The 288,358-nt window shown below is 40.9% G+C and overlaps 1 protein-coding gene across 1 annotated transcript; it reads right to left on the bottom strand.

The window, feature by feature from the left end:
- Positions 1 to 139,490: 139,490 nt before the first annotated feature.
- Positions 139,491 to 264,444, bottom strand: LOC124555397 (N-fatty-acyl-amino acid synthase/hydrolase PM20D1-like). Its single transcript, XM_047129293.1, has 8 exons — positions 264,115 to 264,444; positions 259,252 to 259,487; positions 232,382 to 232,468; positions 190,385 to 190,521; positions 172,159 to 172,354; positions 163,410 to 163,550; positions 156,072 to 156,309; positions 139,491 to 141,741 (listed from the first exon to the last, which is right to left on the bottom strand). Exons 1-8 carry the CDS (start codon positions 264,434 to 264,436, stop codon positions 141,500 to 141,502), a joined length of 1,599 nt encoding a protein of 532 aa, XP_046985249.1. The 5' UTR covers positions 264,437 to 264,444; the 3' UTR covers positions 139,491 to 141,499.
- Positions 264,445 to 288,358: the final 23,914 nt, after the last annotated feature.

The raw sequence follows: 288,358 nt of genomic DNA, 5'->3' as shown, positions 1-288,358 counted from the left end.
GTCCCTCCATTCACGCCTGTCGCGACACCACTGGAGGCGGGCTGCACGATGTTGGGGCGTGAGCGGAAGACGGCCTAACGGTGTGCGGGACCGTAGCCCAGCTTCATGGAGACGATTGCGAATGGTCCTCGCCGATACTGCAGGAGCAACAGTGTCCCTAATTTGCTGGGAAGTGGCGGTGCGGTCCCCTACGGCACTGCGTAGGATCCTACGGTCTTGGCGTGCATCCGTGCGTCGCTGCGGTCCGGTCCCAGGTCGACGGGCACGTGCACCTTCCGCCGACCACTGGCGACAACATCGATGTACTGTGGAGACCTCATGCCCCACGTGTTGAGCAATTCGGCGGTACGTCCACCCGGCCTCCCGCATGCCCACTATACGCCCTCGCTCAAAGTCCGTCAACTGCACATACGGTTCACGTCCACGCTGTCGCGGCATGCTACCAGTGTTAAAGACTGCGATGGAGCTCCGTATGCCACGGCAAACTGGCTGACACTGACGGCGGCGGTGCACAAATGCTGCGCAGCTAGCGCCATTCGACGGCCAACACCGCGGTTCCTGGTGTGTCCGCTGTGCCGTGCGTGTGATCATTGCTTGTACAGCCCTCTCGCAGTGTCCGGAGCACGTATGGTGGGTCTGACACACCGGTGTCAATGTGTTCTTTTTTCCATTTCCAGGAGTGTATTTATGTCGCTTCTTCCAGACATACTTCATTATAGATAACTGCGTCATCTGCAAAAGTCTAAGGTTACTATTAATACTGTTGACAAGGTCATTAATATACAATATGAATAGAAAATCCCAAAACACTTCCTTCAGGCACGCTGGAAGTTACTTCTTACATCTGTTCATGACTCGCCATTTAAGATAGCTTTCTGTGTCCATCCTAAAAACAAAAACAAAAAAACAAAAAAAAACATTCATCCAGTAGCAAATTTCGCTTGACACCTCAGAAACCTCATACGATTGTACTTTTGAACTTTTGATAATAAGTGTAGATGCGGTTCTGAGCCAAATGCTTTTCGGAAATCAAGAATTACTACGTCTACCTGACGGCCTTGAACCAAAGCTTTCAGTATGTCATGTGAAAATAGTGCTAGTTGGGTTTCACATGATCGATGTTTTCAGAATTCATGCTGATTGGCATGGAGAAAATCATTTTGCTCTAGATATCTCTTTATGTGTAACCTCAGAATATGTTCTAAGATTCTACAACAAAGCGATGACAAAGACTTTGTTTGGTAGTTTTTTGGATCGCTTCTACCCCACTTCTTGCAAACAGATATGACCTGTGCTTTCTTCCAACTACTTGGCACCAATTTTTGTTCGAGGGATCTACAATAAATTGCAGTTAGATGAGGGGTTATCCCAGACGGAAATTCAGTATAGAATTTGATATGGATTCAATTAGACCCTGGCACTTTGTTCAGTTTTAACGATTTCAGTTGTTTCGTAACATCACTGATGCTAACACTTACATCACTCATCTTTTCAGTGCTACAATAAGTAAATTGGGGCAGTTCCGCTGGTTTTTGCTTAGTAAAGGAACATTTGAAAATGGAGTTAAGCGTTTCTGGTTTTGCTTTGCTATCTTCAATTTCAGATCCTGTCTCATCTGCGAGTGACTTGACACTAACTTTGGCTCCACTAACAGCCTTTACACATGACCAGAATTTCTTTGGATTTTGTGAAAGATCGTTTGACAGAACACTGCTACAGGTGTCAGTGAAGGCTTCACGCAGTGCTCCTCGACAGACAGACGCGTTTCATTCACCCTCTCTCTCTATCTATAGCTCTATGCTTTATTTTATACCTACTACACAGTAGTCTCTATTTCTTCAGAAGTTTCTTTATACTGATTGTATACCATGGAGAGTTCTTTCCATTATAAAGTGCTCTACTGGGTACATGTCTGTCCAGTGCATAGTCAACTATTCCTTTACACATGAGCCATATTTCTTCTACATGCTCCTGTCCTGTGCTAAAAGTTTCAGGTTTCTCATTGAGATACGATACCACTGCTTTTTTATCTAGTTAACAGAACATACATATCTCTCCACATTTTTGGTTGTCCTTTTTACTTTAGTAATCATTGTTACCAAAGCTGTGTTATGGTTAGTGATACCAGTTTCTATGTGGACATCAGCGAAGGGGTCATGTCTACTTGTTGCTATTGCATCTAAAATATTTCCATAATGAGTGGGGCTCCAAACTACCTGTTATAGGTAGTTTTCAGAAAAGACACTTAGTTATGTTTCACAGAATGTCCTATTAGACCCTCCATTAACAAAACTTTAATTTTCCTAGTCGATTGTTGGGAGATTAAAGTCTCCAATGGTTGAGGAGCTTCAGCACAAGCGCACTGAGGTTTTCTCTAAAGTTTTTGGTTACATCAGAAAGTGAGTATGGTTATCAATAGAAGAATCCAAATACAATGTTATGCCCACCTCTGATACTGAGACTTGAGCAAACAGTCTCATATGCAGCTTAAGTTACCATCTTGGTGTATTTGAGTGTCTTGTCTACTGTGTCAATATACCATCTCCGTTTCTAATTAGTCAATCCTTTCCATATAAGCTTCAGTTTTCCCCAGAAATGTCACTACTATCAATTTCAGGTTTTAACTAGCTTTCTGTACATAGCGTTATGAGGCTTCACTGCTTTTCACGAATGCTTCAAGCTCTGGCACTTCGCCAGGAATGCTTTAGCAGTTAACTATTAGGATTTTAATATTTCACCTGGGGTGGGGGTAAGAACATTCCTTTGGATCTTAGGCCTATACTTCTAAGCATCCTACAGCTGTCATTACCACAAATGGATGGAAAATCACATAATTTAAAAAACCCTTGTGTTGACCCCACACACAGTCAGCTAACTGGGTAGCTGCCTCTGATGTGTAGAGCTCACCTGACCAATTTACAGGGACCCTACAGTTCTCAATCCCACTGAGCAAGTCCAGCAAGTTGTAGCCTAGCTTCTCACCAAACCTTTTAAGTCTCTGGTTCAATCTTGCGACTTGATTCAGAACGAGGGGGCCACAGTCAGTTCTGGGGACAATGCTGCAAATTCTAAGCTTTTTTGAAACTCTGTGCATAAGGCTGGTATCCTCAATCGTTTCTGCAAAGTCACTGGAATGATCCAAGTTTGACCTCAGAGCCCAGACGACAGACATCATTTATTCCAATATTCATCACAGTCTGCAGCTGCTTGCACCCTGTGTCATCAGTGGCTGCCAGAGTAGCCTCTTCAGCATGTTGAATGATGCCCCCAGGCATACACACTGACAGCAACTGGTGTTCCTTCCTGTCCCTTGATGCCATTTCCATGAGGGGTGCTAAAATTTTCCATACGTTTGAACAACCGATGATTAATGGACAGCTACCCATTTGCATTTACCTCCTCTTGACACAGAACAAAACAGGTTTCCCAGCAGGTGTCTTTCAGTGAAAGACAAGAGCCCTAACTGGTTGGTTAAAGGTATAACACCCTGCATCGTCCTTGATCTCTGTGTACCCTGCACAGTACACTTAGACCTACCTCAGACACACCACTCGCAGTCATGTGGATGAGTAATGACAGATTCAGTACTTTCTGCAGAGGAAACAGGATCCAGAGAAGAGTATAATACTTGAGGTAACTTTGGTACCTCTGGTACACAACTATTGGGAGGTCCCCCAACACGCTGATTTGCAGCAGCTGCTAATCATTTGAAAGGATTTAAGGCTATTTCCATCTGCTTATGAATATCAACTAACTCGTCCTGTGTTTGAGAACAACACTCACAGCGGGGCTGCATTGTGACTGGTGCAATGTTTACACAACAGTGAAAAAATAACTTTAAACTAAGGCTGCTGATGATCTTTTAATCTATTGATATAAGAATATTACTAATTCCCTCGCAGAACAGGATCAACTAGTACAGAAAACGAGATTTCCATTGAGCCAAGAGAAAAAAATACGGTAAAAGTTACTAGTTTCCTAAAACTTTTTGAGGTTATAGTCGCTCATGAACTTGAAAACATTCTTTATTTACGATAAATGTAGTTGACACACCTATAAGTCTCTCACATGTGTAAACGCCCTCGTTATAAAAGCCATTTATACTTTCAGAAGACAAGGCTCAGAAGGATGGAAGAAGATATCGCTCTGGCTCTTATTACTGTAGCTGCAGCTCTCATCACAAAGAGAAAAATCGGAAGAAAGACGCCGCAAAAATAGAAGCTGCTGGGTTGGGCCATGGCTTCAAAGAAGGGACTGGAAAAAGAACTGTTATTTCTTGTTGATCAAGGAGTTGAGGCTGGAGGATCCACTACGTTTTAAAATTTAGTGAGAAATGATGCAGCTTTTTTCGACAAGCTGTCATCCTTTATTAAGCCCAATATTCGCCTGAGAGACACCGCTATGAGGAAAGCAATTTCGCCCAGCAGAAAGCAAGACTCTAATTTTGTATGTATATTTTTTTCATACGATTGTTTGTTCAACGATTTTAGCTGAAAATGGTCGTATTTTATTCCTTTCCAGGTTAACAATTATATTGCGACCTTTGGCGACTGGCGAATCTTACAAGAGCTTGTCGTCTGTGCATCGTATTTCAGTTTCGAGTCTGTGAAAACAGATAATAATGTATGCTGTAAAATCCGTAACTCTTTGAGGGATCAGTATTTGAAGGTACTTGTTTCCTGTACTACTCAATGAAAAAAAAGTGAGACCTTACACTTCACTTACACTTTCTTACAAGCTCCAACAACTGAAGAGGAATGGCTCAGAATAGCAGCAGCTTTTGATAAATTGTGTAATCGAGATAAAGCTTCAAATAATACTTACCGTAAATTGCAGATGTTTCACGAGTTAATTTTTGTGAGACGAACAACCTGCCGTACTATGTTTCACTGAGCAGGAGCGAGTTACACATTTCAGATGGAAAATCGCGCTGTTTGTCAGCTGTGCTTTCCAATTGGTCGTCTGCGCACGCGCGAAGCACCTACATATGCGCGAGAGTAGGATCCATCCTATTCCGCCTTCTATACGTAGTACGCATGAATCTCGTGCTAGTGACCCCGTCCACACGGTACGTGCCAGCGGAATGAGTAATCTTGCAAGCTCACATTTCCCGTGTAGAATGGGCTTAAGACTATATTTTATGACTATTTATTGCAATGTTTGTATCACGCGGAAAAAACTATGTATGTGGTAATGTTACAGATAACGAAGAATGACTGATATACACAAGAGAAAGTAAGGCTCCTAAGCTAGTGCGTTGTGGAATACGTCATTATTTAGTTCCCAGCTGGATGATGCCAGTTTCCTAAGAGATAAACCATTCTGCTGCTGTTAAAAGGATATTGTGATTACAAATGCCTCTGACAAAACACAAAATATACCAGTAGCCAGCGATTTATTGCCTAATGAATTAAACCATTTGGAAATACTTCATACTTAAATGGTGTATTTAAGATGTCAACGAGGAGTGGTACAATAAATGTTGCTATTCCTTTGATGATAACATATTTTTTTCTTCTGTGAGCAGTAAATATTTATTAGGTAATCTTATAAATTTAGGTATTTCCTCAAGAATTACTGCATAAATAAATAATGTACCGGTACTTGGGTTTATTTTTGGGTCTGATATTAATCTCTTATTGTTTGGTTGTTTATCACGCTGTGTATTTAACAACTCGTGAGCTATGTTTGAGAAATAACAGTCTCACTTGTAGTTAGCATGGGTTGATGGTTTATTTTTATTTTCAAAGAGACCTCTATTACTGTTTTAACTGACACTGTACTCATTTCTGTACTGTTAATGTGCCAGGCTTCTTCACTTTTCTTTTTGAATTTGCATATTTGCTTGTTAATTATATTTTTAACTAACTTACATTAGTACTCATTTGTAATTTTTGAAGTAGGTAATGAAATAAGTGTTAATATCTTGCTCATAGTATTCATACGAACTCCTCTTTTTTGACATGCTGTTTTTTTTATCCATGTTGTGATCCATTAATTCGAATATTTTACAGGATTAAATACTCCTGTTTTTTGTGAGATGCTATTAAAAATATTTAAATATGTCCATAAACTTATCAGACGCCTCGGCTGTATCATTAGAAATGTAAACATCATAGCAGTTTGCTCTCGTCAAGAGAAAAAAAAATATTCCACAGTTTTATTACTGAAATTCCTTACAGTGCTGTTCATAGGAACTTTCAATCTCCCATAAAATTCGTTGTAACAACTTGACCATAGTGATCACTAAATCCAGTGACAACTTGTCTGTAATATTCTCATTTGTGTGTTTTTGCGAAAATCTGGTTAAAGCAGGTGCTAAAGTTCTTATTCTCTGAGCTGGTTCAGCTACAAATGGGATTGTGTTGAATGACTTCAGTAAATGAAGACTTTGAATTAGATTTTTTCGAGTTAGAGAAATAAGTATTGAAACAACCATATACAATAATGTTTTCCTTGAGAGATTAATATCGTCCAGAGTACCTCCATGTGATTATGAACGAGTTACTTGTCTCCAGTTGGTTAAGTGGACACATGGATGTTAACTACAATTTCACGTAGTAGTTCAACTATATCTCCTCCATGTGAAAGACTATTACTCTTAGCTACACTGCTGAAACCTATAATTTTTTTTGTCATTCACCACACACTGATAACCCCATAACTGCATAGTTTACTACAAAACATTCCCATTAGTTTAAACTGGTGGAGGTATGGCAGCTATAACGTTTCTTGACTAAGCCAGTGATTGGTATTACATGAGGCAGATATATAATTCTGTCCATGTGTCCCCTAATTCTTTCACTGTGGCATAAATGGACAAAGTGGATATGTTCTTAGGCTTAAAGTCACCTGAAACGAGTTACAGCAGTTAAGTCACAGTTCTGAGCTGTCACATAGCCACCTACCATTGATGTGATAACATCAGTAGCTATGAAGGGCCAGGGCCATATTCGAAACAGCCGCTCCCAGAGAACTGCAACGATACCGAATTTCACTCATGCCCCACCTACCCTGGCACTCACAAGTTTTAATTCCTTGGGCCGATAGCGGTGAATACTGTCGAAAACGCGAAAATTTTACAACTGCTTATGTAGTTTTAAAATAAAAGTAGATTTTATCATTCAAATCATTTAATAGAATTAAGTTCATTGGATAATGATTGATGTTTTTGTTGGATCAATTTGAAGCTGCAAGAAATATATTGTCACATAGAAGAAGGTGTAAGAAGATGAATGACAAACACTAATTTCACTTAACAAAGGTTTATTCAGAACTTGCACATACAAGAGTGCGGAGCGAACTGCCTCCAACCAGAAGTATTGGGACAACCTGTAAATGAGCACAGTCTGCATTGTTGCTCAATATATCCAAGATGGCGGCGATGACGTCACCCAAGATGGCATCGTGTACACTTGGCAACAGCACATGATGTCATCCCAGATGGAAGCCATGACATCATTCAAGATGGCGGATTTTGACAGGAAGTTTTAATTTTGGCGGGAAAGTGCCACACCCCCTCTCCCAGAAAAATGGCGGGAAGTTCAAATTCCAATAGGATAATCCACCACACCACAATTATCTTTACTAAGCAAAGAAAATCGCTGGAAGATAGCTCACTTGGCTTTACCTCCACTAACCTAAGTCACCCGACTGCCACCTCCTCCTATGAAGTGGTGCCAAGTTTGAATTTTGGCGGTAAACAAAGGGCACTTGGGATTTCGCTGCTAAGGTATGAAAATGAAACGAAAGAAAGGGCACTTGTACTAACCTCAGTCGCCCGACCGCCACCTCCTCCTAAGGATTCGTGGGAGAAAAGAACTTAGAGATAAGTGTTTATTATTTAACCAGTTGCATGCAGATGTGCTCGCCACAAGGTCCAGAGCGCAACTGCCTTAGTACACATCGCCACCAGCAGAGGGCGCTCCCATCTTTGGTATAATCGAAGATGTCGGCACCCAATGTGTTCATCACGAGGTCCAGAGCCCAACTGACTTAGTACACATCACCACCGCTAGAGGGCGCTGCTGTGACGTCAGGTGATGACGCAAGTGCCGCTATCCAAGATGATAACAAACAGTGGGTTCACCAAGAGCCCCAGACTCCATCTGACTTAGTTCAAATGGCTCTGAGCATTATGGGATTTAACATCAGAGGTCATCAGTCCCCTGGAACTTAGAACTACTTAAACCTAACTAACTTAAGACATCCCACACATCCACACCCGAGGCAGGACTCGAAGCTGCGACTGTAGCGGTCGTGCAGTTCCAGACTGAAGCGCCTAGAGCCGCTCAGCCATAATGGCAGGCACCTGACTTAGTACACAGCACTGGAACCAGAGGATGCTGTCGTCCAAAACGTCAACTGATGACGCGACTACTGTTATTTGAGTTGGTGGCATACATTCTGTTCACCACAAGGCCTAGTACATATTGACACAACCGGAGAACGCTACTGTGGAATCGGAATGAATTTTCGTGAATGCCACGCCCATCTGGACTTGGAAGGAAATAGTTAGAGTCTCCACCACGATCCTCAACCGACCGCCACGTCCCCTTACCGACCAATGTTGTCAGGCTAACGTGCACTAAAGTATACTAATATGCACAGCGCATGAAGTCATCCGAGATGGTGGGGTGAAATGGCGGGAAAACGTCTCTGCCTATGATGGACATAGGTGTTCATTAGTTTGCAAGCAATGTCTCCACTACAAGATCTAGACTCTAGCTGACTTAGTACACATTACTGCCAACAGAGGGTACTGGCATCTCTCCTGTGACCAAATCCTGGATGGTGGTCTGTAGGGGGAAAATGGCGCGAAAATGACTCAGCCTGATCTGGGCTGCTGTATAGAGTAAGGAAGGAGTGCACTCTATTTATTTTGAAACAATTTATTAAGGGAATGAGTACATTTATCACACTGACACAAAATACTAGCACTGTGTTGCTTGGGGTCACAATACACAGTTTGCAGACAAGCAAACAACTCCTAGTTTTCCGAAATAATTCCAGTACAGACCTGTAAACTGCTCCTAAATAATGCAGTACACAGATGTGCAGACACGAAATCAACTCGTAAACTGTCCAAATAGCACATAGCACAGCTATACAGGGCCGTTAGCTTATAATGCAACAGATACGCATACAACGCGCGCCACAGCCGCCGCAAAGTGACACGGCCGTTAGCTGTCAAAGCACACACAGATGTCTGTTCAGGACCGCACAACTGTCACAGCTCCGACCCGCCATTGGACGCAAGGGAAAGTTGTCTCTATTTGTGTGTATACAGTCACGGTTATACCGACGTCACAGACTCCAAGACGCGTTCACATCTGTCTCATAATCGAGGCACCTCGAGGCAGCACTTGTCTTTACAGAATAGCAGAGGCTGCTTTCCCCTTAGCGTTTATAGCGGGCCGTGCATGACGTGTTCAGCCGTGCGTACCCACCCCCAGCGTGGCTCACACCTCGCCTCGCTGTGAAATGTCTGCGTGGCGACTCGCCAACTAAGGTTCTCAATCTTATACTCATGTCACGTGACTATGTAAAAAACAAGAACTTAGTCGACCTCTCAGGAATTGTATAGTCTCCCAGAAATAGTTAACGCTCGCTTTCTTGATGTCTCAGTTTGTATGCGTGAAAATTCTTACCCTAACAGAACCTGTTTAGGAAAATAACGCCTAATGCAGTCTTCCTCGCGGACCTAACGTGATAGCCTTCCTGCTCTCAACATACCCAAATGTTCTAACTGCTATGTGGAGACTCCTATATCCCGGCACAAAGGATGTGAATGAATTGAGCATTAAGATTGGCTCTTATCTAATTTACCCGCCAAATTACTGATATCGCCGATATCGAAGCACTGTCTGCCTTTCTTCCTTCTGCAGGCGAGGCTTTCAGTGGTTATTTTACAGTGATCGCCATATGGCACTGACAATTAAATCATACAAACTACCATACATATCGTCAAATACGGAAAGACTCTAATGATAGGACACACAGTCATCCTCTCTACTCATGCCGTAATATAAACGATACTAACTTTACAATGCAATATATACACATTTTACACAATGTAAGCCACAGTAACTTTACAATACAATATATGCACATTTTACACAAACAGCACCAAAAAAAGTTATGGTATGCTTACACTCACACAGGCGATATGTCACGATGCTCCCCAGTCCTAGGGAAGCACGGTCAGCCTTTTCTTTCTTTCTACAGACGTGACATTCAGTGCCATACAAAATCATCCCTTTCACATCAGAGCACCCTCAGCGGACCGAAGTTGCTCTCAGAACTCTTCAACAAAATCGAGATCGTTTCCTCTAGGCACAAACGCGTTACTGCTTCTGCTCCGAACCTGCTCGCTTTTCTACAGACATCTCCACACCCGACGATTACAGGAACATACGTATTTTCGCATGGTTCACCATAATATTATACCATTTTCTCGGTACTACTCGATATCAAGCACTAGGCGGCTTCTTACCGATCGCTAGCGCAACATAATTCCCAAAATATAGACTGGAAATTATTTCTCTACAAACTCCAAACTTTAGCAAGGTCCAGCGTGCTGTAAACCACTGAGTAATTAGAAACAAATAGAGGAAACTGATATTTCCACTCTCGAATACCGAGGTCGGTTATGTGACAGATTCGAATTCATCCCTATAATTTACAAGCCAACTAAGGTCTTTCCCATGTCTAGCTTTCTTTCTACAGACGTAACATTCAACGCCAAACAAAATCATCCCTTTTACATGAGAGCACCCTCAGCGGATCGAAGTCGACGTCAGAACACTTCTGCAAATTCGAGATCCTTTACCCTCAGCACAAACGCGTTACTGTTTCTACTCCGAACCTGCTCACTTTTCTACAGACATCTCCAGACTCGGCGATTACAAGAACACACGTATTTTCGCATGGTTCGCCATAGTATTATTCCATTTTCGCGGTACCTCTCTATATCACGCACTAGGCAACATCCTACCGACCGCTAGCGCAACATAATTCCCAAAATATATACTGGAAATTATTTCTCTACAAACCCCTAACCTTAGCAAGGTGCAGCATGCTGTAAACCACTGAGTAACTAGAAACAAATAGCAGAAAATGATATTTCCACTCTTGAACACGGATGTCGTTGATCTAACGGATGCCAAATGATCTCTATAATTTACACGCCAACTAAGGTCTTTCCCATGTCTAGAGAAGAGGCAAACGTGTCTTCCACATGCTAGATGCACACACTACAATCGATCTTCTCTCAACTAAATAAAGGCGTGAAATGTGCAGAAGCAGTCAGCTGAACAATTTACATGGCAGGGAATAACAGTCTAGCGCAACCGCACCTCCATACACAATCTTCTCAAATTTCCACTTGATCACGAAAGCCACCCAACACACAGTAAGTATTAGTTCGCTGTTCGATCGTCTAGAGGATGGTAAAGTTAACTCAGATACATTCCTACACTTCAGCAGGCCTATGCATTAGGATGGCTGCTGTCGTTAACGGGAAACGAGAATCATTCCCACCACAGGCAATGCATACACGGAATCATTCCAGAAAACCGGTCACATATATGTTTTATCACTATACTTACAATTACATTTTACCATCACGGTCTCAATTGAACGGCATTCGACAGTGATCGAAGTATCCGAAATTCACCCTGTTGTCGACAGTGGCTCTGGAAATAGAAATATCACTACCTTTCTTATGACTAGACATACTCTTCCCTTTGCTATCACAGTACTCCAAGTCAAATCCATACCCTTCTTACGACTGGACATAGTCATTTCCGTTACACAAACACATACTTTATAAACGTGATGCTCAAATGTGAACATATCACGCACCCACCACTACTACTAAGTATAATACTTCCTCAATAACTCATTGCCTACGATATGAAATAATACTGGCGGAAAATGAACGACGGGTGCGCATTTCTCTTGTTTTTCTTGCAAGTGCTACCACTGTGTCTTAGAATGACAGACGTAATCGGCCAAATTTTAAAGAAAAATTCGATTGCAGCAACTACCATATGTTACTGTCACAAGTGATCTTGGTTCTACAGGTGCACACGAGTGTCCAGGTTAAAAGCTATACCTGCTTTACGAATCGAGATACGACATTACCTCTGAATGAGGTGGTTTTTTTCAGACAAACACTGTGACAGTGATCATAGGAGTGTGTAACCCCAGAATGCACCCTCGGGATAACATTACCACATTTTGAAAGTGATTAGGCTAAGGAACGTAGTATGTAAGCACTATTTGCGACTCCCTCACACCGCCCCCACTAGATAATTCTATAGTATTTCTAGCGCATTCTGTCTCGATACCATGTCAGAGGTTCTGCTATATATCTACTGAGCTATAGGCGATGACTGATTGAGAAGGAACACAAACGGTAGTAGTAGATGATGTGTCGATTGAGGTCGTATGAAATGTACACTAGCTTTTTCAGATCTCTAGTGTTACGCTATCTGCTAGAAATGATGTCCATCATTTGGAATCAGGTCTTTCCATTCAAGCACATACCTGTATCAGATCACACCCACAAGTGAACCATATTTCTGGCACTCTCATATCTCGAAACAAGACACCTTCCTCAAACCTATCTGCTACAGTAAAAGTACAACCTGGTTTTAGTCACCCCATACACATCTTACAACTGCTCTCATTTCTACAGCTTTCCACATGTGATCGTTCCAATTTAACTGTGAACTGAGCAGAAGTCAGAGAAAACCATACCCACCACCTTCTGCAACCTGCGTAGAAACAGAACAGTCTGAGTTAGTGCAACAGGACAGTGTTTTGACGATTCGGCGGAAATGCTCGCAATGTGGTATATCCCCAAACTACATACAAGTACTACTGATCTGCATCCATTCAAGTCAATCAGGCCAACTTGCTATCATCGTTATTCTATGCCCCCCCCCCCCCCCCCCAACAGGGAAAAATTACGAACTGTAAAAAAATGGTTCAAATGGCTCTGAGCACTATGGGACTTAACATCTGTGGTCATCAGTCCCATAGAACTTAGAACTACTTAAACCTAACTAAGCTAAGGACATCACACACATCCATGCCCGAGGCAGGATTCGAACCTGCGACCGGAACTATAAAAGCTCATTCGATTTAGAAGTCACATAGGCACCGATGCTGGTGCAATGACGCAAAGCTGCAGTGGAGTCCAGTGCGGAGAAAGAGATTTCGCAATGCTCACCCCAGAATACCGTAGTGTGCGGCCATCCAAACATTCCTAATGGTATACCAAATCCCTCTTCGAATTTACAACTCTAACTGTTACTGCTACTGCTGCTGTCTGTGTGACGCGATCCTGTTAAACATACAGGCACCTTAGAGGCCACTTCAAAATTTGATCACCAATACTCTAGGTGAATGATCGTATCCCACAGACTATACTAAGTCGCAAAAGACGCTCCCTCTGGTCCTGTTTAGTTGTTTCAAACACTGTTTTCTAACACACTTTTGTACAATGCAAACATTTCTTTTTTCTGCCACTACTTCGAGGTCTGTGGCAGGTTCTAAACTGGCATTAAGAAGTTCTGATCCACGGCTTTTCGCATGTAACTAGACTTTGCACGATGTAAATCATATTCTTACGGTGGATAGCATAACACGCCACACATCCATTGAACTTAAATAAAAGACACTTACAACATAAGCAAACTGGAAGAGTTTCACGGCGTTGGCATAGGTTTCCAAACTACAGTCCGAAGGTGATTCACGAGCTCAACATTTAGACTCATCTCTCACATGGACAGAATAGCCGATGGCTCTGCGTTCCTTTACGATTGATTCCCCATATTGCACTCATGTACGCGATTACTAGCAACCCCCAGAAGTTGTCACTCATAAACAAAAGTCCTTCCCCAACTCAAACAATCGTTGTCAGTCAATCATTATGTCGTAACCAACAGCACAGATGGGATGGAAAAAACACCGCTGATGTACTGTAATAACAAGCAACACAGTTGATAGCACGAACAATTTTATCAATTTTACAGTAACTCCAACAGTGACCAATTATGTGACAGCATGTCTCCCCCAGTTTCAGTATCATAGCTAAACCAACCCTTCTCTACTTAGCGAGTACCATTGCGAATGTGGATAGATGCCTGCTCAGTACGTCCATTCGGTGTTAATTATCGAACAGATACATGATCAAAGTATACGAGACAGCACTCTACATATTTCTAACATCTCGGGCATAGTGCTTAATTTATGATCTACCTCTCTGCGTATGAGAGTTACAGATCATTCTCGCTGTCTTAGGGTAAAAGAGCCTCCTCACACTGTCACTGACCAACACGCCCTGCAGCACCAGTACCGAGTTAATCTGCAACAGACCAGAAGAAGATCGCTACATTCCACTGCTCGTGAATGAATGGAGCTTTCCAAGTCCTCACCCGTCTCGAGTTGGAGACATTGCTTGCAAAACAACAATGTCCATCATAGACAGAGTCGTTTTCCCTCCATTCCACCCCACCATCTTGGATGACGTCATGTGCTGTGCACATTAGTACACTTTAGTACACGTTAGTGCACGTTATCCCGACAACATTGGTCGGTAAGGGGACGTGGCGGTCGGTTGAGGATCGTGGTGGAGACTTTAAATATTTCCTTCCAAGTGCAGGTCGGTGTAGCATTCACAAAAATTCAATCCAAGTCCACGGTAGCACTCTTTGGTGGTGGCAAATGTACTAGGCCTCATAGTGAACACCATGTATGCTGCCATCTTGAATAACAGTAGTCGCGTCATCAGATGATGTTAAGGATGACAGCACCCTCTGGTGCTGGTACTGTGTACTAAGTCAGATGGAGTCTGGAGCTTTTGGTGAACACACTGTTTGCTGCCATCTTGGATAGCGGTACTTCCGTCATCACCTGACGTCACAGTAGCGCCCTCTGGCGGTGGTGATGTGTACAAAGTCAGTTGGGCTCTGGACCTCGTGGTGAACTCATTGGGTGCCAACATCTTCGATTATACCAAAGATGGGAGCGCCCTCTGCTGGTGGCGATGTGTACTAAGGCAGTTGGGCTCTGGACCTCACGGCGAGCACATTTACATGAAATTGGTTAAATAATAAACACTTATCTCCAAGTCCTTTTTTCCCACGAATCCTTAGGAGGAGGTGGCGGTCGGGCGACTGACGTTAGTACAAGTGTCCTTTCTTTCGTTCCATTTTCATACCTCAGCAGCGAAATCTCAAGTGCCCTTTGTTTACCGCCAAAGTTGAAACTTAGCGCCAGTTCATATTAAGTGGTTCTCGTCGGGTGACTTAGGTTAGTGCAGGCAGCCCGCATGAGCTATCTTCCAGCGATTTTCTTTGCTTAATAGAGATAACTCTGGTGTGGTGGATTATCCTCTTGGAATTTGAACTTCCTGTCATTTTTCTGACTGAGGGGGGCGTGGCACTTTCCCTCCAAAATCCACCATCTTGAATGACGTCTGGGTCGCCATCTTAGATGATGTCATGCCTTGTTGCCACATCTACACGACACCATCTTGTAAGATGTCATCGAAGATGTCGTTGTGTAGAGTTAGCAGCAGTGCATGACGTCTTCCAAGATGGCCACCATGATGTGATTCAAGATGGCGGGAAGTTTGAATTTGCTGGGAAAGTGCCACTCACCCCTCCCCCAGAAAAATGCAAGGAAGTTCAAATTCCAAGAGGATAATCCACCACACCACAGTTATCTCTACTAAACAAAGAAAATCGCTGGAAGATAGCTCACTTGGGCTGCCTCCACTAACCTAAATCACCTGACTGTCACTGCTAGTTGCAAGATGTGTAGGGGATGACTAAAACCAGGTTGTAATTTTACTGTACCAGACAAGTTGTAAGTAAGCCGTTTAGGTTTTTATGTTGGTAACGCCACGTAGCGCTCTGTATGAAAATCACTGACTGTGCTGTGTACAGTCTGTGGCTGGTTGGACTCATTGTTGTAATATTCGCTTGTGTAGTGTTGGGCAGTTGGATGTGAACAGCGTGTAGCGTTGGGCAGTTGGAGGTGAGCTGCCAGCAGTGGTGGATTTGGAGAGAGAGATGCCAGAGTTTCGAGAGGTCACTATAAGCGGACGATCTGAACGTGTGTCCGTGTTCTCTATCAAAATCTTTCATTTGCTAACTATGCCTATCAGTAGTTAGTGCCTTCAGTAGTTAGAATCTTTTATTTAGCTGGCACTATTGGCGCTCGATGTATTGCAGTAGTTCGAGTAACGAAGATTTTTGTGAGGTAAGTGATTCATGTAAGGTATAGGTCATTGTTAGCAGGGTCATTCTTTTGTAGGGCACTAAAAAAAATATTGTGTGTCAGTTTAGTGATGATCAGAATAAGTAAAGAGAGAACTGTCTGAGTATGTCCTGTTTTACTCAGCTGTCTTTGTATCAAATAACGTAGGAATCTACCAGCAGTCATTCATAATTTTTCTAAGGGGACGTTTCATATGGCGACCCTTAGCAGAGGATACCTCACTGGAATCTTCTGAGGTTTTCTTGTATTTTTTGTAAGTAGTGTAGGTATTGTTTATTGCTAGCTCGTAATAGTAGAGAGAGTCTCTTTTGTAGTTTCAGTTTTTCATTGTTGTACAGTAAAACTGCTGTGGCATGCATGTAGATTTGCACCAAATATTTCGCAGCTGTGCTTACAATTAATTAGATATTATTTTCAGTGCTATGGTAATGTGTTTTCTTATTTTACTCTTCAAATTGTGTTTTTCTGTGTTATCGTGTAAAATATTGTGACAATTATGGCGTGTGATAAACGTAATACTAGTCTCCAAAGTAAACTGAGAAATGACAGTGAAGACGAGAGTAGTGTGTTGGCGCCACCGTGTAATAAATTAACTAATGTTCAACATAGTAATTTGGTAATTGTGTGTAGGGAAATGGACCAGGCTCTGAATAATGATGTAGACAGTGAAACAGCTAGCGAACAGGGTAGTATTGTCGATCGATCGGTCGGCAACAGCTCGCCTCAAGAATCCGAAATGACAGGTCAAAATTTTACAAATTCTGTAGATTCAGTTTTAGCGTCCTCACCTTTTTCTCAATTAAGTCAAGACACATTTTCTGCTTTTCAAAATACGAATGCTGTCGGTGCAAATGCACTGCCGATAGGCACAAAGGAACAAGTTCCAGACACCAGTGCATTGTTATCACAATTAATGCAACAAATGGGACAACAGCCTCAAAAGCTAGACGCAATGGAACAAAATCAAAAACTGTCACAGCAAGAAACGGAACTAAATCAGAAACAAATGAAAGAAACACTTCAACAAACACGTGATGATTATTTAACTACTGAGTTACATAACATCGAATCCCAAATGTCAAAAGTCTGTAATGACGTAAAAACACAATTTTGTGAGCATTTTCAAACAATTTTTTCGCGGCGTGAAGCAGCCATAAAAGAATTGCAAACCATTGTTCATGAAAATCATTACACCTTGCGGGCTAAAATTGACTCAGTTGCATCTACCGTTTCGGTTACGCAAATTGCAAAAACTCAGGAAAACTTAAAGTACACAGTAGATACTCTGAAACTTGGTTCAGAAAGACACATGGGGGAAATCAGTTCATTATCAGAGAGAGTAGTGGAACATTCGGATCAGCTAAAGAATTTATCTACGCAGGTAGATGATAATCTGAATGACACAAGACCGTTAGTCTTTAATGACAGAGAAGAGTACGAACAAATTAAGAAATTCAAACAAAATCAGAATCAAATCAATGCGAAACACAAAAGTGAAGTCTGGGAAGTACAAGATCAGTTGGCACAATTGTATTACTATACAAGAATTACATATTTCAGAGGACACTCGCTCTCCAATACGGGAAGAGGGACGGAGAAATACGGAAAAGCCACAAAATGATGACACAAGGCATTTCGGAAATTATGAAAGAAATTGGCAAGGTGCACCGAACTTTGAGATGGAACCGCCGACAAGACGTAACAATGAGCTATATGCGACTCGCCGTCATGATGATTTTGACTATAAGCTGTTCATTACTACACGTAAATTCAAAACGTTTAAGAATTCCGGCAATGACATTTATCGAAAAGCATAGCTTTATCAGTTCCCTCATTGTTTTCCTCCCAACTGGTCATTAGAGTACAGATTACAATTTATGTGTGGCTACTTAGAGAATGAAATAGCTGTAAGAATACGATCGGTCATTCATGATTGTCACAGTGAAGGAGAATTTTATCATGCCTTCCTCTCAGCATATTGGTCTCAAGCTACTCAAGATCGCGTAAAACATAGCATCATAATGATGAAACATTTCGAACAATCTGAATTTTCCAGTCTTGTCAAATATTTTGAAGACATGTTGCACAAGAACCAGAACTTGTCAAACCCATACAGCCCCTCAGAACTCATCCGCATTGGTTTAATCAAATTGCCTGAACAATTACGACATATTATTTTGTCAGGACGTTGCAAAGACGACATTGAAGCATTTCAGGGACTCTTACAAGAACTGGAAATTGACACTGACAATCGCAGGACACGAAACCAGGAGAACAACAATTATAGGTCACATCTGTCACAATACCATGACGACAGGAATAATAACTGGACATGACAATGCTATTCTTACAAAGCAAATCGTGACCAAAACAGACTCCACCCGTATGACAACCATTGGCAGAGTAATAATAATTACAGGGAAAGATCACCTCTCCACAGTAATGACTATGACAGAGACAGTCATAGAAACAGACAATATGGGAACCAGAACTATTATTATCAAGGGAGACAGAATAACTTCAGATGCAGCGGTCCACCACGCAATTACAATTCAGGGAGAAATTCTCCACCACTTAACCGACAAGAAAGAAACTACCGACATGACGACAGACGATATAATCATAACAACAGACCTGAATTTCATCAGAACTGGCGGGATTCAAACAGGGCAGGGCCCTCTCAGCAAGGTGAATTTGTAGAAGTTAGGTCTCCTAATCCCAATAACGATGCGCGCTAACAAAGAGACAGTAGACAATGACTGGCACCGCAGGCAGCCACGTGCGCCGGCTGGCTCAGAGAAAAATAACATAGACGCTAACCTTGAGAAAAATTTGGGCATTCTTTACTGATGTATACCACATGATAACTGCATCGAAGCTGAAGCTCTGCATTGTAGGAAGAATAAAGGTTTACACCACATTTCACATGTAAAACCGTTTATTGAGAGATAATCTGCTTTTTAACTTAGTCTTTCCCATAAAATTTTTCACTTCACATTACTAGTATGCTTTGTCACACTTATTATTTAGACAGTAATTACAAATGCATTTTTGTAGTGAACAGACGACACAATGTTATTGTGTGTACATTCTTCCTTGTTCATTGGACGATTACATAACGACTATAAGGCTTACATACTTAGAACATACTGCTAATGAGATTTTAATGCAACATTTTGGTTTACTTGAAAAGACATTCTGGATTTAAAGTAATTTCTGAGAGATAACAGATGACACAGTGGTTAGTTTATTTGACAGCTACACGATTATATCACGTCGCTATTAATGAGCAACACAACTTACTTTATTGCTTTTGCGCTGTATCTGTTTTATATCTGCACAATTTTTCTACATTCTTCTGGAAAGTAAAACATGTTTTAGTAATAACTTTTGTGGTATAACTACAATGAGACAGCCTTTTCCATAGCGCAACAATACATTACAGTATAGTACTTTCTTGATCACGGCAATAAGCGTAATACCTACGATATCTATACACATAGCATTTCACTTTTGTATATTATGAGGTAACTACATTGTCTTCTACAGAACTTTGCTTACGGGCGACGATAATTACGACACTTGGCACATTTTTACCGTTACGTAATGACAGAGGTTATCTTACAACAAGATGCACAGTTTAGCGCTACAGAAAATACATTTGAGTGAACTATTTTTGTACCTGGAACATTTGTAGAAAGATTCTTGAATTTGGTGATATATTTCATTCCATTGCTGTAATTTGTAACACCTAAGAGTATAATTACATTAATCCTCAGGGGGTACACGCTTACTTTGTGTACTAAGCGTGTGGCAAGCGCTAGGAACCCTAGCTAATATGGTATTTGCTTATACAACTTTACACATCGATATCATATTTCTCTAACACAGAATTACACAGCTATCTGTTTATTTAAGAGAGACAAATATTTTTTTTTTTTTTACTACATCAGTGAATTCACACTTACGAAATTGTATTTTGTCTGTACTTTGTGAACTGTTCATATTTTTTTGGAACCATTGTGAAAGTGTGAGAGCTTTGAATGATGTATTTTGTATGGGATCATGATTTGTGAAGTACGTTTGAGGTAGATGACTTTATTGAAAAGAGCAGAGAGCATTTTGTAAAAGTTTTGGGGTCACTGGAGGAAGCTACGACGATTTTGATATTTGATTGATGTGCTATGATGATATTATTGTGACAACAATGTGTATTATGCTGCTGAGGTATGTTTATGATCAATAAGATGATGCTATATGAGGAATGTGATTACGTGTTTATATGTATATGAAAAATGAGAAGAGGTTAGCGATACTGGTTCGTGAAAACGACATTGGAAACCAAGAATCGTACTTTAAGAGCTATGAAATGTGTGTACATGCCTGAATGTATCATAATGCCAGTGCAAATTTTTGGACACTGTTATATTCATGATATTTTATTTCTACACATTTGTAACGTAAATTTTCAACCTGTGAAATTTTTGTATGAGACTGTCAACTGTAGCAGAAACTGCTGCTGTAAATATTTCGGTAAGAAAGGTAAGTGACTTTGACGTAATGCGTTGTGGGCGCCCAGCTGCACGACAGTCGCCTGGAAAAAAGCCATGAGGTGGAGAAAAAAGAGGCCATTAACCCCACTATTGACATTTCTTTGTAGAAAGCATCGCAAATACGACACGCTCATACTTGAAGACATATAATTACACTTTGGAGCTCGTAATTGCTGATATTTACTGAAATGCCATATGGTTAGTGAATGAAGTTTCATGCTTTGGTTTACATATACATTTGCTCATCTTGTTTAATATCTAGTTTCTAGTTGCACTGCAGCATTGGTTAAAATAAAATTTTATAAATGTGCTAATATCACTATTTTCTGACTACAGATACATTAAATAGTAATTTTATGATATACTTTCTTAAAAAAGGGAGCACAAACAGACACTTCCCTCCACAGGAATTGCATACATAAATTTTTCAACGACTTGGTAACTTGTTTGGTAGAGTAAATTATTGTGATGGATCACTCTAGTGTGAAGATGTGACATATCTATTAAATATTTCCTATCTTTATTGTAGTATTTTTTCTGCTTGAGCTTTGTCATGTTTAGGTATAAGTTATTGCATTTGCTGCTGCTGTTTGTCAGGCATTGTCCTACTGAATTTTACATTGTATTAAGCCAGTTTTGCTACTGATATATTTTTCTTGTTGCTGCACATTGGCTCATATTAGTTTTAATGTCACATTTGCTTTGCTAATTTAGATATACTGCTGCTTGCTTTGCCAATTTGCATTTTTTTGTCATTGCTGTTTGTGTTAATTGTTTTGTGCTGCTGCATTGCCTTTTCCCTTAGTTTATGCATCTGAGCTCAGTAGATTTAAGTTAGCTTAAGAGGGGGTAGGCTATATAAGAGAATGAGTTGTGATGAATTGGAAGAAATGTATTGAGAAGCTATAAGAAAAAGGTTTGGCCAAAAAATTAGTGTACAATGAAGAATAATTATTTTGAAAGAGGATATGAACAAAACAGAAGGGTTTAGGGACAATAGGATTAGGTAGGATTTTCTTGGAAACAAATGATGAGGTAAGATAATGGAAGATAAATAATGAGATAAGAAATATGAGGAAAGATCTGTGGAATGAAGTTTTGGGTTGGACTGCAGTACCAAATATTATAATGAAAACAAACCCTGTCCTTTCCTTTTGTGTTATTCCGCTATGTGTTCGTGTACCCTTGTGTATTTGTGTTCTTCCTGTCTTTATGTCTTTAGCTGATAAGATTTATGTTGTAGAATTTTCTAATACTAAGCTACATTCACTATGATGACGAATACTGTTATCGTCAAATATAATTTGCATTAATAATATGTTATTTACTTTGTGAAGATGTTTAGACATTATTTATTCTGTTCTGTTTTAATGCTCATGTTTGAAGTTAATGTTTCGAAAACTATTCTCATTCTTTTATTTATTTACTTATGTCATAATTCCTGTAAAACTGATGTATGTGTTTATTTCTATTCTTTTGTAAAGCCTGTACTACCACAAATGTTATCTGTATTATTATGTTCTTTAATGATGCATTTTGTACCTTTGTAATTGTATTCTCATGTCATAAACTTGTAATTGTATATAAACCAGTTCTTCAAATCAAGTGTCATTTCACTGCACACGTTTCGGTTGGTCATAGTACATGCACAATGTGTGAGATGTTAAAAAAAAGGGGACTGTTCGTGGTCGCATGTGTGTTGATAATTCAGCAAGGGACTGGTTAACAGCACTGCTGGTTCTAAGGACATTGCAAAAATTTTTTGTGATTGCACAAGTCCTGGTTCGTGGACTTGCTATATTATCCACAAGACTCTTTGATGGTGATAGTGCACCCGCACAGTCGCAACAGATGGCTGCTGGCTATATCTACAAGGACTACAATGGGTCTGCACCTCTGGTGGCCCACCAATACCACAATCTCTACCATGACTACAGTGGGTCTGCTCTGTAATGAGCTACCTACCAATATTCTTCAAAACTTCGTCTGATTCTGCTGTTGGTTTGCTCTTTCGTGACCCATTACTTGTCTGCATGTCAAGAGTTAGCACCGTCTTTCCGTTGGAAGGACAACACTACTTCTTCAAGACTGCATGGAAATCTATAGCTACATCTACATCTACATCTACATCCATACTCTGCAAGCCACCTGACTGTGTGTAGCGGAGGGTACCTTGAGTACCTCTATCGGTTCTCCCCCTTCTATTCCAGTCTCGTATTGTTTGTGGAAAGAAGGATTGTCGGTATTCTGGGCTCTAATCTCTTTGATTTTATCCTCATGGACTCTTCACGAGATATACGCAGGAGGGAGCAATATACTGCTTGACTCCTCGGTGAAGGTATGTTCTCGAAACTTCAGCAAAAGCCCATACCGAGCTACTGAGTGTGTCTCCTGCAGAGTCTTCCATTGGAGTTTATCTATCATCTCCGTAACGCTTTCGCGACTACTAAATGATGCTGTAACGAAGCGCGCTGCTCTCCATTGGATCTTCTTTATCTCTTCTATCAACCCTATGTGGTACGGATCCCACACTGCTGAGCAGTATTCAAGCAGTCGGCGAACAAGCGTACTGTAACCTACGTCCTTTCTTTTCGGATTGCATTTCCTTAGGATTCTTCCAATGAATAATCCATTACTTCCGTGTGCATATTCTTTTACTGATCAGACTTTGTGCAATGTAATTACTACTGTGATGAATGGTCAGGACTTTCTTTATGAGAACAAATTTTGCTTTTGAGCAACACTGTATCAATAATGGTGTGCATTTGATATATTTGCTATCGTTAATATAGAAAAATTTAGCAAATAATTATTGAGCACTGCGCAAAACAATTTGTAAAATTTTTTGTGGGGAGCATGGGGACGATGTAAGTAGGCTGTTTAGGTTTTTATGTTGGTACCGCCACGTAGCACTCTGTATGAAAATCACTGACTGTGCTGTGTGCAGTCTGTGGCTAGTTGGACTCATTGTTGGAATATTCGTTTGTGTAGTGTTGGGCAGTTGGATGTGAATAGCACGTAGAGTTGGGCAGTTGGAGGTGAGCCGCCAGCAGTGGTGGATGTGGAGAGAGAGATGCCAGAGTTTCGAGAAGTCACTATAAGCGAACTATCTGGAAGTGTGTCCGCCAGAGAAAGGAAATTTGTAAAGATGGATGTCATGAATTGATAAGAGTCTAAAGGGGACGTTTCAAGGTTCGAGGAAGGTGAGATATGAGAGCTCCAGAAATATGATTCACTAGTGGGTGTGATCTGATGCAGGTATGTGCATGAATGGAATGTCCTGATTCCAAATGATCAAATGATGGACATCATTTTTAGCCTATAGCGTAACACTAGAGATCTGAAAAAGCTAGTGTACATTTCATAAAACCTCAATCGGCACATCATCTACAACTACTGTTTGTGTTCCTTCTCAATCAGTCATCGCCTATAGCTCTGTGGATATATAGCAGAACCTCTGACATGGTATCGAGACAGAATGAGCTAGAAATACTATAGAATTATCTAGGTGGGGCGGTGTGAGAGAGTCGCAAATACTGCTTACATACTACATTCTTTAGCCAAATCACTTTCAAAATGTGGTAATTTTATCCCGAGGGTGCATTGTGGGCTTACACACTCCTACGATCACTTTCGAGGTATGTGTCCAGAAAAAACCACCTCATTCAGACATAATTTCGTATCTTAATTCGTAAAGCGGGTATAGCTTTTAACCTAGATACTTGTGTGCACCTGTAGAATCAAGATCACCAAGATCACCAAGATCGCTTGTGACAGTAACATGGTAGTTGCTGCGGTTGGGTTTTTCTTTAACATTTGGCCAATTACGTCTCTCATTCTAAGATGCAGTGGTAGCGCTTGTAACAAAAACATAAGCGACATGGGCAAAAATCATTGATTTTCGGTCAGTATTATTTCATATCCTAGGCAATGAGTTATTGAGGAAGTATTATGTATGTTGTTAAAGGGTTGTCATCAGATCGAGCTTTCGGTGTGGTTTTAATTTATAAACAGCCACGATTTACTCACATGAAAGTAGTGCTTGTCAAATTGTGATTAATATCAATCATATTGGCACTCAGCCCAAATAACTACAATGTTCAACTCACAAACACACTGCTGCTGGGTTGCTGTACAATATGTGTATGAACTACTAAAGAACACTGAAAGTATGTATGAACAATGAGAATACCACACAGTGGTCCCATTTCAGAAACGTGATGCATGTAAGAAAAACCATCCAGCGTGTGATACAATTTTGTGTTTAGAGATTAAGGAATTGTCTGGTTAACCCTTATAGAGTTCCATACAAACACTTTCACGAAGGACTTCGTGACTCATATATTTATACTCAATGTTAACAAATTTCTCTTCTTCAGAAATGCATTCCTTGCATAGCCAGTCTAAATTTTATATCCTCCCTTCTTCGACAGTCATCAGTTGTTTCGCTTCCAAAAAAGCAAAACTCAGTTACTACTTTAAGTGTCTCACTTCCTAATCTAATTCCCTCAGCATCACCTAATTTAATTCGACAGCATTCCATTATCCTCGTTTTGCTTTTGTTGATATTCATCTTATATCCTCCTTTCAAGACAATGTCCATTCCTTTCAGCTGCTCTTCGAGGGCCTTTGCTGTCTGTGACAGAATTAGAATCTCGTCGGCAAACCTCAAAGTTTTTATTTCTCCTTCGTGGATTTTAATTCCTACTGCAAATTTTTCTTTTGTTTCAATACAGATTGAATAACATTGGAGATTGGCTAAATCCCTATCTCTATCCCTTCTCAACCACTTCTTCCGTTGTGTCCCTCGACTCTTATAACTGCCATCTGGTTTCTGTACAGATTGTAAATAGCCTTTCGCTCCCTGTATTTTATCCCTGCCCCCTTCAGAATTTGAAAGAGATGATTCCAGTCAACACTGTCAAGAAGCTTTCTCTAAGTCTACAAATGAGGGAAACGTGGGTTTGCCTTTCCTTAGCCTATCTTCTAAGATTAGTCGTAGGCTCGGTATTGCATCGCGTGTTCCAACATTTCTACAGAATCCAGACTGATATTCCTTGAGGTCGGCTTCTACCAGTTTTTCCATTCGTCTGTAAAGAATTCGTGTTAGTATTTTGCAACCGTGACTTATTAAACTGATAGTTCGGTAACTTTCACACCAGTCAGCACCTGCTTTCTTTGGGACTGAAATTATTATATTCTTCTTGAAGTCTGAGGGTATTTTGCCTGTCTCATACATCTTGCTCACCAGCTGAAAGAGTTTTGTCATGGCTGGTTCTCCCAAGGCTATCAGTAGTTAGGTCTTTCAGTGCTTCGTCAAATTCTTCACGCAATATCATATCTAGCATTTCATCTTCATCTACGTCCTCTTCCATTTTCATAAAATATCCCTCAAGTACATCGCTCTCGTATAGATCCTCTATATACTCCTTCCACCTTTGTGGTTTCCCTTCTTTGCTTAGGACTGGTTTTTAATCTGAGCTCTTGATATTCAAGCGGGTGGTTCTCTTTTCTCCAAAGGTCTCTTTAATTTTCCTGAAGACAGTATCTACATTACACCTAGTGACACATGCTTCTAGATCCTTAGCTTTGTCCTCTAGCAATCATTGCTTAGCCATTTTGCCCTTCCTGTTAATGTCATTTACTTTTCGCCTGCTTCACTTATTGCATTTTTATATTTTCTCCTTGCATCAATTAAATTCGATATCTCTTCTGTTACTCAAGGACTTCTGTTAGCCCTCGTCTTTTTACCTACTTGATGCTCCGCTGCTTTCACTATTTCATCTCTCAAAGCTCCCCATTCTTCTTCTACTGCATCTCTTTCCCCTGTTTTTGTCAATCGTTAGCTAGTGCTCTCTCTGAAACTCACAACAGCATCTTATTATTTCAGTTTATATAGGTCTCATCTCCTTAAATTCTTACCTTTTTCCAATTTCTTCAGTTTTAGTGTACAGTTCATAACCAATAAATTGTGGTCAGAGTCCACATGGGCCCCTGGAAATGTCATACAATTTAAAACCTGGTTCCTAAATCTCTGTCTTACTATTATGTAATCCATCTGAAACCTTCCAGTGTCTCCAGACCTCTTCCACGTACACAATTTTCTTCCAATTTATCATACTTTTACATAAAGGGAATGTAGGTTTTTAATTTTAATTTTTTTATTTATTTTTTAACCAATCGTGTGATAGAGGCACACTTTTTGGGCCGCACTAATACTTGCTTTGTGCTGCATGCAGATCGCAGGCTGCGGGTTGGGTATCCCCTGCTCTACAATATCCCTTTATGTATTTGAAAGGGTAAGAATAATATCATCGCAGTGTCTCGCAAACGAATCCAGCGACTGCGCGACTGAACCCAAAAAAACGTGACATACATGGATTTCCATGCATTTCATTTGATGGTCCATGAAAACAACTTCAGCTTAACCCAGCTATGTAGGGTACTTCTGCCCCAATTTTTGCTAGATACGTACGTGAACATGGGGAGTGAGGGTCTAGGGTACATAGAGCTAAACCAAAGTAATCTGCATGCAGAGAATTATGTCCACCTTCAAGACATCTTTGCGAATGATGGCAATGTGAATTTCAATGGTTTAGGTCAGATGGTCATACTCTCATCATCATTCATGAACAGTCCGACATACCGCCACGAATATACCCAGGACGGATTCTCCTATGTCTTGAAGTACGTTGGCCATCCACAGTCTAGCCTGGATTGAGATCGAGGAAGAACTGAAGGAAGAGCAGAAACCAACAGACTACCAGGATATTGTGGCATTCTCACGAAAGGGCACGTTTTAATTGACGCACAGCGCTTAATGTATTCCACTGAGCGGCAAAAACGTGGCTTGCCACATGTGCACTTCCTGCTGTGGTTAAAACAGAAGCTGTGGCCGACCCAAATCGATCATGTGATAGCATCAAAGCTGTCCCACCTCAGTGTGGACAAACAGCTTTATGACATGGTCTCTAAGAGAATAATCCATGGTCCTCATGTGACACTGAAACTATTTCCCCATGCATGAAGGAGAAGGAAATGCACCAAAAAGTATCCTCAGGCACTGTTAAAAGAGACCTTAGTGAACGAGGATGGATATCCGTTGGACAGACACAGAGTGCCCGAGGATGGGGGATGTACAGTCACACTTAAAGTAAGATGTATCGCACAAGACGTGGTGTGATTCTGTACACACCATTCTTTCCAAAAATTTTAATTCCTAAATTAATGTGGAGTTTCGTAACGCGGCTCAGGCAATTAAATACATTTGGAAGTACATAAACAAAAGCAGTGACCAGGTAATATTCATTGTGCAATAGCAGGGCGATGGTAATATAGACCCAAGAGATGAGTGCAGCAACGAAATGGCATAGTGGATATTGTGCTTATCGCTTCATAAGAGTCACCCAACAGCAGCACATCATGTGGTACATCTTTCCAATGGTACACCTTCACAGAGACAACTTGCGTGATCAAGTAGCGACACCACCCAATACAACAGTACTACCCTTGAACTGTGGATTTAATTTCAAAGAATATTCTTAAAAATTTAATTTATTTGCTAGCCATTCATCAAGAACATTAACACATTTAATCACACTATGTGAGCGTGGAAGTAGTTGCCAGGGATTAACTGATGAAATCAAAATGAAATTGCTTTTAACAAATGGGAATTTTATTCCTAAAAGCCTTTTTTTTAAGAAACAGATTTAAAATTGCGAGCAGAAAGCATCCTCTAAATATCAAGTTACAATTTATTCAGAGGCAGAAAGAAACAAATTTTTGATTGTATAAGCTCTCGGGCTGAGAACCTTGCCGCTTCCTTTTGACACGGCCATAGTCACGACCGCTCACAACAACCTCTGAGAGACTACACAGGTGCAAATGTGCAACACACCAGATTACCTTCAATAAGAGTTTTAACAATTCACACAAGCACACAAACTATGCACCCTGTAGGAGGGATGGAAATGGTACAAAACGCTAAAATTAAAAGATTAACTTGCCAACAAAGGTGCAACTTGGTTTTAACTTCTAAGAAAAGTCTTACAGTGGAAGGGTGGCAACTTTATATACTAAAATGACCATTTAAATAAAAGCCCATGAAATGCAATCTTACATAAAATTATACAAGGTTGCCCAAACATGCTCAACAGTACACATATACCGCCTCTCAAGATGATAGGCAACAAAAAACATATTTCAGGAACTAGGCCGTTACACTTCAAGCAATAAATCCGTTAACACAGCGAATCCGACAAAATGACAGAGGCAGCTATTAACGTATGGCAGATTGACAGGGAGATTACCGAACAACCCGAACCGCAGGTTGCTCTAACCTGCCCCTACTCCACAAGGGAAAAACGGACCACCCAGTTCATAAATAACCACCTTCCCGCGGGTGGGCAAACGGAGAAGAATGGTGGAACGACCCCAAAACAAAGCGGCTGGTGACCTCACCAAGAAAACAAGTAGAGTTTAACAAGTAAATGAAACAACATATCACCAATCACTTAACTTGTAATAAACTGCGGTTTCTGGCGAAGACCTGGCGCAGCACCCCTAAAACACTTTCCCGAACCGTCCACTGCCTGCCGCTTCAACGGACGCAGGGAGGCGCGGCAATCTCCTATCTCATGGGGTCGCAGCTCGCACCGGCCTGACCGATGTCCTGGGTTGACTCCTGTTGCTCTCGTGTCGGCTGCGAAGCCACTACCCCTCGCTATACGGCGCGGCCCACTGGACTCATGTGGCGACCCCACATGCGCCGACGCTCAAGATGGACAAGTCAACCTCTGTCTCAGTGCGCGACCGACCAACCGATCGATCCAACCGTCAATGACCGTTGCCTGAGCAACTCGAGCAGACTGGCGGCCTAACGTGCAGACTCAGATGTATGAACTAAGCCCCCGACTGGGCGACCACTCGTTGAGGTCTCTCACTGCGCCACAATTTCGGACGAGAGACAGACTAGCAAGCTGGGGACGAGAGACTGACCCCAGACTGAGTCCAGGCTCACAGACTCACCAACTGGCGAGCTCATAGAGTCCCTTAAATGCACGTGAACCGGCAACCTTTCCCCTTTTCCACTAGAGGGAGACACCAAAGCTGTGATTTCCACAGTGGCGCCACTGCCAGAAACGGAGGGCGACTGCTTCACACAACGCGCTGCGGCGCGCTCTTCAAAACAGCAACTTTTACCACCACTCAACCTCCTCCCCTCAAACTAGAACCCAGGGGTGATACGCCGAAATAAACTACTAGCAGCTTCTAAAAGGGCACAAAACAGTGGCCGAGAAAAGCCGCAAGCGAAACACTCGGTCGAACCCATCCCTGTAGAGGAAACATGCCCTGAGGCTACCTGACATCCCTGCCTTGGGAAGAGATCGACCTAAGTCCAGCAAGACGACCAATTCACAGCCATTGCTAAGCCAGCAACGAAAATAGCGAGATACCCGCTCGGACTTTAACAATGCAGAGGAAACATGCCCCAGGCTATCCAACATCCCTACACACTAGAAGGCACCAAGCTAAGCCTCACAAGATGACCAAGGTTGAAGGGAATAATCGAAGCTGACAACCAATGAGCCACCAGAACTTTAAGAGCAGAAGCTCATGTCTTAACGGCTTATCAGTGCCCACTAGATTCTTTGGAGCTAGACTCTAACCCAGTTAACCTAATCTGCAAAGCAGCCACCTTTCGCTGCGACTCAACCACTTCCTTACGATCAGCCTTGTTCTAGATCAGAGACCCAGTTAAACATGTGCACCAAATGTGCGCGTAGTCTAGCTAACTGCTTGTGACTCGGTTGATCAACACAAAACCAGTCTAAATGTTGTTGGAATTCACCGATCTCACCTGCCGCCGCTGCCATGGCTGTCGGAAAGGAACCAATAACTTCTGGTGAAATTTGGACTGGATTGAGCAAGGCATCTTTTAAGTCCGCAAGCAACTCAGGAACAGTGCCTTGTTTGTTTTTATTACGAATACTTCTGCGCAACAGACCTAATCCTGGACATTCTCTGGCCGCCATGACAACCTGAAACATGCAGCTAAACAGTCACTTGGCCAAATGAAATATTACACAATTATAAAATAAGTATAACTACAATTCTATCAGTTACTCAAAGAGTAATAGCAAGAACGCTAACCACGCTCTGCTACCAGCAATGAACCGTGAAATTGCTTTCAAAACTTTTTCTTAAGAATTTACTTTATTTACTAGCGATTCATCAAGAACATTAACACATTTAATCACACTATGTGAGCGTGGAAGTAGTTGCCAGGGAGTAACTGATGAAATCAGAATGAAATTAATTTTAACAAATCAGAATTTTATTCCTAAAAGCCTTTTTTTTTTTAAGAAACTGAGTTTTACTAGCATCAGATATACTTGTCTACCTGGGCTCTGGTTTTTGATGGTTTATGTAGATAGGTCGTTTACAAGGTGATTAACACTTGTAAATTTGATTCTAAATTTAAATTTTATCATCACTTTTTCAGGGCCACAGTATTGCACATTACTAAGAATGAATAGCTGTAAACTATACACTTGTGATAATTATTAAAGATGGATGTATTAGAACTGCACAGTATTATTGTTAGCTAATAACTTTGCTCATAAGATATTTTGGTGTGTGTCAGTGCAATAGTTGTGTGTATTAAATAATACTGTACCCCCACCGATTTATGTCCAATACATTACATATATTTATGCTCAGTATCAACTGCCAGTCGCTGCATGACATATCGATCTTCTTCAGGTATTCCTTCATTTTATCACAATCTTCTGGCATTGCTACCTTCCTACAAATTTTGTAAAGAGAACATGTTCTGTAGTAAGCTATAACATTCTTTATTAACTGTTGAATTGGCCAATATCGACGATTACGTCATTTTCAAGCATGTGATATAAACCATACGAATGTTGAACACATTGAAGCATCAGTACATAATTTGTACAAACTACAAGACATAATAACAATCATGTTACAAACATGTCATAAGCCGTTACCTCAACTTACATGTGGAAAACCACCACGTGATTCATTACATTACACATGGCACATAAATCAAATTACTATTCCATGCATGAGGCCAAATTTTACATAGCCTGTATATAACATTGTATCTGGATCAAAATTTGTGGCGCAGTGAGAGAACTCAGCGAGTGGTCGCCTGGTCGGGGCTTAGTTCCTGCATCTGCGTCTGCTCGTTAGGCTGCCAGTCTGCTCGAGTTGCTCAGGCAATGGTCATTGACGGTTGGATCGATCGGTTGGTCGGGCGCGCACTGAGACAGAGGTTGACTTGTCCACCTTGAGCGTCGGCGCATGTGGGGTCGCCACGTGAGTCCAGTGGGCTGTGCCGTATAGCGAGGGGTAGTCTTTCAGAAGTTGTTGTGAGCGGTCGTGACTACAGCCGTGTCAAAAGGGAGTGGCAAGGTTCTCAGCCCGAAAGCTCATACACTCAAAAATTTGTTTCTTTCTACCTCTGAATAAACTGTAACTTGATATTTAGATCATGCTTTCTGCTATGAATTCTTATAACAAGTCAAAGCGCCAGCGCCGGTATTCAAACAATACTCTAATCGTATTATCAAGTATCAGGCCAATGCTCAATACGCAGAAAGCAGTGCTGACACTGTTAAGAGTAAGACAATGTGAACGATCAGTAGCATATAACTAAAGGTTAGCACAGAATCCTTTCATATATATACCCACATAATCTTCTTGAAAAATAGGGCATCATGACTGGAGATTAGAACTGGACTTGACCCAGCAACTGCAAAATAAAAAAGAAACCACAGTGTAATTAAACACTCATGTACAAAGGCTAATTCATAAAAATCTATTTTCTCTCAAGTATAGTGCACAATCTTTCTAGTACAGTGCACAATTGTTTTTAACATTTCAGAGGAAACTGGCCCAGAATTTTCCCCATTGTTTATAAATGTCTTAAGCATCACACATTTTAAAGGCAGAGGAAGGAGGTCTCAGGCTCACCGTTATCTTCTTAGAGTGTGCAGCACTGTTCATCCATCTAACAGCTTCTGCAATTGAACATGATGGATTTTGCCCTACAGCTAAATTACTTCAGAAGTAGAGACAACAATCTGAAATGGCATCTACTGTTGTTGTTGATTTCAGTCTGAAGACTGATGTGATGCATCTCTCCATATTATATATCATGCGTAACACTCATCATGTCTGTATAACTGCTGCAGCCTACGTTCGTCTGAACCAGTTTGCTGTATTCATCCCTTGCTCTCATTCCAATATTTAACTCAAGTTCTCAAGGCAACTAAACTGATGATTTCTTGAGCCTGTCGATGGTTCCCATCTTTTAGTTAAGTTGTGCCATAAATTCATTTTTCCTCACGAATGCGATTCATTGCACCCGCATTTTGTTACAATTTAGCTGCAATATGGTGGGCAATTTATTACAGTTTTGGTGTAACATGCAATTTGTTATAATTTTATCGTAATATGGATCAATTTGTTACAGTTTTGCTGTAACATGGGAAACTCTTTACAGTTTTCACGCTAATATGGTAAACAATTTGTTATCATTTTGCTTTAACATGGGGACAACTTGTTACAGTGCGATGGAAGTACTTATTCTACCTCACTACTGTATCACTAAGTAGCCTGAGTTCTTAAGTCGTAATAATATATTAGTCGTTCTTGTATGTTTGATCTGGTACTGTGAACCTTTGGAGAAGTGATGGAGGCCACGGTATTCAGTTATTTAAATTACATTACGCACATCCTTTCCTTATTCTCTGATTGTTGCTATGAATTATTGAATGAATGGTTGTTATAAATGTGAATTCGTCCGCGGAGCTGACAAAGGACAGAGGCGCATGCTTCGCTTAACTTCTGGAGCCAACCAAAGTTCTTGGCAGAAAACAGTCAAGAATGCACCTTTCGAGATAAAGTCTTCCAGGCTTTGTAGGAAGGTCCCTTCTGCCCTTCAGGAAAGAACAGAGTGACCAGTAGTAACCCACTCGCTTCCTGGGCAGCTTAGAGGATGGAGAGAACCTGTGAAGGTCTCCATCTTACACTTGATAAAATGTCAAGAGGATAAGGTATATCGTTATTAATATCACTAACCTGTTCTTTTCCAGGAGTATGATAGTCAGGCTTATGTTATGACCACCATTTGTAATAATTTTGTTAATAAATTCAATGATCATGACTTTGATTTCTAGTGAGATCTCGGGGCTCATCTCCATCCATTAATATAAAGTCAATCGTTTTGGTACCTTAAGCACAGATGGTGTTGTTTGAGTTCTTATTTCAGTTAACTTGTATAATCTCATTAGTTCAGCTATTTCGCAAAATATTTAGTAAACCTTCTTTGTAGTATGAGCTTCATCCTTTGTGACAGCTTTTCCATGGAGTCAAGTTTATTCCATAGTCAAGTTTATTGTGTGACGATAATTTAGGCTTTGGTGTGTGTACAGTTTTAGATGTTTAAGGAAACAATCGCGTGAAATTATTTGCTTTTATTTAATTTTTGGATGGTGGGTCATTGTCATCACACTTCCACTTCAGCAGTATTGCAAGGAGAAAGGCCATCTGCATCCTGACTTAGCTAAAAGTAGGCTTTATGTGTGAACCATGTGAAATATTGACAATAAATCCAAGAAAGATTCGTATGGCTGAGGAATTATTTGAGCCATTGATTTCGACCACCCAAGTGGTGTCGACTGCACTGTCAATGTACAAGAAGAATGTCCTTGTTGAGATTCAGTTTAAGATTTGTGGGTGACACATGTGATGCTTTTGTTCTAATCCGGGAGTGTGCAGCTATGCTGAATAACTGTGGTAATAATGATTTCCAACTATGTAAGTGGAGATGGCTGCACATTCTTTGCAAGAATGCGCAGTCTTGAAGATATTCAGTGTAACAATTAAATGCGTGTGTGTGACGGAACTTTCTAAGTTGTATCAGTGTTCTATATACTGATCAGCCAGAACATTCTGATCACCTACCTAATAGCTGATATGTCCACCTTTGGCATGGATAATAGTGGTGATGCATCGTGGCATGAAAACAATGAGGCCTTCGTAGGTAACTGGAAGAAACTGACACCACATCTGCACACACAAGTTACATAAGTCCTGTGAATTCCGGGGACTGGAGCGCTGAGCTCTGACGCCACGTTCAATGACATCCCAGAAGTGTTCGATCTGGTTCAGATCTGGCGAGTTGAGGGGCCAGCACATCAACTGCAACTCGCCACAGTGTTCCTCGAACCACTCCATTACACTCCTGGCCTTGCGACATGGCGCTTTATCTTGTTGAAAAATGCCACTGCCATCGGTAAACATGAGCGTCATGACGGGGTGTACGTGGTCTGCAACCAATGTACAATACTCCTTGGTCGTTATGATGCCTTGTACAAGCTCTACTTGACCCATGGACGCCCACGTTAATCTTCTTCGAGCAGCTGCGAGCCTGTCTCCGTCCAGCAGTACAGATATCAAGGAGCTGTTCCCCTGGAAGACGATGGATTCGCGCCCTCCAATCAGCATGACAAAGAAGGTATCGGATCAGTGTATACGTATGTATGTAACCATATTTTTGTCTACTTGACTGCCTTGCCTTCAATTTTTGGTGTCTTAACGCAGTGTGGTGTTTGACTCCTCCATAGATCCAATTATATCCCATGAATCGAGGAACAACCACTTGCATATTTGAAAGTATGGATATGAACTTATGAATGAGAGGCATAAGAATGATGACAGGGTGCAGGTAATAGCATTCTTAATAGCAATATAAATTTCTTCCAACAATCCCAGTGCATATGCAAATTACGAGAGCACTAGACTATAGAGTAACCGCCATCAGCATGTAAGAAGCAATAAAAATGTTTTGTTCTCCTTTCAGTTTTGGCTTGAAGGCCATAATAAATTATACAATCAATTGAGAGTCTGTAGCGTTTCGACTACTAATTTCAGAGCCCAAAACCCCCACTGATTATTATTGCTAAGTTGAACAAAGCAGTATAATGATCTTGAAACAGTTATTAAATGGAATATATGTCACTGAAACAAGCTATTGTTACACCTTTGCATAAAAAGGTGGATAGATCTGATGTCAACAATTACCTTCCAATCTCCCTTCTAACAGCTTTATCCAAAATTTTTGAGAAAGTAATGTATTCAAGAGTAGCTTCACATATCTGTAAAAATGAAGTACTAACAAAATGTCAGTTTGGTTTCCAGAAAGGTTTTTCAACAGAAAATGCCATATATGCTTTCACCAGTCAAATTTTGAATGATCTGAATAACCGAACACCACCCATTGGGATTTTTTGCGATCTCTCAAAGGCTTTTGATTGTGTAAATCATGAAATTCTGCTAGACAAGCTCAAGTATTGTGGCATGAGTGGGACAGTGCACGAATGGTTTAATTCGTACCTAATTGGAAGAGTGCAGAAAGTTGAAATAAGTAGTTCTCATAACATGCAAAGATCAGCACATTCCTCAAACTGGGGAACTATCAAGAATGGGGTTCCACAAGGGTCAGTCTTGGGTCCTTTGTTGTTCTTATTATATATTAATGACTTGCCATTCTATATTCATGAAGAGGCAAAGTTAGTTCTCTTTGCTGATGATACAAGTATAGTAATCACACCTGACAAACAAGAATTAACTGATGAAATTGTCAATACTGTCTTTCAGAAAATTACTAAGTGGTTCCTTGTAAACGGACTCTCACCGAATTTTGATAAGACACAGTACATACAGTTCCGTACAGGGAATGGTATGACGCCATTAATAAATATAGACCTTAATCAGAAGCATATAGCTAAGGTAGAATATTCCAAATTTCTAGGTGTGTCCATTGATGAGAGATTAGATTGGAAGAAACACATTGATGATCTGCTGAAACGTTTGAGTTCAGCTACTTATGCAATAAGGGTCATTCCAAATTTTGGTGATAAACATCTTAGTAAATTAGCTTACTACGCCTATTTTCACTCATTGCTTTCATATGGCATCATATTTTGGGGGAATTCATCACTGAGGAATAAAGTATTTATTGCACAAAAGCGTGTAATCAGAATAATAGCTGGAGTCCACCCAAGATCATCCTGCAGACATTTATTTAAGGATCTAGGGATATTCACAGTAGCTTCTCAGTACATATACTCTCTTATGAAATTTGTTATTAACAACCAAACCCAATTCAAAAGTAATAGCAGTGTGCATAACTACAATACTAGGAGAAAGGATGATCTTCACTATTCAAGATTAAATCTAACTTTGGCACAGAAAGGGGTGAATTATACTGGCACTAAAGTCTTTGGTCACTTACCAAATAGTATCAAAAGTCTGACAGATAACCAACAAGTATTTAAGAAGAAATTAAAAGAATTTCTGAATGACAACTCCTTCTACTCCATAGAGGAATTTCTAGATATAAATTAAGAAAAAAAGAAAAAAATATATTTAAAAAATAAAAAAAATAAAAATAAAAATAAAGAAAAACAAAAAACACAAAAAAATAAAATTGTTATATTAACTTAAGTATGTTGCTAAATTAACCTAATTATGTCATGTATTAGAAAATTTGACTCGTTCCACATCATTACGAAATATCGTATTCATGATCCATGGAACTAGTATTAATCTAATCTAATCTAATCTAGATTTTGTCTGACTGTGAGGCAAATATAACTAGCAACTTTGGTTACTTCTGTGCCAATCCACTCCTCTCCCCCTTCCAGCGTTATCAATTGTGCAAATATTAGCAATATAGGGTCTATGCTGTATTCAATAAATAATTATTATAATTCAAGCACTGAATCAAGGAGGATAGTAAACGCATACGTTCAAACTAGAACAAGAAAAATGCACAAAGTCTGGTAACAATTTGTCGAAGAGTTCCACACATTGGTTATAAGCACAATTTAAAGAGGTCTATTAAAAAGAGGGAGGTTTTCGTTCATCAGTTTTGCTGTAACATGGGCCAGTTTGTTTCAATTAGCTGTGACGTGAAGGACAATTTGTTATTGTTTTGATGTAACATGGGGACAATTTCTTACAATTTCGCCAGGGGCTTTAACATGAGTCAGTTTGTTACAATTTTGCTGTAACAGATGGCAGTTACTTAGAATGTTGCTGTAATATGGAGGTCAGTTAGTGACACATTCTATAACATGGGGACAATTTGTTACAATTTCGCTGTAGCATAATAAGAAATTCGTTACAGTTTCACAGTAACATATCTCAGTTTGTTATAATTTCACTGTGAAGTGGATGACAATATGTTACAACCTTGATGTAACACGAGGACAGTTTTTTACAATTTTACAGAACATGAACAGTTTATTATAATTTTGCTTTAATATGGAGGACAAATTCTTAGAAATTTTCTACAATATGGAGGGCAATTTTGAGAGAGTTTTGCTGTTACATGTGTTCATTTGTTACAATTCTGCTGTAACATGGAGAGCAAATTCTTACAATTTTGTTGTAACATGAGACATAGGCACATACGAGCCAGTTTGTCACAATTTTGTATGATGCTTATCTGCAACTGAACATAAAATGGTGATGAATAGGCAGTATGTTACATTTTGTTACAAATTGTTACAATGTAACAACCGACCCAGTGTCACATACTATTTCTTACTACATATTTTCCTTGTGAAGGAAGTATGGGAAATAACAGAAAAAAAGGCATGCAGGATACAATGTCAAACAAAACGTATAGCGAAATGACAAAAGAAGTAGTATAATATTTGGTTCTTTCCTGAGGAAGGCCACTAATAAATATGGAATGGATTTCATAATGCTGCAGCAATTGTGTCGATAAGTGAAAACTGATTATGCTGGTAATTGTTGAATCAAGCCTAGTCATCAAATGTGGGGTGTCTGGGAAACCTGCTTTCTTGGATCCCTAGACAACATTCAAACAAATCGTATTAATGAGTTTTATTAGGAAAAGAAAGTGACAATACTAAGCTCAGATGTGTTGCAAGCAAAGGGCGACAGACAAATAAAAAATCTCTTCAGTATATACATCTCGTAATACAAATGAAGTAATACAGTGGATGCTTCTATCGTAGTCGCTGCTCTTGCCGCTTCTCGTGAAACTGACGCTTACGTTCTCTTTGCATAGAGGCCGCTGTTGTCGTGTTATCGTCCTGGAGAGCGGTCGGTCAGCATGCAATTAGCAGACGTCTTCTTCTGAGCCCTCTCTGCTCTGTCGTTCCCGACTGGCGTGCCAGCGCTTCACTTTACGCCGTAACAGTCCTCCCTCCCAAAGCGACGGACCGTCGTCGTATATAGAGCTCGACAACGGCGGGGGAAGCAGGATCGTGGACGCTCGGAGGGACCGAAAGCTGTGGCTTCAGGGGACGTCAGACTTCCAGTCGTACCCTGCCATCCGGCCTTCGATTTGGCGGAAACTTCCCCCAGAAAACAACCAGAAGGGTACGCATCCACCTCCTGAGGCCCATAGCAAAAGGTAGGAGGCGTCGGCTGATGCGACGTGGGCGGGTCCAGCTCCATCGGTAGGAAGAGAGGAGTCGGAGGACGTGAAGGCTCCGTCTACATGGGGTCGTTCCACAGTCTCGTGATGACACCCTCTGGAGGTTCAAATGGTTCAAATGGCTCTGAGCACTATGGGACTTAACATCTGTGGTCATCAGTCCCCTAGAACTTAGAACTACTTAAACCTAACTAACCTAAGGACAGCACACACATCCATGCCCGAGGCAGGATTCGAACCTGCGACCGTAGCAGTCGCGCGGTTCCGGACTGAGCGCCTAGAACCGCTAGAGCAACGCGGCCGGCACACCCTCTGGCGGCTGTTGTGCCTCGCTGACCTCGGGATCTGCGAGTCTGAGGGAAGAGACACAGAAGGATCACCGTGCACGTGACAGTGACGAATTTGGTTTTGGTGTCGGCGCTGCAAACCGTCTGCGCCAGAAATGAGATACATGCATGCGTTAAGTCGACGAAGGATATCGCCACCGTCTGCTGCAGCTGAAAACTCTGAAAAAAAACAATATCGTGCGGAGTGAAGCGATACTTGCGGCCTTCCTTCAGCGCCGAATGCTGAGGAGGGTGGAGCAGGTGGAGCAGTGTCCGATGGCGGCGGTTGTGAAGCAATTCTGCCGGTGATGGTCCATCTCGTGCTGCGAACGATAGGAGGCGAGTAACAGTTGCGTGTGCTGTGCGAAGTTTGGCCATCTGCTGCTTGAATGTTTTGACAAAACCTTCCGCTTCTCCATTCGACTGTGAATGGAACGGTGCACAAGTTAGATGCCGTATACCATTACGTTCACAGAATGTTTCAAATTCATTTGACGTGAAGTGAGGGTCGTTGTCCGACGCTACGACTTGAGGCAAACCTTCGAGGCAAAACTAGAGGACAGTGCCTGAATTGTGCTACAGGAAATTTTCGAGTTGATTGGCACAGCAAAATGAAACTTGCTATAAGAGTCTACCACAATCAGCAAACGAGTGTTTGAAAAATGTTCCACAAAGTCTATGTGCACACATTGCCATGGTGATTGCGACTTAGGCCAAGCCAAGCCAAGAATTTTTGTGGTGGAGGGGACTGATTTTCCGCAGAGGCGTAACATTTTGACGTCATTTGTTCTATCTGGGTATCCATACCCTGACAAGTACAGTGTCTTTCATTGTAATACGTGCAACAAAATTATTAGCCTTGCCTAAACCTTCAGAAAAAGAGTTCCAGGAAATCTTTCAGTAAGCTAGCTTCACTGTCCTTGGCATTGAATGCAGTCACTGACAACACATTGTCCTGAATTTTAAAGCCAAACAAATCAAATGATTCAAGGGCAAGTATGTTCTCACAATCGCGTGAGTGTAGCACAGCAAAAGTCACAGTCTGCTTATGCGAGTGATACATGGCAAGCCATGTACATTTTCCAAGAATGGGAATGTCTTGTCCATTATAAGCCATCAGGTGTGTGCTAGTTTTAGACAGGCGTGGGGAGCCTAACAGTTCAGACGTGTTGCGATTCAGCAATGTTACAGAGGCACCAGTGTCCAACAGAAATTTAACACATTGTCTACTACTATGCTAATGCACAAAAAGTCTGTTGGACTGAGGTAGCCCAAGAAATTGTTCGCTTGCTAGATTTGCTAATGCCTGCAGCAGGCTTCGAATACGCTGCGTTGATTACATGGGCCTTGTGACTAGGTTTTTGTGAGTGCAAACATACGGACTGTACGTGACCTTTCTTGCCACAAGCGTAACACTGTGCTTGCCTGGCGGGGCAGTCGTGGCGTTTGCACCGTGAATAGCACTGACGGCATGTCTTAATTCTGTTCGCCTGTTTAGAGAACTGTGTGCATGGCATGGAGAACTGCTTACGTGACATGGCGCGTGCGAGCTGTTGCTGCCTAGTGGGGCAGTCGCTAGCAAGGGGCGACTCGACCCAACAAATTGGTGGTTGCTAAAATTTATTGGCCAACACCGCACCGGAGTCGTACTGATCTAGTATTTGTACTACATACTGGAATGATGGATCGGACTGTTTCAAAATCCGTTCTCCAAGTTTGACATCAGTTACACCGTACACGATCACATCACACAACATAATATCTGAATAAAAAGCACCACAAACACATTTGAATTTGCATTTCCTCGTCATACCCAGCAAATCAGTTACCCACTCATGATAAGTTTGTTGTTTCTTGCAATTAAATAATTTATATCTAGCTGCCACTACATTCACTTGTTACTTAGCGAATCTACAACCTGAGCACAGGAAAGTTCACTTGGAGTAGCGTTAGGGAACAATCAGGCGAAAAACTGCACTTCCTATCATTGACAAAAAGTACTGTAGTTTCACAGTACCTGATACATTGTGAGCAATTACGTGAGCTTAAAACTGTTGCAAACAATCAAGCCATTCCTCTTGTTATTCATTAAACTGGCGAAAGGGTGGTATGGCACTCGGAGCTACAGTAGCTGGACTGTCTTGGTGGCTTGAGCAGTGAGTAGCTGCTGTACCGTGTTCGACAGTGATGCAATTTGATGCGTCTGAAACTGAAATATCTGTGTTAGTTGCAGCTGAGACGCTTAAACAGGGGGAGGGGGAGGTGGATTGCTCATAGCGAGAGAAACAAATGCAATAAACAGACAAGGAAAACAACAAAAATAAGCACGCAAGCAAAGAAAATTTCCAGAACGCCCACCTGAAAACACTGATTTGCAAAAACACTATAAGAGACACTATTAAAGGAAGCAAACACACCTCTGCAATGAAAAGACAATGTAGAATTAAGGCGCCAGAGAAACACAATAGAAAATCAGTGGCCGCCAGGCACTGGGTTCTTCTGAATACTGAATGTTGATTTCTGCCTAGTCGTCAAATGTGGGGTGTCTGGGAAACCTGGTTTCTCGGATCGTAACTGCCGTCTGCTTCACATCTCCTGTGCAGCAAGCTACGTAAATTTAAGTATTAACTGTGTTTTTCCTACTTGTCACTTCTTTTCCCGTGTGCTTTTGCTTTTAGGAAGCTTTAATTTTCGAGTAATACTAATAGTGTTCCATAGATTTCGTGTTTGTTTTGAATACAGTCCAGAGACAGTTACTGCTTATTTTCATTGTTTCCAACAAGAAGTGTGTAGAAACCACAGTTTAGTCAGCTATCAGCCGCCTTTAGTGAATTAGCAGTCTAGTTAAAAGTTGATTACTCAACTCTCTACAGTAAATTTTCGGTTTCTTAGGATGGATAGGATGTGCGACTGCTGTGTACGGCCGGCCGAAGTGGCCGTGCGGTTAAAGGCGCTGCAGTCTGGAACCGCAAGACTGCTACGGTCGCAGATTCGAATCCTGCCTCGGGCATGGATGTTTGTGATGTCCTTAGGTTTAACTAGTTCTAAGTTCTAGGGGACTAATGACCTCAGCAGTTGAGTCCCATAGTGCTCAGAGCCATTTTGCTGTGTACGGACGCACGAGGCCAGCGGCCACTGTTCGCAAACAGCTGAACGTGCTGATAGCCGCAGTCAGCCGTCTTCAGGTTCCTGCCTCGGAGTGTGGCGGCAGTGGGGAGTCTCGTGCGCCGCATGGTACACCCCAGGTGTTACATGCTTCACCCAAGGTCCCTGCTGTCGAGACATCTTCGCAGGTACCGGGCGCGGTTGGGCCACCCTCTCCCGAAGGGGAGCGGCGGGTTCAACGGCGTTCGCGTTGCACGAGGCTGAGGGTCAACGTGGAGGCTGGCCGTGTGCCATCGCCCGCTCTGCCTGTGAGTGGACATGTGGCCGCTCCTTCAGTAAGGTCCGAGCAGGCACATGGGGGGGGGGGGGGGGGGGAGGGGTTTATTAGTTATTGGGAGCTCCAACGTTACGCGGGTGATGGAACCCTTTAGGGAAATAGCGGAAAGGTCGGGGAAGAAGGCCAGTGTTCACTCTGTCTGCTTGCCGGGGGTCTCATCCGAGATGTGGAGGAGGCCCTGCCGGCGGTGATAGAGAGCACTGGATCCACCCAACTGCAAATTGTTGCTCCTGCCTGTGGCGGAAAGCAAAAAGAGTCCTCTTGTCAGAAATTTTCGATTCTGAGTTATTAATATTTTCAAATTAAGCATTAACTTCTGAATAATGTAGTGCAACAATCATGACTTCATTAATTTTTTTTCTTTACGTTACAGACATTTAAAGTTTATTGAATGAAAATGATCACTTTGAGGAAAACACAATTAAAAGTTCAAAGTAAGGCAGAATCGTTATGTTTCACATTTAAGGAATTAATTTAGTAGCACAATACAGTTTTAAATGACCTCTTTCAAACAGTAGAAAACTGAGATTCACATCTCTTCAGTTTGACACCTTAATCTAAGCATTTACGGCACTTCGTTGATAGTCCAGGAACTGTTTGTGGATCGTCAGGCTTGGGATAGGCAGCTTCAATACTGTTGATTGGAGCAACAGGTTCATGTTCAACTTGAGATGTCTTTGAATTCGTCTTCACAGAATGGTCTGACGTTTTTGAAAAGGTATTCCTGACGTTTCCTTGTCAGGAGTCACTTCTTCGGGAAATCCGCGAAGTTACTCTTCTAATTGCCGTATCTTGTGAATGAACACATTCCCTGCACGTTAATTTTGCAATACACTTTACATCTGCTACTCTGTTCTCTCCATTGAACTCGAAGCGATTGTACTTAGTTATAGGGGGCACTTTCTTAGCACCATTGTTGTGAAAAAAACGTAACTAGCCAAATATTTTAACTAGGCACTCAACAAAAAAGTCAGAAACAGACGCAATTGGGTGTGTTGCTGCGCTACTCAGTTTGCAGTTTTTGCATGGTGACCAGCACTATTTGTTTACAAAAGCTAAATATAGTACAGTATATGTTTAAAATAAATAGTCATTCATAATAACTAACTCTTAAAAAGAAATGAGCAGAGGTAGAGTCTGAATATCAGCAATGTTACTGGCTTCTAAACCTATGAAGGAAAAGGGACCTATAGTCGGGACAGACATTATTGCTGTCAAGAAACTTTCTTTGGTTGTCTGAACTGCCACTTGCATTTGGGGATGCTAATTTTCAAAGTGATGAATACTAGCCAAGTGTGTTGCTGGCCTGTGTTATACATTTTTCTAGACACGATGTTCACTACTTTAACTACGGATTTGAGTGTTTTATGTATTCTAAATTGTTTTATTATCGATTGTAGCTTGTAGAGGGCAAAGTAAAGTGCATTAAATTACAAAGAAACCAAAATCGATAGTTCTGGGGCAAATCACTTTTTCGACAGTACTGAACAATTGACTTTGCTGACAAGAGCTCCCTTTTTGATTTTTGCCTCACGTATATAGAGTATCGTATGCACTGAGTACACGAGTGTGGTAGCCGCCAAGGACGCTGTGCGACCGCAAGGGCCAGTTCGACCATGGAGGTAGAATAAGGGGAGATGGCGCTACAGACGTAAGCTGTAGATTGTTTTGAAGCCAGTGGGCTGGGCTTGCCGCCTTCTTGGATCCCCCAAAACACTAGCAGACGAGTGTTTACAATTCCTTCTTGTTCGTTATTTCTGTCGTGTGCACGCGATATTTATTTTATATAGTAAATGCTACACTGTTTTAGTGAACAACACAGCATAAGGAACGCAACTTCAAACGTTTTTCTGGTCTTAAATGCGTATTCGATACAGTAATACTACACAAAAATATGACGCTTCTAGCCTCGGTACCGCAATTCCTTTTTGTTTATACACTTCGAATAACCGAGAAGAGAAGTATGTGCTATGAAAAGCGTGCTTTCGTAATCCATTTATATTCACTTTCATTGTGTTTGTGTCGATAATAGATAAAGGCAGAACTCCAAAAGCAATGACTGATAGTTTAGAGGCATCGATTTGTATTCGTTGCATTTTCAAGTCAAATGCAAATTTTAAATGTTCAAGTTTGCAAGAAACTTGCCTTATTTCCTTTGGTGTCCAATAGATGTATGCAGGGATGATATAAACAAGCCAGCTGTCATGTCAACAAAGTGAAAGATTCGTTAAATTACGAAGGAAAAGAACGGAATTTAAGATTGTCAGGCCCATTGTAGTTTACACATCTGCTTTGTTTTTAAATTGTACCTACCAAGTATCATTCAGTGTGGCAAATAACAGAAATTTACAGGGTAATACATGTAGTTAAATTACTTTTATATTACATTATCGCATTTTAAAACATTAGTCCCCATTTCCAGGGTATTTCTTGCTAGGACTTTTCAGTTACTTGGGAATAACCAAACAATGAAAACCAAGTGAATTGCTCACCTCCAGAGAGCTCTTCGCGTTGGATTGATAGGAAATCTAAAGTCAAATCACAGAAATAAAACCATACTGTAAAACTTCGCAGTGCATCAGAATTTCAAGTATATATAAGAAAATAGCGCTTAAATACGTCCACTTACGAATGAAATGTGACTTTTTTAAAACTTTAGACTACAATCAGAACGATTAGTACACCAGTAAGCGACCCAAGCCGGCATTTTTTTTATCAAAACAATTCACGACTACATGGAATCAAACTACCAGAAGCGAACATTTTGGGGTAGCTAACGTAGCGGATCTTCACTTGTGTCGGCTTCAAGTTTGTGACGTCATGCCAACTCCTCTTATTTTTACCTCCATGAGTTCGACACAGCTTATGACGTTACAAGATGGCTTCTAAGGTGGCTGACTATGATGTTAGATCGCTGGTAGCACTGCCAAGCTGGCCCTCACAGTCTCAGTTGCACAGTGGCTTTAGTGGGTACCACATGTGTGCATGATGCCTATGATATTTGATACATGGAGATGCATGACTCTCAGCAGTGCTCATCTGGTGGGTGTAGTAAAGTCTTCCAGTGTGAAAAGAGAAATAATGCTTCTATAACCTGCCTCTGTGCAGCCCACATAATTTACTTTGACCTATTCTGCACTGTATTCATAGCTATCCAGATATTAATATGATTCCTTACTGACAGCTGCACTGGTTGCTTCTGCCACTGTTGCTGTTCTACTAGAGAGCATTAACAAAAAAACAAAAATCGCAACAGCTTCAATTCCTATAAAGAAATTCCCCAAGGGTATGCAGGGGAAGAGCTAGTAGTGTACACACAGAAAGATGTGAAATTGTTTGACAGTAGTGCCATTGAGGAAATAAAAGGCAAAACTAAAATCCCCACATGCTCTCCCCTAGAACAACTGCAGGAAGGAACAGTGTTAATTGTCAAAGCCATGAAACAGATATTTTAGTGGAAGGAAATTAGATGTGTATTAGAATGTGACAATATACCTTCATTGCATTTGTCAAATTGCTGACTGGAGAAAGAAATAACCGATTCAGATATAGATTTAAGGTATAAGTAAAAAATTAAGCTGTATATTATTAAAAATATAGCAAACTAAAGTAAAGTATGATTTGTTTTCTGTATGTAAATAGCTATTTCCGTTTTTTGTATGAGAATGGTTGTTGTTATTTGCTGTGCTCCCAAAACATTATAAAAAGTGTCCTAAATACGAAGTAGGTAGTTGGGTGACCTTAATATATATATATATATATTGTTAGCAAAAATCTCAAAAAGTTCTTGACTGACTTATTTCAAATTGTTACACAGTACTCTAATAAATATTTGGATGAACTCAAGCTATATATATTTTTATGTACATAGATACATTTATACTACTATATAAAGACAAGGCATTGTTCACTATTATTACCAAAATCAAAGAAAAATCCCTGACTCAATATTTTTCAGATTTTTAAACAATGCCTTTTGAATGTTCAGACAGACAGAGGCTACATGTTTTTTTAAATATACACTGTATATAAATACATATGTAATGTATAGGAAGGAAACGTTGTTAGCAGAATTCTCGAAAAGTTCTTCTCCAATTTACTTCAAATTGTTATGTAGTATGCTAATAAAATTAGGACAGCCATACACTATAAGTAAACATCATTGGCAAAAAATCTCGAAAAGTTCTTCATCGGTTTACTTCAAATTTTTGCACAATACTCTAAAAAAATTCATACAAGCATAGACTACATATTTTTTTAAACAACAGTGTACACGTTTTATATTAAAACCGACTTTGAGGAAAATGCTGTTCTGTGGAAATGTGTGGTTTGGTTAATTTTCTTTTCCACAGTCAACTTTAACAACGAAAACAGGAAATTAAAACCACTGAACAAATAGTTTCTTATGTATACATTCTTTCTCTTGACACATAATTTTAAATTAAACTGGCATATACAACACTGTAATGTTTCATTTTATTCCTTGCAGTAGGTTTTGAGAGAAAACAAGAAAGTTATATTTATGGCGTATTGGCTTATGATTAGAATGTTATTACAGAATCTGAATCGTTCAAAATTTTGTAATTTTACCCATTCACAGATTAAAACCATGTCAAATACTGTCATTGCACATCTAGCAGCTGGAGAGTTCTCTGTTATACTCCATATACCAATTATCCCAACAATTTCATTTTAAGCGACTTCAGTCTTCAATCAAGGTTTCCTTTGCGACACCAATAAATAAGGCTCTTAGTCAGATATAGTGGAAAAGAGGAGGTGGACAGAGAGAGAGGGAAGAATATGAACATAGGAGATGTACAGAGAGAGGGAGAACCTTCAGGAAATTCAGCCTTCACAGATTTCATGCTTACAGGTTTCTCAGACACATATTTTGGCGTTGGATGAACAATCATGCATATACCGTTCTAACTGATTTGTATTCACATTGTGCACATGCAAACAGTCGATAGTCACAGTATCAACTCTAATATATGGACGATAGCAGCTCAGTCTGTTTGCCACAATCAGCAAAGAGTTTTACAGGTTGCTTAATTTCACCACACTTGAATGTTTGGTATATATGACTGCACATTCAGATTTTGATTCAAACGCTGCCTCTCCATACATATCAACAAGTGACGTTTCATCCTTCAACATGCTAATGTTAATAGGAATAGGTAATGGGTTGTATTCAGTTGTGAACTTTCTCTGTATGAACTCTATCGCACTACACACCAAGTCCCATTCACACCATGGACAGAGTACTCAAATTTTTCACGTAACAATTTCTGAGGCGTTATTTTTCACACATCCTCATTGAAAAAAGTGCATGACATTATCTTTCTAACGCAAATACTTTATTTTTCTCAGTTCACAAAGTACAGAATGTATATTAACAAACCTGAAAAAATGTATATAGTAAATAAAAGTTTTACTAGTTGCAATATGTCTTATTCATCACAAATGTATCCCATGAGACTTATCGCTTCAGATGTTGGAGAAACAGACTTAGTAGTTCACACATTTACAATCTTAGAGAGATTTTACAGTCCAGTTGCTGCTATATCAAAGAGACTTAGAATATTTTGCATGAGATGAAACTTCACAGTTCAGCTGTTACAATGACAGAGAGAGTGAACACTTTTTCCAGCATCTTATTCACATGCGACATTCCGACACAGTCAACCACTTAGACGAGGCATGCTATTTCTGGTCTACAGCTGCTCCCCCCTCCCTCCTTATCTTCTTACCCTACGAGGTCTAAGAGTACATTTTTCTGGTACAGCTTCTTACAGTTTCTTGCAGCATATGACCATTATCAAGTATCCACAAATCACATTCCTACAGTGGTGAGAAGAAACTGTGACACATTCAGCTGTCAGGAGAGTAGGTTTCTGACGAGGTAGTGAATAGATGTTTGAAATTCTATGAAAAATACTCGTAGGCCACAGGGAGAAATTGTAATAAACAACATGGAGAGGAACTTATAGGGAATCATAAGAATGTAAGCTCAAGAGTGTGATGCTTGTATTGAAACGGGGTGTGACAAGGTAGCAGTTCTACTAACCTACAGTTGATCATGTACAGCCAAGTAGAACTGAGAGCTATTGCGATGGTCCAGATAGTTGTTCCATCAGAGCATCAGTTTTATCGTTAGCTAATTCCACTTTAGAGTATGCTTCCTTGCCCGTTTCACCCAGTATTCCTTCTGCTATCACTTAGTCATCCCCATGGAGGAGAAATTATTTTCAGCCTTCGCAGAAATGAACTTGAGAAATTTACCACACAAATAGCTGTTAATTATACAGTACACATTTCAAAGTGTTCGTCAGTTGGACTTAGCACCCTACCTAACGATAACATTTCGACATGTGTCGATGTACACTTACTTTTTATTGAGTGACCAATATTGTGAGCAGACATGGAGTTGCAGTAGACAGCTATTATTAGCAATTTGTTTATGAAAGCCTCCCAGGAATGTGCCTTGGAGTCGGAAGCTTTGAAACCTGCACGTTTTTTCAGATACGTAGACGATGCTTTTGTTGTTTGCCCTCATGGCAGTGAGAATTTGAACGACTTCTCACAACATCTGAAGTCAATTCACCTAAATACACTCCTGGAAATGGAAAAAAGAACACATTGACACCGGTGTGTCAGACCCACCATACTTGCTCCGGACACTGCGAGAGGGCTGTACTAGCAATGATCACACGCACGGCACAGCGGAAACACCAGGAACCGCGGTGTTGGCCGTCGAATGGCGCTAGCTGCGCAGCATTTGTGCACCGCCGCCGTCAGTGTCAGCCAGTTTGCCGTGGCATACGGAGCTCCATCGCAGTCTTTAACACTGGTAGCATGCCGCGACAGCGTGGACGTGAACCGTATGTGCAGTTGACGGACTTTGAGCGAGGGCGTATAGTGGGCATGCGGGAGGCCGGGTGGACGTACCGCCGAATTGCTCAACACGTGGGGCGTGAGGTCTCCACAGTACATCGATGTTGTCGCCAGTGGTCGGCGGAAGGTGCACGTGTCTGTCGACCAGGGACCGGACAGCAGCGACGCACGGATGCACGCCAAGACCGTAGGATCCTACGCAGTGCCGTAAGGGACCGCACCGCCACTTCCCAGCAAATTAGGGACACTGTTGCTCCTGGGGTATCGGCGAGGACCATTCGCAACCGTCTCCATGAAGCTGGGCTATGGTCCCGCACACCGTTAGGCCGTCTTCCGCTCACGCCCCAACATCGTGCAGCCCGCCTCCAGTGGTGTCGCGACAGGCGTGAATGGAGGGACGAATGGAGACGTGTCGTCTTCAGCGATGAGAGTCGCTTCTGCCTTGGGGCCAATGATGGTCGTATGCGTGTTTGGCGCCGTGCAGGTGAGCGCCACAATCAGGACTGCATACGACCGAGGCACACAGGGCCAACACCCGGCATCATGGTGTGGGGAGCGATCTCCTACACTGGCCGTACACCACTGGTGATCGTCGAGGGGACACTGAATAGTGCACGGTACATCCAAACCGTCATCGAACCCATCGTTCTACCATTCCTAGACCGGCAAGGGAACTTGCTGTTACAACAGGACAATGCACGTCCGCATGTATCCCGTGCCACCCAACGTGCTCTAGAAGGTGTAAGTCAACTACCCTGGCCAGCAAGATCTCCGGATCTGTCCCCCATTGAGCATGTTTGGGACTGGATGAAGCGTCGTCTCACGCGGTCTGCACGTCCAGCACGAACTCTGGTCCAACTGAGGCGCCAGGTGGAAATGGCATGGCAAGCCGTTCCACAGGACTACATCCAGCATCTCTACGATCGTCTCCATGGGAGAATAGCAGCCTGCATTGCTGCGAAAGGTGGATATACACTGTACTAGTGCCGACATTGTGCATGCTCTGTTGCCTGTGTCTATGTGCCTGTGGTTCTGTCAGTGTGATCATGTGATGTATCTGACCCCAGGAATGTGTCAATAAAGTTTCCCCTTCCTGGGACAATGAATTCACGGTGTTCTTATTTCAATTTCCAGGAGTGTATTTGTGTCACCATGGAGGTGGATGGATGTGAGGAGGCAGGTTGATGGCACATTGGGATAGGGTACTTATAGAAAGTTTATGTTGTGTACGACTTCTTGGACACTCAGGTGGCCAGTAGTAATACAGTTAATTAGAACACTCTGTATAGGTTCTACTTTATGAATTACAACAAACCTTATCTTTGGTCGCCAGGCTCGCCTCCACTACGCATCTGGACTTGTGGTTCAGACCACATGAGATGAGCCATGATTACTGAGTGGTGAAGCGAGTAGACAGCACAATGACGTTACTCCGACAGGAAGTTCCTGGAAGTGGGCAGGATCTGACCTCAAACAGAATTGTCCTGCTGCCCTCTGGCGACGCTATTTCGGGGCGGATGTAGCTATAGCACCTCGGAACTGCGGGAGGCATGGCTTCTTCCCGGCATCTCTTTGGCGCCTCGTGATACCGCTCTGCTGTGCAGTAATCCTGTGGTGGTCGATACTTCTTGCGCCGCCCTCGATACTCGACGACATCGCAGCCTACTACAGGCTGATAGTTGTCTTCATCCTGCCAGTCATCGACATTCTGGGTCAGCCTGCATGATTCATAGCTTCAGTATGCTGACAGCGTCCTCTCCCCTTGGACAAGCTCTTTGGGAGCTTTATTCGTATCCATTCCACATCTACATTTACATCCATACTCCGCAAGCCACCTGACGGTGTGTGGCGGAGGGTACCTTGAGTACCTCTATCGGTTCTCCCTTCTATTCCAGTCTCGTATTGTTCGTGAAAGATTGTCGGTATGCCTCTGTGTGGGCTCTAATATCTCTGATTTTATCCTCATGGTCTCTTCGCGAGATATACGTAGGAGGGAGCAATATACTGCTTGACTCTTCGGTGAAGGTATGTTCTCGAAACTTCAACAAAAGCTCGTACCGAGCTACTGAGCGTCTCTCCTGCAGAGTCTTCCACTGGAGCTATGGTGACAGGGTGCACTGTGATCTGACGCCTGACACTGCTGACGGCTTTTTGTGTTGAAATGCCATGGAGAAGAAGTGAACGGACAATTACTATTGTAAGATGTCGTATGTTCGTCGCTGACGATTATTTTATAGGAATGATGTGAGCCTACCACAATTTCCGAATCGTAATCGGACGTAAATTTTGTAAGCAATTGACTTAATACACCTTCAGAAACCTACGAGTCGTTAGCGTCAGACTAAACCGAAGTTTTATTTGGTGTACAAGGTAGGAGTTTCACCCTCTCAAAGTTTGCGACAATATTGAGTGGTACCTGCTAACTGAATGTTTGTCAGACTCTGGAAATTGATTTCTTACATTGGAATGTTAATAGTGTGTCACATTCTAGACGACTAGTGTAGGACGTCCGGGTGTCATAGGGTTGGGCGTATACAATCGTGTATACAACTGAGCATGCATGCAGTCCACTTGCTGGGCATTTTCAGTTCCTGTGCCCATGTGGAGTAGATCTCTACAGCGCTAGTGACACATGACATAGCTGTGTGATTTTCTCGTCAGGCCCCTGGCTCCCTGTAGTAACACCGCCAGCCACTGGCAGTAAGCAGACGGCTAGGCCCTGAGTGAGCCGTGAGTGGTAACTTGCTAGTGTTTACGGATAGGATGGGTTTTATTGTCCATCACTGGGTATTTTTGTCTGATATTCAGTCAGTAAATTAGTCAGTGTACTATGTTTATTACTACGTTAATAGCTACCACAATATTCATATGATTGTATATTTTGCAAATGAAATGTTATAATTTTTAAGAGTGATCGATAGCTGGTGGTACAAGAATTAGTGTGGCTTTGCAACGAGGCAAGCCAAGAAATTACACATTTATTTTTATACCGACAGTGCGCTTTTTCATAAGATTTTGGTCTGATGTGTCCTCAGTTACTCTTTTAATAAACCATTTTGTCAGGATTCTGTCGCAATTGAAAATCCATTAGCATGTTAGTGAGGTGAAATTGTGTAAACTCCAGTTTCTTTTGCCAAAGGAAGCAAATTTTAACATTGCAGCGAGAGAAATGTAGCTGATATTCGATATTCGCCACTAATGAAAGAGTGGTTTCCAGGTGACAGCAAGTTTTAGTTACTACAGATCTAGTGATGGGGGTGGACCAATGCTCACATCGTGAAACTTATACAGTTGTATCATGAAATACCTTGTTTGTGAAAACTGATAAATGAACACTGCACAAACAAGAACTTAAAATGTAGGACAATAAACATATCATTGAAACATCTCTAGAGAGTATTACAACTGTGGACCAAAGTGTTTTAAAAACTGTCAACGGTGCCAAAAGAGGAAATATCTGAAAAACGTACAAGCAGTCAGCGTTTGCTGATGTGAGAGGAAATCGGACATAATATATCATAAGTAACATCAACACGTTTTGTAACTAACTGTTTTTGTATATAGAAAGCAAGCCAGATTGTAAATATGTTTCATTACAGACCGCTGATCACGTTTTATGTCAATAAAACTAAACGCGATTGGTGACAAAAATACGCATTTTGTTGTAGTTTCAAAGGTGGATTTAAAATATCTTCAGTAATCCTTGAGAAGTGTAGGCCTCTTGAAAGAAGCGTACAAGGGCGGGAGGGATGATTTGTATAAACCAACACTACAGCGAGCACAAATAAGACGTTGCTTGTTCTATGTTCATTATTTTATGGTATTACCCATAACTCTATTATCTACATCTACATCTATATCTACATGGATACTCTGCAAATCACATTTAAGTGCCTGGCACAGGTTCATGGAACTACCTTCACAATTCTCTATTATTCCAACCTCGTATAGCGCGCGAAAAGAATGAACACCCATATCTTTCCGTACGAGCTCTGATTTCCCTTATTTTATCGTGGTGATCGTTCCTCCCTATGTAGGTCGGTGTCAACAAAATATTTTCGCATTCGGAGGAGAAACTTGGTGATTGGAATTTCGTGAGAAGATTGCGTCGCAACGGAAAACGCCTTTCTTTTAATGATTTCCAGCCCAAATCCCGTATCGTTTCTGTGACACTCTCCCATATTTCGCGATAATACGAAACGTGCTGCCTTCCTTTGAACGTTTTCGATGTACTCCGTCAGTCCTGCCTGGTGAGGATCCCACACCGCGCAGCAGTTTTCTAAAAGAGGACGGACAAGCGTAGTGTAGGCAGTCTCCTTAGTAGGCCTGTTACATTTTCTAAGTGTCCTGCCAATAAAACGCAGTCGTTGGTTAGCCTTCAACACAACATTTTCTATATGTTCTTTCCAATTTAAGTTGTTCGTAATTGTAATACTTAGGTATTTAGTTGAATTTACGGCTTTTAGATTAGACTGATTTTTCGTGTAGCCGAAGTTAACGAGTTCCTTTTAGTACTCAAGTGGATGACCTCACACTTTTCGATATTTAGGGTCAACTGTCACTTTTTGTACCATTCAGATATTTTTTCTAAATCGTTTTGCAATTTGTTTTGATCTTCTGATGACTTTATTAGTCGATAAACGATAGCGTCATCTGCAAACAACCGAAGACGGCTGCTCAGATTGTCTCCCAAAGCGTTTATCTAGCAAAGGGCCTATAACACTACCCTGGAGAACGCCTGAAATCACTTCTGTTATACTCGATGACTTTGCGTCAATTACTACGAACTGTGACCTCTCTGACAGGAAGTCGCAAATCCAGTCACATAACTGAGACTATATTCCATAAGCACGAAATTTTACTACGAGCCGCTTGTGTGGTACAGTGTCAAAAGCCTTCCGGAAATCCAGCAATACGGAACCGATCTGAAATGCCTTGTCGATAGCACTCAGCACTTCATGTGAATAAAGACCTAGTTGTGTTTCACAGGAACGATGTTTTCTAAACCCATGTTGACTGTGTGTCAATAGACCGTTTCCTTCGAGATAATTCATAATGTTCGAACACAATATATGTTCTAAAATCCTGCTGCATATCGACGTTAACCAAATGGGCCTGTAATTTAGTGGATTACTCCTACTACCTTTCTTGAATATTGGTGTGACCTGTGCAACTTTCCAGTCTTTGGTTACGTATCTTTCGTCGAGCGAACGGTTGTACATGATTGTTAAGTATGGAGCTAATGCATCAGAATACTCCGAAAGGAAGCTAATTGGTTTACAATCTGGACCAGAAGACTTGCTTTTATTAAGTGATATGAGTTGCTTCACTTCTCCGAGGATATTTACTTCTACATTACTCATGTTACCAGCTGTTCTCGATTCGAATTCTGGAATATTTACTTCGTCTTCTTTTGTGAAGGCATTTCAGAAGGCTGTGGTTAGCAAATCTGCTTTGGCAGCACTGTCTTCGATAGTATCTCGATTGTTATCGCGCAGGCATTGATTGTTTATTGCCGCTAACATACTTCACATACGACCAGAATCTCTTTGGATTTTCTGCCAGGTTTCGACACAAAGTTTCGTTCTGGAAACTGTTATAGGCGTCTCGCATTGAACGCGGCGCTAAGTTTCGAGCTTCTGTAAAGGATCGCAGTCTTGGGGATTTTGCGTCTGTTTAAATTTGGCATGTTTGTTTCGTTGTTTCTGCAACAGTGTTCTAACCCGTTTTGTGTACCAAGGAGGATCAGCTCCGTCGTTTGTTAGTTTGTTTGGTATAAACCTCTCAATTGCGGTCCATACTATTTCTTTGAATTTAAGCCACATCTGGTCTACACTTATATTACAATACTTACTGGCCATTAAAATTGCTACACCCAGACAAAATGCAGATGACAAATGGGTAATCATTGGACAAATACACTCCTGGAAATTGAAATAAGAACACCGTGAATTCATTTTCCCAGGAAGGGGAAACTTTATTGACACATTCCTGGGGTCAGATACATCACATGATCACACTGACAGAACCACAGGCACATAGACACAGGCAACAGAGCATGCACAATGTCGGCACTAGTACAGTGTATATCCACCTTTCGCAGCAATGCAGGCTGCTATTCTCCCATGGAGACGATCGTAGAGATGCTGGATGTAGTCCTGTGGAACGGCTTGCCATGCCATTTCCACCTGGCGCCTCAGTTGGACCAGCGTTCCTGCTGGACGTGCAGACCGCGTGAGACGACGCTTCATCCAGTCCCAAACATGCTCAATGGGGGACAGATCCGGAGATCTTGCTGGCCAGGGTAGTTGACTTACACCTTCTAGAGCACGTTGGGTAGCACGGGATACATGCGGACGTGCATTGTCCTGTTGGAACAGCAAGTTCCCTTGCCGGTCTAGGAATGGTAGAACGATGGGTTCGATGACGGTTTGGATGTACCGTGCACTACCCAGTGTCCCCTCGACGATCACCAGTGGTGTACGGCCAGTGTAGGAGATCGCTCCCCACACCATGATGCCGGGTGTTGGCCCTGTGTGCCTCGGTCGTATGCAGTCCTGATTGTGGCGCTCACCTGCACGGCGCCAAACACGCATACGACCATCATTGGCCCCAAGGCAGAAGCGACTCTCATCGCTGAAGACGACACGTCTCCATTCGTCCCTCCATTCACGCCTGTCGCGACACCACTGGAGGCGGGCTGCACGATGTTGGGGCGTGAGCGGAAGACGGCCTAACGGTGTGCGGGACCGTAGCCCAGCTTCATGGAGACGGTTGCGAATGGTCCTCGCCGATACCCCAGGAGCAACAGTGTCCCTAATTTGCTGGGAAGTGGCGGTGCGGTCCCCTACGGCACTGCGTAGGATCCTACGGTCTTGGCGTGCATCCGTGCGTCGCTGCGGTCCGGTCCCAGGTCGACGGGCACGTGCACCTTCCGCCGACCACTGGCGACAACATCGATGTACTGTGGAGACCTCACGCCCCACGTGTTGAGCAATTCGGTGGTACGTCCACCCGGCCTCCCGCATGCCCACTATACGCCCTCGCTCAAAGTCCGTCAACTGCACATACGGTTCACGTCCACGCTGTCGCGTCATGCTACCAGTGTCAAAGACTGCGATGGAGCTCCGTATGCCACGGCAAACTGGCTGACACTGACGGCGGCGGTGCACAAATGCTGCGCAGCTAGCGCCATTCGACGGCCAACACCGCGGTTCCTGGTGTGTCCGCTGTGCCGTGCGTGTGATCATTGCTTGTACAGCCCTCTCGCAGTGTCCGGAGCAAGTATGGTGGGTCTGACACACCGGTGTCAATGTGTTCTTTTTTCCATTTCCAGGAGTGTATTTTATACATACCTCCAGAATTAAATATGTATTTTCGCCAACTTGTCGAGGGTAAATTAAAGTCACCACCAACTATTATCGTATGAGTCGGTACGCGTTTGAAATCAAACTCGAGTTTTCTTTGAACCTTTAAGCAACTGTATCATCTGGATTGGGAGAACGGTAAAAGGATCCAATTATTATTTTATTCCGGTTGTGAACAATGACCTCTGCCCATACAAACTCACAGGAATTATCTACTTCAATTTCGCGACAAGTTAAACTACATCTGAAAGCAATAAACACGCCACCGCCAACCGTGTTTTGCTTATCTTTTCGGAACACCGTTAGGTTCTTTGCAAAAATTTCGGCTGAGCTTATATCCGGCTTTAACCAGCTTTCAGTGCCTATAACGATTTGAGCATCAGTGCTTTCTATTAGCGCTTGGAGCTCTGGTACTTTCCCAACACAGCTACGACAATTTACAACTGTTATACCAATGGTTCCTGTATCTATGTTCTTCCTGTGTTCAGCCTGCACCCTTTGTTTTCCCGAGACCCTCTAACCTAAAAAACCGCCCAGTCCGCGCCACACAGCCCCTGCTACCCGTGTAGCCGCCTCCTGTGTATAGTGGACACCTGGCCTATTCAGCGTAACCCGAAACCCAACCACCCTTTGGCGCAAGTCGAGGAATCTGCAGCCTACACGGTCGCAGAACCGTCTGAGTGTCTGATTCAGACCCTTCACTCGGCTCTGTACCATAGGTCCGCAATCGGTCCTGTCGACTATGCTGCAAATGGTCAGCTCTGCTTTCACCTTGCTTGCAAAACTAGCAGGCTTTACCTCTTCTGTTAGCCGCTCGAAACCAGAGAGAATCTCTTCTGATCCAAAACGACACACATCATTGCTACCGACGTGAGCAACCACCTGCAGTTGGCTGCACCCTATGCTCTTCATGGCATCTGGGAGGACCCTTTCCACATCTGGAATGACTCCACCCGGTATGCACATGGAGTGCACATTGGTTTTGTTACCCTCCTTGTCAACCAAGTAAAAAAATGTTCAAATGTGTGTGAAATCTTATGGGACTTAACTGCTAAGGTCATCAGTCCCTGAGCTTACACACTACTTAATCTAAATTGTCCTAAGGACAAACACACACACCCATGCCCGAGGGAGGACTCGAACCTCCGCTGGGACCAGCCGCACGGTCCATGACTGCAGCGCCTCAGACCGCTCGGTTAATCCCGCGCTCAGCCAAGTACCCAAGGGGCCCCATAACGCGCCTAACGTTGGAGCTCACAACTACCAATAGTCCCACCTTCTTCGATTGCCCAGATCTTGCAGACTGAATGGTTTCCTCTGAAACAGGACAGGCGACAGCATCTGGCTCAGCGACAGTGTCAGCCACAGACAGGAGGTGGAACCTGTTTGTCAGACAAACCGTGGAGGCCTTACGTGCGGCCGCCTGGGAAGTCTTTCACCGCCTGCTTCGCCCCAGGGCGACCTCCCACTCGACCACAAGTGAGGGGTCAGCCTCGGTGCGAGCAGTAACTGGGTTGGCCACCAGTGAGGACCGATCGGAGGACTCTGACGCGCTGGACGTCCGTTGGATCCCCACGGCCAGCCCACAACAGTGGATCCCATCCAGTGCAGCCTCAAGCTGTGTAACCGAAGCCATCACAGCCTGAAGCTGAGAGCTAAGTGTCACCAACTCGGCTCGCATCCGCACACGACTTTCGCAGTCCCTGTCCATAACAAATACCGTGGAAAACTAAACTATGTAGATAAACGGACTATCGGCACGTGCTGCACAACTCCAATGTAGACCCTGACGAAAACACCCAAACTGCGTCTAGTAATACGCAGATATTCAAGAACCTGACTATCGAAGCACTCATGTGAAACTAAATAATTTGCCCCTGATAAGGAACTTTTAATATATCACAAAATCGGTTTACTTTCTGACGCAAACGAAAACGCGAGAACTGTGGCTATTGGATTTTAAATGTACACGCAGAAACTCAAGAAACAAAACTATTAAAGCACACAGATGATATAATAAAATTCGCTACTGGTTGGGAACTCGTAAATGATACAAAAGCGGTTTACTTATCTGTTGCTGCGCCTGTCGCGGTCGGCTATTACTGCCTGACTGTCCATTACTTTTCTGGTATTACGAATTACTGCAGTTTACAAAGGCGCAGGAACGCCCTCTTCCTAGCATATTAAATCTTCATGAATCTCAGAGCATTGGCCACGATTCTGACTCAGATCTGTATCTCTGGATGTTGTCTTTTGGGAATCCATTCTTCGACCCATTTTTGCAACTTTTCTTTCGGAAAATATATGAATATAAAGCGTACAAGCAGCCAGCAACTGCCACAATTTTGTTCCTACCATCTTCCATAATTTCTCTCGAAGACATAAACCATTTTCAAAGTGTGAAAATATACTAAAATAAAGAAAATGCCTATGAAACACTACACTGTACAATGTACATTGGATGAGACACTGTCGAAACTCCTGGAATATGTCGCCCGTGGCCTCCGGGCTGTCGAGCACGCACTGCAGTCCCTGGAATCGCGGATAAAAAAATCACAAAGATCTGCTGGTCTGCGCCGCACTGTAAAAAGGGAGTCCTGCAAGCGCGTCGTCTAACCGCATGGCCCACACTCGCCTTCGGTGTACGAGTGAGAGGGCGAATACCGCTTCAAGAACGTTTGGCGCATACTGCCGAAGATTACCAATGCTAATGAAAGCCGCGTGAGCACATGCATAACCGGCTACGCTGCTAACACAACTACGTGTGGGCTTCTCAGCAGCCACGTGGATTTCACGTGCCTGCACTCACTTGCATGTATGTTGCGAATTTGCAGTGCGGACATTTCGCATAGCACCAGACGTCGGCGACATTTATGCGATTGACGAATAACGAATACAGATATAAATTATTAGTCATTATTCGTAAATAACAAATATTATTCGTAACATTATTCACTTACACAGATACATCTTATAATAAAAAGTGTTAAGAACAACAAATAAATTTGAAATCCAGTTGCATTCATTGTTCCAGTTCTTTGCCATTTATGAAATGAAAATACTTTATGTTTGTTTTAAATTAGTTTTCAGAACAATTCTTTTTTCGAAATGTCTCATGACAAACTTTGTTTGATTTACGGATATTTAACATTGTGACACTAAAGAAAATATGTTCTATACATGTATTGCACTCCTGAATTCGTCTTTAATCATGACTTTGACATATGAGTTTCAACAAAAAAATCGAGAAATCATCAATTCAGCTGTAGTTTTTGGCAAATAATTCGTTGTGATTCAAGTTGAACTTCATTTCTCAAATCACATTCCTAGCAAAATCTTTTTATGTCGTAATGTCATTCGAAACTCATGACCCGATTTCTTTGACATTTCCTTGGCCAATACATGTCCGAATTTTTTTGTAAGCAGTCCTTGGTCATCGTCAACAATAGGAGTGAACTATTTGTTTTTAAATCGTGGGCTAGACTTTGCTGCAATAATTGCAGTTAGTATAGAAAGGCGAAACATGTCTTCCAATAATCTCTTGACTCCTTCACAATACAAATGCTGCAGGTGCACTGCAATATTGCAAACTCTTTTATGTACTCTAACCCAGTGCCTCTTTCGAAATTTTTGTATGCCAGAGCGCTATGTAGTTGCATAGATGGGTGTCAAATAGAAAAACTGCTCCATATTATAATGGCAAACTTACTCAGAGTTAATCTTAAAACACTTTGGATGACTTTGAACGTCCAGCAGCATTCCATAAACGTTTTAGGAGACCTTAGATTAAAAGTCTGTTGATTTTAATCGTTAGGAACCACTGAGTTCTTGCTTGGTTCACTCATTTTGTAGCACTACGAGCACGAATTGTGTAATTGTATCAAGGAGACGTGTGTATCCGTTTTTATCAACTGCATTCTCATCGTAGGCTGCTTACATGGGGTGTTTGTGACAGATCAGCAGTGAGAGGTAGAAGGTATTAGCATGTTCAGAGACAGTCGAATGGGACTGAGTCGACAGTGTAAGGGCTGTTTACCACTAGGTAGCCAATAAAACAATGACGTGAGCTGTAGTCCACGCACTAGGCAGCTGTGATTTTGTGTCTTCGCACTGCCAGTTGTGAGCAGGCTGTCTTGTGGAGAACGTATGTATCTGCCTTCAGTCTCTGCGCACTTGTTGAAGCAACCAGATCTTGCTTGCACCCTGAAAAAAATTTCACGATGACTTCCGACAGCTTGTAGGACCTGGGGGACGTGCAGTATGTCTTCAAATTTGTAGCTTTTTTTCTGACGCATTGTTTAGGAAAACACATCATAAATTTACTATGGCAATTGCAAATTCTTCTCGAACATCCGTTGAGCGATGAAGAATTCTCCATTCTCCATTTATTTGCCAGAGTGCAAAAAGTGTATTTTATAAAGAGCCTGATCTGTGACAGTCAGTAGTTAAAGGTTCTTGTATTGTTTGTTAAATTTTTTCCTCCATAAGAAAGATTACATTTTCAAATATTCCAAATACCTTGGTTCCGACAATGTTACATGGCAGCAATGCTTCCTTGTTTGATGTGAGGTTTTTCTCGAATATTCGTAAATTTTTATTGACTATCTTTTCATGCAAAATTGATTGCTTAAAGATGGGTGACTTACTATGCTTTCCATATGCTCCAGCATCTATGTAAGTGAACTTATAATCTACAGCGCATAAACCAAGTAAATCGACAGAAAGATAATTTTTTATAATTATAGTGAAGTATGTTTGTCATGAGTGGAAAGACAAAACATGTTCCACGTCCATCTCAATCAGCTAATTGGTCATAACTGACCCTCAGGAGGCTGATTGAATTGGCTGCTCAACATTGTGGCTGCCTAGTGCGTTATAGTCCAAATTTCTGAGGCCATCCAGCTATAAGCATCTTTATGATTAATTTGTCATGGTGTAAATCAAGAAAAGCTGTGCTCAACTTGAAGGTTGTTTTCAGCACTGCAGTGCTTTATTAGGCATCATGGTGTCCCCTTGACTTCTCACACCTCTGAACAAATTCATACTGCCAGTGAGAGGGGAATCTACATTATTTCAACAGATACTCTGAAATATTGTCCAACTTAACGTGGAATAATTGTCACTGCTTTAGGCAAAAGAAGTGATAAGTAATAGAGAAAACTGTAGGACCAACTGGGCATGGAACCCTAAGCCTAAGTTTTGTAGTCTGGAACTTGAGCCACTTAGCCACAAAGGCACATTTCTGGAAAACATATTAAAAAGTTGTTTATCAAACAGAAACTGCACTCTACCAAGGGAACAAATACTAAAACTGTACAAGAAGTAAACAAAGAAAATACGGTGAGATTATATGTTATTCGTTATTTACTTTACATATAATTTACTGGCGAATAAATTTGTTTGAATGATCTACTTATTCGAAAAATTATCCAGGTAGAAGTATATTTGAATAGTATCCACCTCTTTTCACCACTACACCTTATGCTTAATTTCTGTTTCTGTTGATATTTTCAAATGTAATAAGTCCTACTAGTTCATTTCCTCGATTTACTCATGAAAACCTACAGTGTAGTTGGATTCAAGTTTTTTTGTTAGTCACAACGAAAGTTGACAATTATAGTGTGTTGTCACATTGTTCAACATGGCTCTATTTAATTTGTGCTGTTCAAAATACATTTAAACGTCAGTGCGATTTTAGCATCTGCCTGAAAGTGAGCATTAATTCATCAGCTATTATTTCACAGAATATCGAGTCTACAACTAAAACAATGGCTTTCAATAACATTCAATATTCGGTTATCACTTTAATTTTCGTTATACTGTGATAACACTTGGTGAATCTCAGGTATACAGCACACACCTCCTCCATAGAAAGCTTGGAAAATAGACAGCGAAATGCATCTCAGCGTTTGCTGGAGCTATTAGTCCCATTACATTGTCTTTCAGCTACATAGGTAGAGTCAAATGGCTCTGAGCACTATGCGACTTAACTTCTGAGGTCATCAGTCGCCTAGAACTTAGAACTACTTAAACCTAACTAACCTAAGGACATCACACACATCCACGCCCGAGGCAGGATTCGAACCTGCGACCGTAGCGGTCACGCGGTTCCAGACTGAAGCGCCTAGAACCGCACGGCCACACCGGCCGCCAGGTAGAGTCAGTGTTTACTTACTAGTGTGGCAATTGCACGCCGCCATGCGGCTGTTGCCCATCACTCTGTGCGGTACCAAGTAAGTGAACTGCCAGCTGCTTACTTCTGTGCGTACGTGCATGATGTAGACGAAAACTGTCCACGCGGATTCGTCTTGCAGATGCACTGCTCTACGCCACACAGGAACGAAACCGGCCTGCGGTCAAATCGGAGCTACTAGATCCCACAAGTGGGACGTGGACGCAAGTGGGAAACAATGGGTCTCAAATCGGTGGGCCACATACATCTGAGATAACCACAGAATTGGTGTGAGGTTCTGGTCTATTGGGGAAATGCGTTCGTGTGTGGCCAACTTGTTACAGTTCTTAAAACAATAATTCATTCTTTGCTTGTTATTCTACCTATTATTATAATTTTCTTTCCTACCATAACACTGGTCACATTTATGCTGTTGATGGAGTCTATCCCCCCTATCTGCTCCTGTTCGACACTTCACTGCCCTTCTTTTTCTCCATTATCTTCATCATAGCATGGTCTGGAAACATTATTTCCCCTGCTTCCAAAACCTCTCCCTCTTCTGCTACCTCAGTTCAGCCTAACTGTTCTCATGCCATACTGTCAGTCTCTGTCATTTCTATTAATTTTATTGTTATTGTAATTGGGTCTATTTAAATTATTGTGGATCCTGTTCTCATTTGCACTATTCCACACATCAAGCTCTCCTATTCTCCTCAAAAAGTCTCTCTTGGCACAGTTCCCTAAACTAACGTAAGGCTACACATTCCATGGTAATCCACAATGTAACACATGTAATAAATGATTCTCAATCGTGAGTTCTTTCACTTGTTCTACCTCCCTACGCAATTCCTCACAATATGTTTACATAATGTTTTCTCTATTTGGTTTGTATGGAGGTACACTTAAAAATTAATGATAAATCTCACTTTGTTTAATTTGTGATCAACATTCTTTCTCAAATCAGCTCAAAGTTCCTCTAAAATGCCACAGTCTTCTGTGCCTCTAGCTGCCCATTTTCCAGCATCACCACTAAGCTTTGTTTCTCTGATCAAAACTCTATCTTAATGTATCATTTTTTTATTTTTGATACAATCATAACTGCTTTTGGCCTTCAAAGGCCATCTTCAGATGCTATGGGTGGCATTCAATTAACAAGTATTCATTTGTTGACAACAGGTAGTTGATACATTTGCTACAGGAAAGTGGGTTATTATTTAGAGGAAGCCATTGCATTAGTTACCTTTAGAACATATTAATTCTGACTTGTATCATTTTGCTTTTGTAACTGTTGATTATGAAAAAAATTGCACATGGAACATAGGATTGGGAAGCACTCACTACTTATGCAATGAAATGCATAAGACTATCTGCAATGGACAAAAAAGTAATTATTAAAAAAACACCATACATGAGAGTGATTGGTTTCACAAAACAAAACCTTAACTTGGCATAAGGGCTTCCTGAGAACGTGTCTGCTGATTGCACCATACATACAGTAAAAAGTACTTGGGTCTGCAGTCATTTCAGTGAGCAGGCCAATTATCATTAGGGGCAGCTCAGCCCAAAACAAGAATAACAAATAGCTTTTAACAGCATTCAGGTCAAACCACATGATCTCACTTACTTGCTACTTTGGACATTTCATATTGGATTTCATCGTATTCAGTTGTTACTGAATTATAAATTACGTGTTATGACAGTATGCCATTCCTAGGCAAAGGTGCATTGAAGATTTATCACAATCATCACTCTTATATGATTTAACACAATGAAACATCAGTTAAGGCCACATCAGAGGTAAAAATCCTGTTAGAGATCATAAGATAGACAATACTAAATTGAATGTGAGCCACTTGAGCGGTGGGGCAAAGATAGTAAACGGACAGCCTGCATTGTTGCCAAATCTATCCAAGATGGTGGCAGTAGATGTGGCAACATCACAGCAATGATGTCATCTCCCCCGTCTCCATCTTCCATTTCCTCCTCACTCCTCCACTTCTCCCACATCACCCACTGTCGCCTCATCTCCCCTCTACCATTTGGAAATTGTCAGGTGAAAGGCTCAGTCTGTGCTCAACTGCTGGAGAGTAAGGTTATGTTAGTGTACTTTATTTATTTCTGTATATTTCACTATCCCACACCACACTTATCTCACCTCACCCATCCTACCCTCTCTTCCCCCACCTGGAAATTGGCAGGAAAAAGGCTCAGTCTGTGTCAAGCTGCTGGAGTGGAAGATAGAGTCCCTCCCTTTATTTAATGGGGTTAACCTCTCCTATACCTAAAAACAAACCGAAAAATCAATCACTGAAAATATGCTTCTCGAAAAAATTGACCATCAAAGATAAGTTCTTCGTAAAAATACATCGCGGAAATCAGCTATAAACGCTACCTAGATATCGCAAACTACCGTAAATGATGTCTAAATCACCCTGCTGATCCTAAAACATTTCGCAAACATCGACAAACATATCACGAAAATCGAAAAACATATCGCGGGTGTCGAAAAGCCCTGTGTTCGCAACAGATCGTTCTAGCCCCGATGTGTTAACTTTCATTTCATGCTGGCTGCGAAATGTCTCCCGCCTACACGCCGTCGGACCCTGTGGCATACTGGCAGCTATTAGGCACGTGCGGGGCTGCCACAGCCAGTACTTGTGCAAGCAGTAACCGGGACAGCATTCAGCTGCTACCTAGTGGCTACTGTGTGAATTATTACTGCACATTGCTCAGCAGTTGCATGGAATATTCCCACTAATTGGAGCTGCCAGTAACCAGCCTTTCGCCTGTAGGTCTTGCCCACATAGCCACTGGCTCTGGGGAAAACCTACACCTTTGAAAACACCCAGGTGGATTACCCTCGCAGCCAGGTGGCTGTTTTTCCACTGCAAGGCTGGCAGCAGCAAACAGAGATATTCCAAAAGTCTGTAAAAGCTACACTTTAAACACAATTTTACGTATGTCCCCTAGTGTGGCGGCAGCAGCTTCGTTCACACCCAGGCAGAGAGGCAGCTTGTTGTGCACCGCTAGGCTGGCAGTGCCTAACAGAGATATTCCAAGATCTTGTAAAATCTGTCCAATAAAACACGATATTTCATATTTCCCCTAGGATGGCTGCACCTTTATCCACACCCATGCAACTTCCACCTGTGGCGTGGCTCTTTTGTTGTTGGTGGCGACACGGGCATTGCAGAAGCCATAAAAGCTGTTCTATTAATCTGGGTAAAAACTTTCTCATTGAAAAATGTCCTGTATTTCCCTGGGAGGAAACAGGATGTTCCACAAAACATCTCAGGGCACCCATAGAAGCTATACTATTATTCTGAGCGCTGGGGAGGAAAAGTTCTTGTCAAACAATGTTCTGTATTTCCCTGGAAGGAAACAGCCCTTTACAAATGACATTACACTTGGGAATACGTTCCCTGTCCTCCTGTATGAACCTGTAAGTCAGGGTTCTCGCTCTATTCGAGCGCTCTTATTGGTTGTCACCAAAGCAGGCCTGGGAGTCCGCCACCCAGTACAATCATTGCCATTAGCTCCCACCAAACGAGTGGGAACGATTTGAGGACATATAAGCCATAACTCCTCCACTCTCAACCTGCTGTCTCGTTCTGCTGTCATTCAACTTTGTGCTCAAGTGCCTTTCTGCTATTGTTCGCCATTGTGTTTGAGTGCCTCTGTCTTGTCTGTTTGGTGAAAGTGTGTGTGCCTGTCCATCATGAACTGCTCAGCGGCAACATGAGCATCAAGTGACAGTGGTGCCAAACGTCCAAGGCAGTACCTGGAGGAATTGCCATGCAAGTACACAGTGAATTTTCATAGCAAGTATGTTGACAACTTTCGTTAAAATGAATTTTGTGGTGTGTGTTAGAAAAAAAAGTTTTGTAGCAAGTGGTCTACAAATCAGTGTGTTCAGATTTAGTTAAAACGAATTTCACAATGTGTGTTACAGATATTCTCTTCATTGTTACAGCTTATATTCCTGAAATGCTGGATGAGCTCAGTCGGTAGCTATAGGCTTGGATGCAGCAGCATCAACCCCCTGAGACTGTGGTACAGCCTCTGGTTGTTGTCCAACGGATGCAACAGCCACATAAGTACATTTCATACTTTTTGTGTCTTCAAATTTTTTCTTTGGGTCTTCAGTATAACTTGTTGAAATCGATATGTTGTTGCTACAGTATATCACCTCAGCAAAATGGATCGCTTGTTGGAGGTAGTTAATGAGCCTCCAGCACCATCCCAGCCTTTGCAGCAGCAGCAGTTATTTAAGAATAATTAATAAATTAAGTATAAATAATAAATTTAAAAAAATCTTGTGAGCTATTAACAGCACTGTATGTTAAAATTTAGTATTGACATGTCTTACATTTCGTGCTGTTGTTGTTACAGCATCGCTAGGGGAACTTCTCCCTGAACCTGATGTGGAGATGTTGGAGTGGGCGAAAGAGATGTCTGATTAGGCTGAGATGATCTCTCATGATTTTGTGGATGTACTGTTGTCGTGGGAAGGGGAGGAGGAGGGAGACTTTGGTAATTTATATAAATAACCGTATTTTGTAGTAGTAGTAGTAGTAGTAGTAGTAGTACATGTAGTTGTTGTTGTTGTGGTCTTCAGTCTGAAGGCTGGTTTGATGATACATCTGTCTATGCTGCTCTGTCCTGTGTGATATTCCTGGCTGTGGCTGTCAGTATTTTATTTTGCTAGAAGCTCGTCTTGATGCGGCTTGATACACGTTAAGTAGCATGTGGTACAAAAGTGGAGTGAGGTACAAGTGGCAAATGGTACAGTATGTACCAGTCCCATGGGAGAGTCCACCAATTGTACTGAACCTGCTTCTGATTTGTTGGCAGGTTTGGATGCTAGGCGCCAAAGCGCCTAATTCTCTTATTAATTATTTATATAATTTTCATTGTATTTAACCCAGTTTTTAGTATGACAATCTGTCACGGTTACCCTACGAGTCTATCGTTTTTGTTTATGAAATTTCACTAGTTTCAGAAGGATACGTGTAATTATATTTCAAGCAAAGTGCTTCAGACACCTTTGGGTTTCTTTGGCACGACTGGGGGATGAAGTACTTCGGCTGCTCTAGCCTGTTTCAGGCGTTCTGGAGAGCCAGACACGTATGTCTGCTTTGGGCATTATGGAGAGACGGACACATAATTTATACCTGTGTGAGCCTCTTCATCTCTGAATAACTACTGCAACCTACATCTTTGTGAATCTGCTTACCGTATTCATCTCTTGGTCTCCCTCTAAGATTTTTATCCACCACACTTCTCTCCAGTACTAAATTGGTGATCCCTCGATGTCCTGGAATGTGCCCAATCACCCAATTCCTTCTTCTGGTCAAGCTGTGCCACAAATTTCTTGTTTCCCCAGTTGCATTCAGCACTTCATCATTAGTTACGTGATCTACCCACCTAACCTTCGGCATTCTTCTGTAGCTCCACATTTCGAAAGCTTCTATTCTCTTTTTATCCAAACATGGACGCATGTTTCACTTCCATAATGACTATACTCCAGACAAATACCTTCAGGAAAGACTTCCTAACACTTAAATCTATACTCGATGTTAACAGATTTCTCTTCTCCAAAAATGTTTTTCTTGCCATTGCCAGTCTACATCTTATATCCTATCTACTTCATCTGTCATCAGTTACTTTGCTGTCCAAATAGCAAAACTCATCTACTACCTTGAGTGTCTCATTTCCTAACCTGCCTAACCAGATTCCCTTAGCATTATTTGATTTAATTCGACTAAATTCTTTGAAGCAGCAGACAAGTTTATATAACTTGTGTACTTATTTTTCTCTCTCTTTCTCCCACTACCTGACGTGTGAAGTGTCCCTGGGGAGCGAGCTACTCCCTGTAACCACCATCCCTCCAGCACGCAGAGGCGTGGGTGTCAGGCTTCCCCTAAACGCAATCTGCTGTGGCATGCATCACCCACCAGTACGAGTCTCGCTGCTGCAGGGACTGCTGCAGCCCCCACTGATTCTTGAGCCCCCACTCGGCCTTCCTAGTGGCTATGGGAGGCTTCCAACCCTCTGTCAACTGAGTCAGTGCTAAGAGCCACAAGCGTTCCCTGAAGCAAGGCATCACCACCGCCAGGGCACTCCTTCTGGCCAGCTGGATCAGGCCAGGGGACTGCTCCACATCCCTAATGGCAGCGGAGCTCTTCACCACCACCATGACTAGTTTTAGTGAACCTGTGGCTATTAGCAGTTTCCTCTCCTGTCCTATTATAGATGGACACCAGGTAAGTACCGCAATGCCACAATTAAACTACGAAGTGCCTGAAGACGCATTTGAGAAGCGCATCTCATTTTATCATATAGAGAACCCTGCAGAAGGGCGCACAGATCCGATAGAGTTTCTCAAGGCATTCCTTCCCGTTCTGGAGAGAGAACTCCTCAAAATCATTAATGATCTGTGGTACCCCACTCTAAATGCACTGCTGTGCTGTGTTGCAAACTTTTGCACCTCCCAAACAGAACTCTGGTCTTGAGGGGATGAGTATCGTATATATTTGGGGGAAAGTGGGGTGGTATCACAAAGCTCCTCAATCACTAATTGGTTCCATAAATCCACCTTGTGTGCTATGCAGGTCAAGTTTTCCAAGATATACGTTAGAAGATCAGATAAAGCAATTAGCCAAGTACTATAACGTGACATCCATACCCATTTCCATGATCCAATCAATGGGCGATACAGCTACATCAAGCTTCCCAATGATATAGCAGTGAAATGATCATGTAATAATGTCCAAAATAAAAAAAAAGACAATTATTGTTTTCCTTGGTCATCCCTGGCTTGTCAGAGAAATTATACATTCAGGTAGTATCGAGTTCCCCATTAAACCCCAGGACCACCAATCGCAAAAGGCGTACCTTTAAACTGTACCGAAATATTGCCACTTCTACTTCTTCTAAGTTTATTTCAGCCAATCAGACGTTTGTGCCCGCTTCTGACGCCTGAGCGTTACACATGTACATCATTAGAGCACCACGGACCTTTCATATGATCAGTAAATGCGATTCTCTTTTAACTGTGTCTCCGGCCTGTTTGCATCCATTTGGAAATTCCCCCAACGCAGTTTTCTAAAGAATTTCTCTGTCACAGGCAACACTGGGTCGCTACCTGCTCACCTCAATGTATCACCCCGCATGTTCGTTATCTCTCTCGCCACAGGTCACCTGTTAGAAGCCTTTCGTTGTATGCGGGACGTGATTGCGCAGCTCGAGTCTGTCCCCAAACTAATGCGTTTCTTCCAGCAGCTTTTTTCACCTTTTGCTCATTGACATGCAGGATTTCGGCTCAGTGCGTTAATACCATCGAAATGAGTGTCATCCCTTTTTGCATTACATATTGTACATTTTGTTAGGCAAACCTGCTCACTATCACCGTAGTATGTCAGGTGACATATCCATATACATGCTACAGTGTATAAAATCTAATGTAAAGTGCGAAATTAACATTCATTCACGCTGCTACCTTTCATATCCAACTCCTTCCATATTCAATCTTGCGCTCGGTCAATCAGCGCTTAAGAAATTGGTTGATGTCAGAGCAAAATTGTTCTCAATTGCTGAATATGGCAATTGTTACATATTTATATTGAACAACTCTCTATTTTAATATGGCATAATCAAAACAGATGTTCTTTCAGTCTCTCTTTGTTTTTCCACCGCAACTGATTTATTATGTACTACTGATCTGAGCCTTAAACTAATGTTTTTCCAGAATTTAACATGTTTTTACTATTTTTCTGATTTAATAGAATTATTTAAATAATATGAAGCCTTTTCTTTCTATTCTATAGCTGTCTATACTTTAATTTTAAATAGAAACAAATCAGGGGTTCTCTTGCAATTTATATACTACATTTTTTTTACTTTAACATAAATTTGTACCACTCATTATTTTTAAATTTGAGACTGATTTTTATTTGACATCAAGACTTAGATGTATGATGATGTAGATGTATTGACATTAGGGTAACCTTCATTTTAATTATCCTCCCATTTTTCAATAATTATGTCTTATTCTCAACCTTAATTGCTATGTCTGTTTCTAGCTTCTATGGCAATTATAATTCATGGAAGTTTCATCCTTTATAATAATTTCTCAAATTATCTTACATTTATAGCACCATCCATAACTTTACAAGCACAATTCCATTAAATTTTTTTTCACAAACATATTTATATTCCACAAAAATCTTAAACTTATGCATTACAACTTCACAGAAGAAATAAACTATTCATTGAGTTTTACAAAAATATTAAATTGCTAATCTTACTAATTACAAAGATTGATATCCTGCATGCCACTCTAAGCAGCTTGGAGGTTACAAAGTACTGAGTACATGTAATATAAATACAATTTGTATATATATATATATATATATATATATATATATATATTTATGTGTATGGCTACTGTAAATTTGTATGTTTCTGACTCGAGAATAAAAAAAAACATTAAATCAACATCAACAAATTGCAAAATCCTTTTTTTGTACATAACTATGTATCAACGAACATGTTACATACTAGAATCTTAGGCTCCAAAGAAAATATGGTTTTCTTAACCTAGATATGTTGTCGAAATATGAAATACAAGAAAATATCATTTACCTGTCAAGATTAAAAAAACTCAAAAGTATTGTTAACAAAAATCTCTTTCTTGCACAAAACTCTTCAAAAATGAAATATTTTTAAACAATAACAAACTCTGTGTGTTCATGATTTTTTTCAGTTTAATCTGATACATGTTAGTCTGTCACAGACAGTCTTTTTTCATATATCTTCAATGTGGTTCATTGAAGTCATCATCCTCATCTTCATGTTCCTCGATGTGTCTCCTCTGAGCATAGAATGTCGGTCGGCAAAGAGAAAGATTGCAAAAGTTTTGAGTGTATTGTGAATGCTTGGTTGCGTTCGTTCCATTGCATGTGTACCCATGGCGAAATTGTATTAGAGATCTATTATTAGCAGCATAAAAACTTATATTCTTCGTCAATCCTCGAATCTTTATGCCAGTCCAGTGTTGGTTAATTAATCTCCTGTTTTCTATACAAATAGCCATCTCTCATCGCTCAGTGTGACATTTGAAAGTGTTGCAATTTGCCATAATTAATATTGGACATCTGTATTGCTAGATCAGTTAAAATGGATGTTTTGTTGGTAGGTAGATGCAATAATGGTCTTGTATAGGAAGGGATTTAGAAAGGTTTCTTGATTTCTTCTGGTCCAGGTCTTCTTTCTTCTTGATCTTCTGCCTTGAATCTTCTTTTCTTGTTGCATCTTACTATCTTCTCCCTTGTGTCTTCATTCTACTCTAGACTGGGAACTGGAATTTAAGACCCGCTTAACCTCATTATTGTATAATCCGTTCTTATAGTAGTTTCTTTCGTAGTGTATCCTTAACTGTATCAGGTTGTTCTTCAGGATAGATTGGACAGCCTTCCATCGCTCTCTTGCTTGCTCCCATCAGTGTTAAGGGATGTTTCGCAGTTGCTGGATTCCGTATGGTATGGCGATAATTTCAGCCATTCTGTATCTTGGGTTACGGAAACACGCCTTTTCTTCTTCTGGTCTATTTAAACATTTGTTCGTCAATGATGGAACATGTCAGCCCCCATTACGGTTTGGTGGATATCCATCATATCTCCTTATGCTGCTCTAAACAGTTTGTGACAGAAGTGCTAAGAATCTATCACTTTAGCAAAACTGTTACTATGAAGGTCGCATGTGACTTCCACATGAATAAAGAGCCTGTCATGTCACATGTCGACTGTATCCAGGATTCTTCGTTGATCCCCATACTTTCCCACAGAGCTGTTACCCTCTTGGACTGTTACTTCCACAAAGGCATTTCCTTTCGTCATCTCGAAAGCTGATGTACTGGGCACCCACGCTCAGTGTTCCTTCCTCCCATGCCTAACCACTCTACTCAGTTCTGCTGTCAATCTGACCACAATGACAATGCATTGTTCTTGATGACGTCGTCTATAATACAACACTGTGCACGCCTTTGTCCATCTTACATCGCCAAATTTCTCTAATTTACATCTTATTTCCACCTATATTAGTTTTTGGGTTGTTCTATTGCTCTTTATTAAAGCAAAAATGATAATCGAAACCCTTTCTCCTTAAGATATATTACAAGCTTTACAAACACTGAACTACTAAGAGACTTTACAAAAATTCTGTACTAAAAACAGTACATAAGATTCTCCTTATTAAACTCTTCATAACTTTACATCTATTATAACAGATCAACATCTTTTATCCACGTTCCATATGTACATTTTCTTTTTTCTTTCCACTATTAGTACAAAGATAATGGTTTCCTCATCTTCGTCACGATTAATAGTAAGAGGAAAATTGATGGTGATGAAGGTTGGTGTCTTAGTATGTCCCTCTTTTTTTCTAACTAGAGGTACATCATATTATAAAAACTCTGCACCTTGGCTCTGACTGTGGCGTCTTTTTCTCTGCAATCTCTTCTTTTCGGCATAAGCTGCAACAGAACTTCAACATACAATATGTCTCTTCTTCTTGTTTCCATTTTGAAACTTTCTCCACTGTCCAATTCCATTGTTCTAGAGCTTGTATTTTTATTAGTTATAGTTATCCCTCCCTCCCTCTTATAAACAGTAAACTATTATATTACTTTCTCCCACTATCTTACTCTTCCTTGTTACAATCATCCCTGTGTTAAACTCACATCCCTCTGTCTATATCCTTCAAAGAAATAGCATGTTTTTCGCTTTCCTTAATAATTCAAGATATGCGAAAGATTACTCAAGGTTGCTTATGTTCACATTGGATGCAAGCTGGTGATGCAACAATTTTACGCCTCTGCCAGCACCATTTACTTTTAGCAGCGACGTGTAGTCGGCTGCATAGCTGCTCTCGTCCTCTGAAAATCCTATAAAAAGCTAATCAAAATCTTTACTGATTTTATCAGCTGAAACTGGCCTATGTTTCTCGTTACACGAGAAAACACGCATTCATCCCTAGTCTGGAAAATAGTGTGACATATACGTTCATAGATGGTGCAGCGTGTAAACTTCAATGCCCTCTCAATTCTCACAAGAACAGTTAACTACGTGGCTGTTTCGTTTCTCCACTATTGGAGCTTAACGACCCTTCAGCTAATTTCTAGCTGAATATCAGCCAAAGTGAATGCAGTGTTCACACAAAATTGCTCTTTTGACGTCATACAGAGCGTGATGCGCCCTGTTCTACACTTGACACTGGTTCAGTTCTCGAGAGTCCCCAAACTTTACGGTATTCTGTCTTTCGTAGCAAAACTGTCCCCCACCTGTGTCTTTTCATGCTTCGCATCACAGTCTTTTCAGACCAATGGGAGCATTCCTTTCATCTCTAGCCCCGTCAATCGGAAAGGGCGTACCTTCAAACTGCGCCAAAATATCGCCACATCTACTCTTTCCGATTTTATTTCAGCCAATCAGACATCCTGTGCCCGCTCCTGATGCCTAAGAGTTACACACATACATCACGAGAGCACCACGTTCCTTTCATGTGATCAGTAAATGCGATTCTCTTTTAACTGCATCTCTGGCCTCTTTGTATCCATTTGGAAATTCCCACAGCGCAGTTTTCTCAAGAATTTCCCCGTCGCAGACAGCGCTGGGCCGCTACCTACTCCCCTCGATTAATCACCTGGCTCATTCGTTATCTCTCTCGCCATGGGTCACTGCCCCTTGTTAGAAGCCTTTCATTGTATGTGGACCGTGACTGTGCAACTCGAGTCTGTCCCCAAACTAAAGCGTTTCTTTCAGCAACTTTTTTCATCTTTTGCTCATTGACATGCAGGATTTGGGTTCAGTGTGTTAATACCATTGAATCGAGAGTCATCCCTTTTTGCATTATGTACTGTAAATTTTGCTAGGCAAATCTGCTCACTATTACGGAAGTATGTCAGGTGACATATCTATCTATTTGTTACGCCATATATAATCTCATGTAAGGTGCGAAATTAACGTTCATTCAAGCTGCCACCTTACTCTGTGAGGTGGTGTGAAGGAGACCCCATAGTCTCATACACCACCTTCACAGAAAAACAAGTGTCACATGTGGCCGCGTAGCAGGTTGTGTATTTGTATGATTCAAGTTTTAGCCATCATGAATGTTATGTCAGGGATAATCCAACGATTTGATCGCTCGATGAGCTTGAAAAACTTTCATGTGAGGTTGATAAGCTTTACAACACCAATATCCCCATGACTGAGTCAAAGGAGAATGATGATTGCTGCAAGGAGGATGTCGAGTGTCACATCTGTGGGCATTCTTTAGCTTGGAAAGTACATACTCCTTGAAAGGTCGCATGGGGTAGCTACATGGTCTGAGGAGGCCTGCCATGATTTGTGTGGCTCCCTCTGTCAGAGGTTCAAGTCCTTCCTTGGGCATGGGTGTGCGTGTTGTTCTTAGCGTAAGTTAATTTATGTTAGATTAAGTAGTGTGTAAGCCTAGGGACTGATGATCTCAGCAGTTTGGTCCCATAGAAACTTACCACAAATTTCTACTCCTTGTAAGGACCATTGTCATCTAATGGGGAAATTCGATGGTGCTGCTCACAACGCATGCTACCTGGAGTGTAAATTGCCATGACACATACCTGTATTTTTCAAAATTTGAGCAGGTGTGATGCTCACTTTATTACAGACCATTCGGCTGATTTTGGAATGGAGAAAGATTGAGTCAGTGACCTGCCTGATAGTGTTGAGAGATATAGCTCAATCAGCAAATGAATGACACCAAGAATTTTGCTCCACTTCCTGGACTCGCTACTTTTTATGCAGGCTTCACTCGAGAAACTTGTTGAAACTGTACCCTAGGAGGGCACGCACGTCACTCAAAGTGTTTTTTAGAAAGCCTAGAGTGTATTCACGACCACATACGAAGGGCTTATTTAAGTAGTGGTACAAGTCCATTTCTGTTCATTTTAAAATACAGAGTCCTAAAGTGAAATGAGCGTTGAAAAATCTGCAGGTGAGATACCAGAAATATTCAAACATATGGCTTCTTGCTAGAGACGAACCTTTCTTTCTGTTTGTTTGGCTCATTACTTTCAGAAACGTTATAGGCAGAAAAGTGGAGGTGATGGACTTGTGCCACTACTGAAATAAGCCCTTCATATGCTCTGGAACCTGGCTTTTGTTACGCACTGCCTGGGTTGTCTTGGGCTGCTACTCTCAAGAAAACAGTAGTCAGCATTGAACTATTGGCCGATGCCGATGAGCTCCTTTTCTTTGAGCGAGGGATCGTTGGGGGAGTTGGTCAGTGTCTCCATAGACACATTAAGATAAACAACCCATAGATTGATGTGAGGTTGAATGCATCTGATGATTCGAGCTACATCATGTACTCGATAACAATGCTGGGGAACAAGTAGAGATACGTTTTTCAGTCTTTTAATCTCCAGCAGTGTCTCAACTTGGGAATGGAGTTGGTTAGAATCACCCACACTATCTACTTCAAGCTTCTGTGAAAAATTATTTTGAAAAAGATTCTTTTAAATTGATGAATAATGCAGTTTTCGACAGGACATTGGAAAATTTGAGAAAACACTGCGAAATTCTTATTAGATCAAAAAGGGATATGCATTATGGCGTAAGAAAGTGTATCACCAGATGAACTTACTTGCTGTGGAGATGGTGAAGACTGCAGTGGAGTTCATGGAACCTGTCTACATAGGGATGTGCATATTAGATCTCTGCAAACTCCTCATGTGCTGCTTTCATTACAAGTTTGCACAAACTCATTTCGCATATCCTGAGTTACTTTATATTGATACATATAGCTTTGTCTATTGGGTGAAGGACTGAAGTAATAAGGTAGGATGCCAATGCGTTCGATACACCTTCCTTCACCTCCAATAATCCTTAAGGTATTGTTCCACAAAAGAGGAAGGATGTCAGGATAGTGGAGGATGAGGTGGGTGGTGCCGATTGTGGAGTTTAAGGGTCTTATATCCAAAATGTATGCATATCGTAGATTGGGGATGCCACCCATAGGTGGGCAAAGAATGTGCATTGTGTGGCATCAAGGGTCCTCATCGTTGAATATTATTTGCACTGCCTGTAGAGTGGTATTCATGGTGCTCCACCACAACCACAGTATATAGTAGAGATTACTAGTATTCAATCATGAGAGCATGATGTGTACACTCATTGCAATTTAAAATCAGTCTGTCACCTCCTGATGATAAGCTGACCATTTGTGAGGATGAGATTTAAAGTCGCCCATACCCACACTATTCACTTGATGAGGGTAGTGTGTGTGTGTGTGTGTGTGTGTGTGTGTGTGTGTGTGTGTGTGTGTGTGTGTGTGTGTGTGTAGTGACACTTGTAAATAGACTCTGCATGTAAACAGAATAGTTTTTAAGTTTCACCAGTTCCCAGCCATCCAAGTCTATTAGTTTTTAGTGTGGATATGTATTTAACCTCCAGTTCATTCAGATTTGTAATAATTCTCATCCAGTGCTACTGTGTCTCTCATATCCATCGAAAATTGTAAATAAATGTTCTCAAACTCACCCAGTGCTACCAGTGGACTCTCTCTTGCCCATCGAAAATTGTAGATGTATAACAGCATCATTCAGTGCTACTGTTGGATTTTTACTCGTAGCTATTAGTAATAGCAATATTATGTGTAAATGAAAAGTATCCCTGCTCTAAAAAAATGTTATTATCAAGAACCACATTGTATCTGAAGAAGAAACCAATATATCTGTGAGAATGGAATAAAACGAAATTTGTTACCATGTGTCTCTCCCATTATTTACAGAAAAAAATGCCATTGTGAAATGCTCTTATTACGACAATATTTGTTCATTTATAATGATCACTGCACAACACCATCGAGCAGACAATAGTTGATCACACAGTCATGTAGAACTAGATTATATGCTGCAGCGGGAGTTGGGAAATCTGCTGAAGCTTCAAATTCAATTAGTAGATCTACAGGTCCGGATTAAATTATTTCATACTGTTTTAAGCAGTCTATTACGATGATTAGCGTCAGTTCCTTGAATTCCTGTGGACAGAGTAGACATCCTTCCACTTCGTAGCAAGAAGCACAGAACCTTCCATACATGTCAAATGCTAGACTGTACACATTTTCATCCCACAGTAGGTGTAAATTATCACACAGGTAATTCCCAGTTCAGGTAGACTCTGACATTAGTTAACCCACAACTGTCAAATATGGCGGAACCATTTGTTATATTCCCTCTTCTGTTGGTCTGAAGTACAAGCGTGACAAATCTTAATGTCTCCAGTTGAACAGCCATTTTAATTGCCCATGTATGTCTGTTTGGAGTAGGAAGCACAAGGTATTCGAAAAGCCCCCATGAACGGAAAGTTAAAGGCAGAAATACTCCAATACTCAGAACTTTTAAAATCTTGAAATGCTGCTCATTTTCCGTATTATTTTATTGATAGTAACCTCGTTCTTTTCATCAGCTCCTTGAACGTACGAGTTGTTATCTGTTGCACTCTATACCAGTTCCTGTTTAGCGTCCATAATAAATCGCTGCATATCTTCAGAGTAACCCATAAGCATTTTAGAGGTATACATGGAGTAAATCTCCTGTACTCTTCAACAGTTCTGCCTTCTGCTTAATGTACGAACCATCCTCCATTTTCTAATTTGCTCAAATCCGAGGGCGATGCAAAGACATATGTTTTCAACCCGATAAATTCATACTGTGTCTTGTGAAACAGGAATGCTAAAGCATTACGTGTAAGCTTTGATGTCACTGTATTGGTACCATCCCTTTTTGTAGACAATCCTTCCAGAAATATGAAACTCTTGAATGGGAGAGTAAAGCATCATGTTGCTAGATGAAAATCTTAATTTCGTCGGTCTTGTTAAATGTTGTTGAAGCATAAGGTTGATGCAAGAAATATTCCTGGCGTATAATATACTCATTGTATTCTGCAGGGGTAGTTAAATCGAGTGCCATAATTGTGAGGTTTCAGACCTACTGATTTGAGAAACTCGTAGTTTGTACATGCTATGACTTGCTGTTCTGCTGTGGAGAGCCAAGCTATGTATTATACACATTAAGTTTATATCTACTCCCTGTCGCTGATATTTTTCTTGATACACGATGGCTAACACAGTGATTGCTGCTGGTGCTGCTACCACTCCTGGCTACCACGAGTTCATGATCAACCCCGCTTCCGGTGTCCTTTGTTGTAATTTTTTTGGAAATTTGTGATAAGTTCCTATGGGACCAAACTGCTGGGTCATCGGTCCATAGGCTAACACACTACTTAATCTAACTTAAACTAACTTACACTAAGGACCTGCACGTTCGAGGTCACTGCTGGTTCTGCTTTAGGAGTAGTGGCACAATGATTTCCTCGCCACGAAAGTCAGTGGATTGGTTATGCTAGTTCACTATATGAAGTTCCAGAGAGTCCAAAGTCTGAACTGTTACTGGAAGGTAAACAGCATTAGTAGGTGTCTCAACGATCTTATAGCCTGTTCCATCTGTTGGGAAGAATCCATAAATCCCATGAACCAAATTATAGTTGAGGTAAGAGTTTCTGGCAATGTTACACTCGACATGGATTTTACTGATGGGAGGTATATCCACTGGCTAATCGTATCTGTAAAATTTATTAGGCTCCTTCTTCAAAACCAGTCCTTTTGTGAAAGCCAGTAACTGAACCACTCTTGTTACAGTCTATCGTTGCATTCAGTGTCTTTACTTCAGATTTAGGTGTAGTGATGTTGGCATATAACACAATCCTTTTTCCAGACCGTTTTAAAACCTCGTTTAAATCGTCCCTATCGTATACACCAGGTATTATTTAAACAAATTGTTTTCCACCATTAATTTCCAGGTGAGGACTATTGTTAGCCTCTGTGATATTCGGAATGCTGTTGTAAGTCTCCAATCCAGTCAGCGTTCGCGCAAAATGCTGACGATCGTTCTTTTAAAAGTCAGATATACGACATCGCACCTGAACCTTGACTAAAAGGTGGATGCTTAATGCACCTCCTTATATATAAGTTTCTTCGCAAACGTTAGGAGGAAGATGATGCACAGATGCCCACATAAGTAGACATTAAAGTGTTGGTAGCGATGAAAATTGTAGGAAACAGATTTTCTGTCGGTGAAGTATCGTTGTATTGATGTTTTTCAATTTTTATTCTCTCTTTCTTTCTGAAAATACTTCAAAAGAAATACAAACAAACTGCAAAGATTTCTTTAACTTTTTCTAATTTAAAATTCATTTATAGTTAAAAATTTTCAGTAAGTATTCTGTGCTGTTCATCGTAAGTTAAATTTTTCTTACCATACATCGTTACAAATGCTGAAGTAACTGTAGGAATTGTTTCATTAAAAGTTGCACAAAGTTTCATAGTGGTTTTCTGAGAAGATGCAATATTCTATCTATCAGTCGTGTTAATCACATAGGTAGGGTAGTTCGTTATGAAGTTATATCAGTGTCTGATTTGAGTAGTGTAACTCGTTTAAAATCGAGAAATGCATCAAATGCTTTGAGAAAATTACTTGGAGGATTAATATTCCATATTTCCCGTGGGAAAATTTCGTTTATTTCATTTTTCAACTATATATTCTGAAGATTAACGTGATCGAATAACGAAGAGTCAAGTATCTGATTGTTTTTACGAGTTGTCTGAAATGTAACGAATACGAAATATCCCATATGAAATTCCACTGAGTTCTAGTAATTTGTAACATTTCGTTCGAAATTTTTCTTACCACTCAATCCTACAGCTTCTACAGTTGGCTGTTCATAAAAAGGCATCAGAACTTTTGTATTTTACAGAATATTTCCTCGTTGTTCTAACTCGCAAGTTGGTTCATATTTAACAATTGGTAAACGAATTTTCGTCGATTCTATTACAATTTTTCCTTCCTATGGAAGTGTATCTTGAACTCCAGCATTATTATAATCAGGCCATCTCAGAACTGCATCTCCAAAACTAGTAGAGCTAGTAAAAATTAATGTTAAATGTCCTTCCCACATAATTTCTTTATAATCTTTAAAAAATCCACCAAGCATTGATAATCGATAAAGTACTTCATTTTTCTTACTCCTTATTTTTAAATTATGAAGAATGTGTCCTTCCAATCTTATTTTATCAGTAACAGATGAAGTTAAATAAAATATAGTTGTCGATGAAATAAAAGGCTGTCCACTAGTAGATAAAATATCATTTCCTTTCTTTATGCTCACATAATCAAACAAATTTGCCACATAATTATCGATTAATTTATTATTCGTTTTTCCATCATATGTTGCATAATGTTATTCTGATCTATCTGGATTAGCTATAACAGTTCTAAAGTCCATGTATAATTGTGCATGATTCAGATGAAGCCATCCATCTCCAGTTTATTTCAATGTCTGTATCATTGTTGAGTACATTTAAAATATTTTTTGTTTTCTCATTCACTGGGAATGAGTAAAACTGATTACTCTCGATTTTGCTCATGATATATTAAGGATAAAATTTATAAAGACAGTTTTAAAACTATCAGGTTATCATTTTCATCAGTTATAGTAATTTTTTAATCTTGAGTAGGTTAAAAAATAGGAATATTTACAGGATAATGTGGTTCATAAATTATTGGTCTTCCAGATTCAGCATTTGTTTTAAATGAACAAAAATATTAGTTTCTCTATGAAAATTATCAGTATGTTTAACAAACATTCCATCAGCCAAATTAAAATTTATATTAATTAATTCAAATGGAATAATATTAGGAACATCTTTAGCACTAGTTTTTTATTAGGTTCAATAACTTGATATTAAATCGTAATACACTAACAATACAATCTTTTGTATCCATGTATAATATTACATTACTTTCAATAACAACTGTATTTAAAATTTCATCTGCTTTAATATGAATATTTGGCATTTTCGATTGAATAAATTCTTCTAAATTTTTCAAACTATATTGACCAACATGAACTTCTATTGTTTCTCCATTACAGTAAAGTTTATTATTTTTCGATGTAATATTTGGCGTTAAAAAACTTGAATAGAACCGACTAGTTAAACACTTTTGTGAGTTTCTCTTATTGAAGCGGTTTTTAAGAATAGATGACTTATCACTCAACTGATATAATCTATTATGTTCCATTTACTAGTAGAAATTGTATTAAATAAATGACAGATTGGAAACAAAAAAAAAAAAAAAGAATTCCAGAAAATAAAATAAAAAACAAACATGGTAATCTTTTACCAAATTCCATTCAATATGCAATCATACGACCAACTGGATATTGGAGAACAACATTATTGATTGACAGTTATGTTCTAGCTCCAGGATGGTTGAACTGGAATAAAATTAATCATTTGTACATTTATTCAAAGAGTTTAAATCAAGCAGAATATCAAGAATTTATTAAAAGATGTGAAAAACTGAAGATAAGCACAATGAAAAAATTGCTACTTTTATTGGAAATAATGAAGAAATTATTCCATTAGATCAATGTCAAAAGAATTCAGTTGCTGTATTTTATGACTTCATTCTTGAAAAATCAAGATATACTTAGAGAATATTTTACTAGAGGAAGACTTATTCAAAAATACCAAAACAATTAGTCAGAGATAATCTTAATTTTATAAATATTTTCAGACAAGATGACACAAACTTAAATCAAATTTATCATGATTTCGCTGGTGGTGATTTAATGATTGATGATTTTAAAGAAATGTATAGTAAATGTTGGAATGATCAATTTGGATTTTTTTATGATAGACATGACTAGAAAATTGAATGAAGGTAAGCTCAGAAATAAAATAAAAATTTTCATAAAAACGTAAATGTTGGACATAAAACATGAACATAAACGTTTCAAAATGTTTATTAATGTTTTTTCATCTCTAATAAATGTATGCAAAATACGACACAAGAGTTGTTAAAAAAGCTGACTGAAGCAGAAAGAAAGCTGAAGAATTAAAAGAACAATTCAAGCTTCGGAACAAAGCAACTACAAACAGATATTGAAAATATAGAAAAGATCAACCAGTTATTGATGCTATTGAACAAGTTAAACAAAAAATCGAAGGAGTAGGTGCTAATGTTTTGAAAGCTATTGAAGAAAATAATGGCGTTGAAAAACAAAATCTGCTGTAATGACGATGGTTGCATTATAGTCATCTCTTACACTTTGGGTCAAGGACTGAGCAGTTCAGATGGTCATTCTGGTAGTTGTCCCTTTCCTCCTCATCGAAAAGGGCAAGATGGCGATGCCTTTTAGTGTCCTCAGCAGCTGCTAAATCATGTACCTACTCTGGCATTTCGCCTTCTCCTTGGTGCCATCTATCTAGCTCTCTGAGGCTACCTACAACAATTAGATATTGAACGTAATTATTTTTTCAAAATGTTAGAGACATACACAAAAAATTGTACTGAAATACAAAGGGAAAATCGTATTCTTTAGCTCACCGAAATACAAAACAAAATCGTATTCTTCAGCTCACTGAAATACAAACAGAAAATCGTACTCTCTAGTTCACTGAAATTACATATACGAGAGTCGTTCAATAAGTAATGCCCCACATTTTTTTCTCAGAACATATTTGTTTTTCAGAGTGTGAATTTGGTGACAATATGCATCAACATGTCTCTTCCATGTCTTATTCTTCTATGAAGTCTCCATGACGTTCTATGGCCGTAAGCCAACGTTGCGGAAGAGCATTTATTCCCTACTGGTAAAAGCTCTTGTCCTGCAGGCGTAGCCCTGTTTTCACTGCATGACTGACACTCTCATCATCTTCAAAGTGTGTTCCCCATAGAGAATATTTAAGCTCCAACAGTTTAGATGAATGGCCTGTCTTTGGATCTTGTGGTCCGCTGTGAGCATTTGTGGAACCCATCGTGAACACCCCTTTGAATATCCGAGAGACTCGACCATTGCAAACGCACTTCCAATGCTGACCGACAACTATAGAGCAAATTGTCGAGTTGTGATGCGCAGGTCGGCACGAGTAATGGCATCTTCACGATGCAGCATGTCTGGAGAAGCGGTTGTGACAGGACATCCTGAGAGTGACTGATCATGGAGCTGTTTCTGCATTTTCTGAAGCTTTAACTTTCTTTACCCATCGCCCAACTGTACTCCTATCAACTGCAGCGTCACCATACACTAAACACAAAGTTTATGGATGTTTAACATGGTATCTTTTTCTGCACTCAAGAATTCAGTAACAACACGCTGCTTGTAGCATGAGTGGTATGTAGACGCTAATTTGACACTGTGCTACGCCTCCGCCATCTTTCAGAATGGTTCCAAACTTTACCGGTGCACAGAACAAACATCAAATGTGAAGCACCTACAAGGACGTTTGTCCATATTTATATTAATGGCTTTTTTTTTACAAAATGTGGGGCATTACTTATTGAACGACCCTCGTATATGAAAACACACTGAATATGAAAATCGTATTCTGGTACTTACAAGACTGAATTAATGTCTCCTGAATCTCGGCCTCAATACTAATCCTTCTTTTTCTTGTTGATCCATAGAAACATCCAGAATAAAAAAGAATATGTCACAGACATTTGAATGCAACATGTTATGAAAAATGAATGTTTATACATATCCTGCCCTTGTCATTAGAACCACAGTATATTGTATGAACAAAATCTTTTCTCTAACAGCTACATGATACAAAAATAGCATACAATTACGTTCTTGCTGATCTGGCACGATTATTATTGCTGGAGGCTACTGCAGTGCTCTCTTTGCCTTCAGTTGGCTATCTAGCTCAGCCAGAATCTCAGAGATAAATGTTGCAACGACAAGGAACAAAAAGAAGGACTGTAATAACCGTTATAGAATAAAAATTCGTCACACACTAAAATTATAGTAACAAACCGTTCAAAAGCTCAGTAATATGGAGGTATACCTCTGCCGACTACGGCCTAAACAGTTGCTGTGAGGGATACTGCAATTACAGAGCAAACAGGTACATTGAATCAGTAGAACAATTAACTTACATGGCAGGCTGTCTTGGTGAAAGCATGTGCTGCTGCTACCGCTATTGTTGCTGTCGTTGGAATTTGAGCGCTTCATTTTTCCCGGAAGAAATTGACGCAAACACACAGGTGAACTGACGATGGCAGAATGAGAGCGACTGCACCACGACAAGGGTCTATATAACTTCTACCCCTTCAACCCACCATTTCACCCAGGGAGCCAATCCTCCTCCCCTGCTGATGAATGCTGCACTGAGGACACTAGAGGAGTTGATGCTGGTTTGCTGGCCATCGATTTTCCACACTTTTGTACGTTAATTCTGGTGCACTCTGAAAATACTCACTTGTTCCAATGATCCATTCTTTGAGCTGGAGGCGCTCGTCGATCCAGCACGAGAGCCCACTCCCAGTGCTGGTTCACTCTGTGGCGAGCTGCGGCCGCTGACAGACACGTCACTTCGTGGGTCCCAGGTTATGACAGTGCCTCGTGTGGCAAACTACTGTGCTACTGTTCAAATGCCTCTGAGCACTATGGGGCTTAACGGCTGAGGTCGTGATGTGGGGCGGCGGGTGGAATAATTGTTATATTAAATGTTCCTATTATTTATGCTGTTGTTTGCCGTTCTCAACACTGGCTCTCTAACTAGAATATTGGCAACCAGAAAGTGATTAGCAAAACGTGAAGCCTGTAATTAGAATTCCTAGTGCCCACTTCATCTGAGAAATACATTTATAGCTACAGCTTATAGCTGTGAGGAATTAGGAGATTGTCTGGGATTCGTAATCAAAAACCATTCTCTCTAGAATGTTCACTATATTCTGAAAGTCACAGACCAAAAAGAATCCACACAATCCAACTACCAGAGCAGTTCAGAGTCTAATGCACTGATGCAACTATAACTGTTCAAATTAAATGTTTAAGTGAATGCTCGCCATAATTTGATGATAATGTTCATCAAATGCCACGCTAAATAATGGTAGAATGTTTGTCCCGCGACGGCACGTGAAAATATGACATACGCAAACTGAAGATAGATCATTAAAGTCATCCCAGAATTAACACTTCACTCGAAAACGATTTCATGGTTACGCGTATCCCGAGTAACTTATTACGGCATCCGAGGCTGTTTATAGCAATGATACCGACGCGACGCGACTCCCGGCACAGGTGGTGCGCTAATCAGTGTCTGGAGAGAACTGGGGCCTTTCTTTTCTCGTGCAGCGTTCTTATATATATAGCCGCGGTGCGGACGGCTAAGGGGACACCTGATCAAATCCGCTCTCCCGACTAGCCGCTGGGCTAGTAATGCACCACTTTAAGCTATTGAATAAATCATTGCTTCCTTTGCTGATGGCCGATGAAGCTCTCAATTTAAATGTGCAATCAGCACACAGGTAAGTAATCATAATAAAAGTCTGACGTGGCTAAGTCAAATATTTTGGGCGAGTGAATTAATTTCTCACATCTTTATGATTATAGCGGATCTCCCTTCTACTTAAATTTAAACATCCTAGCTTTATTTATTCGCCTACTTAATTTATCTTTCTTCCTTAATTTTTAAGACAAAAACCAGAAAAACATGAATTTCAACTAAAATTTTAATTTGTGAGATCCAGAATACTGTTTCTACTAAATTATTATGAAAGAGGAATCTAAATATAAATTTTTAAGTTTCTAGCTCTTTTCTGTTGCGCCAATGATTTTTACAGAAAAACATCCAAATTTCGAAAATGGTTAAAGTTATTGAACTGATATCAAACATATATTGATTTTGTATTACTCCTGACATGCTAGAAAAGTTTCAGGTTATTTACTTGATTTTTAAAGTATTGCTCAACATTTATGACATCAGAGCTAGTTACAGTGGACTAAGCTGGCACACAATGGAAAGACTGATGTGAATTTTATAAGGCGTGAGTAGGCTGCTTCCCTACAATCAGTCCCCTAAACGTAGAACTACTTAAACCTAACTAACCTAAGGACATCACACACATCCATGCCCGACGCAAGATTCGAACCTGCGACTGTAGCAGCCACATGGTTCGGGACTGAAGCGCCTAGAACCGCTCAGCCACCGCCGCCGGCGCTGTGCTACTGTATTTAACATTATTTTTATGGGATATAGGCTCGTTTTTATAGTTTCGACGGAATGTATTTGCGATTATTTATTTTAGTTTCAGTTTATAAACAATATTCCCCCTTGATGTATTTTAGAATGTATTTGCATTCATTTATTTTTATGTGACGTATTTCCGTTCCACAGGCGCCTGGAAGATTGTTATGCTCGCGAGCGGCACCGGTAGTGGGTAGCGGAACTAAGGCCGGTATTACACTATCATATTTCTTTGTTGAAGTTGATATGTCAAATGTCTATGTCAAAGAAATTTGATGGTGTATTAGGGAACTTTGTGAAATCTCACCTTTTGTCAAATAAATATGATCAAATCTAGGGACTCGCTTCTATTCACTGCAATGTGAAATGTAACTGCCTGGAGCACAGGTGTTGCTACAGCTATTTGGCATCTCTGTAGTGTGTTTGTAAACATGGCTTCAAAGTTAGTGTGTGTTCCTTCGACTCATATATATATATATATATATATATATATATATATATATATATATATATATATATATATATATATATATATATACACTCCTGGAAATGGAAAAAAGAACACATTGACACCGGTGTGTCAGACCCACCATACTTGCTCCGGACACTGCGAGAGGGCTGTACAAGCAATGATCACACGCACGGCACAGCGGACACACCAGGAACCGCGGTGTTGGCCGTCGAATGGCGCTAGCTGCACAGCATTTGTGCACTGCCGCCGTCAGTGTCAGCCAGTTTGCCGTGGCATACGGAGCTCCATCGCAGTCTTTAACACTGGTAGCATGCCGCGACAGCGTGGACGTGAACCGTATGTGCAGTTGACGGACTTTGAGCGAGGGCGTATAGTGGGCATGCGGGAGGCTGGGTGGACGTACCGCCGAATTGCTCAACACGTGGGGTGTGAGGTCTCCACAGTACATCGATGTTGTCGCCAGTGGTCGGCGGAAGGTGCACGTGCCCGTCGACCTGGGACCGGACCGCAGCGACGCACGGATGCACGCCAAGACCGTAGGATCCTACGCAGTGCCGTAGGGGACCGCACCGCCACTTCCCAGCAAATTAGGGTCACTGTTGCTCCTGGGGTATCGGCGAGGACCATTCGCAACCGTCTCCATGAAGCTGGGCTATGGTCCCGCACACCGTTAGGCCGTCTTCCGCTCACGCCCCAACATCGTGCAGCCCGCCTCCAGTGCTGTCGCGACAGGCGTGAATGGAGGGACGAATGGAGACGTGTCGTCTTCAGCGATGAGAGTCGCTTCTGCCTTGGTGCCAATGATGGTCGTATGCGTGTTTGCCGCCGTGCAGGTGAGCGCCACAATCAGGACTGCATACGACCGAGGCACACAGGGCCAACACCCGGCATCATGGTGTGGGGAGCGATCTCCTACACTGGCCGTACACCACTGGTGATCGTCGAGGGGACACTGAATAGTGCACGGTACATCCAAACCGTCATCGAACCCATCGTTCTACCATTCCTAGACCGGCAAGGGAACTTGCTGTTCCAACAGGACAATGCACGTCCGCATGTATCCCGTGCCACCCAACGTGCTCTAGAAGGTGTAAGTCAACTACCCTGGCCAGCAAGATCTCCGGATCTGTCCCCCATTGAGCATGTTTGGGACTGGATGAAGCGTCGTCTCACGCGGTCTGCACGTCCAGCACGAACGCTGGTCCAACTGAGGCGCCAGGTGGAAATGGCATGGCAAGCCGTTCCACAGGACTACATCCAGCATCTCTACGATCGTCTCCATGGGAGAATAGCAGGCTGCATTGCTGCGAAAGGTGGATATACACTGTACTAGTGCCGACATTGTGCATGCTCTGTTGCCTGTGTCTATGTGCCTGTGGTTCTGTCAGTGTGATCATGTGATGTATCTGACCCCAGGAATGTGTCAATAAAGTTTCCCCTTCCTGGGACAATGAATTCACAGTGTTCTTATTTCAATTTCCAGGAGTGTATATATATATATATATATATATATATATATATATATATATATATATATATATATATATATGAACGTGCTTTGACAAGGGTGGGGGTTTGAGCAGGGGCACTGTGCATATTATTAATTGCACATTGATGGGCAGGCGAAATATGCTGCAGGTGATTTCATGTCCACAATCACAGCTACAGCCATCCACCTCTACATCTGGCAACATCCATGTAGCTTTTTGGCAAACCGCAATAGAGGATGTGGTCATACCCTAAAATAAAAAATTCTTTCTTATTTTTCTATTTTACTTTGTTTATTTTTGAACTCTGGATATCACAAGTTAAAAAGCACTTCATCTGTCTTGTACTTTTTATTAATTTTGTAGTTGTTGGAACACTAATTCCACTAAATTATTCAAAACTAAAAATAGTTGTTATTGTCCATTTTGTGTACTAAACATTTATTTACCTTCACATATTCCTCCTTCAGTGCTTTATAAGTCGCTTCACACGTTTCTGGAATTATTTTGGTTAATGTGCAATGTGATATTCGAGTGCCACGTTGTGAACTAGAGTAGCTCTCTCTTGTATCAAAAAATCGCAGTGTCAGAGTTTGTTTGTCTTCTGCATATGTAGCATTTCTCGAGAGAGTATTTTGTTTTGTAATTTGAGAAACCACTCTACTGAGCAAATATTGAAATACACTCTCATCCATTTCTATGCAATTTATACAGGGTGTTGTCGTCATCATCCCCATCCGGCGCACAGGTCGCCCAGTGTGGCGTCAAATGTAATAAGACCTTCCCAGAAGGCGGCCGGACCTGCCCCGTAAGGGTCTCCTGGCCATTGACGCAAAACGCTCATTTCCATTTTTACAGTCTGTGGAAGTTTCAGTTGCTTTGCTGTAAAGAGTTTATCTGAGCCATAGTCCCTCATGATCCGAAATGCATAGCTTGATTGTGTTGAATTCTGGTTTGTTTAGATGAAAATTACAAACTATGTTATTTAGACGTGCTTCCTGTCTTGTGAGTTTGTTATTTACGCAACTGAAGTTAAGGGATCTTAATATTTTAGCAAATGATCAACCTTTCTATTCTTAAATCTAATGTGTATATTGTTATCACCAAATATTAGTATTCTTAACTCCCACTTGCACAAAAATGCGAAATGGAGACATGCCAAAGCTTACACATTATTTCGTTATTGCCCTAAACTGTATTTAATAATGTTCAAAACAACAAAATTCCACAAAAACATTCCATCGTTTGTCATATAAGTTATGCATATTATTATTATTTATTTTCTTTCTCAGACGTTATGTCTGGTTAAAAACGGAAAGTGATGCGGACATTGATCAAGCGTGACTTCCTTTTAACTGTATGGTATATGTTACATTGCATTTAGGAACTTTCGGGTAATTGAACATGTATCAATAATTACAGAGTTCTGTAGCTGTATATATATGTTTGGATGTTGCTGTATTGCGTTGATGTACTGGTGGATATTGTGTGGTATGACTCCTGTAGTTGATAGTATAATTGGTATAATGTCAACTTTATCCTGATGCCACATGTCCTTGACTTCCTCAGCCAGTTGGATGTATTTTTCAATTTTTTCTCCTGTTTTCTTCTGTATATTTGTTGTATTGGCTATGGATATTTCGATTAGTTGTGTTAATTTCTTCTATTTATTGGTGAGTATGATGTCAGGGTTGTTATGTGGTATTGTTTTATCTGTTATAATGGTTCTGTTGCAGTATAATTTGTATTCATCATTCTCCAGTACATTTTGTGGTGCATACTTGTATGTGGGAACGTGTTGTTTTATTAGTTAATGTTGTATGGCAAGTTGTTGATGTATTATTTTTGCTACATTGTCATGTCTTCTGGGGTATTCTGTGTTTGCTAGTATTGTACATCCGCTTGTGATGTGATCTACTGTTTCTGTTTGTTGTTTGCAAAGTCTGCATTTATCTGTTGTGGTATTGGGATCTTTAATAATATGCTTGCTGTAATATCTGGTGTTTATTGTTTGATCCTGTATTGCAATCATGAATCCTTCCATCTCACTGTATATATTGCCTTTTCTTAGCCATGTGTTGGATGCATCTTGATCGATGTGTGGTTGTGTTAGATGATACGGGTGCTTGCCATGTAGTGTTTTCTTTTTCCAATTCACTTTCTTCGTATCTGTTGATGTTATGTGATCTAAAGGGTTGTAGAAGTGGTTATGAAATTGCAGTGATGTAGCCAATGTATTTATATGAGTGATTGCTTTGTGTATTTTGCTAGTTTCTGCTCATTCTAGAAAGAATTTTCGTAAATTGTCTACCTGTCCATAATGTAGGTTTTTTTATGTCGATAAATCCCCTTCCTTTCTGCTTAATGTGAATCTTTCTGTTGCTGAATGTATGTGATGTATTCTATATTTGTGGCATTGTGATCGTGTAAGTGCATTGAGTGCTTCTAGGTCTGTGTTACTCCATTTCACTACTCCAAATGAGTAGGTCAATATTGCTATAGCATAAGTATTTATAGCTTTTGTCTTGTTTCTTGCTGTCAATTCTGTTTTCAGTATTTTTGTTAGACTTTGTCTATATTTTTCTTTTAGTTCTTCTGTAATATTTGTATTATCTATTCCTATTTTGTGTCTGTATCCTAGATATTTATAGGCATCTGTTTTTTTCATCACTTCTATGCTGTTGCTGTGGTTATCCAATATGTAATCTTCTTGTTTAGTGTGTTTTCCCTTGACTATGCTATTTTTCTTACATTTGTCTGTTCCAAAAGCCATATTTATATCATTGCTGAATACTTCTGTTATCTTTAGTAATTGGTTGAGTTGTTGATTTGTTGCTGCCAGTAGTTTTAGATCATCCATGTATAGCAAATGTGTGATTTTGTGTTGGTATGTGCCAGTAATATTGTATCCATAATTTGGATTATTTAGTATATTGGATAGTGGGTTCAGAGCAAGGCAGAACCAGAAAGGACTTACTGAGTCTCCTTGGTATATTACACGCTTAATCTGTATTGGCTGTGATGTGATATTATTTGAATTTGTTTGGATATTAAGCGTGGTTTTCCAGTTTTTCATTACTTTGTTTAGGAACTGTATCAATTTAGGATCTACTTTGTATATTTCCAATATTTGTAGTAACCATGAGTGGGGTACACTATCAAAAGCTTTTTGGTAATCAATGTATGCGTAGTGTAGCGACCTTTGTTTAGTTTTAGCTTGATATGTCACTTCTGCATCTATTATCAGTTGCTCTTTACATCCTCGTGGTCCTTTGCAACAGCCTTTTTGTTCTTCATTTAAAATTTTGTTCTGTGTTGTATGTGTCATTAATTTCTGTGTAATGACAGAAGTTAATATTTTGTATATTGTTGGTAGGCATGTTACGGGGCGATATTTAGCTGGGTTTGCTGTGTCTGCTTGATCTTTAGGTTTCAGATAAGTTATTCCATGTGTAAGTGTATCAGGGAATGTGTATGGGTCTGCAATGTAACTGTTAAATAATTGAGTCAGATGTGAATGTGTTGAGATGAACTTCTTTAGCCAGAAATTTGCTATTTTACCTTTTCCAGTGGCTTTCCAATTGTGAGTAGAATTAATTGCTTGGGTGACTTCATGTTGCAAAATTATCACTTCAGGCATTTGTGGTATCATCTTGTATGTGTCTGTTTCTGCTTGTATCCATTGTGCATGCCTGTTATGTTGTACCGGGTTTGACCATATGTTGCTCCAGAAGTGTTCCATGTCTGTTATGTTTGGTGGATTGTTTATTTTAATGTGTGTGTTATCTATTGTCTGGTAAAATTTCTTTTGGTTTGTGTTGAATGTTTGGTTTTTTTTCCTTCTATTTTCACTTTTTTTGTATCTTCTGAGTCGTTTGGCTAATGCTTGTAATTTCTGCTTCTTTTCGTATAATTGCCCTGTCGCTTCTTGTTGTGAGATTTTACCTAACCTTTTTCGTTTTTTTCCGAGATTTCATTTCTTATAAATTGTGTTAGCTGTCCGATGTCTTTTCTCATTTTTTCTATTCTGATCTGTAGCCCGTGTTGCCATGATGGTTTTGTGGGTTTCTTCTGTGTGTTGGTTTGTTCTGATCTCTGCCTAGTGTGTATATTTAGTGTAGTGAGTGCTCCTATATAAACCAGTAGTTGTAACTCTTCCATAGTTGTATTTTCATTTATTTTGTTGTGTATGATTGTGTTGATAGTTGTTATTGTTGTTTCGACCTGTGGGTTATTTGGTGGTCCATGCAAGAATGGTCTAATGTCTGTATTTGTGTCTTTGTATTCTATATATGTCACCTGAAATTTTTCTTCTATATCTAACATGTGTGTCACTTCGTGTTCTATTTGTGCTTCTTCTGGTGGCTGTCTTAAGATTTCGTTTTCCTCTGATTATTTAATTGATGCGTGTTGTTCTTTGTTTGTTTGCTCTGGGATGTTTGAGTCCATTACTGTATTTTCTTCTTCCTCTGATTGCACATTATTTTGTTCCAGTATTTGTTGTACTTGTTGTTTGATGTTTTCTAATTCTGACTGGGGTATCCTGTTATTTTTGATTATTACACGGATCTGATCAGCTAGTCATTGTTCTGTTAAAAAATTTTAGTTCTGGGTATCTGGTAATAAATGTTGTGTGTACTTGTGATCTGTATGCAGTTGTGTTGGTTCCTGAGTTTGTTGCTTGGTAATAACAGAACATGAGGTGTCGGTTAACTTCATCTGACCATCTCATCATCTCTCTTTGTTTTCCTTCTAGAGTGGTTGCAGGAAGCACATCCTGCAAAACACGTCTATTTGGATTTAAATCATTTTCCGTGTGGCTAGCAGTGTCGTTACCATTGTGGACAGGCATAGGGTTCAAGCGTCGTCCCCGACCATGACAGCGCTTGTCCAAGGCTTCATTAGTTCTGTCCTGAACCAACTAATCACACTAAAAGGGGGTTAGCCCTATTAGTGGTTTGTTCTTTTCGTCGCCTTTTACGACTTGCAGAACATTCCGGAGGCCTATTCTTTTCCCAGGCCTCCACAGGGTTTATTATTATTATTATTATTATTATTATTGGCAGTGGCTGTAGTTGTATAAATTTGTTACTAAGCATAACTGTTATGCAACAGATGCTATTAATTTCACACTGTCAAATTTATCTGAATCTAAAAATCTGTGAACACCCAGAATGTATACTCATGAGCCGCCACTGGTCATAGGTTCAGTTTTTCCCCGTGAATCCACAATTTGATTTATTACACTGTGGCATCGATGTATTTGTCTCTTATCCATAATATCTCCATATTCTGGTGGTATCTCTGCTATTCTAATTGTTTATGACACTAGACTGGAGGTAGATGCAGTCCATTCGAGTTCACCAGTGCGTACTATATTACTTTTTATTGGCTTTTTGGACTACATCATTTTCCACACATTTTTGGTTTTGTTAAAAAAGTTTTTGCCAGAAGCTGAATAGCATAAGTGTGCAACTCATTTACATTTTTCAGTTGTGTCATCTACTGCCAGTGTGAAGGTGTCCCTTAGATCGGCGTCTCGTAACGCAGCTCCGCTGAGCGGCTGTGCATAGCAGCGAGGACATTGTGAGCTGTCGATTTTCTTCACATTGCTAGTTCAATTGAGACTTGGCAGTATTGCTGACGAGTTTGGCTCCTCGTGACCATTCCACACTTTCAGGACTGGTGCTGAATGATTCTACTAAATTCTCGTAATATTCTCTATCCATAATGGTGAAGTAATCTGAATAGTCATTGCGTTTATGTGAGTTCGAGATCGTAAGTTTAATTTTCAAAACAAAGAAAGTAACTCCACTCTTCAATTTCAACTGCTTTTGTATTTCATATTCCTGAACTGTCTGCATTAACTATCACCAGAGGAATGGTAGAGAGCTAACGAAAGCAGTGTCACGTTTGCTCCAGGGCGCCATGCTCAGTTCGCGATCTAAGCAAGGATAGTTGCTGGTTCCTATCTCGTTGGACTATCGATGTGTATCGCCTCAGCTTTTTTTTCCTTTTTTCGTTTTTCACTGGAATAGTAAGTACGGAATTCAATAACAAAATGCTAAGAAAACCTTTGCACTGTGCCAACTGAATAACAGGCTACTATTTTTTATTTTTAATTGTCAACATTCTTCTATAATGTAATAAACATAATTAATTCATAGTTTGTTATTGTCAATATTATTGTTGTTATTTATTCACTTGCAAGAGCTTTCCTGTCCCTGTTTCGAACAGATGCCCACAACCAGTGAATCTGGAAGACTGGATGTTGCAAGTGTTGCGACACATAAAATGTGACTTTATAGTGCGTTTGAAATTAGTTACGACTTTTGACATTTGGCTCACCGGCGGGGACATGACGCCGTTACCCAGGTGACACCAACGGGGAGCCGGCTTTCCTTACCACGCTGCCAGCAGTTCGCTTGGTGAAGCGCTACTGTTGCCACGCCGTGGATAAACAGTACCGGTACCACGTGGTGTCACGCTTTAGAGGCACCTACGTTCGTTAGCTCTCCTAGTGAAGTGATATTTTCTGGTGTTGAAGTGTTCTACGGTCGTCAGGTATTGAGAACCAGTGTTTCGTGTTGGCGCTGCATTAATACACTACTGGCCATTAAAATTGCTACACCAAGAAGAAATGCAGATGATAAACGGATATTCATTGGACAAATATATTATACTAGAACTGACATGTCACTACAGCCGGCCGGAGTGGCCGAGCGGGTCTAGGCGCTACAGTCTGGAATCGCGCGACCGCTACGGTCGCAGGTTCGAATCCTGCCTCGGGCATGGGTGTGTGTAATGTCCTTAGGTTAGTTTGGTTTAAGTAGTTCTAAATTCTAGGGGACTGATGACCTCAGAAGTTAAGTCCCATAGTACTCAGAGCCACTTGAACCATTTTGTCACTACATTTTCACGCAATTTGGATGCATAGATCCTGAGAAATCAGTACCCAGAACAACCACCTCTGGCCGTAATAACGACCTTTATACGCCTGGGCATTGAGTCAAACAGAACTTGTACAGGTATAGCTGCACATGCAGCTTGAGTATTGCTCATCAGTGTGGGATCCGTACCAGATCGGTTTGACGGAGGAGATAGAGAAGATCCAAAGAAGAGCGGCGCGTTTCGTCACAGGGTTATTTGGTAACCGTGATAGCGTTACGGAGATGTTTAATAAACTCAAGTGGCAGACTCTGCAAGAGAGGCGCTCTGCATCGCGGTGTAGCTTGCTCGCCAGGTTTCGAGAGGGTGCGTTTCTGGATGAGGTATCGAATATGTTACTTCCCCCTACTTATACCTCCCGAGGAGATCACGAATGTAAAATTAGAGAGATTAGAGCGCGCACGGAGGCTTTCAGACAGTCGTTCTTCCCGCGAACCATACGCGACTGGAACAGGAAAGGGAGATAATGACAGTGGCACGTAAAGTGCCCTCCGCCACACACCGTTGGGTGGCTTGCGGAGTATAAATGTAGATGTAGATGTAGATACCACAGTTCATCAAGAGTAGTGACTGGCTTATTGTGACGAGCCAGTTGCTCGGTCACCATTGACCAGACGTTTTCAGTTGGTGAGAGGCCTGGAGAACGTGCTGGCCACGGCAGCAGTCGAACATTTTCTGTATCCAGAAAGGCCCGTACAGGACCTGCAACATGAGGTCGTTCATTATCCTGCTGAGATGTAGGGTTTCGTAGGGATCTAATGAAGGGTAGAGCCACGGGTCGTAACACATCTGAAATGTAACGTCCACTGTTCAAAGTGCCGTCAATGCGAACAAGAGATGACTGAGACGTTTAACCAATGGCACCCCATATCATCACGCTGGGTGATATGCCAGTATGGCGATGACGAATACACGCTTCCAATGTGCGTTCACCGCGATGTCGCCAAACACAGATGCGACCATCATGATGCTGTAAACAGAACCTGGGTTCATCCGAAAAAATGACGTTTTGCCATTTGTGCACCGAGGTTCGTCGTTGAGTACACCATCGCAGGCGCTCCTGTCTGTGATGCAGCGTCAAGGGTTACTGCAGCCATGGTCTCCGAGCTGATAGTCCATGCTGCTGCAAACGTCTTCGAACTGTTCGTGCAGATGGTTGCTGACATGTGGAATAATCGGGTCTACTGCCGGATGTTTGTGTCACTGTGGCACAATATTTCGGCCACGTAACTCGTTGCCTTCTTCAGGTGAGACTGCCGTACTAAAGGATCTTGTCCAGTATTTATGCCCAGAGAGCGCTGGCTGCTCTCTTTGCCGTCCGCGCCCGCCTGGCGCTGCTTGTAATGTGTTGTCTCTTCCCCGGTGCTCCCTCGGGAGTTCGCGCCCGTCATCTGTGGCACTGTCACTGTCACTGTCACTTATCCGTACGAGTCTGCCCTGACTCGTGATGGGAGCAGGCTAAGCATATACTGCTATTCCTGCATAATCCTATATTTGCGGAGTGGCTTCCTCACGGTGCGAATTGGCCTGAGGTGTTTTCTGGGGAGAGTTGTCCTTTCTCTGTCACGAGATATTATTCTCGTAACAGGTCAGGCCAACGCATGGTTAGCCTGTGGTGGATAGGATGGCCAAAGTCCCTAATGAGCCTATTGTCGGACCGTACGGCCCTCTCGTAGAAGACCCGCGCCGATTGTTTAAATCGGTAGCAGAGGAAGGGGATGCCTGTTTGCCGGTGTAGCTGAGCGGTCGAATAGAGCCTCGGTTGGCGCAGTGCGAGCTTGAGCGCCCTGTTCTGCACCCTCTGCAGCTTGTTGATGTGTGTGTCGGCCGCGTTGCCCCACACCACGGCCGCACATTCCAGCACTGGACGAACCAGTGCCAGGTACAGCGAGATGCCGTGGTGGGGAGGCAAGGCGGACGACGGCTTGAGCAGAGGGTACAGAACGCGTAGGCACCCTATTGCTCTGCCCCTGACGTCCTCAATTTGGGATTTCCACGTGAGTTTCTGATCGAGAGTGATTCCCAGGTAGCGGCCAGTCTTGCTCCACGGGACGGGGCTTCCCATGACGGTGACTGGCGGAAGATCTGGGGCAGTGGTCTTTGCGCCGAACACCATTGCCTGGCTCTTTGTCGCATTCTGCTTCAGCCGCCACTTTGTCGACCACGCACCAAGGGCCTCATATCCACACTGGAGCAGGTGGCGCATCTCGACTACCGTCATACTCCGCACGAACAGCGCCGTGTCGTCGGCATATAGTGCCAACTTCACCGGCGCCACGTGTGGAGCGTCGGCACTGAATAAGGAGTAGAGCAGTGGGCCGAGAACAGACCCCCGCTGCACTCCAGCATGGATGGGTCGGTGCGTGGACGTCCCCTCGTCCAGGCGGACGTGGAAAGTCCTGTCGGCCAGATACAATCAGAGTAGGACCCCATGCGACGTCAGGACCCCGTGCACAAAAAGTTTGTACACCAGGCTGTCGTGCCACACGGAGTCGAATGCCCTGGAGACGTCGAGGAACACTGTGCCAAGGTATTCCCGAGTCTCCAGGGCGCGCATGGCCTCTTCCACCAGCCACATCAGCCGATGGACCGTGGAGTGTCCCCTCCGGAAGCCGAACTGCTCATCCGGTATCACTCCTTCTGCTGTCACGTGGCGAAGCAGGTGCCTGGCGTAGAGGTGCTCGAACACTTTGGAGAGAGCCGGTAGCAGACTGATGAGTCTGTACTTGGTGGCATCACTCAGGTCCTTGTTCACTTTGGGGATGGCCACCACCTCTGCATGTCTCCACACAAAGGGGTAGACACCCGAGCGAAGGACCTGGTTGAAGATACCCGCCAGCAGCGGATGGGCCCCTGCTGGAAGGTTCCTCAGCAGGTGGTTGGTGACCCCATTAGCACCTCCAACCTTCCTAATGTTGAGTGCCTTCAGCTGTGTGGCCACCTCCGCCTCGGAGATGGCTTCGATTACGTCCCCATCGTCCTTTGCCTCCAGGAACACCGGGAGTTGCTCGGTTACCCACTCTATGTGGTCTTCATCCAGATTGTCGCCCACCGGGGTGAATGACGATTCGAATTGGTCCGCCAGGACACCTGCTTTTCCGTCTGGGCTGCAGATGACGTCTTGCCCAACCAGTGTTGGTGGTATGCGCTGTCGTCGGCGCAGGAACGACTTCACTGTGTGCCAGGTGCTTCCATCCTCTGAGGTGAGGGAGGCGACGAAGGCCGACCACATGCTGTTCCTGTGCACCTCAGCCGCAGCTTTGATGTCTCTCCGCATGCAGTTGAGGTGTCGCTTCGTCGCGGGTTAGCGGTTGGCAGGTGAGCTGCCACTCCTGGAACAGCCAATTCTTCTCCCTGATCGCATCCCAGATGGGAGGCGGTAGCTTGCGGGAGAAGTCCCTGGGCCCCTGTGGCTGGGGGGGGGGGGGGGGAGTGGCTGCGTGCAATAGCTGGCGGGAGAGGATCCACAGAGTGGCGTCCGCGCCCACTGTGTCTGGATCGGGTGTGTCCGCGACCGATTCCAGGACTGTCTCCTGGAACCGCTCGCAGTCCATGCACCGGTATGTCTGTCGGCTTGGTGGCAGCGTGGCTCTGGCGACATCTATGGCGAAGACCACCGGCAGGTGGTCTGACGACAGTGCACACCGTGTGGAGGCGGTCGTGTGGTGCCCGATGCCTTTTATGACTGCGATATCGAGCATGTCCGGCCGTCCCTTGGCTGGGTAGATTGTGGGCTCCTGTGGGCCCAGGATCAGGGCACCATTCCTCTGGGCAGCACAGGAAAGTCGGCGGCCACTAACATTCGTGAGGCGGGAGTTCCATTCCGGGTGCTTCGCATTGAAGTCACCCCCAATGAACAGCCTCCCCGCAACTGTCAGCAGTGCGTCGACGTCCGCCTCCTGGAGGTGTCCGCGTGGTGGCCTGTATACTACCACAAACGTGATCTGCTCAGCTGTTGTGGTGACCGTCACCCCAGTAGCTTCCAGGGTTGCCAGGTCTGGGAGTTGGACCTGGTGGTGCCTGAGTGATGCACGGACATAGATGGCGGTGCCACCACCAGCTGTTGGGCTGTCATTGGGGTAGCAAACATAGTTTGCTACATGCACGAGGAGCCCAGGTGAGTTTCGCCGACCAGGCAGAGGTCAATGGCCTCATCCTGAATGAACTGGCGAAACTCACCTTGTTGGGGGAACAGGCTGTTTGCATTGAAGCCGCAAACAGTCAGTCCATGGATGAGTGGATTATCCATGGGGCGGCTTCGTGGTGATGGTAGCAGGCTGGAGGGCCTCCGTGACTGCCGTGACTAGCACGGGCAGTGGTTGGAGCAGGGCAGAGAGTTAGCCCAGGAGGGTTCACAGGTCTGCGGCTCCTGGTCCTGTTGATGGTGCGGGTGCAGCCGCAGCTGCAGGTGCAGGGGCGGCTGGGTGCGGCGTCGCCGTCGCGTCTGTTTGCTGGACCGTGCGCCCAGCAGCTTGCGGTGCAGGAGTGTTGAGTGGACGGGCAGTGCGTTGTCTGCCCTTGTGGTGTTCGGCCTGGGAGTCAGCCTGTGGGGCCGACGAGCCAGGCGCGGTGGCTGGTGCAGTCTCGTTCAAGTCCCGTTGCGGAAGTGGTGGGAAGGCCACTTGTCGTCTCGTGGTGTCGTCAGCGGACTCCCCCTTGGTGGCGGAGGCGAAGCTGGTGCCAGGTTGCACCTTCCTGGCAGGTGCTGATCATCCGTTCTGCCGTGGGCGGCGTCGTAATGCAGCGCGGCCTCTGTAGCTCGCCACATGTCGCTCGCTACAGTTGCAGCACTTTGGCGCCTCCTCTCTCTTCTTCGTGTAGTCCCGACTCTGGTGGGAGTCGGCATGGAGCAGTATCGCGCCACGTGGTCAAGGTCCTGGCAGGAGAAGCACTGGGCGCGCTTCCCCTTGGCCTTGAGTGGCTCCACTTCCACCCCAATCCGGGCCACCATCTGCAACTTGAAGATTTTTCGGTTTTCGAAGTTGTCCGGGAGCACAACTAGGAAAAGAGGCATATCTCGCCTCGTCCTGGGCGACTTCATGATGTCACGGAGCTGGCCATGTAGCCCAGCCATGCCAGTTCATCTTTGAGGTGTGAGGTCTCCATTTTCAGCGGGAGGCGGCGGAAGACCACCGTCAGCTGCTTCACGTGCTCCGCATTGTGTGTAAAGCAGTGTAGCTTGTCGGTCTCAATGATCTTCATGGCTGCTCAGTAGTCATCCATGGTGGCAGTAGAAACCCGGTATAGGTCTCTCCCAACAAATTTGACCTTGGCAGCGGACGCAACTGTCTTAAATTTATCAAGGAAGGACTTGTACGTGTCCGTCCATGAGACAGTTATCGGTGGTGGGGCGGGTGCCCGCCTCTTGGATGGCTCAGTGGCCTCCATGGCCTCTGGCTCATCGACGTTGATGAATGAGTTTGTCAATGGGAACGGCTGCACTGTTTGGAGCTGTTTGGCCCGAGCAGTCTGCCGCCACTTCGGGACAGTGAACCCATCGTCTGGCGCCTGGTCTGCCTCAGTGGGGGCAGGGTCGTCTGCCATCTTCTGCTTCTGGCTCCTCCTGCAAACAGACTGAGAGAATGTGGAGGAGTCGTCCTCCTCCGTTGCTGCTAGCCTCTTCCTGGAGGGCTGCGGTGTTGCCATGGCTTCCACCTCGAGCAGGTTGCCAAGGTTGGCCTCTATGATAGTGTCATCACGTGGCAGGACTGTGACGTCTTCTCTCATGACGCCTGGCGGTGCAGTTTCCGGTATATCTGTGGCCTCTTCACTGGAAGAGACCAGAGTGGCAGCCAGCATTGCACCAGTTTCTTCTGCAACTGGGACTGGTGGCGCAACACTCATTGGGGCCGCCGCTGGCAGAACAGTGTCGTCTTCATTCAACACGCATGTCAGTGCTCCCGACGGTACTCTCTCCTCTTCATCGACCACGCGACCGAGTGACTTTAAGTACTGCTGGAACAAGTGGAAAGCTCGTTTGTCGGCAGCACGTTCCAGGCAATCAGTATCCCGTGCTATTCGGTGCATGATGAGGTACAACTGCTAGGCTGTAAGCGGGCATGTTTCCCTTGAATATGCCGTCTCATAGTCCATCATCATTTGCTGCGTCGTCGTACATGGGGGGCTTGGTCGCCCGAGCCCGTCCCGCCTGGCGGCGATCCGCCACACCCTTCGCTTGAGTAGCATGGTCCTGCTTGCACGGCATCGCTCGCTCGAGTGCGCCCGCAATCTGTGGCAGCTCTCTGAGGCCCGTCCTGTGTCGGGCGTTCCGTTCGTGGTCCGCACCCATCTGGTGCTGCTCCTGAGGTTTTGGCACTTCCCTGGTGCTCTGACGGTCGTCCGCGCTCGGCTCGTCCATCATCTGTGGTCGTGGAGGCTGTCAGACGCCCGTCTTGCGTCGGGAGTTGCGTTCGCGGTCCGCGCCCGCAGAAGAGAAGCCAGAGGAGGCGAAGAAGGTGGCATACCTGCCATATGCCGGACCCATTTCTGCAAAGATCAGCAAAATTCTTTCAAAATATGATATAAAGAGTATCTTCTGTCCACCCTCCAAAATTGGGACAATGCTAGTGAGTGTGAAGGACGACCTGGGGCTATGTAAACCAGGCATTTACAACATTCCGTGCCAGTGTGGAAAGTCATACATTGGCCAGACAACCAGGACGGTGGACGTCAGCTGCGAAGAACACCAAAAGCACACCATACTCGGACAGGCAACCAAATCTTCCATAGCAGATAACTGTCTGGAGCTCGGTCACTCAGTGGACTACAACAACACCAAAATTGTGACACAGACGCCAAGATTTTGGGACAGTGTCATAAAGGAGGCCATCGAGATCAAGGTCACAGACAACCTAATTAACCGAGACAGCGGTTACCAGCTCAGCTCCGCGTGGAGTCCGGCTCTGGAGCTTATCAGGGCCTAGCGAAAGGAACCAAGAAACTCTTCAAGAAGTAGTAACACCGCAGGAGCAGCGCCAGGCGGGCGCGGATCGCCCGACAAAGGATGGGCCCCAGAGAGCTGCCACAGATGGAGACCAAGTCGGGCGTGGACATCCAAGGGAGCACCAGGGAAGAGACAACACCTTACAAGCAGCACCAGGTGGGTGCGGACCGCGAACGGAGCGCCCGACGCCAAACGGGCCTCAGAGAGCTGCCACAACTGCAGATGGTGGACGAAGCGGGCGCGGACGTTCGTGGGAGCACCAGGGATTTGCCAACACCTCAGGAGCAGCGTCAAGCGGGCGCGGACCACGAACGGAACGCCAAACGCGGTTCTGGCCCCAGACAGCAGCCACGACCACAGACGGTGGACGAGCTGGGCGCGGACGTCCGTGGGAGCACCAGGGATGGGCCAAAACCTGAGGAGCAGCACCAGGCGGGCGCGGACCGCGAACGGAACGCCCGACACAGGACCGGCCTCAGAGAGCTCCCACAGATGGCGACCATGTAGGGCGCGGACGTCCGAGGGAGCACCGGGGAAGAGACAGCACATTACAAGCAGCGCCAGGAGGGCGCGGACAGCAAATAGAGCACACAGCGCCCTCTGGGCATAAATAACGGACAAGATCCTCCAATACGGCAGTCTCAGGTAGCCCCTGAAGAAGGCAACGAGTTACGTGGCCGAATATATTGTGCCAGAGCGACACAAACATCCGGCAGTAGACCCGATTATTCCACATGTCAAGATCTCGCTGGGAAGCCTGAAGAGTTACATCATATGGTTGTTGTCTTGCCAACGTCCCCATCTGTTGACTCAGGGATCAAGACGTTGCTGCACGATCCGTTACAGCCATGCGGAGGATAAGATGCCTGTAATCTCGACTGCTAGTGATACGAGGCCGTTGGGATCCAGCATGGCGTTCCGTATTACCCTCCTGAACCCACCGATTCCATATTGTGCTAACAGTCATTGGATCTCGACCAACGCGAGCAGCAGTGTCGCGATACGATAAACCGCAATTGTGATAGACTACAATCCGACCTTTATCAAAGTCGGATACGTGATGGTACGCATTTCTCCTCCTTACACGAGGCATCACAACAACGTTTCACCAGGCAACGCCGGTCAACTGCTGTATTTGTATGAGGAATCGGTTGGAAACTTTCCTCATTTCAGCACATTGTAGGTGTCGCCACCGTACCAACCTTGAGTGAATGCTCTGAAAAGCTAATCATTTGCATATCACAACATCTTCTTCCTGTCGGTTAAATTTCGCGTCTGTAGCACGTCATCTTCGTGGTGTAGCAATTTTAATGGCCAGTAGTGTAATAACAGGGCAGTGCGTCTGAACACGAGATTCGCAATAATCGTCGTCCAGGAACACGGTCATCGACTGTGATGATAATGTTCTACGGCAAAATTTTCCTCCGAACTGGACAAAGCAATGGACAAAGCGCAATACCACTCGGTTCTGATGGATAGAGCTCCAACAATCCAGCGGAGGAAGCGGATATTTTTCTCTGGGTACAAGGAAATGTTCGATTGGATTAAGTTGAACCTAGCTTGTGTAAGGTGTAGTTAACGGAACTTGTAGTAATGTACAAGCCAAAAATGCTAAAGAGCATAGTTTAATCATGCTTCCTCCGTATCATGCTCGTTTAAATCCGACCGGGAATATGTAGGCCTAAGTGAAAAGTAATGAGGCAAAAAAACAACACGAAATTTACGCTCAGTGAGGTTGACATGCTGACAAAAGAAGTCATTGCAAATGTTATGTCACAGAACTGGTCTCAAGTTGTCAGCAGTACCAAGAACGTTTTTAAGGAAACATGGATTCGTGAAGAACTGTGTCGAGTTTTGAGTAATACGTCACTTCTCTTGTTACTGTAGACAGCAGAGTTTACAGATATACATCTCACTAACATTCTACAGCAGTTCAAATAGTGACAGAATCCTAAAACAGCGTATTATTAAACTAGCAAGTGAGGGCGAGACATATCATTAGTTATGAGGAAGATGAGTCTCAGTATAAAAATAAATGTGCAGCTTCTTCATTTACATTGTTGCAAAACTCACAGCAAGCTTCCTTTCACAGGCTACTGATGATCCCTGAAAATTACGTTACTTCATTTGAAAACATCTGTAGTTGCTTGAATACCGCGATAGATATGGAAGGTTTGCATATAGGTCATATGGCAAAATACTCTGCTATTTCCAGAATGAGATTTTCACTCTGCAGGGGAGTGTGCGCTGATATGAAACTTCCTGGCAGATTAAAACTGTGTGCCGGACCGACACTCGAACTCGGGACCTTTGCCTTTCGCGGGCAAGTGCTCTACCAACTGAGCTACCCAAGCACAAATTCCGCCCGGTCCTCGTAGCTTTACTTCCGCCAGTACCTCGTCTTCTACTCTCCAAACTTCACAGAAGCCCTCCTGCGAACCTTGTAGTACTAGCACTTCTGGAAGAAAGGATATTGTGGAGACATGGCACAGCCACAGCCTGGGGGACGTTTCCAGAATGAGATTTTCACTCTGCAGCGGAGTGTTCACTGATATGAAACTTCCTGGCAGATTAAAACTGTGTGCCAGACCGAGAGTCGAACTCGGAACCTTTATCTTTCGCGGGAAAGTGCTCTACCATCTGAGCTATCCAAGCACGACACACGACCAGTCCTCACAACTTTAATCTGCCAGGAAGTTTCATATCAGCGCACACTCCGCTGCAGAGTGAAAATCTCATTCTGGAAACATCCCCCAGGCTGTGGCTATGACATGTCTCCGCAATATCCTTTCTTCCAGGAGTGCTAGTTCTGCAAGGTACGCAGGAGAGCTTCTGTGAGGTTTGGCAAGTAGGAGACGAGGTACTGGCCGAAGTAAAGCTGTGAGGACGGGGCGTGAATCGTGCTTGATGAGATGTGTGTGAAATCTTACGGGACTTAACTGCTGAGGTTATCAGTCCCTAAGCTTATACACTACTTTACCTAAATTATCCTAAGGACAAACACAAACACACCCATGCCCGAGGGAGGACTCGAACCTTCGCCGGGACCAGCCGCGCAGTCCATGACTGCAGCGCCCTAGACCACTCGGCTAATCCGGCGCGGCTGAGTCGTGCTTGGGGAGTTCAGATGGTAGAGCACTTGCCCGCAAAAGGCAAAGGTCCCGAGTTCGAGTCTCGGTCCGGCACACAGTTTTAATCTGCCAGGAAGTTTCACTCTGCTCTTCGCTAAAAATCTTGTTTCGATATCTCAGACAGTTTATGAGATACGAGGGATTTATGAATATTTCATTCTGTTTTTTTCTTTTTTCACTGGCGTGCGCGTTGGTGACGGAGACCTTTACACACATTCCATTTTCTGGACATTGCAGATAGATAGCGATATCCTTCGAGGTTTATTGAATAATTCAATACGGTTTCTAAATTTTATATGCAGCAATGTATGACCTAACACACACCAAACGCAAATTCGTAGCGATCCCTAATTTTCACTAGAAACTTTCAGAATTTCTCGCAGTAGTTCAGCTAATACTGAAATATCACAGTATCTATGACCATTAAGAAATAATAGGTAGTTCATCATGAGGCTGGCGAATGAATCTATAAGGTGTGCGAGACGCAGAGTTTGCTGCCGTATATTTTCTCAAAAATCGTTTGAGAAAGATTGCAGATCGGCCAGCTTGGGCGGCTGACAGGTTACGCGCCGAGAAGGCCCGGTGTTATCGTCGCGTGCTGAGGCGTTCAGCACACGCTTTCCTCCACTCGGTCCGTACTGAACTGTCAAAAGTCGAAACTAATTTTAAACGCACTATAGAAAGTATCAGCAGATAATGCAGCTTAGAAACCAAATGCGCTAGCGCCTCCCATATGAGTGCCCGTATAACGGGAGCATGACAAACATTTCGCTACATAGCTGTCCCTAGCACAGCTAAGGACTGGCAACATTGTTGCAAATATTTGTCAACTCTGTGACAGTGAGATTACAACCCCATGTGGTCCTGAATAGTTGCGCTAAATTCACTTGGCATGCATTCCTTTTCCATCTAGATGACTTTTGCTACATAATCCTCCTGTAAGATGAGAAATTGAGACAGAAAATTTAATTGTTGGACCGCAGGAATGCCGTACTTCACTTAAGTAACGAACGTTCTTGTCTTTAATGTTGCATTATGAGGCTCAGTGACCAATACTACAATGAGAGGAACCTGCTCCCAACAGCAGCTCATTAGCTCAGTGATTCTGCACATGTCTTGCTATGTAAGGGGGCCGTGAGATATCGGTTTTATCAACGATACAAATCAGTGCGCTATAGGTTATTATTTCCCGATTTACTTACTGCAGCTGCAAATTGCTAGAAGAAATTCCTTAACAAAATCTGGAGAAAACTTTTACGAATAAAGCCTTGCCACAAACTCGACTCAGTAAGCTGTGTGAATGGTCATAAATGTCTGCTTTGTGATTGCCAAATGTACCAATTTGATATTTGTTTTAGCTAGTACATTCAAACTGGCAAATCAGAAAACAGGCCGACACAATTACAAAAATAGAACTTTTGCAGGAAATTCCATGGTCTTATGTATTCAGGATCCCCAGGTGCAAATTATGCAAAAGCCAGTTAAACGATAGAAAGTGGATTCAGAATGCTTCTTCAGCTAACTGATTACCGATTAATCTGTTTGATACAAATGTCTCTGAAGAACTTTGTGTCGACCTTCAACCACACGAATTTCAGTTTTGTTCGTTACGTAGGACCCATGTCGGGGGAATAGTTACGAAGTGTATACAGTCTTCTAACTAAAAGCGTGGTCAGAATTACACACACAGATGGTAAAAATATCATCTTACTTTTTCAAAACCCACTAGAGGGAACCTTTTTCATTCGTGCATTGTCCATAACTCGTTAGTTTACTTTGAATTCCTGACAGATCCACAAGAAGAGACATGAGTGCAGCTTACGTATCGCGTTTTTGAGGCTGTTTTTCTCTGTAGCCACCCCAAAGGTCTGAAAACGAAAAATCAAAAAATCAGAAACAAGTTCCAAGGAAAACAGATCTTCACTTTGAAACAGCTGTCACTGCAAATTCGACGCATTTGAAGACCTCCTCCAAGTGAATTCGCGGAAAACTTGGTTTCAAGCACGCCTCTGAGATGCCAAGCAATTATCGGTACTGCAGGTGAATGGACGTATTATTAATTGTAATTGCATTTTTCTTTGGTTCATATGTAATGTATGCATATATTTTAATCTGTTGTCAAATAAATTCTTCTGCTGATTAACCTGACAACGATTTTGCTTAACAAACTGTAGTTCCTCTGTGCTTCATCTATGGAATAGGCCTACCAATTAGGCAGCCCTACAGACGTTTGCTGACACCGACGTTAGCAACTTCTTTTCACTTTGTATCCATGAATAAACACAGGTACTCTCTTATGCGTTCGTCACTGTTTCTAAAGAAGCTGAAGCACTATGGAGTGGTTATACCTACTACAGCAAAGATACGCAATGGCTTCAGATGCAAGGAAATATCAAAATCTTTCTTAGAAAAATGGGCTCACCTGATTTTATAATACACATATTTTATGGGGCTTAATAATCTATCAAAGAGATTAATCGGTAATCAGTTAGCTGAAGAAGGATCACTGGTATTCTGAATCCACTTTCCATCGGTTAACTGGCTTTTGCGTAATCTGCATCTGGAGATCCTGAAATCATAGGACCTTAGAATTTCCTGCAAAAGTTGTATTTTTGTATATGTGTCGCCCTGTATTCTGGTTTACCAGTTTGAATGTACTAACTAAAGCAAATATCGAATTGATACATTTGAAACACTATTGTTTAGAATGTCCAAAACCGCAAAGATATTTGTGCCGTGGCGGCGGTATTCCCGATCGATTCTCGATCGTTGGGCCTCCGAGTGGTGTTTCTTTCTTCGTTGCGGGGCGCCTCCTGGTCGCGGGTGGCGCTGTCTCTGCCCGGTGGCGTGTGCACAGGCAGTGAAGTTTGGGCACGAGCATTGCCTTTTGCGTCGGACGGTGGGTCCCTCTGCGCTGTCGCTGGCCGGGACTGGTGTTACTTGCTGCTGCGCAGGTCGGTGGTTGGAGTCGTCACCTGATTACCAGCTTTCCTGCCCCGTCTGACTGCGCCTTGCTGAGGTCTTGGTGACGATACTCGTGCTGGATCATCTTTCTCGCGGCAATTTCCATGGACTGCGCCTTGCCAGGAGCTTGTTGCGGTGCTGTTCCCAGATATACACGGTGTTACAAAAAGGTACGGCCAAACTTTCAGGAAACATTCCTCACACACAAATTAAGAAAAGATGTTATGTGGCCATGTGTCCGGAAACGCCTTATTTCCATGTTAGAGCTCATTTCAGTTTCGTCAGTATGTACTGTACTTCCTCGATTCACCGCCAGTTGGCCCAATTGAAGGAAGGTAATGTTGACTTCGGTGCTTGTGTTGACGTGCGACTCATTGCTCTACAGTACTAGCATCAAGCACATCAGTACGTAGCATCAACAGGTTAGTGTTCATCACGAATGGGTTTTTGCAGTCAGTGCAATATTTACAAATGCGGAGTTGGCAGATGCCCATTTGATGTATGGATTAGCACAGGGCAATAGCCGTGGCGCGGTACGTTTGTATCGAGACAGATTTCCAGAACGAAGGTGTCCCGACAGGAAGACGTTCGAAGCAATTGATCGGCGTCTTAGGGAGCACGGAATACTCCAGCCTATGACTCGTGACTGGGAAAGACCTAGAACGACGAGGACACCTGCAATGGACGAGGCAATTCTTTGTGCAGTTGATGATGACTCTAATGTCAGCGTCAGAGAAGTTGCTGCTGTACAAGCTAACGTTGACCACGTCACTGTATGGAGAGTGCTACAGGAGAACCAGTTGTTTCCGTACTGTGTACAGCGTGTGCAGGCACTATCAGCAGCTGATTGGCCTCCACGGGTACACTTCTGCAAATGGTTCATCCGACAATTTGTCAATCCTCATTTCAGTGCAAATGTTCTCTTTACGGATGAGGCTTCATTCCAACTTGATCAAATTGTAAATTTTCACAATCAACATGTGTGGGCTGACGAGAATCCGCACGCAATTGTGCAATCACGTCATCAACGCAGATTTTCTGTGAACGTTTGGGCAGTCATTGTTAGTGATGTCTTGATTGGGGCCCATGTTCTTCCACCTACGCTCAATGGAGCACGTTATCATCATTTCATACGGAACACTCTACCTGTGCTGCTAGAACATGTGCCTTTAAAAGTACGACATAACATGTGGTTCATGCACGATGGAGCTCCTGCACATTTCAGTCGAAGTGTTCGTATGCTTCTCAACAACAGATTCGGTGACCGATGGATTGGTAGAGGCGGACCAATTCCGTGGCCTCCACTCTCTCCTGACCTCAACCCTCTTGACTTTCATTTATGGGGGCATTTGAAAGCTCTTGTCTAAGCAACCCCGGTACTAAATGTAGAGATTCTTCGTGCTCGTATTGTGGATGGCTGTGACACAATACACCATTCTCCAGGGCTGCATCAGTGCATCAGGGATTCCATGCGATGGAGGGTGGATGCATGTATCCTCGCTAACGGAGGACATATTGAACATTTCCTGTAACAAAGTGCTTGAAGTCACGCTGGTACGTTCTGTTGCTGTGTGTTTCCATTCCATGATTAATGTGATTTGAAGACAAGTAATAAAATGAGCTCTAACATGGAAAGTAAGAGTTTCCGGACACATGTCCACGTAACATACTTTTTTTCTTTGTGTGTGAGGAATGTTTCCTGAAAGTTTCGCCGTACCTTTTTGTAACACACTGTAGTTTACAGGGGGGTACTTTTCCGTCCTCGGAAGATTGGTGCTGTTTGTGTGTTTCAGCGTGCTATGGCTAAGAAGATTATCTTCGTTGTTATAATTGTGTCAGAATCGTGGGCAAACCCCAGTGTTCGTGCTTCTCGGCATTCTGTGGGGTGATGTACCTTACTTAGTGTGTTTTTCTTGGCGTTTTATTGTGCCATTGCAGAACTTCGTTTAACCTTTTCCGTCCTTACTCTTCTGAGGGGGCCATTGGATCCTGTGGCCTGTAATTTTGCTTGTGCCAAGTTCTGGGGTTTTGGGGGATAATTGATTAAATTATGTTTTGGAATTTATGGGATTCTGTGTGTTTGTCTGGGGTTTTGCTGGCCTGTGCCTGTACGATTTCCCGTTTCCTCACCCGGGCGTCGTACATAAAGTTTAAGGTGAGTGAATTTTGGTAGTTCCCGTCCAGTGGTTCGGTGGCCCCCATCACGAATTGTTTTTTTGCACCCTGCCTGTCCTATCTCCCTGGCTTAAGGTTGGCTCCTCTGTGCCCGTGCGCGAGTGTGTATGTGGGCGAGGGTGATCGTTTCCTGACTTGTTTGCCGTTTCTTGACGACTTCTCTGCAGACACTGCCGAATCTTTAATTTGGTCTATGCCATGTTATAGTTGCTTCAATTTGGTTCGCACACTCCCCTCAGTAATGACATCTGCGCACCTATGAGATTGAATAATGTTTTGAACTATTGTAAGCTGGCGGTTGTCACCGTGTGTGTTAAATTTTAACCTGTATTTGAGTTTTGGGGTAATTGTATTTTGTTAACTGAGTTAATTTTATCTTGCCCACTGCTGCGATGTAAGAAATGTTAAAATCTAGCCTTGGCCTCCTTGTGAATTTTTATGTTGATAACTGATGCAGCATTTTAGTGTAATGATTCATCTTTTACGTTTTGGGGAAATTTTATCTTGGCAATTCTTTGGGGTTAAATTGTGCAACTTGTATCTATGATCTATGGAAATGTTGGGGTGGATTGCACTTTCTCGTTAGGCCTACCACTTATTGTTTTACTAAAGGCATTAAGGGTTTTTTGCTGAAAATTAAAAAAAAATTTAAATATCATAAATTTAATCTTACCTGTGAAGCCATATTTGTGGAGAGCTGTTATTTAAATTTCATTGTCTACCGTTCACTCCAATAAAGCCACCCTGTTTAAGAAAAAAATTTTGGTGCTACCATTTGTTTCCCCCTTGTTCCCCTACCACGGCTTACTGCCAGGCGTCCAAGGACGGAAAAGTACTCCCCTGTAAACTATATCTGGGAGCAGCACAGCCACAAGCTCCTGCCAAGGCGCGGTCCAGGAAAATCGCCGCGAGTAATATGATCCAGCACGAGTATCATCACCCAGATCTCAGCAAGGCGCAGTCAGATAGGGCAGGAAAGCTGGTAATCAGGCGACGACTCCAACCACCGACCTGCAGAGTAGCAATTAACACCAGTCCCAGCCAGCGACAGCGCAGAGGGACCCACCGTCAACGCAAAAGGCAATGCTCGCGCCGCACGCGCCCAAACTTCACTGCCCTGCCCGCGCACACGCCACCGGGCAGAGACGGTGCCACCCGCCACCAGGAGGCGCCCCGCAAAGGAGAAAGAAACACCACTCGGAGGCCCAACGATCGAGAATCGATCGGGAATACCGCCGCCACGGCACAATATTGATGAAAAGCACTCAGATTCGGGCCAGATGGCAGTGTTAAAATACCAGGACATATTGACGAGTTCATATTCCTCATGTTTCGGCGAAGTGTCGGGATATACAGATGCTGTGATATTTATATTAGTGGAGTGCCCCCCTCCACCTGGCTATGAGCGGCTCTGTGTACCGTCCGGCTGGCAGATAGGGAGCAGGGTGAGGCAATAGTGGTGGGGGTAGTGGATGCTCTGTTCGTATCTCTGTATAGACCATCCAGCTGTATCTTTGGGAGTTGTGTGGTGCTGATCACGATCTGGTCACATTGCCGTTAAAGCCAGATTTAATGCCGCACTTAGTTGGTATCCTTCGTCTCTGTTGACGCGATGCCATGACCCATATTTCAATAGATTCCTTTACAGTGCTGTCCCAATAGCTGGTAGCTCGGCAGGTTCCTTGGCATTCTGGAGGTCATGGGTGTGTTCTTCCTTGAGGTTACACTCTGCTATGGCCGACTCTATTGTCTGTCCCAATGGCGTATGCCTGATGTGCTACTTGCAGCATTTTAAAATATAGTCATGCATGTGCCGTATGTAGTGTCGGCCACACTCGCAGGAGATGTTGTACATTCCTCGTACACTGATTTTCAGTGCCTGTTTTGCACAGCCAAACCACTTTTTCATCTTTGGTAGAGATCGGAAGACAGGTTTTATGTTGGATTTTTCGAGTGGCCTCGCAATTTTGGCTGCAAGTGGTCCCAGGTATGAAAGGAAAGGGAGTCTCTTGTCTTCTTCTTCCTCTTCCTGGTTTCCAGCATCTTGTCTCTTCTTGAATACCCTACTAATCTGCACTCCACTGTACCCATTTTTGCGGATTACTTCCTTCAGGTGTTGTAGTTCATCCAGGAGGCTTTCTTAATTGCAGATGACGTGCGCAATATGGCGGCACTGTCTGCTCTCGTGCTGGATGGTGGCAGCTTACTGCATGCAGGTACAGCTCTGTGTGTGTCTTCATCCTATGTACTGACTGGCCTAGTGATCATCTGACTTCTTCCTTATTAGTTTGCCCAAGAAAGGAAGACAACCATTCTCCTCTATTTCCATAGTGAAAGTAATGTTATGATGGATGTTGTTAAGGTGGTCCAGACACTCGTCCAGTGCCTGCTCCCATACCACGAAAGAATCGTCGACAAGCGGAAGAAGTGTTTAGCTTTCTAATGAGCAGTTTGAAGAGCCACCTCCTCAAAGTGTTCCATGTAGAGGTTCGTAGTCCCTGAAACGAGAGGGGATCCTATGGCCAGTCGATCCATTTATTCATAAAACTTTCCACTGCACTTAAAGTCAGCAGTGCATGTTCGAAGAGTTTAGTTATTTGCAGTTCGAAATGTTGAGACAGCAGCGCCAAGGAGTCGTGCAGAGGCACTTTCGGGACCAGCGATATTATGTTGAAACTCACAAGCAGGTCATATCTTTGTAATCACATATCCTTAAATACTTTCACGAAATCGGTCCAGTTCTTAACATGATGATGACAGTGTCTCACAAGGGGTTTTAGAAGTGTCACCAGATATTTGGACAGTCTGTATGTAATTGTGTGAACTGAGGGTGTCAACTATTGGCCACAGAGGCACCCCTTCCTTGTGGATTTTCGGCAGTCACTGGCGCCCTGAGATGCAGCCACTTCTTCCCTGCCTCTGACAGATTTGAGCGCTTCAGCTGAGCCACGGTTTTCTTGGTCATTGTCGAGGTTAGAGACCTCTTGACCTTCCTGGAAGCTAGGTCCTGTAGCAGCAGACCAAATTTATGATAGTAGTCGACAGTGTGTATCAGCATTGTTGCATTCCCTTTGTCTGCTTGAAGAATCATTGTATTATCATCATATCTCAGTGAGCAGATAGCCTCCAGTTCTGCATCCGTCATGTTTGCTTTCAGAAGGAGGGACACTTCGTTGACCCTACAGTTTCCCCATCAGATTTCTTCTGCTTCTTCCTTTGGCAGGCTTCAGATTCTTTTCCCCATGCCGCTAATAATGTCCCATCTCAGTATAGGCCTCCGGACTGCCTGCCAAAGGAGAAGTAGAGGAATCATCATAAAGTCCCTACTTATGAAAGCGAACATAATGGTGGCAGAATTGGGGGCTATCTGATCACTTCAAGATGATCCTGACATTACAGTTCCTCCAGCAGACAAAAGGAATGTACTTTCGACTACCATCGTAAATTTGGTTCGCTGCTAAAGGAATCAGTATACAGGAAACTCAAGATGGATCGAGCCTCGACAATCATCAGGAAAACCGTGGCTCTGCTGAAGCGCTCAAATCTGTCAGAGGCAGAGAAGAAGTGGCTGTATCTCAGGGCGCCAGTGACTGCCAAAAATCCGCAAGGAAGGGGTGCGTCTGTGGCCAATACTCGACACAATCAATTCATTCAACTGCGGACAGGCCAAATGTCTGGTGACACTTCTAAAGCCCCTTGTGGGGCACTGTGGTCATCACGTTAAGAACTCGGACGATTTCATGAAAATATTTAAGGATATGCGATTACAAAGATATGACCTGCTCATGAGTTTCAACACTACATTGCTATTCACAAAAAAATCTCTGAAAAACTCCTTGGCGCTGCTGTCTCAACATTTCGAACTGCAAATTGCTACTCTCTTCAAACACGCACTGACGACCACGTACTTCAAATGGAATGGAAAGTTTTAGGAAAAAAATGGATGGACAGACCATGGGGTCCCCACTGGTTCCAGGGACTACAAACCTCTATGTAGAACACTTTGAGGAGATGGCTCTTCAGACCACTTACTAGAAACCCAAGCACTTCTCCCATTATGTGAACGATACATTTATGGCATGGGAGCATGGCACACAGATACTGCACAAGTTTCTGGACCACCTTACCGGCATCTATCATGCAATTCCTTTCACTATGGAAATAGAGGAGAATGGTTGTCTTCCTTTCCTGGACAGACTAATAAGTAAGATGGCAGACGGTACACTAGGCCACTCATTATATAGGATAAAGACAACACAGAGCTGAACTTGCATGCAATGAGTTACCACCATCCAGTGCAACAACAGACAGTGCCGACCACACTGGTACATATGGTGCATGTCATCTGCGATTAGAAAAACCTCCTGGATAAACTACAGCACCTGAAGGAAGTAGCCTGCAAAGTGTGCAGATTAGTAGGGTATACAAGAAGAGACAAGATGCTAGAAATTGGGTACAGGAAGAAGAAAAGAGCCTCGTTTTCCTTACATACCTGGGAACACCTTTAGTCAAAACTGTGAGGCTACTCAAAAACTCCAACATAAAACCCATCCTCTAATCACTGCCAATGATGAAAGAATGGCTCGGCTCTGCAGAAGACCCACTGAAAATCTATTTACCAGGAATATGCAAAATCGCCTGTGAATGTGGCCAAAAGTACATTGGACAAATGCAGAACTGTATTTTAAAACACTGCAAGTAGCACATTGGGCATGTGCTACTGGGACAAACAAAAAAATCAGCAATAGCTGAGTGTAGCCTCAGGAAAGACCACATCTTTCATTTCCAGAACACCAAGGTGCTTTTTCAAGCAACCATCTACTGGGACAGCATCATAAAGGTAGCTATTGAAATACAGGTTTACAACAATCTCGTCAACAGAGACAAACGATACCAAAGAAGTGCAACAAGGAATCTAGCATTGCGCCAATATGATGAGAGCACCACCAGTACCGTCCAGCTCGCAAAGCACAGCTAGGATGTCCATGCAGAGATGCAAATAGAGCACCCACTACCATCACCTCATCCTGCTCCCCGCCCGTCAGCTGGATAGTACACAGCTGACTGTGGCCAGGTGAAAGTTGGTTTAAAAGAGGGGGGAACGGACCAAACTACGAGGTCATCGGTCCCTTGTTCCTAATAAAACAATGCCACGTTCTTGTTGTTGTGGTCTTCAGTCCTGAGACTGGTTTGATGCAGCTCTCCATGCTACTCTATCCTGTGCAAGCTTCTTCATCTCCCAGTACCTACTGCAGCCTACATCCTTCTGAATCTCCTTAGTGTATTCATCTCTTGGTCTCCCTCTACGATTTTTACCCTCCACGCTGCCCTCCAGTACTAAATTGGTGATCCCTTGATGCCTCAGAACATGTCCTACCAACCGATCCCTTCTTCTAGTCAAGTTGTGCCACAAACTCCTCTTCTCCCCAATTCTATTCAATACCTCATCATTAGTTATGTGATCTACCCATCTAATCTTCAGCATTCTTCTGTAGCACCACATTTCGGAAGCTTCTATTCTCTTCCTGTCTAAACTATTTATCGTCCATGTATCACTTCCATACGTAGCTACACTCCATACAAATACTTCTGGAAACGACTTCCTGACAATTAAATCTATACTCGATGTTAACAAATTTCTCTTCTTCAGAAACGCTTTCCTTGCCATTGCCAGTCTACATTTTATATCTTCTCTACTTCGACCATCATCAGTTATTTTGCTCGCCAAATAGCAAAACTCCTTTACTACTTTAAGTGTCTCATTTCCTAATCTAATTCCCTCAGCATCACCCGACTTAATTCGACTACATTCCATTATCCTCGTTTTGCTTTTGTTGATGTTCATCTTATACCCTCCTTTCAAGACACTGTCCATTCCACTCAACTGCTCTTCCAAGTCATTTGCTGTCTCTGACAGAATTACAATGTCATCGGCGAACCTCAACGTTTTTATTTCTTCTCCATGGATTTTAATACCTACTCCGAACTTTCCTCTTGTTTCCTTTACTGCTTGCTCAATATACAGATTGAATAGCATCGGGGATAGGCCACAACACTGTCTCACTCCCTTCCCAACCACTGCTTCCCTTTCATGTCCCTCGACTCCTGTAACTGCCATCTACTTTCTGTACAAATTGTAAATAGCCTTTCGCTCCCTGTATTTTACCCCTGCCTCCTTCAGAATTTGAAAGAGAGTATTCCATTCAACATTGTCAAAAGCTTTCTCTAAGTCTACAAATGCTAGAAACGTAGGTTTGCCTTTCCTTAATCTTTCTTCTAAGATAAGTCGTAGGGTCAGTATTGCCTCGCGTGTTCCAACATTTCTACGGAATCCAAACTGATCTTCCCCGAGGTCGGCCTCTACCAGTTTTTCCATTCGTCTGTAAAGAATTCGCGTTAGTATTTTGCAGCTGTGGCTGATTAAACTGATAGTTCGGTAATTTTCACATCTGTCAAGACCTTCTTTCTTTGGGATTGGAATTATTATATTCTTCTTGAAGTCTGAGGGAATTTCTCCTGTCTCTTACATCTTGCTCACCAGATGGTAGAGTTTTGTCAGGACTGGCTCTCCCAAGGCTGTCAGTAGTTCTAATGGAATGTTGTCTACTCCTGGGGCCTTGTTTCGGCTTAGATCTTCCAGTGCTCTGTCAAACTCTTCACGCAGTATCATATCTTCCATTTCATCTTCATCTACCTCCTCTTCCATTTCCATAATATTGTCCTCAAGGACGTCGCCCCTGTATAGACCCTCTATATAATCCTTCCACCTTTCTGCTTTCCCTTCTTTGCTTAGAACTGCGTTTCCATCTGAGCTCTTGATATTCATGCAAGTGGTTCTCTTTTCTCCAAAGGTCTCTTTAATTTTCCTATAGGCAGTATCTATCTTACCCCTCGTGAGATAAGCCTCTACATCCTTACATTTGTCCTCTAGCCATCCCTGCTTAGCCATTTTGTATTTCCTGACGATCTCATTTTTGAGACGTTTGTGTTCCTTTTTGCCTGCTTCATTTACTGCATTTTTATATTTTCTCCTTTAGTCAATTAAATTCAGTAGGTCTTCTGTTACCCAAGGATTTCTAATAGCCCTCGTCTTTTTACGTACTTTATCCTCTGCTGCCTTCACTATTTCATTCCTCAAAGCTACCCATTCTTCTTCTACTGTATTTCTTTCCCCCATTGCTGTCAATTGTTCCCTTATGCTCTCCTTGAAACTCTGTACAACCTCTGGTTTAGTCAGTCTATCTAGGTCCCATCTCCGTAAATTCCCTTTTTTTTTTTTTTTTTTTTTTTGCAGTTTCTTCATTTTTAATCTACAGTTCATAACCAATAAATTGTGGTCAGAGTCCACATCTGCCCCTGGAAATGTGTTACAATTTAAAATCTGGTTCCTAAATCTCTGTCTTACCATTATATAATGTATCTGAAACCTTTTAGTATCTCCAGGTTTCTTCCATGTATACAACCTTCTTTCATGGTTCTTGAACCAAGTGTTAACTATGATTAAGTTGTGCTCTGTGCAAAACTCTATCAGGTGGCTTCCTCTTTCATTTCTTAGCCCCAATCCATATTCACCTACTACGTTTCCTTCTCTTCCTTTTCCTACTGTCGAATTCCAGTCACCCATGACTATTAAATTTTCGTCTCCCTTCACTACCTGAATAATTTCTTTTATCTCATCATACATTTCATCAATTTCTTCATCATCTGCAGAGCTAGTTGATATATAAACTTGTACTACTGTAGTAGGTGTGGGCTTCGTGTCTATCTTGGCCACAATAATGCGTTCACTATGCTGTTTGTAGTAGCTTACCCGCACTCCTATTTTTTTATTCATTATTAAACCTACTCCTGCATTACCCCTATTTGATTTTGTATTTATAACCCTGTAATCACCTGACCAAAAGTCTTGTTCCTCCTGCCACCGAACTTCACTAATTCCCACTATATCTACACTCCTGGAAATGGAAAAAAGAACACATTGACACCGGTGTGTCAGACCCACCATACTTGCTCCGGACACTGCGAGAGGGCTGTACAAGCAATGATCACACGCACGGCACAGCGGACACACCAGGAACTGCGGTGTTGGCCGTCGAATGGCGCTAGCTGCGCAGCATTTGTACACCGCCGCCGTCAGTGTCAGCCAGTTTGCCGTGGCATACGGAGCTCCATCACAGTCTTTAACACTGGTAGCATGCCGCGACAGCGTGGACGTGAGCCGTATGTGCAGTTGACGGACTTTGAGCGAGGGCGTATAGTGGGCATGCGGGAGGCCGGGTGGACGTACCGCCGAATTGCTCAACACGTGGGGCGTGAGGTCTCCACAGTACATCGATGTTGTCGCCAGTGGTCGGCGGAAGGTGCACGTGCCCGTCGACCTGGGACCGGACCGCAGCGACGCACGGATGCACACCAAGACCGTAGGATCCTACGCAGTGCCGTAGGGGACCGCACCGCCACTTCCCAGCAAATTAGGGACACTGTTGCTCCTGGGGTATCGGCGAGGACCACTCGCAACCGTCTCCATGAAGCTTGGCTACGGTCCCGCACACCGTTAGGCCGTCTTCCGCTCACGCCCCAACATCGTGCAGACCGCCTCCAGTGGTGTCGCGACAGGCGTGAATGGAGGGACGAATGGAGACGTGTCGTCTTCAGCGATGAGAGTCGCTTCTGCCTTGGGGCCAATGATGGTCGTATGCGTGTTTGGCGCCGTGCAGGTGAGCGCCACAATCAGGACTGCATACGACCGAGGCACACAGGGCCAACACCCGGCATCATGGTGTGGGGAGCGATCTCCTACACTGGCCGTACACCACTGGTGATCGTCGAGGGGACACTGAATAGTGCACGGTACATCCAAACCGTCATCGAACCCATCGTTCTACCATTCCTAGACCGGCAAGGGAACTTGCTGTTCCAACAGGACAATGCACGTCCGCATGTATCCCGTGCCACCCAACGTGCTCTAGAAGGTGTAAGTCAACTACCCTGGCCAGCAAGATCTCCGGATCTGTCCCCCATTGAGCATGTTTGGGACTGGATGAAGCGTCGTCTCACGCGGTCTGCACGTCCAGCACGAACGCTGGTCCAACTGAGGCGCCAGGTGGAAATGGCATGGCAAGCCGTTCCACAGGACTACATCCAGCATCTCTACGATCGTCTCCATGGGAGAATAGCAGCCTGCATTGCTGCGAAAGGTGGATATACACTGTACTAGTGCTGACATTGTGCATGCTCTGTTGCCTGTGTCTATGTGCCTGTGGTTCTGTCAGTGTGATCATGTGATGTATCTGACCCCAGGAATGTGTCAATAAAGTTTCCCCTTCCTGGGACAATGAATTCACGGTGTTCTTATTTCAATTTCCAGGAGTGTAACTTTAACCTATCCATTTCCCTTTTTAAATTTTCTAACCTACCTGCCCGATTAAGGGATCTGACATTCCACGCTCCGATCCATAGAATGCCAGTTTTCTTTCTCCTGATAACGACGTCCTCTTGAGTAGTCCCCGCCCGGAGATCCGAATGGGGGACTATTTTACCTATGGAATATTTTACCCAAGAGGACGCCATCATTTAATCATACAGTAAAGGTGCATGCCCTCGGGAAAAATTATGGCTGTAGTTTCCCCTTGCTTTCAGCCGTTCGCAGTACCAGCACAGCAAGGCCGTTTTGGTTAGTGTTACAGGGCCAGATCAGTCAATCATCCAGACTGTTGCCCCTGCAACTACTGTAAAGGCTGCTGCTCCTCTTCAGGAACCACACATTTGTCTGGCCTCTCAACAGATACCCCTCAATTGTGGTTGCACCTACGGTACAGCTATGTGTATCGTTGAGGCACGCAAGCCTCCCCAGCAACTGCAAGGTCCATGGTTCATGTGGGGGAACAATGTCACAAGTGTGAGAATCAAACAGACAAGACATATAACACAAAACGGTAAGAAAACAAAAACCACAAGAACGAAGGAAAGCTGGCCAAAGTGGTCGAGCAGTTCTATGCGCTTCAGTCCGGAACCACGTGGCTGCTACGAATGCAGGTTCGAATCCTGTCTTGGGCATGGATATGTGTGATGTCCTTAGGTTAGTTAGGTTTCAGTAGTTCTAAGTTCTAGGGGACTGATGAGCTCAGGAGTTAAGTCCCATAGTGCTCAGAGCCTTTTGAGCCAACAGAGGAAAGGCAACAAACACTAAAAGGAACAAAAGAGGACCAGAAAACAACAGACTCTAGAAACAGAAGAGACTAAAATTACTAAAAGGAGCAAAAGAGGACCAGAAAACAACAGACAGACGCTAGAAACAGAAGATACTAAAGCTAGAAAGCAGATTACAGTGGCTGGCCAACCACGAGAAGAAAAAGGAAAAGCCAGACACTCTGCAACACATTAAAACCTCCACCCTAAAAGCACTAGGTTGGAGGACACAGAGGGACTAGGAGACATGCGCTAAAACTTAGATCAAATGATAAAACCCACCCTCACGAATGAAACGTAAGACTAAATCAGCCAATGAGGTGTTGTCAGATAAAATGAGTGGCAACAAGTCCGGTAACCCAAGATTTCGTCGCTGAGCAGTCAAAGTGGGAGAGTGCACCAGAATATGGGCCACTGTCAACCGAGCACCGCACCAACACTCAGCAGGTGGGTCTTCACAGTGCAGGAGGTAACTGTGGGTAGCTCAAGCGTGGCCAATGCAGAGCCAACAGAGGACAACTGATTCCCTGCAAGAGGCTCGCATGGAAGTCTTTCACACATTCATAGTCTCCTTAATGACACGTAGTTTGTTGTGTGTACTGTAATGCCATTCCGTCTCCCAAAGCCGAAAAACCCTGCAGCGTAAGTCAGAATGCAGGTCAGGTTCAGAGATGCCCATCTCCAGAAGCGGTTTCCGCGTAGCCTGTTTGGCCAGCCTGTTGGCAAGTTCGTTGTCTGGGATGTCGACGTGTCCTTGGGTCCACACAAACACCACTGAACGATGGGACTGGTCCAGGGCATAGATGGACTCCTGGCTGGACGCCACCAAAGGATGGCGAGGGTAGCACTGGTCGACAGCTTGTAAGCTGCTCAAGGAGTCAGTACACAGAAGCAACGATTCCCTGGAACATGAACGTATATACTGAAGTGCATGAGATATGGCTACTGGCTCTGCAGTGAATACAACACAGGCGTTGGGAAAGGAATGCTGTTCAATATGGCCTTTGTGGACAAAGGCGAAGCCAACATCACCATCAGCCATCGAGCCATCGGTGTAAACCACTTCAGAGCCCCGGAACACTTCAAGAATAGAGTGGAAGTGACAGCGGAGAGCCGCAGGGTTAATGGAGTCCTTAGGGCCACGTGAAAGATCCAGGCAAAGCTTCAGCCTACAGCTATACCACGTAGGTGTATGCGAATAGACCTCGAGGAGAGGTGGTGAAGGGAAGGACTCCACTTCAGACAGAAGTGATCGCACACGAACTGTAATTGTTAGCCCTGACCTGGGCGTCTATGCGGGAGATGAACCGCCATGTTTGGGAAAAGAAGACGGTAATTAGGATGTTCAGAAGAGCTATGAATGTGTGCAACGTAACTGACGAACACTTGTGCACATCTGATCTTCAATGGAGGCACTCCAGCCTCCACCAGTACACTTGCCACCGGACTTGTCCTAAAAGCTCCTGTCGCTAGTCAAACTCTGCAATGATGCAGTGGGTCGAGCAAACGCAATGCTGAGGACGCCGCTGAATTATAAATCACACTTCCAAGTCAAGGCGGGATTGAACAAGGGCTCTGTAGAGCTGTAGCAGCGTAGAGCGATCTGCACCCCACTGGTGTTGCTCAGGCAATGGAGGGCATTGAGGTGCTGTCAACACTTCCGTTTAAGCTGACGAAGATTAGGAATCCAAGTAAACCGAGTGTCGAAAACCAGGCGTAAGAATCAGTACGTCTCCACTACAGTGAGTGGATCATCATTAAGGTAAAGCGCTGGTCCTGGATGAATGGTATGACGCCGACAGAAATGTATGACACACGTCTTCATGGCGGAAAACTGGAAGCCATGGACTAGAGCCCATAACTGCGCCTTGTGGGTGGCTCCCTGCTGGCGACGCTCAGCAACACCAGTACTAGAGCAGCAGTACAAAATACAGAAGTCGTATGCATACAGAGAAGGTGACACGTAAGGCCCGACAGCTGCTGCTCCACTGTTAGTGGCCACTAAAACTATAGATGCATTCAATACAGGGCCCTGTGGGACTACGTTCACCTGGATATGGATGGAGCTATTGGAGGCACCAACTTGGACACAGAAAGTAGCGAGCGACAGGAAGTTTTGGATGAAAATCGGGAGCGGACCCCGGAGACCCCATTCATTCAATGTGGCAAGGATATGATGTCGCCAGGTCGTCTCATATACTTTACGTAAGTAAAAAAAATACGGCAACCGGGTGTCGGCGTCTAGAAACGGCTGTTCGGATGGCAGACTCGAAGGACACAAGATTATCAGTGGCAGAGTGCCCCTGGCGGAAGCCACCCTGACATGGAGCCAGTAGGCCACGTGACTCCAGGACCCAACCCAACCACCGACACACCATACGTTCCAGCAGCTTACAAAGAATTTTGGTGAGGCTGATGGGCCGATAGATATCCACATCAAGACGGTATTTACCGGGTTTGAGCACTGGAATGATGGTGCTCTCCCGCCATTGCGATGGAAAGACGCCATCGCACCAGATCCGGTTCAAGATCACAAGGATATGTCGCTTTTGGAGGAGTAGGCGTTCGCGTCTTACAGCTTTTAAAGCAATAGACAACATTTCTATTACTACCAAGGATTTTGTAGGCACCCAAGTCATCTTGCATGTGGCTTTGGTGTTTTGCGGTGGAGTTTTGAACTTCATTCTCGCTAACAAGAATACAAATGAACACGGTAACAGCTGGGCCACCGTTGCTCTTGCTCCCTCCTACTTATATCTCGCGAAGAGACCATGAGGATAAAATCAGACAGATTAGAGCCCACACAGAGGCATACCGATAATCTTTCTTTCTGCGAACAATAAGAGACTGGAATAGAAGGGAGAACCGATAGAGGTACTTAAAGTACCCTCCGCCACACACTGTCAGGTGGCTTGCGGAGTATGAATGTAGATGTAGATGTAGTCAGATGAGAGATGTTTAATCATTTGGCTGTGGATCCGATCAGGCGCAGGAGCTGCATCAGGGCAATGTGCAAGGGCACTGAGGAGCTCCCACTCTGTAAATGGGGTGTTATAGGATTCACTGTGGCGCGTAATGAATGAGAGGACTTTCCCTTCCAGCCGCAGTTTGAGAGTGCGAGGGGGGGGGGGGGGGAGGGGGGTAATTCTCTGGCTCTGAGCACTATGGGACTGAGGTCATCAGTCCCCTAGAACTTAGAACTACTTAAACCTAACTAACCTAGGGACATCACACACATCCATGCCCGAGGCAGGATTTGAACCTGCGACTGTAGCGGTTACGCGATTCCAGGCTGAAGCGCCTAGAACCACTCAGCCACACTGGCCAGCCTGGGCTCTGGTAACCGAAAACATGTTTCATCTTTGCCCAGAGTTGGGAAGGTGACGTATGACACCCACTAGTCGACACACATCTCTCCCAGCACTCCAGCTTCCGTCTTTTGATAAATTGGCAAACGCGGGCTGTTTAAAGGCTATGAGGCGCTCCAGGGAAGGGTGCTGCTTATGACATTGTAGAGCTCGCCGACGATCCTTAATTTCTTCAGCGACTTCCAGCGACCACCAAGGGACTACCTGACGCCGGGGCACCCTAAAGAACGAGGGATCGCGTTTTCTGCCGCAGAAACAATTGTTGTAGTCACCTGTTCAAACATCACATCGATGTTATCGTGCGGGGGAGATTCAATGGTGACAGCAGAGGTGAAAGTTTCCCAGTCCGCCTTGTTTAAAGCCCATCTGGGCAGGCGTCCGTGGGCCTGACGCTGGGACAGTGACAGGAAGATGTGGAAGTAGTCACTACCACACAGGTCGTCATGTGCAAATTGATAAATCAGTGGTCGAGCAACTACCATGAGCCACACTGAAATGTGCGGCGGCCCCAGTATTTAAGAGGCGGAGGTCGAACTGAGACAGCAAAATTTCGACATCTCTGCCTCCGACAGTAAGCACAGTGCCGCCCTACAAGGGGTTATGGACGTTAAAATCTCCCAAAAGTAGAAAAGGTTCAGGGAGTTGATCAGTCAGTACAGCTAATATATTCAGGAGTACTGCACCATCTGGAGGAAGATATACATTGCAGACAGTTATTTACTGTGTCGTTCTTATTCTGAGAGCCACAGCTTCAAGAGGGGTTTGAAGAGGCCCAGTTTCACTAAAGAATCACTTTAGGACATAAACGCAAACTCCACCTGAGACTCGATTATAGTCGCTACGGTTCCTGTAATACCCCCTATACTCACGGAGGGCAGGGGTCTGCATTGCGGGGAACCAGGTTTCCTGGAGGGCAATGCAGATAGCAGGTGCAAAGCTTAACAGTTGCTGCAGCTCATCCAGGTGATGGAAAAAACCGCCGAAATTTCACTGTAGGATGACGTCATAGTGAGACTGGGAAGGCATGGAACATTCAATAACGGAGTTTACGCCACAGAGTCACCTGCTGCCACCGACTTATTGCCTGAGCAGTCTATATCCATTGTGTATGAGTGTCTGGTGAGATCTAGGTCCTCAGCAGACGCCAGAATCTTCACCCCATCCTCAGACTCAGAGCTTGTAGGTAGCGGTGGTGTGGGTGCCACCGCAATTTCCTTGGTCTTAGGGAGCTTCTTTTTGGATTTTTCTCACTGCTCCTTGGGTTTCCCTGGCTGGGTGGACTTCACTGGCTCAGTCTCCAGGACTGAGGATGAGCGTGAAGCACTACGACCAGCTACTTTTGAGCTCTTCAGCCACTGTCGGGTGTCATCTTTCCCACTAGCAGAAACCTGGGAAGGGAGTGACCCAAGGGACCCCTTCCTAGCGAGAGAAGCCAAAGAAGACTTACGATTCTCCGGCTTAGAAGTGCGGACGGACGTCCCTGATGGTTGGGGGGAGTGTTGCTCCTGAAGTAAGTGGTGTGGGAGCAACAGGGAGAGAAATGCACCACGCCATCAAGGGGGCAGGCGCAGTCTTCTGGCTCTGAGAGGTGACTGGCGTTGGTGGAGCTGATGGTGCCAGAACTGTTGTAGTGGCAGCGTAAGACGATGTCATACGTACAGGATGCAGGCGTTCAAATTTTCTCTTAGACTCAGTGTAGGTCAGTCGGTCCAGGGTCTTGTAGTCCATGATCTTCCTTTCCTTCTGGAGAATCCTGCAGTCTGGCAAGCAAGGTGAATGGTGCTCTCTGCAGTTGACACAGATGGGAGGCAGGGCACATGGATTATTGGGATATGATGGGCGTCCACAATCTCAAAATGTGATGCAGGAAGTACAGAGGGAAGACATACGGCCGATCTTCCAGCACTTAAAGCACTGCATCGAGGGAGGGATTTAGGTCTTTACATCAGAGCCCTAGACCGTCACCTTGACCTTCTTGGGCAATGTATCACCCTCAAAGGCCAAGATGAAGGCACCGGTGGCAACCTGATTATCCCTCGAACCCCGGAGGACACGCTGGACGAAATGTACACCTCGCCGTTCTAAATTGGCGTGCAGCTCATTGTCATACTGCAAAAGAAGGTCCCTGTGAAATATGATACCCTGGACCATATTTAAGCTCTGATGGTTGCAGAAACATTCCCCAGCTCGTCACATGCCAGTAACGCCCATGGCTGGTCAGAGGATGCTGTTTTGATTAAGACTGACCAGATCTTATTTTGGACAAGCCCTCCACCTCCCCAAACTTGTCCTCTAAATGCTCAAGAAAAAACTGAGGCTTCGTTGTTATGAAAGATTCCCCATCATCTCTCGAACATACAAGGTAGAGGGGCGAATAAGATCCACTGCCATCCTTAGACTGACATTCCTCCCATGGTGTGTCCAGGGATGGGAATGATTTGGGATCATACTTGTGTGCATTGAATGGAGTTCATGAACGCATAGAGACTGCTGGTGTTTCACTACCAGCACGAGATGATGGACTGTGCTTCACCACATGTCATTTGCCCTGATGCCACCCACTCCAACCAGGGGCCCTACTCACAGGTGTCACCAAGCTGCAGCAAAGACCACCTCGCAGGATGCTCATTGCTGGGAGTCCCACTGCCGTAGGGGGTTGGGCATCTGACCCTTGGCATATGTGGGGAGTTAACGCCGCAGGCATCAGCAGAGAGATCCCTGTGTGGTTGGGGGCTACAACTAACAGGGTACATGGCGGCCCCACCACAATGGACTGGCTACCGTGCTGGATATCAGATGCAAAGAAGTCCATGGTCATCTTTGACACAGAAAGTGACACTGCATAGTGCATGTTGCAAAACACACCCAGGAAGCGGGACTGAAATGTGACGATGAGAAAGTGGGCTAAAGATCTCAATGCACGATGGACCCGATGCACCATGTAAGGCGCCTTTCCCCAATTGGCTCCTCTTTGGAAAAATTTTGAAGACTGGAGGTCAAACCCTACAGGGGACCATCACATAAAGGCCAAAACGTGTGAAACTCATTTGAGTCGCCTCTTACGACAGGCAGGAATACCTCAGGTCTATTCTTGTCCCCGGACCCACAGGGTGAAGGGGGGGGGGGGGGGGGGTGACCAGGGGAAAGGGACACTCCACTAGTGTAAATGTCACAGCATTGACATATCTCGACACTTTGCTGGAAGATTATAAGTACAACACTCATTGAAATGATGTGATATTTTGACACTGCAACCCAGCTGTAAACCTGTGAGTTCTTCACCAATAGTACATGCCATGAGAGCCAACATTTACATACGCAAAGATATTATTTCACTTTGCACTTCATGTATGCTCCAACCCCACAGTTATTTAATTTTAATCTAATTTTTGTGTCGTCTCTGAATCTTTATTGTACTACATCAGGGCTTAACAACTGGCCGGTTTTGAGCGCGAGTACTCGCGTCTGCTCAGGCACGTGTTCGCGAGCAGGTGCAAGGTCGCTGAGTAGGGTGGGGAAGGGGGGGTGGGAGGGGAAATGCGCGCGCCCGTTTGAATAGGGCCTCAGCGTGCCTAATGAATTCGCGACGACTGTGTAACGTTTAAAGTACTACGATCAGCTCTAACAGTCACTTCGCTGGTTAAGAATCATGTCAAGTCGCCGTTGTGTAACCCCAACCATGCTTTCGCAGTTCAACCCCCATTGGGAGGAATTGTATCTGTTTACAGAAAAAGATGGTGCTGCAAAATGTTTAGTATGTCACAAAACGCTGAATTCTTTTAGGAAATTTAATTTGCAGCGACATTATATGTCGTACCACGCAAAAGACTACGGAAGTGGAAAATGTGATGGACCAGATCGCGCACAGGAAGTTATTAAACTTAAAAGGAAGCTATCCGAAGAAGATCTGGACGACGAAGAAAAATCAACTGAAGCAGCTCTCAGAGTGAGTTACAAAATTGCTTTGCTTTTAGCAAAATCCCTGCGCCCCCTTCACTGATGGCAATTTAATAAAAGAATGTTTGGTAGTTGCAGCGGAACATTTGTGTCCATCTCAAATTGAACAGTTTCGGATTGTGCCATTATCTAACATGACCATTATGCGTCGCATACAGGACATGGCAGACGACGTCCAGAGCCAGCTTGCAAATATCTGTAAGGATTTTATAACGTATTCTCTAGCTCTGGACGAAAGTGTTGATATCACTGGAACAGCGCAGCGTGCCATATTTATTAGAGGTGTTAACAGAGGGAAGAGCTCCTCGGTGTAGTAGCTATGAGGAACACTACAACCGGCGGTGATATTTTAAGTCGTGTTGAAGAAAGTGTTGAAAATATAGAATTGTCGTGGAATTCTTTAGTTTCAGTGTCTACAGACGGTGCACCAGCGATGACGGGGAAAAAATCATGTTTCGTTGCGCTGTTGAAGGAGAAAATGCAAAAACTGACCGTGCCGAATGAAATAAGGGGCGTTCATTGTGTGATCCACCAGGAAAACTTATGTGCAAAGAGTATCACTCTAAAAAATATGATGAGTGTTGTTGTTCGTACAACCAATTATATAAGGAAGCATGGGCTACAACACAGGCAATTTAAAAGCTTTCTTGAGGATGTAGAAAGCCAGTATGGTAGCCTGCCTTATTACAGCGAGGTCCGCTGGCTTAGTCGTGGCGAACTATTAAATCGATTTTTTTGCCTATCAAATGAGATAAATATGTTCATGGAAATAAATAACATGTGTGTTCCTGAATTGAAAGAGCCTTCATGGAAATGTGATCTCGCGTTCTTAGCAGATTTAACTAGCCATCTGAATGCTTTGAATATTTCACGACAAGGTAAAGATCTGCTAATTACTCATTTCATAGATCGAATACGAGCTTTTAAAATGAAATTGACACTTTGGGTGAGTCAGCTGGAAACAGGAAATCTAGCTCATTTTCCTAAAGATGCAAGATGTTCACAAAGACTGTGAACGTTATTCACATAGTTTAGTTGCCCTCAAGGAAGAATTTGATCAACTCTTTCAAGATCTGACAGCACTAGACAGTGATTTTGATCTGTTCTCCTCTCCATATTCAGCGAATATTGAAGAGATTCGTCCTGAGCTGCAACTAGAAATTATTGACCTGCAGTGTGACAGAGAATACAGAGACAAATTTCAGAACAAGAAAAACATTTTGGAATTCTACAGACACTTCCCTCAGGATAGATTTCCTCGTTTGCACAAACTGGCGGCTACAATAATATCAATGTTCGGTTCCACGTATGTTTGTGAACAACTGTTCTCCCGCGAGCACGTATGTTGTGAAGCTCTGTACTACATGTTAATCCACATTTGCTGATGTTTGAATGTATCTTGGACATTAGAATTACACATAATGTTGATTCTCTGCTGAATGCAATGAAAATAAATTTTATACGTACCATATTCAGTTACATAATTTGCAATAATTCAAAATGGAAAAATAAATTTTAATTTTAGTTTCTTGTGGGTGTCTGGAAGTGATAAGAATGTACACTGAGGTGACAAAAGTCATGGGATACCTCTTAATATCGTGTCGGACCTCCACCTCCCTGGCGTAGTGCACCAACTCAATGTGGCATGCACTCAACAAGTCGTTGGAAGTACCCAGCAGAAATATTGAGCCATGCTGCTCAATAGTCATTCATAATTGAGAATGTGTTGCTAGTGCAGGATTTTGTGCACGAACTGACCTCTCGATTAGATCCCATACACGTTCTATAGGATTCACGACAGACAATCTGGGTGCCCATACCATTTGCTTGAACTGTCCTTCAAGCCAATCATGAACAATTGTGGCCTGGTGACATGGCGTGTTTCAATCCATAAAAATTCCACCATTGTTAGAGTATGTGATATCCATGAATGGCTGTAAATGGTCTCCAAAGTAGCCGAACATCCAGAGGACCCAGTCTATTCATTCCATGTAAACACAGCCCACACCATTATGGAAACACTACTAGCTTGCATGTTTGTCATAAATCCCACATCAATTTCTGTGGTTATTTCATGCAGTGTTGCTTGTCTGTTAGTACCAACAACTCTACGGAAATGCCACTGCTCTCAGTCATTAAGTGATGGCTGTCAGCCACTGCATTGTCAATGTTCACAGGTAATGCCTGAAATTTTGTATTCTCAGCATACTCTCGACACTGTGGACCACAGAATATCAAATTTGCTAATGATTTCCAAAATGGAATGTCCCATGTGTCCAACTCCAACTACCATTCTGTGCTCAAAGTCTGTTAGTTCCCATTGTGTGGTAATAATCACATTGTAAACTTTTTCACATGAGTCGCCTGAGTACAACTACAGTGCTGGAAATGCACTGCCATTTTATACCTTGTGTTCATGAGACTACTGTCAGTGTGGTTTCAGTTGCCAGCGACTGCAGTCGTGTGTGCGAGTTGTGTTTGTGTGAGTGTCCGCGTGTGTATGTGTGTCTGTCATCAATTGCTGATGAAGGCCTTCATGGCCGAAAGCTTTAATTGTGAGAGTCTCCGCTATACGTTGAGTAGCAACTTTTCTTTTCATAATATTTATACTACTGTCATCTGTATATGTGTATATCGCTATTACATGACTTGTCACCTAAATGTATATGTAAGAGTAATGGACACCACTTTATTTGCCATTCCTCTCATATGAAATTGCGATTTTGTTTGCACGTCATATATTTCCCTTACATATTTGATATCTAATGTTCTCCTACTTCATACCTTATTTAGAAGTCAAGAGAAGCAACTCCTGGTCTTTTAAAGCCTCTCTGAATGATGTAAGATGTTGCCAACAGGTCAGAACAATGAACAACACTTCATCAAAATTCATTCACTCATATAACTAAAGTACATAAGATTAGTCAGTGGTCCACTTGCAAATGTTAGACCCATTGATGTACGCTGTACAACTATGACAGATCTATGTTAATAGAGATGTAGATGCTGACAACAAACATACATACATGACAACAGTTCAGCAGGTTTTGACATAAATTGTCTTGACAAAGACAACTGTTATCTTGGATATGCTGTTTTATGCATTAAACTATTCTAACAATATATTTTTATTATAAAGTATTTTTACATTGAGTTGAAAATGGTACGTCCCACAAAAATTGTCATTAATTAACCATTATTTACTAGAATAGTTGTCTTCATGGTAACATGAATTTCTTCAAATATATTAGTGCTGAGGAGCACATCTCACAATATATATTTCATAAGGTAATGGATCAGCTTTTCCTGAAGAGGCATGCAAAGATGATGTAACTTACCAAACGAAAGTGTTGGCATGTTGATAGACACAAAAACATACACAAACACACACACAAAATTCAAGCTTTCGCAACCAACGGTTGCTTCGTCAGGAAAGAGGGAAGGAGAGGGAAAGACGAAAGGATGTGGGTTTTAAGGGAGAGGGTAAGGAGTCATTCCAATCCCAGGAGCGGAAAGACTTACCTTAGGGGGAAAATAGGACAGGTATACACTCGCGCGCGCACACACACACACACACACACACACACACACACACACACACAGAGTGAGTGTGTGTGTGTGTGTGTGTGTGTGTGTGTGTGTGTGTGTGTGTGTGTGTGTGTGTGCGAGTGTATACTTGTCCTTTTTTCCCCCTAAGGTAAGTCTTTCTGCTCCCGGGATTGGAATGACTCCTTACCCTCTCCCTTAAAATGCACATCCTTTCATCTTTCCCTCTCCTTCCCTCTTTCCTGACGAAGCAGCCGTTGGTTGTGAAAGCTTGAATTTTGTGTGTGTGTTTGTGTGTCTATAAACATGCCAACACTTTCGTTTGGTAAGTTACATCATCTTTGTTTTTATATATATATATATATATATATATATATATATATATATATATATATATATATATATATCATTGTATTAAGTTTAATAGAAATGCATCAAACATTTGTAATGTGTAGCATTGTTTTACTCCACAATTTACATATATCAGAAGGCACAAGTTAGTGGTGTAATCAGCATAATTTAAAATGCCTTTCTTCCTTTGTGCTGTGTCAAGCTGTATTTCTATTTTGATGTGCTGGAACTGGGACCTAAGGAGAGAGCTTGTAAACTAGGTTCTGCTATCAGCTCATCATCCATTGTATTATGATCTGAGAAAGTTCCCTTATTCTTCTTGGAGTAATGTATTATATCTATGTATAGTGGCTCATTACACTTGGTGTCTTTCAGCTTGATAAACAGTGTTGTCACGATAGCCACCATAAATTGGGAAAGATACTGGAGATGTACATAATTATTGCAAGACTATCTTAGCTTGAGTGGCATTATCAAGCACTTTATTCTTTATGTCTTCTGTAGATAAGCAACTTCTTAAATGAAATTGCAGTTAGATTATTATTTTCTCTACTGTCACACTTTTTTGCAATTAAACTCTCAAGATTTTGTGACAACACAAACTACTAAATACACTTATTTTATGCACTTAGCACTTTTTGTTCTTATTTGTGGCTATACCTCACTACACACAGAATTATACTCTTCTTTTGAAATAGCAGAGTGTTTTATTAAAGGACTTTAAACCCCTCATAGTAACTGATTGTGTCCCCCCCCCCCCCCCCCCCCTCTTTCCCTCCTTGTCTCATCACTTATCCAGCTGAACTAGTGCTCCATTTCTAATACCTAATGAACTCACTGTTGATAGCCTTTTAAACCAAAATAGTCAGATAGCTTATACAAGGTGCTTAAGTAATGTTCTTTTCCTCTAGTTTATAAACATTAAAGATTTAAAATTCTCTTTAATATTCCTATGAGAAACTTGTCGCAAAGTTTTCTGACACTACAAACAACACTACACTATTTTACGCATTAGACAGGATTGTTGGATAATAGATGGAGAAAATATTTTATATCTTGTAATGAGTTCCTGTATGTCAGAGTATTTTTGTCATATGGGGTATACAGCAAACGAGTCCCTGATTTCAAAATTAAATATCCCAAAGACTAAGATTGACAGAACAATGCCACAAAATGTATGTTTATTGTGAAAGCTGTGCAAATTTTATGCAGAAGTTTCGAAATAGTTTGAAAAGCTGCTAACCGATGGTGTTTTAATGACAATACATAGTGCCTATAAATAGTGCACCCCAGCTCAGAGTGATCTGTTCCACAATTGAAACGTGAAAGGAGGTTAGTGTACCGAAGAAAGAGGCTCAAACCATGTAGTTCATTTAACAACATATACTTCTGTTACTGGAATACTACAGGTTAGAACACATTCCCACAGCAACAAAGTGCAGCTCCAAAAGGACCCGATCCAAAAACCATTCACAAGTTCTTCACCAAATTCCTACAGACGTGCACTTTGGCTGATGATCTAGTGGGGAAAGTTAGCACCTGGCAAGCTGTAATTACTCCTGAAAATGTCAAGGAAATCCATCTGAAGAATTGCAGCAGAGACTGGTTTGATGTGCCGCAGCATGCTGGAGATACTGAGACAGACGCTACACGTTTCCATTCAAAATCCGAACCACCAGGTCATACCTGTATGACCTGTGAAACAGAGGGCTGACTCTGCAAACCTGATTCTCAAAATGATTGATAATGAATGATTTGATGTTGGTTGTGCATAGTTCACAGATGAAGGACACTTCCACCTGAACATCATCATGAATAAATAAAACATGCTTTAGGGGTGCCAAACTTCACCATTTGTGTAAAGCAAAACCATTGTATTCTCCCAAAGTTACTTTTTGGGCTGTGGTTGGCAGCACAGGCATTATTGGCTGTTTTTTCATGCAAGAAATAACCACTAGTGAATGTTATGTTGCTATTTTGGAACAATTTGTTGCCACACAACTAGCATTGGAGGATCAACCAGGCACCAAGTGGTTCATGTAAGATTGGACCAGACATCATCACACCAAACAGGTGGTTTGCTTTCTTCATAAATACTTCAGAATAGAGTCATTGCATTGGATTATTGCAAATTTACAGGTGCAGGGACAGATTCACCTGCATATTCACCCAATCTGACTCCTTGTAAATACTTTTTGTGGAGCGCATTGATAGACACTGTCTACCAGAACCATCCCATCACATTGGATGAGCTTGAATTGACAAACTGTGTGGTATCTGAATGCATTTCCATTGAAACACTACAGAATGTGATGGCAAATTTCATTCCTCATTTGCACCATCTCTGTACTGCAAATGGTGGACATTTTGAAAAAGATTCTGATGTGACTGCAAAGGCTGCTTGCAGAGGCTGAGTTTAATTATGCACACTGATAGTGTAAGAGCTGCACAGCACACAGCACCACCTCTTAGCAGCCTTTTGAACTGTTTTGAAACATCTGTATAAAATTCTTACAGCTTTCTCGATAAACATATCTTTTGTTGCACTCATGTATGGATCTTAGTTTTTGATATACATATTTAATTTGAAATCAGAGACTCCTTTGCTGGACACCCTGTTTTAAAGAAAAAAAAATGTACTGGCATGTAAGTATAAGAATCCAAGTTTAGTGGATAGGCTTTTGCACATTGTTCATTTTTAAACTTTAACTAATATTCTTATATTTTTATCTAATACAGTAAAAAAATTGATGACTTCAGCTTGTAGTATTTGTAAGACATGATAAACTGAACAGAAAATACCCTCTTATTTCTCTGTGAACTTTACTCCATTTGTCTAGAGGCAATGAATAAATATGAATGTCACAATTTAGTGCACTAGTGACAAAAATTTCATTATGTAAATGACCAAATGACTGTGAATGCTATCACAGTCAGACACATTTTTACCTGTCTTGGTATTTTATGGTATCACTGTAATGACAATGGTGCTGTATTATATGCTAATTTAGTTGTAAGTTTCACCACAACTTGTGTTGTCTCTATTAGTTAAGAAGTGATGTCAGTCTCTGATGATTAAGGTTCTACGATTTTGCTTACTTATCATCATTACAGCTACATCTGGACTCCACATACCTCAAAATAGTGTTTGGCTTAAGGTATATCGTGTACCAAAATAAGTTTTTCCTTTGCTATCCATTCACAGATGGTGTTTAGGAGCAAATACTGTCAGTACTACTCTTTATATACTGGAATTTTCAGGGCCAAAAATAATGTCACACTGAACTGAGATTTCGGACTTTTGACAGTAAGGGTTTATGAAGTACATAACATCTTTTTTATAGACTCTCCTAGTGGAGTTTTTTTTTTTTTTTGTGTGCCAATATTGCATTAATTTAACAACCAATGACAAAGATCCTGTCTCTCCTTATGGCTGTCTCTATTTCTCCCTTTAATACTACTTGGTCATGGTCCATTACCAATTAACAGTATTCAAGAACTGGCCAAATGACTACTGTGTAACCAGCCTCCTTCCTGGATGAATTACACTTCCTTTGGAATTACCCTTCTTAAATATAAGTCTGGCATCTGCCCTTCCCATGACACCCCCGTCACTCAGGCCAGATATTTCTAGGTACTTAACAGCTGTGACTAACTCCAATGACTGATGCTTGATTGTGTAATCAAATGATATTAGGTTTTTCCATTTATTTACATATGTCACACTATATTGATTTATTTTAAGAGTAATTTGCAATATCTGCAGCAAGGGCTGATCACTTAACAAGATAGGTAACAAATAAGAGGCAATAAAAAAGATACTTGCATAATGAGAATATATATAACCAGGGCCAGTTTGAGAACATATTTCCACACAAGTGACTTACACACACTGTACATAATATAATCAAATGACACCAAATTAAAATCAATCAATCTGGTCTGAGAATAATTTTCCACACAAGTGAATTACATACTCTGTATATAATTTAAACAAAGGGGACCAAATAAAAATCAGTCAGTCATTTGGTGCCCTCTTCTTCTTCCTCCTCCCCCTTTTCTCTCATACATTTTCATGTCAGTTTTTGCTGTTACTTGTGATATGTACTGCATACTAATCTTGCAATTGGACACCTCCAGCATCTCTCTCTCAGCTTGTGCCCCAAGCCCTGGATGTTGTATGCATGTCAGGCACATAATGAAAATGATTACTGCAAATATACTTAGTGGCAAGTAGTGACTGAAGTATTGTAACTGAGGCTATTGTACAGCACATTAAATTCCAGTAAAACAATCTGGAAGTGAGAGTGAGTTCACCGGCATCACAAAAGGTTTAGTTTTGCAATGAACCTTTGTAAAATATGAAGCTACATATAATGTGTATTATAGTTATGTAGTAAAACCAGTGTAATTAGAATTTAATGTGTTGTACAAAACCGTAAGAATAATGTACTCACTGTATCTGCCTGAAGCAAGCATAGGACACAGACAGTGTGGCAACAATGAAAAGTAAACCACAAAAAAACACTGAAGTTTTTCCTGTATTTATTTTGTGTCAGGCAGAACATAACAAATGTAGCTTGTGTATAATCTCACATTATCCAAAAACAATGGAACCTCAGAATTCACTTTGAAATATCATTGATATACAGAAGAAAGAATAGAGCCAAAATGTTCTTTGAGTATTCACATACAAATTTAATGAAAAGATTAAAAATGTTTGCTTATTAAGTGCTGACAATAACAAAATACTGAGAAATCTTGTTTTATATATACAGATATATTTAATTTGCACACACAATCACATTGCTACACATAACATCCATAAAAATAAATAAGGCAATTTATCAACATTTTTGCTGATTCATGAAAAATTATAGCTATTTTATTTTATCACAGCTATTCCATGCTGTTAACATCACATTAACAACATTAACTTTGCTGAAGAAATACAAATACTGTTTAGACTGACTTTTTTTAAAATTGATACAAATAAAGCAGATACCAATAGGATGCATGCATTGCACATGCATCTTACAGATTAAAAAATATACACATACATCCATTACTGGATGATGATAGGTCTAAAATAAATTTGACAGTTTAAACAAAAGTCATGTACTGAATAAAGCACGCCACAACCATAACATTTGTTCACATCGTTATCACAAATTATGTACTCAGCCATAAGAAGGGCAATTCATAAATATTGTAAAACACAAGTATGCTACCTAACTACTAAACATTAATGGTGTCACAAGGGTGGCTCAGACAGAACTGTCTTTGTTAAATGGGCAAAATACACAAAACAACTTTGAGAGTTAAAATCATATTTTGCCAATGTTGGGTCAACACATTTCAAGCTAGCTCTTTCAGCAGGTAAAAAAAAATTCTTAGATATGTGTGAAATGATTTTTGAACAGCTGATAGGAAATGGCTAAATTTATTTGGCTTGTATGATAAAGACACTGAATTCTCTTAGAGGTATTATTCAGAATGTTGGCACATTGTGCTATGAATAAACTTTATGATCAATTTCCTCCTCATAATGATGTGAAATAGATGTTCAAAAAAATCTTTGTATTAAAAGAGCACAACATGGAAAAATGTTCATGCACAATATATTTTGGGTATTGATACTATTTCATGGTAAAGAAATGATGATTAGAAATAAATGTGTATAAATAAAGTTTAATTCTCTGATCCTCAGGTACCTGTCTGTCAATGTTTTAATGCCACAAGAAGCTCAAAAGATACATCTGATTTTGGATATTAGCACTATGACTACATTATTTGCAAAAGAAGAAGCAGATTTTAGTTGCAACTGATTTACTCCCCGTTTCCATAAATTGACCACAGCTATATTAAACATGAAATAAACATGAAAGATGCAGGATGCACTGATGGATGCCGCTTTAGTTGGTTGGTCTTAGGTTTAGAGCACTCAGTGTCATGGTTATTAGCACCCTTAGTATTGCTTTGACTATAGCACCAATAAAGGTCCATGTATAGGCAATACCTATTTCATACAATATATTCTGCAATAATTAGGCTGACCTACAGCTAAAAAAGCTAAGAAAAAGATTTTAGAAAGTTCTGTACATTATGTTAGAGAAAGTATCGAACACTCCCAGTTATGCTTCAGGCAGTTGCTACATAAAGGGGTCAAACTGAGAACCAAATCTCTGTAACACACATTCAGTTTGTAGCAAAAGATACCTTCCCCCCCACCCCAACCCCCACCCCCTCCCACCCCTGTTATGATATTTTTGGCAATGTTTCAGAGATCCAGAAGCAAACTTGCGAACCACTAAAAACAGGAAGGAGTGAAAATAGAAAGCAGTGAAAATAGCTTCCTTAATTGTATTTGTGCCTGAGGTAGAAAGCAGCACTGGAGCATGAAACTATATAAGCTGGCATAAAATTAGGGACAGCCATAGTTAAATGTACAGTCAAGTCATGGTACAAGAACCAGTTGACCAGTGGAAATGAAAGAAAGGAAGATAAGAGTTTAATATCCCATCAACAGTGTGGTCATTAGAAACAGGTGACCAATGAAATATAAGAAAAGATTGTCATACATAGTGTCATTAAGCACTGAATATAAAGTGCGAGAAGGAGTGAAGTTGGTGTCATTGCACATAGCACAGATACAATATGAGAAATTACTCTAAAACATTAACAGTCATGGATGGAAGTATATAAAAATAGTTTCCTTGTATGTCTTTATACATTTTCCTATTAAATTTGTTTGATAACTGCTACAGCACAACAAATCTTATTAAAAATAAGTCTGCATCTTTGTTTATGCAACTGCAATGTTATGGTGATGCTTAAAATGGTCTATAACTAAAGGGAGAGAATGGATGAACTAAAACAACCTCAGAGCAAATTTAAGTGCCTTCTATTATTATTCTTTTTCAACTTGTGTCTTCAAAAGAGCACCAAAATGCCATGGTTCCATTTCAAAGCTATTCTGATAGGATTTACCAATAATTTTATTATACTGCAAATTTAGTGAATTCAAAATGAATTCTCAGGTATGGGTTTTAACTTAATAAATAATAAGTACAGTGTCCCATTTTTAAAGTACTTCAGTGTAAAGTCTGAAGTAAAAAGCATTGATAAAATATAAAGATAAGTAATGAAAATAAATGAACTGCAGACCTCCCCACCACTAATATAAGGCAAGTAGTAACAGACGTTGTTTGTGCCCTGCATGTGAAAGTGCTTTCTGAATAATGCATCGAGTAACATAATATAGGAGATGCTGGACTTGATATACAACAGACTTGCGTCCAGTACCAACTGTATATTGAGTGAGTGCACAATACATGTCTGATTCAATATAAAGATGAATGAACAGGAAATTCAGTGTGTACTTATGTCATGAAAAAAGTCAATGAAACAAATATTCACTATAGATTTAAAAATCGCTGCATGCATCATTACTAATACGCTTAGTAACATGTATGAAATAATTATAGCCAGTTCCACTTCATATGTAAAGCATTTTAAAGAGAGTTTTGTCTACATAAGAACCTCCTTACTGTTAGCAAAAAGCCAAATGAAAGAAGAAGAAAATCTAAAATCGTTTTATATGTCTTGGTGTAAATGGATTGCACCTTTCCATTATAGCTTATATTAAGCAACAACACAGCCAAGTAAGAAATATCACACCAAATCCCAGAATTAAACACTAAATGGTCTAACATTTTTATAGTTTGTCTTAAAATTTAAAACTTGCAGATATGTGCTTTCCATCTTTGTGTCAAGATAAATAGTGTACAGCAGTCTATTACTACAGTCATCTTAGCAATTATTGTAAATTCTTGGATGCTTTAAGGCCCTGCAGCTGTTGCAGATGAGAAATACATATTGCCCTTTTATTTGTTGTGTGCTATGTATGTATATATTGTGGGGTAATAGTTTCAAGGGTTCTGAACAGAAATTGTTTTTGCTCAGCATCATGACATTATTTGTTACAAGGAGAGTCTGTCGAAGTCTTGTAAAGTGGAATAACTATTGCTGAAACATTACTGGATGGACAGATGACACATTTTACATGTCTAATATATCCAGATTTGACTGATTTCTACTGGTCACATATATTTGTCTAATAGAGTTCTGTCTAAGGAAGTTAAACAGCAAAATAATAGACACTTTTGATATGAGATCAATATAAGTAAATCCTATAATTGTAGTCCACAACTTTCATGCTAAGAAAAATGAACACTACAAAATGTGCTGTGACATGACATTTATCTGTAAACTTATAACTCTTTCTCTTCATTACTGATGACTGATGCTGGAACTACATTAATAAGTAGATCTGCATTCTTAATTATTCTGTAATAAAAATTAATTGCTTGATGGTAACTGTCTATGGAAATCCGTTCATTATTTCCATGGTACCGAGTAATATCCGTTGGTGTTACAATTGTTGGTAGAAATCTGTAGAGATTTGATGTAAGATCCAGGTACCAGCGAGTATCTGTATTAGCAATGAAAACACCTGAAAATAAAAGTCACAACTCTTGTATATCTGTTTTAAGAATACATGAAAACATGAACAGAAAAATTAAAGTATCTAGTTTTTTATTTACAATTCTGGTTCTTAAAATAGTTTGATCTTGGAAGATCAATGCATGACAATGATTTCCCTAAGTTTACACCAGCCTAATGAAATAAATATTGCAGAATAAAGCATACAGTTTTGTGCGTTAGGTAAGAAAGCATATTTAAAATACAGGTCGGACTTCTGCAGAATTTTTCTGACTAAACCATTCATTACAATATTTCTTGTTTGAGTTTTTACTGACTTTGAATAAGTTCTAGATGTTCTCAAAAATTATTAATTATCACCACATAGTCATATGAACTGTGAAATAAATATGAAATAAGTGATAGTCCAAATTTAATACTGAAAGAAAGTTTACTATGCAAACACAAACACATATATTGGAACTGCCTCTTGAATGAAGTGTTCACATTTACATACTATATAAAATTTTATAAAGTCATCTAAATTTTAGTTAAATATGGTTTTAGAGACTCTTCTGGACCTTGTAAACCATACATTAAAAATAATGTTAGGAGAGTAGAACCAAACTTGTGACCTGTCCATTGCCAGCCAGGAATTTTAAACATTACATCACACTATATGTGGCCGAGGCTGCAATGCTATTTAACCTCTTTGGAAAAGAGCAAATTGCTGTTACAGAGCTAACTATAGCATCTTAAGTCTGAATCTTGCTAAAGCTCTTTTGTGAGAAGTACCTCGAGCATATTTGCTCCCTAATCATGCCGTCACATACTCAGAATAAGTGCAGCTCCAAGGACCAAGGGATAGAAAAACAACTGAAATTACTCAACAGAGGAAACGCCACTGTACCCGATGGGATACCAGCTTGATTCTACACAGAGTAAATGAAAGAGCTTGTCCCTCTTCTACCAGCAGTATTCCTTAGGTCTCTAGAGGAGCAAGTGTTCCTAATGATATGAAAAAATGTACAAGTCATTCCCATTTTCAAGAAGACTCAATGAAAAAAATGCACAGAACTATAAGCATATGTCTCTGATGTCGTATTATGACATTTCTGGGGACCAAAAATCTTCTCTGTAGTAATCAACATGGATTCCGGTAACAACAGCGATTGTGTGAAACCCATCTCACTTTATTCATCCACAAGACCCAGAAACCAGTAAATACAGGCAGCCAGGTACACATGCCAGGTTGCTCAACTTCAGGAAGAAGTTTAATACAGTTCCACAATGCTGCCTAATGAACAAAATATGAGTGTATGGAATATAGACAAACTATGTGACTGGATTGAAGAGTTTCTGTGAAACAGAGCACAGCATATCATTATGCACAAAGAGATGACTTCAGATGTAAAAGTGACTTCAGGCATGCCCCAAGGGAATGTTACAGGACCATTACTTTTCACAATATAGATAACATTAGAAGTCCCATGAGGCTTTTTGTGGTAATCCTACTGGCGTATTAGAAGGGAATAAAAAGTGTTATGAAAAACTATAGGGCAATATCATTAACTTCAGAGACTGGGGAATTACTAGAAAAGGTAATTTTAAAACAACTTAAGGCATATTTCATTAAGCATAATCTATTCAACAATCTACAACATGGTTTCAGAAAAGCAAGATCTACTGTAACAGCAGTAGCTACTCCTATACATGAAATAATGAACAAGGTAGATGAAGGAGACAAGGTAACAGACACCTTCCTGGATATGAGTAAAGGTTTTGATACTGTGGATCATACAAATCTGCTACATAAATTAGAAGCATACAGGATGAGAGGGGTAGCCTTGCAACTACTTACCTCTTGTTTGAAAGACAGAAAACTGTTTATCAAGCTAAATTAAAAAAGGAATGAACAGTTGGTAACAATCAAATCAACACACAAGATACTTCAATGTGGTGTGCCTCAAGGAAGTATACTGGGGCATTTCCTGTTTCTTATGAATGTTAATGATTTGACTGGACCCCAAGACTGCAAAGTTGTAAGCTATGCTGATAACATATCTTTTGTCAGCTGGGGCCATGATATGCAAACTACTACAAACAGTAGTGAAACCAGTTATAATGTTCTGTCAAGTTATCTTACTACAAAAAAGATACTTGTAAATAAAAAGAAGAAAGTGACAATGCAATTTATGCTTAGCTATAATCAGAGCCTAAATAGTACTCAGTTTACACCTCCATTGGCTCTTAGCTACACAAACAAACACAAATTTTTGGCTGTAGTTGTTGATGAACATCTTCATGGAAAGAACATATAGACCATATTTGTAAGAAAATCAGAACAAATGTTTATCTATTGAAATAGGTCTCAGCCTTTCTGAACCATGTTAGATTCAGACAAATACACTTTGGAGTGATACATCCACATACACAGTATGGTATTGAGATATGAGGTGGGGCACCAACTGTCTTTACAGACAGGGTCTTCAGACTACAAATGAGGAAGTAGCTAAGGTAAACAGGAGAGACCCTTGTAGAGAAATCTTCAGAAAATATAAAATACTAGCCTTCTACTCTATGTACATCCTGTGGGCAATAATGATTCTGAAACAAATTCCAGAATATAATCCAACAAACAGTAATGTACATAGGTACAATACATGGGGAAGGGAAAACTTTCACAGAATTGCACGTAAAAGAAAAGACTGCAGGCTATAGTCCACACCTTTCATAACAGACTGCCATTGGCCTCAAGCACGCTAATTTAAATACCTTAAAGAACAAACTTAAGTATTTATTAATAGAGAAAAGCTTTTATTCAGTAGAAGATTTCAAGTTGTAATATTCCTTTTTAAAATGGTGTATATAACACACTTTTTTTTTCAACAAAAAATAATAATGTCTGATCTTCACACACTATATCAATGTGTGCATTTATGTTTCAAGTTGTAATATCTCTCTGTAAAATAGTGTATATAATGCAAGTTTGTTTTTGCAACAAAAAGTAATAATTTCTGACCTTCACTATTTATATCAATGAGTGCACTTATGTATGTTAACAAAGCTTTGTATATGTGAACTAAAATCTATGGCAATATCCAAAAACTTATTTTTATATGGACAACAAACAAGGAAATAGACAAATTTGTTACTGAGAAGTCACTACATTAGAAAATTGTCGAAGACCTACAGAGGATCGACCCTAGGAGCAGTGTGTGGCAATTGACCCTCAACATAAGAAAAATGTAATGTACTGTGGAAATAGAGACAGAAAGACCCTTTACTGCATGATTACATAATTGCAGAACTGTGGAAGTGATTACTTCCATAAAATATCTGTGAAAATGTGTGCAGAGTAATATGAAGTGGAAAAAACCATTTAAAATTAATCTTGGGTAGGACAGATGCCACACAGAGTCATCGGAAGAAACCTCAGGAAATTTATCCTATCATCAAAGGAAGTAGTTTACCAGTGTGGGATCCATACCAGATAGGATTAATAGAGGAAACAGAGAGTAGATCCAAAGAAGAGCAGTATGTTTAGTCACAGGTTCATTTATTAAGTATGAAAGTGTCATGGAGATTCTCAGCCAGCTGCAATGGCAGATGCTGCCAGAGAAGCATTCTGCATCATGATATGGTCTACCATTAAGGTCCTGAGAGCATATGTTCCTAGAAGAGTCAACCAATACATTGCTTCCTCCCATGTATATCTCATGAAAAGAAAATGATAAAAGTAGGGAGACTCAATCCCACTTGTAGGCTTACCTCTTCCCACAAACTACATGCAACTGGAACAGAAAAAGAGGGAAATTATGATGGTAGACAAAGTACCCTCCTCCACATGCTGTAAAGTGGCTTGTAGAGCATACACACACACACACACACACACACACACACACACACACACACACACACAGAGTTGTAGCTGCATTCAATGAGACTTCTAAATCAACAAACATGCCTTCATGTTCTCTTGGTAGTAAGACATGTCATCAATGTAGACCTCAGATCTGTAATAAAATTTCATGTAGTGGACACATATAACATCCCGGTACATTTGGCTTCTTGGAGTATAACTATAATATTCAAATTTATATGTGATGTATGACAAATAGTGAGAGTATTGTCACAGCCCAAGTAGCATTTTATTAATTTTTAGATAGCTCAAATATTACCACAGATGTAAGGATCCAAATTAAGTTACCTTATTATCTACAGTTTGGTGATTCACATTACAGTGCCACCAGTCATTACCCTAAGTGTCCAGCATATATAGTGGCTAACAGTAATTCTTCAATAGTGGCAATAAATTAAGGAATTTAATCATCCTGAATACCTTCAGTTTTGGGTAATAAGATTCTCATTTAGGTCATATAACCATTAAGCAGAAAGAATAGTGCTTCATTGTCAAAATCTAATTAGATGATTTGTCTGTTGATGATATATGTGTACAACCGCCAAATTGTAAAAAAATATGACAAGAAATCAATTTCGACATCAGATTCCATGGTAACACCGTTCCGTGATTAGAGATCATTTTATGGTGTTCCATGTTTCAGAATTATATATTAACTATGGAACTTTAGTTGTTGCTAGAAGCTTGGTAAGAGCAAAATAAACTAGTTAATTAAACTGCTGTCCATCCTTTTTTTTTTTTTTTTTTTTTTTTTTGGGATACACCATAAGAGGACAGTTCCAAACCAATGTAATGGGGCAATGGCAGGTAGAAGTGACTCCAGATGTCCTGGGGGTAAACGAGGTTACATTCCTTAAGTTATTTATGTTGAGTCCAATATATTGGAACAACATTGCCAACAATACCAGTGTGCAGTTTTGTCAAAGAACTTCAAAAATGCCAGCTGGCCAGACATTGAATGTTGATGAAAATACTTAACTGCTGCTGGCCATAAATGATCTATTTTGTATGGTATTAGATGGTGATTGCTTCTATGCAGTGTCCTGTCTACTAGTTAGAGATGTTTGATGGCTGGTTCCATATCTAAGCCCTTGATGGCTTTTACATATGATGGAACTTACAACAATGACGTTTGTTAGTGGAGAAGTGAGTGGGATTTTGTCAGTGATGAGTTATCCCTCCAAGGGAGTCTTTAGCTGACAGTAAGCATCCTTGTGTTTTTAAACCACTGTGATATTGTGCTCTTGAAGTATCACTGTTCATACTTAAAATTGCACTGACAGATATTCTACCTAGCATTATAAATATTTATTCATTACAGTAGTGGATGATTTGCCATACGTATTATATACTGAAGTCAGTCAAACTTCTTGAAACATAACATTTTCTGATGCATTGCTTTTTGATGTACTGGGACCACTTGATAAAGTTCTCTGTTTTGGTAATATCCTGCAGAAGAAGTGCAGCTGCATATTTCATTAGAAGTGAAACAACATTGCCTTTTTTCATACTTTGTGAGGCACAATGAAAAAATTCCCTGTGCAAACAATTTCATAGCCCCCCTAATACTGGCCTGTGTGCTTCTTTACAGACAAAATCTGCTGCTGACTGTCATTAAAAGCTTTCTTAATTTTCATCTGAAATTGCTCCTAGCTATCTCAAGCCATTGTTGATCCCAGTAAGAGTAGACACAGATGACAAAAAATGTTATTGAAAATACTGTATTGGGCAATTTGATTGAATCACTTCAGTAACTTAACTGGCTCCTCACTAACATCTCCTGTAGGCACCTGTTGTGCAGCTGGTTCACTGACATTTTCTTGGCAACTACTATCTCAACTAAGCAGTTATTAAGAGCAGCACAGTTCGTTCATTTATATGCTGGACATGAATGTGATGGCATTTTTATAAAATAATTGGAGTCATAGCCCTATTAAAATTCTGAAGTATCCAGCATCATCTTCATTAAAATATGTCACTTACTCATCAGAACTGTGCCAAATATAAGAGTAGGCATGTTAACAATAGCCAATCCTTGTTACTGAAAGCTGGTTTATTTGACAAGCACAAAATAAATTGCGTACTGAGCTGAAGCTTCTCAAATGGTGAAAAGCTACATGAAAACAAACAATGAATTTTCTCAGATCTGAAAATTTTCATAATAAGAAGTTTCTAGAAACTTCCAGAACTCTTAAGTGTTACATGATAAGTATTAACACAGGAACTTGGAAATTAATTCTGTTACCTGGTTCATCACAAGCCACTGACTTCAACTGCTTCACCCTGGTGGCCTACGTACAGGCTACAAAAAATTATATGAATAACTAATTCCTGAAGGTAGGCTATATTACATGAGTGAGCATGTAAAATTCAAGATATGCAGTCAGTACAGGGTAAAGTGGCTGATGCACAGTGACTAATTTTCATCCAAAGTTCTGGGCGAGTTCATTTGTTTGTTTGGGAGGGGAGGACAACAGTGTCTGCCAAACAGCCGTTCAGCGATGGCAGAATCGAGGCACATACTCTGCAACCTTTCTCAAACAATTTTACACAAATTATTCGATAGAAAATTTCATTTTTGCTTTACTTGTAGCTTTATGCGTCAGGTTCATGATGATGTGTCCATCATTTTGTTAATGGCCATAGTTATTGTGATATTTACGTGGAAGTAAGACACTGCACAAAAGTCATAAAAGTTTTCAATGAAAAATAGAGATTGCTATGATTTTGCATTTAGTGCATACTGCATAATATGTTAACGAAAACAATCAATTTTTGACAAAATAATTTAATTGGATAGATAAAAAGTCTACTCATCAAGCGGCGGCAGAACACACACATAAAAGGAGGTTATAATTAGGCAAGTTTTCAGAGCCAGTGGCTCCTTCTTCAGGCAGAAGTGTTGAAGGGGAAGGAAGAGGGGTGAAGGAAAAGGTCTGGAGAGGTCTAGAAAAAGAGGTAGATTTTGGGAAAGTCACCCAGAACTGTGGGTCTGAGGAGACTTACCACATGGGACAACTTCCTCCCCCATACTTGAATAATGTGATGGGATTGATGACCTTGCTGTCTGGTCCACTCTCCCAAATCAACCAACTGATCTTATGCTAATGAAATTCAAAGAACAAATATAACATGGACTGTGGTCAACATTGTGAAAATCATGGCACAATCAGCAGGAAGTAAAATTATGACAAGTTGTTGGCAGTTAATGCAGATATACTTAAGACAGCAGGCTGCAGCATGGGGTTGATGGGTGATGGGTTGTGGGGGGTTGCATATATCTATAAGGTCCCTATTGTTATATTGGCCACAATACTGCAGATGATATAATCTTATCTGCACTTCCACCTTAGTACTGATACACAGTGAATTCTGATGCTTGGTGTTGTGTAGGGTTTTCTGGAGGTCCGGTTCTAGAGAATTTGCAGGTCATAACTGCCTCAGGGATCCACTTGTATGTACATAAGCAGTAAGGTAAAGAGAGATAGTGGTGAGCCAAAACATTGAGACCACTGCCCACCACAACACTGAATGCAGTCTAGTGGTGTTGTGGACATGTGACGCAGCAAGGAAAGTCTATAAATGAAGCAGAGATAATAGGGAATGAATATAGTGATGATACAGACTGCAAATGGGGAATTCCAATGACACAAGTATCTTTGGCAAAGGGCAGATTGTTAACACCCAGTGCCAGAGAACAAGCATCTTGGAAATGGAGACACTGATCAGCTGTTCACATGCTACTGTCATGAGCATCTATGAAAAGTAACTGATGGAAGGTGAAACCCAAAGTGGGTGACAAGATTTTGGATGTCCACACTTCACCACAGAACATGGGGGCTGGAGGCAGATATTTGGGGTAGAGCTGATGACAGGAGTACAATGCTGGTGCAGGCACAAGTGTTTTGGAGCACATTGTGGAACATGAGGCTCTACAGCTGATGATCCCTGCATGGCCCAATGTCATCATCAATAATGATAGTACTGCACACAGGACCATCAAGACTAGACCATGGATGAATGGAAATGTGTCATCTGATTGAACGAATCATATTTCTTGTTACGTTAGGTTGATGGTCACGCTGGAGTCACTGTAATCAAGGTTAATAACTGCTTGAAACATGCACCACACTACAGATACTAGCTGATGGGAGCAGTGCTGTATTTGACCGGGCTTCCACGGGATATGTGGTGGTAATCAAAAGCACAGTAATAGCTCTAGACCGCATGTACATTATTGTGGATTGCCTGAATCCTTTCATGCTTGATGTGTCCTCCCACAGTGAAGGCATTCTCCAGCTTAATTACTGCCCAGGTCACAAGGCAACAGTGGCTTGGAGAGCATGGTAGTGAATACACATTGATGTCTTGACCACCAGATTTGGCTGATATGAACACGACGGAACACATCTGAAATGGTATCAAGTGCCAGATCTGCAGCCACAAACCACCAGCCCATAATTTATGGGAATTGTACAACCTGTGTGTAGACAACAGTTGATAAGTACCTTCAGAACTCTATCAAGGACTTGTCAAATCCATGCCATGCAGAATCACTGCTCTATTGCTTTTCTACTGACTTATTTAGTATTCTAGGGCTGTCCATTTCAATTCCATTGTTTTTAGATAAATTTCTAGAAAATAGTGAACATCATCATGTTTTTCAAATACTTTCAATGCACTAAATAGAAAATGATGTGGCTGTTACTACCATTAATCACTGGTTTTATATGTCCATCCTTTTGACTGGAGGTCTTGGGGACCACAGTCATTCACTACAGTAAGAAAATAAAATGCCTACAGCCATCCTTATGATCTTGTTTATGGTGTGGTTACCAGTTTTGATACTTCGGTGTACCAAAGCTGAATTGATGGTTGGAGTGCTGACACCCCAGTTACAAATAGTCTGCGTAAACAAGTTAAGTTGGCCACTGATGCAGTGTATATATGGATCGTGGTAACCCCTTCAACATCAACTACAGCCTGAAGATGGTGCATTGAAGTGCTGAAACTTGTAGCTACACAATAAATGATATCACAAGGTTGGCTGTAGACATTTCATTTTCTTACAATTAATCAGTTTCCCTTAGAGGGCTTTGCTTTTGATTGGACATATATTTGAATGCTAACATGTGATATGCTGGTATGGTGAAGTCTCAAATTCTTTGGTTAGCATCAACAGAATATATGTAGCACAGCAACAATAAGTGAAGAACTGGTTGAAGAGAAAATAACTGTAAATGCAATATTGTCTTTGAATTATGTATAAGTAAAGGTGGAGAGGGGTTAGATCATGTATGTTACATCCTAGATCCTCAACTTACTCAACTTCACTGAATTTAGAAAGCAAACATTTACAGATTTAAAACTTTGACAAAAATTTAGATACCACTTTAGTTCAATACAGAGGTGTTTCTATGAAGATTATATTCACTCTCAAAAACAATAAATAAAGGCATGATGTACAGAGTGCGGCAGAACTGACTAAGCAGTTTTAAGGAGCAATAAAAAGTAAATCTGGATGTATAGAGAAAAAATGTTTTTATTTTCTAAATTAGTACAATATACCATTTAACATTCATTTAGTTTTGAAAATAATGTCCTCAAGATGGCGGCCATTAGCATCAATACATTGTTGTAGATGATCCTCTAAGTTTTGAGAGGCTCTTGCACACATATCGTGGGGTATGACATGCATTTCGTCAGTAATCTGCTCTTTTATCTCTGGTAGGGTGTGAGGGTGGCTTTTGAAAACCTTTTCCTTCAGATATCCCCAAAGAAAGTAGTCATAAATGCTGAAATCTGGTGACTGTGCAAGCCAACCGACATCACCCCTCAAAGAAATGAGGTGGCCTGGAAACATTTCTCTCAAAACATCAAGTGAAATTCGAGCTGTGTGAGCAGTAGCTCCATCCTGTTGGAACCACAAGTCCCCAGTCCATGTTCTTCAACATTCTCATCAATTCTGGGTTCAAGAAAATTTTGGAAAATTGAAACATAATGTGTGGAATTCACTGTCATGGTCACTCCTTCCACCTCAAAAAAGTAAGGGCCTACCATGCCAAATTGTGATATGGCACACAACACTATCACTTAAGGAGAATGTTTCCTCCAACTGCTGTACCAAGGACTGAATAGTGTTTGCATTAGGAATGGCATTGTTGCGTGGAATGTTGAACTGTCACCAAAAAGCTCACTGTGTAGCGTTCACAGATCTGATGTTTTCATAACAAGCATGAATGGCAAAACTACGATGTGCACTGGTCCAGACCATGTTGGCTACTGAAATGGGGTCCATGACTGAACAAAGGCAGACCACGTGCAACTGCCTACCCCCACCACAGCCCCAGCGGTAATCAATAGAAACTGCTTAGTTGGTTCTGCCACACCTTGTATAATTAGAGTTATGCAACCATGGTACAGAAATGATATAGTCAAATGTTAGAAGCAAAACAGATAACAATTCAAATTTACCATTGGTCCATTGATGATGATAAAATTTCATGTAGACATATTTTTGTAATAATTTTACTTATCTGCATAACTTACACAAAATGATACTTTCATAATACTTGCTCAAAGTGACATCCCTCAGCTTTAATGCTGGCATGACATTGTTACTCAAAGTTCTGTCATCATCCTTCAAACAGCTCTGATGTTTGAACAATGTCATATTCAGCAAAACTACTTTCCAAGAGGTGTTTGTCAGTCTTTACAAGTGTTTCAGACACAAGGCTTTTCATGTGGACCTACAAGAAGATAGCAAGTGGGGTCCAGTCAGGTAAATGAGACTGTAATGAAATAGGACTTTCTCTTCCTATCCACCTTTCAAGGGATGTCTGATGTAGATTTTCATGAGCAAAAGGTACAAAATGTACTAGGGCTTCATCATACTGGAACCATATAAATGCATGAAGATCAAGCAGGATGTCTTCCAACAATGTTGTGACTATGATCCTGAGAAACACAATGTACTCTGGTGCAGACAGGGGTACAGGAAGCAAATAAGAGCCTTATAAACAATTATTGAATATCCACATGTTCATTACAACTCTGTGTTGATAGCTCTTGGCAACTGTACATGACTATTTCAACAGTCTTCATTGAAGGAAGGGACATACACAAGAAGGTGAAAAGTGATGATACAGCACTACACTGGGGCAAACAAAAGTAGCTCCAAAATCGGTATGAGTTCAGTGCGGATTGAAGGAGTTTGTCTGTGTGATCACAAACCCCATATTCCAAACCAGGGGGTATGCAGTTTATTTTTCTTCTCAGTCCTTATATTATGGTGCCAATTGTTATATTTAGCTCAATTATTTGAATAGTCTAAAAAAATAGTATGTGTCGAATGTCTCCTAAAAATGTACTTGACCCGATGCAAGCTGTGAGCATCCCTTACATTTTCATTTGCTTGTGTGTACACAAAAATCATTGGGTACAATGCCACTTCACTATGCCTGACTGACTGTACACTTCAGTTTATAAAAAAAACAGACTGTAGTCTTACAGACTTCTATACCAGACCTCTACATCAGGACTGGTCATGTTGGTGTACACATCATATCATCAATGCTTTAATGGAGTTCCTGTCCCCACCTCTCATGATGCAAAGCTACATGTTGGTAGGATTTGTTTAACCTAAGTTGTTGGCAGCCATGTACACAATAAACCAATTCTTACATCATACAAACAATAATTCATACATTCTTGCATTCCACTCGAAGAGTTACCTTACAATACTTATGGCTTTGTAGCTTTGGATGAAACGATTGTTTCATCATAAACAAAATACTACCCACTATTCACTAGGTCTTGATCTAACATCATTTTCCTTTTTATCAATTTGGTGCAAGCAACATGAAACAAATGTAGCCCTACAATTTTCTTGCTATTACTCATCAACATGCCATTCACATATAAAATAATGTACAAACAGAAAATGTAGACATCTGAAGAGCCACAAAAGTGTCTTAAATTGTTAATGATAAAATATTTATTTTGTAAAATAGTGAGTGGTGCCATTAATATTATATTTAAATTTAAATAAATTATTGTGGAAAAACAACTATGTAATATAACAGCAATCTCTGCATCTGCAAAGATGCAAGACCAAAAGTTTATTGTACTCAATTTAATCTGCATGAAACTCAAATTTGCTGTCTTTTTTGTTTGCTGTTTATTTTTATAGTTATTTTGTTCATTTATTTGGTCTCTCTACCTATAGGTGTCATGTGTCCTACAGACAGCATGTTATCTTCTCTTCTCATTTTAATGTACAGTAGTAAAAAAAGGTTCTTCTGTAATAAAACATTAAATGCACCTCATCCCTTTAACAAAAAAGATTGGAAAAAATTGGTCAAATGTTTTGTTAAATGATTTGTCTAAAAGTAAGAAATAAAATAGATTAGTGTAACGTATGAAGCACCTCACTTTCTGTACGTGACTTGAAGAATCATTAAAAGGCATGAAAAATGTTTCTCTAATCCAGTTTATTTCTTACTGTTACACAAGACATTTCAGAAAACATTTAGCTGACTTTTTACACATTTGTTTCTTAATTTTCAAGTTTCATTCACATCTTACTGACACCTCATTTGCTTTCTTAGTGTCCTCTATTCTCAAAACGTCTGGAATCTAGTACTTGGTTTGGAGGAAACCATTTTGACAATTAAATATCACACCAGTGTGACTTTTCACGTGCAAAATAGCTAGGTCTTGAAGAGATGAACTTTTCCACATTTCATTTACATAGCTAGAATAGCTGTTCTTGAACTCTCAAGCTTCCCACTCTGTGTTTTGATATGAAAATTTGGACAAAAACCGATTGTGTCATTTATAGGGAGTCTTGTTTTCACTCTGCTCTAACATTTGGCCAGATGTTTTCACATATATGTAACTCTTACAGCATGCAAACAGTTCCACCAAGATGGTGTAGTAAAGTAGTTTAATACTGATACTCAATTTACCAAACTTGAGTAAAATTCCAACACTTTCCTCCAAGACCACTGAGATTCAGGTGAAATAATGATTACTGTAGGTTTCTATGTTTCAGTTTCATAGAGTGTGCTCTGAGCCCACAGTACAAGAAATAATCACCTGTTAATGTTCACACCCAGGGCTCGTAGTTTTTAAAGTAGGCAACTGTGTATCTATTAGGCATGTTTTCTCTCTTCTTTATTTCAGTTAGCATTTTCATTCAGCTCCATTTAAAATATCTCTGCTTAGATATTTAGCTTTAGCTTTGTTGTTCTCTTTCACTATAAATGTGTCACTGTATGAACTATTGTTTTATTTACTGATGGCTATTCAACAAATAGCTTAGCTACAAACTCTGCAAAAAATTATCTTGAGATATTTGTTTTGTTATAGAATACTACCCCATGGTCAACACGGTAGTGGACTATGGTGAACATATCATATCTCAGAACAGCAAACAAAGACTTTAAATGACAATTTGTGGCATATTTATACTTCAAAGCATTCAAAGATTAGACTATGTAAAACACATTCAAAATGGAGTGTTTCTGACTTTACTTAGTAAATTTCACCAACAGACTACAATTAGTTTCCAATGAAAGTACAAACACAACTTGCCCTATTGGTAGTTTTCAGTACCTATGAAACACTTGCCTATTCAAAGTAAAGTGTACACCTTTCCTACTAAGACAATACATTCACATTTTGTGACAGTCATCAGCAGTGACAAACATTTGTGTTTAGATTCCTCTCTTTTCTGAACTATAGTTAACATTTGAACACTATTGGAGTACAGAACCAGAGGCTTATGCAGTTTTGATAGAGAAAGAACTTTAGAAATTTGTTTCTAAATACATGATTAAAATAAATGTTGAGTATAAAATAATCTGCATTTTCTGATTAATGAGGAATTTTTTTGTTATAGGAAGGAGAGGTAAAAATTAATTATATTTCAAATGAAGTGAAATAATTTAAACTGTCACTTACTGCAAAGATATTAGTGAATTAAAAGGGTAACTATGACACTGCTATCTAAGAAATGCTTGGGGACTGGATCATTCATCTAACTGGAAAGGTAATCTTTACTAAAACTGAATATTTATTTCAGTCAAAGCTGCAAAATGCTTAAAGTGATCATGACCAGATTTAGATATTAGGAGGCCATCTTCGGAATTTTATTTCTACATCTTGACACAGTTTCTTCATACAGTGTATTTTGGTTCAGTTGTCATCATCAAAGCTACACAAATTTGATGAGTGTGTGTGGAGTGTGTTACTAGAATAGTCGAACTGGTACCACACAGCCAGTGTATCAGATCATAAACATGGGAACAAATCATTAACTAAAAAATTAAGCCTTGATAGAAAATGGAAATCGTTGTAAAATAACTGAAACAGCAGTGATAATTTTGTATACTAATGTAACACAAAAAGCAGAAGGTATTCATGTCACTACCTACCTGGTACAACAATGGAATCATGAAAAACTTGTTTTATACTTGTAGCTACCATCTGAAAGGGAATGCAATCACGGTCAAATGGAGAGACAGGATGAGCTTCTCTTGAAGTTTTGACTCGAATGTGTACACGAGGATCATCAATTATCTCACGGTCATAAGAAATTACATCAGCCACTCTTTGAGCTGGATGTACTCGATGATTGATGACAGCTGTTGCTGATGGTGGAACAACATTTTCCTTCATATAAAACAGTTTCCATTACTATGATATTCAACACAAAAAACTCCTCTCATGGAGTGATATACAAGCACAATAAATATCAGCCATTCACATTCACTATACTGTAGAAATGTTCAATGTAACTATTCCAGCACAAGTATGACAATTCATGGAACTCATTTATCAATAACATACTTACGAAAAACAAGGCATATCATATGTGAGAAGGCTGAAATTCAGTGACATAGCAACACTATACAATGGCAATAGTCTAATTTCATCGTGAAGGGAATATCACATTTTGCATGATAAGGCATTTTAAAATTAATGTGTCTTCAATGACAGAAATTCTAGGATGGAAGCAATAAACAAGTGTGGAACAATATAGCTGATAGATGCATAGCACATAGAAGTATGTGACAACACAGAGATTTGACTAACTTTTAAACTACCACTTTATGTATACAGTCTGACACAAACAACCACATGACTTTCGGAGTGGTTGCTCAGGCTGACAGGAGTATGGAGAATGGAAAGGTGCGTGGTTACTGGAAAAGACTGCAATACGTGAGACAATGAGGGTGAGGGGAGTTGATAATGGCCATTTGTGTGGATAGACAGCTAGTAAGTTATCATTCCCATATAGCATGCTACACAGTGAATGGAGAACAACTGAAATATAATTTTGCTATTTTCGCACCTTACCCTACCTTTTTGAGAATAGGAAATGGCTGTGCTTTGACTATGGTAGGAGGTGGTAGTTGGGGGAATTGGACACATGACCTATGCACTGTGCAAAACCTGGAGCAGAGTTAGCATAGTGATGTCATAGGATATTACAAAGGTCGGGTAATACTACTAATACATTGAGTGGTGGATAGGCCACACTTCATCATAGGGCTTCAAATCACTGGCAAAGGATTTTGTTGAGTTTTCAGTGTGTGTATGGTACTGGATGATGAGAAGAGTTGTGTTTAACATTGGATATGAGTTTGTTTGTATCATAAGAAGAAATTGCAAGGGCTATCAGTTCTGAATTTGCTGGGCAGGATACTCTATGCCTGTAAAGTCTCTGGTAAGGTTATGTGCTAAACCTTGCTTCTCATTAGAGAAATTCCAACCATGGCTGCCAATGGTTGCCAAGGCTGTAGGGTAGGGATTTCTTAATGCGGAACAAATAACAGCTGGCACAGAGGAGGTGGAGTTGGTGGATGTGCCTGACATGGATGAGCCTGAGAAGTAGAGGTCAACATCTACATATGTAGCTTGTTGAGCTCAAAAGGGCTAGATGATGTAGATTTTAGAGCAGACTCAAGGTTCTAGAGAAAAAATCAGGGACTTTCTTTGGCACTGGTCCAGATCATAATGATGTCATCTACAAATCCAAATTAGACAAGTGGTTTTAGGTGTTGTGTGGATAGAAGTGATACTTCGAGGTAGCACATAAACAAATGAGCATGAGACAGTGCCATGTAGGTATCCTTGTCAGTTCCATGGTTTTGTTTGAAGATATTGCCTTCAAATGACGTATAATTATGAGTCAGAATGTGGTTAGCCAAAAACATTATGAACTAGGCGATATTAGTTGATGCTGGTAAGGGTAGTATTCCACAGCAGCAAGATCATATGTGGGTAGGGGAGGGGGGGGGGGGGGGAGTGAGGGGAAGGGGGAGTTAATATACAGGGATTTAGCATAAGGAACATGATGGTATAAGGCCAGCAACTGCAGGGAGTTGGAAGAGAACATGATTACTGTTGGGCAGGGAGACTGAGGAAAATTTGTTGCGAGTGCTGGTAAATGAAGTCAGAAGAATATTGGTGAGAGCATTGTTTTTGCCAGCCAAGATGAGGCAATGAGCAGAGTGATTACTGGAGTTGGGTTTGTGGAGTTTGTTAGAAAGGAGATTAGGGTTTAATATCTCATTGGTGATCAGGTCATTACAGAAGAAGCACATGCTCAGATTTGGGGAAGTACAGGAAAGGAAATTGGCCATGTCCTTTCAAAGAAATCAGGTCAGAATTTAGCTTAAATGATTTAAGGACATCACAAAAACTTAAAAGTGGAGGGCAGGATGGGTATTTGAATTGATATCCTCTTGTATACAATTCCATTCTCCACCATTGTGCTATATTGGTAAGTATTGAGCTTAGGGAGCAAGAGAATGGCTCCCAGAATGAAATTTGCACTCTACAGTGGAGTGTGTGATATTATGAAACTTTCTGGCAGATTAAAACTGTGTTCTGGACCGAGACTTGAACTCAGATCCTTTGCCTTTCATGAGTAAGTCCTCTACCAAATAGCTACCCAAACATGACTCATGGGCCATACCCGCAGCTTTACATCCACCAGGACCTCAGCTCCTACATTCCAAACTTTACAAAGGTTCTCCTGGGAAACTTGCAAGACTAGTACTCCTGGAATAAAGAATGTTGCTGATAAATGTCTTACCCACAGCCTGGGGGATGTTCAAGAATGAAATCTTCTCTGTGTAGCAGAGTGTGCACTGATATGGAACTTCCTGGAAGATTAAAACTGTGTGCCAGACCAAGACTTGAACTCGGGACCTTTGCCTTTTGCGGCAATTGCTCTAACGACAGAGCAACCAATGCACGACTCGTAACCTATCATCACAGCTTTACTTCCACCAGTACCTCATCTCCTGCTTTCCAAATTTCATTGCCGGCCATTGCGGCTTAGCGGTTCTAGGTGCTTCAGTCCGGAACCGTGCTGCTGCTATGGTTGCAGGTACGAATCCTGCCTTGGGCATGGATGTGTGTGATGTCCTTAGGTTAGTTAGGTTTAAGTAGTTCTAAGTCTAGGGGACTGATGATCTCAGATGTTAAGTCCCATAGTGCTCAGAGCCATTTGAACCATTTGAGCCAAATTTAATTCTGGAAACATGCCCCTAGGCTGTGGCCAAGCCGTGTCTCTGCAGTATCCTTCCTTGTCAGAGTGCTGGCCTTACGAGTATCACAGGAGAGTGTCTGTGAAGTCTGGGAGGCAGGAGATGAGGTACTGGCAGAAGTAATGCTGTGAGGATAAGTCACGAGTCAGGCTTGGGTAGCTCTGTTGGTAGAGCACTTGCCCATGGAAGGCAAAGGTCCTGAGTTCGAGTGTAGGTCTGGTATACAGTTTTAATCTACCAGGAAGTTTCTGGTTAAATGTTGGTGTCCCAGGGGCTGATAGTGTGTATTAATGTGTCACTTTTTCAGATGGAACTAATGTTTGAGAAGCTGCTGGAGGTCACACTGGACATCTGCAATGGAATCATAGTGTTAACGTTTGTAAACAATAGTGCTCGAAGGTTTGAACATATTGGGAATGAAGATGAAGCCAGATTTCCAGCAAGTAACTTCAGTAAAGTTATAAGGGGATGTCTGGATAGAAGTGGCAGAATATGATTTGAGGGTAGTTGGAACTGTCTGAAACAAGGTTCTGTGTGTAAATTTTGCTGACTGTGGTCAGTATAGCGAATGATGAAGAAATGATTCCACTGAAGGGAATAAGTAAAGGAAAACATGTCCTTTTCTTGTCCAGCATGGCTAAACCTTAGTTAGCTGCTCAGAATCAGTGTGGCTTATGGGAGATGAAGGAAGTTACAGGAAGAATTTTAACTGGAGGAGATCAGCAAGGCAGTATCTGAAGTGTCTAAAGATTTGTTGGGGTGCAGGAGGTGGCGAGAAGTCACTGGTACTTTGTTGAGCAGATGTACTCACTGGCAGGAATAACACATAAATAGCCGAGACAGCTTCTAGCCATTTTTATCTCAGAGACTTGTTACAGTAAATTACTGTCTTAAGGAAAAAGGACCCAGTGAAAGAAGCAGAACTGGTTAGTTGCAGCTTGAGCTTGGATGATGTGATTATGTTGGACCATGGTGGTGAGGGTTAAGAATTGATGCGATCAGAAAAAAGGGCATGTAAATGTAACTCCATCTTCTGGCTGGAGTATTGGACTATGGCTGGTCAATATCCAATAAAACAATATCAATCACCATTATTTGGGTTTATTTCTAGCCTACCAGTTTCGAAGATACACTATGTCATCTTCAGGCCTGCTTCAATTGAGTAACCTTCTGTGCTGCTGTATTTTGTAACACGAAGGTTACTCGATTGAAGCAGGCCTGAAGATGATGTAGTGTATCGTCGAACCTGGTAGCCTAGAAATAAACCTAAATAATGGCGATTGGCATGGTTTTATTGGGAAAGGGCATGTCTCTGTATACGTCTCTTGAACAACACTTCAAATGCCAGACAGGATTTCAGGAAGAGTCTGTGGTATTGGAATTTTGCTATGGCAATGGCTAGTTGTTTGAACATTGTTCATATACACTAGAGAAAGAGAGGTTGCTCAAAGGTTAGCAACATCTTCGTGCTGGTATGTGTTTCCATGCATCACACACCAGTCTGGTTTAGCTAAGCTGTGGCCTTTCCTCATTTATTTATTAACATAAATATTTGATAATCTGAAATTTAAGGAAAATGGTTTTAATGACACACGGTTTAAAGAGTTGGCAAAGAAAATCAACTTCTATGAAATATCAGTTTCAATTAATATTTTATTAGTTTAAAAATGTTAATAGTTATAAACATCTGATGTTTTGACCACACAAAACTTCAGATATTTTAAATCATTCATGGCACTGAAAAATATAGGGGCCCATTCTGAAACAAACAAATAATTTGAACCTAATTTATTTATGAAGAAGTTAAGATAAAAATAACAGGAAATAGTAAAAACTTTGAAGGCGTTCAGAATGATTTGAGGAAACAATAACTCAGCCTATAAAGCATTTAGAACTGATTTTCAAATGTGTAACTGAAAGGTATGAGTGGTAATCACTAAGTTAGGAATGAGTGAACAAAATGTGTTGTACACAAATGAAAAGGTCAGATGAGAAAGAAAGTATAACATCACTAATTATTGGTTTAAACAGGAGAAAGGGAAAGAAGCTTATAGATTCAGCAATAACGGGTCTTTTTATTATTATCTATTGATACATTATTATCATTACTACATCAATTGACCACAAACAAATTCACTTTTTTCTTAAAATGTCCTTCCATTCCACCCAAATATAAGTCAAGTAAGTTACCTAGTTTCTGCTATAATCTACATTTTTTACCATCTATTAACTATTGTAAGCTATCATAGTCCATAATCTGCACAAAATACTTTTGTTTGTAATTAAAGACAGGTACTATCTACATTTTTGTGCTACCTATCATTTCAGAATAGAAATAATCAATGGTAACAAACCTATTTTGTTAGAATATCATTCCATTCTATGGTTCTCTTGTCTTGTGTCATTGACAATTTAATGTTTCTTCACTTACATTAGGTACAGAATTCACTGTCATGCAAACAAAGATCAATGAGAAATCTCTCAGTAACTGCTTATCTATTTTTTTCAGTATGCTGAGAATACAAACTGATATGTATAAAGTGCTCTATAAGTGAGAACTGAAAGGATCTTCTTTGTTTTGGGGTTTGCTTTACCTGAGAACTATAGTTATTGCCATACTGTCTGTCCAGTTGTTAAACACACACACACGTAAGTCAGTTTGGTGCATTTTAAAAGGTATTCTGTTGCAGTGCTCTTCTTCTCATAATCCCAGACTTTATCATGCTTTGTTTCATCTGAAGAGATTACATGAGCTTGTGTCCATAAGAAAAATTTTGGGCTTACACACATTATCAAATTCTCATTAATGGCTAATATTACTTAGTTCTAGAAGGTAACTACTTTCCTTAAGTTGACAGATCAGCACAGTATGTACAGTAATAATTTTTTGTAAGATATTTTCAGACAATTAATTGCATCACTATTCAGAAAATCTTCCAGGAGATTTTTGCAGTACTTAGCTAGTGCACTATTGCTTGGTTTAGTTTGCTGTTTGTACAGGTTAGTAGCAAATGGTAAGCATCATCATCTTCATGCCACTGCACATCAAAAGCACCTATTTTCATATAACTTTTTATCATTAGCTTCTGCCTGTTTCATAGATCCACCTGGGATTTACACTGGCACATTGAAGCTTATTTCGTCCATAAATCCCAGTCGCAAATCCACATATTTTTGTGTACTGTGTAGCCTGTACTTTTCAAAATAAACTAACAACTCATTCATTTTTTTAAAGAAAATATGGCCCCTTCAGGCAAAGCTAGATTATTTCTCGGTGTTCCTTTGTGTCCATACATTGACACAAGATTTCACTTTTAAACCATTTTTTTCCTTTCTTTGTTCAACATTAGATATACGAAGTGCTGCACATGTTCCTTCAGTAAATTTAAGTCTCTTACCAGATATCTGAGTGCATGCTGTGAAAACAGTTGAAGGATGGACTCATGTCTCCAGGTCAGGAGACATTGGTATCAGCATCAGTAGTTTCACTTATAATTTCACTCTCTGATGTTACACTCTCCAATACAGCTGGAGGCAAGGAAATGGCAGGTTATCTCCACGTGGTATTGGTCTAATCACATATCGAATTTTAAACTATATATAACTTCCGTTTGCATGGAATTCATCTACACTAAGTAAATGAAAATAACAGTCATCACAGAGTTCCTTATATTCTCATCAAGAAAGCATTCATCAAAGTGTTCCTCATTTGCCCACTGGGAAAATTAATAGACATTGCTTTAATTGCGTTTCTCCTACTAATTCAGAGTCTTGTACATGGGCAAAAATGGGCAGTTATCTGTTCTTATGTGTACAATTAATGGAAGTGTTAATGCTTTTTCCAGTCAGGAGTTTTGCACAATTTGAAGATATGGAGTGTAACGATGGAACTTAATGTAATGATCAGTAAGACTGCTGTCTTGTAAGATGTTAAAATCAAACAGAAACATATTAACTATAACTTCATACATGATACACAATGAAAACTACACTGAATTAATAATTAGTTGGGAATTATTCTCAATCTGTCACAACGTTTTACAAATTTATTTATTTCTGTTTAAAGTTAGTATGGGAGCGTAAGCAGCACAATTTACAGATATATGCAAAAAATGATACATATGTAAATATAGAATTTTAAAGGAATCTGTTTATAAATGCAAATAAAACACATTAAAATTCACTATTCTATGAAAAATATTTAGTTTTTACCTTTATTCCACCATGAAATACAGTGATGGCTGTTGTTGTGCGAACAATTGCATTTGCAATAGGTTTAAGTGCTACTTCTCGAGCCATTAGTCCCGAAAAGAGCCATAAATTACTATACAGAATTTTATAACCAAACGAAACCTGGAAGGCAAAGAAGTGTAACATTAAAAGGGACGGCTACAGGAATCTACATGCACTATTCATTACACAGTACACTGTCATATTTTTAAAAACATATTTCCAAATATTTCATAGTATCGGTCTACCCATTAAAGACAATATATTGGACATTTATAGTTTGAAATGGAATGTTAAAAATGGTTACCATACTGTAAAAATAAAATGGTATTGCAGTCTGCTTACCAGGCTAATATGGATGGCTACATAATCAAACTTTTGATAAGGAATACCTTTAAAAACAGCCCCAGGAATATAATATATTTGGCTATTGAGTAAGTGTTATGCATCAATTAGCAAAGGAACACAACACAAACTCTGATCACAGTGAGTGACACCAAAATTAAACTGACCTAAATTATATTCAGCACTAATGACAATACAGAGGAACTGACCTAAATTATATTCAGCACTAATGACAATACAGAGGAAATGTTGAGTCTCATTGTTCCACTGTGATACTGAAAGTTTGACTGCACATGGTATGGTTGGCCATACCAAAAGATGATGACTACTACTATTACTACTGCCATTTCATTGCAACACCACCACACTGGCACTGTGATGGGTAAATGGTGGAAGGTGAAAATATACTTTCCATCAGGTTGATATTCATAATTCAGTAATCTACCAGTATAGATGCAAATGGCATTACCTCTTCATTCAATGTATTATGTGCCAACTCCTGCAACTTGCACAGAATACATCTGAATTTGCATCACACTTTTGTGTAAATTCATTCATTTTAGCCAGTGGCTCAGTTTTATTTTAGATGATAGCTTGTTGATAGATTCTTAGATTTGTTGCTTTATAGAGGCCAACCTAATAATCTTCAAAGGCTGTTCCATCAGAAAAGTTGCACCTGACTCATCTAATGAACTATTTATAGGGCTACAGAACAAGATACATTCCGTTAATAATTTCTGCATGACATGTCATGACATTACACCTCCAAGGTCGACAACACATCTACATCCCTGCATCAATGATTGTTGACTTGCCAAGCAACCAGTTTTCATGGAAAAGTAGATTTCCTGCTGTTCTCCTATGCAACACACTCTGCAGGCCATAGCAGATGGAGTAACCACAGTTTCAGTCCCCGCACTTGAGGTCTCCAATAATCTCTCCAGAATCAACACCATGGTCATGGCATTTCATAAGACAGCCTCATTGTTCCGGCCATTCATCCACAAGGTTGAACCATGGACCAACTATATTGCAAGTATGGAGCAGCGCTTCCTGGTCCACAGTATCTGCATCTCTGGTAATGAGCAGTGATGCATTTTTCTGTTGGCTTATACAGGACCAGAGATATATCATCTAGTACAACACCTTAAATCCAAGACAGAGCCCCATGTGCTCTTATACAATAGGGTCAAATCCAGTTTGCTTGAATCTTTTGACTCTCAAGTTCATATAGATGATAATGATGATGGTTTGTTGGGAACTAAGCATCAAGATCATCAGCACTCATACAAGTTCCCAATCTTTCCAGTTCCAATCTCACCTCTGCCCAAATGATGATGAGATGATGAGGACAACGCAAACACCCAGTCCCCGGGTGGGGAATATCCCTAACCCAGCTGGGACTCGAACCTTGGACCCCATGATCAAGAGGTAGCAATGCTAGCCACTAGTCCACGAGCTGTGGACTCAAGTTCATATGGTTGCTCCTAGACATAAATTCTTCAGCTATCACAAGCCCAGTGGACAATCATACAGAGAATGGATTGCACAGTTACAAGGGCTACCCAGGGACTGTAGGTGCAGTAATCAGGACGGCACACAGTCAAATGCAATTCATTAGTCAGAAACATTATATTAGTGCATGTTCTGCAGGATGCACTCTGGATGGACTTGTTGAAATCAAGAGATCCTTCATTAGAAACATGTCTGCCTATCATTAGGGTTTTTGAACAGTCACTGCATTCATCAGCAACTCTACAAGACTCAGCCCAAGTATTCACAACCAGGACAACCTGCAGACTCCCACTGGCAGTCAGAACTGATAAGCAAATGGCACAAAAAGACAAGGCACTGAGGCACCATTCCAAACAATTGCCATTGTGTAGGCAGTGTTTTATATTGCACCCCCATCATGATCTGCTTATCTTTACATGTAATAATTCAGAATTATTGCTAAGAAACAATTTTTAGCATATATGTGATACTAGAAACAAAGAAAATTTAAGGCTAAAATTATACTACAAAAGCTATGAAAAACTTCCACAGTTTGAACTAAGTTTTCTGAGAAGAAAACTATACACCATCCTTCTGTAAACAAGTTATTGTTCAGTCATGGTATTTTTAAATAATGAAGCTATCTTTATAGAGTAGTGTAAAAGATGTGTCCTAATGGATGTAAATTAAGAATAATTTTAGTTTTTTATGCTTTGTATGTGTCTCAGTTATATTACTTATATTCCACATTAATTCCAACTTATTTGTACGGTTCCTGTCATTTTCCATCACACCCTACATTCCTCTACATCTATATAATGTACAGTTACATCTGTTCAACTCCATTCTAAACAAGATGATTAAGTTGTTGTAAACTGCCTTATTGTATCTACTGACTCATGTATCACAGAACAAATCATTACTTCTCAGGAACACTGAATGATTTTATCCATTATTGTTGTTTTTTCCCTTCTTTAGCTTACTGCAGTTTAAGAGTGACTTTCATCAGACATCTTTTGCTTCTATTCACAAAACATCTTCAGTACTCATTAGCATTTTTTTCCCCTCTCGTTTACATGTCTTAAGTCCACTGTATTTCCCCTGATATTAACAGAGTTTGAACTCTCTCTCTCTCTCTCTCTCTGTCTCTCTGTCTCTCTCTCTCTACGTGTGTGTGTGTGTGTGTGTGTGTGTGTGTGTGTGTGTGTGTGTTTTTCACTTTTTGTGATTTTTCAGCTACTACTTGACCTCTACTTCCCCATGAACTATGGACCATGTCGTTGGTGGAGAGGCTTGCGTGCCTCAGTGAAACAGATAGTCGTACCACACATACATCCACAGTGCAAGGGGTATTTGTTGAGAGGCCAGACAAACATGTGGTTCCTGAAGAGAGGCAGCAGCCTTTTCAGTAGTTGCAGCATCAACAGTCTGGATGACTGACTGATCTGGTCTTGCAACATCAACAAAAACAGCCTTGCTATGCTGGTAACGTGAACAGCTGAAAGCAAGGGGAAATTACAGCTGTAATTCTTCTCAAGGCCATGCATCTTTATTGTATGGTTAAATGATGATTGCATCCTCTTGGGTAAAATATTCTGCAGGTAAAATAGTCTCCCATTTAGATCTCTGAGTGGGGACTACGCGGAGGATGTAGTTATCAGGAGAAACGAAACAGGCTTTCTATAGATCAGAGCGTGGAATTTCAGATCCATTAATCATGCAGGTAAAGGAAATGGATGGTTTAAAGTTAGATATAGTGGGAATTAGTGAAGTTTGGTGGCAGGAGCAACAGAACTTGTGATCAGGTGAATACACGGTTATAAATACAAAATCAAATAGGGGTAATGCAGGAGTAGGTTTAATAATTGGTAAATAAATAGGAATGTGGATAAGCTATTATGAACACCATAGTGAATGCATTATTGTAGCCAAGATAGACATGAAGCCCACACCCACAACAGCAGTACAAGTTTATATGCAAACTAGCTCCACAGATGAGGAGAAGGGTGAGGAAATGTATGATGAGGTAAAAGAAATTATTCAGATGATTAAGGGAACTGAAAATTTAATAGTCATGGGGGACTGGAATTTGATAGTAGGAAAAGTAAGAGAAGGAAAAGTAGTAGGGGAATGTGAACTGGGGGAAAGGAATTAAAGAGGAAGCCGCCTGGTAGAATTTTGCACAGAGCATAATTTAATCATAGCTAATACTTGGTTTAAGAATCATGAGAGAAGGTTGTATACATGGAAGAGATTTGTAAACACTGGAAGGTTTCAGATTGATTATATAATGGTTAGACAGAGATTTAGGAAGCGGATTTTAAATTGTAAGACATTTGCAGGGGCAGTTGTGGACTTTGACCACAATTTATTGGTTATGAACTGCAGATTAAAACTGAAGAAACTGCAAAAAGGCAGGAATTTAAGGAGATGAGACCTGGATAAACTGAAAGGATCAGAGATTGTAAGGGGTTTCAGGGGGAGCATTATGGAATTATTGACAAGAACAGGGGAAAGGAATACAATAGAAGGAGAATGGGTAGCTTTGAGAGATGAAGTAGTGAAGGCAGCAGAAGATCAAGTAGACAAAAAGATGAAAGCTAGTAGAAATCTTTGGTCAACACAAGAGATATTGAAGTTAATCAAGGAAAGGAGAAAATTCAGAAATGAAACAAATGAAGCAGGTGAAAGGGAATGCAAAATGTCTAAAAAATGAGATCACCAGGAAGTGCAAAGTGGCTAAGCAAGAATGACTAGAGGACAAATGTAAGGATGGAGAAGCATATATCACTAGGGATAAGATGGACATTGCCTACAGGAAAATTAAAGAGACCTTTGGAGAAAAGAGAACCACCTGTACGAATATCAAGAGCTCAGATGGAAAACCAGTCCTAAGCAAAGAAGGGAAAGGAGAAAGACGGAAGGAGTATATAGAGAGGCTATACAAGGGAGATGTACTTGCGGGCAATGTTATGGAAATGGGAGAGGATGTAAAGGAAGATGAGCAGGGAGATAGGATACTGCATGAATAATTTGATAAAGAACTGAAAGAATTAAGTCAAAGCAAGGGCCCGGGAGTAGACAACATTCTGTTAGAGTTATTGATAGCTTTAGGAGAGCCAACCATGACAAAATTCTTCCATCTGGTGAGCAAGATGCACTAGACAGGCGAAATACCCTCAGACTTCAAGAAGAATATAATAATCCCAATTCCAAAGAAAGCAGGTGCTGACAGGTGTGAAAATTATTGAACCATCAGTTTAATAAGTCATGGCTGCAAAATACTAACACAAATCATTCACAGAAGAATGGAAAAACTGGCAGAAGCTGACCTTGGGGAAGATCAGTTTGGATTCCTGAGAAATGTAGGAACACGCAAGACAATACTGACCCTATTACTTCTCATAGAAGACAGGTTAAGGAAAGACAAACCTACAATTTACAGCATTTTTAAACTTAGAGAAAAGTTTTTACAGTGTTGACTGGAATACTCTCTTTCAGCTTCTAAAGGTGGCAGGGGTAAAATACAGGGAGTGAAAGGCTATTTACAATTTGTGCAGAAACCAGATGGCAGTTATAAGAGTAGAGGGGCACGGAAGGGAAGCAGCAGTGGAGAAGGGAGTGAGACAGTGTTGTTGATGTCATTAAATCTATATATTGAGCAAGCAGTAAAGGAAACAAATGAAAAATTTGGAGTAGGAATTAAAATGCAGGGAGAAGAAATAAAAACTTGAGGTTTGCTGATGACATTGTAATTCTGTCAGAGATAGTAAAGGACTTGGCAGAGCAGTTTAACAGAATGGACAATATCTTGAAAGGAGGATATAAGATGAACATCAACAATGGCAAAATGAGGATAATGAAATGTAGTCTAATTAAATCACTTGATGTGGAAGGAATTAGATTAGGAAATGAGTCACTTAAAGTAGTAAATAAGTTTTGCTACCTGGGCAGCAAAATAACTGATCACAGTCAAAGTAGAGAGGATATAAAATGTAGACTGGCAAAGACAAGAAAAGCATTTCTGAAGAACAGGAGATTTATTAACATCAAGTATAGATTTAAGTGTTAGGAAGTCGTTTCTGAAAGTACTTGTCTGGTGTGTAGCCATGTATGGAAGTGAAGAATGGATGATAAACAGTTTAGACAAGAAGAGAATAGAAGCTTTTGAAATGAAGTGCTACAGAAAATATTGAAGATTAGGTGGGTAGGTCACATGCCTAATGAGAAGGTACTGAATAGAACGGGGGAGGAAAGAGATAAAGAGATTTGTGGCACAACTTGACTAGAATAAGTGTTCAGTTGGTAGGACACATTCTGAGACATCAAGAAATCACCAATTTAGTACTGGGGGGAAGTGTGTGTGTGTGTGTGGGGGGGGGGGGGGGGGGAGGAATCATAGAGGGAGACCAAGAGAGGCTTGCACAGGATAGAGTAGCATGGAGGGCTGCATCAAATCAGTCTTTGGACTGAAGTCAACAACAACCACAATGAGCCTCATGATTTTGCTGCATTTTTGCACTTCAATTTGTAAACTTCACAATAGCTGTCCTCATAGAAACAGTTATGCAGTTTTCCTAAAGATGGACAAATAAAATGTATGAATAAAATATGTAAATAATAATAAAATATCAAAATAATAATAACTGATATTTAACAGGTTCTTTACACAATTCAGGGTATATACATCATCATAATTGCTGGAATGGGCACTGTCAGGTGCGTGATTGTACTGCAGACAAATACAGTTTTATAATTGGCGATGGTAACAAAGCTTTCAGACAACTGAAAACATAGGCTCTTATAGGTAGAATAAGAAAGTTTTAGCCCTAGAATGGAACTCTGAGACACACCTTGTGATACTATGCTCCATTTAGAATGTTAATTAACTTTTCTTGAAATGACAGTTCAACTATGTGATCAAAAGTATTTGGACACATGGCTGGAAATGGATTACAAGTTCATGGTGCCCTCCATCAGTAATGCTGGAATTCAATATGGTGTTGGCCCATCCTTAGCCTTGATGACAGCTTCCACTCTCACAGGCATATGTTCAATCAGGTGCTGGAAGGTTTCTTGGGGAATGGCAGCCCATTCTTCACAGAATGCTACACTGAGGAGAGGTATTGATGTCAGTCAGTGAGGCCTGGTACAAAGTCGGCATTCCAAAACATCCCAAAGGCATTCTATGGGATTCAGGTCAGGACTCTGTGCAGGCCAGTCCATTACAGGGATGTTTTTGTCATGTAGCCACTCCGCCACAGGCCGTGTATTATGAACAGGCGCTCAATCATGCTGAAAGATGCAATTGCCATCACCGAATCTCTCTTCAACAATGGGAAGCAAGAAGGTGCTTAAAACATCAGTGTAGGCCTGTGCTGTGATAGTGCCATGCAAAACAACAAGGGTGCAAGCCCCCTCCATGAAAAACACGACCACACCGTAACACCAACGCCTCCGAACTTTGCTGTTGGCACTACACACACTGGCAGATGACGTTCACCAGGCATTCGCCAATAACCACACCCTACCATCAGGTCGCCACATTGTGCACCATAATTCGTCTCTCCACACAATGTTTTTCCACTGTTCAATCATACAATGTTTACACCCCTTACACCAAGCGAAGTGTCATTTGGCATTTACCGGCACGATATGTGGCTTATGAACAGCCGCTTGACCATGAAATCCAAGTTTTCTCACCTCCTGCCTAACTGTCATAGTACTTGCAGTCGATCCTCATGCAGTTTGGAATTCCTATGTGATGGTCTGGATAGATGTCTGCCTATTACACATTATGACCCTCTTCAATTGTCGGCGGTCTCTGTCAGCCTGTACACTTTTGTGCTGAACGTGTCCCTTCATGTTTCTACTTCACTATCACATCAGAAACAGTGGACTTAGGGATGTTTAGGAGTGTGGAAATCTCACGTCCAGACGTACGACACAAGTGCCACCCAATCACCTGACCAAGTTCGAAGTCCACGAGTTCTGCGGAGTGCCCCATTCTGTTCTATCACAATGTCTAATGACTACTGAGGTCACTGATATGGAGTACATGGCAGTAGGTAGCAGCACAATGCACCTAATATGAAAAATGTTTGTTTTTGGGGGTGTCTGGATACTTTTGATCACATAGTGTACCATTTTTCCTGCTCTGCAGTTATGACGTAAGACATTGCAGAACACTGTTCTTAAACCCATATTTATCTAATCTGTAAATAAGCAAGACATGTTTTACTGAGTCAAAGGCTTACATGAGACTCCAGAAGACATCTGCAAGATTACTTCTCTGATCTAACAGTTTACTTATCTTTTCAATAAACTTTTTCACTGTATCCAGAGTATTTTTTCCTTCTTGGACTACAAACTAGTTACTTAGAATAATTGCATTTCTTATAGTAAAATTTTTAATTTGGATTGCAGCTACTGTCATCAGCACTTTTGACAGGATTCTAAGACTAAAAATAGGGTACTGGTGATAATTCCTCATGTCCTTCTTTGACCTCATCTTAAATGCACATTGTAATTAAAATATAGTAATGATACCTATTGAACAATCTTCTTTGGTCTACTCATTTATAATTTTGGCCCGGCCTCAGCAGCGAGAGGCAGTGTTGTGTGTGTCAGTTGCATCTGTGTGAATGTGGGTGTGTATGTTGCCTAAATGAGACAAAGGCCTTCTGGCCAGAAACTTACTTGTTTATCAGTCTTTTTGTTGTGCCTGTCTGTGACTCAGCATCTCTATTACATGGTGAGCAGTGATTTTTCCTTTTCATAATACTGTCAGTATTCCACCCTGGATTTTCCATGGTTTCATTTATAATTTTGGATTGAACTCAGCTGTTTGATTCTTGTTACCAGAAAGCTTAAGAGTTACTCATAAACTCACATGTGGTGCTAGGTACTGGAATGTGGCTGCTTCAGGGCCTTGGCCGAGTAGAGCTGGCTGAGGGTTTTTTTCTAGACGTGCAACAGCTGCTGCTAGAATTCCAATAGCTGATTCTGCTGGTGGAAAGCTGGAGTGCCCTGGACTTCCCCTTACACTGAGTTCAACAGTGGCAGAGCCTTTTTCTGAGACTCCAATGCTAGGTAAAAACAAACATTTTGCAGGTAAGGAATACACATGAATGACACAGTAGATTAAAAAAATACTGTAATCAGCACAGCCACATGACAAATATCTTATTATTTTTTTCTAGCATAAGTACATTTTTTCATTGTCTAATTACTGAACTACTACACTACTGGCCACCCAGAATACAACACCCTGAAAGAAGCATCCAAATTAGGTGAAATTTGCAGCAAGCTTTTGCAGCAATGAGAGATGCACACTATTAGCATTTCAGCAGAGGTGCACATCAGAGGTGCCAGTCAAGTAACACAGCCTGCAAGTGCTATGTAAAGGGAGAACAGATAGTCATGTGGACATACTGGAATTGTTCTTTCGTGCAGTTCTTTTGTGTAAACAGCTTCAGTACGCCTTGTAGAAGGCAGCGATTGTCTTTAGAGCATGTTTTGGAGTTCGACTGACAGAGAATAGTTGCCTATAGGGATTGCAGATTATCCTTCAGAGAAATCAGTGGTTGTGTCAAATGGAATGAAGCAACTCTGATGTGGATCTGTAACGGTTTGATGAAGGAGAGAATGACAGATTGCTGGGACTGATTAAACCCAACTTGTTGCACCACTACATGTGATGACATGCATAATGTGCACATGGCAGTGATGGATCACTCTGCCACATCATGAACTATATCACAATACATTTGGTCTGTTCCACAACAAGCAGTGTCCGCGTGTACCATTCAGCATTGTATGCAGCACGGTGGACTGTCTGCAAAGTGTCAATTGCTGCATTTACCAGTGAGTCAATGCCATAGGTGTCTGGGCTGGCAATGGTGCTATGAATGACGGATATGGAAAACTGAATGAAATGACATTGTTTTTACTGATGAATCTTGATTCTGCCAGCACCACCATAATGGTCAGATTAGAGTCTGGAGATGCCATGGTGAGAGAACTGTTGCCTTATGCATCACAATACTAGTCCTGCACCTGATATTATGGTTTGAGGTGCTACTGGCCTCCACTCGTGCACCCCTGTAGTATGTATTGCCAGTACACTAACCAGCCAGTGTTACATCTCTGATGTGTTGGAGCCTGTTGACCTCCCATGCCTTCGGAGCTTGCTAACAGCTACAATGCAACAAGACAATGTGCTACCACAGGAGCATGCAATTTTCAAGACTTCTTCATCACCCATTGGACTGCAACGTTGCCTTGGCCTCCCTGTTCTCCCAATCTCTCACCTATCAAAAACGTCTGGTCGATGATTGCAGAACAACTGGTCCAAGATATACCACCCACTGCTATGCCAGATCAGCTTAGGTGATATGTGGAAGCGGTATGGACTGATATACCCCAACAACGCATCCAGAGCCTCTTTGATTCAGTGCTGAGGCATGTAGCAGTGGTTATAGCCAGGAATGGTGGCAACACTCAATACAGATTTCATCATCTTTCCACTCCACACGGGGCTGTATTCTCAATCACGTAATCTTCAGGCAACATATTATCTCCCAAATCAATTTGATTGTGATATCTCTGGATCTTTTTGGTGTTGCATTTTGGATGGCCAGCAGTGTTTATTTCATCTGCATTTCTTTTGCCTGTATTAGCAGATAGTATGACTGCAGCATTTAGAAGTAATTCCATGTCTATCAGGAGCTGGTTTCATTTATATAGCTGGAAACATTGCATAAATGACTTAAAAGTATTTGCAGCAGGTATTCTGAAACTACGAAGAAATATAAATAAATCTGAGTTATCAAAGGCATTTCCTCTCACCATCCCATACCAACTCCCATTCCTGTCAAAAAACACCCTATAGTAAAAACAGATGTAACTATTCTGAAATATCCAAATCAATATATCATTTATATAATTGCTATCCACATGATGTCACCCACAGCTCTCACTGGAACCTCAGATCTGTACATAACAACAAATTTGTTAATACACAATTATGTCTGTTCAAATTCAAATTCAAATGCTTTATTCACCTTGAGCATCTTTACCTGCTACTGGCATTGCCAAAGTTAAATGAAGTAACAATAACAATAACAATAAAAAATCAAACAATGGAAAATCCAGGCTTGAATGTAACAATATTAGGGAAGGAAAGTTGCTACTCACCATATAGCGGAGATGCTGAATCGCGATAAGCACAACAAAAAATGACTGCTTCACAGCCTGTGCCATATGGATCCTTCCCACCAACACCAGCTTTTCTGAATTGCGCAGGTGGGAATTTTTCCTGCAATGTATCCCATGTTCCCGTAACCCTCCTGACCTCAACCTTCATTAGTCACTGTCTTCACCCATCCAGCCCCCTCCCTGTTCCCATTCCAGCACTACACAGCTGTCATTTCACCACCACACCCAATCTTTTAATTTCTTTTCATTTCTGCTACTTAATCCCCCCCCCCTCCCTCCCCACCTTCTCTCCTGCCCTCTGTCTAAACTACAGCACTTCACTGTCTGCCACCCCCACCATACTATCCCTCCCCCTCCCCATTCCAGCCTCCTCCTTACCCCCACCCAGTCGCCACTCCCATCATGCACTGGTGCTGCTGCTTGCAGTGTGGTTTCAGTTGTCTGAGACAGAAGACGAGTGTGCAAGTTGCATGTGTGTGTGTGTGTGTGTGTGTGTGTGTGTGTGTGTGTGTGTGTGTCTGTCTGTCTGTCCGTCTTTCTATTTCTGACAAAGGCCTTAGTGCCCAAAAGCTATAATTATGTGAATCTCTTTGTTGTGCTTATCGCGACTCAGCATCTCCGCTATATGGTGAGTAGCATTTTTCCTTCCCCAATAATAATAAAAACTTAGACAACTGTTATTAAGTACAAGAAAATCATACATGGTAGATAAACTGTGTAATTAAGTAAATGACAATAACAATAAATAATCACATGATAGAGCAATTACCAGATAAAAACACTACATAGTAATGAATGACAAAGATAATCAATAACTAAACATATAAATGACAATAAGCACATGAGACAGAAATAAAATAGTTACACAGCCAGACATAAATGGTTATAAAAACTGTGTTATTTATTGACTTCTCATTCTCATATGAAATGTGGGTCATTAGTCACACATTCGAGGAATTCTTGAACAGGGTAAATTCCTTCACCCTTCTTCCATTTCACAAGGCTTGTTTAAAATTTATTTACTGGCACTTTGTATGCACTTTCAGACAATCTGTCGAAATAGACAAGACCATGGTATATGTAGCTGTTTCTCAGTCTTTGCCAGGTTAGCATATAGCACATAAGCTGTATGTCCATTTCTTGTACTATAGTTACGGATAATTATGGTTCTCCTTAGGTAAAGTATACTTAGGTTTTTTTTAACACAGATAAGGCAATCATAGACATACAGGCTAAGTAGTGTCATTGCACTTAGTTGCATTGATTTGTGTGAGCTAAGACTTGCAATCCCTTTTACAGCTTTCTTTTGTCATTTAAACACTAATTTTGACCCTGCAGAATTACCCCACAGTAGTATCCCATAAATCCATAAATCAGGTGGGAGTAGAAGAATGAAAAATATGCATACAATCGAAGTTATTTACTGACACTGTTCCTCAGCTTGTACAGAAGAGACAACACATGTACTACTCTGACACATAATTTCCCTGTGTGGGTATGCCAGCTGAGGTTTTGGTCAATGTGAAATCCTAATAACTTGTGTGTTTTGTTATTATGACTGGGAGCATTCAAATGAATAAACTGTCTGCAGTTTTAATGTAATTTTTCTGCAGTGACAAGTAGAACAACACTGCTTTGCTACCACCATTCTGTGTTGCACATTTTCAAGCTTCACATATAATGAGTGTTGTGTCTGCATATAACACTGCAATGGTGGAAAATCATTTATATAAGTAACAAAAAGGAAAGATCATGAACAGATCTCTGAGGTACACTCTACATGACTTGAACACATTATTACTTTTAATTATTTACCTTAACTAACCGTTTTATGTTTTCCAAGTAAGACTGGACAGAGCATTCCTCTCACTTCTTAGTGGTAGAGTTTTCTGTGAGAATATGGTGGGAGGCAATATCAAATGCTTTCATGAGGTCCACATTGTTGCACAGCTAATCTCTCTATGCCTTTTTTTTTACCAGCTATATATTTGTGTTACCATGCTTTCAACTGCTTTGTCTGTAGAAATTCTGGATCTTAAATCATGCTGCGAGGAGCTTAGTATACCATTATTCATTACATTCAAAATATTGACTCATCTGTTTACGCATGCAGTATTCTATTGTTTTCGATATTTTAGGTGTAAGTGATACATGATGATAGTTATCTTGAGGCACTTCATCTCCTTTCTTATGTACTGGTTTACAGAGACATTGTGCAGTCACATTAATGTGACTTCTTGTCAAAAGCCTGAATAAACAGCTTTTGCAGTGTGGACAGCTGTGAGACATGCAGGAAGAAAGTCAGTGAGGTTGTATAAAGTACTGACAAAGATGTGGAGCCATAATGACTTCAGTGCCATGGCCAGCTGCACTAGGTTTCTCGGCTGAGAATCCATGGCACAAACAGCCTGATCAAGGTGGCTTCACAGATTCTCAACAGGGTTTAAGTCTGGGGAATTTGGTGGCCAGGGGAGTATGGTAAACTCATCCTGGTGCTCTATGAAACATGCACATGCACTACAAGCTGTGTGACACTGCACTGCACTGTGTGACACTGCACTGCTGGTAGATGCCATCATGCTGAGGAAAAACACAGTGCATACAGTGGTGAACGTAGTTCCCAAGGATATCTACATCTACATCTACATCCATACTTCGCAAGCCACCTGACGGTGTGTGGTGGAGGGTACCTTGAGTACCTCTATCGGTTCTCCCTTCTATTCCAGTCTCGTATTGTTCGTGGAAAGGAGGATTGTCGGTATGCCTCTGTGTGGGCTCTAAACTCTCTGATTTTATCCTCATGGTCTCTTCACGAGATATACGTAGGAGGGAGCAATATACTGCTTGACTCCTCAGTGAAGGTATGTTCTCGAAACTTCAACAAAAGCCCATACCGAGCTACTGAGCGTCTCTCCTGCAGAGTCTTCCACTGGAGTTTATCTATCATCTCCATAACTCTTTCTCGATTACTAAACGATCCTGTGACGAAGCGCTTCTCTCCATTGTATCTTCTCTATCTCTCCTATCAACCCTATCTGGTACAGATCCCACACTGCTGAGCAGTATTCAAGCAGTGGGCGAACAAGCGTACTGTAACCTACTTCCTTTTTTTCGGATTGCATTTCCTTAGGATTCTTCCAATGAATCTCAGTCTGGCATCTGCTTTACCGATGATCAAATTTATATGATCATTCCATTTTAAATCATTCCTAATGCGTACTCCCAGATAATTTATGGAATTAACTGCTTTCAGTTGCTGACCTGCTATATTGTAGCTAAATGATAAGGGATCTTTCTTTCTATGTATTCGCAGCACATTACACTTGTCTACATTGAGATTCAATTGCCATTCCCTGCACCATGTGTCCATTTGCTGCAGATCCTCCCGCATTTCAGTACAATTTTCCATTGTTACAACCTCTCGATATACCACAGCATCATCCACAAAAAGCCTCAGTGAACTTCCGATGTCATCCACAAGGTCATTTATGTATATTGTGAATAGCAATGGTCCTACGACACTCCCCTGCGGCACACCTGAAATCACTCTTACTTCGGAAGACTTCTCTCCATTGAGAATGACATGCTGCATTCTGTTATCTAGGAACTCTTCAATCCAATCACACAGTTGGTCTAATAGTCCATAGGCTCTTACTTTGTTCATTAAATGACTGTGGGGAACTGTATCGAATGCCTTGCGGAAGTCAAGAAACACGGCATCTACCCGTGAACCCGTGTTTATGGCCCTCTGAGTCTCGTGAACGAATAGCGCGAGCTGGGTTTCACACAATCGTCTTTTTTGAAACCCATGCTGATTCCTACAGAGTAGATTTCTAGTTTCCAGAAAAGCCATTATACTCAAACATAAAATGTGTTCCAAAATTCTACAACTGATCGACGTTAGAGATATAGGTCTATAGTTCTGCACATCTGTTCAATGTCCCTTCTTGAAAACAGGGATGACTTGTGCTCTTTTCCAATCCTTTGGAATGCTCACGTCAGTATAGTTCTTCCCTCCCCACGCCAGCCTGCGTGAGCTAAAACGTGTGCATTTCAGCCTCCTCTAGTAACACAGTGTTGGCTCTTCTGCCAACACAACAAATTCGAATCAAGAACAGCTGCCAACATGAGTAAGTAAGAAGTAGATATCCTTGGTGTAGTGGAGCAGCTTAAATCACTTGAAAAGGGCAAGTCCTTATATCAATTAGGTTCCTTTCAGAGTATGCTGATGCAATAGCTCCATACATAACAATCATAAACTGCTCATTCGACAAAACATCCGTGCTTAAAGAATGGAAGGTGCACAGGTTACACCACTATTCAAGAAAAAACCTAAGGGTAATCCACTCAATTACAGACCTACATCACTATAGTTGATTTGCAGAAGGATTTTGAAACATACAGTACACTGTGTTTTAACAGTATGGATTATGTAGAAGAAAACAAAACCTGAGATAGATGGCAGTGAGATTTTTGGGGAAAATTTAAGTGTATTCTGAAAGGATAGGCTAATGGGAAATGGAGATGCTGTATTTGTCACAGTAAACAAGAAGTGCAAATCCACAGAGATAGAAATTGAAGCTGAATGTGAAATTGTTTGGGCAATTGGATCCTTCTATTGCTCATCAGACTCATCTTCTGACGTAATCAAAAATTTTAGAGAAAACCTCATTTCACTTGTAAGTAAATTCCCCAATTATACTGTAATCACTGGTGGGGACTTCAATCATCCAACAATCAGTTGGGAAAATTACAATTTTGTTAGTGGTGGTTATGATAAGACATCCTGTGAAACTTTACTAAATGCCTTCTCTGAAAATTACCTAGAACAGATAGTTAGAGACACCACTCATGATGGAAATACATTGGATCCAATGACAAAAAATAGACCTGACATCTCTGAGGAGTCCACATAAAAATTGGTATCAGGAAATATGACACAGTTGTGGCAACAATGATTACTGAAGTTCAAAGGCCAACTAAAATGAGGAGAAAGATCTATATATATTCAGTAAACTAGATAAAAAATCACATGTAGAGGAACTCTGGCTCAGGTTTAAAAGTATAGCTGATCATGCACTGGATAAATGTGTATCCAGTAGAACAGTTCATAATGGGAGAGAACTTCCACAGTATAGAGTCACTATGAAGAAACTTCTAAAGAAACGGAGATTACTGCATAATAAGTGTAACACAATGGTATAGCTATAGATAGAGATATTCTGAATGAAACTCGTTTGACTGTCAACAGAGCAATGCATGATGCCTTCAATGACTACTGTAGAAGAATACTGTAAAGTGATCTTTCACATAGCCCAAAGAAATTCTGGTGGTATGTAAAGGCTGTTAGTGGCACCAAAGTTACTGTACAGTCCTTAGTGAGTGAGACAGGAACTAAAATTGAGGGTAGCAAAGCAAAAAATGAAATGCTTAACTCCATTTTCATATGTTCCTTTACAATGGAAAACCCAGGAGAATTGCCCCAATGAATCCTCATACCACTCAAAAGATGAATGAATTAAGTATTTGTATCAGTGGTGTTGAGAAACAGCTGCAGTCATTAAAACTGAACAAAGCTCAATGTTCCAATGGAATCCCTGTCAGATTCTATACTGAATTTGCAGTTGAGTTAGCCCCTCTTCTAACTACAATCTTTCATAGATCCCTTGAACAAAAAACTGTACCCAGTTCTGAGAAAAAGGCACAGGTCACACCCATCTACAAGAAGGGTAATAGAAGTGATCCACAAAACTGCCACCTAGTCATTGACACAGTTTTGTTGTACAATCTTAGAACATATACTGAGGTCAAACATAATGAGGTATCCTGAACAGAATGACCTTCTCAATGCCATCCAGCATGTATTTCAAAAACATTAATCATGTGAAACCCAACTTGCACTTTTCTCACATAACATGCATAAAGCTTTGGATCATGGCAATAAGGTATATGCAGTATTTCTTGATTTCTGAAAAGCATTTCACTCATTACCACACCTATGTTTATTGTCGAAAGTACAATCATATGAGGTATCAAGTGAGATTTGTGACTGGATTGAGGTCTTTTTGGTAGGGAGGACACAGTATGTTATCTTGGATGAAGAGTCATAGTCAGGTGTATAAGTAATTTTGGGTGTGCCCCTGGGAAATGTGCTGGGATGCTTGCTGTTCATGTTGTATGTTAATGACCGAGCAGACAATATTAATAAGAAAATTGGGCTTTTTGCAGATGATGCAATTATCTATGATGAAGTACTATCTGAAAAAAAGCTGCATAAATATTAAGTCAAATCTTGATAAGATTTCAAAATGGTGCAGAGATTGGCAACTTGCTCTAAATGTTAAGAAATATAAAATTGTGCACTTCACAAAACAAAGAAACATAGTATCCTATGACTATAATATCAGTGAGTCACTGCTGGAATCAGCCAATTCATACAAATACCTGGGTGTAACACTGTGTAGCGATATAAAATGGAATGATCACATACGTACGTACAGTCTTGAGTAAAGGAGGTGGTAGACTTTGGTTTATTGGTAGAATACTGGGGAAATGCAATTGGTCTATAAACAAGATTGCTTACAAATTACTTGTGCAGCCAGTTCTAGAATATTGCTCAAGTGTGTGGGACCCATACCAGACAGGATTAACAGGAGATATTGAAGGTATACAGAGAAGGGCAACATGAATGGTCACAGGTTTGTTGAATCCATGGGAGAATGTCACACAGATACTGAAGGAACTAAACTGGAATACTCTTGAAAATATACAAATTACCCCAAAAAAGTCTATCAATGAAATTTCAAGAACTGGCTTTAAGTGATTACTCTATGAATATGCTACAACCCCCTATGTATCACTCACATAGGGATCGTGAGGGTAAGATTAGAATAGATACTGCATGCACAGAGGCACTGGAACAATCATTCTTCCAGCACTCCAAACATGAATGGAACAGCAATAAACCTTAATAACCAGTACAATGGGATGTACCCTCTGCCATGCACCTTACCATGATTTGCAGAGTATAGATGTAGATGTAGTTGTAGAATCTATTGACAAATAGTCAGCATAGATTCTGAAAATATCATTCTTGTGAAACACAACTATCTCTTCATTCATATGAAGTAATGGGTGCTATTGATAGGAGATCTCAAATTGATTTCATATTTCTAGTTTTCCTGAAGGCATTTGACACCATTCCTCAAAAGCAGCTTCTAATCAAATTGCGTGCTTACAAGAGTATCCTCTTAGATGGTGACTGGCCTCATGATTTCCTGCCAGAAAGGTCACAGTTCACAGTAATTGATGGAAAGTAATCAAGTAAACCAGAACTGATATCTGGCATTCCTCAAGGAAGTGTCATAGGCCCTCTGCTGTTCCTAATCTATATAAACAGTTCAGAAGACAGAATGAGCAGCCCTCTTATATTCTTTGCAGATGATGCTGTCATTTACTGTCTCATAATGTCCACAGATAATCATAGACAATTGCAAAATGATTCAGACAAGATATGTGCATGATATAAAAAATAGCACTTGGCTCTAAGCAATGAAAAGTGAGAAGCCATCCATGCGAGTACTAAAAGTAATCTGTTAAATTTCCATTATGTGATAAATCATACAAATCTTAAGGCCGTGAATACAACTAAATCTGTAGGGATTACAATTATGAATTACCTACATTGGAACAATCACATAGACAATGCTATGGGGAAAGCTAAAAAAGACTGTTTTATTGGCAGAACATTTAGTAGATGTAACAGGTCCACTGAAGTAACTTTTTACACTATGCTTGTCCATCCTCTTCTGGAGAATGTCTGCACAGTGTGCGATCCACATCAGACAGGATTGGTGAAGGATATCGAAAAATTCAAAGAAGGGCCTCTCATTTTGTATTATCATGAAATAGGAGAGAGAGTGTCATGGGTATGATATCCAAGTTGAGCTGGCAATCACTAAAATAATGGCATTTTCTGTTGCAGCAGGATCTTTTTAAAATTTCTATTACCAACTTACTGCTCAGAAAATGAAAATATTTTGTTGGTGCCAACCCGCAAAGAGAGAAATGACCATTGTCATAAAATAAGAGAACTCAGAGCTCGCATTGAAAGATTTGTGGGTTTATATTTCCTGCACACTATTCGAGAGTGGAGCAGTAGAGAAATAGCATGAAGTTGGTTCAATAAACCCACTGCCAGGAACTTAATTGTGAATTGCAGTGTAGTCAAATAGATGTAGATAATTTAGTCAATTAGGGGTTTGTAACCAACCACTTTGTCACAAATATCTTTAACACTGGCACTTTGTGACACCAGCAAGGCATTTTACTTCACTCATCATAAGGTCTTTTTAAATACACCCAGTCGGTATGAACCTGGAAGAACTGTATTGGCAATCTTCAAATCTTATCTGGAAAATAGAAAGCAGATTTATCAGCTGAAGGAACACTATCATGTGAACAGAAACTGGAATATGGCATGCGATAAGGATCGGTAATGGGCTGCCTCCCTTTCCCAGTTTTTGTAAGTGATTTAAGTTTTCCTGGACAGTTCTTGCAACTTGCAAATGACACAACTCTGTATTTATAAGGCATTAATGCCAGAAAGGCTCAAGAGAAGAAGAACCTTTGTCTTATGTGACAAATAAATTGCTTGTCATACAGAAAATGAAAATCAACAAAGCAAAAATGAAAAATTGGTATGTAGCCTCAGTGACAAAAGCTACCTAAACTGTGCAGGGGCTGTGAAACATCTGAGGTTAATGGTGGACAGCAAACTCACTTGGCAAAAACACACTGCACATGTTTGTGACAACCTGTTATGTCATACACCTTCTGAAATAACTGAAACTTGTGTTAACTAATCAGTAGCTGCTAATAGTATATTATTTACTGTTTCTTACTATAGGGTGCAAGAAAGTAACACTACTCAAAGAAATAGCAATAAGGATAACAACAACGCATAGGGGCAGGAGCACTACAGGCCATTATTTACAAAATTGGGAATAATGGCTGTTTGCATTCATCATGTATTTTTGTGCTTCCTTCATGTTAAGGAAAATCTAGATTCCTTCAGCAACAGGCATGAGATACATGATGACAACACCTGCAACAAAGAAAACATAAACATACCAACCTGTTGAATGCCCAGAACAAGAGACAGCTTTCACTAGATACATCTGCATCTTTGAGATCACATCTACAATATCTTTCATTGGCAGAGATGTGGACTCAAGGCGTTGAAAAGCAACAGGTAGAAATTGGAAGTGAGCTCTTAAGAATGCCAAGGAAGCAACATTCTTGTTATTCTTTAGGGCCAGCTTGGATTTTTCAATAAAAGCTGATCCATTAGTGTCAAATGTGTCTACTACCTGATTGACTTTTTGGCAGTGTTCAGCATAACAAAGATTCCAAGAGCCAGGTGCACCAACATGTAGGTATGGGTTCTGGAGGGAGGGGAAATGTTTGGAGCTATTTCCTTAAAGGACTGGATGTGGATAGGAGCTTTGATAAATATTTTCTTAACAGAGGAAATGATACTGTTAGCCTCAGGAAAACTATTTGTGTCTTCTTCTGCTAGATGATGTAGGTCACCAGCAAGGCAAGTGCAGACTGGTACCGACTTCACCCAGTGTTGCTCCCATTTTAACATACCGGCAGCACAATCTGTCACCAACAGCAAAACATCTTCTCCAGGTCATATGGTGCATAGGGCATAACTGACAGTCCAGTTTACTGTGCTGTGATTCCTTTTCTCCAATTCTCTACACAGAAATAGGTGGAGTGTGCCTGGTGCTGTGGAATCTAATTTACCCACCATGACATTTAATGTAAAATTGCCACATCTGTCACTGGTCTTGTCAATTCAAAGTGAAATACGGAAGTCACCAACGTCTGTTTTAATATCAGCAACAGCTTTTTCATGCACCTGTTTCAAATAATATTTACACATTGTTGATTCATCTGGTATACTGCAGCTACTAATACACTCATGGAAGCCCTTAAAATTGAGGTTCTTTAGCACTTTCCATGGCACATTAGCCAACACTAAAGCCTCACACAAGTCTATATTAAAGTTGTCCACTGCACTACTTGTCATAGAGGAAAGTAGTGGTTGAATCTGTTGTTTGCTGTTCTTCCTAGTAATGCTTGTAATGTGAGCTGTGGAATCTTTGTGTTGAAGGAAATGTGACTTTTGTCATGGCCTCTATTATATTAAAACAAAAAAACACTAAAAAGATGACAGTAATTAAAAAATAAGAATGCAATAATGTAAAATGTCAACTTCAATTGAATTGCATACCCGTGTCAGCAGTCTAGTTTTAAAGTGCAAGTGGACAATCCAAGGGTAGAAGACACACAAGAAGACTGGTACATAAAATGAATGATAACAGTCATCTGTGTTAACTTACTTGCTTCTGACAGGCTTTGCAAAAATTTACTCATTTGTCAGTTATGAAATTGGAGCCTTTTCCAATCCACTGTCGGAAAAGAACAATTTTTGACAATTTCTGTTTGAACATTACACTATTACATTTACATTACACTACTCAATTGAGTCAACACACCACGCAAATTTACTTTGTAACTACAAAAATAAATAGACTCATCAAGTGTCAATGATTTATTCCTTTAATATACCTCTCTATTGTTAGTTGGCATTTAAGTAAAGGTTGGCTGCGTTTGGCAGAATGCAGTGGTATGTGGGTATATTCTCAAAGAAACAATATGGCATCACACACAGTGTTGATTTCAATGTGGGCAATATTTCTTATACCTTCCAAACTATAAAAATAAGTAGACCGAAATGTCACCGATGCACCAGCATCCTGACACATTATCAAGTTATAAAGACGAGCAACATTGTACCTTACACATTCTTGATTTTAGCACAGTGTACAACTTCATTACGTTGTTCCTCAAACTGCACAAATTTCCATTATTGACTCTCCTTAATATTACATACGATTTGACAATCAGCAGCTGTATGAAATATTATCCCAAAGGGACTGATTACCCTATGGTTTGGTCCCTTTCTCTCCAAACCAAACAACAAACTTGTTATTCCAAATTATTCACTACATGCAAATTTCATGACACCAGGTGCAATGGGTGTAGATGTATTATTCACTAGTGACATATGGTAATTTTGATATGTCACAACTATGTAATACATCTATACAGATTGCAGATAATGTCAAACAATTCATATTCAGTGAATAAAATTTCATACAAGCTGCTGACTGTTAAATCATATGTGAGTTTTATAAGTTAAGCTGTGGCTTATGACAATAAAAATAGTCCCGATTCCCTGTGGTGGTGTCATTCTCACTCAGCGGAATTTGAGTAACATTGCATGATTAAGAGGGGGTGTACACAAGACTACAATGTAAAGATGTGGACTGTGACATATGGAGATTTGGGTCAGGCTGAGAAGTGTGTATTGATAGCTGAAGTGGTTAATGTGACTGCTCGCAATACGCAAGAAATGTGGGTTTGAGTCCCAGTCTGGCTTATATTTTCATATGACAAAATTGGTTAATACATCTACACTCACATTGCAGCTAATGTCATGAAATTCACATCCAGCACAACCTCTGGAAAGATCCTTAGTATTAATTCAGAAACTGCACCATATTTAAAAACTGTTTTTTTTTCTGCAGAAGTCTTCTTTAGCCCCTAATTTTCTATGAAAGCCCAATTTAGCTCATTTTAGGCCTTTTACGCATGATTTAGCCCTTTTTAGATTTCGTAAGGTTCAAACTTTCAAATCTGAGTCCTAGTCATGAGACACTGTTGTAGAAACATCAATACAGCATCAGAGGAAAAGTGGTTGATATTATACAATCCCTTGTAAAATGCAGCAGACAGCGAAAGGAAGTGGACTGCAAAATGGAAACGAAAATTATAAATATGTGCCCTAACTTTCAGTAAGTTAAATATGATATGCCTCAAGTATCAGTATTGTGTCCACTGTTTTTCATTCTTTACATAAATGATATGTGTAGACAAGGTGGCACAAATGTCATCATCTGTGCTGACGACTTACCTCTTATGAATTGAAGAAAAGACTTGTTCTGAATATAGAAAATGCAATCCAGTATTTTAGTGGTAAAAATTTGTTCATAAATGGAACAAAAACATTTACATACAGTTCCATGCTATCAGAAATGTTCACACTGAAAATATTAGCCTTAAAGTTGGGAACACAAATCTTCATGAGACAAGCAGTTGCACGTTCTTCAAGGTAGTAATACACAAGTACTCCTCTTAGGAAAATCACATAGATAATTTATGTCCAAAAATTAACTCAAAAATATTCGTAAAGAGGAAGATGTCTTGCACAGTAAATGGAAACACATTACTAAAGATGTACTATGGTCTTGTCTATCCATAATTCTCAAAACTCACACAGCAGGACTGATTAATTAAAAAAAAAAAGCCTTAAGGTGTATTGCAAAATTACGGCCATGAGAATCTGTAATAAGGAGCTTATGGGAATAGGGTGATTCTTTTACAATACGCTCCTACATTAAACAAGGAGCATAAGAGTATTGTCAGCATTCAAACACAAACTTAACTGTTATATTACTTTCATACATTCCTACAGTCCATAAGTATTCCTAGAGAAATATCAGCACAATTAAACATGAACTGTATGAGCCTAAGGTTAAACATGACTAAAATAAACACTGTACAACTCTTGTTTATAATAATTACACTGAAGTCACAACAATTTATGATGGTCTTCTGGACATTCCATAAGGTGGGACATGGTTGTTAATGTGGTGTTTAATCACCATAGCCAGCAGTGCATGTTCCTCAATGTTCTCCCATATTGGCCACAAGGTTGGTGAAGAGTTCTTGTAGTAGGACATACCATTCCTCCACCACTGTGGTTGACAACTGTTCGAGAATTGTTGATGTATGTGGACATGCTGCAAGACAACACATCACACACATGCTTGATGGGATTTAAGTCAAGGGAATCACCTGTACTGTTTTATGCAGTCATGCATTGTCATCCATGAAAATAAAGTCAGTGCCAAAACTACCCCTCAAAAGATGCAGATCAGGAAGAAGTACAGTATCACAATAACTCTGACCAGCGAGTGCAACATGTTCAGAGATTTGGAGGTAGGTATACCCAAGCAACATTATGCCTCCCCAGACCATATTTAGTTCATATGGAAACATTCAGAAGAATCAAACCATGTGTACATCAAATTCAGTATTGCCAAAGTTCAAGATTTTATGGCATGAGTTGCTTACAGCTCTTTAGAGTATTTCTTGCAACCTCTTATCCAAGCCTGTCGAACCATGTATAAATCTTCCTTCAGATTTCTTTACTGCATATTCTATGCCACTTAATTTTTCCATTCTGCAATTTTGAATGAACATTTTTCTTTTTCCAAAAACTTGAAATATAAAGTTATTCATATTCAAAATTTTCAAATCTTAAAATGTAATTCTTTCCAAATTTCAGTGCCAAGTTCCATAGCCTCAATTTTTCTATTTCCAAAAATATATACATGGGCATAAGTAATTTGTTAATTTATTAATTATTTAACTGAGAAGAATTCATTTTCTAGAAAATTCTTAACAAACTTTGAAAATCTCTGTGCACATTAAAACTTAACTCTTATAAATTATTACCTTTTATTTTGTCATTTTATAATTACAAACAGCTATTAAACAAACTTACTTCCCTGCTGATTGTATCTTCATCCCTTTTAATTTTCCTGTCTTTTATGTTAACATCTATAATGAAATAGCACAGTATTTTACCAATTTGTAATTTCTGTAATATGGGCATCTATAAGTAGGTGTCAAACACAAACCTTAAGCTAGTTCATGTTCACTAGTCAAAACAGTACTACACCAGTCAGTGAGTACAGTCACCATGTTACCCAACCAGTACTCAGTATTTAAAGTGTATAGTTACCATGTGTCAGTCAAGTAAATTTCATAGTCAGGCCACTGAAATGAGTTGCTTGTGACAGTTTCAACAGAGGAAATAACTGAAAGTTTGAGTTCTTAATTAACCTCACACAGCAAGAAAATTGAAAAATTTATTCAGTCCAAGGATATAGTACTGAAAAATTTAATTCCCAATAAATCTGAGTATTAGGGAAAATGGAACCTTAGTTGCTAAGCTAATTCATTTTATATGCTGTGATCATTTATACATGTATATAGAATCCTGTGACCACATGGAAAATTTCAATTATCAGTAACATAAAGCTATAGTTTGTTGAGGAAAGTTGCTGTGGGACATAGTGGGACAGAATAACCAAATAAATATGTATGTCGAGTCAAACTGGAGAATGATTTACGCCCAGGAAAAACTTTATGCAGTTTTGAAATACAAAATTTAAAATAAAAAATTGAATACAGACAACATAGTGAATATGAAATCCACAGGTTTGGACTGAATAGTCAAAAAGGTATTTTTTGTATTAGAAATGACTAATCAAGATACAAAAGTTAAAAAAACAGTGGTTTGAAGTTATTTGCCATTTTTTTTCCTGCAGCAAAAGATAAAAGGAGAACAGAAATGTAGAAAGTGACAAATGAAAGGACAGTTTCTCTATAGCACTAAACATTTGGAGACTGCACATACGTATGAGTAAATGCCTCAGTAGGAACAAATAAATGATATGAAAGTCTGAGTTATGTGAAGTAATTTATTATTTAAAAAAGAATAATGTGTAATGCAGGAGAAACACAAAATAAAATTAAAAATGAAGTCTTAAATTAAACATAAAAATCACCGTGATCTTCATGATAACAATGAACCAGACAACTGCCTAGATGAAGTAAATGAACATCTTCCTTTGTGTCTGTTAACACAAATATAAATATAGTGATACACCACAACAAGTTGAAGGCACATAGTTTGTCCTGTTACACATGATTATGGTATTGGATATATATGTGTGTATTTACTTCAAAGACAGCTTCATGTTTGTACTTTCATTGACCTTACCATTGTCTTTTGTGGCATACTTTTCGAAAATACAAAGACTGGTGACATACAGATCTGATTTTGCTTCCCTTTATATTACCCACATTCAGTGGGTGAAAAGCATCCAGAAATGGGGTGTTCATAAAGTTTACCCTTCGACAAATATTTTACATTCCCACAAATACCATAGTTTTAACATTTTTCAAGAAAGTAAATGGCATGATGATGATCTGGTACACAGCATAATGTTAAAGACTTCAATAGAAACAATATATCTGCATGATACCAATAAATACTTACTGTTATGGTTATTGTTCAGTTACTTCCTTGATGAGTTTTAATTTGTGAGGTGTAACACTTGTGTTACAAAAGCAATAAACCACCACGAACATAGTTCTTTATAGGCATATATGTGAAATTAAACTTTTATTGATGAAAAGCTGTTGGGTTTCCACCTGAGCTGATATAATGACAAATGGAGATCTTTTTGTCAGTCGCATATACTGGGGACGTCTACATCAACACATAAACTCTTATTAGTTTGGCATTCTTATGCTATCCATTGTGGCTGTTGTTATTTTGTATCTTATTCTTATTACCAGAAAGAAATAGTACAATCTATGATGATTTAGGGTCTTCTTATCATATCACATTAGTTGCAGTATCTACTTATTAATGTTATCACACCAAATAACACATTCTTTACATGTATAAGCATATACTAGAAATTGCAATACAGATATTAGTTATACATATGTAACTTTTGTAACAAGCATGCTATGTAGGTTCATCTTGTATCTGTATATTACATTTATCAGTATTTACAACTACCATTTAATTTCCATTACACTTCATATCTTGCTTCAGACAGCATTATTGTCCTCCTTTTAGTTCACTATGACCTTTTAAGATAAACTGAAATGTTACTCACATTGCTACATGCCTATCTGTGCCAGGTATCAGCCCTTTTGTAAGTGGATAGCCTTCATCCAATACAAAATCTAATCGAGTAACACCACGTGCTGTGAGTATCTTTGCTATTTCCTGTGCCCCTCGTCTTCCAGATATCTAAAACATAACCATATGAGACAAAATAGAATAAAACAGTAGTCTCTTATCTCTTAAAACGTAATTTCAAGTTATTTACTTAATATTGAGAAGACTCATTAAAATATAAAAATTAGTTAGGATTTTTTCTTAAAATATCATTAACATATATTCTGTATTGGTTATATTTTTTAAAAAAATAATAAACTTTATTCATAAGTATGTGCTCTCTTTTTTAGATAATTTAGATAATTATAATGAACTCTCCAATTGAATAATATCATTCCTACAGCATTCCATGAGACAAGTTTTTTTTCAGTGATTCTAAATTAATATTCAGCAAACCTTCTCCTTCCACTTTGTGACAGATTTCAGTGCCCATACACTACACAGTTTGAGCCGAAAGTTTCGAATCATGGACATTCAGCATAAAATTATTGTGATTCCAAGTGTTATATTCATGCTGATGTTGATTTGCTATAAATAAACTGAAATTGGTGTGAACAAATATCATCAATTCATAAATGTATGATTAAGAATCACTTAGTATTCTTAGATTTTTTACAAGTGTGCAATATGGTTTTCTTCACTTTGCATTATGAATATTCCTAATGACATTTTTTGGAGTGTTAATAATGTTCAAGCTGCCCCAAAATGGTTCAAATGGCTCTGAGTACTATGGGACTTAACTTCGGAGGTCATCAGTGCCCTAGAACTTAGAACTACTTAAACCCAACCAAACTAAGGACATCACACACATCCATGCCCGAGGCAGGATTCAAACCTGCGACCGTAGCAGTCGCGCAGTTCCAGACTGTAGCACCTAGAACCACTCGGCCGCTGCCCCAAAATATTTCATACCATATTACTGATTTAAAGAAGCTGTGATGAATTTCTTTCCTGATGTTCATGCTGGTTGCATTATATATAATCATCACTACAAACATCAGGTTATTTAATTTATTTAGGAGGTATTGTATACGTGAGGCCACTGATTTAACTTTCCATTTTTTAAAAGTATTAACTGAGTTTTTCAATGTTTGATTTCAGCCTATTTAGATTAAATTAGTTATCTAATTTTCTAGAGTATTTATGACAGTTTGAGAAATTTGGTCAGTGTTAGTTTCATGATTATAGATGTGTCCTCTGGGAAGAAAACTGAGCGACAATCAATATTGAGTGCTAGATCCTTTATGTAAAACATGGATGGGCAACCGGTGGCCCATATGCTGGATCTGGCCCATAATTGGTTTCTATCTGGCCCACAGAAGAAATTCGTGGGAGAGATAACGAGGCACTTTCATCGCACTCCACCCCGTATGCATTTTTGGAAATTTCCACCAACATTCAGCTCACCTCGGGTTTGCAGCTCATGATGCAGACCAGTGAAAGTTTTGCTTACTCAGTGCAATTTGAGATTCCATTTCTCATCATTGTAGAATTTTAACAACCAAGCCAAATGTTTTTCCAGTGTGAGTGTGAAATTGTGGGCTATGTGTGTGCAGAGAGTAGTGGAAACAGCTCACTACCTTGAAGGGGTGGGGGGAGAAGTATTTTCGCCTCTGGATCAGTGCTGAAACACACACACACACACACACACACACATACACAAACACACACACACACACACACACACACACACACACACACACACACACACACTGGTGGATCACAGATGTTGGAAGTAGGCAACAAGGACACGAAATTTACCAACTAAGACACAAAATGTACAAATATGAACAACAGCGGCAGGGGCAGTATCTTGGCAATAACACTAGTTATTGTTGTCAGTTCATGTGTAAAGTTCTGTGCTAGCTGTTTGTCAGTTTTGTGCAGGTGTTTCTATGCATCTTTAATGCATTCATTTGCTAAAGTCTCTTATTAAGATGAGAAAAGTAAATGCTGGTGAATTTCATCAATTCCAAGAGAAAGGATTTTTCTTTGCCAGATATAAAGATAAACATGTCTGTTTGTTGTGTAGTGAATCACTAATTGTTGTGAAGGAATGTAATATTAAAATGCACTTTTTTTTGTGAAACGCACTGCTGAACAACAGCTTACAGGTCAATTACAGAGAGACAAGTTAAAATACTTATTTCTAATTTGGACAAGCAACAACAAATGCTCGTCAAACCAAGGACTCAGTACAACAATTCAGTTAAAGCTAGTTTTATAATAAGTAGAAAAATTGCCAAATCCTTACAGATTTTTGCTGAAGGTGACTTCATAAAGGTGTTTCTCTTGGTCATTTCAGATGTACTATGTTCTGATAAAGAAAGAGAGTTTGAACAAGTATGTTTATCAAGACAAACAGTCCTTCAGCAAAGTGGTATGATGGCTGATGACATTAAGAAAAGTTTGTGTGATCATGCAATACCATGCAAAGCATTTGCAATCACTTTTTATGAGAGCATTGATTTGTCAGACACATCTCAGTTAGCAATTTTTGTTCATGTTGTAGATGTTACTGTAATATAAAAGATGAATTATTAGCATTACAGCCATTAAAAGAAACCACTAAGGGTAAAAATATTACTGAAGAAGTGAAAAATATCATTAAAATGTTCAATGTGGATGATCTCTCTTGATCCACTGTTGATGCAGGACAGCAGCTGGTCAAATAGTTAAGATGGAATATCTTGAAACAACCATGCAATCTTAGAAGATATTTTATTTTATTTTATTTTCATAACCAGTTTTGGCAATTCAGCATGCCATCTTCAGGCCTCATGTCTGTACATGAGATGCATACGGAGCCTGAAGGTGGCACACTTAATTGCCAAAACTTGGTGTGAAAATTAAAAAAAAAATGACTTCTCAAATCGCATAGCTGTCTCGCAATTTACCTTTCAAAAATCACATGTGAGTGCAGCTACAATTGGGAGATGGGAACATATTAGACAGGCTTACACCTGAATAGGAGAGGGAAAGATAGGTTGGCTGAGCTTCTTGCAGATAATATACGGGGTGCCATCATCACACATAGTAAGATCCCTGCAGTGTAGCCTGGTGTCATAGGGCACCTTTTTTTAGGTTAGAATCAGGATTCAGGCACCTTGTTTTGAAAGAAGTGAAAATAACAGAAGCGCCCCACAAAATGCTTAACAGTGCACAGAAAAGCAAGGTTAACTTATATCATCAACATATTAGAGGATTGTGTAATAAGGTAGAAGAGTTTGTTGTCTGGAAAATTTAGAGAGCTCTGAAAGGATAGACATCCTGTGCCTTTCTGATCACCACATAACCACAGAGTTAGATAAGTCACATATAAAAGAGTGTGCTACTGTGGCTTCCTCATGCAGAAATAACATGAGAAAAGGAAGAGTTGTTGAATACATTAAGACAGACACTAGTTCAAAAATATCGAGACAAGTAGATTTTGTAATGAGCAGCACCTCTAGAAGCAGGGGCTTGTGAATTAATGCTGAAAAAATTCTCTTTTAATTGTAACTGTTTATAGATCCCCACTGGGAAATTTTTAACTATTTATAAGGGATCTGGATTCCTTACTGTGCTGTCTGTCAGACAGCAGCAAGCATTTAATAATCTGCCATGGTTTCAGTGTAGATTTTTTGAAGGATTCTGATAAGAAAAATGATTTGGAAACCTTATTTGGATCCTACAATTTGATTTTAGTAATTAACTTTCCAACATGAGTAGATAAAGACAGTGGGATCCTAATTGATAATGTTTCCTTTGATGAAGCTCAAAGCATGAAAATAACTATTTACCCAGTAACAAATGCTCTCTCTGTTTATGTTGCACAGTTACTTAGGATAAACATCATAGTGCCTTACAGTATGGATACTCCTCAGAGGAAATCAGTCAGAATAATGAATGACTCCAGGACAAATGTTTTTACGAACAGTTTACAGGAGATGACATGAGATGTAATTTACAATGAACCAAATCATACCATAAAATTTAATTTATTCCATGATAGATTCATATCATTATTTAAAAATAGTTTTCTGCATAAGCTAATGAGAAAGGGCACTAAACAACCATGCAAAAAGCATGGATCAGTAGAGGGATTAAAGTATCTTGCAAAAGGAACAGTGAAATTTATGTTTTGGCAAGAACAAGCAGGGATACTGCAGTAGTTAAACACTACAAAAAACTGCTCAGAATTACTAAGAAAGGTTATTAAAAAAGCAAGGAACATGCACATAAAATCGGAAATCAGTACTTCCAACAACAGACTTAAGGCTATATGGAATGTAGTGAAACAAGAGACAGAGCAACCAGCCACAGAACAAGACAACATCGCTATTGAATTGAATGGAAGGGCTATAAACGATGAGTCACAGGCAGCAAATGCACTTAATAATAATTTCTTAAATACAGTAGAAAGCACAGGGGCAAACAGTTCAAGAGCAAAATCACAGCAGTATGTTGAAAATGTAAGTTTCATAATATTAAATCATAAGAGTGAATCACCAACTTCTCCTTCTGAAATTAAGAAAATTATATATTCTTTCATAAAAATGCTCACCTGGTTTTTACGCTTTTCCAACAGAGTACTAAAAATTTGGTCCCATGTAATAAGCCCAGTCTTATCTGAGACATGTAATGCATCACTAACTTAAGACATTTTTCTAGAGAGAATGAAGTATGCCATTGTTAAATCACTTTAAGAAAGGTGACACGAGAGATATACACTCCTGGAAATGGAAAAAAGAACACATTGACACCGGTGTGTCAGACCCACCATACTTGCTCCGGACACTGCGAGAGGGCTATACAAGCAATGATCACACGCACGGCACAGCGAACACACCAGGAACCGCGGTGTTGGCCGTCGAATGGCGCTAGCTGCGCAGCATTTGTGCACCGCCGCCGTCAGTGTCAGCCAGTTTGCCGTGGCATACGGAGCTCCATCGCAGTCTTTAACACTGGTAGCATGCCGCGACAGCGTGGACGTGAACCGTATGTGCAGTTGACGGACTTTGAGCGAGGGCGTATAGTGGGCATGCGGGAGGCCGGGTGGACGTACCGCCAAATTGCTCAACACGTGGGGCGTGAGGTCTCCACAGTACATCGATGTTGTCGCCAGTGGTCGGCGGAAGGTGCACGTGCCCGTCGACGTGGGACCGGACCGCAGCGACGCACGGATGCACGCCAAGACCGTAGGATCCTACGCAGTGCCGTAGGGGACCGCACCGCCACTTCCCAGCAAATTAGGGACACTGTTGCTCCTGGGGTATCGGTGAGGACCATTCGCAACCGTCTCCATGAAGCTGGGCTACGGTCCCGCACACCGTTAGGCCGTCTTCCGCTCACGCCCCAACATCGTGCAGCCCGCCTCCAGTGGTGTCGCGACAGGCATGAATGGAGGGACGAATGGAGACGTGTCGTCTTCAGCAATGAGAGTCGCTTCTGCCTTGGTGCCAATGATGGTCGTATGCGTGTTTGGCGCCGTGCAGGTGAGCGCCACAATCAGGACTGCATACAACCGAGGCACACAGGGCCAACACCCGGCATCATGGCGTGGGGAGCGATCTCCTACACTGGCCGTACACCACTGGTGATCGTCGAGGGGACACTGAATAGTGCACGGTACATCCAAACCGTCATCGAACCCATCGTTCTACCATTCCTAGACCGGCAAGGGAACTCGCTGTTCCAACAGGACAATGCACGTCCGCATGTATCCCGTGCCACCCAACGTGCTCTAGAAGGTGTAAGTCAACTACCCTGGCCAGCAAGATCTCCGGATCTGTCCCCCATTGAGCATGTTTGGGACTGGATGAAGCGTCGTCTCACGCGGTCTGCACGTCCAGCACGAACGCTGGTCCAACTGAGGTGCCAGGTGGAAATGGCATGGCAAGCCGTTCCACAGGACTACATCCAGCATCTCTACGATCATCTCCATGGGAGAATAGCAGCCTGCATTGCTGCGAAAGGTGGATATACACTGTACTAGTGCCGACATTGTGCATGCTCTGTTGCCTGTGTCTATGTGCCTGTGGTTCTGTCAGTGTGATCATGTGATGTATCTGACCCCAGGAATGTGTCAATAAAGTTTCCCCTTCCTGGGACAATGAATTCACGGTGTTCTTATTTCAATTTCCAGGAGTGTAGATAACTACCAACCTGTTTCACTGTTGACATTATTCTCCAAAATTTTTGAGAAAATGATGTATTCTAGAATAGTGTCTCACATCAGCAACAATAGTATCCTTAGCAAATCAATGTTTGGGTTTAGGAAAGGTTGCTCTTCTGAGAATATTTGCATATTCACTCACCAGAGTTTACAAGCATTAAATAATAAAATAATGCTGACTGGTATTTTCTGCAACTGCTCTAAGGCATTTGATCATGTGAATCACAGTATTCTCCTAGGTAAATTGACATTTTATGCAATTGATGGTATAATCAGCCTATGGATAATGTCATATCTAACCAAAAGAATGTAGAAAGTTGTACTTAGTAATTCAAGCAATATACACTCCTGGAAATTGAAATAAGAACACCGTGAATTCATTGTCCCAGGAAGGGGAAACTTTATTGACACATTCCTGGGGTTAGATACATCACATGATTACACTGCCAGAACCACAGGCACATAGACACAGGCAACAGAGCATGCACAATGTCGGCACTAGTACAGTGTATATCCACCTTTCGCAGCAATGCAGGCTGCTATTCTCCCATGGAGACGATCGTAGAGATGCTGGATGTAGTCCTGTGGAACGGCTTGCCATGCCATTTCCACCTGGCGCCTCAGTTGGACCAGCGTTCGTGCTGGACGTGCAGACCGCGTGGGACACCGCTTCATCCAGTCCCAAACATGCTCAATGGGGGACAGATCTGGAGATCTTGCTGGCCAGGGTAGTTGACTTACACCTTCTAGAGCACGTTGGGTGGCACGGGATACATGCGGACGTGCATTGTCCTGTTGGAACAGCAAGTTCCCTTGCCGGTCTAGGAATGGTAGAACGATGGGTTCGATGACGGTTTGGATGTACCGTGCACTATTCAGTGTCCCCTCGACGATCACCAGTGGTGTACAGCCAGTGTAGGAGATCGCTCCCCACACCATGATGCCGGGTGTTGGCCCTGTGTGCCTCGGTCGTATGCAGTCCTGATTGTGGCGCTCACCTGCACGGCGCCAAACACGCATACGACCATCATTGGCACCAAGGCAGAAGCGACTCTCATCGCTGAAGACGACACGTCTCCATTCGTCCCTCCATTCACGCCTGTCGCGACACCACTGGAGGCGGGCTGCACGATGTTGGGGCGTGAGCGGAAGACGGCCTAACGGTGTGCGGGACCGTAGCCCAGCTTCATGGAGACGGTTGCGAATGGTCCTCGTCGATACCCCAGGAGCAACAGTGTCCCTAATTTGCTGGGAAGTGGCGGTGCAGTCCCCTACGGCGCTGCGTAGGATCCTACGGTCTTGGCGTGCATCCGTGCGTTGCTGCGGTCCGGTCCAAGGTCGACGGGCACGTGCACCTTCTGCCGACCACTGGCGACAACATCGATGTACTGTGGAGACCTCACGCCCCACGTGTTGAGCAATTCGGCGGTACGTCCACCCGGCCTCCCGCATGCCCACTATACGCCCTTGCTCAAAGTGCGTCAACTGCACATATGGCTCACGTCCACGCTGTCGCGGCATGCTACCAGTGTTAAAGACTGCGATGGAGCTCCGTATGCCACGGCAAACTGGCTGACACTGACGGCGGCGGTGCACAAATGCTGCGCAGCTAGCGCCATTCGACGGCCAACACCACGGTTCCTGGTGTGTCCGCTGTGCCGTGCTTGTGATCATTGCTTGTACAGCCCTCTCGCAGTGTCCGGAGCAAGTATGGTGGGTCTGACACACCGGTGTCAATGTGTTCTTTTTTCCATTTCCAGGAGTGTAGTCCAGGGACATAATTCTGACTGGAGAGAAATCATGTTTGGGGTCCACCAAGGCTCAATCTTAGGTCCACTATTGTTTCTCATACATGTAAACGAGTTTCCATCCAATATATAACAAAAAGAATTAGTTATTTTTGCAAATGACACTAGTATTGTAATCAGTCAAAGCACGTATACAGATCTTTATGAAAGAAAGTCTTCATTGTGCAAAAATGGGCTGGAAGAATAATATGTGGTGCTCGAGTATGATCATCTTGGAAATGTTTTTTTAAGTAGTTGGGCGTTCTGGCTACTGCTTGACAGTATATTTATTCCCCCTTGAATTTGTTGTAAATAATTCACTACAGTTCATAAGGAACAATGAGGTACATATTACAATACCAGAAGGAAAAATGATGTGCATTATTCCACATTAACGTTGCCTTTAGCACAAAAAGGGGTGCACAATGCTGCAACAAAAAAATTTATCACTTACCCAATGACATAAATTAGTTTGTGATGTGAATACAAAATGATTCATTCTGAATCATTACAGTCTATCATGCAAGATGATCCATGGAAAATGTGACTAACTAACTAACTAAATAGCTTCTGTGTTCCTGGCAATACAGTATACTTTAATTTCATTCATCAAAGTCAACTTTAAAATCTCTCAAAGGACTAATTGTAGTGAACATCCAACATGTTATGAGCTCAGGAAAAGGTCAGTGAAGTTTCCACATCAATAAAGTACCATCTGCTCAGAAGATGACAAGTAAAGATCCCCTAGTATCTGCATGGCATCGACTGCTGTGTTTGTTATTGTGATTGTGATTTTTACTTGTGGAGTTACTGTATTTCACACATGTTCAACATGGTGCTATAATATTTTATTTAAAAACTTTCAATATTTATTTTTTGAATGGGTTGAACGTATTTAAGATGACTGGGTGGACACTAACTGTTTAATTTTGAAAAGTTGACATGTACAGCTAACTGCAATGACTGTAAATTTATGATAGAAGTGTACCTAACATGAAGAATTATAGGAAATAATATTGCTGGCACTGACGAAGAGCCAAAGAATGTACAGAAAGCAATATCCAAAATATGTTTAATGGTAAATTCATCTGTATGTCCAGAACTTCATAGATCAATGACTGCTAAAGATGCATGGCTAAATTTACAATCTGCATTTGAAGATATGAGTTTATTAGTAACATTGGGCTGCTACAATACTTGATGAATGTACTAAACTGCCTGAAGGTCAATAAATAAATACATAAATAAATAAATATAAAACACAGTGGTGAACACCAGAAGCTGAACACCAATTTGCAATGTGCGAAATTTCAAGTTGTTTAAATGTTATGAATGTCAGCACATATGTCATTAGGCAAGTGAGTGTAGAGCTAAGAATAAACCAAATAAATCTTCAAATTCTGTGAATATGGAAAATGAAAATGCATTAATGGCTGTAACTTCATCTTTGCATCACAGTGATGGTTGGTATGTAAATTCTGCACGTACATGACACATGATGAACAAAAGAGACTCATTCAACAATTTCATTAAACCAGAACTACAAAAGCTGCAGTAGCAGATAACAGCAGTCTTGGGAGACTTATAGAAGGCAACATTCATCTTGAAGTTACTGGAGATGAGAAGAATAAGCAGATAACTGTTAATAATGGTGTATGCAATGGATATTATTTGCTGTCGGTTAGTCATACAACAAGGTATGGATCGTGCATGTTATCTGACAATGTGCAGTGTGGTATATACAACAAAAACTATATGATTGTCTCTGGATCTGGAACACCAATAGCAACTGCAACTCAGGTATTTGCCATATATCAGTTAGATGCAGCCTGTAACTATGCAAATGAAGTAGGAATCAACAGTTATAAAATGTGACATTGAAGAGTGGTACATTCAAACTGTGTAAGCGCATGTGCATTAAAAACAAAACTGCCTGATGGACTGAACTGGATGAACATCTACTTAGACCTATGTATGTTTTGCATAAAAGGTAAACACTCTCAGCAGCCTTTTTGTAAAACATCAAGTAGAAAAGCAAAACACCTACTTGACAGAGCATTCTGATGCTTGTGAACCAATGAGCATGGCCTGTGGGGAGGTGTACATTACCTTCTCACTTTTATGGATGATATATCAAAGAAGTCATTCCATTAAATGCTAAAATCAATAAAAGAAGTCTGTGACATTTTCATTGAGTCCAGAGCATGAGAAGAAAATGTAACTGGTCAAAAACTTAAAACATTTCAAACATACAAGGGAAAAGAGTTTTTCAGTCAGGGTATGAAATCATTCTTAAAGGCGAATGGAATTCAACATGAAACGACTACATGAAACGACTACATGAAACGACTACATAAACAGTTTTGAGCTGAGTTACAGCAGTGATTTATTTGAAGAATCTATATCCAACCAAAGCTGTTCAATGTGTTACTCCTGCAGAATTATGGAATGGTCACAGACTAAATCTGAGCCACATGTGAATATCTAAATGCTTGATGCCCAAAGATTATATACCTGCAAATTTTGTAGATGTATCAAAATAAAATGAATGAAGTTAGAAGACAAATTCAAAGCATTTATCTTTGTTGGGTAGTGCAAAGATTCTGAAGCATACTACCTGATTGATCCACATTCACCTAAGACATTTGTGAAGGCCTGTGATGTGCAATTCATTGAAAATTCTTGTGCAGCACTAATCTGATTCACGATAATGATACAGGCAGTGCTCAGCTTGCAGCAGCATACAACAAGGGACGCTGATGTGTCAAATACAGAAGACATGCAGTGAGAAATTAGAAAATATTCACATGAAAGAAAACTGAATCCCAAATATTTTAAAGATGATTTTGCTTGTTTTACTAGTATTTCTGAGAAAAATTCATATAAAGAAGCAATGAGTCATGACAACTGTGAGAAATGAAGGAAGCCTATGATGATGTATATAAGTCATTACTTGAAAACGAGATGGACTTTGATTTACTACCAGGCAGAAAAGTAATCAATTCCAACTGGGTATTCAGCGTCAGAGAAACTGAGATGAGAAAAGCTGAACATTATAGGGCTTGCTCTGTCACAAAAGGTAATTCCCAGATACCAGGAGTGGGCTTTGATGAAATGTTCTTGCTTGTTGTTCATCATTCTTTACTTCATATTCTCTTAGCTCTAACAGTGGAATTTGATTTTGACATTGAACCCATGGATATGTGAACTGCACTGCTGTACGGTGATTTTGATGACGTTTACATTCATCAAACCGAAGGCTACGGGATGAATGGAGAGGAGGCAAATGTATGCTGGAGAAGGCAATTTATGAAAATGTGACACAAAGTAACAATGTGGATGCAACTGAACTGCGGTATTGACCATCTAGGCATGGTTGAACTACAGACAACATGAGCCGTATGCCTCCTTCTTGGTGGAATGACTGGCACTGGTCAGCTGTCAGATCCCCTCTGTCTAATAGGTACTGCTCGTGTGGGGTTGTTTACATCTATTGGTGGATTTAATGACGACTCTGAACAGTCAAAGGGACTGTGTCTGTGATACAATATCCACTGTCAATGTCTATCATTGGTTCTGGGAACTGGGGTGATGCAAAACTTTTTTTGAGGTGTGTGTAGTGTGCATTGGATGTGAAGATTTCAAGTTCAATTGTGTCCACATTGTTACTTTGTGTCACATGTTTGGTGTCAGAAGTTAGATGTGACATTACATAAAATGAATCTAAAGAACTCAGAATATGACCCCTACAGAATTTTCAAACAAAATTACACTGGACAGTCTAGAAGGTGTCTCAGAATCATCAGAATGGGGTACCCATCACATGTGGACTGCCTCAGGCATCCATTCTGTGTCCATTACTTTTTATTATCTTTAGTAATGATCTACCTCTTTGTGTAGAATATTGTAAGTTAACCATCTTTGCTGATGACACTATGCTATTATTGATAATTCGATAGACAAACTTGAGGTGTCAGCTAACGAGCTTTTAGGGATTATTGTGAGTTGATGATAATTTTCATTTACTGTTGGATCTCAGTTGTACATTTTTAATTAGATTACATGTTTTGATCACTCTGGACCATATTCAGATCTAACACAAACTAAAAATAAATATGTACAATATAATATTTTACAATAAGTAGAAAAAACAAGAATTGTACATAAATGTAGAATTTGCCTATGTAGCTGCATCAGAAACCCATCTTGTCTACCCAAACCACATATCATAATATTGTGATTTGCAACGGTAGAAAGTGTTTTAAATAGCTGCATGTGGAGATAGGGGTGGAGGGATTTGGGGGGGGGGGGGGGAGGGAGGGGGGGGGATGTAGTGAGGTTGTTGGAAGAATTTTCATAAATACCTAGACAGATCCTACACATTTCAAGATGATTATGTTGGCTACAGTGTATTGTGAATTGATTGAACATAAATGGTCTCTCTGTTACTTACAGTAAAACAAACTATATTCACTTTCACATTATCCCTAAAGATGAAGAAATAGAAGAGTAACTAGGTGACCAGCAGATAGCTAGGTTGGATAGTTCAAAATACCTGGACTTACATACTGATAGCAAACTTAACTGATAAAATCATGTCATGGATCTTTACAAAAGACTGAATTCTGCAACTATACTTTATGCATCACCTGCTCTTATAGAAATATGGAAACCATTACATCAGCTTATTATGGTTATTTTCATGCCATTATGACATATGGAATCATATTTTGGGGGTATCAGCCACTTGCTAGAAAAGTGCTATGTGCACAGAAAGGGGCCATAAGAATCATGAAAGGAGTGCACTGCAGAGCCACAAGCAGAAATCTTCTTAAGGAACTTGAAATCTTTACATCCAATGCACAATATACACACCTCAAAAAACATCACCCCAGTTCCCAGAACCGATGATAGACATTGACAGTGGATATTGTAAAACAGACAAGACATAACCCCTTTGACTGTTCAAAGATGTCACTAAACCCACCAAAAGATGTAAACAACCAAGCATGAGCAGCACCTATTAGAGAAGGTCCAACAGCTGACCAGTTCCAGTCATTCCACCAGGAAGGAGGCACACGGCTCATGTTGTCTGTAGTTCAACCATGCCTAGACGGTCAATACTGCAGTTCAATTGCATCCACATTGTTACTTTGTGCCAGGAAGGGCTTTGAACAAGGGAAGTATGAAGGCACCTCAGAGTGAACCAAAGCAATGTTATTTGGACATGGAGGAGATACAGAGACACAGAAACTGTTGATGACATGCCTCGTTCAGGCTGCCCAAGGGCTACTACTGCAGTGGATGACCGGTACCTATCGATTATGGCTCGGAGGAACCCTGACAGCAACGCCACCATGTTCAATAATGCTGTTTGTGCAGCCATAGGACGTCATGTTACAACTCAAACTGTGCACAATAGGCTGCATGATGCACAACTTCACTACCGACGTCCACAGCAAGGTCCATCTTTGCAACCATGCAGCGCTTTACAGATGGGCCCAACAACATGCCAAATGGACTGCTAAGGACTGGCATCATGTTCTCTTCACCGATGAGTGTCGCATAAGCATTCAACCAGACAATCATCGGAGAAATGTTTGGAGGCAACCCTGGCAGGCTGAATACCTCAGACACATTGTCAAGCGAATGCAGCAAGGCGGAGGTTACCTGCTGTTTTGGGGTGGCATTTTGTGGGGTTGACGTATGCCTTTGGTAGTCATGGAAGGTGCCATAATGGCTGTACGATACGTGAATTCCATCCTCTGACCGATACTGCAACCATATTGACAGCATATTGGCGAGGCATTCATCTCCATGGACAACAATTTGTGCCCCTATCATGCAAATCTTGTGAATGACTTCCTTGAGGATAATGACATCCCTTGACTGGAGTGGCCAGCATGTTCTCCAGACATGAACGCTATCGTACATGCCTGGGACAGACTGAAAAGGGCTGTTTATTACATCATGACCCACCAACCACTCTGAAGGGATCTATGTCGAATCGCCATGGAGGAGTGGGTCAATCTGGACCACCCTTGCCCTGATGAAATTGTGGATGGTATGCCATAACAAATACTGACATGCATCAATGCAAGAGAACGTACTACTGGGTATTAGAGGTACCGATGTGTACAGAAATCTGGACCACCACCTCTGGAGGTCTCACTGTATGGTGGTACAACATGCAATGTGTGGTTTTCATGAGCAATAAAAAGTGTGGAAATTATGTTTGTGTTGATCTCTATTCCAATTTTCTGTACAGGTTCCGGAGCTCTCAGAACCGAGGTGATGCAAAACTTTTTTTATGTATATATATTCTCCCTGATGTGTTTCATAAGGGAAAAAAGCCCCTTTTCAAACCTGACAGTGTGCATCACGGTCATGATAATAGAAGAAAAGATAATATCCACTATGAGCATGCAAAGCTGAGTATGGTACAGAAGGGGGTCCACTTCAATGGCTGTAACATTTTTAATGCTCTCCATTCATAAGTTAAGTGTTTAGTAGATGATGAGCTCTTGTTTAAAAAAACTTAAGGCAGTTCCTATTGCAAGGGTCACATTATTTTACAACTATTTTAGACTACAGAAGAGTTCCTGAACTACAACAAATAGTACCCATGAAACTGTAATTCTAAGATATGTTCCCAGATCTTTATTTGTGATCCTGTCTATTTATTGTTGTAAACATATTTACTTTTCTATAATATATTTTCTGTAATATTTAAATGGAAAATTTATTTTCCTGCCATAGAATCTAAGCTGTAGATACTTATATGAAACTGATTAGTACTGTTTGCATAACACAATAACAAATTTTTAAAACTGAAACATTCCATATACTGTGATATATTCACAACATGGATCACTAGAGCATCAAAAAAATAAATAAGATGCAAAATATACTCATTCTATCCATTTACATAGAGGACTTGATCATCTTCTTGAACGGAAAAAATAGGTGGAAGAAATAATTAATGCATCAACTTGAGATGAGAGATCTTGGCTAACTCAGTTGGTACCTTGGCATGAGAATGAAATGAAGCAGAAAAACAAGGCCAATTAGTGTCAATCAAAGCAATATGCAGCAAACATATTCAAGAAATTTGGAAAATTGCAAACTGGTTACACATTGACTCAAACCTTGTTTGAAGCTGTAAAAATGTGAAGAATACCTTCAAGGATTAGCCCGTGAATTATGAATTGTTTTGTTTTCTTTTAGGGTGTAAAAACAACAAAGGTCATATGTACCCATGCCAGAACCACAGAGCATGAAGACAAGTAAGGGATTAAAAGCGACTACATGTTAAGCCCAATCAACATAAGGAAAGACAGCTAAAAAACAGAGACTTTCTGCTGGTGAAAGGGCCATAAAATATGCCATAAAGACAATGAAGATCCTGAACTAAAGATTAAATGTCCTTTGCCACATTGCTATAATAGATAAAAAGTAAAACCCAGTTGACAGCCCATGTGTCATTCACTAAAATGGCCAATAACTTAAATGGCAAACATAAATTAGAACGTCAGTGGTTAAAAAAAGGGGCATTCTGTCAGGAAATGGCAAACAGTCAAAGGTTGAGGACAATGAGCATAAAATGGTGGTGGATCACCACGTAACAGATGGTAATGGCTAAAAATACAGTGCCCAGCACGCAACACCACTAAAATGATCTCCTCATGGTGAGAGGGCCGAGGGGAGGTTGGCCCAGCCATTGGGAGAGGTTTAATTCCCCACAGTTTGTTGCCATGAAGGGGAGACCAATGGGATGACAGAGTGACACCACCTGCTGACAGATGGCAACACAAAGATCATCAGAGGGAATGAAAGAACTAGTGGGCCAAGGTACAAGGACTGCAGCCTTGGCAGCAGTGTCGGCGGCCTTGTTTCCCATCAGACTGAGGTGACCAGGGACCCACAAACATCACAGAGGCTCCATTAAAAGTGGGTAAGTGAAAGCTTTCTTGGACCCATTGCACTAAGGCATGGGCAGTGTACAGCACACAGAGGCTCTGAAGGGCACTGACAGAGTTGGAGCAAATGGCACAGCTGGAAAGCCTGTGTCGCTGGATGTGCTGATGGCCTGATACAGGGTGAAGAGCTCCACTGTAAATACTGAGCAGTGTTCCTGAATCCAATACCAAAAACTGTCGGTGCCAATGACAAAGGCACATCTGACAAGGTCAGTCCGAGAGCCAGAAGTGTACAGATAGGACTACCGCGAAGTTCCATGCGAATGTCAAGGAACTGATGGCAATAGAGCGAGTCTGGAGTAGTGTCCTTAGGAAACGAATTAAGTCCAATGTGAACATAGGCCACTGCATGAAGCCAAGGTGATGAGTTCACACCAGTCAGGAAAGTGGCAAGTAGCATGAAGTTACGCTGCCGGAGCAGTAGGCAAAAACGAACTCCTGGAGGCAAGAGAGAAGAGGGACACATCCCATACTGGCGATCAAAGGATCCATCGAAGAAGGACACACAGGATGGGTGGCTTGGCATGGCATACAAATGGCATGTGTATACGCTGAGGAGAAAATCACAGCGGTATGACAGTGGAAGTTCAGCAGCTTCTGAATGCAGACTCTCAACCAGACTAATGTAGAAGGCACCAGGGGCCAAACGGATGTCACGATGGTGGATTGTACCAAGACGGTGTAATATGGATGGATGTGCAGATGCATAAGCAAAACACTCACAGTCTAGTTTGGAATGGACAAGGGACTGGTACAAACTGAAGTACCACTGAGGACACATAGGACACTGAGGGATCCCGTACAGCGGGCGGCCAGGTAAGACATGTGGGAGGACCAGGAGAGTTTCCTATCGAGCATGACCCCCCCAGGAATTTCGTACTTTCAATGAATGGAAGAGCAACAGGCCCAAGATGTAAAGATGGTGGAAAAACCAATTGTGCCACCAGAAATTCATACAAACGGTTTTGTCAGTGCAAAAGCCCTTGTCAATGAGTGAAGATGTTCAAGACTATGCTGGAGACTCCACTCAAGAAGACATGTCCATGGAGAACTGCAATAGATGGCAAAATCATTGATGAAAAGGGAGCCAGAGATACCTGACAGGAGACAAACCATAATAGGGTTAGTGGTGATAGCAAAGAGGACAACACTCAGGACAGAACCCTGAGGTCTACAGTGTTCTTGGATATAGCTGTCCAACAAGGCAGAGCCTCCTTCTACCATGAAAACTCAGTCTTTTAAAAATTCCTGAAAGAAACAGGGTATGTGGACTTGAAAGCCCCATGTGTAGAGAGTATGGAGAATACCAGTTTTCCAGCACGTATCGTGGCCTTTCTTCAGATCAAAAAACATGGCCACAGTCTGGTAATTCCACAGAAAACCATTCATGACCTAGGTTGACAAAGTGATGAGATGGTCAACTACAGAATGGCAAGCTCGAAATCCCCATTGTGGAGTAGTTAGTAAATTGTAAGACTCGAGCTACTATACCAGTTGAGCATGAATCATTTGTTCCATCACCTTGCTAACAGTGCTGGTGTGGGAAATAGGACAGTAGCTATAAGGAAGGTGTTTCTCCTTAACAGTCTTGGGTATGGGTATGACAGAGGCTTCACACCAGTGTCTGTGAAACATGCCATCTGCCCAGATGTGATGGTATGTATGAAGGACAAAGTGCTTGCCTGCAAAAGAAAGGATCTGCAACATCTGAATGTGAACATTGTCTGGCCCTGTGGTAGAGCATCAGGATGAAGTAAGAGCACAATCTAGCTCCCTCATTACAAAAAGCGGCTTTGTGGCACTCATGATTCTGAGAAGAGGAGGGTATCACCTGAGCCTCCCCACTCGTTTCCAATGGAGAAAGGCGGGGTGATAGTGGGTGGTGTAATACGTCCGTCTGCAGCCACTTTTGCCAACTCACCATGTGCAGCCAGGAGGAGGGAGCCAGACACCCTGGGGTGAGCCCCATGAGTGAACATTGCAGTCATTCCACAAGCATGCAGTAGGAAGCCAGGCAGACGTCCTCGCCTTGCTCAAGGAGGGACACATTGTGAAGGGTCTGTCTGACATGAAGCATGCTGAGAACTGATGGACATCTGCAGCCATTAGGATGGAATGCCAAGAATGTACGCGTGAAAGCATGTGAGTCCTTCCGGCCCAGCAGCAGTCATGTTCCTGCCTTAGAAAGCAGAGATGTGCTGACAATTCCAGCACCCAGAGGGCGCAGCAAGGAGCATACACAAAGTGCAGGTAATTGGCACAGGGAGGCATGTGAAAGAATTCAGTGTTGTTAAGAAGATCTTTTTCTTGACAGTAAGGACATCGCTTATAAATCACGGATGCCGGCAGGTTTTGAAATGAAGCCAAACATGAGTCTGTCCAGGTCTCACTCAGAAAGAGCAGATATAAATAAGTGTTGTGTAGTTGTCCTCACAACAGCCCCAGAATGCAGGAAAACATCATACGAATGTGAAATCATGAGGAAGTTGCCAATTCACAAGGCACACAGCAGCCCATGCCAGATAGGAAATTTTCCATCCTGCACGGAGAGGTGTGGCTATGAAATGGTGATTTTTCATTGGGCTGCATTGAAAATTTTGTCCGCCAATGACAATGCTCAAAGGAACAATATTTCGAAGAGGAGTTGAGCTGAGAGATGGAGGAGAAGTGAGATGGGGGAGTCATGGAGACACAGTGGAAGCGCGAGGGCATAGTTGCTCCTCCACCCATGGGCTCTCTTCCACCCATGGGCTCTCTTCCACCCGTGGGCTTTCTTCCACCCATCACCAACATCCACCTCCAGACACCCTGATAATGCAGCTTCAGCCACACGACTGACAACTGCCAGACAACACGGAGATCGTACCTGGGCCCCACCGCAAAGCCGCAATTGCTGATGAAGGCAGCCGACTTGCGCCGCACAGCTGAGAGGTGACACGTTGAACCAACACAGTGCCTGCCACCGATAGCAGTACATGACAAATGATAACGAATAATGGTGAGACGATTCATGCCCTCCTCCTTCCCCTAAATAACTGAATCCTGTCCATGACCATTAAAATCGGCCCTCAGAGTTATAATTTTGTTTTGGTTTGTGTAAACAGCACGGAAATAAATACATTCCTTTCATGTTTTGACCAATAAGCAATCTTTTTCATTCATACATGAACCCCTTAATTTTGAATCATTTGTGTTTGATTTCATTTCATTATTGATATCAAGTATTTGTTGGCACCTAATGTGGGGCAATCTCATCAGTCATCTGCTGGTCATTTCACGTCCGACAGCAGAGAGAAGAATTCACAGTTCACTACATTTTTGGCGCCCAGCATGGGGTTTTGATTTGACTTCATTCTCACATTGTTGTTATGGTGAGAACGTCTACGTTTCGAGACAGAACTCTGGAAGGATCTCCATTCCCTTATTAGTATATGTTAAACTCATTGTGTGAGATGTCAGGTGCAAGGATGGTGTGTTTGTGTATGCTAAGTGTGTTGCAAATGAGCATATAAAGTACATATAGCGGTAGCTAGTGAAGTCAGTTTTGGTTCCCAAAGTCTCCTTATATTTTTTGATGTAGTATTAGAACGTGTAGTTTGCTGATGTGAATATTATGTTCCACGATTTTCATTGTTCTGTTCACTGTTATCAACATTGCCATCAGCATTGTACTGTCTCTTTGTTCTGTGGAGTGCTTTTACTTTTTAGTTTAGTTTTTCTATGCAACTGAGGTCTGGGAGACTGATGAATATGGAAACAGTCAAGCCAGTTGATGAAAGTTTGGGGGCGAGCGAGGAAATACAAGGCAAGTTTGTGGGGGTACGCAAAGTCAGAGTCCACTAGATCAAATTCTCGGGATATTAAAAAAACCACACACCACAGTTAACAGCCATAAGAGAGGAAAATAAATTATGGTTTGAAAGACTGGAAACTGAACTAAAACTTTGTAGTCAAAACCCCGATTGGCAGATCACTGAAGTTAGCCACGAATCGGAGACCAAAACCGAAAAGATACGGAAAGAGGTCACCAGCAACCTGGACGAGGTGAGTAAACAATGCGAAATGAAGGTTGACAATTTATAAACACAGGTAAATGTGAAGATTACCGATATCTCTGTGTGCATAGATTAGGAAAATAAATCATCCAAGGAAACACAATTATGAGAGTCAGTCCTCGAGCAAGAAGTGTCTGCAATGCGACAAGGTAATGTCTTTGTAACGCAGGTCACACCAGCGAATATGCAGGCCGCATTCACAATGCACAGGGTGTACATACCACCGCCCAAGTTCAGTTGAACACACAGTACTCATCCAAAAGCATACCTAAGGAATTTAGATGCTTATCGGCACGTGAAGGGAGTGGTAGATTGTAATGCTTTAAAAGGAGGCTGCCTGGTCTGATGTTACAATTTGTGAGAACAGTAGTTACAAGGATTTCTGCACTAAGTTTCTGGCAATATACTGGAACCTGACTACACAGGCAAGTCCAAAGATGAGTATACAGGGTGTTACAAAAAGGTACGGCCAAACTTTCAGGAAACATTCCTCACACACAAAGAAAGAAAATATGTTATGTGGACATGTGTCCGGAAATGCTTACTTTCCATGTTAGAGCTCATTTTATTACTTCTCTTCAAATCACATTAATCATGGATTGGAAACACACAGCACCAGAACGTACCAGCGTGACTTCAAACACTTTGTTATAGGAAATGTTCAAAATGTCCTCCGTTAGCGAGGATACATGCATCCACCCTCCATCGCATGGAATCCCTGATGTGCTGATGCAGCCCTGGAGAATGGCGTATTGTATCACAGCCATCCACAATACGAGCACGAAGAGTCTCTACATTTGGTACCGGGGTTGCATAGACAAGAGCTTTCAAATGCCCCCATAAATGAAAGTCAAGAGGGTTGAGGTCAGGAGAGCGTGGAGGCCATGGAATTGGTCCACCTCTACCAATCCATCGGTCACTGAACCTGTTGTTGAGAAGCGTATGAACACTTCGACTGAAATGTGCAGGAGCTCCATCATGCATGAACCACATGTTGTGTCGTACTTGTAAAGGCACATGTTCTAGCAGCACAGGTAGAGTATCCCGTATGAAATCATGATAATGGAAGAACATGGGGCACAATCAAGACATCACCAACAATGCCTGCCCAAACGTTCACAGAAAATCTGTGTTGATCACGTGATTGCACAATTGCGTGCGGATTCTTGTCAGCCCACACATGTTGATTGTGAAAATTTACAATTTGATCACATTGGAATGAAGCCTCATCCGTAAAGAGAACATTTGCACTGAAATGAGGATTGACACATTGTTGGATGAACCATTCACAGAAGTGTACCCGTAGAGGCCAATCAGCTGCTGATAGTGCCTGCACATGCTGTACATGGTACGGAAACAACTGGTTCTCCTGTAGCACTCTCCATACAGTGACGTGGTCAACGTTAACTTGTACAGCAGCAACTTCTCTGATGCTGACATTAGGGTTATCGTCAACTGCATGAAGAATTGCCTCGTCCATTGCAGGTGTCCTTGTCGTTCTAGGTCTTCCCCAGTCGCGAGTCATAGGCTGGAATGTTCCGTGCTCCCTAAGATGCCGATCAATTGCTTTGAATGTCTTCCTGTTGGGACACCTTCGTTCTGGAAATCTGTCTCGATACAAACATACCGTGCCATGGCTATTGCCCCGTGCTAATCCATACATCAAATGGGCATCTGCCAACTCCGCATTTGTAAACATTGCACTGACTGCAAAACCACGTTCGTGATGAACACTAACCTGTTGATGCTACATACTGATGTGCTTGATGCTAGTACTGTAGAGCAATGAGTCGCATGTCAACACAAGCACCGAAGTCAACATTACCTACCTTCAATTGGGCCAACTGGCGGTGAATCGAGTAAGTACAGTACATACTGACGAAACTAAAATGAGCTCTAACATGGAAATTAAGCGTTTCCGGACACATGTCCACATAACATCTTTTCTTTATTTGTGTGTGAGGAATGTTTCCTGAAAGCTTGGCCATACCTTTTTGTAACACCCTGTATATCAGGGACAGAATGCGCCACAGTCACGCCAATCCATGGCAGCATATGCTGCTCACTTTGTCATTCTGGCAGGATACGTGGATGACAAAATGTTAGATGAGGAATGGTGCAGTGCGAAGCACTCACATTTTCCTGCTTATGTACAACATGCACTCATTGGGGCACTGTAGAGAGAACAATTCCTCAATATTTTAAGGCCCTTGGACAAAACCGAAGAGCAGGAGAAGCAAAGGACAGCAAATGGTAATGCAATTAGGACAGAAAACGGGGCACCACAAGGGATTGTGCACCACAATGACAGGCAGAAGTGGTGTAATAACAGATGAAGGAGAGAAGAGGGGAATAGGTGAGAGCGAGATAGACGTCATGGTCTATACCATGGAGGACAAGGCAGGAACAAAGTGCCAAACCACAGATGCCATGTGAAGTGCGTGCAAGCATCACATAATGGGAGAGACTGTGAGAATAATGGAGGTTTACTACCTCTGACCTCACCTTAGGCAGAGGAGCATGAGCTTACACAATTGAATCATCAGAGAAAATGAGATGTTTCAGGGGACACCACAGTAGAGAAGGGCCATCACACATTTAATGTGCGGTACTGGTAATCACAAGCCAAAGATGACATTCACCAGTACTGTGATGATCAGAGTTCCTGAAAAACCCAGACAATCGGTGTCCTTTCATTGAAATAATCGTGGAAGGAATTAAAACGAGAGGCTGTCTGGATTCTGGATCAGAAATGACAGCACCTTCAACGTCTTTTTACTCAAAGCTGGTAGAAAGTGGTAGTAAATTAGCTGAGATACCCATAATCTTGAGTAGAGTGGTGATCATGGATTGGACCACCAAAACCATGGTCAGTTTGTTGGAAGATCCGATTCCATAGGGTGCAGAGGGCACAAAGGGCACAGTTAACACTATGCCGTCTGGCAACACCACACTGCTGTCGTGTGTGAAATAGTGGTCACAGCCGGCGACACCACAGTGGTATCGTGAGCATGGTATTGCTCAGTGGCTGGCGACAGCACTTTAGTATCTTTTGCATTCTGTTAGTGTTTTGATTAGGTATCATTAAGTTACACACATAAACAAGTTTTTTATTTTTATAAGTACTTGTGACATTTCATTATGGCGGACGAAAGAGACAATAGGATTATTTACGATGAATGTGCGAACATCTTCTCTGACATTCCGGACGACTTGGCTGATGGGGAAGAAGACACTGGATACCAAAAAAATGAAAGTGAAGCAGAATCATAGGAAGATAGTTGAATATGTCCAAGAAGAATTCGGCGAACACTACGGTTGTCAACTTATTCGGCTGAATCAGACGAAACAGACAGTGCACAATGGTCAGACTTTGATTTACCGAGGACCAATAATAAATTTGAAGGATCCCTGGGTCCAAACATATTTCCCAAAGATACACAGAGTGTCAAGGATATCGTAGAATTATATATTGAGAACAATCTATTTCAATATATTAGCAATGAAACCAACAAGTCCTACAGTCAAAATTGCAATACAAGGGAACTGGATTAAAAAATGCCAAATTTGTCAACATTACGGGACCCAAAAATGGTTTGGGGTTGCTATCCTTATGGGAATTGTAAAAAAAGCAAGGATCAATGATTATTGGTCAACGAATCCATTGACAGGCACACTGATATTTCGCAAAACGATGTCCTGCAACTGATTCAGACAAATATTATCATTTTTACTTTCTTCCAACAGCAACAATAAACCGGATAATGCCGACCGGCTTGTGAAAGTGCAATTTGTAATTGATTATTTTTCCAAAAAGTTTAAAGAAATGTTTAATCTAAGTCAAAACATCTCAGTTGATGAAGGGATGATACTGTGGCGTGAACGGTTAAATTTTAAAGTTTACAATCTGTCGAAAATTACGAAATACGCCATGATCATTCAGATGCTGTGTGATTCGAGTACGGGATACATTTCCTCATTCAAGATATATTCCAGTGCTGGACAGCCTTCAGCAAAAACAGTGATGGAACTATTAACACTTTCTGATGGAAAGCGAATCACCTCTGCATGAATAATTATTATAACAGTGTAGAACTTGCACAGAAGTTACTTGAAAATAAAATTCAACTTTGTGGAACGATACGACAAAATAGAGGATTTCAGGAAAATTAAAGCATGCAAAAGTCAGTGTGTCTGAAGCTTGTCATCAATGGAAAGGTGACAAGTGGTTAGCGACAAGCCAAGCAATCCGAATCAGCGATGCCGGCGCCAAGTGAACAAATTTGTACAAGGTGCGTGAACAGCAAAGTTTTAATTTAGTAAAATGTAGGAAGAATGAGGAAATTTTCATAGATGGGCCACAGAAGCTAAGAGACGATTTAGAGGGAACATGGGTTCCAGATTAAGTCAGTTTGCTGTCCACAAATCGTGATGAGAATTCCACGCGCACAGCCAATGAAAGTGAATCTGACAGGCATGATGGACTGGTCACGGGTTAAAGACCCCCGCACATGTACTATAAGGGTTTAAAGGGCCAGAAGCCATAAATGAGCAAGCCATTACACAGCAAGCCGCCCATGCGAGTATGGAAGACACGCTCCAAAAGGAACATATTAATATGCAGAGAGAGACCACAGTCAAATGCCATGACAAAAGTGCCAAGACAATGAAAAACGTTGAAGGTGAAGCACCTACAGCAACAGAGAAGTTCATGTGGAGTGTAAAATGTGAAGGTGATTGCAGAGTGCCAGAGAAGCACTGTAAAGTGCACCTCAGAAGTACTAACGCCCACTTACCAGTAGTGGAAGACAATGTTGTTCCCTCCACGGTCATAATATGTGCAAAAGTCAGACGGTTTTCAGAAGATTGCAGGTGTTTCCATGCTTCCAAGTGGCAAAAAAAACTGACGCCTCAGTCAGAAGCAGGGGAGACTGCAGACAACAATGAATTCTTATACTATTTATGATGACAAGAATGAGGTTGAGATTTTTAATCCCCACAGCCTGGGAGCGTACGTGACTCAGTAGAGTATTGCATGGCAGTACTGGTATAGGAAATTGTAGATGTCTGTTAACAGCATGTTGTATCTGGTGAATAGATTTTCTGTTGTAGTAATTAGTAGTTATTTATTGTTTTTACCATAGACAGTCATTTTATGTGTATCTGAAGTGTGGGACACTTGGTGTGAATGTGGAGAGATGATATGACAGTAGCACGCGAGTGTGCCTGCATTCCATATGCCATCACGACACACAGTGCAAGGCAGGGAGGAGCCGCCCCCATTCGACAGCATGATACTTCCAGTAGCGCGGGAGTATCAGGCAGCTCACGCAAGCACATTACCATTTCCATGTCTTTCAAGTTTGTTTGTTTGCTGTGTATATTTCATTGTAATGCAATGTGATGGAGCCATGTTTTACTATATTACTATGCGAGGTTTTCAGTGTAATGACTAGCGTGAAAGGTGAAAACGAGACGCGCCAATATTTGATGAGATTTCTGTTGCAGCATACAGAGGTGTACCAAGGGTACCTTGCAGTTGGTGGAGAAGACATTTTACCTTTGCAAAGTAGTGCATGAAACATTGATTGAAGCATGTTAGGTTTACTTTGCAAATTAGAATATAAGGGTTGTGTAAAATAACGCGAGTGATTACTGACAGTCTAGGTGTTGGCACAGCTCGTACAGCTGAGACTGTTGAATTTAGTTAAACAAATATTTAGCATGCTTAAGTTAATGGCATAGAAAGCTAGGTACACAAAGAATTTTTTGTTTCTCGGCATCTGAGTCAGTCCATACGGCCCACACAGCTGAAACTATGCAACCTAGTAAATGAGAAGGGGGCCTCCCAAAGATCACTGATGAGTACTTTATACATATTGAGTGTGGGTTCTGTGCAAGAAGGAAAGGTACAAATCTTATTTTTGTACATCTTATACAGTAAGAAAACATATGCACTGTTGACTAAAATGTGAAGGGGCTACCTGTCCCATCCTTCCTTATCAGTCCAATAAAGTGTATCATCTGAAACTTTATTGTTTTGTGTGACCAGATTTATGAACTGACATCCATTCTGTATCGCTTTTATAGCGGTCTTCGATGAACAATGCCACTTAAGGTCAACTCTTATGTCACTTGCTTTAATTCTATCTTGTGTATTTTCCATGTTGGCATTTCTGTCAAATAAGTCTTTCATGAACATTATTGCTGTGTAAAGTGCACTTTTGTCTCACATGTCTTAAGTCTGTGTGTCATCTAAATGTACAGTGTTCTCATCTGTCATATGATGAACAGTGTTATTGTGAGCAGTATATTTTTGATTTACACTTGTCTTGAATACATGTTTATTTTCCATACATCTTGTGTATGTCTGTGATGTTATCATCAAGTTCATTGTGTTCAATGCCATTTGTGTTCCTCATGTATTGTTTACTTGTTCTGATCTTCATCTATTTGTGCACATCTTGTCATATGCACATATGCGACATAATCATCATGTTCAATATAATAGTGTTCTTCATTAACAGTTTACTTGTAAGGAAATTTATTTATCTTTACACGCCTTGTACCTCTTTACTAAGAGCAACCATATATGTTAATGGTCAACTGGGCTTGACACACTAGGGCACAACTGATAACATAATATCCCCACAGTATCCCACATCAGTGAATGAAGTGTTACTGTAAGTGTTTTCTTTTGAAGAGAGAGAGAGAGAGAGATAGTGTGTGTGTGTGTGTATGTGTGTGTGTGTGTGTGTGTACACTTTGCCATTACTTTCAACCTTCCATATCAGAAGCTTAATAGTCATGACAAGGAGCTGTGTAATATGTCTGACCACAGCCACTTTCGCCAACTCGCCGCGAGTGGAGGAGGAGGAGGAGGAGGAGGAGGAGGGAGCTGGACACCCTGGGGTGAGCCCCCGAGGAGTGGACACTGCAATCATTCCGCAAGCACACAGTGGGAAGCCGGGCAGATGCCCTCACCTCGCTCAAGGAGGGACACATTGCGAAAGGCCCATCTGACAACGAGAAGCACACCGATAACTGATGGACAAGTGCAGCCATTAAGACGGAATGCCAAATATGTACACATGAAAGCATGTGAGTTCATCTGGCCTGACGGGAGTCATTTTACCTGCCTTAGAAAGCAGGGATGTGCTGAAAATTCCAGCACCCCACAGGCACAGGTAGAAACATACACAAAGCACGGGGAATTGGCGCAGGGAGGCGTGTGTAAGAAGTCAGCATTCTTAAGATGATGTTTTCTTTGACAGTAAGGACATTCCTTATAAATCACAGATGCCAGCAGGTTTTGAGATGAAGCCAAAACCTGAGTCTGTCCATGCCTCAAGCAGGCAGAGCGGTTATAAAGAAGTGTTGTGCAGCTGCTCTCACAACACCCTCAGAATGCAGGAAAATATCATAAGATTGTGAAATTGTATGAAAGTTTCTGATACATGAGGCATACACCAGCCCACGCCAGATAGGAAATTCTCCACCCCACATCGAGAATTATGGCTATGAAACAGTGCTCTGTCATTGGGCTGGATTGAAAATTTTGTCTGCCAATGACAACACTGAAACGTACAATATTTTGAAGAGGAGTTGAGGTGAGAGATGGAGGAAAAGTGAGATGGGGGAGTCATAGATTTCCAGAAAGCTTTTAATACCATTCCTCATAAGTGACTATTTATCAAACTGCATGCATATGAAGCATCATCTCAGTTGTGACTGGATTCATGATTTCCTCTCAGAGATGTCACAGTTTGTAGTGATAGATGGTAAATCTAGTAGAAAAGAAGTGATATCTGGTGTCCTGCAAGGTAGTGTCATAGGCCCTCTGCTGTTCCTGATTTACATAAATGATCTAGGTGATAATCTGAGCAGCCCCTTAGATTTCTTGCAGATGACATAGTTTAACGTCTAGTAAAATCATCAGACAGTCAATTCCAATTACATAATGATCTAGAGAGAATTTTTGTATGGTGCAAAAAGTGACAATTGGCACTAAACAAAGAAAAGTGCGAGGTCATCCACATGGGTACTAAAAGAAATCCGATAAATCGCACAAATCTAAGGGCTGTCAATTCAACAAAATACCTAGGAATTACAATTACGAGCAACTTAAATTGGAAAGACCACACAGATAATATTGCGGGATAGGTGAAACAAAGACTGCGCTTTGTTGTCAGAACATGTAGAAGATGTGACAAACCCATTAAAGAGACAGCCTACATTACACTTGTTTGTCCTCTGCTGGAATATTGCTGCATGGTGTGGGATCCTTACCAGGAAGGATTGATGGAGGACATCGAACAAGTGCAAAGCAGGGCAGCTCGTTTTGTGTTATCGCACAATAGGGGCGAGAGTATCACTGATATCATACATGAGTTGGGGTGGCAGTCACTGAAACAAAGGCAGTTTTCTTTGTGGCGAGATCTATTTACGAAATTTCACTCACCAACTTTCTCTTCTGAATGTGAAAAAATTTTGTTAACACCCACCTACATAAGGAGAAATCATCATCATAATAAAATAAGAGAAATCAGAGCTCTAATGGACTCCTTTTTCCCATGCACCATTGGAGAATGGAATGGTACAGAAGTAGTATGAAAATGATTCGATGAACCCCCTGCCAAGCACTTAAGTGTGAATTGCAGAGTAACCATGTAGATGTAGATGTAGATGGAGACACCACAAAAGCAAGAGGACATGGGTGCTCTTCCACCAATAGCCAACATCCGCCTTTCGACACCGTGATAGTGCAGCATCAGCCACATGACTGACAACTGTCAGACAATGCACAGATCATACCTGGGCCCTGCCACGAAGCCATGACTGCTGATGAGGGCAGCCGACTTGTGCCACATAGCTCCGAGGCAATGCGCAGAATCTACGCAGTGCCTGCCACTGACAGCAGTACACAATGAACGATAACGATAAAAGGTGAGATGATTCATCCCCTCCTCCTTCCCCTAAATAACTGAGTCATGTCCCTGCCCATTAAAACTGGCCCTGAGAGTTATAATTTTGTTTTGGTTTGTGTAAACAGGACGAAAATAAATACATATCTTTCATGTTTTGACCATATAAGCAATCTTTTTAATTGATATATGAACCTCTTAATTATGAACCATTTCTGTTTGATTTCATTTCATGATCGATATCAAGTAATTGTTGCCACCTAATGTGAGGCAATCTCATGAGTCATCTGCTTGCCACTTCACATCCAACAGCAGAAAGAAGACTTCACAGCTCACTACAATGGTGTTCGATATCTGCAAAATAGTGGACCAAGGTGTTGGAGATAGCAATAGGGTCTCCTATGATATCATCTTATAGAGTCAGGCCGGAAGTTGAGGAATGGACCTTGGTCCCAGAGAGCCATCAGAGGTTGGCCCACATAATGGAAGAGGGAGTGGAACTGTTAAAAGAACTGGTAAAGGAAATTCAGCTAGCTTTTTTGCTATCCTGAAGAATGCAAACACATTGCTCACACCACTGTTTATAACTAATGCAGTTTGACATCATAGGATAATGGTTAATGGTTAAAGACACGGAGAGCAGGTCTCCACATGCAAATTGCATTGCGGCATGCCTCAGTCCACCAAGGGACTGGAACAGTAAGGGTAAGGATGATGTGCACGGAATGGAACATTCTGTAGTGGTAAGGATAATGTTGGTAAGGTATTCTACATGATGATCACAACTGGGAAAAGTTGGTCATCAAAAGTTCCCAGGGGGGAGTAAGGCCTCCAGTCAGCCTTAGAAAGCTGCCATTTGGGTTTGCATGTAGGTACGGTAGGAGTCAGCAAATGGATAGCACATGGGCAAAGGGTCACTTGAGTACATGCCAGAGAGAATGAACCCCTCGAGGCAATGGTCAAGCTGGGAAGTGCAGAATGAGAGGTTCAAATGGGAATAGGTGTGCATGGAATCTGAAAGGAATGTGGGTGTTCCAGTGTTAAGGCAGATGAGGTTATGTTGATCAAGAGGGTCACCCAAGAGAGCACCTCTCTGACAGGTTTGGCAGAGCCCAAAGGGGATGGTGTGCATTAAAGTCACCAAGTACCAAAAAGGGGTGAGGGAGTTGCCTAGTAAGCAGGAGGAAGTCCACCTTGGTGACACCGAATGATGTGGGGGTGTAAACATTACAAAGGGAAAAGGTGAAACAAGGAAGGAAAATGCAGACTGCAACAGCTTGCAGCCAGATGTGCAAGGAGATGGTGTGACTATGAACAGCATCCCAGACGAGCCTCATGACTCTCCCATGAAAGGGAATGCCATCCTCAGAGGGAAGGTCAAAATGGACCAGAAAGGTATGCAAGAAGTCAAAATGGTCATGAGGATGCAATTTTGTTTCCTTGTTGGATCTAAGGTTGCAAATGTCCCATTGGAGGAGAAGAAAGGGGAGGAGGGAAAAAGTGAAGAGGTGTACACCTCAGTGGCTGACAACTGACACACTTCAAAGAATCTATGCTGCAGGGTACAGGGACTGGAGGATCCTGCTCCATGAGATCAACTGAGGTGTTGGCATTCTCCCTCAGTTGGTCTGTGGAGTCCAGGGCAGAAAAACGGTTGACAGTGCACACTGGCGGAGGTCGACTGGATGAGGGTATCACATGGCAATGCCATTGAAGAGGATCTCTGAGTCAGTGAAGCAGAATCTGAGGTGTTGGCATTCTCCCTCGGTTGGTCTGTGGAGTCCAGGGCAGAAAAACGGTTGCCAGTGCACACTGGCGGAGGTCGACTGGATGAGGGTATCACATGGCAATGCCATTGAAGAGGATCTCTGAGTCAGTGAAGCAGAAGACTGTGTGCCTTTGTTCGATTTGTTGGAGCCATTGCAGTTGGCAGATGACGATTCAGGTGTTTGTTGGCTGGAGGGACATAAAAAGTGTTCATGGAAATATACCTTCTGTTCTTTCTGGCCTGCTGGTCGTATAGCAGGAGATTGCGCCATGTGAGGTGAAAATTTAGTGGCTTGCTTCACAGCTGGAGGAGAAGGAATCAAAGATGCTACCATTCCACTAGGTGGCTTTACAACCACGGTGCTGAATTTGTGGTTGCATGTCTGCATGGCCATGTCCTTCTTAGAGCAAGATGTAGCAAGAACAGTACTGTTAAGTGCTGGATGGTAAAGCACAGGGTTTACAACTAGTGAACAACTTGCAAGCAACAGGGTAAGGAATTTTTTCATTCACCCGGATCTCCCAGAAAGACCACTCATCGACATATACGACACAATCTTGGGAGGAGGCTGCATTGTCGCCATTGCAATTGATACAGTTGAGGGAAGGAGGCAGACAATCGCCTTTGTGAGCATCCCTACCACAGGTTACACATTTTTGAGTGTGGTTGTAATGATGACACTGGTAGCAGCATATCAGATTCAGAATGTACGGTTGGACTATGATAACTTCATAGCCTGCTTTGATCTTGGATGGAAGCACGACTTTATCGAGCGTGAGAAAAAGAATGCATGTGTGCACTAAGGATGCATCCACCTTTTTCATACCTCCATGGACTATAATAATGCCCTGATCAAGGGGTAAGTCTGGATTTCTGACGCAGTCTGACCATCAAGCAGCCTAGTGTAAATAACACCGTGTGAAGAATTCAGCATTCAATGCGCCCCAACATGAAGAGGATAGCCCTGGAGGAGCGAAGCTGCAAGCAGTTATTATGCTTGAGAATCACAAGTAGTCTCCAAAAGCAAAGTGCCATTGTGTAAACAAGAGCAAGATTTTACAGGGCCAGCAATTGCATCAACACCTTTCTCAATAATAAATGGATTAACCATAGCAAAAGACTGGCTGTCTTCAATATGTGAAACAATGAGGAACTGAGGTGCAGCTGGGAGTGCCTTTGATTCGTTAGCCTCATTCTGCTTATATTTAATAGATAGACTGACAAGAAAATGCTTGGCTCATTGCGAGTAAGTTCTCCACGATTGCCAGCATCTCCAACAGTGCACTCCTTCCAACTAGGGTGGCCTCCCCTCAAAGGGGGGATCACCCACCTTCACATCTCAGGTCACACCTTCTGAACACCTGGCAGAGGGTCCAATTGGCAATTTAGGAAGGTAACAGCTCAGGCAATCACCCCTCCCTGGGCCTGGACTGTACCAGGGGGTAAATGCAAACTCTACCTATTGATCCGGGGCTGGGAATTATGTGTCAGATGCATGGGCCAACCTTCAGGAGTGCACAGAGAGGAAGACGAAAAGGAGGAACTTCAAATGCCAAAGCAGAAGAAGTGTAGGAGAAGGGGGGGGGGGGGGGGGGAGAAAAGAAATAAACGAAAAATGAAAAAACTGTGGAGGGTCTGTTCTGATGTTGGACTACTGAAAATCCACAACACAGTCCCAAATACATCTCTGACATGTTCTGCAAGGGAGGGGAAAAGAATAACAAGAGGATAGAGATGCAGCACAGAAAGGAAAAGATGCTGCAAAGGCTGGACCCCATGCTAGCCAAGCAAGAATTTGCCAAAGAGTGGTGAGCCCCATGGGGAATGAATTGTGTGTTAAACACAGTGAGAAACAAGTAAGTGTATTCTGTTGTAAGGGCCTACGGGTTGCATGCAGCTGTAAGTTATGGACATGTGCTCGCCAGCTGGCCTGTCTGGAATGCTGACGATTCGCTTGGTCAGTAGATGTGCGTCCAGCCACACTGCAATGGAGTATGCGACTGGCCACCATCGGCAGCAAGCAGTATTAACTAGCGCGGCCTTGGGCGCGAGTCTCTCTCTATTCTTAGCTCACCATGGAGCCTTTCAATATGACCATAATTAGCCGGTGTTAGGATGTCAGATACAGTGATGATGGGTGTTTTATAATCTGCCTTTGGTAATAAAACTGTTTAAACTTACTTCTCGTGTTCGCGTATTGCCATACTTCAAGAACCCACCGCTTACAACCCCTGACAAAATATTCATGTAATCATCAAGGGGATAAATTGAAACTGCCACTGTTAAAAGTGTGAGGGTTAAATGGGGAAAAGCTACGTAACTATGGAGAAGTTGACATAGAATTAATTCTTGGCCAAGGCCAAGACCAAGATGAAGGTGAAAATAAAGATAAATACACAGCAAGGGTGCAAGTAGTTTCAAATAACAAAACACGTTACGACGGTGTACTTGGATTTGATTTCTTGTCCGCTAACAAGGCAGAGATATTTATCACAGAAAGAAAGATCAGACTAGGCCATAGTAACTACAACCTTGGAAATCATTCTTCAGATCGTACTCAAAGGAGCAGCAATACTGACGTCAGGGGAATGGACCACCCAAACGATGCATCAGTTCAAACTGTCTGAGTCTATGTTCAAATTGATCAGCCCCAGCAGATTCCCAAGGGAGCAGGAAAAACAATCTACGTTGAAATTAAGTAACCCCAATGCAAGGAAGGAACTTTGTTATTAATTGAGCGATCCAAGAAAAGTGAGTTATTGGATACAATGCATTGTTATGTTGCTAGAAGTGTAGGTGTCGCTACAATGGTGAGACAGAATGTCACAAAAGCCCCAGTTACAATAACGAATATGAGCAATGAGGATGTTGTTTTGCCATGAGGAACGAAAGTTGTTGAAGTGTCAAACGTAAGTAAAAATGACATAATACAGACTCCAGATGAGGTAACAAATGCTGCAGTTATAAACACACAGATTTTTGTAACAGTACCGCAAAATTTCAACGAGGAGACGAAGTTAATAATGAACTGAAGTGCAAGATTTGGGAAAAGATATACATTTGACAGTTGATGAACAGAAGATTTTAGCGCCTGTTTAGCTGGAGTATGCAGATTTATTCCGAGAACGTGAAATTTACCTGTCAGTCATTTAGTTCAGCATCATATTCATACAGGAAATGCTGCCCCAATCACACAGAAACCTTGCCGAATACCATTTAGTCAAAGAGAGTTGGTAGAAGACATGGTTAAAGAACAACTAGAAGCCGGAATTATAAAACCAAGAGATCCTTCAGACCCACCATGGTGTTCGTCTGTTGTAATTGTAAAGAAGAAATCAATTTCAGGAGAACCACAGTTCCGTTTTTGTGTTGATTGACGATCTTTGAATGCTGTGAGTACACCTGACATTTACCCCTTACAAAATTTAGTGGAAACCTTGGGTTACTTAGGCAGATGTCGAATTTTTTCAGTATGTGATTTAACAAGTGGTTATCACCAGTTAAGAGTGCATCCAGATGATCAAGCAAAAACTTCATTTGTAACAGCAACAGGGGTATACAAGTATCTCCGTATGCCGTTTGGACTTCGTAATGCTCCAGCTACATTTCAACACCTGATGGATTCAGTTTTACAAGGGCTCACACAAGCACTTGTTTACCTTGATGATGTAATAATTTTTGGTGAAAACATGAAGCAGCATACTGAGAGACTACAAGCTGTTTCTTAGCATATAAGAAGTGCAAACCTGTCTTTATCAATAGATAAATATCATTTTGCACAAAATAAAGATAACTACCTTGGTCATGTTATAACTAGTGAAGGTGTTCAACTTGATCCAAAATTAATTGAAGATGTAACGAATTTTCCTGAACAACAGAATTTGAAAGAACTACAATCATTCTTGGGATTGTCAAATTTCTACAGATGATTCGTAGACAGTTATGCGAACATAGCACATCCAATGACACAGCTACTGAAGAAAGGAGCCACATTTAATTGGTCAACAGAATGCAAAAAGGCAATGGAAGAGCTTAAAACTGCTCTAACCACAGTCCCAGTGTAAGCCAATCCCGATTTCAGTAAACCTTTTATTCTTTCAACCGATGTATCCAATTTTGCCAGAGGTGCAATCTTGTCTCAAGAAGCTGATGGTCATGAACATCCAATCTCATTTGCTTCCAGACAATTAAACAAAGCAGAATGTAATTATACTACTACTGAGAAGGAGCTTTGTGCTTTGGTTTTTGGTATAACACATAACAGATGTTTCTTAACAGGAAGAGAATTTACAGTTATCATGCTGCACTTATATGGTTATTGAGCTTAAAGGATCCAAGTTCCAGATTAAGAAGATGGGTATTAAGACTGAGTGAGTACAAATTTAAGGTTATTCACCAAACTGGTAAACAACACGTGAATGCTGATGCAATGAGTCAAAAAGTCAATGTTTGCGTTACAATGAGTCGAGAAGAAGAGTTAAAGGCAGCTCAAGAAGAAGACCCACAATGCAAATTATGGAAAAATGATAACGGTTTTGTCGAAATAGATGGATTATTGTGCAAAATCACTAGTAAAGGAAACCATCTAGTTATTCCAGAAAGCATGAAAGAGCAAATCATGAGAGAGCAACATGATTCTTTATTATCAGGACATTGCAGTAAAAAAGCAACAAACATTAAAATAGCTCAAATGTTTTGGTGGCCGAGTCACAAAGCTGATGTTTCCGAGTTTGTTTCACAATGTGATACCTGTAACAGACGGAATAATGTAGGAAAAAGTAGAGCACCATTGCAAGAACTGCCAGAAACAAGTGGACCATTTGAATGAGTAGGACTAGATGTCGTAGGACCATTGCCTAAGTCTAAAGATGGAAACAAATACATATTGACAATGTTAGATCATTTCTCTAGATACCTTCTCACAATACCAATACCTGATCAGAGCGCTGGGACTATAGTTAAAGTTTTTGTAAAAGAATGAATTCTTAAGTTTGGATCACCATTAAGTATAATTAGTGATCAAGGAACGAATTTTATGAGTTAATTACTTAAACAAACTTGCAAGCTCATGCAAATAACTCAGTTAAGGACTACACCAGCACACCCTGAAGGAAAAGGAAGAGTCGAGAGAGTCCACAGAACAATTATTAAAATGGTTAGCCATTATGTGAGCAGATAACACAACAATTGGGATGTCTGTTTACTGTACTTGGTAAGTTGTTACAATGCCAAAATGCACAGCTCAACTAGCCTAAGTCCATATGAGATCATCTAGGGGAGAAGAATGCATTCACCCTTGGACTTTGCAGGATCGACTGCCAGATTCAGCAATGAACACGTAAGGGATCTAGCACGCAAGCTAAAGGAAGCATGGAGGGGAGTCAAACAGCGGAATCATCAATCCTTTCTTCAGCTAGCAAGACAACATGACCGCCAAGCAGCAGTGCCACAGTATCGAGTTGGAGATCTTTTGTATCTGAGCAATGTGATGTTAAAGAAGAGCCAAGTCAAAAAGTTTAACAAGTTTTGGAAAGTACCATATACAATCTTGGAGGCGTTATCACCAGTCACTCTTAAGCTCCAACTGCCCTTTCGTTCGATTGTTGTTCATGTCAATCATGTAGCCATTTCTTGGTAGATTTCCTGTAGTATCGCAAGAAGACGAGGACTGACCGAGAGGCAGATCTGCTGTTCTCAAACCCTGGAAGCGAGAATCGCGAGGTCGCAGTCCAGACTTCGAGGCCGACGCATCGTCATGTGCCGACCAATCCTGTTCCAGACACCCCTACAATCTGCGTAAATGTGTGTAGTGTGTGAGAGTGCAATGCGTGTGTTTATTTCAGCCATGTGCTTATGTGAATGTGTTGTGAAAATTTAGTATTGAAACTACTGCATGAGTGCACAAGTGAAACTAAACGTTTTATTCCACAGATTACCCCAAGAAACTCATTTACTTTATGTTCATTGTTAACTATAGTATTTAGAACTAAATAACCATGTTCATTTTTATTCTAATGCTTGACATGATAGCATATTCTACTAATGCTGTAGTAATAGTACCACAGAGTACAGGTTTTTTGTTTGAACCATGATCAGACATGGTAGTTTCAACAAGTAACACAAAACTTGTCCTCAAGTACAATCTGAGTGAAATCCAGCAACAGTTCAATTCTGTCAAGAGTAATGATACAATTTTGGAAATGGGTACATCTTGGTATAATAACTGGATCACAGCCAAAATGCAGGTAGAGTCTCCATTTGCTAATTATGAACACGAGATTTACTGTTTTTTAAAGCTTTTGCCACATAAAGCTTTAATTAGGTGTAAATGAGCCTGGTTTGATTATGGAGGGAATATCCTTCATACTGTATTTAGTACTTTAACTATCTCGAGATCTACTGGAAGTTAAAGGCAAAATATTAGCTCTTGAACAACAGCCCAGTACAGATTCAACTAACCTCTCTAACGAAATTATCATATTAATGAATACTCAAAGAACCATTACTAACCACAAAGTTTTCATTGAACAGATTGTAAAGCAATTTATCTCACATTTCCACGTACTCTGTACTGAAATGAATGCAAATATCCAAGAACTATTTCAAGTATCAAATGCAGTGAGTGTACTCTTAGATTTAAACACTCTTTTGTTAAGGATTACTGATAGTTTATCAAATGCTAGAATTGATGCCCTTAACTTAAGAACAGCCTTAGAGAGTAGTTCAAATGATTGAGCAGTGTACTACTACATCCAGAACAATTTTTACAGATCCTACTATCAATTGAACGAAAGCTAGATGCAACATATACCATGATTTACCCTGTTAACTCATACAATTTATATGCTTACTGTAAGTTAACCACCACACACTCCTTAATGATTGAAGATGAATTAATTGTTATTGTTTCTATTCCCATTGCTAGACCAAAGCATGATTTTGAAATGTATAAGGTTTATACTTACCCTGTGAAATGGAGACAGGCAGGTATTCATGTAAAGTATGTACTGAATGATTATCTACTGATAAGCAAGGATCGAAGATATTTTGTGTCCCTAAATGAAAATGATTTGCATATGTGTAAACGTAGTCATAAATTAATTTGCCCTGAATCAGCAGTATTCTTAGACAGTAGAGTGTACAGCTGTGAGAAAGAATTGTTTATGAATCAGCCCCCAAGAGATGATTGCCCTAGAATTTTAATGCATCTTTATCATCCATTTCTTAAAAAATGTTCTGAAGGTATAATTTTCTCATTTAACTCCACCCTTGACGTCACATTTACATGTAAAAACTATGATACATTTTAGCTACCCTTTACACTAAAATTGAACAATAGTGGATTAATCTTGAATGCCACACATTGTGATTTATCATGTGAACTATTCGATATGCCTAGTGTGTTGTCATCTACATTTCATGCAACTGGACATTTGGCATTAACTAGAATGTTATCTGTTTGTTACAATGATTCATACATATTAACATATGGGAAGCATTCCTTATCAAGTTTTTCCAAAGACAATAATTTAATTAAGGACATCCATGAAAATGTTATCTCTTCAATAATGAGTTAAATTTCATTGAAGCAGCAAATAGAATTAAGTCCTTCAATTCCTCCAGTAATGTTAATGCTTACTTGATTGTCAGCATTGCGTTTTCATTGCTTTTATTAATTTGTCTTGTCAACAGCATTTGTCATGTATGAAATTCTCATCTTGAAGGCACACTTCTCCGTACCGAACGTTACTGTGTCTTCAAATTAAATACATGTTGCAATGCCTTCTGATGCCACAAATGGCGAAATAGATTCATAATGCCCAGGAGGTGGTTTTGAGCCGCCTATGGCTGCTCTTTTTCTCTGGGAAGAGTGATGTAAGGGTCAATGGGTTGCACGCAGCCGTATGTTATGGACACAAGCTCACCAGCCGGCCTGTCTGGGCATGCATCCGGCCACACTGCAATGGAGTACGTGACTGGCCGCCATCCACAGTGGGCAGTATTAACTAGCGTGGCCTCGGACGCGAATATGTCTCTTTTCTTAGCTCACCGTGGAGCCTTTCGATACGACCGTAATTAGCCGGTGTTAGGATGTCAGACACAGTGATGATGGGTGCACATAGTGTGCGTGTTTTATAATCCGCTTTTGCTAATAAAACTGCTTAAACTTACTTCTCGTTTTCGTGTATTGCCGTACCTCAAGAACCCACTGCTTACAAATTTGTGTAATCATCATCTGGGCCAACAACACAGAGTAACCCCCTTATATTGTGATAATAAGAGGAACCTTTGCCCTGAGTCACAATGCTCAAACAATATGTGCTGATGTGAGACACCACTGTATTCATGAGCTAACACAGGAAAGCTCACCGTCAAGTTGGTTAGTACCCACAAGCAACAACCTGATTTTTTGATGAAGGTACTGCTGAAGATTAAGCATCAGTGGTTCTGCTAAGCCATGGGACTTTCAGACTACATGAATTAACAACTTGAGAATTTGCAGGGGTGTTGAGAAAACTATGTTTTTTTTTTCCTTTTCTGGTGTCTTGTACAGCAGTTTGTTGTTTTGCATCTTTGGTCAGTTCTGTAAATATATTGCTGAATAAATAGTTTCTGATGATTAATGATCCTAGCAATACAAAGTACATGAATTTCATTCATCAAAATCAACTTTATAATCACCAAAGGACCAGTTACAGTCATAGTCCAGTAAAATGTCCTCTGAATTAAGTACAAGTATCTCTTCCTAGGATAGGATACTATATTTGAACCTCAGATTTTTTCATCCCTTGTCCCTGATTCTGCTTAATTGTTCCCTCATTTGTCTTTATGGGGAAACAGGATTCAAAAAAGGATAAAATTTTGTTTGCCACAATGCTTGTTTTGTTAGTCCTCTTCCTCAGTGAATTTTTATAGCCATCTGTGTTTTTCTTTACAAAATTTACACCCTATTCAGAAAGTATACCTACTCTACAAATGCCTCACTACTGCTTCAGGCATAATTTACTGAATGTATACACACTGTATATCCTTAAGAAAATTGTGTTGTGTAAAACAGAATAATAAAACGATCATAATGAGGAGACACTCATAATTTCAATACATGAACCAGATGCAATTATTGTATGATACTGCGGTAAAAAAGAGCTACAGATCACAGTTCATATACAACTGAGAGACAATTTTATGATAGGTTGCCAAATAATATAAAGAAACCCCCTAGACATCTTTCTAAGACAATTTGAAACAGCTGTTAATTAAAAGATGTTTATTCTCACTCAGAAAGTTCTGAACTTTATTATTGATAGCACAACTTCTGTATATTGCAGTATATTACTGATGGTAAATATTTATATAATAGTATCTAATACAGTAATTCTTGTATACATTCACTATATGCATTGCATGATATAGTTGTCAATGTACAAAGAATGATGCTGTGCAAGACTGTAAAGTTATTATGGACACCTAATTATTATTATTATTATTATTTCTGTCAGTATTATTATGAATTCTGACATCTTTCTTCTGTCTGATGCAAGGCATTACCATCTTTACTTCATTTATTCTCTCTCTCAGTGGAGGGCCACTATGACACAAAGCACTGCAATAATTTTTTGTGGAGAGCATTTTGATTTGATATGCTTTGCAGGGACAAATTTGATTCATATTTTATTTCAGTATATCTCAATCAGTATAATTCATTTGGTTTCTGATATTAGTAGCTTGGTATCATTTGTAAACATAGTGAATATGTGGCAACACTTGATAATAGCCTAATAATTGAGGTGTAAGCTTCATAAATTAAGGTTATACACTGAAGAGCCATGGAAACTGATACAACTGCATGATATCGTGTAGGCCCCTATGAGCATGCAGAAAGCCACAATATGATGTGGCATGGACTTATATAATGTCTGAATTAGTACTGGAGGGAACTGACACCATCAATCCTGCAGGGCTGTCCATAATTCCGTAAGAGTACGAGGGGTGGTGGTCTCTTCTGAATAGCACATTGCAAGGCAACCAGATATGCACAATAATGTTTGTGTCTGGGGAGTTTGGTGACCTGCGGAAGTGTTTAAACTCAGAAGAATATTCCTGGAGCCACTCTGTAGCAATTCTGAACGTGTGGGGTGCTGTATTATCCTGCTGGAATTGCCCAAGTCTGTCAGAATGTACAATGGACATGAATGGATGGAATTGATCAGACAGGATGCTTACATACGTGTCACCTGTCAGAGTCATATTTAGACATATCAGGGGTTCTATATCATTCCAACTGCACATGCCCCACACCATTACAGAGCCTCTACCAGCTGGAACAGTCCCCTGCTGACATGCAGGGTCCATGGATTCATGAGGTCGTCTCCATACCTGTACCTGCCCATCCACTTGGTACAATTTGAAACAAGACTCATCCAACCAGGTAACATGTTTGCAGTCATTAACAGTCCAATGTCAGTGTTGATGGGCCAAGACAAGGTGTAAAGCTTTGTGTCATGCAGTCATCAAGGGTACACAAGTGGGTCTTTGGCTCCAAAAGCCTATATCAATGATGTTTCGTTGAATGGTTTGCATGCTGACACTTGTTGGTGGCCCGGCACTGAAATCTGCAGCATTTGTGGAAAGGTTTCACATCTGTCACATTGAACAATTCTTTTCAGTCATCATTAGTCCCATTCTTGCAGGATCTTTTTGCAGCTGCAGCGATGTCTGAGATTTGATGTTTTACAGGTTTCCTGATATTCATGGTACACACATGAAATGGTTGTATGGGAAAACCCCCACTTCATCACTACCTCAGAGATGTTGTGTCCCATCACTTGTGCACCGACTAGAACACCATGTTCAAACTCACTCAAATCTTGATAAACTGTCATTGTAGCAGCAGTAACTGATCTAACAACTGTGCCAGACGCTTGTTGTCTTATATAGACATTACTGACAGCATCACCATTTTCTGCCTGTTTAGAAATCTCTGTACTTGAATACGCATGCCTATACCAGTTTCTTTGGTACTTGGGTGTAAATTAAGTAGGGCATAGGGTGTGTGTCACATGCTAAGATAGCAACAATAAGATTTAAAATATATTTCAACATGTAATTACAGGGAAAATTTGTGATGTGCAATACACCAACTGAGAACAGACATTGTAAAACACTTAAAAACTACCTCATTTTAAAAAGAATATTGTACGGTATTTTTACAGCCAACTTCTATAGTACACAACAAAATACAAATATTCATGGTAAACATACTTCCTCATCATGACCAAAGGCAATGTAAAAGGTTCTCCGAGTCCTTTGTCCCTTTTCAAGCATATACTCCAAAGCTTCCAGAATTCCCTGTAAATAGAAATTAAAGATAAATAATAATTAAAAAAAAACTGTCTCACAAGAAGAGGTACATAGAAACGGTAGCACTATAAGTGTTTAAGATGCCAGCCATCATGTTTATATACCTACTGAATGCCTGTTAGATTACATTAGAATTTTGATTTCTAGCTTCACAGTAGGTTCCTATGTTCAAAGTAGTTTATTGCTTATCATGCAGCATGAAAAAAGAAAGTGTTTAATACTCAAGTACTAATTAAATCCTTAAAAAAACCATATGTTTTTCTTTTTGTAAATACAGTGCTAAAGCAGATTTATTATCTGTATTGATTGCATTATTTTTTAAATGGCTTATTATGGCTCAACATGAATGATTCTCAAACCTGCATACAGCAGTTACAAAAGTAATCCATCCAGCTTTTAGTGAATTTACACACTATGTCTCACAATAAAATGTATGTAACTGATAATTCAAATCTGATGATGGTTCATATTGAAGCAAAACTGATATTTAAAAAAATAATGCAGTCAAGATGTGTAATAAATCTTTTTTAAAACCAGTGATTGCAGATTTGTTCTCCAGGGATATTATATCAATTTTTGTAAATAGAGTTCTGTAAACAAAACATTATGTGTGCAACAAACTCATATACCTATGATATGTCAATGTATATCAGGAAGAGTTCAGATAACTAACTGGAATGGAGACAAGTAACATCCTCAATAACAGCGAGGGCATTACCTAGTTGGATTTTTATTGAATAAGCTTTCACTAACTGCCCAAGACATTCCTGAATATACATTCAAACAAATATTATATGACTGGTAAGGAATCATTTATGGCAATATACACTCAAGTTAATCTAGAAAGTTAGGAGTTGTAGATATGCAGAGATAAATAGACTGGCACAAGATAGGAAGATATTGAGGACAACATCAAAACAATCAATAGCCTGATGACCCCAAAACTCATGCAATTTTCAATTAGAGGTAGCTACTATGTAAGAGAGGAAGCTTTCTTATTGACAGGTCACATGGAACAGAGGAATGCACAATTTGGCAAGAAAGATTTCAGAATATCTGAGCAGAGCCATATTGTCTCTTTTTTATTTGCCATTAGGTCAGTGGTATACCGAGACTACTGAAGCCTTCAAAATTAGCCGTTATGAAAAATAACACACTGATGACATAGGTCACAATCAATGTATTGTAACAGCAGATAAACATGCAACAGTGCAGCAAATTACTCATACATCCAATTCTAGTGAGTACCCATATCACACAGAATGTCTCCTTGTTAAGGGCTACAGGACCAAGAAACCCGCATGTGTATTTCCACCAAGAACATGTGTAAAGACATAGATCAGTATGAATAAAGACATATTGCTATTTGATGCTTCAGCCATGAAGAAGGGTAGCCTATATGGGTGAGTCATGGTACACAATAGTAAATGCTGATATAAAGTATGGAGAATGATGAAAATTATATGAGGTGATGCATCCAGCTAGTTAACACTGCATGCAGTTGGTGGTGCTGTCTGCATATTATGGATGATTAGACAGAATGAAATGTAGCTCTAAATATAGCTTCTTAGATATCTGTCATCAGATTTTATTCTTAAACTATGCAAGAACCTGCTGTGCAATTGTGTCCATGTGTTTCTTTACCTGCAGCACCTCAAAATCAATCTGAACATTCAGCAATACTTTAGGTCATCTGCAACACCACAAAGTGAGATGCTCTTGATTTTGACCCATCTGTACAGTTTGCACAAGTTGTGGATGGCAGTTGAGTGATCATAGATAAGGATTGTTCCCAAACATGTTTGGAATCTTGGGGAGACCATGCTGTGACACCTCAACACCTCACCACAGCTGTCAGTGTGAAATGGGGTGTTACAAACTATTACATCAATGGGTCTAGTTCAGTTGTTCATTAATGTAATGTTGTGCAAACAGCTAACATTCTGCAATGTTTTATATATTAATATAACTACGCTACATTGTGTTAGTAGTTGTCTGTTGCCATAATTGCCTAACAACAATAAATTATTTGTATCATTATCAAATCTGTCATTAAACATTTTGATAAATGACAGCAGTCAGTTGCAGAATCCGTAATTCACTGCGGATTTTGATTTTTGACTATGACATAGTCATCAGTGTTGCTGAAATACAAAAAGAGAGGATCAAGAACAGGTACAAAATATGTATATAACACAGTTATATAGATCAATATAAGTGGAAACACAATAATAACATACCATTATCATAACATACACATGTGAAAATAAACACTAGCATTTACATGGCAGAAACAAGAATGACTCCATTAGTAAAACACTTCAAAAAAATTCATTAGAAACTTCATCATCAGCAGCAAAACATGTAAAAAAAGACCAAATTTTAACAGAAAGAACAGTGGACATCTATTTCAACAACAAAAGAACTACTGTTCCTCATCAGCCAAGTATTATTTTAGACGAAAATAACAAAAACGAGAAGACTCCAAGTTCACAAGGAAACACAACAGTAGTGGTAGAACCAACATTTGAAGTGTCAGAAATAGCACCACCATCAACAACAACAAATAGAAGGCTGTTGGACAGAAGAAATGCTGAGCCTCCTTCTCATCTCAACGATTTTTTATGTGTGGGCCTGAAGAAAAAGAAGGGACAACAGTAGGTAGTGTCAGGTGTCTCCTCTCTCCTGTCTCAAGGCAGACTCCAATGGTTTCTCAGTCAGGTAACAGCACTAATAGAATGAAAAAGCAAGAGGAAGGCATCTCTTTCTTTCATCAAAATATAAGGGGCCTCTTAAACAAAATAGATCAACTCCTTATTAACATTAGTGAAAAGGACAGTATAAATAATGCCCAGATTTTGTGCTTAACTGAGCACCATGTTACTGATAAATGTGCCTTGCCATCTATAGCAAGTTATACTTTAGTAACATACTACTGTAGGGAAAGTAAAGATAAAGGTGGAGTAGCAATTTATGTTAAGGATAGTGTAGCATACAGAGCTATAGATATTAAGAAATATTGTGTGGAACAACAATTTGAGGCATGTGCCACAGAAATAACAACTAAATTCTATCCAATAATAGTGTTGGCTGTCTACAGGGCTCCTTCAGGTGACATAAAAACTTTTCTGCATTCAATGGAACTCCTTCTGTCATGGTTACTTTCAAAAGCGAAGGATATTGTAGTATTAGGTGATTTTAATATAAACTTTTTGACAGAAAATAAGAATAAAATAGACTTTGAGATTGTGATGAACTTACTCAATCTGACTTCAGTAATAAATTTCCCAACAAGAATTACATCCGAGTGCCAAACTATGATAGATAACGTTTTTTTAGATGTAAATAGACATCAGAACTATATTGTCAGGCAGGTTATAAGTGGGCTTTCAGATCATGATGGACAAATTCTCACTATTTATGACGTTAATCTGTTCAAAAAAGAATTTCCTCGATGGAAAGTCATAAGAGTAATTAATGAAAAGGCGAAAGGAACTTTCAACCACAGGTTGCAGCAAATGGATTGGTCTTTAGTATATAGCCATGATGATGTTGATACTAAATTTAACTGTTTTATAAATGAATTCTGTGCTCTTTTTGAAGAAATATTTCCCAAGAAATGGGTCAGAAACAGTGCTTCCAATTCTGTTAGCAAGCCTTGGATTACAAAAGGTATAAAACAGTCATGTAAAACCAAAAGGGAAACTTATGCTGCAATAAGATTCTGTAAAGATGTAGAAAAATGGGAACACTATAGAATATACTGTAAAATTTTGAAGAAACTAATACAGAAATCAAAAGCCCTTTATTATGAGAAGAAAATAGATAATTCTAATAATAAAATAAAAGCAATTTGGAGCATTGTAAAAAAAGAAACTGGAAGAGATGCAACAAGTAAAGAAGATATAAATAATATCAGATATGAAGGTATCCTAATAGATAACCCCAAAAGGGTGGCTGAGATTTTTAATAAACACTTCCTATCAGTATCTCAACAGATTGGTTGCAAGCCCGATGTTGATGAAGCTGTAACTCTTTGTCAAGCTGTATATTCTAACACAATTTCAGAAATGCACCTTAATCCTGTCACTGTAGAAGAAATTCAAAAAATCATCATGTCTCTAAAAAGTACGAATTCTGCAGGGGTTGATAATATATCTAGTAACTTATTGAAATATTCTTGTGTGTGGATAAGGGACATTCTCTGTCATATTTTCAATGCTTCCCTTCAGAAAGGTGTTGTTCCCAGTAGACTTAAGTATGCCATTGTGAAGCCCCTGTACAAAAAGGAGGATAAAGCTGAACTAACTAACTATCGACCTATCTCTTTGCTGACAGCTTTCTCCAAAATTCTAGAAAAGCTAATACATGTAAGAATTACTGATCATCTCATGAAGAATGGAGTTCTCAGCAAAAGCCAGTTTGGCTTTCAAAAGGGCCGTTCAACAGAAGACGCAGTCTACGCACTTGCAAATGAAGTTCTAGAAACCCTTAATGAAAAAATGCTAGCACTTGGTGTCTTCTGCGATTTATCCAAAGCGTTTGACTGTGTTGATCACCAGATTCTCTTGCAAAAAGCAAAATTAGTAGGAATAAGTGGTGTTGCAGGCAATTGGCTACAGTCGTACCTCCAAGACAGAAAACAAAAAGTTGTGTTGAATAGCTCGGGTGGAGTATGTGACACTTCCTCAGATTCTGAATGGAGTTCCATTACATGTGGAGTGCCCCAGGGCTCAATTCTTGGGCCACTATTATTCCTGATTTTTATAAATGATCTACCATCATGTACAAGCCTGCCGTGTAAATTTACATTATTTGCTGATGATACCACAATTTTTATGAGCAGTAGAACAGTCAACAATCTTGAGGAACTCAGTAATCACATACTCTCAGATATGGTTAATTGGTTCAAGGTGAATGGTCTCTCATTAAATTCCAGTAAGACCAGCTTTATTCAATTCTGTACAAAAACAGAAAAAGAGAGAGAGATAAGTGTGACATGTGGTAATCAACCAATAGTCAGAATGGAAACAACAAAATTTCTTGGAGTGCACATTGACAAGAAAATGAACTGGTCTTCACATATTATTGATCTCTGTAAGAGGCTTAGCTCTGCTACCTATGCTTTACGGGTTGTCACTACATGTGTTGAACCTAACACTGCAAAAGTGGCCTATTATGGCTATTTTCATTGTCTCATTGAGTACGGAATTATTTTTTGGGGCAACCAGCCATTAGCAAGGAAAGTGTTCATTGCACAGAAGCGAGCTTTAAGAATTATATGTAGATTGCGCCCAAGAGACTCTTGTAGAAATAGTTTTCGTAATCTTAAAATATACACAACTACATGCCAATATATTTTTTCTCTCATGTGTTTTGTTTGTAAAAATATAGATATATTTCAACCAAATAGTAATTATCATGAGCATAACACACGGAGGAAGAATGACATACACAGTGAACTCAGAAATTTGAGCTTGGCACAAAAGGGTGTCCATTACACTGGAGCAAAACTCTTCAATGCTCTTCCTCCCGAAATAAAGACAAAGATTCATAACAATAGCGAGTTTAAGAAAGCACTAAAAATATTTCTGCTAGAAAAAGCTTTTTACAGTCTAGATGAATTTTTAACTAAATAAATTGTAATATTTTAATATTATATAATACAAGTTGACATAATGCCACTACGAATTTTATTTAACCTGAGATCTGTATCTGTGTGTGCTCCGTATCTGTTTTCTGTAGTGTTTTAATAATTCTAAGAAAATATGTATTTTCTTTTTCTATATTGCTGCCCAAAGAATTTACTGTATAAGTTTTTATATAATTATGTACTCAAATTTCTGTATATGCTATAAGATTATCAGACTGTATTTGTAAAAAACTGACTCGTTCCACGTCCTTGTGTATTCAACACAGTTGACCTATGGAACACGAAATAAATCAAATCAAATCAAATCAAATCAACACTAGCATTTACATGGCAGAAACAAGAATGAAGCCATTGCTTACTACCATTGCAGACAATGATAACATGGATCATCAAGGACCTATAGTGTGCTCTATTGGAGAATACATGCAGAAAGCTATAGCTCAATTTTATTGAAGGCCATAACTTTTAAATGACTCTTAAAATACAATACATCTAGGAAATACAAATTAAATAGTGAATATATGTAAATGCATAAAAAGTGAACATCAGAATTTAAATGCAAATAAAGTCATAAAAGACAGGAGGAGTCCCCTATGGGATTACCATGTTTAATTTTATAATAAGACTAATGGATTTTTAATCAATTTATGAAAGTTTTATAAACCAGCAATTTCTGTATGAGTGCACCTTTTGTATGTACTTCAGTTTTGGCTACGCCTTCCAAATAATAGTTCCCTTATGCTAATTATTGGTTTTAACAGTAGTTGGTTTTATAAACACTGTAGCCCCATTTTTTTATATTTGGCTTAATGGTTTCCAATAAAACAACTTAGTAGATGCCTTGATATTATGCCACCAATGAGGTGCAGGACTATCAATGATGAAAGTATTCGATAGTTGGACACTGGTCTGTGCATTGTCTTAGCACAACAATCTTGTTTAAAAATAAAAAAGTAAATGTATTTTTTCAAAAGTTTGTAATGGCTCTTTTTGTAAAATTCTCTTTTGTGACAGGTAAACCCAGTTCCTAATAAAATTTCAATTTACATTATTGATCTGATACTATATACGTTAGAGATCTGATGTACATATTAGCAATAACTTTATAACTATGTGACAGACACAAATGGAAGTGTGTAAATGGAAATTTATTCAAACATTAGGTTCTTTAAAATAAAGTGTATTTAAATTATTACCTCTCTCAAATGTAATCTCAGACAGGGTGCTTGATCCCTATTATGGCACTATTTTATATTTTGTTTATAATGCTGCAGATTTTTCAGTTTTGTTCACAATGTCTTTTAACACCTTTTGATACACAGTACTGAAATATGTTGTATGAAGCTTTTGTAAATGAATCTTTTAATCCATTAGTCTTATTATAAAATTCAATATGGTTTTATCACAATCTAATTCCATATGGGGTGCCTCTTGTCTTTTATGACTATTTGTGTGTAAAGTCTGATGTTCACTTTTTATGCATTTGTACATATTCTTTATGTAATTTGCATATCTCAGATATATTGTATTTTAAAAGTCATTTAATGGTTATGGTCTTCAATAAAATTGAGCTATAGCTTGCTGGATGTATACTCCAATAGAATGCACTATAAGTCCTTATTATCACTGTCTGAGCTGGTTGTAAGCAAACAGCTTCAGTTTTGTCCATGTTATGTAAGTGTTAGTGTCAGTAGTCACATGTTTATGCTCTGACATGGTTATGTCTATATGACTTCTGGTAAAGGTATACAATCATTTTGTACCCGTTCCTGCTTCTTACTGTTTTTGTATTTTAAACTGATGATGACTATGTTATAGTTGCAATCTAGATCTGCAATTGACTATTTATTTATTTATTTATTTATATCCCATAAATTCAATGCTGCGAGGCATTCGCATGGATGTAGGACGTGTCAGAATTATTACAAATAATACAAAAGGAATACATAAAAGTACCTCTTGCAAGAGGATATCTGGTATAAGACAAAATAAGCATTAATAGGTATAGAAAAATCTACATTTAAAAAATGGTAGATCTTAATAGCTAAATGAAATACACAGTAATGTTAACAGTGATTGTGAGTATCATAATGCACAACAGCACATCAAATTAGTAAATGAAAAAATCAATTACAGTTAACTCTACTGAAATATTCTTCTACCGAATAGAAGAAATTATCTAATGAATACTGTTTGAGCTGTTCTTTAAATTTGGGAAGCTCGTGGATAAGTAATTTCAGTGATGGTGGGAGAGCATTGAACACCTTGCAGCTCATGTAATGGACTCCTCTTTGTACAATAGTAAGGATTTTTGTTTCATAATGGAGGTCCATCTTCCTCTTGGTATTGTGGGTATGGCATGAATCATTGGTTTTGTATGATTCTCCATTTTTACCAATGAAATATAACAGGGAGTAGATATATTGGCATGCAGTTGTCAGTATCCCTAATTTTCTGAAAAGATTCCTACAAGAACGTTTAGGCTGGACTCCGCTCATTATCCTAATAACTATGTTTTGGGCAATGAATATTTTTTTGGATAGTGGCTGATTACCCCAGAAAACTGTGCCATACAGCAATAGTGCATGGAAATAACTAAAATAAGCAGTTTTGTGGTGTCTCGTTCACATACAGTGGAAATAATACAAACAGCAAATGTTGCTGAGCTGAGTTATTTGTGGAGGTGCAAAATATGTTCAGACCATTTTTAAACTGTTGTCAATGCGTAAACCCAGAAAATTGTTTGACTCAACTTGTAGTAACTCACTACCATTCAATGTAATACTTAATTGATCCTCAACTTTTTTCCATACTTGGAAATGTACAAACAGGGTCTTATTAACATTTAGTGATAACCCATTATTTACAAACCAATTACATACTTCACTAAAGACAATATTAGCCGATTCCTCAAGATTGAGGTTGGGAGTTTTGTTGATGAGGATAGAGATGTCATGAGCAAAAAGAGTAAAGTGAATTTTAAAGCTAGTATGCAAGGGAAGGTCATTGATAAAGATGAGGAAGAGAAGGGGGCCAAGTACAGAGCCCTGAGGAACACCACAGCCAATGACTGACTGCTGTCCTTCTTTACATTTGAATATTCAATGGCTGCTGTGAACCACTGGTATCCAATGAATTCCAGTTTAGCTAAAATCTATATATAGTCTCAGTAATGATATTTTACGAGAGACTAATGCTTAGGTCATTATAAGCTTAAAAAATGTATACCCCATGGATTTTCTGCGTCTACAGATAAGTCTTTGACTGCGTAGACTTTAAAACATGAATGAAAACCAATGCTGTTGGATGAAAGAGAGCTCACCTAGTTAGTAAGACCCTATGAATCTTTGCCATGCATTTTATAATGATTTGCAGAGTATAAATGCAGATGCAGATGTACATGTAGCTGTAGGAGCATGAGTAAAGAAATATGGGCTCTAACAGTTACACATAAAGAAAAATTCAGTACTGTCACTCAGAGCTTAATTCTCGGATCAGTGTTTCTCTTGATTTACTGGTACATTGACAGTCTCCATTCAAACACCACAAGACATTAATTTTACGTAAAATCACACAATTACAGAGTGCATCAAGTCTGTGAAATCACATTAATGAGCATAAAAGTTATAAAATTTATGAGGATCTGAAAGTACATCCTTGTCATAATTAGTCAAACTAAATTTAACATATTTTGTGTTAAGTGTCTTGTATGTTGATAAGCATGTAAAATTGTTGTCTTGCTTATACTTTTTCACTTTCTGCTCTATGCTGAGAAACACACTGAAGAAACATTGCAGCACACCGAGTTTTTTAATGCTGAAATGAATTGGGGGTGTAACTTATGTAGTATGTAATAGCATATTCTGCAATAGATGTGGTATTTGTAAAGCAAAAGACAGTTATTTTTATCTACAGCTGCCAAACATGACATACTTTTACAAAGACAATATAACTATCACAAGAATACAGAATGGAGTTTTGTGCAGTTATTCCCTATAATAAACAAGTTTTGGAAAAGCTATCTAGAATTAAAAACTCTACATTTCAGGGGAAACTCAAATAATTGCTTATGGCTTCTATGAACAAACTATTTTTCAAATAGTTAGTTCTATGTGATTTGTCATAACTACAAACAGATTAAATCCAGCTACAGAGCAAATAGTTCAAACTTGTAGTAAAATAGTCATACACCAATTTCACATTAACTACAGTGGTTCAGGGAAAATTTGATAAAGCTAATAAAGATTACTGAAGATTAAAGATGACTGCAAGTCAACTGTTTTATTTTTATGTTTTTACACATAAGGGGCTGTCAAATGAAAACAAATAAACAGTTTAGTGTTTCAATAGTAATCACTAATCACCATAACTACTAATACATTTATCCCACTGTGAGACAAGATGGTCTATGTCTTCATGGACAAATGTTTATGATTACCTTTTGTACCCAGGCAAGCACCACTTTTTCCAAAGCAAATCAACAGCCATAAACGTCTTTCTTTAAGCCTCCAAAAATATAGAAACCATATGGAAGAATTTTAAGAGCTTCCCAGCAAAACTTCTGCAGAATACTCAAAACAACCTTGGCAACATGTGGGTGGGCATTTTGTTGGCAGGTTGTTTCAACTAAACTGTAGAAGTTTTGCTGGGAAATCCTTACATACTCTCCATACAGTCCCGATCTCTCCTTATACAATTCCCATATTTTTGGAACCTTGAAGAAATACATTTATGGCCACTGATTTGCTTCAGATAAAGAGCTGCACGACTGGGTACAATCATGGTTTCACAGGCAATTGCAAACATATTTAGTTACGAGAGACAGATTAATGAAAATCTTGAATAAATACAACCTCCTAAGTACATCAAAGTTTGGGTTCTGATGGGTAGGAGTACAGAGTTAGTCATAGTTGAATTTACAAAAGTTGTACCTGCTCTTGAAAAGAATGAGTGTGTCCCATGCATACACATAGAACTACATAAGGCTTCTGATACTGTTGACAGTGAGGCTCAACCAAATACGCTGGAATCATCAAGAACAAGATGTGTCAATAACTCCAGGTTCCAATCAACCCTATCAGATAGGCAAAAAAAGAAAGGATACGGCAAATCTGAAATAAGGCTAAATATTTAGCCAAACGTTTATGGAGAACCAACATATATTTATAATGAAGTTCTTCACGATAGAATATTAGGACTAACAACTCTTCTGATGTAGATTAATGATCTTTTCAGTGGCATTAGTCATGAAAAAAAGTAATCATTGTTGATGACAGCAATATTACAGTCACTGAGAAACAAAGGAACTCCTTAAAGGGAAAACAAATAAAGTGCTCAAGGAAGTTTACAATCAGTCAATATGCAGTAAAGTTATACTGAACATAGATAGAACAAATGTCATATTTTCAGTTTCAGGAGTGAAAATGACACTGTAAAATAATACTTGGATGCTACCTTAGTAAAAGTAAGGAGAAATCCTGAGAAAAAAATTGAGAGACAGTCCCAGAATATCCATATACCATAGTGTTTACAGTGTAATGAATTGGAACAACTACAACCAAATGATGCAAATGAACTCTACAGACAGCACAAAAAATTCTAGGAATCAATATTGGTTCTTGGTTGAAGTGGTGTGAATATATCTAGATGGTTGTAAATGGATCAGCATCTTATAACTTAAGAGTCCTGCCACATGTGTGTAACAACCAGTGTCTTTCAGTAGCACACTATTCATATGTACACTCAATTCTTAGCTATGGAATTCTGTTCTACCAAACAAATGAACAAAATATGAACACATGTGTCAAGCTACAGGAAAGGGCCATAAGAACATTAAAGAAAAATAGTAAACAAAGATCTGTTCAAAACATTAGAGATTTTAACTGCACATTGTCAGCATGTTTACCAGTCAGTTATGCACATCACAAATAACCTTGATAATTACTACACAAAGAGCTCTGTTCATGACCATGGAACAAGATCTAGACTGGACTTGCATTTTCCAAAAAAGGATAAACTTAAATCTCTAAACAGAATTTTCTAATAAGGAATAAAATTGTACAGTATTCTGATGATGAGTCTGTCAGCTTCTCTTGTGGTCACAGGACAGGTTTAATCTTGTGCCTCGCCACCATCCTCATATTTGTGGATGAGAATGCCTCAACACTAGGGAGAATGGACACTTGCTTCCTACATTTCTGTTTTTCCACATCTGTATACACCTTTCTGAAGATACATTTCTTCCCTGCTTTCCACAAAACCCTCATTCTCTGTATTTTGGTGCTGAGTAAAATAGGAAATAAGCTTAAAGAGGTAATAACGCAGTCAATATCATTAGAAGAACATCAGCAAACTCTTTCTAAGGCTTTTTAGGCTAAGTGTTAAGACTGGTGATAATCCAAGGTGTTATAATTTACCGAACAGTCAGATTTTGTGGGGAGATGCTAAGCTATCAAAGTGTAGCAATAAATGAAGAAATACCAGTAGCAGTAAACTCTTTGTGTTACATGAAAACATCAATGGACACAGAAAAAACTGGAGCCTTTATATCAAGACATTAATGATGCTGAATCTGTAAACCGTGACAAGTAATATGCCTTACAGAACACCATGTGACAAGTGGAACCGAAATGCCTCAAATTGATGGATACTCATTAGCAGCCAGCTACCGTAAAACCATAAGGGGATAGGGGGGATTGCAATCTATGTTAAAACTAATGTAAAATATAAATCCCTAGACATAAGTACATACAGTGCAGATTCCCACTTTGAAGCCTGCGAAACAGAAATTACTACAAATAATAAGTGAGTTATAATTTTGGCAGTTTACAGGGCCCCTGCAGGGAAAATATGTATCTTTCTAAACCATATGAACAACTTTTGAACCAAATATATTCAAAACACAAGGATTTAATTATCATGGGTGATTTTAATATTAACTTCCTAACTACAAATAATGGCAGAAGAGAACTAGAGCACCTGATGGAATCATTTAATCTAATTTCAGTAGTTAACTTGCCCACTAGAGTAACTAGTACTTGTAAGAGCCTAATGACAATATATTCCTGGACAGATACAGAAGCAACAGTATTACTGTAAGTCAAATTCCCAATGGTCTGTCAGATCATGATGGTCAGCTCCTTACAGTAAATGATATCAGACCGTATGATAAATCAAAACACTCCTTTAAAACTGTCAGACCAGTCAATAATAACAACTTATAACTCTTCAACCTTCTCTGACAGCAGATCGACTGGACCCCTGTATTTATGGAGAGGAGGAATATTAAAGAAAAATTAAATCTGTTCTCTAATGAGTTTGTGTCATTCTTTGAAACTGTATTTCCAAAAATAATCTTGAGAAACAATCCTCAGGCCACAAAATGGAAACCCTTGATTACTGAAGGGACCAGAATTTCCTGTAGAACAAAAAGAAATATATATGAACCCCTAAGGCTATCTAATGATCCCAGCAAAAAGGAGGACTACAGATTGTACTGTAATATTTTGAAAAAGGTAATAAAAGAATCCAAAACCATGTGCATAAAACCTGAAATTGATAACTCAAACAACAAATCAAAAACCATATCGCAAGTTATAAAAAGGGAGAGTGGTAAGAAAGTAGAGTACATGACTGACAGAGAATTAATTCAAGATGGAACTATTGTAAAAAATACCGAGGAAGTTGCTAATATCTTCAATAAACATTTTTAACAGCTGCAGAAAAAATTGGCTGTGAAGGCTCAGTGGGTGATGCAATAGCCCTTCTACATAAAGCTAACAATGCCAGAGTTTGCCAGATGCAGATAACCCCCATAACAATTAGTGAGATCAATAAGACAACCAGAGAGATGAAGTCAAAAAACTCTTGTGGGGTTGATGATACTTCAACTAAGATACTTAAGTACTGGCATGGCTATATAAATGCAGTCTTGTGTCACGTTTTTAATGAATCCCTAAAACAAGGTATTGTTCCACTTAGATTAAAATATGCCTGTGTGAAATCACTTTTCAAGAAAGGTGAAAAAACTGATGTAACAAACTGCCACCCAATATCCTTGCTAACAAGTCTTTCAAAGGTGCTTGAGAAACTGGTATACAGGAGAATTATTAATCACCTGAACAGCCATAACATTCTCAGTCAATGTCAGTTTGGTTTTCAGCAAGGCCTATCAATTGATGATGCTATTTTCTCTTTCACTGATTAAATTCTTAAATCTCTTAACAGAAAATTGGCACCAATTGGAATCTTATGTGACCTATCCAAAGCTTTTGACTGTGTCAATCATGAAATTCTGCTAAAAAAAAAGCAGACTACTATGGCTCAAGTGGAATAGTGGGGAAATTGATTAAATCCTATCTGTAAGGTAATAACTAATGACAGTAATGGAATCCCAGCTTTATTCAAGTGGGCCACAGTCAACATTGGAGTGCCTCAAGGCTTGGTATTGGGACCCTTAATGTTTCTAACATTTATAAATGACACCTCCCACACTGCACCACGTCAGTGAGCAACTTCATCCTATTTGCTGACGATACTTCTCTTCCAATTGATAGAGCAACAGGGAAGAACTGGGAAACATCTGCAAACAATGCATTTTATGATATTCTGAAATGGTTTTACTGTAATGGACCCTTTCTGAATATGCAAAAAAACTCATTATGTGCAGTTTCACACAGCACATAAAGAACTGGGGGAAATAAATATAGAATGTAATGGACAGCAAATAAAGCAAGTTGACTCAGCTAAGTTCCTGGGTGTGTACATAGACTACAAACTAAATCGGTCCAACCATATCCTTGACCTAGAGAAAAGGTTACATTCTGCACATTTGCCTTACGCATAGTTGCATCAACCACACATAAGGAGGCCATAAGAGCTGCTTACTGCAGATATTTCCAAACATTTTATATCTTAAAGAATCATCTTTTGGGGCAACCAGCCCTTGGCTCACTAATTCAGTAGAATAACTTTTGTATTAGGTATTCCTTCAGTTTGCTCTTGAACTTTGGTGTTTCAGGAGGAAGACTTTTGATGACACTGGGTAGAGCATTGTAAATTTTGATACATGTATAATTTGCTCCTTTCCACACAAGGGTATAGTCTGACTGGTTACTATGAAAGTCCTCTTTTGATCTTGTGTTGTGAGCATGATATTCACTATTGGTTTTCACGAGAGAGTGGTTATTATTAATGAAACATACAAGGGAGTATATTTACTGAGATATAATTGTAAATACCTGTAGTTTCCTAAACAGATTCCTGCATGAGTGCCTTGGTAGCACATCATTCATGATATGTATAGCTCTCTTCTGAGCAGTAAAAACTAAAAAAGTTTTCATAGAACCTTTGACAAATCATAACAGACACCAATTGTTATCACTTTCTCATTCAGAAATCTTAGAACCTAATTTGCAAGTGCATATTTTGTGAAGTTTGTTGAACAGCCCATTTGAAAATCAAACATGTCACTGTCAAGATTTCCATTCTTAATGAGATGTTCAATAATTATTACATGGATTAATTTTTCTAGAAGTTTTAACACAGAAATAGATGATAATTAGTGAATTCAGTTCTATTACCCTTCTCCTAGAGTGGCAGTGGCTTGTTAACCTGAAGTATTCAAAATAAGTAGAAAATTTGACTATCTCACAGAGAAAAAAATTTCAATAAATAATCCATCCTTGCAGAATTCTTGTGCAGAAAGCCGAGTCAATAGGAATAAGTGATCATGCATATGATAAACTATAATTGTATCTCTAGGACAGAAAACAAAATGTAGTGTTAAACATCTAAAGTTGGATATGTAATCTCGCTTCTCGATCTGAATAAAGTTCCATCAATTGTGGAGTGCCTCAGAGCTCAGTTCCTGCACTACTGTTATTCTTGATATTTATAAATGATCTACCATCATGCAAAATCCTGCCCTGTAATTGCTAATGATGGCATCATTTTCATGAGCAGATCAGGGGATAGAATTGAGAAATCGATTAGCTATGTACTCTTAGATTTGGCTAATTGGTTCAATGCAAATGGTCTCTAACTGTATTCTAATAAGATGAATTATGTACAGTCCTGTACAATTACAGAAAGAAACAGAGAAATGAATGTGGCATGTGGAAAGCAATCAAAAGAAGTAATGGATGTGACTAAATACATTGTAGTTCAAATAGATAAAAATAGAAAGTGCTCTTCTCATATTTTGCATTTCAGTATGGGTCCACATTCTGCTACTTTTGAATTACATGTTCCCAATATATGGGGAGAAATTGTCTCTCATGTGTTTCATCACTAAACATATGAATATGTTTCAGATGAACAGTAGAGCTCATGATCATAATACAAATAGAAAGAATGATCTGTACAGTGAGAGTACAAATTTGAACTTGATACAAAAAAGTATTCACTACACTGGAACAAAGGTTTCAGTGATCTTCTTCAGATAAAGAACCAGATTAGCAATAAAATAAAGTTTAAGAACTTACTAAAATATTTCTGCTGTAAAATGCTTTTTATTGTTTAAATGAATTCTTCAATATATGAGTGAACTATGTGATTCTACAATTATACAAAATGACTTAAATGTTATCTAATAATATATGGTTCTAAAATTATTTACAATGGTCTGGTTGTTAACATTGTATTTACCTTGCACTCTGTTTCTTGGTACAGTTTTAAAGTGTTTATGACATTAAAAATTTGATGTTATTATAAATTCAAAAGTATTGTACACAGAACATGATTGTGAAGGAAATTGTCCTATCAACATAAACATTTCATGTCTTTGTAAGCCTATAGAATATGAGGGAATACGGAATAGTTGTAGGTAAACAACTAGAATTCACTCAGATACAGATTTATTCGCACTTAGCTTCTACACAGATACAAGTCCGGAGGCTAACTCCGTTAGCGTCCAACATCCTGCCCAAAGCCCTCTCCTCAAAGATAGCACACTTACGCACAGAACAAATATCGATATTTATGGTGCTCTACGCCACACAGCCAAACACAGTATGGAGTACGTCCCTGTGAATGGGGGGGTGAGAAGTTAGGAAGGTAACATACAGTTCTTCTGCATCAGGCGGAAGCAGTCGACTGGTAGGAGACCGGGGGGTGAAACCCGGTACATCGACGGTGAAGTCAGCAAGCGACGCCGGCGGCTGAAGACGACGTCCCGTCCTGGAGTGGAGGTGTAGCACTTCGTCAGCCGGGAGGCGGAGAATCACCTTGCCAGAAGGCCTAACAAAGGCACACAAATTGCCACACGCAGCACTTCTGCTCAATTTTAAGCGGCGCACCACGCGAGATTCTGCACTTCCTCCCTCAATATTGTCACACGCGAGTACCACACACACCGATCGCCATCTACGGCAACAGATAATTTATGTATGTCATCAGGGTGCACACGTGTTGTGAATTCTTCGATGGCACCTGTACAAGCAATGGTAGGGAGGCAGGGAGGTGTGGGAAAGCCATGGCAGGAGGAAGCATCTGCTAAGAGGGGGGTGGCAGGTGCACTGGACTGCACAGGAGACAACCTCGGGCGATCAGCTGACAGACAAGGGAGCGTGACCGAAGGCAACGAGGAGCCAGCGTGGATTGAACGGCATGACAAAGAGCTGTCACACGAAGATGGTAACACAATGGTAGAATCCGAGTGGTTGGCAGTTCGACTACGAGGGCTGTGAGGAGTGAAGCCCCGAAAAGATTGGCCACTCGAATTAGATGAACGTGGAGAAGGAGCAGTGCTCAACAGAGAAGCACGCTGTGGAGAATCAATACCCAAATGCATGGTGTGGGAAGATGGATGGCCACTCAAAGCAGGAGTGGGAGAAATAGGGGCAGAATCAGAGAAGTTCACCTGAGGCTCAATGAAAGCTGGTTTCACTCGGTTGAGTGAGACCGCGATTACAGAGTCTTTTATGTGGAGATCCATGTTATTCTCAGAGCGTTTGACGACCTTGTAAGGACCTGTGTAGGGCGACTGAAGCAGGGCTTTGACTGAGTCGTCTCTGAGAAGCACGTACTCACAAGAGTCTAGCGTGCGCGGTACGTACACGCGCGGAGGTGTATGAGCAGCCGGAGGTGGCGGCTGAATTTTGCTGCAGTGCAAGCGCACCCACTCGAGAAGTGAAGGGAGTTCAGAGGGCCGTGTAATTGGGGTCAGAGTGACTAATTCTCTAGGCAAAACCAGAGGTTGGGCATACACAAACTCGGCTACGGAACCCTTGAGGTCTTCCTTGAAAGTCGCACGAAGGCCAAGAAGCACGAAGGGCAGTGCCTCTGTCCATAGTGAGTCATGGCAACGCAGGGCAGACTTTAAGGTGCGATGCCATCACTCAACAAGCCCATTGCTTTGGGGGTGGTGTGCAGAAGTATGAATTTTGACGATACCACACATTTTACATAAGTCAGAGAAAACTGAAGACTCGAATTGTCGCCCCTGGTCAGTGGTGAGGTAAACAGGTGAGCCAAATCTAGAGATCCACGAATCTAAGAATGCTTGACTTACTGTCTCAGAGGTAATGTTCGGAATAGGCACAGCCTCAGCCCACCGAGTCATCCTGTCAATAGCTGTAAACAAGTAACAGAAACCCTCGGAGGGGGGCAAAGGGCCTACGAGGTCGACATGAACATGGTGAAACCGGCCTGGCGGTTGGGCAAAACAACCAAGGGTTGGAGAAGTGTGCCTGGAAACTTTGTTCTGTTGACACACCATGCATGCCCTTGCCCAAGACTGGCAGTCACGGCGCATGTCTCTCCAGACAAACCGTTCAGCTACCAGACGGGTGGAAGCTTTGACACCGGGGTGTGCTAATGTGTGTAGTTTGTCAAAGACCTAGCGTTGAAGGGGCTTAGGAATGAATGGCCGCAACATACCAGTTGATTCATCACACCACACTAAGTCAGATATGCCAGGGAAAGTAGAGTGTACCAGTTGGAGAGAGGAGCTGTGGTCTGAAATTAACTGCATGGTATCGGGGTCTGCCAATTGCAGCCGAGGTAGGTCCGTTAAGTCAATTAAGGTTGTGACAGCACCAACACGCAAGAGAAAATCAGCGACCACATTGTCCGCTCCTCAGATGTAGCGAATGTCATTTGTAAATTGCAAGATGTAATCGATGTGACGAAAGTGTCGTGGGGGCGGATCAGCCGCAGGATTTTTTATGGCAGGAACCAACGGCTTGTGATCAGTGAGCACATAGAAATCTCGTTCCTCAACATCAGTTCTGAAGTGTCTTATGGCCTCGTAAACTGCAAGTAATTCTCTGACGAATGCTGAGTGTTTCTTCTGCGCGTTGTTTAGCTTTTTTGAGAAAAACTGCAGGGGGGTCATAACATCATTGTATGTCTGACTCAGTACTGCGCCGATAGCATTGTCACTAGCGTCAGTAGTGATAAACATTGTGGCGTCCGCGCGTGGGTGAGCAATAGTGACAGCGGAGACCAACAGCTGTTTGAGTTCATTAAATGCCTTGTCCATGTCTGGTGTCCATGGTACCTGGCAGATGCCAGAAGTTTGTGGGCCAGCGAGAGCATCTGTGAGAGGAGCCTGCACCGCAGAAGCGGCTGGCAAATGTTTCCGGTAATAATTAACTGTTTCGATGAACCTGCATAATTCCCTATAGGTCTGAGGCATAGCATCTCGAGAACAGGCTTGATCTTGTCCTGTGGTGGTGTCAGACCGTCCGATGACACAACATAACTTAGGAATGTGACGGATGACTGGTGCAATTGAGTCTTTTTATTGTTCAGTTCAATACCAGCGGCTGCTAAAATATCTGTCATGACTTGAACACGCTCCTCACTCTGTTCCAAAGTAGAAGCAAAAACCAATATGTCGTCCATGTATACGAAACAAAAGTCTAGATGGGATAAAGTTTGATTGATGAAACGCTGCCACGTTTGGGGGCATTTTTCAACCCAAACAGCATAAATTTGTATTGGAACAGCCCAAAGGGAGTGGTTATGGCAGTCTTTTCAATATCCTCCGGAGCCATAGGAATCTGATGAAATGCGTGCTTACAGTCCAAAAGCAGAGAAGTACTTTGCACCTGCGAGCGCATGATTGAAGTCTGCAATGTGTGGGACCGGATATTTATAATGATGGTGCGGGCATTTAAACGCCTATAGTCTCCAACCATACACCAAGTACCGTCTCTCTTTTGGTCAAACAGGATAGGACTAGCCCAACAACCGGAAGAAGGTTCAATTATTCCCTTTTGTAACAGATCGTCCAATTGTTCTTTTGCTATTTTCATAAATTCCGGCTTGAGGCGGCGTGGGCATTGCGATATGGGCGGCCCATCGGTTAGACGTAACCGATGAACTGTGCCATTAGTGACTACTGCAATACGTGGCGCGGCACGACAGTCAGAAGTCCGTGAAGCGGAGCAGGCAGTGGCGGATGGGCCAAGCTGTGGTGCTGAGGGCACGGAAGTACAGGTGTGCCACACGCTCGTAGGCTGCGTAAAGGCCGCACACGTGTTAACATGGGCGAGGTTGGTACACTGGTTCTTGGTAGCGGGCCGTGCCGCTACAAGCGCTATAGGCACGAGTGGGCGTGGCCAAACATAGATGGCCGTAGTTCATTGCCACGAGCTTGGCAAGTTAATTGTCCATTTGGAACGCAAGGAGCATGAGCACTTGGGCATACCCTATCATTACAAAAGGGGGTGTTGACACAGTTTACAGAGTTCACAACATTGTCGTTAACGTGCGCGGGCACGGGAACACCAGATTGGCATGGACTGACCTTGTCTTTAGCCGACGAGTCGTCTGCTTGTAGTGCCGCGAGGCGTTGTTGTGTGGAGACCAACTCGTGGTGTATGTCGCGGAGATGCAGCAGCATTTCCGTACATTCCATCCGCAACTTCAAAGACTTGGCGCACTCCACTAGCCACTTGTTTGTCCAAGATTGCAGCTCCAAGGATAGGTTTACACACTTCTTAGCACAGCACACATGTTTGGTGTTAGCCGAACTGTCACTCGGCGAAGCGAAAGGAATATGTTTGTTAAGGGGCTCCGGAACGCCCTATACTTGCAATGTTAAAATAACGCTTATAAATTACATCTTTCCTCACAAAGTATTTGAGGAAGGAAGTTGAACTTTTTACAGATTATTTATTGGAATATGGGCTACAACTTAACACAGGGATTTTACAAAATTTTAGTTCAGTTATTAAAGATGATTTTTTTTTTCAATTGTAATGAAAATTCACAACATTTTTTTGCAATTTTTTATTTATATATTCAAAAGTATACAGTTTTTCGGAAAAAGGCTGTGTTAAATTATGCAGAAGGTACTGTGTAACATTTACTGAAAGTTTGAAACAAATATGTTTGGAAGATCCTTAGAAAACATGTAATTAGTATGAGAAAATAAAAGTTTTGGGAATCGAGCGACAAAGATTGGATTAACTTTTTAGTGCATTCCAGGTCCATAGGATGGATTATCTTCATCCTCTGCAAACTCCTCCTCCAGCTTCCTCTTGTTCCTCCTCCTGTTTACTCTTGCTTGTATTTCTAGACTCTTTACAGCCCTGTCTGCAGCCCGAAGGCGTTCCTTGTCTAAAGCAAGCATCGCTCGTTGTTGTGTTCGTAGATTTTACATCTACATCTACATTTATACTCCACAAGCCACCCAACGGTGTGTGGCGGAGGGCACTTTACGTGCCACTGTCATTACCTCCCTTTCCTGTTCCAGTCGCGTATGGTTCGCGGGAAGAACGACTGTCTGAAAGTCTCCGTGCGCGCTCTAATCTCTGTAATTTTACATTCGTGATCTCCTCGGGAGGTATAAGTAGGGGGAAGCAATATATTCGATACCTCATCCAGAAACGCACCCTCTCGAAACCTGGCAAGCAAGCTACACCGCGATGCAGAGCGCCTCTCTTGCAGAGTCTACCACTTGAGTTTATTAAACATCTCCGTAACGCTATCACGGTTACCAAATAACCCTGTGACGAAACGCACCACTCTTCTTTGGATCTTCTCTATCTCCTCCGTCAAACCGATCTGGTACGGATCCCACACTGATGAGCAATACTCAAGTATAGATCGAACGAGTGTTTTGTAAGCCACCTCCTTTGTTGATGGACTCCATTTTCTAAGGACTCTCCCAATGAATCTCAACCTGGTACCCGCCTTACCAACAATTAATTTTATATGATCATTCCACTTCAAATCGTTCCGCACGCATACTCCCAGATATTTTACAGAAGTAACTGCTACCAGTGTTTGTTCCGCTATCATATAATCATACAATAAAGGATCCTTCTTTCTATGTATTCGCAATACATTACATTTGTCTATGTTAAGGGTCAGTTGCCACTCCCTGCACCAAGTGCCTATCCGCTGCCGATCTTCCTGCATTTCGCTACAATTTTCTAGTGCTGCAACTTCTCTGTATACTACAGCATCATCCGCGAAAAGCTGCATGGAACTTCCGACACTATCCACTAGGTCATTTATATATATTGTGAAAAGCAATGGTCCCATAACACTCCCCTGTGGCACGCCAGAGGTTACTTTAACGTCTGTAGACGTCTCTCCATTGATAACAACATGCTGTGTTCTGTTTGCTAAAAACTCTTCAATCCAGCCACACAGCTGGTCTGATATTCCGTAGGCTCTTACTTTGTTTATCAGGCGACAGTGCGGAACTGTATCAAACGCCTTCCGGAAGTCAAGAAAAATAGCATCTACCTGGGAGCCTGTATCTAATATTTTCTGGGTCTCATGAACAAATAAAGCGAGTTGGGTCTCACACGATCGCTGTTTCCGGAATCCATGTTGATTCCTACATAGTAGATTCTGGGTTTCCAAAAACGACATGATACTCGAGCAAAAAACATGTTCTAAAATTCTACAACAGATCGATGTCAGAGATATAGGTCTATAGTTTTGCGCATCTGCTCGATGACCCTTCTTGAAGACTGGGACTATCTGTGCTCCTTTCCAATCATTTGGAACCCTCCGTTCCTCTAGAGACTTGCGGTACACGGCTGTTAGAAGGGGGGCAAGTTCTTTCACGTACTCTGTGTAGAATCGAATTGGTATCCCGTCAGGTCCAGTGGACTTTCCTCTATTGAGTGATTCCAGTTGCTTTTCTATTCCTTGGACACTTATTTCGATGTCAGCCATTTTTTCGTTTGTGCGAGGATTTAGAGAAGGAACTGCAGTGCGGTCTTCCTCTGTGAAACAGCTTTGGAAAAAGGTGTTTAGTATTTCAGCTTTACGCGTGTCATCCTCTGTTTCAATGCCATCATCATCCCGTAGTGTCTGGATATGCTGTTTCGAGCCACTTACTGATTTAACGTAAGACCAGAACTTCCTAGGATTTTCCGTCAAGTCGGTACATAGAATTTTACTTTCGAATTCACTGAACGCTTCACGCATAGCCCTCCTTACGCTAACTTTGACATCGTTTAGCTTCTGTTTGTCTGAGAGGTTTTGGCTGCATTTAAACTTGGAGTGGAGCTCTCTTTGCTTTCGCAGTAGTTTCCTAACTTTGTTGTTGTACCACGGTGGGTTTTTCCCATCCCTCACAGTTTTACTCGGCACTTACCTGTCTAAAACGCATTTTACGATTGCCTTGAACTTTTTCCATAAACACTCAACATTGTCAGTGTCGGAACAGAAATTTTCGTTTTGATCTGTTAGGTAGTCTGAAATCTGCTACCATTTTCTTCAGTTGCAGTTACTGCAACACTGTTCCAAAAGGTGGTCATGTATGAACACTTATCACATTTCAGTTGTATTTCACTAGCAAGTCCTACGTGCTTTATTATGGAGAGTTCCAGACCAACTTCACTACAATGAATACATCTTACACAGTTTGAAAAAATTCCTTTGAGAACCGACATATCAAATATTTCATTCACATCCGATTCGCTCATAAAACATTCATAGTTTTCACTCATTGAACCAAGCTTCTTCTGTGAAGTATTTTCTTTCCCACTTTGACTGCTATGGGCAGGTGTACTTGAGAGGTTAGGTTCACTCACTTGGTTATCGTCTTTATTGTTTACAGTAATAACACATACCTTTGGCTTTCCAACATTTCTCCTTTTCTTAAAAGCCTTCAGAGGATTTCTAATAACTTTACTTTTACTCATTATTATACTTCAACAAAACAGAGACTCAAGAAACAGAATTAATTACGAATATTTTTGAGATAACGACAAAGTAAATAAACATGAAACAATCGACAATCACACCAGCGATATATATTGAACCATCACAGGTTAGCCACAACACATACTTTATCTCACATCACTAAAATGTACCTGATGAAGACGGACGTTAATAATAACACCATTTGACAGCAGTTTAACAGTGCCACAGTGGGTCACGCCCATGTAGAACACATTTCAAAAAAAATTTAAAAATAGTTGTAGTCTTTGGAATTGAATAAATTATATATCTATTAAAAGGTAATAGTCTGCAGATTCAGAAAACGCAAAAAAGTAAAAATTGAACTTTTCATGATTTTAAGCCTTTCCGGAGCCCCTTAAGGGGGGGAGGGGGGGGGGGGGGGGAAACACAGTATTTTGCACAAAATCTAGTGACAACTGATAGTGCTTGAGGAAATCAATTCCGAGAATAGGTTCTTCAATTGTTGACACTAGAAACGTCCACTCCAGCTTGCACTCGGGCGAAAGTTTCACTGTATACAAAGTGGAACCCGAACACTGTAGGGTAGACAAGCTCACTGCACGAAGTACTGTTTTGTGTGGTTGCACTTTATTGGTTGCTAGGCGAACCGGCAGCAAAGAGACGTCTGCGCCAGTGTCTACCAGAAAACATACACCTGATCGTAAATCGCGAACATAGACTTGACCACACTTACTGTTATTGTCCGAAATGGAGCGCAATGCAGGATGGTGCCCGTTGTTTACATCGCAGGAGGTGGCACCGTAGCCTACCTGCGGTTGGAGTTTGGGTAAGAACACGGTGACTGGCATTTGCGAGCTTGCTCCCCGAATCTCGCGTGGAAGAAACAGTGAGGTTGGGCGGGCCTGTGCTCCTGTGGGTAGTTGCTAGGTGATGGAGTATGTGCCCCAGAGTCTTCCACAGAGGCCGATCCACTGTCGTTGCGGGGAGTTGAAGGTGCAGGCAGGGCGGCTAGTTTAACAAACTTGTTATTAGCAGCACCAGACAAGGGCGTGGCGTCAGAAAGCGTCTTAGTGTGGTCACGTCCAGAATGCAGTGCACGGAGCTCACATTGCCTGGCGGAGTATGCTCTGTCGGCAGTGCGTAAACGTTCATTTACTGGCCTATCTTCATACGCAGAGATTGCAGTCTGGACAGGCAAAGGCAGCTTTTCAGTCCAGACTTCTGCGAGCGAGTCATCAGGCATAACTTGCTCATCGACGAGAAGACGGATGCACCGCCACAGCTGGGACAGAGACCTGTCGCCGAGACGCTCTTTGTAGATGAGCTGTCGCACATTTTCTCTCCTGGTTTTAGAGACGCACTCCAGTATCGTCTGTTTCGCCACAGCATACTTCCCTGCTAGGGGGGGGTGCTTTGACCAGATTGTAAATTAAATCGACGAGGTTGTGAAGATGGTTCATGAGGCAGGCGAAGCGTGCGTCGTCGTCCAAAGCACAGACATTGAATGTTTGCTCAACCAGGTTAAACCAGAATTCCGGGTGAGCGGGTTTGAAGTCTGGTAATTTCGGCAGATTCGGCACTGCTGTCACTGCGGAGGTGCGCCTATTACTTCAGACAGAAGTAGAGCATGCAGAAGATTGCGAGTCCGAATTATTGGCGTCCCGTAATGCGGGAATTGCGAAATTCACTTGGCGCCGGGGGGGCGGCTGAGAAGCGACGGATGCTCGAACGGTGTGAGGATCGTAGTCAAAATGTGCATTCTCATTGACGTGGTAGCTCGGAGAGAAGCCACAAGTGCTTAAGTACGCCGGTGAATGTCCATTATGCACACAGTATTCACTCGACTGTGAGTGGATGGGCTGGTTGCAGATGTCAGAGTAATTACTGTCCAGCACAGAATTGTTGATTTGATTAGAAGCAACACAAGGATCCCACACACGTCCACTAGGATGCACACTCGGTATGATATTTGCTGTTTGGCGACCATTGAACACCCGTTCACTAACCGGCGCGGAAGGATACACACGTGGCGGGAACTGGTTCGAGTTTGAATTTACTACTGGATTTTCCAAAGTAGCAAAACCTCGCTCGACGCCACGAACTGTATTGAATTGTGTGTTCAACACAGGAGTAGGAATGTTCCGACCAACACTCTGTGGAGAACACGTGGGAAGGTCCAGGCTAACAAAGCCAGAGTCCACGACTGCTGGTGGTTGGAAGAAACTGGCGGCAATCGATGAATTCCACTGCATGTTCTGGCTGAAGGATTCCGAAGATTCTTGTAGCATGTCCACTATGACGGCAGGAGTGCTGGAGAGATGTTGCTGGAATCCGGGCGGCGGTGAATGCTGAAAGGCCATTGTCTGGAGCTGAACAAAGGCCCTTGCGATCGCGGAGAAACCCGACGCGGTAGGCGCGTAAATAACCTTCGGGCGGTAACTCGGACGCGTATTACACAAAAACGGGGTCACCAGTGAGGGAATACAGAATAGTTGTAGGTAAACAACTAGAATTCACTCAGATACAGATTTATTCACACTTAGCTTCTACACAGATACAAGTCCGGAGGCTAACTCCGTTAGCGTCCAACATCCTGCCCAAAGCCCTCTCCTCAAAGATAGCACACTTACGCACAGAACAAATATCGATATTTATGGCGCTCTATGCCACAAATATAAAAATCTGAAAATATTCCTTAATTGCTGCAAGGAGTCCAAAATAATGTGTATATAAAGCAAATAATTCAATTCTATGTCATTTGTAAAGAGCTGATCCTCGTAGACAACCCTATTGAAGACATCTATAACATTTTTTTTATTCTTCCATTTTTGTTCCAGAGTATACCAATTTAAGAGAGAGAGAGAGAGAGAGAGAGAGAGAGAGAGAGAGAGAGAGAGAGAGAGACCATACACCAAAATCTGAATTCCTCATGGTTAATGTACATTTTACAATACTTTTTCTACTAACATATATAAAATAACTATTACAATGTGCATACCATTACACCTGTTTTGTCATCGATGGCTCCTCTACCATAAACAAAAGTTTGGTTAACAATTTTTCCACTAAATGGAGGAACATCCCATGCTCTAGGATCAGCTGGAACAACATCCAAATGAGAAGCCAACAAATATGGTAGCTTTCCTTTACTTGTGCCTTCCACAGTGTACAACAAACTGTACTCGTTGATAACTTCTCTCTTAATGTGTGGTGAGCTATGGATCAATGGAAAATCTGAAAAGAGGTCATTTTTAGTTGTGTTATTCAGAAGATAAAAGCTATTCTGCAGATGTCTCAGTCACTTACTCCATTTCTGCTGATGCATCAGTGCAATAGAGTGAGCAACAATGCACACACACTATGTTTTAAACTCTGCTGAAAAACATTATCAGTAAACAAACAAATATATTCAAATTCATTCAAGTGTTTTCTTAATATCTTACATACTGTATTGCTGTTTTGAGATACAAAGCTGATTGACATGTGGTTGTGTAGGAGACAGCCAGGCATCATAAATTTCCAAATTGGTTTAAAGTTTATACTGTGTTCTAGTGTATTTTAAAATTCAAGTTTTTAGATCTCCTAATACTTCCTAAATTTTTGTATGTGTGTAGAAAAATTTGTTTTTGGCCTCTAGTCATTTAATAAAGCAATGTATTTTTTGTAACTTCTAAAACATCTGCTCACATAAAATTTCATACATCTCTAGCTGCTATGGAAAATTTATACTTTAATTGGACTTCCATAATCATGAAATAACCACTGAAAGGGAGGCACTTATCTGGGCAAGAAATTAGTATCCCAGGACGCATCGCTTATACTGTGCAGCACTGCCCCTAAGTTTGATAATGGCCTCAATTCAGCAAGTAGAGCGTCCGCAAATTTCTCTAGAAATCCAGCATTCATGGTTAGATCCCACAGAATTATCAATTTTTGGGGATGCTGTTTGCTATATTTCATCTGCTGTATCAAATAGTACCAAATATTTTCTGTGGGACTATGAAATTGTGATTTAGCTGGTCAGCTGAGATGTGATATGGTGCCTGAGTGTTCACAAACCATCAACATGTGTGTGCAGCCCTGTTAACATGGCTGTAATTCTGGAATGGGAGTGTCCACAGGATAGTCATTATGAAGATTTAGATGAATGGACAACATCTGAGCACTGGAACTGTTAAAATCAACATCCCAGATCACATTCAAGGTAACCTGAATGAGCGTTTCCAAGTCACGGTACAAAAAACACCCCCAAAACACCACAAAAATCACTCAAAACATTACAAAAATCACTTTGTATCTGGAGTATATTCTCTACTCAGTGTGCTCTAAATGCTTCATTGAACTGTCAGTAATCACATTGCCTTGCATTAGTTGAAAAGGGGCAAATTTGCAACTTCTATGACCTCACTACACACTGAAGAAGTGCAGCTTTATGTGCTGTTGAGAGCAATTTCTGTTCATGCAGTTCCCTTTGCAGTGTTTGCTCGTAAAACTGATTGAGATGAGCCTGAATTCACTGATAATACACAGAAGAGCCAAAGAAACTGGTACACCTGCCTAAAATTGTGTAGGGCTCCTGCGAGCACACAGAAGTGCCGCAACACAATCCGGCATGGACTCGACTGATGTCTGAAGTAGTGCTGGAGGGAATTGACAACATGAATCCAGCAGGGCTGTCCATAAATCCAAAAGAGTATGAGGGGGTGGAGACCTCTTATGAGTAGCATGTTGCAAGGCATCCCAGATATGCTCAATAATGTTCATTTCTGGGGAGTTTGGTGGCAAGCGGAGGTATTTAAATCCAGAAGAGTGTTCCTGGAGAAACTATGTAGCAATTCTGGATGTGTGGGATGTTGCATTATCCTGCTGGAATTTCCCAAGCCCATCGGAATGCACAATGGTCGTGACTGGATGCTTACGTATGTGTCACCTGTCAGAATCATATCTAGACATATCAGAGGTCCCATATCAATCCAACTGCACATGCCTCACACCATTAAAGAGCCTCCACCAGCTTCAAAATTCCCTTCTGACATGTAGGATCCATGACTTCATGAGGTTGTCTCCATACCCGTACACGTCCATCCGCACGATAAAATTTGAAATGAGACTCGTCCGACTAGATGACATGTTTCCACTCATGAGCAGTCCAATGTCAGTGTTGACGGGCACAAGTGAGGTGTAAAGCTTTGCGTTGTGCAGTCATTAAGGGTACATGAGTGGACCTACTGCTCTGAAAGCCCATATTGATGATGTTTCATTGAATGGTTCACACTTGTTGACGGCCCAGCATTGAAATGTGCAGCAATTTGCAGAAGAGTTGCACTTCTGTCATGCGGACTATAACATCTCATTCAAAATCACTTAAATCTTGACAACCTGCCATTTTAGGAGCAGTAACTGATCTAACAACTGCACCGCACATTTGTCTTATAGAAACATTGCCAACTGCAGTGCCTTATTCGTCCTCTTTAGGTACTCTGTATTTGAATACATATGCCTATACCAGTTTCTTTGGTGCTTCAGTGTAGCAATTCATGGCACTGATTGTTATTGATGAGTTGTAACAATCACCCTGCTTCCTGTAAGCTAAGTTCTTTTTACAAACACAGGGCTTATGCTGTATGCCATGGCTGTGAATGGTGCACCATTTCTTTTAGATATGCTGGACATTCTGCTTTGATGCCCCAATGAATCAAGCAATTACATTCAAGGTGTGACAATGGGCACATCCAACAGATAGCTCATTTCCATCATTCTGTCACATTTTCACATCAATCCACCATCCTATCATGATTCCACACAAACTGGCACATGCACGCCACTTCACTACCATGATGTATGTCAATGGTGGAGGGTCACATGACTGTCTAGTACTAGTTGTACACCATCTACAGTGCTCCAAAGCAACCAGTGTCCTCTTGTAAAGGGGTTGCTAATGTTTTGTCCAGTGACCTTATAAACAGTCAATAACTACGATCTTCTTTCTTAAGGCAAAATAATTTATATCTAAAGCACTCTATCCCTTCCATATTGTTGTTATTCCATCATGAATTTTCCATTGTCCAATAGGTCAAAATAATACATTATCCCCAAAAAGAAAAATTTCACCCTGCTTTAAATGAATAATGCAACAAAAAAGGGAAAGGCCAGAAGTAACACTAGGATACATGAACCCACAGTTTTATACTGTATTATTTACAAATACATTTTGTTCATGAGAGTAAACAAATCTATTAGTTTATAACTCAATAGTAATTTCATAATAAATTGCTTTAGAAAAAGACAGTAATTTTTTTTTTTTACTTACAAACAGTAAATGTGATGTAATTAACACAATACCGGAAAATCTTGGATGGAATGAAGTAAATGAAATTAGTAAAGATAACTTTGCACCATTTAATGGAATCTTTTAGCTGTGAATAAGCAAATAGACATGAATTTGTACATTGTAGCTTAACATGGAAGTATTATGGAGATGCTTCACAAACTCAAGTGGGACTCACTGAAGGGAAGGCGATGTTTTTCACAAACTCAAGTGAGACTCACTGAAGGGAAGGCGATGTTCTTTTTGAGGAGCACTATGAGAAAATTTAGAGAATGGCATTTGGGACTGACTGCTGAACAGTTCTCCTAGCACCAATGTACATTTTGTGTAAGTCTCATGGAGATACGATGAGAGAGATTAGGACTCATATAGAGGCATACAATCATTTTTTGCTCACTATTTGTGAGTGGAACAGAAAAGGAAATGACTAGAAGTGGTACAGGGTACCCTCCACCAGACACCATACAGTGGCTTGTGGAGTATGTATGTAGATGTAGAACTTGAATAGTTTCCTTCTACTGCAGAACGCATGCGAGCATTCATGCTCACATGCAACATAGGTTTTGTGTAAGGGTTTTAAGGAATAATTCAATTTATCTTTCAAGATGAATGAATGCATTGATGCAGCCCACACTGGGCTATAACTTGAGAATGACATCAGCCAAAATCACAGTTATAAATAAATACATTTAATAACAGTCTGGGCAGAAAATGTTGTCATTTGTAAAAGTTTGGAATATTGTTTGCTTGCCTATCTGCTGCTTAACAATTAAGTTATGTAGTGAGTAGTTATCTTTATGCATTGAGTTGTTAAAAAATATGATGTAGAAGCCATTACAATACATGAATTGTTTTTGCATGATATCTAGTAATATACTACTTTTGTAACCTTAAGAAGTTTTGCAATAGTTATAGTTATTTGTACACTTCTTCAACTGCTGATGTACGAGTCTCAGATTAATTATATTCTATAAACATACACTGCAAAATAGATACCTCTGACATATGAAAAATTTGTATCAAGGGACAAAGATTTTGTCTTATTCAACCCCTCTACTTTCTTTGTGTCTACTATTACATTCAAAACTTCATTTCCACTATACAGCCCAGAACAAAAAAGCAATGTAGTGATTATGGAAAATTAAAATAAAAGAAATAACCGTCTTTCACGAAAAATATGCTAGCCCATGACTGCCAGAGTCAGCCACATAATTTTCTGTCTTTTGTGATTAGTGCCTGAAATTATCATGCATAAATGATATGTCAGTTCCCAGGCAATTTAAGTCCAATGACAAGGACAGTAATATGATTAACTTGTAAGCTGGTATACTTTCCTTCAATATAAAAAATTTAAATATAGTGGATGTATTATGATTTATAAGACTGGATGATATCCAATCTGAAAGAGAAACAGAACTGATTTACCATTATAAAATTTAATAAACATCACTAAATTACGGAAACAACTCAAAATTGATCACTGGCATAAAAACATCATCATAAATACTTCTCTCTTTCAAATAAGAACCTTACTTGTCTTAATAAACTCATGGTACTGGAGTATAGCCTGTTTCTCTTGTTTATCAATTGCATATGACACGGTAGGAATCCTCAGTGCTCCAGCAAGACGTTCAGACCTAAGCTTCATGCTGCTCCTGTCAATAGCATCTGTAGTCTGGTCTTTCAGGAGCTCTAGTATGTCCACATATTGTTGAGGTTGTATGAAAACAGCTCTGAGGAAGGCTATAAGACTCAGGAACAATGTAACTGCAAGTGGAAGTCCAATAACTGACAGAAAAATTTTCTGCCAGCATCTGTATCTGAGTCGGAGTTTTCTTTTGTTTGTTGAGCCCATGATGAATTTCTGGAAAAGAAATGAAGATCTCAATTATAGACACCTGTATCACTTACACATACTTGACTGATATTCTGAACACAATTTCAGTATTTATGCTAAATGATAAAAGTACTTATTTGTAATGTCAGTAGTATAAAGATTAAATCCACTTTTGGGATTTGGACAAAATTTTTGCAGACATCACACACAATGCAGCATATTTCAGTCTGTCTTGCTAAACTCTTTTGTGCAAGTATGTTACCTCAATATCTAATCAGCTGCAGTGTCATCAAAAGAGCGAGGTCCGGTAGTAAAGTTGGTACCTCACAGCAGAACCACTAACTAAAGACAGTCACTGCCAGATGCAGGTATGAATGAGAGACAGTGATGAAGACATGCGCTCAACAGATTTGTTACACCACTGCTTCTGGAAGTCTACTTACACCAGGGTGCAGTGCTGCTCACCCACTCTTTGATAACCTACTCTGATAGCAAGCTCATTGTAGTTCATATCCAGGAGGGAGTTAATGTCATTATTCAGAACTATGTACCAAAGTTCATAGTTAAATGGAAGTAGTATTTGCCTGTCATTCAGTACAGGAGAAAAACTGTTGCAATATTACATTAAAGTATTACTGAGTACTAGCAGTTATCATTGTGTTATGCGATTATAAATGTATGTCATTCATCATATGGACATGGACATGGACTTCTGTATTAAAGAGTTTTACTGAAACTGAACAAATATTCTCGATGTGTTTTAGCATCCCCTTGAGCTCCCCCAGAAGTCTAATCTATTGTCATCTAGACTCACAACAACATGTATAAAAGCAAAAATACTTGGCATGTACTAAAATATGTACATACACTGTTTACTGTGTAGTTTAGGAGGTTTAAATACAAGAAACTGATGAGTGAAGGTTGCTTTAAAAGCAGATAGCCACAAGCAGAAAGGTTTTTTCATAGAAGCAAAACCTGTCTGAAATAGCGACCGAGCTAACTTGAAGTAATAATTTAATTCAATTTAAATTTGTACAACAGGAAATCTATAAAAGTAAATTTATGAAAATAGGCGTAGTCTTCTCTGAAAAATGCTCATATGATTTTTGCCTAAAGGTTATTGTCCACTAAGGTCAGTTGCTGAAATTTTAGCTACTGGGAACACAGATATTTCTTATTGAAATTTACAGAATAATGCTAAAAAAATACTCTTCTGCACTGTGTTGCATGTTAGGATCCCTTGTGTGAATAAGTGTGTGTCTTTTCTGCTTTAGAGAAAGGTCTTTTGACAAAAAGCTTAAATGTATAGCAGTCCTTTTGTTATGCCTGTTTGTGACTCAGTGTCTCCTCTATATGGTGAATAGCTATATATCCTTTTCATAATATTACTGATTTGATAACTTGTAATCTATTTTTATATTTTACAGGTAACTATTGAAGTATTATTGTAACATTTGTCATATTTCACGGTTCTTGCAAGTAAATATTGTGTTATAAAGGACACAGGCATCTAACCCAGAAGGCAGGAAAGAAAAGTACACTTAGTTGGATATGTATAGTTCTTCAAATTTTATTATTATGTTCAGTTGGAGAATGCATGAACATTTGCTCATTAAATGTTGAGACATGAAATCTCATAGAAGGTAGACAACAATGGTTATATTATAACATTGTACTATTTGGAGCTGAATAACGCACTTCAAAAAAGTCATACAGTTGGTGAAAAATGACTATTAATTCAATTGCTCATTTGATGCATTTTGGATTTATTTTCATCTCCAGACATCTGAAAAGTGAGATGATAACAAATTTGTACATAGAATATGAAAAATATAACAGACATTAAAGTATAAAATGCAACATATGAAAACCTATCTAAGTGAACAGAGGGTACAGGATACGAGTCTTTCAAGAGGTATACATACCTAAACAGAGAGACTACCAGCTACTGGAGGGGTACAGAGGGGGAAGGAAGACAAGTTTGGTCACCAGAGGGCAGGAGTTACATGGTGGTGCCATGGGCATATTATCTGACATTTCACATACAAAAAAATGCTAAACTATTTTTTCAGAGGTTACAGACTGTCTAGCAACAATAAGTACAAAATGTTAAAATCTCAAAACTTCCTGGCAGATTAAAACTGTGTGCCAGACTGAGACTCAAACTCAAGACCTATGTCTTTTGTGGGCAAGTGCAAAGTACTGGTAAAGCACTTGTCCACAAAAGGCAAAGTTCTGAGTTTGAGTCTTGATGTGGCACACAGTTTTAATCTGACAAGAAGTTTCATATCCGCGCACACTCTGCTACAGATTGAAAATCTCGTTCTGGAAACATCCCCCAGGTTGTGGTTAAGCAATGTCTCCGCAATATCCTTTCTTCCAGGAGTGCTAGTTCTGCAAGGTTCACAGAGGAGCTTCTGTGAAGTTTGGAAGGTAGGAGATTAGGTACTGGCAGAAGTAAAGCTAAGAGGACAGGGTGGGAGTCACGCTCGAGTAGCTCAGATGGTAGAGCACTTGCCCACGAAAGGCAAAGGTCCCGAGTTCGAGTCTCGGTCCGGCACACAGGTTTAATCTGCCAGCAAGTTTCATATCAGCACACAATCCGCTGCAGAGTGAAAATCTCATTCTCTGCAAATCTCAACTGCAAACTTTCTTGATTGATAAGGTGTATGGAACCATAGAAACACCCATGAACAAATGCTAGGTTCCACACAGCAAGGATGCAAGGGCTGTACAAACATACCACATACAGAAAAATGAGTGGCATCAAATATTGCAAAGATTCCTGTGGTTCACTCCTAACTGATATCTATTGCCTATAATCATTACAAGGAATCTGGCTTACAAAAGTGAGCAAAAATATGATTTTATATGCACATAGGTGAAGGGGCTACATGAACAGTTCACATATTTTTAGTAACAATAATTAAATTATGTTCATGTGGTCAACAAGTCTGGTGTAGAATAACAAAGTGTAATCCACTGAAATGGACCAGTGTAACTAAAAATTTCTTGTTAGAGGTGATGGTGATAGAAGCTCCTGGCATACAGGAGGAAAATAAGAAGGTATGAGACTGAGGAGGGGGTGTGTGATGAAAGGAGGGGTGCAAGAAGGAGGTGGGCAGGGGAAGGAGGGGGAAAGAGGGGGAGGGAGGATGGTGTTCAATGTGAGTCAGATAAAAACATTGTATAAAGCATAGAATGAGTACCAGTAAAATATACAGTATATATATACCGGGTGGAGCAAATAAAAGTGGCCCAGACAAGTGGATATGGCTGGATGGGAATGTATGTGTATAATCACACCCTATGATGCACACACAATGCCACGTGATTTACATCAGTTCCTTGTAGCACATTTACACCATCTTCACACCTGACAGAGTTATTAATAGAGGTCAGTTTGGTCACGGTCCTGTCAGTGTGCGTTACTTTGTGTGGGGAGCACTCAAGTCTAAGGCGTATCACAGCAACCCTTGTAGTCTTCAAGTACTGCAGCAGAACATTTCAGATGAGACTGCAGCAATTCCAACAGTCTAGCTTCAATCTACCTTCAGTAACTTGCTGGCCAGAACTAAAAAGTACCAAGAGATGACTGGTGGTCACTTTCAACATCTGCTATAGTCATGTTAGTACCATATTTACTTTTCTCTGCTGTGTTTCTTTGTAACCTGGAACTTTGTTCTCCGGGCCACTTCCATTTGCTCTGTCCTGTATATTACTATCTCCCATAAAATGAACCAACTACACAGCCAGTACCAAAGCTGTTTTTTTTTGCATTTAAAATTAATCATGCAGTCTAGGAAGCTAGTAATTAAATTGAGTCCAACATATCCATCCAAAAAAATACAAGATTATACAATCAAATTTATATTAAAGCAAATTTACTGCATACATTAAGTCCAATCTGAGAGTCTATAAAAAAGTTATATGTGGTTACAACAGTTTTAGTTTTTAACCAATATGAAATTGTATTTTCAATATTTGATTCCACTCATTTTCCTGTATATGGTATTTTTGTATGCCACCTGCATCCTTGCTACATGGAGCCTAGCATTTGTTCATGATTGTTATGTATAATTTTGTAGACCTCATCAGTCACAGAATCTTTCAATTGATATTTGTAAATTTTGTACTTATTGTTACTAGACATCCTATAACCTTTGTAAAAATAGTTTGGCATTTTTGTACATGAAACATCAGATATTATGCTCATGGTGCCACTATGTAACCCTTGCCCTCTGGTGGCCAACACTGACTTCCTTCTCCCTCTGAGTCCCTACAACAGCTAGTAGTCTGTCAGCTTATGTTACATGTACAGCTAGTAACACTCATATACTGTGACCCTCTATGATCTAGCGTATGTTTTCATGTATTGCATTTTGTATTTTGTTAATGTCTGTAAAATTTTCATATTCTATGTATAAATTTGTTCTCATCTTACTTTTTAGATGTTCGATGATGGAAATAAATCTGAAATGCATCAAGTGAGCAATTTGAAGTCATTTTCACCAGCTGTACAACTTTTTTGAAGTGACCTATTCAGCTCCATTACACTCATACATTATAAAATAACATAGAGCATCTGAGTGAAACTTGTATTTTAGAGCAATAACCATCTGCCAAGTTTTGTTTTCATTCAGCAAGACTGTTCACTCTAAACCAATAGGATAATTGAGCAACTCTCTTTTCTACACAATTTTTAAGGTTACTGAGATCATTACTACTGTGAAGAAAAGTTGTCAAACTATTGTTCCAGAATGTTGGAAATTAGTAAAGAAAACTTGTGTCATCTGCACACAGTACTGTACTTGATCTAGTAAATGAGAGTAGGTACTTAATCATTGCAAGGCAGCAGCAACCATATGAGACAGACACAGCAACAGGAAAGTATATGATTTTGTGACTTTAATGAGTTCATAACCATGAGCAAATTTTATAATTTCATCTGTGTGCTTTGATAGTTAAATTTCTTGAGTTTCTGCGTGTTAATTTAATATCTAATAGCCACAGTTGCCAAGTTTTCGTCTGCGTCGGAAAGTAAACCAATTTTGTGACATATTACAAGTTCCTAATCAGGGGCGAATTATTTAATCTCACCTGAGTGCTTTGGTAGTTCAGTTTTTGAATCTCTGCATATTAATCTAACTAGTTAGACACAGTTCCTGCATTTTCATCAGTGTCTACAGAAGAGTTCAGCAGCACGTGCCCCAATAGTCTGTTTATCTGGGTATTGTAGTTTTCCATGGTCATTAGTATGTATAGGGACAGTGATTGTTGTGAGTGGATGCTAGCCGAGTTGGTGACACTTTGTTCTCAGCTACAGGTTGTGATGGCTTTGGTTACACAGTTTGAAGCTGCAGTGGATGAGCAGCACTGTTGTGGGCCAGCCGTGGGGATCCAATGGACATCCAGGATATCCGAGTCGTCCTGTCGATCCTCACCAGTGGCCAGTCTAGTTACTGCTCGCATTGAGGTTGACCCCTCACCTGTGGCCGAGTGGAAGGCCACCTCAGAGTGTGGCAGGCAGCAAAAGACCTCCCAGGGGGCTGCACGTAAGGCCTCCCCAGTTAGTCTGACACACAGGTTCCAGGTGCTGTCTGTGACTGACACTATCGCTCAGCCAGTTGCAGTCGCCTGTACTGTTTCAGAGGGAACCTCTCAGCCTGCAAGTTCAGGCAGTCAGAGATGGTGGGATTCTAGATAGCTGAGAGCTCCAATGTTACACGTGTTATGGAGCCCCTTAGGGACATGACTGCCATGTCAACGTAGAATGTTAACAACGAATTACAATGCAATCTGTTTCCTTGGCCACTTTCTCCCACTTCTCAGCTTTCAGTTTCGTTTTCAACTAATCTTCATGGCTTGCATCATACAGAACTTTGCAAACACATACGGCTTCAATTAGCTTTTCCTCCATTTCGAACTACCAACAGCCAGAACCACCGTGAGCCTTGCAGTAAACTGCGTACAGGAGACTGCGGGCCGCAGGGTCACCAAGCGCAGGAGCTGCGTCATGTCATGTTGCGCTGTAACGTGCGCAGGACCATTCAGTTGTGTGGTTCGCAAAAACTCGCCGTGAGTCACCCTGCATCACCTCACGGACCTGCGTGTCATCTTGCGGCCAGCCTAAAAGTCGGCTGTAGAACTGGCCAGTGCACTAGCTTGTCTCGCAAGACCAGCCCAGTGACGGGGCTTGGTCTGCTAGCGTCGACAGTGGCGACTTGCGGGTCCGATGTGTACTGACGGACCACAACCGATTTGAAGCCTACAGCCTAGCAAGTGTGGTGCCTAGCGGTGACACCACACATTTCTTTGCCAACAACACAGCTTGTTTACATTTCTGTAGATACGATTTTAATAGATTAAGGCTGTTATCTCTAATGCCATAGAAGTCCATTTTTTCTAGCAGTGGTGTATGCTACACACAGAGGCCTTACTTAGTGGCGAAAGGTGACTTGGACAAATTCTTTGTTCCTAAACATCAAAGAAGATATTTCACCACAGGGTCTATAACATCAATAATTGACATCCTTTACTATATTCATGCTGAGCTTCACTAATTTTCCTAGATTTTCAAAGAAAACATGTAACTCTTACTAAATTATACAGTCCAATACTTTAGAAAAAGCTGGAACTACGGAAATTGGCCTCAAATTTGAAGGTAAGTTAAGGAACGGAAGATTCAGAGATTAACATCCCATTAACAATGAAGTCATTTAGAGACAGAGCATAGGCTTGGGGTAGGGAAGCATGGGGAAGGAAATTGGCCATGGCCTTTACAAGACAACTATCCCACCACTTGCCTGGAGCAATTTAAGGATATCACAGAAAACCTAAATATGGAAGGCCAGATGGCGATTTGAACTGTTGTCCTCCCAAATGTGAGTCCCATGTGCTACCCACTGCACCACTTTGCCCAGTGTGAGGGAAATTCCGAATCTCTCTTTTTACATAACAGCATTACCCTAGACAGTTAAAGCTCAGCAAGAAAATATTCCTTGGATATACACTTGTCCACACAATAAGTTCAGGGATATACAATACAATCTATTATTTTCTTTAGTAGGTTACAAGATGTGTCATATATATCTTCACTGTCTGATGATTTCAACTGATTTACAGTTCCTATTATGGAATTAGGTGGAACCTCAAAGAAAGTATTTCTTGATGATCTAGAAATATTTGTTAAAGTAACTCAGATAAACATATACCAGGTTTGGTAATAGCGCATTCTACATCTTCAACTGATGTAATAAAAGAATCTAAATTTTAGGGAAGAAAATTTAATTTTGGTGTTTATGGCATCTTTAGAAACACTTTTTATTAATTTCCATGCAGCTTCATACATACTGGTGGTTTTCTCAAGGCTTTTTTGTATCCATTCCTACAGCTAACATTGACTAATCTTCAAACAATTACACATCTTCAAACTATTATATATGTTATACAACAACATTCCTTTGTTTTTCAGATCAGTCTGTTGTTTCATATATACCGTGGATTGGTCTGTTTGGAACATTATATCTGAAGCCTTTATGGGAATACTACCATTACCTTATGTTTAAAATGCTTTCGAAACCTATATAACATTATCTTTGCTGACAAATTATTACTCGGCACATTGACTGCGGTGTAGCTGCCAGTAGCCACAGCAGAGTTGCCTCCCTATGCCATGTGGCCATGGGAGACCATAGCAGACTGGCACCTAATGCAGCATGCCTGGTTTGATCTGGTGCTGAAACATCCATCACTAAGCAGGTAACAGGTTCAAAAAATGGTTCAAATGGCTCTGAGCACTATGGGACTTAACATCTGTGGTCATCAGTCCCCTAGAACTTAGAACTACTTAAACCTAACTAACCTAAGAACATCACACGCATCCATGCCCGAGGCAGGATTTGAACCTGCGACAGTAGCGGTCACGCGGTTCCAGACTGAAGCACCAAGAACTGCACGGCCACACCGGCCGGCGCAGGTGACAGCCAACATGTTAAACTATCATGTCTGTCATCATAATCATGGCCAAACCAATCTCCTGTAGCAATGGAATTTCAAATCTTGCCAATTTTATCACTGGTAACATGTCTTGTGATCACAACTTTTGGTACAAGCCCAGCTATATTACTCTTATCAAGAGGGAATCTACTTGTATATTTTAATGATATAGAATTATGATAAGAAAATGGAAACATCATGTGACCCTTCTGTAGATCTAAAATTGACAAAATATTGTGCAGACATGCTTGTTCTCTTGTGCCTACATTATTGACAAAGTGTAAATTGCACTGTCTTAGTAACTTTTTTAGTTCACTAACACTACAGTAATGTGTTGTTATATCAAAATCTGCAGTCAAATCTCCGCCATTTCAACATCACACTGTATCCCTCTAGTATCACTTAATATACTAAACAGTGCAATTTTTCTAAAAGTACACTGATGATACTTTTGAATGATCTATAGAAGAATATTAGTACTATGTTAAAACTGTCATATCTATACCAGTAGCTTCAAAGTTCTGTTCTTCACACAAAACATCTAGAACCAATCTATTGAGTGAGCAACTGAGTGAGTGGTTGACAGTGATTGCCACACAACCTCTTATCTACATCTACATCTACATCTATACTCCGCGAGCCACCTTACGGTGTGTGGCGGAGGGTACTTATTGTACCACTATCTGATCCCCCCTTCCCTGTTCCATTCACGAATTGTGCGTGGGAAGAACGACTGCTTGTAAGTCTCCGTATTTGCTCTAATTTCTCGGATCTTTTCGTTGTGATCATTACGCGAGATATATGTGGGCGGTAGTAATATGTTGCCCATCTCTTCCCGGAATGTGCTCTCTCGTAATTTCGATAATAAACCTCTCCGTATTGCGTAACGCCTTTCTTGAAGTGTCCGCCACTGGAGCTTGTTCAGCATCTCCGTAACGCTCTCGCGCTGACTAAATGTCCCCATGACGAATCGCGCTGCTTTTCGCTGGATCATGTCTATCTCTTCTATTAATCCAACCTGGTAAGGGTCCCATACTGATGAGCAATACTCAAGAATCGGACGAACAAGCGTTTTGTAAGCTACTTCTTTCGTCGATGAGTCACATTTTCTTAGAATTCTTCCTATGAATCTCAACCTGGCGCCTGCTTTTCCCACTATTTGTTTTATGCGATCATTCCACTTCAGATCGCTCCGGATAGTAACTCCTAAGTATTTTACGGTCGTTACCGCTTCCAATGATTTACCACCTATGGCATAATCGTACTGGAATGGATTTCTGCCCCTATGTATGCGCATTATATTACATTTATCTACGTTTAGGGAAAGCTGCCAGCTGTCGCACCATGCATTAATCCTCTGCAGGTCCTCCTGGAGTACGTACGAGTCTTCTGATGTTGCTACTTTCTTGTAGACAACCGTGTCATCTGCAAATAGCCTCACGGAGCTACCGATGTTGTCAACTAAGTCATTTATGTATATTGTAAACAATAAAGGTCCTATCACGCTTCCCTGCGGTACTCCCGAAATTACCTCTACATCTGCAGATTTTGAACCGTTAAGAATGACATGTTGTGTTCTTTCTTCTAGGAAATCCTGAATCCAATCACAAACCTGGTCCGATATTCCGTAAGCTCGTATTTTTTTCACTAAACGTAAGTGCGGAACCGTATCAAATGCCTTCCTGGAGTCCAGGAATACGGCATCAATCTGCTCGCCAGTGTCTACGGCACTGTGAATTTCTTGGGCAAATAGGGCGAGCTGAGTTTCACATGATCTCTGTTTGCGGAATCCATGTTGGTTATGATGAAGGAGATTTGTATTATCTAAGAACGTCATAATACGAGAACACAAAACATGTTCCATTATTCTACAACAGATTGACGTAAGCGAAATAGGCCTATAATTATTCGCATCTGATTTATGACCCTTCTTGAAAATGGGAACGCCTGCGCTTTCTTCCAGTCGCTAGGTACTTTACGTTCTTCCAGCGATCTACGATAAATTGCTGATAGAAAGGGGGCAAGTTCTTTAGCATAATCACTGTAGAATCTTAAGGGTATCTCGTCTGGTCCGGATGCTTTTCCGCTACTAAGTGATAGCAGTTGTTTTTCAATTCCGATATCGTTTATTTCAATATTTTCCATTTTGGCGTCCGTGCGACGGCTGAAGTCAGGGACCGTGTTACGATTTTCCGCAGTGAAACAGTTTCGGAACACTGAATTCAGTATTTCTGCCTTTCTTCGGTCGTCCTCTGTTTCGGTGCCATCGTGGTCAACGAGTGACTGAATAGGGGATTTAGATCCGCTTACCGATTTTACATATGACCAAAACTTTTTAGGGTTCTTGTTTAGATTGTTTGCCAATGTTTTATGTTCGAATTCGTTGAATGCTTCTCTCATTGCTCTCTTTACGCTCTTTTTCGCTTCGTTCAGCTTTTCCTTATCAGCTATGATTCGACTACTCTTAAACCTATGATGAAGCTTTCTTTGTTTCCGTAGTACCTTTCGTACATGATTGTTATACCACGGTGGATCTTTCCCCTCGCTTTGGACCTTAGTCGGTACGAACTTATCTAAGGCGTACTGGACGATGTTCCTGAATTTTTTCCATTTTTGTTCCACATCCTCTTCCTCAGAAATGAACGTTTGATGGTGGTCACTCAGATATTCTGCGATTTGTGCCCTATCACTCTTGTTAAGCAAATATATTTTCCTTCCTTTCTTGGCATTTCTTATTACACTTGTAGTCATTGATGCAACCACTGACTTATGATCACTGATACCCTCTTCTACATTCACAGAGTCGAAAAGTTCCGGTCTATTTGTTGCTATGAGGTCTAAAATGTTAGCTTCACGAGTTGGTTCTCTAACTATCTGCTCGAAGTAATTCTCGGACAAGGCAGTCAGGATAATGTCACAAGAGTCTCTGTCCCTGGCTCCAGTTCTGATTGTGTGACTATCCCATTCTATACCTGGTAGATTGAAGTCTCCCCCTATTACAATAGTATGATCACGAAACTTCTTCACGACGTTCTGCAGGTTCTCTCTGAGGCGCTCAACTACTACGGTTGCTGATGCAGGTGGTCTATAGAAGCATCCGACTATCATATCTGACCCACCTTTGATACTTAACTTAACCCAGATTATTTCACATTCGCATTCGCTAATAACTTCACTGGATATTATTGAATTCTTTACTGCTATAAATACTCCTCCACCATTGGCGTTTATCCTATCCTTGCGGTATATACTCCATTCTGTGTCTAGGATTTCGTTACTGTTCACTTCCGGTTTTAACCAACTTTCCGTTCCTAATACTATATGCGCACTATTTCCTTCAATAAGAGATACTAATTCAGGAACCTTGCCCTGGATACTCCTGCAGTTTACCAATATTACGTTAACTTTTCCTGTTTTTGGTCTCTGAGGACGGACGTTCTTTATCAACGATGATAATGTCCTCTCTGGTAAGCCGTCAGGTATTTTATCGTTTCGCCCAAGGGGGGTCCCTCTAACCTAAAAAACTCCCGTGTGCACGCCACACGTACTCTGCTACCCTAGTAGCTGCTTCCGGTGTGTAGTGCACGCCTGACCTGTCTAGGGGGGCCCTACAGTTCTCCACCCAATAACGGAGGTCGATGAATTTGCAACCATTATAGTCGCAGAGTCGTCTGAGCCTCTGGTTTAGACCCTCCACACGGCTCCAAACCAGAGGACCGCGATCGACTCTGGGCACTATGCTGCAGATATTAAGCTCAGCTTGCACTCCGCGTGCGATGCTGGTTGTCTTCACCAAATCAGCCAGCCGCCGGAAGGAACCAAGGATGGCCTCAGAACCCAAGCGGCAGGCGTCATTCGTTCCGACATGTGCTACTATCTGCAGCCGGTCACACCCAGTGCGTTCAATAGCTGCCGGAAGGGCCTCCTCCACATTACGGACGAGACCCCCTGGCAAGCACACCGAGTGCACACTGGCATTCTTCCCCGACCTACCCGCTATTTTCCTAAGGGGCTCCATAACCCGCCTAACGTTGGAGCTCCCTATAACTAATAGGCCCGCCCTCTGTGACTGTCGGGACCTTGCCGGAGAATCGGCCACTGGCCCAACAGGCGAGGCATCCTGTGGTGGCTCGGAAACGATGTCATCACCACTAGGAAGCACCCCGTACCTGTTGGAAAGGGGTAAGGCAGCTGCCACGCGGCCAGATCCCACCTTCGCCTTTCGGCCAGGCACGCGCGAGCCCACCACTGTCCGCCATTCACCCTGGAGTGATGGCTGACCGGTAAGATGCTCACTGCCGGAAGACGCAGCGACATCAGGGGTTCCATGTGATTCCAAGGCCACCGAAGTAGGCATAGGTCTCACCACAGTTGTCCCAACGCCAGTACGAGCCGACGCCTGCACCTCGAGCTCGATGAGCCTAACAGACAAAGCCTCCACCTGCCCCCGAAGAGTGGCCAATTCTCCTTGCGTCCGCTCACAACAACCACAGTCCCTACACATGACTATGTTTACCCTACTCTATACGGTGACAAATTCCCAAGATAATCTTCTGATGAGCTACTCTGATAATCAAGAAACACTCACTGAAATACGAGACGCGAAAACTACGCTAGGTTTTCCCAGAAAAACTATTTAAAAGCTAAGCGCAGCAAATAAGTACAAAAACGCTTTATACAAACAGTACTCGCTGCTACTGGTGCTCTCTGCAACAACTATTTTCTACACTTTGGTTATCAAATTTAACAACTGTAAGTTCAGTCTCCGTAGCCCATTGTTCACTCAAACATAAACATCCGACTATTTCTCTAATCGAAAATTGTTTACAATAAGTAGTGACTCCCTAAGTGCGCAGCAAACAAAAGTGCTCACAGAAATTAAATGGAAATTTTTGGAAGGCAGATGAACAGTGCAAAACTGTATGTGCTAACTGTGTATGAACAAAAGAGCATTCTACCTTAGGGACCAATTAAATGATGCTGTGCAGTTGTTGACACACTGACCTCATATTTGGAAGGATGGAGTTTGCTCTGTCCTGTCATTGTGATTTAGCTTTTCTGTGGTTTTCCTAAATCATTTCAGGCAAATGCTGGGCTGGATCCTTCATCAAGCCCAAAGCTGACACTCATCATATCCTCACAAAAACATTGTTATACAGGGTGTCCGAGAAGTCTTTCCCTGATTACATAAATTGATAACTCAGGCTAGAAGTAAGATACAAATATGAAACTTGTATCGAATTGTTTACAGCTATCAAACTTTTTTTCTGTTTTAGGTTCGCAGTATGTAAGTAGTGGTTCAGTGATGCAGTGCCCAAGAAGCCATGTTAACCAATCAAGAGAAGGCACAGTGTGTCCTGTGGTACCATGAGACACGATCACCAACCACAGTGCAGAGACACTTCCAGACAACATTTTGAAGGAATCCACCTGATGTCACGAGCATTAAAGCCTGGTATGAGAAGTTCAAGAACACAGGATTGGTTGCTGACCTTCCGAGGCCTGGTCGACCAAGAACCTCAGCAGACAGGGTGGAAGCTGTAAGGCAGTCTTTTCTGTGAAGTCCGAAGAAATCGGTGCGCAGGGCCTCATGTGAATTACAGATGCCAAAAACCTCTCTCCATGACATTTTACACAAACGTTTATTGTTTCGTGCATACAAAGTGCAAATCGTTCACGCCTTGTTGCTCAATGACAGTACACGTCGATATGACTTTGCGGACGAAATGCTATCACGTATTGAGGATGATGATGGTTATCTCAGACGAATTGCCTTTTCCGACGAAGCGACCTTTTTTGTCAGTGGAGTAGTGAATCGCCATAATGTGCGCATTTGGGGTTCACAATCCCCTGGCGAGGTCATGGAATGCACCAGAGGCAGTTCAAAGGTGAATGTTTGGTGCGCGCTACTGCACGATCGAATTATCGGGCCATTCTTCTTCGCTGAGGCTACCATCACATCTGCAGTGTATCTGGACATGTTGCAACTGTATGCTGTTCCTCAGTTGCTTCAGTATCACCCCGATGTCTTGTTTCAGCAAGACGGTGCACCGCCTCATTGGGGTTTGGACATCCGTGTCTGTCTCAATATGACCTTTCCTGGGCGATGGATTGATCATGATGGGCCAACGATTTGGCCTCCACGGTCTCCTGACATAAACCCCATTAGACTTCTTTTTATGAGGCTATGTCAAGGACGAGGTCTACCGAACACGTGTACCAGATCTTGAAACCCTGCGGCAACGGATAACCACAGCCGTTGAATCGATCCCTCCAGTGATGTTGGCTAATGCGTGGACGGAAATTGAATATCGCCTACATGTGCTATGTGCTACCAAGGGTGCTCATGTGGAAGTTTACTGATGTGCAAAAAAACTTTGATAGTATGTAAACAATTAGACAACCAGTTTCATATTTGTATCTTACTTCTAGCCTGAGTTATCAATTTATGTAATCAGGGAAAGACTTTTGGGACACACTGTATAGTCTGTGTGTCTATATACCTGACCACCTTATTTTCGTTGTGTTATGATGACAAATCTTATATCATTATGAGATGATTCCTGGATAAATAAATAAAAAATCAGAACAAAACAAATAAGTATTATCCAATACATCCAATTGTCTCTGCCATTCATGGCCGACTTTTGCCCTTCACAGTGCAGGGATAAACACTGTTGTTCTTGATGCTGAGTCACTTCAACATCCCAGGTAATGAATTATCAGACAAATTAGCCAAAGAAACATAAAGAATTTGATAGAAGTATGTGTTGGAGTATTCGATGTTAAGTATAACAAACAGCACACGCTGCTCAGGAGTGAGTTTGTTAGAATAAACTGCAGTACTGCTGCTACGTTCCTGACTATCCTCGCAATTCAGTGCTGTGCATACTATAGACACTATGTGGACAAGGAAGCAGTTATCCACTGTAGAATAGGAACAAGTTTTTTATAATGTTAAAAGTGATGATTACTGCAGTAAACATTGCTTCCCCACTTATCCGTGGAAGTAAAATGTAGCTATTTTACACGCATCCATTTTTTTAAACAAACTTTGTGATTTGTGCACTATGTGCACCGTATGGTGGCTTGCAGAGTATGAATGTACATGCAGATGCAGAACAAGTGCGCCTAGAGAGGACTATGGTCATAAATCACTTTATTTCATCTTATTTTAATTCCTGTCCATAGAGCAACGAGTCAATAAACTGCAAGTAAGCAGAATGTGCCATACATTTAAGGTATATATATATATATATATATATATATATATATATATATATATATATATATATATATATATATGAGATAATGAAGTCCCATACTCAATAACAGAGCGTAGGGGACAATGCGGGACACCCGCACCGCCGTACTAGGCAAGGTCCCAGTGGAGGTGGTTTGCCATTGCCTTCCTCCGACCGTAATGGGGATGAATGATGATGATGATGAAGACGACACAACAACACCCAGTAATCTCAAGGCAGGTGAAAATCCCTGACCCCGCCGGGGATCGAACCCGCTACTGCGAGACCACGAGCTGCGTTCTTACACTTTTTGTTGTACATTTAATGGTTTGTTATAAAGACTAATCAGTTTTAACATTGACATTAAAAATTTTACAACGCACTACACCTGGGTCAGCCACGATGTGCCCAACTGCACCCAGGCAAGATGTGTGGGTAGAATGTGGGCTGAGGTTCAGACTGCCTTGGCTATGCTCGGTCCTTCTCGGAAGCACTCGGTACAACAAAACATTTCATTTATCATTGAGGTGTGGTATTTTTCTTCACTTGGGCAGAATTGTGGTGTCAGCGCCGTTTACCCTGCGCTATTTGTTAGTGGTACAAGGGAAGTTCACAGGTCCAGTGGATGTTTGCGCAAAAAGGGATAATCTACCGATCTGCGGTTACAAGCCTTTAAAAACGTATGGGAATCACGGAAGAGAAGAATGAGAATTCTAAGTAGTATTATGCAGTTATATAATTGATGGTACCAGAGATTTGCTAATGAACAACATTACAACACCGTGTAGAAAGAATTTAAAGATTTAATTGGCGATGAAAGAGCAAAAAATTAGAATGATTGATAGACGGGAGTCATTGTTCTGTACAGCAAAACCCACTTTATGCTCCATGTACTAGCAAGGAGCACATCATGAAATTGGTGGTATGAAGAGTTGATTTTTTTGAAGGCTTTATATATTACTGCTAAGTACGTTGGTTAAGTCAAGGGGACATGCCTGGAAAGAGTTTTCGATTTATAACCCGCTATTGTTGAATGTATCGAGGAAAATAAGAGCATGAAGAGAAATCAGAACATTCGAATGGATTGCAGAGGCAGAACCTTGCAGTTTAAGGGTACGAGATGGCACACTGCTCATAGTGAGATACTGCAATGTGACAAACAACTTATTTCTGATTCCAAGGGGCTGCATTTAAAACGAAAATCGCATTGTGGAAGCGACAAATTCTGACAAAAACCTCGTCCATTTCCCTAAGCTCACTGCTATTAAAGAAAACATGAGGTTTGAAGAATTCATGGTGTCTTTGAAAGAATTACAAGAACAGTTTTCTAAACGTTTGGAAGGCACTGCCAGTCTTACATCTGTTTTATAGCAGTTTTCAAGACCGTTTGCCTTTTCAGTTGAAAGTATGCAGGTAGAACAAATTGATCTACAATGTAATCCGCGTTTAAAAGACAAATAATTTTACTTTAAAGTTGCCCACGAGGCCTACGTTGTTTTTCTCTGGAACGGTATGCACGTGTCCATAATGAGGATGCAAAAGTGATAAAATACTTCGACACAGATATGTGTGTGAAGGGCTGTTTCGGTAGTGAAACTAAGTAAATCACAATTACATCGAACCTGACTTTTTTTAGATTATATTAATTATTCATTCCATAGACCCACAAAAGAGGGGATCCTCCTGGGTGTGGAACATGTCAGAGAAAATCTGTGAAATAGTCTGCGTCTGTTCAAGATAAAAATTCTCATAAGTCTTCAGCGCACCTAAAATAATTAAATAATACTGAAAATTTGTTTTGTTTTTCATCTACGTTGCTATGAAAGATAAAACCAAGTCATAAGAAGTGTTTCAGTACTCCCATTTAACTGTGGCGCATTCGCAGTTACCTCCTCTTCCCCCTCCACGTACTCAGACATTATGTCGTGGCAGTGTGCAGCCATGCGGGCGACATGACATGCGAACAGGAGCCCTTCTTTCACTACCCAATCAAACATTATTATAAAATTCCTATAAAGAATTTGAAAACACGTTTAAAAAGGTGTTGTTTCAGATAACTGTTTAAAATTTATTTAGGTCAGTAATACTGAATTTGATATTGTCTGGGAAAGTATTATAACCTTTGTGCTGGAGTAGTGAACTCCATTTTCTACTTCGTTCATTTCGTGCAATCTAAAATTCTATTCAACAGAAGACATAAGAGAAAAATATATATACTGAGATGTCAATTCAGCTGTTTGAATATGTTTCTACATTAACTGCACATGTGGGCTACATACATTAGTCTGTACACTCAGTTTTGTGTAGTAAAGAGCTGATCGAATGGAAACGGCCCAAGTACGAAGCTTTGACTGCATATTTATCACCAGTTGCACTGATAATATAGATAACAAATGTTGCTGAGCTCGATCTTTTAAACAGTTCAAGGGTATATAAAGGCCAGTTTAGCTTGTTCCTCATGTGTAGGCCAAGCAATATGGAGGACCTCACTCCCATTAATTCTTTATTATTACATTTTTTTATTTCTTCCTCCAAACAGTGTGCTATCCATGTTCCCTATTACACTGTTATACGGTTTCTCAGTCAAGATATTTGTCCCATCTTCAGAGTTAGTAAAACTGTGTTATTAAGTTTTACAGTGTGAGGTCCTCTATAAACATAACAAACAGCAGAGGACCCTGCACAGAACCTTGTGGTGCTACACAGGTAATGCTGCCCAGTCACTGAGTTTATTGTCCCCCGAGGAGCGAGCACCATGTCATGGACCAGCTAGTTTCTGAGTGTGCACCATCTCGGTAGGAAACGGGGGACAGCATAACATTTCATTACAATCTCCCAAGACATGCATCGCCACTTGGACCCAGGAAACCACCTACCACATATTCTATCAGATGAGGTAACAGCCGTAAGCTACAGTTTCTGCAAAGGAGTGGATATTATAATAAGATTCAATCTCAGTACTGTTTCCAGGCCTTACTGAGTTGTCAACAGCGAGAGTTATAATGCCCAAAGAGCTAAATCAATCTAAACCAAACACAAGCCAAAACGTCAACAGAATGCTTACTGAGAGCAAACCGAGGAAAAGAATACGTCTAAACATGGAAATGTGTAAGTGAGGCAGATTATCCGTAAGTCAGGCTTCTAAGGTAGTAAAAATACGACTGATGTGAGTCTGTGGTGCCCTTAACTGTAGCTTCAGAAACCAGCAGAAACCAGAGGCTCCATCCAATACACACTGTGCAGGCGTGCACTATCAGTGGCCGCTGTGACCAGTTCGCTGACGGTCAACATAGTTGGTTCAGCGATCTCTGTTGCCATGAAATTATCAGCAGATGTGGATACAAAATCAGCACCATTAAATGTCAGCTTAACGAACAGTGCAGGTTGGGTAGGGTGTGGAAAGGTGGTCGTCTAGACAAGTACATAGCTGTTTTACGCTCACAAGTTCCTTCTGAAATGTTTTGCTTTACTCACACAACCAACTGTGGCAGACACATCAGAGTAGTTTCATCTTGTCTATAAACGTAACTGTACGCTGTTTCTTGCCAGTGATCACTATTGCAAAGTGAAGGTGCGTAGTAGCAGTAAGTACTTTTCTCGTCTGTGACAACACCTAGTCTATGGTAATAGAAGAGATTTAGGAAGGAATAGAGAGGGAACAAAGTTACTAATGAATAGAAAAAAAACGTTGTCGACAGTCGTCACCTATCTAACAGCGATCAGCATGAATTTGAAGATTCTATAGAGGTGAAGCCGCGGGTGACTGAAGGTCTAATAATGCAGTGATAGTCATGATGGTCAGGCAATCATCTGATTCTGGTCGTTGAGGTTATCCCCTCTAGGTTTGGAGACAACTTCCTAAGCAGAATCTGTTTCTAATGCGTGCAGTGTAGGTCGCAGCACACTGAGGGAAGTACCTGCGCTTCGAATGCCACGGTCGACAATTTGCCAAGTCGTTTTTGTGAGAAAAGGATAGCGTCTAGAAATTCCGAACTGGTGGTGGTCGCAGCAAAGCTCGAAATGAGATACTTGTAAAATGCATGCTGACTTTACACCAAAGAGAGGGACTAGCGAAGCAAAACTTCCTCAGATCTGTGAACGTCTTTGCACTCCTCACAGCACATACCAGTCTCCTGAGGTGCTATGCCTCATTAAACAACAAAATGACAAGTGTCAGACACCAAAGGGACTTACATCGAAATACACAACTAAAACTCACAATCACGCTTACTAGAATAATTATTTGTTTTAAAAGTGGTTTCCCTAGGATAACTGAACAATGTGAGCTTAAATATAAACAAACCCTCAAGTCTTCTTTGCTTTGTTGCATTAACCATTATTGTAATCGTATTTATCTAACTTTAGAAAATGGACTTCAAGCTACTGATGAAATGGATACCTCTCTGTTCTATGGTTTTTGGCTTAGACGTAAGAAAAGAGAAATCCCTTAGCCTCTTTCCTACCTCATAGGGCGTCTCCACTATTTTTTATCCTGGATCGGCTGTAGTGAAGAATCCGTGGATAGTATGAATCAGTTTGTTGTTGAGAAATGTATGCTTCAAAATAGTGCACTCGACTCAAATCGTTCTGACTGGCAGTATACCCACTGAATGAGCTGAGAGTTTATTTGGATCGTTCTGCAGATATTGTTTCTTTGAGAAAACTAGTAGTGATCCTACTGAATTCTGCTTTGTTATTCCTTATTTCAGTTTTAGGTGTACTGACGTTCACACGTCACTCGCAACCTGGTACTGCCCATTTTAAATATTCATTTAAACTATCAATGTCTCAAATACAAGTTCACTGTCTCAACAAATGCATTAAACCATTCGATTGGCTCCTATTGTATAACGTTCTTTGGTTCAAAAGCAATTTGCACATATAGTTATGCACTGTTCGTCTCTTTTCCAAAAATATCCATTCAATTACTGCGCGCACCTTTGTTTGTAATATACTCAAGAAGTTGCTACATACAACGAAAAGTTAAAACGTTTTTAGGGCTATTAATTCTGAAATATAAGCACTGCTTTCTTTTTGTTCTCGTTCCCGTTCGTGGACGTCCACATAGTCGATTCGCTCATTATATTTGGCACTATGTAAAGTAGTTTAATACGTGTATGCTCTTGGACGACTGTATAAAATGCACTGTTATAAAAATTGGGAACTAAGTTGTCGCACCAGAGGTCCATCCTTACTATTGGTCAGACAGCACATCATGGAAGAGCGGCGGAGGGAGAGAGCGGAGGGGGATTTCATACATGAAAATCTTTCTTACATTTTATCAGGAATAATTCAAGTTCTTGACGAAGGTTTCAAGTCATAGTGTTTCTGGTCGTACCGTTCTGAGACAGTTCATGGGTAGCTGGATTGTGGAATACAATGGGATGATAGGTTTAGTATGACATCGGATTAATCGTAATTGTTATTTAACTACACTGGTGTCCAAAACTAAAGAAATAAACCTCTATTTCCCCGTCATCTGTCTAATTAACGATATAATCATAAAAACTGTCAATGGATGTCCGTGCGATCTTGTTCTTCACAGAAGATAGCATTCTGGTCAACGGACAACCACGCCAATGATGACTTCAGGACACCTATCAAATGGGGTAGCGTTTGCCGAGTAGACCCACACCCACAAACGCTGTGTACACAGTAACAGACGGTGCAGTATGGCACAGAGAAGGCAGCTACCGGACTCTCTGCATCGGAGGGCCATAGGAAGAATGGAAGCAGGATAGTGGCAGTCTAATGTGGCCCAATGGCTTAATGTGACTCGGTCTGTTGTTTCCCAGATGTGGCGCCAGTTTATAGAGACCGAAAGGGTATCCCAAAGACCAGGGCAGGGCCGACCACGTGTGACATCAGAAAGAGAGGACCGTTGCTTGGCTGTAAGGGCACGACGGTACCGCCGTAGGACTGCAAGACAACTGATATCTGACCTCGCAACATTCACTGCACGTGTTGTATCGAGACAAACGGTGCACAGAAGGCTTCGGCAGAGTAACATTTACTGTCGGAGACCTGCTGTATGTGTACCTCATACGCGTCTTCACAGAATGGAACGTCTAAAATGGAGCCAAATTGTCACGTGGGTGGCCGCACAGCGGACCAACGTTCTTCACACAGACGAGTCCCGATTTGGTCTGGAGAGTGATTCTCGACGGATTCGCATCTGAATGGAACGTGGAACATTATTTTGGGACCCAAACAGTGCGGAAAGAGGCCGATATCGAGAAAGAACCCTAATGGTGTGGGATGCGACTATGTTGAGTGCTATGGGCCCAGACTTGCCCCCCTTCTAACAGCCGTGTACCGCAAGTCTCTAGAGGAACGGAAGGTTCCAGATGATTGGAAAAGAGCACAGGTAGTCCCAGTCTTCAAGAAGGGTCGTCGAGCAGATGCGCAAAACTATAGACCTATATCTCTGACGTCGATCTGTTGTAGAATTTTAGAACATGTTTTTTGCCCGAGTATCATGTCGTTTTTGGAAACCCAAAATCTACTATGTAGGAATCAACATGGGTTCCGGAAACAGCGATCGTGTGAGACCCTACTCGCTTTATTTGTTCATGAGACCCAGAAAATATTAGATATAGGCTCCCAGGTAGATGCTATTTTTCTTGACTTCCGGAAGGCGTTCGATACAGTTCCGCACTGTCGCCTGATAAACAAAGTAACAGCCTACGGAATATCAGACCAGCTGTGTGGCTGGATTGAAGAGTTTTTAGCAAACAGAACACAGCATGTTGTTATCAATGGAGAGACGTCTACAGACGTTAAAGTAACCTCTGGCGTGCCACAGGGGAGTGTTATGGGACCATTGCTTTTCACAATATATATAAATGACCTAGTAGATAGTGTCGGAAGTTCCATGCGGCTTTTCGCGGATGATGCTGTAGTATACAGAGAAGTTGCAGCATTAGAAAATTGTAGCGAAATGCAGGAAGATCTGCAGCGGATAGGCACTTGGTGCAGGGAGTGGCAACTGACCCTTAACATAGACAAATGTAATGTATTGCGAATACATAGAAAGAAGGATCCTTTATTGAATGATTATATGATAGCGGAACAAACACTGGTAGCAGTTACTTCTGTAAAATATCTGGGAGTATGCGTGCGGAACGATGTGAAGTGGAATGATCATATAAAATTAATTGTTGGTAAGGCGGGTACCAGGTTGAGATTCATTGGGAGAGTCCTTAGAAAATGGAGTCCATCAACAAAGGAGGTGGCTTACAAAACACTCGTTCGATCTATACTTGAGTATTGCTCATCAGTGTGGGATCCGTACCAGATCGGGTTGACGGAGGAGATAGAGAAGATCCAAAGAAGAGCGGCGCGTTTCGTCACAGGGTTATTTGGTAACCGTGATAGCGTTACGGAGACATTTAACAAACTCAAGTGGCAGACTCTGCAAGAGAGGCGCTCTGCATCGCGGTGTAGCTTGCTCGCCAGGTTTCGAGAGGGTGCGTTTCTGGATGAGGTATCGAATATATTGCTTCCCCCTACTTATACCTCCTGAGGAGATCACGAATGTAAAATTAGAGAGATTAGAGCGCGCACGGAGGCTTTCAGACAGTCGTTCTTCCCGCGAACCATACGCGACTGGAACAAGAAAGGGAGGTAATGACAGTGGCACGTAAAGTGCTCTCCGCCACACACCGTTGGGTGGCTTGCGGAGTATAAATGTAGATGTAGATGTAGACTTCGTATTAATGGACGATAATGCTCGACCTCATAGAGCACAGGTGGCAACAGAAGATATTGCACGCATGGCGTGACCTGTTCGGTCCCCCGATTTGAATCCCCTCGAGAATGTCTGGGATGCACTATGGAGACGAGTTGCAGCATGTCAGGATCCACCAACCATTTTCCGAGACTTGTGAGCACCTCTGCAGGAAGAGTGGGCCTTATTGCCTCAATCCAAGTTTGATGGCATCATTCACAGCATGCCACGTCGTAGTCAGGCCTGTATTGCTGCCAGAGGTCGTCACAACGCATACTGAGCACATTAACCAATTGTCAGAATGTGTGTGCAAATCCGTCAAGTTGGTAGAAACGAAGAATATTTTTGTCTACCGTTATACATGTTGCAGTTTTTTACGTTCTGAATTCTTTACGTGGTTTGTACTTTACTGAAGTCTGTTTATACTGTTTTGTGGCAAAATAAACGTAACCTTGCAAAATTTCCATCTGTTGCTTTAATTTTGGACACCAGTGTAAATTTTGTTGGCGCTATAGTTCTATTCAGCGTTTGAAGTCCTTATGTAGTAGGCTTCACAAAATATACGGGACAAATCTGAAGACATCCTGCTAGGCTCATAATGCATAATTTACATGAAAATAAAACCGAGTTGTTCATAGAAAGTAAACGGGAAGTTTTGGACTAACGACAGTAAACCCTGTTGGGTAAATTTAGAGAATCATTATTTGAGGAAGACTGCGTGACCATTCTGCTACCACCATCGCATATCTCACATGGGATCATGAGAATAAGATCAGAGAGATAAAGGGGCATACAAAGGCATATGGACGGTAATTTTTTTCCTCACTCAATATGTAAATAGAACAGGACAGATATACAACGGTATTGATACAATGTACCCTCCGCCATGCACTGTAAAGTATCTTGCGAAGTATGTACGTACATTGCCGGAAAAGAATGCAACATTCCCATGGTCACGGTCATTATATT

The sequence above is a fragment of the Schistocerca americana genome, chromosome X (genome assembly GCF_021461395.2).
Source record: "Schistocerca americana isolate TAMUIC-IGC-003095 chromosome X, iqSchAmer2.1, whole genome shotgun sequence".
Classification (NCBI taxonomy): domain Eukaryota; kingdom Metazoa; phylum Arthropoda; class Insecta; order Orthoptera; family Acrididae; genus Schistocerca; species Schistocerca americana.
The sequence above is the reverse complement of the archived record's forward strand: the minus strand, read 5'-3'. Positions and strand labels throughout refer to the sequence as shown.

Excerpts from the sequence above, each read along its gene's own strand:
- LOC124555397 (XM_047129293.1), bottom strand. The coding sequence starts at position 264,436 with ATGGGCTCAACAAACAAAAGAAAACTCCGACTCAGATACAGATGCTGG. Across the intron at positions 172,355-190,384 it reads ACAGATAGGCATGTAGCAAT|CATTGGAGTCTCAGAAAAAG; the intron begins GTGAGTAACATT and ends GTTTTTACCTAG. Across the intron at positions 163,551-172,158 it reads TCCAGTACCTAGCACCACAT|GTTTCGTTTGGTTATAAAAT; the intron begins GTGAGTTTATGA and ends TTTGCCTTCCAG.